Raw genomic sequence first — 288,358 nt, 5'->3', positions numbered from 1 at the left:
TGAAATATGAGTGGAATTGATGTATGCTCTGTCTGAACAGAAGCTATGAGCCACACATAGCTCTACCATGGTCTCTTTCCCTCTGCCACAAGATCTGTGGCATTCCAGATTAGATAACATGACCGTATAATTTATTGTCCAACCTGGGACACACATTCATTACACTTTTTTGACAAATCCACAATTGAGCCCATTGTTTTAAATATAGAAGTGCTTCCTCTGAATAGATGTCTGGAGTTTGAAGGAAAAGATTGTGCATATTATTTGAAAATATAGCTAACATACTGTTTAAAAATAAATTCATCTTCTGTTTCCCAGCTTTTCAGATGCCTGATAGTCATAGGTAAATAGAAGAAGAACACTCAACCATGTATTGAATGAAAATGGTTAAGGCCTCAAAACAGAGCCCCCAAGTTCGCACAATTAATCCCAGCTTTGAGATGGCACTTGTGGATTTCCAGAAGAGATCTTTAAAAAAAAAAAAAAAAAAAAACTGGCCATATTGCTCCTTTGCTTAGAAATCTCCCCTGGCTTCCGGCTATATCCAAGCATTCAAGCTTCCCAGAAAGTAAAAAACAGACTCCTTTGCTTGGCATAAAATCTAACCCCCATTTACTGTCCAGCCCTATTTCTGCACAATGCACCATATACCCCAGAAAACTAACTTCTCACTATATTAGTAAGTTGTTTTGCATAGATTCATGCCTTTCACATGCCCTTCCCTGCAGACCAAGACTTTCCTCTCTACCTCTACTCACTCCTCTAGCCTCCTCTTCGCAAAATCTTACTCATTTTTCAAGTCCTGGCTCAAAGCCCCCTTTTCTGTGAAGCCCTCTTAAGCGGCTGCTCCCCGTGCTGCTGACTGTAGCCCCTACCACACTTCCTTGTAATTCTCCTGTCCATCCATCTCTTGCATTTGACCAAAGCTCCCCTACAACTATATCTGCTTTATCTTTGCATGCCAAGCATCTGTTAGGGAGTCCAGTACGTTATAGGTGCTCTCTAAATACCTGTTGAATAAATGAATTAAGAGTTTCTCTATTAACCTTCACATACTTCTCAGAAATCATAAGATTCCCTGAAATCTATTAAGAATTCCACCTGCCCAAGTGTTAAACTCTAGATATTTACCTATGCCAATTACAGATATGATACTTTGTAATACTGTATATGGTTAAGTTTGGCCTGTTTCATGTAGGGTATTTAGAATAATTTAAGTTTAGAGCTAGAAAGAATCAGTGATCAGCCACCTTCCTTCAGATAGAGATGAGGTGTGTTGGGCAAAAAGAGATTAAGTTAGAAGGCCATGCTGCTAGAAGCCCCAAAACTAACCCAGTATTCTTTTTCTTCTACTATATTCGATTCTGGTTAGGGAGAAGTTGGATTATGTAAACATTCACAAGAGGAAATATGAAGAGAAAATAAAGCATATGGAAAATAATTATGCTTGATAATAATCAAATAAATATAAAGTAAGGTTCACTGGTATTATTTTAAACCTGCTAATTTTTAAAAAATAATTATATGGTTCAAGGCTGCAGTGAAATTGGATTCTTATATACTTCTAATGGCATTGGAAATTGGTATCACCTTTTTGGAAATGTGTAAGAAAATACAGAACAAGAGTCATAATATTCATTCTGCTTTGACTCTGTATTTAAAGTACTAGAGATTTATTCTATGAAATATTGAAGCAGTGCTAAAAATTGTTTGTAAAAAAATATTTATTGCTGCCCTACCTAGTAAGAACAATCTCAATATCCAACAAGATGGGATGGCATATTAAAGCAATGGAATATTTTGCAGTCATTAAACATTATAATTATGCAGGAAATGTGGAAAATATATAATACAAATTGGATATAGTAGAAATCAAAATAGTATGTGCATTATGATAGCTACTCTATAAATAGACCTTTTTTTTTTTTTTTGAGACAGAGTCTCGCTCTGTCGCTGAGGCTGGAGTACAATGGCATGATCTTGGCTCACTGCAACCTCTGTCTCCCGGGTTCAAGCAATTCTTCTGCCTCAGCCTCCCGAGTAGCTGAGATTACAGGCACCCACCACCATGCCTGGCTAATTTTTGTATTTTTAGTAGAGACGGGGTTTCACCATCTTGGCCAGGCTGGTCTTGAACTCCTGACCTCGTGATCCACCCGTCTCGGCCTCCCAAAGTGCTGGGATTACAGGCGTGAGCCACCGCGCCTAGCAAAAAGACATTCTTATAGAAAAGCATTGGAAGGCAATTTTTTCAACAGTTGCAATAGGGTTAGGATTATGGTTTTCTATTCTTACCAACATTTTTTAATGTTTCTATGACATATTTTCTCTAATAAGAAGCAGGTAGAAAGTAAATTCATTCACCAGTGGGAATTGAAAGGGTACGAAGAGACACTATAAAACAGGTGAGTCATATGTGTTTTTGCCCCAAGCATGCATTACTCTGCAATGGTGGGAACAGAGTGAAGTCAAGAATTGTTATCTTCTGTGGGAAGTCTGTTTAATTTGCAGGAAATAGTGGATAAGCAGAACTTACTAAAGAAATCTCACTCAATTTTGCTAAAGAGGGAGAATATGATTTTATTTTATGCTACCTTAATATTTAAGCAAGAGCACTGCTTTTCTTAGATTTCTGCCACCTATCATCAAGTCAACTATTTATTAAGAGACTACTAAGTGCCAGGCACTGATCTTTAGAAACTTGAATCTTCATAACAATTGGGCAATATACTACCATACTACTTTTTATATTTCCAAGGGCAGATCCTAGAACACTAGGCCTGCTTTCAAAATATCTTTCAGTTGAGTTAAACCATAGGCCAAACTGATACATTGACAAATGATTGTTCCTATTACCTGAAGTAAGGGGAAGAGGAGCTCAAATCACTTGTCTGCCTGCCACATGCAACCACTCTATTAGGCCTCTTACATATGTTCTCATTAAACCATAGCATGAGGCGGGTATATAGCATAACCCCTATTTTGTCTCAAAACTCAAATAGCAAGGTCACAGATAGCTAAGTTATTCCTAGGCTAGACTCGAAGGCTTAGGAGTGCTTGGGACTTTCCTAACATTTGGACTTCCTTGTAGTTATTCTCAAAGGAGGAGCGATTGGCATTTTGGACAGAGCACTTCTTTGTGCAGGACTGTCTGACAGATTGCAAGATGTCCCGTATCCCTGGCCCCGGTTATAAAAGGCTTGGAGCATCACTCCTCGGTATTATGACAACCAGAAATGCTCCTCTACTTCCAAATGTTCTCTGGGGTGGGAGGATTCCACCTTCATTAGAGAAACATTAAGAGATTTTTTTTTAAAAAAATTCATATTCATTCCACCGATAAATGTTTATCAAGTCCCTTCTCCACGCCAGGCACTTTGCTGGCATGAGAGATGTTTAGTGGAGAAGACTGACATTTAAAGTGGTGTCATAAAATACGGCAAACTCTACAACAAACCAACATGCTGTGAGCACAGAGAGGAAAATGCCTCTGTCTAGAGCATCCAGGCCAAGCTTGGTGACCTGTCACCGTGAAGTACCCCCGGAGAGTGCCAGATTTGCTGTTCAAAGACCTCCATTCATGTGATCAATCAGAATCTTAATTATTATCTCACTTCGGGCTTCTAGCTTTTTCTCACTAAGAATTAATTTCTTTGTATGAAAGATGGAAACTGTAATACTATCATCTGTCCTACCTACCGAACAGAGTTGATTCAGGGGAAAGCATTAGGGCGTGCTATGCACGTTTAGTAGTGTAGCAGGGATTCAAGAGCCTAATTTGTGTTCTCTGCTGGGAATCAGGCATGTCTGGAAATGTCCAATGACTTGGCAGGGTAGGCAGCCTACTGGTGTCTATTTTTAAGAAGTTGGTTTCCCTGGATTCTCATCTGAGCCCTGTGGAGAGAGAGGTTGTTTGCAGAGGCTGAGGAGGCTGTTGTCATAAGGGACTCTGTAAGACGCAGGGGCTCAAGCTATGCTCTCTGGTACACAGATAACAAACTAAAGCCCAGAGCTGGGGGCTGGGCAGGATGGGGATAAGGCAGAAAACCTCTCCATCTCTGCTGTAAACACAGCATGCCTGTAGTGCCAGAAGGACTGCTGAGGACTGCAGAGGCCACAGCACCGCTTTAGCCCCCAGGGCTGATACTAGGTCCCTCACTAGCAGCAGCCACGTGAGGAGATGCCCACCTTTCGATGGCCTTATGGGCAGGAAACATCAACCAGGACAGCCTGGAGCGAAAAATAAAAAGGCAACTGATTGTTAAACATAGGTGAGATAACATTCGTGTTATCTGTGTTATCTGTATGCTGGGTGAAGGTATTAACAATTGAAATGTGATTTATTACTGTTAATGTGACCTCATTTATTCTCACAGGCTAGGAAAACTTAGGTTACTGTTATTTACTACAGTAAGAATGTATGTCACTGTGGCAGGAGGAGAGACAATGGCTGTCCAGAGGCCTGATCCTAGCACGCTTCGCCTACTCCCCACCAGGCCGGGATTAGCCCTGACAGGGAGGCACTGACGTGGAAGCCCACTGCCATGGAAACCTGAATTTGGGATGCCTGCCTCTCAGTGGACAGGGTATAGGAGACAGCAGTCTCCCCCAAACAACCTAATTCTTCGTAAATGCAAAATGAACTATGGAGTGTTTATTGAAAGGAGTGGTGCCTGAAAATTAGTGCTTGACTCTTAATTTCTGAAACTTTCATGAACGCAGTGACTTCTGGACAGCCCAGGATGCTCATATGTGGTGGGGGTGAAAACTCACCCTCTGGGGCCTCCACAGGTGTTATAAGAGCTAATACGTGGTCAATAAGCTTCCAGGCTAAGTAGGTGACTGAAAAAATGCTTCTCCCTCATAGAAATTTGTTTTTCCCACTGGAGCAGTCTGTATTTTCCCCAGATAGCAACATCAGCATGTCCCATACCACATACCCTTCTTACAGCGTGACCTCAGCATTATTTCCATGGAAGGATGGGACCAGTACTCTCTCCTGTTGAGTCAGGGAAAACCTTCAGGACTGCTTTAAATATTAATATAAAGTGCAGTAGAAATGGCCTCATCTCTTGGGTCTCTAGAAGTCTCCCTCTCTCCATCCCTTCCAGCTCCCTACCCCTCGTCCCAGAGACATCTCTGAAAATGCTGTCACTGCTGCCTCTCACCCTAGACCTCTAGGGGACCTGTACAGCTGGGTACCATGGGCCATGTGACTTCTCAGGCTAGAGCATTAGAATGCCATGCACTTCTGCAAGCTCTCTCGAGACACTGACCCTTAGACCTAATCTGGGTGCTCAGAGGAAGTCCAAGCAGCCTGTGATGAGGCCCCCATGGAGAGAAACCAAGACTCCTAGCCCCCTGCCCAGAGAAGCTTCCAGACAATGGCCAGAACCTCCTTGCCAGCCTCCTAAGGAATCCTGAAATGCACCTCCCAGGTTTTGCTGTCATCATTTCTTCCTCCTGCTAACACACTACTGCCCTCTCCATTGTTGCTGTTCATGATACAGTCCACCTGTGGTCTGTATCATGTTGGTTTATTATAAAATGGAATTATTTGCTTTCCAAATTCTACCGGTGTGCACTTTGGAATTTGTGTTATCACAAAAACATGGATTTGGTTCATTAATTCTGGCCCTTCTTGAGGGAAAAATGCAGAACTTGAGAAACACAAGACATTACTTTGATGTCCATATTCTGAACGTCTTTCTAAAATTATCAAAGCCCTAAAGGGGGGCTTTTCTCTAAATGTTCCACACCCTAGGAATGGAAAATAATCCCTCATGTTGGCTTGATGTGTTGTAATGGAGGGCGGTGGGAGAGGTAGACAGAAGGGGTGGGATTTTTGATTTATCATCCGAGGCTCCTCTTTCCACTTCATTTAATGTGATCCTTAGAAAGATATGTCCTTGTCTTGCACTCATTTAAAACAAAGACTCTCTCAACAATTTCCCCAATTTTAAGTTTGTGAAGTAGAAAAAAAAAAAAAGCCAGTAAGATCTGCTGTTACACTAATTTCACTGATTTTTACCTCATTTCAGAACCATGTTATTCTTCCTGCTGCATTTCCACCAGCCATTTTCTTCTGCAACCTGTAGGTTTCCTGCAGAGGAGGACAATGGGCAAGTTAAGCGAGAGAGATGATTTACAAGGCTTTTTTCTTTTTGCTCTAATTTACAGGAAAATCGTCCTTGTATGGGAAGACAAGCTAAAGCCCACATCACTGAAGGATTTGTCATGATGAAAAAGAAAATGAATAAAAACAGAATATATTTTATTTTAGTAATACCACATACATCTGATGATAGTAATACACACATGCCTTGCATATCAGTAAAGATGCCTTTAAAAAAAAAAAAACCTGAAAGAATATTTGCCTTTATTTTAGATGGTACTTTTCTTCTGTTCTTTTGCAAGTGTTAATTTGTATGTTTCAGCTAGGATTACATAAAATTTTTTTAAAACCTGAAAGAAAACACACAAAGTTATTTTATTTTATTTTAAGTTCTGGGGTACATGTGCAGGATGTGCTAGTTTGTGACATTGGTAAACGTGTGCTACTGTGTTTTGCTGCACTTATCAACCCATCACCTAGGTATTAAGCCCAGAATGCTTTAGCTATTTGTCCTGATGCTCTCCCCCACACCGACCCTCCCCCAACAGGCCCCAGTCAAAGTTCTATTTTCTCGTGTAGAAATCCAGAAATGAGCAGTCCAGGGCTGGTAGGGCAGCACTACAAAGAGATGCAGAATCAAGACATCTTCCGTCTCCCTGATTTACCATTCTTAGCACACAGCCTCCATCCTCAAGCTGGCTGCTGCTGCTCCGGCATCTTGTCTGGGATCCTGGAAACCACAAAAAGGAAAACGGAAAGGAAAACTCACACAGTTTTCAGCTGAGTCAGCTCCATTTAGAAGGCTTCCCTGGAAATTTCATACAACGGTTCTGCTTATCTCCCAATGGCCAGAATCTAGCTATGTGATATATTAGTTTGTTCTCATGGTGCTATAAAGACATATCTGGGTATTTTATAAAGAAAAAGAGGCTTAATGGACTCACAGTTCCACATGGCTGGGAAGGCCACACAATCATGGCAGAAGGTGCAAGAGAAACAAAGCCACAGCGGCAGGCAAGAGAGCGTGTGCAGAGGAACTGCCCTTTATAAACTGCCCTTTATAAAACCATCAGATCTCCTGAGACTTATTCACTATCATGAGAACAGCACGGGAAAACCCACCGCCATGATTCAATTACCTTCCACTGGGTGCCTCCAATTGCATGTGGGGATTATGGGAGCTACAATTCAAGATGAGATCTGGGTGGGGACACAGCCAAACCATATCACGTGATCACCGCTAGCTGCAAGAAATACATTGACATCACTGTCACAGAAGTTCATCCCTTCTCCAACTTCCTTCACTGCTTATTGTCTGCATGACGTGACCTAGGACCACTCTCTTCTATTATTCTGTGCTCTATGAACAAGAAGAATCCTTTGCTAGAAATGTAGTCTTATTGGGTAATTAATTACCATATCCCTTTTACAGCATCTTTCATAGTTCTTGATATGGGGTTAGAACACATTGTCATACCCACAAATTATGGAGGTTCTATCTCTCATGAAAAGGAGAATGGATATGGATAGATAATTAGCAATCTGACAAAATATCATTAATGCTTGATGACTAATTCATCATATATATTATATTTCAATTTAATACAATTGAATATGTGTTTTTGGAGTGCCTCCTATGTTCCAGATCCAAAACAAGAACTATAAAGGGTATGGTAACAGCATGACATACGGTAATTAATTACCCGCAGTGAACTTACAATTTTTATTTTTATTTATTTATATACATATATATTTTATTATACTTTAAGTTCTACGGTACATGTGTACAACGTGCAGGTTTGTTACATATGTGTACATGTGCCATGTTGGTGTGCTGCACCCATTAACTCGTCATTTACATTAGGTGTATCTCCTAATGCTATCCCTCCCCCCTCCCCCCACCCCACAACAGTCCCCAGAGTGTGATGTTCCCCTTCCTGTGTCCAAGTGTTCTCATTGTTCAATTCCCACCTATGAGTGAGAACATGTGGTGTTTGGTTTTTTTGTCCTTGTGATAGTTTGCTGAGAAGGATGGTTTCCAGCTTCATCCATGTCCCTGCAAAGGACTTGAACTCATCATTTTTTATGGTTACATCATAGTATTTCATGGTGTATATGTGCCACATTTGCTTAATCCAGTCTATCATTGTTGGACATTTGGGTTGGTTCCAAGTCTTTGCTATTGTGAATAGTGCCGCAATAAACATACGTGTGCATGTGTCTTTGTAGCAGCATGATTTATAGTCCTTTGGGTATATACCCAGTAATGGGATGGCTGGGTCAAATGGTATTTCTACTTCTAGATCCCTGAGGAATTGCCACACTGACTTCCACAGTGGTTGAACTAGTTTACAGTCCCACCAACAGTGTAAAAGTGTTCCTATTTCTCCACATTCTCTCCAGCACCTGTTGTTTCCTGACTTTTTAATGATTGCCATTCTAACTGGTGTGAGATGGTATCTCATTGTGGTTTTGATTTGCATTTCTCTGATGGCCAGTGATGGTGAGCATTTTTTCATGTGTCTTTTTGCTGCATAAATGTCTTCTTTTGAGAACTGTCTGTTCATATCCTTCGCCCACTTGTTGATAGGGTTGTTTGTTTTTTTCTTGTAAATTTGTTTGAGTTCATTGTAGATTCTGGATATTAGCCCTTTGTCAGATGAGTAGATTGCAAAAGTTTTCTCCCATTCTGTAGGTTGCCTGTTCACTCTGATGGTAGTTTCTTTTGCTGTGCAGAAGCTCTTTAGTTTAATGAGATCCCATTTGTCAATTTTGGCTTTTGTTGCCATTGCTTTTGGTGTTTTAGACATGAAGCCCTTGCCCATGCCTATATCCTGAATGGTTTTGCCTAGGTTTTCTTCTAGGGTTTCTATGGTTTTAGGTCTAACATTTAAGTCTTTAATCCATCTCAAATTAATTTTTGTATAAGGTGTAAGGAAGGGATCCAGTTTCAGCTTTCTACATATGGCTAGCCAGTTTTCCCAGCACCATTAATTAAAGAGGGAATCCTTTCCCCATTTCTTGTTTTTGTCAGGTTTGCCAAAGATCAGATGGTTGTAGATGTGTGGTATTATTTCTGAGGGTTCTGTTCTATATCTCTGTTTTGGTACCAGTAGCATGCTGTTTTGGTTACTGTAGCCTTGTAGTATAGTTTGAAGTCAGGTAGCGTGATGCCTCCAGCTTTGTTCTTTTGGCTTAGGATTGACTTGGCAATGTGGGCTCTTTTTTGGTTCCATATGAACTTTAAAGTTTTTTCCAATTCTGTGAAGGAAGTCATTGGTAGCTTGATGGGGATGGCATTGAATCTATAAATTACCTTGGGCAGTATGGCCATTTTCACGATATTGATTCTTCCTATCCATGAACATGGAATGTTCTTCCATTTGTTTGTATCCTCTTTTATTTCGTTGAGCAGTGGTTTGTAGTTCTCCTTGAAGAGAGTACTCTTTCACATCCCTTGTAAGTTGGATTCCTAGGTATTTTATTCTCTTTGAAGTAATTGTGAATGGGAGTTCACTCATGATTTGGGTATCTGTCTGTTATTGGTGTATAAGCGTGATTTTTGCACATTGATTTTTGTATCCTGAGACTTTGCTGAAGTTGCCTATCAGCTCAAGGAGATTTTGGGCTGAGATGAAGGGGTTTTCTAGATATACAATCATGTCACCTGCAAACGGACAATTTGACTTCCTCTTTTCCTAATTGAATACCCTTTATTTCCTTCTCCTGCCTGACTGCCCTGGCCAGAACTTCCAACACTATGTTGAATACGAGTGGTGAGAGAGGGCATCCCTGTCTTGTACCAGTTTTCAAAGGGAATGCTTCCAGTTTTTGCCCATTCAGTATGATACTGGTTGTGGGTTTGTCATAAATAGCTCTTATTATTTTGAGATACATCCCATCAATACCTAATTTATTGAGAGTTTTTAGCATGAAGGGTTGTTGAATTTTGTCAAAGGCTTTTCTGCATCTATTGAGATAATCATGTGGTTTTCGTCTTTGATTCTGTTTATATGCTGGATTATGTTTATTGATTTGTGTATGTTGAAGCAGCCTTGCATCCCAGGGATGAAGCCCACTTGATCATGGTGGATAAGCTTTTTGATGTGCTGCTGGATTCGGTTTGCCAGTATTTTACTGGGGATTTTTACATCTATGTTCATCTGGGATATTGCTCTAAAATTCTCTTTTTTTGTTGTGTCTCTGCCAGGCTTTGGTATCAGGATGATGCTGCCCTCATAAAATGAGTTAGCGAGGATTCCCTCTTTTTCTATTGATTGTAATAGTTTCAGAAGGAATGGTACGAGCTCCTCCTTGTACCTCTGGTAGAATTCGGCTGTGAATCCATCTGGTCCTGGACTTTTTTTGGTTGGTAAGCTATTAATTATTGCCTCAATTTCAGAGCCTGTTATTGATCTATTCAGAGATTCAAGTTCTTCCTGGTTTAGTCTTGGGAGGGTGTATGTGCCGAGGAATCTATCCATTTCTTCTAGATTTCCCAGTTTATTTGCGTAGAGGTGTTTATGGTATTCTCTAATGGTAGTTTGTATTTCTGTGGGATCGGTGGTGATATCCCCTTTGTCATTTTTTATTGTGTCTATTTGATTATTATCTCTTTTCTTATTAGTCTTGCTAGCGGTGTATCAATTTTGTTGATCTTGTCAAAAAACCAGCTCCTGGATTCATTGATTTTTTGAAGGGTCTTATGTGCCTCTATTTCCTTCAGTTCTGCTCTGATCATAGTTATTTCTTGCCTTCTGCTAGCTTTTGAATGTGCTTGCTCTTGCTTCTCTAGTTCTTTTAATTGTGATGTTAGGGTGTCAATTTTAGATCTTTCCTGCTTTCTCTTGTGGGCATTTAGTGCTATAAATTTCCCTCCACACACTGCTTTAAATGTGTCCCAGAGATTCTGGTATGTGGTGTCTTTGTTCTCATTGGTTTCAAAGAACATCTTTATTTCTGCCTTCATTTCGTTATGTACCCAGTAGTCACTCAGGAGCAGGTTGTTCAGTTTCCATGTAGTTGAGTGGTTTTGAGTGAGTTTCTTAATCTTGAGTTCTAGTTTGATTGCACTGTGGTCTGAGAGACAGTTTGTTATAATTTCTTTTCTTTTATATTTGCTGAGGAGTGCTTTACTTCCAACAATTTTGGAATAAGTGCAGTGTGGTGCTGAGAAGAATGTATATTCTGTTGATTTGTGGTGGAGAGTTCTGTGGATGTCTATTAGGTCCGCTTGGTGCAGAGCTGAGTTCAATTCCTGGATATCCTTGTAACTTTCTGTCTCATAGATCTGTCTCATGTTGACAGTGGGGTATTAAAATCTCCCATTATTAGTCTTGGAGTCTAAGTCTCTTTGTAGGTCTCTAAGGGCTTGCTTTATGAATCTGGGTGCTCCTGTATTGGGTGCATATATATTTAGGATAGTTAGCTTTTCTTGTTAAATTGATCCCTTTACCATTATGTAGTGGCCTTCTTTATCTCTTTTGATCTTTGTTGGTTTAAAGTCTGTTTTATCCGAGACTAGGATTGCAACCTCTGCCTTTTTTTGTTTTCCATTTGCTTGGTAGATCTTCCTCCATCCCTTTATTTTGAGCCTTTGTGTGTCTCTGCACGTGAGATGGGTTTCCTGAATACAGCACACTGATGGGTCTTGACTCTATCCAATTTGCCAGTCTGTGTCTTTTAATTGGAGCATTTAGCCCATTTACATTTAAGGTTAATATTGTTATGTGTGAATTTGATCCTGTCATTATGATGTTAGCTGGTTATTTTGCTCGTTAGTTGATGCAGTTTCTTCCTAGCATCGATGGTCTTTACAATTTGGCATGTTTTTGCAGTGGCTGGTACTGGTTGTTCCTTTCCATGTTTAGTGCTTCCTTCAGGAGGCCTTGTAGGGCAGGTCTGGTGGTGACAAAATCTCTCAGCATTTGCTTGTCTGAAAAGGATTTTATTTCTCCTTCACTTATGAAGCTTAGTTTGGCTGGATATGAAATTCTCGGTTGAAAATTCTTTTCTTTAAAAATGTTGAATATTGGCCCCCACTCTCTTCTGGCTTGTAGAGTTTCTGCCAAGAGATCAGCTGTTAGTCTGATGGGCTTCCCTTTATGGGTAACCCGACCTTTCTCTCTGGCTTCCCTTAACATTTTTTCCTTCATTTCAACTTTGGTGAATCTGACAATTATGTGTCTTGGAGTTGCTCTTCTCGAGGAGTATCTTTGTGGCATTCTCTGTATTTCCTGAATTTAAATGTTGGCCTACCTTGCTAGATTGGGTAAGTTCTCCTGGATAATATCCTGCAGAGTGTTTTCCAACTTGGTTCCACTCTCCCCCTCACTTTCAGGTACACCAGTCAGACGTAGATTTGGTCTTTTCACATAGTCCCATATTTCTTGGAGGCTTTGTTCATTTTTTTTTTATTCTTTTTTCTCTAAACTACTCTTCTCACTTCATTTCATTTGTTTGATCTTCCATCACTGATACCCTTTCTTCCAGTTGATCAAATTGGCTACTGAAGTTTGTGCATTTGTCACATAGTTCTCGTCCTACGGTTTTCAGCTCCATCAAGTCATTTAAGGACTTCTCTACATTGGTTATTCTAGTTAGCCATTCATCTAACCTTTTTTCAAGGTTTTTAACTTCTTTGCGATGGGTTCAAACTTCCTCCTTTAGCTCGGAGAAGTTTGATTGTCTGAAGCCTTCTTCTCTCAGCTCGTCAAAGTCATTCTCCATCCAGCTTTGTTCCGTTGCCGGAGAGGAGCTGCGTTCTTTTGGAGGAGGAGAGGCGCTCTGATTTTTAGAATTTTCAGCTTTTCTGCTCTGCTTTTCCCCCATGTTTGGGGTTTTATCTACCTTTGGTCTTTGATGATGGTGACGTACAGATAGGGTTTTGGTATGGATGTCCTTTCTGTTTGTTAGTTTTCCTTCTAACAGTCAGGACCCTCACCTGCAGGTCTGTTGGAGTTTGCTGGAGGTCCATTCCAGACCCTGTTTGCCTGGGTATCAGCAGCGGAGGCTGCAGAACAGCGAATATTGCTGAACAGCAAATGCTGCTGCCTGATCGTTCCTCTGGAAGTTTCGTCTCAGAGGGGTATCCGGCCGTGTGAGGTGTCAGTCTGCCCCTACTGGGGGTTGCCTCCCAGTTAGGCTACTCGGGGGTCAGGGACCCACTTGACAAGGCAGTCTGTCCGTTCTCAGATCTCAAACTCCATGCTGGGAGAACCACTATGCTCTTCAAAGCTGTCAGACAGGGACAGTTAAGTCTGCAGAGGTTTCTGCTGCCTTTTGTTTGGCTATGCCCTGCCCCCAGAAGTGGAGTCTACAGAGGCAGGCAGGCCTCCTTGAGCTGCGGTGGGCTCCACCCAGTTCGAGCTTTCCGGACGCTTTGTTTACCTACTCAAGCCTCAGCAATGGCAGGCGCCCCTCCCCCAGACTTGCTGCTGCCTTGCATGAACTTACAATTTTTGAAAAGTATTATGCTTGGTCATGGAACACAGAACAATAGAAGAGAGCTGTAATTGGTTCATATATTATATAGTGTAGGCATTAAGGATTGAAGGAAACTGGAAAAGCGAGGGACCTCTGAAGTCTGTGGCACTAACATGTTGCAGAAAGAGATAGAAACTGCAGTGAAAATCAAAAAATATGATGTACAAGTATGATGGTTAACCTTATGTATCCACTTGACTGGGCCATGTGGTGCCCAGTTATTTGGCTAAACTTTACTGTGAGTGTGTCCATGATGCCGTTTCTGCATGAGATTAACATTTGAATCAATAGGCTGAAAATACAGATTGCCCTCCCCAATTTGGATGGATCTCATCCCATCCATTGAAGGCCTGAATGGAGCAAAAGCTGAGTAGAAAAGACTTCTGTCTCTACCTGACTGTCTTTGGGCTGAGGACATTGGTCTTCTTCCACCTTTGAAACTGGACTTGGACTGGAACCATATATCATTTCTCCTGGATCTCCAGCTTGCCAGCTGCAGATCTTGGGACTGCTAAGCTTCCATAATGATGTGATCCATTTTCTCATACTAAATCTCTTTCCCCCACCCCGTGTCAGTCATCATGTATCTTCCTTTGGTTCCGTTTCTCTTGAAAATCTGACTAATACAACAGGGTGCAACAAAACTTTTAGCACATTAAGCTTATTCCTAGCTCCACTGAGCTAGGAACAGGAATCGAGATGAAAGAGAGATCCCCATTCCTGAAGTCACACATGGGCCACTGAGGGAGAGGGAAGAAGACAACCCATGATGATGGCATGTGAAAGTGCTGTGGTAGAAGAACACATGCACAGAGTGCTGAGGGACACAGGGAGAGGCCATTAACTCCACTGGAGGCAAGGGAGGTCTCCAGGGGACAGGGAAGTGTGTGTCTCAGAAGACTTCTCAGAAAGGGAGTGTGTAGGAGTGTGTAGGGTAGACTTCAAGGAAGGTGTTTTGGTTTTGTTTGTCTTGTTTTTGTTGGAGATACTTGCTTGTGTTTAAAGGCTAAGGAGAAAATACCAGTAGAGTAGCAGATATTGAATGTAACACAGGAAGGAAAGATAATGGGTGAAAAGAGAAGACGGGAGGAAAAGAAACTCAGAGCCCATGGGAAGCCCATGGGAAGAGCTTAGCCTTCATTCAGAATGAGAAGTGGTGACAAGCCACTTGGACACAGACTTCAGAGATAAAGGGGCCCTCCAAGTTCCCTAGATTATCAATCTTAGAGCCATCATGTGGAAAAACAGAGGCATATAATATGATAACGTGTCCAGGGAGTATAAAGACTGTGAATGTGTCATCAGAGTTCCCTATGCTACATTTCACAGGAATCTGATCATGACCTACAGAAACTCTCCAAACAGCAGGACCCAAGTGAGGCCCCTCCCCAAACCCACCCTGGGGATCCACCTTGCCTCCTTTCCTCTCTGCTCATTCCTGTAATGTATTTCTGTCCACTATCTGCTTGGTGTCTGACTGTCTCTGTTCCCCTTTCTCACATACAGTTCACTCACTTTGAAGTCTCACAAACCCAGTGGGCTTCCTTTTATCATCACTTTATGTGGATCTGTTTGTCAAGCATTTGTTGTCACTATTCTGAGTAGTACCATCCATTCTGGCCCCTGAATGCTGAGCTCAGCCTCCTGAGATCTCCAGCTCCCTAAATGCAAGTCCACGGATGCCTGGGGCCTGGTGTCTTTGGAAGTCACAAGGCAGACATAGGGGTTCCTGCTGGCCCTTGAATGGTTCCATGCAGTTTCTCTGCATCAGGTACAGCCTGAGGATCCAGAGGCAACTGGGAAGGTAAGGAGGGTCACAAAGGGATTCAACATGTTCAAGCAATACACAGTTTCAGGTTGGGGTGATTTGCTTTGTGTGATTTGTAATAAATGCAGTAAGAGCACCATTTATTTCCAGCTCTCCAGTAGGATTATTAACTTTTTCTTCCAAAGATAAACTTGATTACATTACTTATTTATACTATGTACATTGCATTAGAAGTAAAAAATGCATCAAGGAAAAAAATCATATACAGATTTTTTAAATTAATGTTTTCTCATCCACTGCTAATAACAGCTTAGATTATTAAAAAGAAAGAATCTTAAATATGCACCTCACCTTCAGGTCTTGATACTGCTTGTTTTCTTTTACACATTTTGCAAAACTTGACAGACAATCTAGAAATATCATCTGTACTCACTTTCAATTCCTCATTTTTATACCAGAGCTGAGCTTTTGTGTTGGGATCTATGACATATCAGGACCGGCAGCATGATATAGGGGAAAAAATGGAAGCTTTGAAGCTGCATATATTTTAGTTTAAAATCCACATAAGCCTTTTACTAGCTGAGGATGGTAGTACCTAATTAGAAAGCAATTTTAATCATGGTTTTTAAATTTTCTACATAGGGATGGCAAATAAATGTAGTGGATAGTTATTGTGAACTAGGCACTACACTAAACACTTCATTTTGTTATCACATTTGATCTTGACAACAGTTCTATAAAATAGGCCTTATTATTTTCTCTATTTTACAGATAAGCAAATTGAGACTTAAATGAGCTAACCTGCTCAAGGATATTCGATGAATAAGTTAGGGGTCAAACTTATGTGTTTGACTCTAAAGACTCCCTTCACCATTGTCGTATACTGCCTCCCATATAGATCACCTCCAATCCCAGTAGCAGCATCTACAAGGTAGGTGTCATCTCCAACTTAAGATGAAGAATTCATGTGAGAAAAAATCTTGCCTCCCCAGCTGCCCTCATTTTGTCTTCTGCTGGCGGGTATACAGCCCTGGCCCCATCAGTCCTTTGAAGGATGCTGCCCTCTATCGGTAGACCAGCAGGAGTGGCCATGCCATTCAATTTAATTTATGCCTTCTTTGTTTCTCCAGTCTTTAAAGCGGACTTACCAATAACTACAGCATGTTTCCATGTTCTTTCACCTTTCTCAAAAGGCTATATACATATATTATCTCATTCAAACCTCCTAACAACCTTGATGAAAATGAAATTCAGGGAGTTAAAGAGACAGGCATAAGGCAACAGAGTAGTTCTCATTAGTGCAAAGGGAATTTGATTGCAAACTCACCATGTTTGTGTTAGTTATAACATTTAGTTATGATTTCTCCCTGAGTGCTTAAATGCAACATGAATGCAATAAGCACTGAGTGCTCAATTATATGATCATAACACCCCCCAGCTTTGAAGCCTCTTGGGGAAGTCCATCACTTTTGGAATAAAGAATAAACTCTCGGCCGGGCGCAGTGGCTCACGCCGGTAATCCCAGCACTTTGGGAGGCCGAGGTGGGCGGATCACGAGGTCAGGAGATCGAGACCATCCTGGCTAACACGGTGAAACCCCATCTCTACTAAAAATACAAAAAATTAGCCGGGCGTGGTGGCGGGTGCCTGTAGTCCCAGCTACTCGGGAGGCTGAGGCAGGAGAATGGCGTGAGCCCAGGAGGCGGAGCTTGCAGTGAGCCGAGATCGCGCCACTGCACTCCAGCCTGGGCGACAGAACGAGACCCTGTCTCAAAAAAAAAAAGAATAAACTCTCGCCTGACATACGTGGGCTTCACTGTCTATCCCACTCCCAACCTTTCAAGCCTCATCCTTCACTGCCGCCCTAGCCATACCTTCTCCACTCAAGCCATGTTAGAGCAGCTGCTCTGACGGAATTACAGAATATGCTTCATCCCTTCATCCATCCAGGCTTGTCCTCTGCCCCATTCAGTGCGTGGAAAACACTGACCACTCTTTAGACACCCATCACATTTATCACCCTCGCTGCCCCAAACTTTTATCCCCCCAGAAATGATTGTTCAACACTCTGTAAATACACGCCATACTACATCATAATTGTTTGCTACATATTGTTCTTCCTGCTAGAATACATCTTCTTCAAGAGCAGCAACCATCCCATTCATGTAATGCCCATCGCATAGCTATATTTATCTAGTACATAGGAGGTACCTGCAAATGAGTTTTTTGTATTGCTTTTTAGCTAAATGTGTTGTGTTTACTATGTGCCAGGACATTTATCAATATCCTTTGCCTCTCATAACACACTCAATCCTCACAACAACCCTGTGAAGTGTGTTCTGTCAACTTTCTGACTCATTCTACAAATGAGAAAACTGGGCACAGATGAGACAATTTTCCCCCAGGTAATCCAGCTAGTAAGTGGCAGAGGCAAAACTTAGACCAGAGGCCAGGGCTCCAGAGCTGGTGCTCTTAGGAACTCTGCTACGAGGATCCTATTTGTTGGTTAAAGGTGTGTTAAATGAATGAACAAGTTGCCCAAAGCTCTCACAATGTTAGAAGCTTGCTATACCTATAAGTTTGATCCTATACCTATAAGGAGGGAGATAAGGAAAATTAATTGTAAGAGAGCCGTGATTCTCAGTTCCACCAGAAGCAAAAACTGCAATCATTTTCTTCCCCTACAAAGTGTATTGCTACAATGTCACATTGTCTCTTAAAAAGGTCTCAGGAATAATAAATTCTGACCATATCATATCTTCATCATAGTTTGTGACATCCATTGCTTTTCTTTGCCATCCCTTCAAAGACCGTGTATGAATCTAGTAAAAAGTATAATTAGATGTAGAACCCCTGGTTCTTGGTGACACTGAAGGTGGCATTTAGGGTGGAAAAGGAGGAATTGGAAAGCGCATTCCCTCTGGCATCCTTAGGGAGGTGGGCAAGTACCATAATTCAGATAATTTCTTTTAAGTGCCTCCTGATGTAAAAAGAAGGATAGGAATTATTTTCTCTTTCTTGAATGCACAACGAACAATATATCTTTGGGTCAATTCTCCAAATGAACTACGTGCCATCACAGAGCAAAACTGGAGAGTGAATTACGATGAATTTTCTTTCCTCTTCCAAGTCCATGGGAGTACCTTATTGCATTCTTTATCCAAGTCAATAAATATTTTGGGGACCCCAAACATGGTGTTATTGTCTATGGCAAAAATAAATTTGGCCCTTCAAGGAACTTCTAATATATCAGAGAGAGTCATGTAATCCACAGACTTTAACACAATATATACTTAAATTATTAATAAAATAGATATGAAAGCGAAGTGCTAGAATAGTTCATGGGGAGAATTTCCCATAGAAAAATAGGAAATACTTCATGGAGGGGGAATCCTTTCAGCATTCCATGATTGAAAGAAAAATGAGGCTGGATGCGGTGGCTCACGCCTGTAATCCCAACACTTTGGGAGGCCAAGGTGGGTGGATCACCTGAGGTCAGAAGTTCGAGACCAGCCTGACCAATATGGTGAAACCTCATCTCTATTAAAAATACAAAAATTAGCCGGCCGTGGTCATGGGCGCCTGTAATCCCAGCTACTTGGAAGGCTGAGGCAGGAGGATAGCTTGAACCCAGGAGATGGAAGTTGCAGTGAGCAGAGATAACGCCACTGCACTCCAGCCTAGGTGATGGAGCAAGACTCTGTCTCAGAAAAAAAAAAAGAAAAGAAAAATGAGCTCACTGATCTCATTAACTCTTATAAGCTTTTATCAAATAGTTTAGAACCTGACATAATCACACAATTTCACAGAGGAGCATACTATTGGAGGAAATAGAAATTTAGAAAGGGATAATAGAAGGTATAACGATGATAAACAACATTTAATAAATGCCTACAAAATACCAAATGCTTTACATATTTAATTTAATTTAATCCATATAAGAATCTTGCAAGGCTGGTGTTATTGGCCCATTGTACACTTGAAGAAACCAGAGCTCAACGATGTTAAGTAATTTGCCCAGTTCACAAAGTTCCTAATTGCCAACGCCAGGATTTGGAGCTAGGTCTATTTTTTACAACCTTAGCTTTTCCTATTTCACTAACCTTAGCTTTTCCTATTTCACTATGCTACCTTAAAAAAAGTATATAAAAGACAAGTAAGTGCTTGATGTCATTCTTCCTGAAGGACATGAAAGGAATGTGCAAACAGCACGGTCATTTTCTATAGTAAAATCTTTTAATTATGACCCAAATCACAGCACTGCAGTGCTAAGCTGATTGTGAGCTCACCTGAAGTCAAAGCACTTCCCAGCAAGTTCAGTGGCAACACTCGGCTCCTTTTCTATTAGCAAATAGAGAACCCTAGGAAGGTATGTTTTATCCAACTTAGACCAAAATGTTATGGAGTGAAACATTTATAAGGTTGCCAGTGGGAGGTGAAAGAAAAGAAAACGGTAGAGTTTGCAACTTAGTATCTCTAAAACTTCATTTAGGGACCTACTATTATTACCTTTCTGGAAATAAAGTACCTGTACGGCCCTTTTAAGGACTGTTTAAAGGCCCTTTTAAGGACTTTATGCTCACAGGGAGCATAAAGGCCCTGAATGAACAAGTTGACAGAATTGTGTGGCTGGGAGCATCCATCTAATTTGATGAGTTTAGAACCAATTCTGCAGCCCAAATGAATTTTCTGTTTCTCAGATGATACTCATGATTCACTAATGGGTTGCTTTTCATAAGTAACGAGATGACTCATATCATTTGTTTCCCAAGGTAGGCGATGTTTTCTGTCATTACTTTTAATGATTTATTTACCCTTCACCATTTTTAATCATTGAACACTGTCAATTCATTGGAATCCTCTGGACCAAAATATTCTAAGCTTATCTTCTTTTAAAGCTTAGAATAAAATCAGGCAATTGCTTCACAGAACTTCAGTTTATTGCCTTGCTTATTCTTTTGTATCATATCAGATATACATGTATATATAAAATATATGTAATATATATGTGTGTATATATATATACACACACACATATGATATAGGAAAATTCAGAAATTAGAATTGAGCAAAGGCTGCCCCGGTTCTGCCTGCAACCCTATTTTCCATGATAGATGGTAGAGAAGAGTATACTTGAAGATTCCAAGTAAAAATATCTACCAGAACTTTGAAGAGGAAGACACAAGAATGGAAAAAGGAAATATATCCTGGGAAAAGGTATGCATACTGAAGAGCCAATTAAATACTTTGTTTTAATTAATTTAAGTATCCTTTAACTCACTCTTGATAATATATCCCATCTCGGATTAATTTCTCTGTAAGAACACGACATCCAACCTCATCATGTCTTGGGATACAAAAAAATTCACCAAGACCATGGAATTCATTCATCCACTTCAACATTTACTGAGAACCTATTATTGCTACTCTGTGCTCATCACTATACATTCCAGTTTTGAGTGATGAAAATAGAGAATTAGCAAGGGTCATAAAACAACTTATTCCCCAAGACTTACCGTTAATCTATTGATTATGCATATTTGTCACCCATATGGGTATAATTTCTGGTTCTCTCTGGAATAGATAATTTGCACATTTGAAAAGTTTTTAAGTGTACTTTCAGTCCTGAAGCAGTAAGTATATCTCATAAGTCTAGTTAAGAAATAAAGGCATGCTAAGTCATAGTCCTCAAAATATTAATACATAACTGAAGAATATTTGGCTTACTGTGTTGTCTTGTTAAGGAAAATGGAAGAGATGGTGACATACCATGGCAAGGTAAATATCAAAAGATAAATGCTAGAATTTTAATGAAAATCATTTAAGCTTGCCCCATGGGAAGTTTAGCTGATCAATTCTGAGTACTAGGCTTATACTTCAGAGGCATATTAATGGTTAAGCAATTTTGTTCATTTATAAAAGGAGTGGGGGTGTGGAGAATAGGAACCCAGTGATTGGCAGAGTACTTACAAGTCTGCAAGACACAGGAAAATTGCAAAGATAATGTAGTAGTTTTCATGGAGCATTGCCCTGTTACTATAGTTTCATCTCAGCAAAGGGCACTATCAGCACCAAACAAGTGTGTTATACAGCTCCTCAGTCAAAATAGGAGCAAAACCGGACCTGCTAAGGAGGAAGACACCATGGCAGAAGCGCTGGTCAGGCTAAAGGCCAACTATGCCTATGAAATCTGGGACAAATAGTAAATACCAGCAATTTGAGGTTGGCTCAAAAATGAAGGGACAGGTATGAAGCAGGAATGAATGAGATATTCTTTGAAGCAAGATGGTATGACTGTCTTTTCCTCCCAGGTTTTAATCAGCATCTCCAAGTCCCTTCTGACCAGACCTCTATGACAGTGGGTGAGGCCAAAAGCCAGACAGACACTGGGCCGCTGTTTCCTATGTAAGGAGACTACTAGGTACAGAGTACAGTATTTTGAATTTAGGGGTAAAGTGGGCCAAGAGCTCTGCAAAGATGACTCTTGATGTGAAATAGTAACCACTACATTCTCTTGGGAGCAGCTGGTGTGAACCAGCACCCCTGAGCGACCAGGACCTGAGAGAATGATGTGTTTATTTATGTGAAGCTGGGTGCTGATGCTCATCATTTTCATAATTACTGTATTTCTCATCTCCCCCATTTCCATGGGCCAAACATAAAGTGCGCAGGAAAGCAACTACCTATATGTGCTTCTATTTACTCAAGTTTACAGCTATCGTACGGTACTGATTAATCCTCCCTTCTCCATGACACTGAGGCAGTAGCATTCTAATGCCATCTTTATTATTGTTCGGCAGATCCCATACTACTGCATACAGAAATAGTGTAAATCACGGAACTAGTGTTTGAGGTCCATAAAATGCAAGGTTATTAATATTTCATTACTATACATTTTATTTCCCTGTCTATTCTGCATCTCCCAAAATGTTGTTTGTTTACTTATTGGCTCACTGTTCACCAGAAATACTTAATTCTTAATATAAAGTGTGGACTGGATCACCAACCCCTGCCTTGTGGCCTGAGCTACATTTGAAAGTAATGATGGATTTTTTTCTGTCTCTTTTTAATCATCCCTCAACCCACAAATACTTGACTGCCAGGTTACTTCACTAACAGGAGTTTCAGCTTCTTCGTCATAATTGCATTGATTTGCAAGCCCCGCAAATCAATTCCCAAACATTTCTCCTGTGAACTATGGCTACGTATTTAAATTTTTCTCAACGCCCCATTGTATCCGTCTTTGGCTGAAGTAAGCAGTTAGACTTTCGCTGCAGATCTTGGCAATGAAAGACACATTGTGCAAGTGCAATTAGCTTCACTCCCTGCACTGGTACAAATGATTTGTATGAATCAGCTGGTCCCGCGAAAGATGCAGCCATTATCACCTGCTTCTGAGTTTTCCTTTAACCACAAAATTTATATTAGTAAATAGCCAGGGGGATTCAATCTCAGCAAAATCAGAGTCTGAATCCCCAGCATTAAGGTGCTAACTTCTCTCCTGCTATAGGGCATAGTAGATATTAATACAACTCTTTGGTACAGACTGCAAAATATATAAAATGTCATAATTATATCTGCAATTCAGCAATGAAACAATTTTCCTCCTTTCTTCACTGTCATCAGCATAACAGCAGCCTATGGGATTTGTATTTTCTGGCTGTGAGCCCTTTTATGGGCTGTAGAAAAAAATACAAGCAGGTTAGTTTCACAGCTCTGAGAAGGCCTCATGACAGAAATATTGCTTTTAATGTTATTGTCTCTTTCTAGCTTGTAACCCACTCTCTTTAGGTAGAGAGGCTTCTGTGCTGATGCAGCACCACTTATGTTTTTCTGATAAACCTCTATGTTCCCTTCCTGGCTTCCCCCACCCATCTGGACAGAGAAATAATTAACCAGCTTTCAGGATCATGCTATGTTATCTATAGATAAAGGGGAAACGTGAAATGGGAGGGGGTTAGTCAGAGGGGAATGAAGTCGGGAGGAAGCATGTCTCCAAGGTTTCTCTTGGAGACATAAAAGAACATAAGAAAGATGCATTCTGAGTGAATCTTCACATCCCGTTTATTTTGCTAGCCAAGACAAATATCACAGCTCATATCTAACATTTGAAAAGCAGGGCCAAAGAAAATGATGGATTAATAAGTCCAAGGAGAGAATAATAGAAGGAAAATATATTATAGAGAATGATGCCCCTGTCAATCTGAAAGGGGTGGGGAAAAAGCTGAAATGGAAGTGGAAAAAAAATGTACCATAGCAACCTTAAATAGAAACACCCTCCTGTAGTTATGCTAAACATTAATTAACATTACTCAAGACCCCTATGGTACTATTACTTCAGAAACAGGTATCTTCAGACCGTTTGTGATTCTTTTTGTTATAACCTACACTATGGGCATTGTGAGTTGAACAACAGGCTAAATGTTCCCTCCATAATTATTGGTAATAATATTCCATGCACATTTCTATCCCCCATCATCATCTGTGATGAGGCTAATCCAGTACTTTCTGCATGAACTGTTATAATACCCAAAGCAGCAGGACGGAGTATTATCAAGCATGGATTTACCGAAGGAAACCTAATGTAACAGAGTTCGTTTCCAGAAAATAGGCTAGGGATGAAATTTGTCAGCATCAGCCATAGAGACAGACACCTGTAACATGCTCCCAGGCGACTCACTCAAGTGACCATTTCTCATAATGGTTTCATGTCAGTCACAGGAAGCATTCTAAATACATTTCTATAAAATGAAGAAAATACTCTTTAGTCAAGAGGCAGGTCTTTAATGAGAGGTGAGGTGATCAGAATTCTGCTGTCATCTCAGCCACAGACACTTGGCAATGTTCCACTGACTACTCTGTGGCTCAGTTTCATAAATGCTAAAAGGTAGACTACAGAAAGAAAACTCTTCAGGAGTGCATATAATTTTAAAATCTGTTAGTGGCCCAGAGATCCCCAGAGACAAATAGTTCCTCTATTGTGATTTAAAACTAAGTGATGAGACCAATAGTTTTGCAAGCAATAAATCCTTATTTGAATAGAATTGTTCAAAATGTCCTATAAAAGGAAGTAATAGAAGGGAAAGCCTAGAAGTTACTAAAAAGGACTCAATTGTAAAATAGCAAAACTGTCATATATGTTAGACCCTTCTTGAACTATAAGATTATAATGAGACCATGGCTGTGCCCACATTTAAGAAAAAAAAATTGCAGCATACGAAAATTCAAATTTACAAACCAGATCAATTAATGGGTGATTATTCACACTATAAAAGGATTTATCGCTCTACAAATGGATTCCCTGCAGGGTTCCATTTTAATAACTGAGCTCTCTCAGTGTTAGGAGTCACTGCCAATTAAAAGTCAATCAGAAGTGAAGATAAAGCGCCTCTGAAATTAAAATGTATGTCGATGGAAAATCATCATAGAGTTACAAAAATTCACATTACATACAGCTTTGTGGGGACACAGAATTTATTTCACAAGTATATTGAGCACCTACTATAAACTTAGCTGGTCCTGGGAGTCACTGCCTTGGGATTTAAAGAGTGAAATAAATGGTTCCTGGTTGTCAGAACTTCTACAGTGTGGTTGCAGCAGTGTGGTATGGAGGGAGTACCATCAGCATTCTGGATGGGACCGTGCTTTACTGTGGAATTTGATTCTGCACAATGTCAGTTGATATAGTTTAGAGATCTGTTCCCACCCAAATCTCATGTTGAATTGTAATCCCCAATGCTGGACCTGGGAGGAGGTGTTTGGATCACAAGGACAGATTCGTGACGGCTTGGTGCTGTCTTCATGAAAGTGAGTTCTTCTGAGATCTGGTCATTTACTCTCTCCCTTTCTCTTACTCTTGCTTTCACCATGTGACAGGCTGCTCCCCCTTCACCTTTCACAATGATTGCAAGCTTCCTAAGGTCCTCACCAGAAGCCAAGCAGATGGTGGTGCCATGCTTGTGCAGACTGCAGAACCATGAGCCAATTAAATCTCTTTTCTTTATAAATTACTGAGTCTCCAGTATTTCTTTATAGCAATGCAAGAATGGCTTAATACATCAGTTCTCATTCGCTAAATGCCAAGGGAGCTCGCTGTCATTGTATCAACACAAATTCCCCTGTACATTTCCCAACATTTTTGTGTCACTACCCGTACAGCATGGTTGAGGGCCTTTGTGGTGCTCAGAAAGGCTCGTTGAATCTTCGGACATCAGTGCTGGAGGACATATTACATTCAACTCTTTCATTTGGATGAGAGGAAATGGAGGCCAAAAGAAATGAAATGGCCCACTCCATGGATCTTTCTAGTAAACAAACTGCTTTGGAGAAAGTGAGCGCATTTGGTGGCCACTCTCTGAATTCAACATTTTTCCACTTTGAATTCTCTCCCTATTTTCCTTGTTCTCACTCTCCATCTCTGCCCTTTTTTCTCATTTCCAGGAAAGCAGTGCTCTTTCTGTTTGTTGGCTTCAGCAAACAAAGCAGGTGGAAACCTGCCGCCTGGAACCTCCCTTCCCAGGGCATTGCTTCTTCTAATAGCAGGATTTTAGAATAGAAGGTGAATAGGTGAAAATCTAGCCCAATGACTCCAATGGTACTGTGAGAAAGATTTTCTAATGAAGTAAGGAAAGTCCTCTGCCAGGGACTTAAGGAGGGGAGAAGGTTTGAAACAGCTGCAGAGGGTTGTAGGGTGTAAACAACAGGATGAATAAAAGAAAGTCTTTTTTTATTGTATTCGGTTCTGCTAAGGTTCAGCTGATGAGCTTGCACAAAACCTTAACTGACCTAATCAGCGCATTTTTATTATTTCCTTCAGCAGCTTTCAGCAGTGAAAGAATGTGAGAAGAGAAAGCCCTCTCGGAAGTCGTTCATAACTGATGAATGGTTAAATGCAAAGAGAATGAGGGATTTAGATACGAGAGCAAACACATCATTGAAACGGCTGGCCATAAGGTTTATGCTAGAGGGGCTAAAAGGACACAACAGGTGATCTGGATCCCCCAAATCTACACCTTCAAGGAGCCAGAGGTACTTGACATGTGAACTCTGGTGATGAGACAATGGAAGAAAGGGATGTGGAGTTTCCAAGGGGGAAGGTCAGAGTTTCAGATCTCAAACAGGCAAAGGTTTGTGTAACTGTGTTGTCTCTGATATGGCCAGCTGGTGTGGTTGAGGCTGAGTGAAAATGAAGTTATTAAGATAAATGTGAAATCTCCTAAAAACGGTAGGGAAAGAGAGAATGAGACAGGTGTTGAAGTCATTTTTAAAGTAAATGGAAGTGAATTTGAAAAGAATGACTCAAATTTCCATTAAAATGCCTCTGGGACAAAAGATTACAAGAAGATATGCAACAATTCTCAACTGCCGTCATACTAGTAGAATGCATTTGGGAAACCTAAAATAAGTCTTCGTTTACTCATTGAATTTATATGGATGTCATTATTATTCAACCGATTGGTCGATATTTTGGATACATACTGTGCCTAGTGTAAACAGTACGAATATCAACCCTGTGTCAGATACTGTAGTAAGCACTATGATACAATTGGGAATAAACGGGTACCTGCCCTTAAGAAGTTTACAGCCTAGTGTAGGAGGAGAAAAAAGACTCTGTCTTCACGGGGATGTCATCATAGGAGGAATGTCTAACCCAGACTCTACAGTCAAGGAAGGCTTCAGGAGGAGGCAACATCTAGGCTGGGACTAGAAAGATAAAAGAATTAAAGAAGTCAAAGGTGATACATGACAGGAACAGTAGGAGCAGAAAACAGCAACACACACAGAAGAAACTGAGGGTATGGCACTGTGAATGGAAGTTAAACTGTGAGAGGGAGTGGTAGGAGCGGAATGGGCAAAGACCTCTAGTATCACTTGAAGGAGTTATTTTATCCTGAAAGCGTAGGAAGCCATTAAGAGATGTTTACACTGGAGGAATGGCGTGATCAGATCTGCATTTTAGAGAGCTCATTCTCATTGCCATTAGAGTGCATTAGTGTGAACAGGACCCGCCTGGAGATATAAAGTCCAGTTATACCAGGTGGTTGTACCAGTAAGGGAGAGGAAAGACTGGAAGCAGACACTCAAGATTTCTGGCTTATGCTAATGAAAAGGCAGTGGCACAGATCTCAGACATTTGAGTACCTGTTTGGTGAGGGGAATAGGAAGATGATAGTCCTCTTTTAGGCGTATTGATTCTGTTTCAGGTGCCAATGGGTTATGCAAGCAAATGTGGTCAGTGGACAGATGTGAAGTGCACGTGGAGGTCAGGCAGGAGATCTGGGCTGGGAATATGATTGTAGGAATCCTTCCATGTGACTGAGGCCCTGAGGAAGAAGGAGACACATCAGAGCCAACAAGCAGAGGGAGGAGGCAGGAATCCTGCAGAACTCTGTGTATAATGATCATCGCAGTAACTCAGACCAAAGAATGTGTGGGTCTACCGGGCTTAAAGATCATAGCAGTGGGGGGTGAAAGGATATGGGTGGGTTTCAGAGACATTACAAAGTGACTCCAAACTCTCCATTTGTGAAGCCCCAGGATGTCTTCAATTACAATAAATGCTTGGTTGACCCAAGTGCTTTAGAAAGCAATGTTATCATTGTGTTTTTGATTTAGAGGAGGATGAAAACAGTTCAGGTATCCCAAAAGAGAAGGCACTGCAACTACCGCTATACAAGGGAATTTTCCACAATTACAATTATTTAGGGCCTGAGGCTAAAATCCTGTAGTGTAAGGAAGTCTTGAGGGTGTAAGCTGTAAACAAATGGAAAATTTGATAGCCAAGGTGAATATTCATTGTTCCTCAATATATCTGTCAGATTCCATAATGAATTCTTCCTCCTTATCCTCTACTTGGCCTGGAATCTGGTTCATTTCTTGACAGCCCTAGGGGAAAGCCTGTCCTTTCTGGAAAATCAGGATTACTTCTCCATTTTTTAACAAAGGTGTCATCCATGTATTAGCCTCATCATAGCCGATTTGCTGAATTTTTCCTCCCTGTCTTTTATCCAGTACCATTTTAGCAATTCTCCTTTTTCTGAATTAGTTTTTCAGTCCAGAGAAATTCCCTCTTACAGCAGTTTCCCATTCTCAAGTTTTTCCTAATTGCCCTGCCTCTGGTTAATGTATTCCTATGACTTCCCGTCCTTACCTGAACTGACTTCTCTTGATCTTCTACCCATGGGCACTGTACAGATAGCTTCCCTTACTCTTCAACCTTGCCCACACTGTCAGCTACCAACTCGCTCAAAGCTCCCCAAAACACCTATACATTTCAAATTCAGCATTTTTCACTTTACCTCATTATTGATAGCAACTTGGGTTAGGAGTGTTCTCAGTTTTCTCATGTATAAAATGGGGATAATACATGTTTATTTCAGTATCTGGCAGATGGTTAGAGCTCAGTAAATCTTAACCAACATTTTTATTATTTCTGTTTAAGTCCCAGCTTCCATATTCTCTGGTTGTGTAATAAAATTTTGGACACTTACTCTTGACGACCCTGTTTTCTCATTTGAAAAATGGGGATTTAACACCTGTCTAGCTCTGAGTTAAGAGGTTCTATATGAGACAGTAAACAAAGTCCCTTGCATATTACAGAAATGTATGAGAATGTTACTATTTTGCAGTTTTCTTTGAAGGTAGTACTTTGCCTGGGTTATCACTAGGAAAATCAACAGTAACTGCACAGAATGCTAGCTGGAGCTGTAGAAGATGTAGAAAATCAGAAATCTGACTTATTAGAATTTTGTCACACATCTGCCCTTGATTACTAATGTTTGAAGGATACTCAAAGATTCTCTAACTTTTATTTTAGGTCAAATTTTTTCAAAACTACATAACTGAGCCATGAATTCTTAAATCCTAATAAAATGTCTTCTCTGAATTATCTAACAATATGAAACTATTACAATTAAGGCTTAATCCAAAAATGGCTATGGAAAGCATTGTTCTGTGTCATTTATAAAGTTCTCATTGAAAACATTTGTCCATTCTTCTGTTCAGTGTTTATAAGGATCTACATAATAAACCCCACCAAAAACTTAATGTTAGAACTAAATTCAGTACTTCTTCATAAACAATTATTATTCTACTCATAATGCAATGCACACTATGTAACATATTCTTTCATTTGTTCTTAATTTTTACCTTAGTTTATTAAAAGGATTATGTGGGTTCTGGACCTGGCCAGCCGACAAGGATTTAGGCTGGCTAGGGAGCAGCTGCTCATTTTCCCCTCTTATGATGCACCTGCATATTCCTCTTGTTCTCTTCTTGTTCCTGCTTTCTACTTATAACTTTCATGGCCCAGCTGCCTCGTGACCTTGTTTCAATTTCAACTCCCATCACTAACCGGACAGATTCTTTCTTTCCTATACTTCAAATTCCTGAGGGAAGAGATGTGATGCCAAGGCTGAGCACTTGCACATCAGTTTGTGTAGAGCCCCTTGTGCCAGCCCCATCACGTGTGCAGGCAAACTCAAGAAAGGCCACTGAAGAACAGGACCTTTCCCAGCCTAGCCAGGACAGGGCAGGGTTGCTGCTGTAGAACATGAGATCCAGGCATTTTCCTTTAATGAGGCTTGCTCTTTTACCTTCATTTGTATTTTTGTTTGTTTGTCTTTTTATGGTATGTAAAAGATGGATAATGTTTACCTCCAAGGCTTTTTTACAATACAGATTTTTTTTTAATGAAGGAGCATATTGACTTAGAAATCTTTTTGGGTAAACACTAAATCAACACTAAATCAAGCCAAGTTATTCTTTCTAAAAAATAAAGCCTAGTTAACTGTGAGGTTGTTTTTAAGGATCCTAATTAATGAAGATTCTACTATACCAACAGGTCCCTCCAACACAATCCTTAAATTATGGAGTACCTGTGTTTGCCAGTGTTAATAGTGGAAAGACATAGAAGACGTTCTCTGTTGTCCTCTAGGATCTGATGTCTAACTCAGTTTCCAAAGTGGTATCTTACCTGTCCTGAGATTGGGCATGAGCAGTGGTGTCCTGGAGCTGGCTTACACAAGCTCATGAGAGTTGATTATTAAACTTCAGGAACTTTGTGAACTGCTTGATAACACCACCATCATTAAAACTAAATAGAAGGAACTTACCTCAACATAATAAAGGCCATATATGACAAACCCACAACTAACATTATATTGAATGGGGAAAAATTGAAAGCTTTTCTTCTAAGATCTGAAACAAGAAAAAAGATGCCCACTTTGACCACTTCTATTCAACATAGTACTAGAAGTCCTAGCCAGAGCAATTGAGCAAAAGATAGCAATAAATGGTGTTTAAATTGGAAAGAAGGAAGTCAAACAGTCCCTCTTTGTAGATGACATAATCTTTTACATGAAAAACCCTAAAGACTCCACCAAAAAACTATTACAACTAATAAATGAATTTAGTAAAGTTCTAGGATACAAAATCAACCTACAGAAAACCAATGGTGTTTCTATATACTAACAGTGAACTATCTGAAAAAAATAAATCAAGAATACTATCCCATTTACAATAGCTACAAAAAATTAAATACCTAGGAATAAATTTGACAAAGGCGGTGAGAGATTTCTACAATGAAAATTATAAAACATCGATAAATTGAAGAAAATACAAACAGATGGAAAGATGTAAATTTCATGGATTTGAATAATTAATATTGTTAAAGTGTTTATGCTACCCAAGGCAATCTATAGATCAATGCAATACCTATCCAAATACCAATGGCATTCTTCACAGAAATAGAAAAATTTCTCAAATTTGTATGGAACCACAAAAAGACCCCAAAGAGCCAAAGCAAGCAATCTTTAGCAAAAAGAACAAAGCTGGAAGCATCCCACTACCTGACTTCAAAATATGTCACAAAGCTATGGTAACTAAAGCACATGATTCTGCAATAAAAACAGACAAACAGACCAATGGAACAGAAAAGAGAAGCCAGAAATAAATCCACACGTTTATAGCCAACTGATTTTTGACAAAGGCAACAAGAACAAACATTGAGGAAAGGACACTGTCTTCAATAAATGGTGTTGGGAAAACAGGATATCCACATGCAGAAGAATGAAACTAGACCCTTATCTCTCAACATATAAAAAAATCAACTCAAAATGAATTAAAGAACTTAAATGTAAGACCCAAAACTATGAAACTGTTAGACGAAAACATAGGGAAAATGCTGCATGGCACTGGTATAGGCAAGGATTTTTTTGGATAGAACCTCAAAATTTTGCTTTTGTTTTTGCAAAAAAAGCAAAATTACACAAATGAGACTATATCAAATTTAAAAGCTTCTGCACAGCAAAGGAAACAATCAACACAGCAAAGAAGCAACCTATAGAATGGGAGATATTTACAAACTACAGATCTGACAAAGGGTTAATTTCCAGAATATATATGGAACTCAAACAACTCAATAGCAAAAACTAAAAAATAAATTTAAAAAAATTTGATTGAAAAATGAGCAAAAGACCTGAATAGACACTTCTACAAAGAAGACATACAAATGCTGACAGGTTTATGAAAAAATGTACAGTATCACTAACCATCAGGGAATACAAATCAAAACCACAATGAGATACCAACCCACCCCAGTTAGAATGGCTATTATCAAAAAGACAAAATATAACAAATGCTGGCAAGGATGTGGAGGAGGGGGAATTCTTATTCACTACTGGTGGGAAGGTAAATTAGTACAGCCACTATGATCAACAGTTTGGAGGTTCTTCAAAAAATTAAAAATAGAACTACCATATGATCCAGCAATCTCACTACTGGGTATATATCTAAAGAAAATGAAATCAGTATGTCAAAGAGATATCTGCACTTCCATATTTATTGCAGCACTATTCACAATAGCCAATATATGGAACCAAACTAAGTGTCCATCAATGGATGAATGGATTTTAAAATGTGGTATATGTATATATAATGCAATACTATTCAGCAATGATAAATCAATAAAATCCTATCATTTGTGACAACATGGATGAACCTGGAGGAGATTACATTAAGTGAAATAAGCCAGATGCAGAAGGACAGATACTGCGAGATCTCACTCATGTGGAATATTTAAAAAGTTGAACTCGTAGAAGTAGAGAGTAGAATAGTGGTTAGCAGAGGCTGGGGAAGGTAGCGGCAAGAGGAGATGGAGAGAGGTTGGTCAATGGCTACTATTTTATGGTTAGACAGGGAAGATAAGTTTTGGTGTTCTATTGCATTGTAGTGTGAATATAGTTAACAATAATTTATTATATATTTTCAAATAACGGGAAGAGAGGATTTTGAATGTTCTTTCTGCAACGAAATGATCAGTGTTTGAGAATGGATATGCTAATTACCCTGATTTGGTTATTACACATTGTATACATGTATGAAAATATTACACTGTATCCCACAAATATTGACCATTATTGTGTCAATTAAAAATCAAAAAAATTAATCACATCAGCTCACAACTTATACTAGCAATAAAAGTAACAAATACTCAAAACTCATCACTTCCTTGTAGTGTACCACACTTTACTTTTATCTCTTCTTCTGAGGTTACTTTATCTACTATATTAAATACTATATAATAATGTGCTACTGTATGTTTCTTTCCAACACCCTGCACAGTGGCATCACATTGGCAGCTTGAAATCACAGATGATAGGTGTATTTACACCAATGAAATAGGCAAATACTACAAATCAAGGTGTTTCCCCCTTCCGCTTCCTGCCTTCCCAGAGAGCCAGTTGTTAAATATTTACCAACATGCCACTTGGGCAAATGCTATGCAAATTGAAAGTAAAACTTTAAAATTTGCTCAAATTTCCAACAATGTTAGGTTTGGATAAAAGATACTTTAAAAAATTGGGAACCATTGCACTAATATTGAGTTACCTACTTATCAATTCATTCAATTTGCTCATCAGTAGCATAAGCATTGAAACCTTTACGTATCACCTCCTCTATTTAAGAGTCTTACTGCTAACCTTCTGAGAAAATCTCACATTGCATTTCTCAGGATGGGGAGAGGAGGCCTCTGAAGCTTGTACATGTAAACCCACATGTACACACCTGTACAAAATACCCAACCAAGAATAGCAGTACATTCATCTAATGATGGAGGTTGAGCTTTTTTGAAACAATTTCGACTTCTATTTAAATTCAGATGTTTTACTGTCTCAACCACTACATATATTCTTGAATACAAATGAAGAAGTATGCTTTTACTCCACATATTTGATTCATGATGACCTCAGGAACTGCCAAACAAATTAATCCTAATTACAACCTTTTGAAACATTGCTACATTAATAGGGTGTGGAAAAGAATTACTGATTGAATCTCTCCTTAGTGTATTTTGTCACAAGACATTACCAAAGTGGTTGAATGTTTCAAATTATCTCATAAAACAACTGAACAGAGTGACAGCAAATAGAAATAAGGTATGACCTAATCACCCTTGGAAAGTCTATGTACAGGGTGGGAAAGGAGGGAGTTTTGTGAATCTGGTAACCTGGCAAGATAGGCCTGCCATAGGTGAATTTGTATGATGAGCTAAGGAGTTTCCCAAGCAGATATCATCCTAATGGAAAAGAGAACCAAGCGCAAGCTCGGTCAGGAACAGAGCCAGGGAGGGGTGATTATTAATACATCAGAGCATCTGTCACTTGGATTAGCTCCTAGCCTAGTCCCCCACCCTATGTCTGAGTCCTGAGTAGATTTGAGGTGCTGTAAGTAAAAATAGATATAGCTACTCAGGAGATGCATTCTATGATTTTAAAGCACATGCAGTATTGCTTTGAGAACCCTCTGCAGTAAAAGAAGGCTAAGGAGAAGATAAGCATGGCCCCTGTTTCACAATGGGATTCTGAACAGCTGTGGCATCTCATGGGTGCCTGGGCATTGGTGGCATGGGAGCTGGGGGGACAGGAGCCCGCCAAAGCAGCAGCTGGGCCCATCAGACACTGCAGTCTTCTTGGAAAGGTGGCTGGGCAGATGCATCCATATCTAGTGGGAGTTAGAAATAGACATCAGCTGTGGTTCCACACACCAAGCACAGGGCAGAGGGAGCTGAATCCGAAGAACAAAAACAAAAATGATGTATAGTAACTAACCTGACTTGTTTCTGTATTCATTGAATGTACTAAAGGATTCTGAGAAACTTCAGGGAAGGGGGAGAATTTGCAGAGGCCTAGAATTTTGCATTAGTAGGTAGTGACAAGAGCTTACAAAAAAAAGGGTTGCATTATTTTCCTCTCATGTTGGAAAATTCCTGATGCAGATACTTAAAGCAAAGCCAAGAGCACATTTGCACCCTAATTGCCAAACTGCTAGTCAGTTGATGCCATAGAAGCACTGACTGATGTTCAAGAGTTGTGCTGGTCATTGGGTTACTTCTCCAAAGAAGAGGAAAGCCATTGTGCAACATCAGTGGAGTCCCTGGAGACATGTGAAAATGCTCACCATGCTAGTTATCATGACCTGAGAATGCCCACTTTCTAGTGAGTTGAGGTGCCAATGTGAAGATCTCTTTCATTGGAGAATTTGGGTAACACATAGGGTACTAGAAGAATGAGGCACACTGGGAGTTTGAATGATAAGCTCTATTAGGAGATATGAGTGGGAAAAAATAGAGGGATGGTCTGTCTTCACCCTGTGAATTAATGAGGTTTTTGGGAGGACAGAGACAATGGAAATCCTAGGCTGGCTCTCAGAGGATAAGTAGGATGGAGAAATAAACCACTCCTCCAACACCTGTGGAGACAAACTGTCATTGTGAAAATGACAAAAAAGACACTCCCTCTGCATGGCCAAATTGCAGGGAAACACACCTTTCTCAGGCTGACAGCCCCTTACTCTGGGTACAGATTGGCAAGCAGGGAACATCTGATCTTCAATTCCTCAGTGCATTTGTGCATTGCACAAAATACACAACTTCATGGGGGTAGTCCAGCCCAATGTAACGCGTTATAAAGGTGGGAGTTCATTGAATGACTCTAATGTTAAGAAATAGGGGTAAACAAGGAAGAATGTGTTCTTGGAGGTATGAGCCAGAGGCTTAGCTTGAGCTGCAACATAAAGAATGTGGGGCTGGAGCAGTAGCCTGGGGAATTAGCCCTTCCATCTGGCCTGGGCAGTATATGCATAGCATTGTTTTGCAGCCCCAAACAGCTGCTGCTGTAAAGGACACAAAAGGCCTGGAAAAGAACTTGTTAGAACCAGGAAGTGTCATATCCATGCCTGGAAAAAAAAATCATTGCAGGACTGAAAAAGATCCTGGAATTAATGGAGGTCATCCCATCATGGCTAGGAAACCCACTGGTGTCTTGGCTGCCATAAGCTGCTCCAAGGACATAAGCAAGGGGCAGCCTCACACATTGCTGGGCTCCACATATCTACAACAATGATCCTGGTAGGTGAACCCAGAAGGAAATGGAGACTTTGAGAGAGCTGACATGGATACATGGGGTAGCACACTGAGAGAAAACCATGTCCACTACCGAAAATCAGCCACGGCTGAACATATGAAAAAAATGGAAACAACGGGCTTGTCAAATTTATATTTGCATGACTTCAAAGACAGAGATCTATTTAGGAGAGCAGAGTCTTAAACACCAAGCACCCTACTTGTTAAAGGAGAAGAATGAGTCTGAAAGCAGGATGGTGAACCCCATCACATTTTGTTTTCTGGCTAGAGCACCACACACTGATGTGTGCACCCTAAGGGCTGGATAGAGGGGCTCAGGGTGGCATTGTCAATAAGACCCACAAGGACTGTCACTAAACTGTGAAATAGTGGTCACGAGCAGCCATGCTTTTGAGCCCATCTACAGAACACTGTCACAAAAGGGGGCACTCTCTCCCACTGTTCAGAAACCCTTTACAATTTGGACACTTCAAGGGCTTGTGGAGATGCAGGTCTTTGGTGCCCTTTGAAGGTGCTAGTGCTTTTCCAAGACAATGAAATGAGTCACACCCTCAGCAGAGGCGACCCCAGGCCTGCAGACTTGGTGGAATCAGCACATGGGGCAGTACATGTAGAAACAGCCTGGCCTGAATGAGAAGGGAAATCATAAAGCCACATGGCAAGAGATGGATTTATTTGTGAGCATATGTGAGCTACCCCTGGGACCTCCAGAGATGTCTGGGGTGGAGAGGTGGTGATTTTGTACAGGACTGGGATCCAGCATTTGCACTCCATGACAACAACCAGCAAAACATGAATGATTATATAGTCTTACTTCTGAATAAAACGATGTTTTCTCTGACAATTGGAACAATAGGTAAAAACTAAAACTTATAATCAGGTATGGTTTGCAATATCCTAAAAGTGCTCAAATTTTTTAGCTCAAACTGTAAAATCTAAAAATATACAGACTGCTTAAATAAAAGTACATGATTCCTTGCCCATCTGCTCAGGCTGGCCTTATTTGTCCCCTGCACATGCCAAGCTTGCTCTTACTTAGAGGTCTTTGCACTTATGGTTCTGTCTCTGGAATCATGTTCCTCAAAGCTTTATAAGGTTGGCTCCTTCTTACCATTCAGATCTCAGCTTTAATGCCTCTTTTTCAGAGAGGCTTTCTCTCACTGCAGTCACTCTCTCACATTATATAGTTTTATGTTTTTAATGACGCTTATCATTAGCTCAAATAACTTAGGTTTTTTTAGTTACTCGTCTATTGCCTATCTATGTCTGACAAAATGTAAGTACCAAAATACCCAGGACATTTGTTTATCTTGTTCTCAGTTGTATTCCCTAGCATATTAACTCCTGGCACATAATAAGTACTCCTTAAGAATTTAGTGAATTGATTAATTTCAAACATTCATTGTCAATTTCTCTGCAATTGGGAGAATTATTCATTATAGGTCAACATAAAAAATGGTATCTCGGCACTTTTTATCTTATTCATTTCCCAGGTAAATGAGAAGCAGGAGAACTTCTGCCTCACATTTAATATGTAATCTTGATTTGTTTACAGTGTTGACAGATCGTTTTCAAATGCAAGTCTCTAACATCTCTGTACACTATCACTTTTCACATATCAATACCTTAACATTCATTTTGCTAGAACATCATATGTCTCTATCATTCTGAATTTGCCTTTTCTAACTTGGTGCTGTTAAAACAACCAAAACAGCATGGTACTGGTACCAAAACAGAGACATAAATCAATGGAACAGAACAGAGCCCTCAGAAATAATGCCGCATATCTACAACTATCTGATCTTTGACAAACCTGAGAAAAACAAGCAATGGGGAAAGGATTCCCTCTTTAATAAATGGTGCTGGGAAAACTGGCTAGCCATATGTAGAAAGCTGAAACTGAATCCCTTCCTTACACCTTATACAAAAATTAATTCAAGATGGATTAAAGACTTAAATGTTAGACCTAAAACCATAGAAACCCTAGAAGAAAACCTAGGCATTACCATTCAGGATATAGGCATGGGCAAGGACTTCATGTCTAAAACACCAAAAGCAATGGCAACAAAAGCCAAAATTGACAAATGGGATCTAATTAAACTAAAGAGCTTCTGCACAGCAAAAGAAACTACCATCAGAGTGAACAGGCAACCTACAAAATGGGAGAAAATTTTCACAACCTACTCATCTGACAAAGGGCTAATATCCAGAATCTACAATGAACTCAAACAAATTTACAAGAAAAAAACAAACAACCCCATCAAAAAGTGGGCAAAGGACATGAACAGACACTTCTCAAAAGAAGACATTTATGCAGCCAAAAGACACATGAAAAAATGCTCATCATCACTGGCCATCAGAGAAATGCAAATCAAAACCACAATGAGATACCATCTCACACCAGTTAGAATGGCAATCATTAAAAAGTCAGCAAACAACAGGTGCTGGAGAGGATGTGGAGAAATAGGAACACTTTTACACTGTTGGTGGGACTGTAAACTAGTTCAACCCTTGTGGAAGTCAGTGTGGCAATTCCTCAGGGATCTAGAACTAGAAATTCCATTTGACCCAGCCATCCCATTACTGGGTATATACCCAAAGGACTATAAATCATGCTGCTATAAAGACACATGCACACGCATGTTTATTGCGGCACTATTCACAATAGCAAAGACTTGGAACCAACCCAAATGTCCAACAATGGATTAAGAAAATGTGGCACATATACAGCATGGAATACTATGCAGCCATAAAAAATGATGAGTTCATGTCCTTTGTAGGGACATGGATGAAATTGGAAATCATCATTCTCAGTAAACTATCGCAAGGACAAAAAACCAAACGCCGCATATTCTCACTCATAGATGAGAATTGAACAATGAGAACACATGGACACAGGAAGGGGAACATCACACTCTGGGGACTGTTGTGGGGTGGGGGGAGTGGGGAGGGATAGCATTAGGAGATATACCTAATGCTAAATGACGAGTTAATGGGTGCAGCACACCAGCATGGCACATGTATACATATGTAACTAACCTGCACATTGTGCACATGTACCCTAAAACTTAAAGTATAATAATAAAAAAAATATATACTATTGATGAGAACCTGTGACCTATCAGCAATATAGATGGTAACTTTATTACTACTTTAGCAACACTAAAATACTTTGTATATTTTATGGAAACTCTGATCCTCAAAGTTGTGCCTGCTAAAAAATGTTTGTAACAAGAGACTGTTTCAAGTTAGAATTCACGTCCCTCTTGAGTATTTTAGAAACTATGCATACCCACTGGTATTATGGCTAATGTTTTCCAAATCCTTTTAGGTGGCTAGTTTGACACCGAATGTGCTTCTAAGACACACTGTTGAATCATCTTCATTGAAAAGCTTTACGAATAGCATAGGCACTGCCTGTGCTAGATGAGGTGTCACTGTACTTAAAAGCTGGGACATAAACCAACTCATCCCTTGAGATTTGCTCTAGCTAGGTGATATTTTTTCTGTCTTTATATAATAATTAATCTTCCAAACTGTCAAATTTTGCTCTTAACAAACAAAACTATCTCAAGGGAGGGAACAAAATTATATTAATCAATAATAGGAGGTTTTTTGTTTTTTTTTTCCATTAGGAATACAGCAGAGTGACTATTCCAATTCGAAAGGACATTCAAGAGCACAAAAGACCAGTGACTTCTGGGGATATTTCCTGATGTTCTTGGCACTTTTAGAATTTCTGCTGTTTTTCCTTTTTTACGTAAATCCTCCCCTAGTAACCAGCATGGGGTATTTCTGAAGTTCATTTACTGCCATTTTTCTGTATTGTCCAACAGATTGTTTCTAGTACCTTCTGATGTGTGGCAGCTGTGTTTTAACAATTCCAAGTATACCATATGAAAGTAATCAAAGACATTAACACGCTAGTGTCCGCAGCTCTAGAGGTATTTCCTGCATGTGGTACTGGTAGGCCATGTGAAGTTGTACATAAATTACTTTGTTTTTTTGGTTTGGGTTTTTTTTTGTTTGTTTTGTTTTGTTCTTAGCATGCTGAAGTGTTCTTTAAATATATGTGAACTCATCACGTGCTTGTGTTTGTGGATCCATGATTCTGTGGACATAGCTAGCCACAAAGAGCATCATACAAAAATCAGCATTCAAGTATAATTTTTACAGAGCATAGAATATTTCACATATTAATCTGTGCAAAGTGATCTCAGATTCCCAAAGGAGGAAATAGTTAAAGTTTAGTGTTTTCTCTGATATAGTGTACCCTGGGTAGGGTAGTAATGGCTAACTACATAACATCCTAATGTAAGCAGTTATTGGGAAATGTTTCACATACAGTATTTTATTATAGTAAGATTGCACTGTACTTAAAGTAAATATCCCTGGATCCCCTCCAAAGCTGAAAGAATGTAGTTAGGTTACAGAATCTGCTCACTCAGCAATCTGTCTTATAATAAATTAGGGTTTTGAAAAAAGGGCTGTTTTGTTTATCACAAAAGGTAGGGAGAAGTAAAGAGTAACCTGAATAAAGTATACTTTCAAAGTTTGTCAATAAAGCAGTAGGTTATACAATCTTGAAAGAATGGATAATCATATGTACATTGTATTACCTCACTGATTGCAATATTGATTATATCATATAAGCAAAGTAGCCAAGGACGAAGCTTAGAAATTAAATGTCCAGATGTGACAGGTGCCATCATAAGTCGTATTTTAAGATTTAAGTCTAGCTTATCGTATATACAATTTCACCACCATGTTTATCAAAAAATATACACTTTAATTGTTTTATGTATCCTAGAATTTCAATGAACATATATAGATATATAGATATAGATTATATAGCTGTAGATAGAACACGATTTTACTGTGCCAACTTTCTTGCTAGAGAAGGTATTCTTTCAAAACATGCTTTAAACAAGGGGTTCTAGGACCCCGTGATAAGTAGCTAAAAGCCCACATTTATTTGAAATTCCATTTCTCCCCAGTGACCACTACTGACAGAGCCTCAGCATGTCTGGCCCATGTAGAACTTTCACTCTTAATTAAAACAGTGACACCAAAAGCTTTTAATGATTCCCCAAATGCTATTATAAGGTACAGGGTAAATGTTAGAGCTGGGGCCCCTCTTTGGGGAATAACTATAAAATTTGGAAGTAACATTTTCCACGCTGCTTATCCATTGCCTTCCTGTGGACTCCCATGGGACTTCACTAGCCACTGGGCCACATCTAACCTTAACTGCTTGCTGAAGGAATCTCTCTGGAATATCTAACCCCAGAATAGTAGATTTTTCTAATCCAAAAAAAAGCTGTTTAATCTTCAACTCTACCTCTTCAATTCCTGGCTTTCTTCTGGACACATTTGTCCTACTTCTTTGCCCAGATAAGTACAGAGAAATCATGAAAAGTACCTGTCTGCTTTCCTACAGTGCCCTAAAAAGCTTATGCATTAACCATCCTCAACAGGGTCTGCATTTATTGAGCACTTACCACCAGCAAATGGCAATACCAAAGATTGCTTTTTAATCTAGAATGAATCCCTGCTCTTATATCATGCATAAATGTGATCTCATAGAGAGATGGAGATGAATAGATTGGTAGATAAGGTGTTGCTTTGAAAGGAAGAGGTGAAGATTAGGATAATATGGAATCCTTACAGTCTATCTCCCTTATTTCTGAGCCTTAACTTAGCCTGTTTTTCTCAAGCAAAGAAAATTAGAAACAGTTCCTGAAAAGTTGCCATTTGGATCAGCTACTTTAATTTACTTCACAAATTCTTTTGGGGATACTTAGAATGTGCAAGGTACTGTGCTATGCTGGAGAGGTACACAAAATGGGGAAGGCAAATGCCTTTTCCTCTAGGAGCTCGTCATCCAGTGGGAGGGTCTTTGCATGTAAAGGAGAGGACTTTCAACTAGCAGAACAGCTGAGCAAAGGCCCCCGGGTGGGACCTCCTACAGAATGCTTGGAAATCAAGAAGTTGATTGATTCAGCCAAAGACTAAGCTGTATAGAGAAATAATGAGAGCGGAGAGGAGAGAGGCACTAGCTATCAAAGTGAGACTGAAAAGGAAACCTTAATCCAGGCCGTGCGCCGTTGAATGCCAGGCTAAGCTCTGGACATTGCTTCCTAAGCAATAGATGGGCACTCAAAGATTTGGAGGGACAATGAGTAACACAAAGTCATCCAACTTATCTTTTTCCTATTTATGGCCAAAGTCTTCCATTAAAAACTCAGTCATTATTCAGAAGATCTTTAAGAGCATCGCCAACATTATCCAAATTTTGTTAGAACCCAGTAGTTCCAAAGCTAGCAAATTCACTATAGAGAAGGCAGAAATAATGTTGAAAATATGTATTTTCCACTTCAAGAAGCTGTGTATATAGTCATGATTATTCTTAACACAATGATGGAGTAGGAAAGGCTTGTCGCTGGTGTGTCTCCTCCACCACCCCTAGCCGCCTCCTGTCATAATGTCTCCATGTATTCATCTTGTGTCCTAATCTCATCAGGAGATGACCATCACCTAGACATTAATTGGCTTAACTCATGCCTTAATGAAAGTAAGGTGCAGGGTATTATATGAAATTAATGTCAGAAGTGGTCCGCTCTCTTCGGATGTGATTGATGAGGAGCATTTCTAATTTCCTTGCCTTTTCCTCCCCCACCAACAAAAACTCCATCTGATTGTTTATCCATAAAGTTCCTGGGGACAAAATTCTTTTAATGCCATCGTTGGAGTTAAAATCACAAATTGTCCAGGTAGAGAAAAATGTGGAACTAAATTTTTTTTAATAAGATGTAAAAGACCAATTCTACACCCTAGTGTAGAATAGTGTATCAGTCAGGTTCCCAGCAGGAAATAGATGGCATGCTCCAATTAGGATCATTCCAGGGGAATTTAATAAAGGGACAATTTACAGCGGTGTGGGGAAGCCATAGGGTTAGTGCAGTACCCTGAGCTAATAAAAGCACAGCTGTTACCAATCTTAGGCCCAACAGGGAAAGGGAAGAAGCCATTACTGGAATATAAAATGATAGCGTCACTCAGAGACATTTGCGATAAGAGGAGCTAAGACTTTTAGAAAAGGGACACAACTGGCCCAAGGTTATCACCTAGGTAGAGAGCCAAGGGAATGAATACCTTGATCTGCCTGTTATCCACCCCGCTTTAGTCTATCTCCAGGGCTCCCCACTGGCTGAACGCAACCAAAGACGTGGAGCAAAGGAACTCATTGATGAAGTTCTTGTAAGTCAGCTTCCCCTGTGCAGAGCCAGGTAGAAATGAGTACAGGGTAAATCTAGATGGGTCAATGGCATACCCAGCACCAAGACAGAGGGAGAAAAAAAGCAAAAGCAGCAAGCTTGGGGTGGGCATGGGAAATGCTGAAGAAGAGGAGACTGAAACTGACTATTCTACCTGTGTTCCAGAGAACTGACCTTGTTCTTGAACACACACACATGCATATGCAAACAAACACACCCTTTCAAAACTCAAGCAACATAATGATGGGACATCTCTGTTCCTTCTAAAGTTGAAGGGAGATGTATTCAGGCACCCCTCATTCTATAAGATGGTCTCCTCCTTCTTCCTGTGAATAACACTAGCTCATTGAAATCCAGACATTAACAAGGCCTTGAAGTGTGGACATAGCTCACTGTGAGATACTAGACAGTCTTGTTTTATTTTCGTCTTGGAAGTACACCTGAATAACAGCAGGTGGAGCAAAACATTTTTTCCCCCTTCTCATAGGACTGCCTTTCAGGCCATGTAAAGTTTTAGGTGGAAATCCGTGAGTTCCTAGAGTCTTCTCAACACTCTTTCCCTCTTTTCTATCCCTTTTCCCTTCCCCTAACCAGGGACATAGTTCGATCAAAGCTTTGGAGCTCTCCTCATTCCTGGTTCTATCCCGGAAATGTATTTTGAAATTTTCATTCTGTTCATCTTCAGTTTTTCCCAGGAGCAAAATAAGATTCTTATGCCTGAAGCATCTACATGAGGAAACTCTCTTGCTAACAATGTGTATAACTTTGAGGCATTATTATGCTAAAAGAACCTCTTCCACTTGCCCACATCTCACCTCCACCCCTACTCCAACTGTTAGCCCTTCCCCAAAAAAAGTAAAGAAGACAAAAGGAAGCTTGTTATGTCACATTAACTTTGAGGAGTTCTCTTTTCTGTATGTAATTAGACAGCGAGTTCCTTGGTGGGTTGGACTAACTTCATAATATATTTTCATGTTGCTTGTATATAACAAAATTATCTTTTTATCTCTAAACTTTTATTTGGTTATTTATAGATGCATAAAACTCTATGCCAATATGTGGTGACTTGGAACAACAATGTATTAACTTTCAAAGTTTTATGGGCTGCCTGGATGCTTCTTGCTTGCATTTTCTCATGCAGTCATTGGAGGCTCTGTTGGACTGGTCATCCAATATGGCCCTTTCACATGGCTGGATATTGATGCTGGCTGTTGGCTGGGAGATGAGCCCCTGCGTGTGTCCTCTCTCTGCAGCTTTATTTTCTCACAGCATGGCAGGTAGGTTCTGAGAGGAAGTGTCTCAGGGTGAGCCTTCAAAAATACCCAAATGGGAGCTGCCAGTATCTTATAACCTAGTCTCAAAAATGTTGACATAGCACTTTCATCTCAAACCTGTCCCTACATCCACCAGATTCGAGGAATTACACTCTCCCACCTACTGATGGGAGGAGCAGCAGGCACTTACAACGAGGGAAAGAATTGATGATTTGGAAACCAACACTAATTTCCCACTCGCCTTTTGTCTTTTCCTACCTTTGTGTTTTCCTCCTGGAATCATAATCATTCATTTGTGCTATCATTATTCAACAGTCTGCTTAATATAGTGGAAAGAGCACTGAATTCTGAATGAGAACGCCAAGCTGAAGATCTCAACCAGACACAAAACCAAGCCAGAGCCCCAGCTGGGCTCTGAGGTGCCTATGCATCTGTGCCTAGCTTTTGACTCTGGGACAGTTCCGTGCCTTCTAATTCAACTCCAGATGAGTGGAAAAATAAGAAGAATGAATCAACAGTTATTTCATTTCCATTTTCGCATCTCCTACCGCCTGCCAGATTAGTGGAAGGGAACTGAGCTGGCAAATTTATCTGAAGAATTCAGGAGTAAATGAAATAGGACCAGACAAAAATGACCCTCCTCAACTAAATGAGCTAAAAGATAAATAGGTCTCTCCTCCGTCAACTGAAGATCAGTTCCCATCTCCTCTCCAAAGGGCACCATTGGGGGTGTACATACAGATCATTTTACTAATCCCAACTCTGTCATTCACGACCCCTGTGATCTTGGGCTAGTCAACTTTCAATGTTCACACCTGTGAAATGAGGCGAATAGGTATTTTAGAGGTGTTAGGTGATTAAGATAAATAAGGTGTGCAAAAATGTTGTGATCAATAAAGCCTTAGGTACAGGTAAAGTATTTTCGAGACAGTTGCCAAAATTAGGGGTCAGCAAACTTTTTCTGTAAAGAGCCAAACAGTAAATATTTATAGTGTTGTTGGCCATGTGGTCTCTGCTGCAGCTACTCAACACCACGATTGTGGTGAGGGCAAAAGCAGTCCTTAAAACGGTGACCATTTGGGCATGGTCAGATTTGGCCCATAGGCTGTTTGCCAACCCTTGGTCTAAGTTATGATTTCATCTGGGAAAAGAATGGAAGAAAAGCCAGGACAAGTAAACTCTTCATAATATCTTTTATTTATACTTAATAATGGCTCAGACATGGACAAGTTAAGTTACAAATGTAAAGAAATGGGAAAATGATGTTTGATGCTAACAGTTGACACCAGACTTCCTTCTAGGAAGAGAATATTGTTAAGAGAAAATACCCCGACAAGCACTCAGGTAGAGAAAGTGAGAATGTGGGAACTGGAGCTTAGGAGATCTGTTGTATTTGAGAAAGAAGGAGTAATATTCCATTTATTCCAGATAGGAATTGAAAAGACAGTGGGAGTCTATATGAGTCTCAATGAGACTCTACACTGTGAACCTCTGAATCCTCCACAGGGTTATTTAACTCATAAAATGTTTAAAGTGAGTGTATTTTTTGTTTTTTAAGAAACCAGCAAAGAGACTGGGGCCTAATACCTGACTCATTTGGAACAGACCTTAAGTATTTTGCCAAGATCTTGGAGTATAGAGACAAAGAGAATCATAAACGCGTAAGCCCTAGAAACACCTCAAAATTATAGGAAGGGCCTCTGGCTGTCACAGGCCATGGAAATGGAGTGCAGAAGCATTTAACCAGATGTCCAGAGGGCAGGGGCCCCAGCTGGAACCTCTGGCAAAAACACAGAGCATATCGTGATGTAAATAACAATGATTGTAACCGTCTTATAAAGCACACCAAATACTATCTATCACAATGTTAATTAAAGTTTTTAAAGGGTCACTTACTGCCCTATTCCATTGATTATGAAGGTTTTCCTAAAATAAGAAATATAAGTTTCTGGCAATTTTACATAGTTTTCATAGAAATTTATCCAACAATTTTTTACCTTTCTAAGATGAAACTGTTTTCGTAAGTGCTCAGTTCTTTTTGTGAAAAGGTTTCCCATACATCATATTCTGTGTCATCACGTTTCCCAAAAGTCCATTGCCAATTTTGGTTAAAAAAAAAAAATAGGAATTAGCAATTAACACCGGGCACTTGAGGAAAGAATGTTCATAATAATGAAAGCCACCAGATAACCCTTCCACAGAATATTGACACATAAATGCATGTGTTCACTTCTCTGAGAATGAATGCTGCTGAGAGTGCTATGGTCAGCTGTGTGCTCACGTATACTGGCATATACTTGGCACATCATATTCTTGGCTGCGGGATTGGAGTGAGCCACTGCTAATGATGGCTGAAGAAAACATTTCAGAATGTCTTTATTTTATAGGAATGGCACTGTGATAGAGAAAAAAGACTTCTTACTAGGAAATGGGTAGCCTGAATTTGAGCTTGAACTCTGCTGCTTTTTACTCTATACTCAAGCTTCTAACTAGATTTTTAAGGGTCTCAATTTCATCATCTGCAACATGGCGATAATGCCTATTCTTTATATGTCACCTGGTTGTTAATCAGAAGTAAGTGAGAAAGGTAGGCAGAAAAATCTTTGCAAATTGATGAAGATATGGAAGTTCTTTTAAACTGGTATTTTAGATGATACTGTAATTCATTGTTAGGTATTTTAAATATGTTTTCAGATTTCACTTAATAGAATTCAAGCATGAATCGACTATGTGTGTTATCAATATATCAATAATATATGTTAAACATAATCTTTGCCTCAAGTTTCTTCTCCTGACATTACTTACTCTCTGCAAACTGACAATGAACCAAATGAAAGCAAATGGCAAGTTGTGCATTGTGTGTTGGACATTGTTGCTCACCTCCCCAAGGGCCATCCACCCCCTTCCGCCTCCCTTGTTAACAGCACCCAGATTTTATTAATATATCTGTATCTAGACTCACATCTTTATTCTGCATTTCAAGGATAACTATTGATTCATCAAAGCCAATCATTAACCTCATTCTCTTTGCCAGTGACCAACTAAGAGGTGGACATGTAACTCAGAACTATTGAATGCATAATGATAACAAACACTTACTGAGCACTTACTATAGGACAGGCACTTTTCTAAGTGCTTTGCATGTATTAATGCTAATCTTAACAACAACCCTTTCAGGTAGGTTCTATGACTATCTTAGTTATACAGCTGAGGAAATTAAGAGCTGGAGAGACAAAAATACTTACCCAAGGAAGGAAATTGAGCCAGGATACAAACCTAGGCAGCATAGTTTCAGAGCCCATGTTCATTGCCAGTATTCCATACTGATGGGGAAATCTCCTGAGGGTTTCTGGGAAAGGTCTCTTCACTGATAAAATAGAGTTATACGGAGATGGCCTGTTTCCTTCTGCTGGATGTCCAAAGATTGCATGTGATGCCTGGAATAATGGCAGCCATCTTGTGACAAGGGGAGCTTAGCTCATACACTGAGGATAACTGAGTAGAAAGATAAAAAACATTGTGTTGAAAGACTGAACTTGCAAGCTCTGTAGCTTGCCTACTTCAGTACTTCTTCTTAGATGAAATAATACATTTTTATCTGTGTTTAAACAATTTTGATTTGGAGGTTTCTATTACTTGCAGTGAATCCCATCTCAGCTGACCTAATACAGGCATGCAAATAGGTATGGCTATGCTGTAGTCCACAGAATGATTGCCTTCCTTCTGAAGTAGCAATGTAGCATCACTAGAAATATGTCAGAGATGCTGAAAAGGAATTTTAACTTTCAGAGACTAGATTAGACAAAATGATGCAAAATGGTTTCCAATTCTAAGTTGTCTACTTCAGTGAAACTCTGGTTTTCCCTATGGAGTAGGATAATTAAGATGGAAAGTGTTAAAATACAATTGAACAACTTTTTGGAGGGAAATGTAAATATTTAGAAGATAAATTCACAGAACTTTAGGCAAATCCTATGGTTCAATCAAGGAACAGAGACTAAAAGTAAATTGGAGATTAAGAATAAGTCAACTTACTTTGGGAATTTGCTTCCTCAGTTCCATCCACAAAAATCAAGCAAACAAAATTCCTAGCCTCTATATCAAATATCTACATAGTTATTTTTTCCATTTACCTCCTTAGAAGAAAAGCTTTTAACTTTTTCCTGGGAAACATGCCTTTGCTTCTTCTTTGCCTTCCACCACAATCGTGAGGCCTCCCCAGCCATGTGGAACTGTGAGTCCATTAAACCTCTTTCCATTATAAATTACAAAGTCTTGGGTAGTTCTTTATAGCAGCATGAGAATGGACTAATCCAGTAAATTGGTACCACAGAGAGTGAGGCACTGCTGTAAAGATACCGGAAAAGGTGGAAGTGACTTTGGAACTGGGTAACTTGCAGAGGTTGGAACCATTTGGAGGGCTCAGAAGAAGACAGGAAAATGTGGGAAAGTTTGGAACTTCCTAGAGACTTGGAGCACTCAGAAGACAAGAAGATGTGGGAAAGTTTAGAACTTCCTAGAGACTTATTGAATGGCTTTGACCAAAATGCTGATAGTGATATGGACAATAAGGTTCAGGCTGAGGTGGTCTCAGATGGAGATGAGGGACTTGTTGGGAACTAGAATAAAGGTCACTCTTGCTATACAAAGAGACTGGCAGCATTTTGCCCCTGCCGTAGAGATCTGTGAAACTTTGAACTTGAGAGAGATGATTTAGGCTATTTGGTGGAGGAAACTTCTAAGCAGCAAAGCATTCAGGAGGAAGCAGAGAATAAAAGTTTGGAAAATATGCAGCCTGACAATGCAATAGAAAAGAAAAAACCATTTTTTGGGGAGAAATTCAAGCCTGCTGCAGAAATTTGCATAGGTAACAAGGACCCCAATGTTAATCACTAAGACAATGGGGAAAATGTCTCCATGCCAGAGACCTTGTAGGCAGTCCCTCCCATCACAGGCCCAGAGGCCTAGGAGAAAAAATGTTTCATGGGCTGAGCATAGGGAAGGGCCCCCCTGCAGTGTGCAGTCTAGGGGCTTGGTGCTCTGCTCCCAGCTGCACCAGCCATGGCTAAAAGGGGCCAAGGTACAGCTCAGGCCATGGCTTCAGAGCACGCAAGCCCCAAGCCTTGGCAGCTTCCACATGGTCTTGAGTCTGCGTGTGCACAGAAGTCAAGAATTGAGGTTTGGGAACCTCCACCTAGATTTCAGAGGATGCATGGAAACGCCTGGATGTCCAGGCAGAAGTTTGCTACAGAAGTGGGGCCTTCATGGAGAACCTCTGTTAGGGCAGTGCAGAAGGGAAATGTGGAGTCAGAGTCCCCACACAGAGTTCCCACTGAGGCACTGCCTAATGGAGCTGTGAGAGGAGGGCCACTGACCTCCAGACCCTAGAATGATAGGTCCACTGACAGCTTGCACCATGTGCCTGGAAAAGCCACAGACAACACCAGCCCATGAAAGCAGCCAGGAGGGGGGCTGTAACCTGCAAAGCTATAGGGAAAGAGCTACCCAAGGCTGTGGAACCTACCTCTCGCATCAGCGTGACCTGAATGTGAGACATAGAGTCAAAGGAGATTATTTCAGAACTTTAAGGTTTAGTTACTGCCTTGTTGGATTTTGGACTTGCATGGGGCCTGCATCTCCTTCATTTTGGCCAATTTCTCTCATTTGGAATGAGTATATTTGCCCCATGCCTATACTCCCATTGTATCTAGTAAGTAACTAACTTGCTTTTGATTTTATAGGCTCATAGGTGGAAGTGGTTTGCCTTGTCTCAGATGAGACTTTGGACTGTGGACTTTTAAGTTAATGCTGAAATGAGTTAAGATTTTGGGGAACTATTGGGAAGGCATGATTGGTTTTGAAATGTGAGGACATGAGATTTGGGAGGGGCCAGGGCCAGAATGATATGGTTTGGCTGTGTTCCCACCCAAAACTTATCTTGAACTGTAGCTCCCATAATTCCCACATGATGTGAAAGGGACCTAGTGGGAGGTAATTAAATCATGGGGGCAGGTCTTTACTATGCTGTTCTCATGATATTGAACAAGTCTCATGAGATCTGATGGTTTTACAAAGGGGAGTTCTCCTGCACATGCTCTCTTGCCTGCTGCCATGTAAGACATGCCTTTGCTTCTTCTTTGCCTTCCATCATGATTTTGAGGCCTCCCCAGCCATGTAGAACTGTAAGTCCATTAAACTTCTTTCCTTTATAAATTACCCAGTCTTGATTAAATCTTTATTAGCAGTGTGAGAACAGACTAATACACATAACAATAGGAAGATGTAATATTAGAGAAATATCAAAGCTTCTTCAAATAGTCCCTAAACTTAATTAAATCCAACCAATCTCAATATTTTTTTTGAAACTTGTTGATGACTTAGGATTTGCATGAAATCAAAACAAAATGACAAAGAGAAAAGCAGAAAAGTTTGAGAGATCAGAGTAATGAGAGGGCCTTTTCATTAAGATGCTAAAGTGTGCTACAAATCTATAGTTATCAGAATAATATGGCACTGATGCCATCTTCTAAATGTGAATTATTTTTCTCTCCTTCTTTGCCTACCATAATCCCAACCTACTGAAAAGTATCCTTTTCCATGAGACTTCTTCACAGCCCCCAGTCTGGAAGTCACTCCCCATAATACGTTTCCTCTTCTTTTTGGCCATTAATTTCATACTCTTGGCTATATAAAAAAAAAAAAATCGGCTGGGCGCGGTGGCTCACGCCTGTAATCCCAGCACTTTCAGAGGCCGAGGCAGGCGGATCACAAGGTCAGGAGTTCGAGACCATCCTGGCTAACACAGTGAAACCCCATCTCTACTAAAAATACAAAAAAATTAGCCAGGTGTCGTGGTGGACGCCTGTAGTCCCAGCTACTTGGGAGGCTGAGGCAGGAGAATGGTGTGAACCCCGGAGGCAGAGCTTGCAGTGAGCTGAGATGGCGCCACTGCACTCCAGCCTGGGCGACTAAGCGAGACTCCATCTCAAAAAAAAAAAAAAAACTACATGCCTTTTCTTCCACAGAGTTTAAATTCATTTGGTTTCATCATCTTTACTTGAATATGTTTATACCTACAAGATAACAACAGTTGTTTTCAATATCATCTGTGGCAGAGGACAGTATGAGATTATGAGATTTAATAACATAATGATGCCAAAGTATCAAAGTTAGGTCTGAGGACCATGAGCAGCAGCAGCACCTGGAAGCTTAGGCATGCAGAATTGAGGGCCCCATCCCAGACATACTGAATCGGTAGGTGCATTTTAACATGATCTTCAGATCATTTGTATGCACGTTAAATTTTGAGAAGCACTGCCCTAAAGAATTACATGTAATGAAAATATTTTGTAAGTCTCCTAAAGCAATCAGACATAGTTGAATATCTTCCTGTGTTATAAGCAAATAGAATTATTCACATTTTATGTTTCCTTGACAGGCAAAAATTTAGTGACATTAAAAAAAGTGCACTAAAGAAATCTGGGTTCAGGCAATGGGATAAGTCTAATGAGAAAGGCAGATGGAGAGGGCATGTACAGGGGATTGTGAAGGCAGCAGTTTATAACTTGGGAATGATTTCATACTTGGTTTACTCCCTCTACAGGGCTTTCTAATTTATTTTCCCAACCCTGTCTTTCTACTAAGATATTTTTCTTTTCCATCACCCGCCTAATCTACATTTTAACCTGAGCTGCTCTGATCTCACCTCCAACTCGTTATCTTCTTGACAAAACCAGTCATTCCTCATGAGGTCCCCATTTCTGTCATCCTAAGCCTCAGTCCCCAGATCATCCACTAGGATGTAAGGTCTCTAATAGCACAGAGTGGCTGTCTGGTTCACTTGCTCTATCTCTGGAGAACACAATAGCACCGCGTATATAGTAGGTGTTAAACGATAGAATGTTCAACACATGAATCCAAGCATAACAATTTGGAAAACTTTTATTATCCCAGATCCTTCCATTAATTTACAATCAATTCCCGCATCTCCTGGGAACAGTGCTTATTTTGCCCTGAAAGTTCCTTTAAGTTTATTTTTATTGTATTACCACCATCACTATGACCACTTCATGCCTGGACTATCATAGTAAAATCTGAGACACTCTCTCTGTCTCCTTTCTCTGATTCTCTTCTAATTTATATCCAAGTAACATGTCTACTATTGCCAAACTCTTTACTCTGGCATTCAATTCTTCAGAGTCCAAATCCAAGCTTCCTTCCTGGTCTTGTTTTATGACTTCCCAAAGGGAACCTTTGTTTTTAACTAAGATGATGTACTCATGCTTCTTTACTTTACACTCCCTGATAGAATCTATTTCCTCAAAGTAAAATATTCCTCCCTATTATATTTTCCTATCAAATCCTACCCATTCCTCAAGACTTGGCTCTTCACACATTTTCAGCGAAACATAATACTTGACCACTCTAATCTGGCATGAGTTACCATTGACTCATTCTCAGGGATATCAAGTGATAGCTCCTTGGAGCTCTCATGACAGGCATTATCTATAATGCCCAACACTTACTATGTATATTTCTTTGAACATATATCCTTCTGCATATGTATTGCACATATGGGTAAGTGAAGAGGTCGAGTTAGGCAAATCTGGGATTAAAGTTTCTCTCTACCATGTAGTAATAATGTAATGTTAGGCAGTGTACTACCCCTCTCTGGGTCACAGTTTCTTTATATGTAAAAAAGTACCTACCTTATAGGATTTAGATAATTAAAATCAACTGCATTTTTTTTTTTAGATGGAGTCTCACTCTGTTGCCCAGGCTGGAGTGCAGTGGCACGATCTCGGCTTACTGCAACTTCCGCCTCCCAGGTTCAAGAGATTCTCCTGCCTCAGCCTCCCAAGTAGCTGGGATTACAGGTGCCGCCACCGTGCCTGGCTAATTTTCATATTTTTTGTTTTTTTTTTTTTTTTTTTTTTTGAGACGGAGTCTCGCTCTGTCACCCAGGTTGGAGTGCAGTGGCGTGATCTCGACTCACTGCAAGCTCCGCCTCCCGGGTGCACGCCATTCTCCTGCCTCAGCCTCCCGAGTAGCTGGGACTACAGGAGTCCGCCACCACACCCGGCTAATTTTTTGTATTTTTAGTACAGACGGGGTTTCACCATGTTAGCCAGGATGGTCTCGATCTCCTGACTTCGTGATCCGCCCGCCTCGGCCTCCCAAAGTGCTCGGATTACAGGCGTGAGCCACCGCGCCCGGCCAATTTTCATATTTTTAATAGAGACGGAGTTTCACCATGTTGGCCAGGCTGGTCTTGAACTCCTGACCTCAGGCGATCAGCACCCCCCATGGCCTCCCAAAGTGCTGGAATTACAGGTGTAATCCACGTCTGGCCTCAACTGCATATTTTAAAAAGCTCTTAGCAAAGTGTCTGGAATACTCAACAATATTGGTATCTTTTCCCCAGAGCCCCTTCCTATGGTTGAAACTCCTGTTTATCCTTGTATATTTCAGAAGACCAAAATATTTACTTATTCATTGGTGAATTGATAAAGATTAACATTGGATATCAATATAGACAACTTTGAGAGCAAAATTTTCTACTCTTTTTGGACAGCAGTAGACACTCTTCTCTTTGCTAAAGGTACTGGCAGGGGGAGTATGTAAAAGAGAGACAAAAGGTAGACACTGCCTTAGAGTCCTATCTTAATTACTTACTATATCTTTGATAACATGTCTTATAAGAGAGTGTAGTTTTGTCATTAAAACTATACTGAGAAATAGAATATGTTGCAGAACAATTTCACTGTGTAATCTTAGACAAGTGGCTTAGCCTCTCTAAGACTATCTTCCCTATTTAACAATGAGATTACAGCAGGTGACCCCTAAAGTCCCCCTGGAATGCTACAAGGATATCGTTTCTTTGCTGTGCAATACCAAGATTGCATTATCTCCTTTATCTTTCATCTGTGTAGCAGCCCTAAGAAATATTCTTTCTCTAAGTAATGAATTATTATGAGACTCATTTCAGATTATAAAGTAATAATTCTAACGATTATAAGATATTAGGTAGTAATTCAATTATTGTCAAACCCCAGCACTTTCACATTAACTCTGAAAAAAGTATGATGTCTTATAACAGTAAGTGATAACAATACTGAGTTTTACTTTACTTTGGAAAAAGGCAGATTATTACACAGAGGTTGAGCAACTCACTCAAAATTAACTACTAGCCTCTTGGCTGAAATAAAGATAGCCCACAGGTTTCCTAATTTCTACTTCTTAATTTTACTAAACACAGGACATGTCTTTGAAGCATTAGAATTAGAATTATATTTTAATATGGTAATTGTCAAATATGGCAAAGTTCAAATAAGATACTATTACTTTTTATTCAGCAATACAAAAAAAAAAAAGATTTGCTGTTGGGTCTCATGCATGCCCTGACTTGACAGGTGATATTTGTGTTTAAAATGCATGTATTTCTAGAAAATCAACATCCGTGCTCTAGGTGACACAGATGAAGGGGCATGTCTACACTTGCCTTTTGACACAGATCTGTTGGAGTGAGTGTGTGTGTGTGTGTGTGTAAAACACTAAATTGATATTTTTTCCCGTCAACCTATTTCAGTATTCTCTTTAAGGACTGATAAGGCCAGATGTGGTGGCTCATGCCCGTAATCCCAGCACTTTGGGAGGCTGAGGCGGGCGGATCACCTGAGGTCAGCAGTTCGAGACCAGCCTGACCAACATGGAGAAACCCCATCTCTACTAAAAATACAAAATTAGCTGGGTGTGGTGGTGTATACCTGCGTAATCCCTGCTACTCAGGAGGCTGAGGCAGGAGAATAGCTTGAACCCCGGAGGCAGAGGTTGCGGTAAGCCGAGATCACACCATTGCACTCCAGCCTGGGCAACAATAGTGAAACTCCGTCTCAAAAAAAAAAAAAAAAAAAAAAAAGAAACTGATAGAAGGCCAGTTTAAGGTCATTGTGTGGTTGTGGCTGTGGCTGTGACTATTCACTCTGTGTCCCATGGTGTGGGAGCTGCAGACAATCTTCAGCAGCAGCCTGAGCCCTCAGGCTTCAATAAGAGACTGCTAAAGAGGTTGCATGAGATATGTGGGCCTTTAGACCAATCTGCAATCCCAAGTTCAGCAGCAATGGATTTGGGAGCTGGGCAGTTCATTTCCTCTGAAACCCAGGTCACTATCTTTTCAGCAGAAGTTGGGCCTTTCCCATCTCATCTGTATCTGTGCTGAAGGAAAGTCTGGGTACGGCTTCCCCTGGGAGTTTGTGGAAGATATACTCTGCACATGCAGAACTTCCTGGGTCAGTATTCCTCCCATTACAGACACACTGGGAGCTCCCTTACTTTACACAAGATTTCAGTGTCCATATAACACAGGCACATAGACGACCACCTGTGCCACAGAACCACAGGTCCACAGACGATGCCCCTGTGAGAGGCCAGTGATCAGCCCTGGGATTGATAGCCACCAAAACTGAGGCTTCTTGAAAGCTATTTGGATCTGGTTAAACAGGGTTCAGGATTTAATTGCTCAGCAATGGATGAGTCTCTGCTGGCAACAGCAACCTCAGAAGAGCACCTTGGCTGGCATTCATGGAGGACAAGTCATGACATCGATTCTGTTTTCAATGACAACAAAGGCCCAAGCTGCCATCAGAAGCATCTCCCAGCTGAGTGGTCTGAGGCTTTCTTCTATAGATACAGGGTTTCATCTAAAAGTCAAACCAGGTACCAACCAAGCGGCTTCTGCAGCAAGGAAGTGGAGGACAATCTCCTTCTTCATCTGCAGGACAAGGGCTCTTGATATTGTGATGATTTCCCTTTAAGTTTATTCAGGAATCAAGGACCACACCATATGAGCCCTTCAGGCAGTGTGGAAAGGCTTTGATTTGTTTTTATTCATTTAACTTGTACAATGCTCCCAGCAGGTTTCAGCGAAACCTGAGATTCTTACTGAGGAAGAGGAGCAGACAAATCAATTTGACCTTGGACAATGCACCCTTAGCTTTAATGGTAGAAACTGGTGATAGAGACTAGAAACACCATCACATTCATAAGACCCTATGAGGATTTAACTGTATCTTAGAACTAACCAGAAAAAAATGTTTAATAGAGAAGAATTCTTGCTCTGTCCTTAGAGATCCTTGGACCAGAATGCAGAAAGGAGGGCACCATTCTGTGATCTTCCTCTGCAACTGGGGATCAGATCATTTATTTGCCTGAGGAAACAATAACTTGGCAAACTCTCTCTCCTCTCTTTCCATGTGCTAGGCAAGTGATGAAAGAGGAGTGAGGCTCACTTCAGCTCTGTCACAGATGTTGACTCACCACTGGTCTGCCTTCTCTCTCCCTTGCCACCCCCTTCCTTCTGCCAAAGTTAGCATGTTGGATCAGTAGGATGCAAAGCTGCGCATGACCCTTTTTGGGGCTGGACACTGTCATCTGGCCAGATAAACTAACAGGCTAGCAAATCCAGCTGGGGCTGGTTGTACTTTGCCCACGTCTGTTGCAGCATATGGTGTGTTCACCTGAAGTGACTGACAGAGCTATTTAACTTTGCAGTTTGTTTGTGATGCCCCTACCCAAATACCACACATACTGTCACATATTGGTGAACAGTCTTCAATGTGGTTACAATTCATGGCTATCATAAGGAGAATACTTTAAAATTGGATTTGAACTCCATAGTTCCCAAGATGGCAGAGCTGGATGGAAACATTTGGAGACATTCCCTTTAATTGGCCCCATAATTTTATACAGAAAGAAACTGAAGCAGAAAGATTGAGTGACTCCCGCAAGGACTCATACAGCCAGTTAGTATTAGGACTAGAGCTAGAACCTTCGACCCTGACTTCCAACTCAGTGCTTTTTCCAGCTCATGCTGTTCACATGTTTCCTTTCATTTTGTCTTCAAAATTTGGCCCCTTGGAACCTTTCCTGGAATTGGACTTCTGAGCCTACAGCGGCTTAATGCACACTTTTGGGAAAGGATAGCCATGAGGCCTCTAAGTGGTTTTGATCAAGTTTGCCAATATTTACACCCTAGGATGATCTGCATAAACTTCATAAATAATGTAAATTCCTACAAAGTGAGTTAACAGTGAGCTACATGGTCTTTTGAAAAATCCGTGTTATGCAATCACCCTGGCAAAGTTAACAACGCAATAGAGTATTGAAGGTAACCACTGATTGCAGTCACTGCTATTGACCATTTTAAGTGTGACTATTTTTAAAATACTGTATGCCTCATTAAGCTGGGCTCTGAAAATGAGGAATTTGCTTTAACTGCATTGTTTTGAATTGCTGAGAGAAGAATCTATCAACCACAAGGTGCCCTGCTGCTGAACTCAGCCAAAAAGCTGTTAATAACTCCAGCAGATGTTTCAGCTTTTTAGGCCAATAGACTCCCTCTCTCCCTGCCCTCCCCTTTCCAGAATCTGATGCCAATATGACTGAACTCCAGTTTTTGTGGTTGTTGTCGCCACCACCGCCGCTGCTAGGGCTGGTGATACAATGCCGCTGAGGAATGATCCTTTAAACAACCACTGGCCACAGAACCTCAGCCCTTTCAGGTCAGAATATTATTGCTTTTACCATCAGAAGTTTAAATCTTCAGGGGGGAAATGAAGGTAAGGGCACAAATTCAGTATCTTTGTTTTGTTGTCTGCCTTCATTGCTAGTCATTTTGTTTAGCTTTTTGTGGCTTCTCCCAATGCTAAAAGTCCATTTCTCAGACTCATCAGAGAGCTGGGCTTGCTAAGATTAAGGGTCATTAATACACTGGAGGCCTTACTGATCGGGGAGAGAGGTTCTTGGGTTAGCAGCTTTACAAAGGGGGCCTCTGTGTGATGCAAAGTTTTGTGTGGTTGTATGCCTGATACTGTGTGGTTCAGATGCCCTGACCTTAGCAGTTCTGCAATATTAGATGTGTGTTTTATAAATATAGCTACATCCCTGTGAGATAGGTAGAGTATGAGGGCACACAGGGTCACCGCAGTCCCATACCAGGATTTATCAACATCTCTGAACTGGGATGAACCTGACATTGTCACATGAAATTAAATCTACTTTCCAAGGCTTTCCAAATGAGAAGACATTAGAAATAAAGGGAGAGGAGAGATCCTGCCCCCTTCCCCGACACTCCCTGCCCTGCCTCCTCAATTATTTTGGAGAGAGTGCTTTAACACACCCTGGTGACAACAGGGTGACCAAGAAAACACAGGTGCACCGCATTATGAAATGCTGTGTTGGCTAGGAACACATCTGAACTGCACATCTATACATATCATCATGCAGAGAATTGCCATTTCAAGGGGGGGAAATATGAGAGGCAGAATTAAGTTCATAAATATTTTGTTTCCTTATTTTGATGCAACAAAAGCCAGAATATCCAGGACTCTGTGGACCTCTATTGTCAGCTTCAACATTTGCCAACCGTAGTAATTCCACCCCCAAATCTCTGCTGTATGCCATACTGGCTGTAAAAAGTAAGTGCCTTTTCCCTGGTGTCACTGCCACCATACTGTTTGCATGCTCTCAGCCCTGTATAATTCTAATTCTCAGGAAAAGCTCAGGAGTACAATGCAAGCCCTGCTGCCCTGCCACTTTTTTTAACCTGGATAAAGAAATAGATTACATTGTGACTTGGTCCACATTCTCTTAAGTACATGTGCAGAGAACTCATTAATGCTAATGGAATTCGCACATATGCATTGAAGGGAAAATATAGTTGCCCATGCCTGTGTATTCTTATTTTCTTACTGTACACTTGAGGGTTCTGTGGCATCTATAGCTTCTAATTCTGAAACATGAGTAACTCAGATTAAAAAGTATACCATTCATTTTAAAATATAGTGTTCCCACTAGCAAATGGGATGGGCATTTCTGCTTAGATTACTATGATTCCAAGAAGCCAATACCAGATGATGGCTCTTTAGTAAAATAAACAACCAATGTTGTAGTAATAAAATAGGGTTAAAAATAAAAACAGCAAAAACTCCCTACTGAATCAGTAGAAAATATATTCTCATTATTTAAAAAATACCTACTAAATAACACATATGCATGTCCAGAGGAGTAAAAACACAAGATGAAGGGGAAAAAAAGAACTGAAAATACTCATGGGTAATCTGAGACTCCAGGCCTGCCAGCAGTGAATATTGGTGATAGGCATTAACAAACTATGTGGGGATGTCTGAGGCCCAACTAAACCCAGACCATGTACTTCATTAGGTCTTGAACTTTACCTGGAATCTTGTACTGCAAATGATGATTTCCAAACTGTTTTGTTCTTGATTATTTCCAGTCCAAGTAAAATGGACAATAAAGAAAAGATGCTTCCATAATGTTTCCATGATGGATGTTCACAACCAAAATAACTTCACCATCTGATGTATTTCACAGTTTTAAGTTAAAACAGACATACTATAATATGCTTGTACATCTGGCTCAGGTGCTTCATTTGCCATATGTTTGTGAAACAATCCAAGGAGATGTTACAATTGTACGTTCCCCTTGGGACTTGAAGAAAATGTGCCCACAAAGAGTTACCTAATTATTCATTCCTGCCAACAACATCCTCTCCTAATAAGGTGGTTCTTAAAATGAGACAATAGTGCTTTCAGTCTTGAGAGATGTCAGTGCCACTTATCGTTTCATAAACAGAAAGTCTTACGCATTTTTTAAAATAAGAAAAAGATCTTTGGCCTTAAAGCAAATAAAATACTCTGCAGGCGGTATATTTGGTATTCTTATGGGGGCACATTCTGCAGCACTGATCAAGGCCTATTGTTTCCTGAAACTCATTGAATTAAAGCCCATGAAGCCACATAGAAATTAGTGACCCAAAAGTTGATAGTCTCTAAGAAATGGCTGCTGTGGCAATACTACACATTTATGGAGAATTTTGTAATCGGCAAATTGCTTTCATATATGTTACCACATTTAATTCTTACAACAATTTTGTGAAGCAGGTAAAAAAAAGGCATCCCTTGTTTAATCGTGCCAGTTGTAGTACTGATTCTTCACAGCACTAATAAGCAAAAATATGAACACCTTTTTTAAAAAAATTGTAAATTACTTTGGTCTTGACCAATAAATACCAGTTGCTATAGCACACATTTCTCTCTTTAAGAGTCATTGACAATCTGCTTTTTTCCCTCTTTTCCTGTTATTTGCATCCTTCTAAACTATGACTTCTTCTGATTCTGTTTTAATTAAAAATTTGATTTTCTTTTAAGGATTAAAAAGTAGAGGGATAATTAGTTTATTGGTTAAAATACAAGCTAACCATCAAAATTCAAATTTTAATGAGGCCCTAAGCCAGGATAGAAGTCAAATGCATAAAGCATCTTCTAGGCCTAGCTTCATCCATTATTAAATCAATTTGAAAAAATGTGGCAATGATGAAGTTATCAGCTAATAAACCTCCAATAGTGTGTTAATTGTATATTGACTGAAGTAACAAATTACTTGGGTTTGAATTTTCACGGGGACTGGAACAAAAGACCCTAAATAGGCAGATTAAGTTAGAGGTTCTTTTCCCCCTGAAACACAAACCTCAGTGTCAAACAGGAAACAAAGGATGAGAGACAGAGGCTAAGAGATTTGCCTCAGGTTACCCGGCTTGCAAATGGAAGTCCATGCCAAATCATCTCCCTCCACAGCGCTGGGTAACAACAGCAACTATTAAATACAAATGATCTCTTAGCTTTTCTAATAAACCCTAACATTTTCTCATTACTCAATGTATAATACTTCCAATTTGTATTTAGTATTTCCATTGAGAGGGAGAAAGACTTACTATGAGAAAATAATTAATTTTGGTCTCTTGTTGGGGTGAGAGAAATTAAAGAGCAAGTTCAGAGAACAAGTGTAAAAAACATCTCTCTAAAAAAGAAAATGCCACCGGTCTTCCCTGACCCTACACACAGGCCATTGGTGACAGCTATAATCGTGGAAAGGGGCTTGTGTCTCTTCAGCCTCAGCATTTGATGGACTCAGATGAACGTCTGAAAAATCTGTGGGAGCTGAGGGGTCTATTGTTAGAAATACTGAAACTGGTCTCCCTTAAAGAAGAGCACCTCAGCAGAGTATTACACGGACCTCACCTAATCTCTTTTCCAACGTATACTGCAGCTAATTCATGGGGATTGTTGCAGTCTCTTGGTCAAAAACATTAAGCAGAATCACCACCATAATACAGAGCTCTTAAAAGTGTGTGCATGTCTCAGTGGTGGAACACATTCTTACTGTGGCATAAATTGTAGTCAGGTTACATCCCTAAGGGCATCTCAAAAGTTATATATGTAATCAAGTAGGCATTCTGATTTTAATTTTGGCAGGGCATGCTTTGAGATTCCCCAGGCAATTTTTTTTTGCCAGTCATTGCATTGCAATTATGTACATAAAAATACACACGCACATACACACACACACACACACACACATACATTTTCTTCATTCACTAAAACTATACTATATGCCATGGATACAAAGTTAAGAAGGCAAGGACTTGCTCTCAAGTCATTTAAACAACCGGAGAATCAGACTTGCAAACATGAAAATACGAGAATTGGATGATCCACAAAGTCGAGTGGCAGATTAGGATAACATGTCTAAATCCATCCTGGAAATCTCCCCAGAGGAAGAAGAAACATGAATAGGTGTTTTCCAGGTAGACAAAAAGTTTTAAATTGTGTGCTGAGTTACAAGATGCTAAAGATCAGTTGTAAGCAAGGGAGTAACATCAAATTTTTCTTTGAGTTCCAGGGCCACAGTGAAAGGAGAATTGGAGAAGAAAATTCTTGGAGGCCAGGCAAATGTCACGCATTGTATTGCAGTAGTTAAGGAAGTTCACGGACTTCATCAAGTGATCTCATAGCCCATAAAATATGGGAGAGATGCAAGAAGAATAAATAGGATATATTGTTTAGAAGGTGACAAAGGAATCAAAGGCTCCCAAATGTTTGGCTTGGGAAACTGGGTAGAGAGTCGAAACCTTCACTAATATAAAGAGTATAAATATAATGTAAAGAGGTGGCACATACCTGTAGTCCTAGCTACTCAGGAGGCTGAGGCAGGAGAATCTCTTGAACCTGAGAGGCAGAGGTTACAGTGAGCTGAGATCATGCCACTGTACTCCAATCTGGGCAACAGAGCGAGACTCTGTCTCAAAAAAATGAATAATAAATAAATAAATATAATGTAAAGAACACAGAAAGAAGAATAGATTTTGTAGAGTAACTGGGAATAGACAACTAAGCAGAGATTAACGTGTTCAATTCTGGACATACTGAGTTTGCAAAGCCTGTAGGATATCGAAATGGAACTATTCAGAAAACAGTTGGTATGGAAGGGACTAGAGCTTAGGAAAGAGGTTTATTTATTTATTTTACTACACTCTGTTTTTTCTTCCTATTTTTTTCTTTTTAATTTTAATTTTTGTGGGTATACAGTGGGTATGTATATTTCCGGGGTACATAAAATAAAATATTTTTATATAGGCATATAATGCATAATAATCACATCATGGTAAATGGAGTATCCATCACCTCAAGCGTTTATCCTTTGTGTTACAAACAATCCAATTATACTCTTTTAGTTTTTTTTTTTTTTTTTTTTTTTTTGAGACGGAGTCTCGCTCTGTCGCCCAGGCTGGAGTGCAGTGGCACGATCTCGGCTCACTGCAAGCTCCGCCTCCCGGGTTCACGCCATTCTCCTACCTCAGCCTCCCGAGTAGCTGGGACTACAGGCGCCCACCACCACGCCCGGCTAATATTTTTTTGTATTTTTATTAGAGACGGGGTTTCACCGTGTTAGCCAGGATGGTCTCGATCTCCTGACCTCATGATCCGCCCACCTCGGCCTCCCAAAGTGCTGGGAGTGCAGGCGTGAGCCACCGCGCCTGGCCACTCTTTTAGTTATTTTTAAATGTACAATTAAATTGGTATTGACTGTGATCACCCTACTGTGCTATCAAGTACTAGATCTTACTCATTCTTCTATTTTTTTGGTACCCATTAACCAACCCACTCCCCAACCCCAAGTCCACCACTACCCTTCCCAGCCTCTAGTAAACCATCATTCTGCTCTCTATCTCTATGAGTTCAATTATTTTAATTTTTAACTCCCACAAATAAGTGAGAACGTGTGATGTTTGTCTTTCTGTGCCTGGTTTATTTCACTTAACATAATGATCTCTGGTTCCATCCGTGCTGTTGCAAATGACAAGATTTCATTCTTTTTTATGGCGTAATAGTGCTCTATTGTGTATATGTACCACATTTTCTTTATCCATGTGCCTGTTGATGGACACTTAGGTTGCTTCTGAATTTTGGTTATTGTGAATAGTGCTGCTATAAATGTGGGAATGCAGATATCCCTCCAATATACTGATTTATTTCCTTTTGGGGTATATACCTAGCAATGGGATTGCTGGATCATATGGTAGCTCTATTTTTAGTTTTTTGAAGAACCTCCAAACCATTCTCCATAATGGTTGTACTAATTTACATTCTCATCAACAGTATACAAGGATTTGCCTTTCTCCACATCATCACTAGCATTTGTTATTATCTGACTTTTGGATAAAAACCATTTTAACTGGAATGAGATGATGGCTCATTGTAGTTTTGATTTGTTGTGGGCTGTCTCTTCACTTTGTTGATTGTATCCTTTGCTGTGCAGAAGGTTTTTAACTTGATTTGTCCATTTTTGCTTTGGTTGCCTATGCCCATGAGGTATTACTCAATAAATCTTTGCCTAGACCAATGTCCGGGAGAGTTTCCCCAATGTTTTCTTTCATTAGATTCATAGTTTGAGGTCTTAGATTTAAATCTTTAATGGATTTTGATTTGATTTTTTTCATATGGTAAGACATAGGGGTCTAGTTTTATTCTTCTGAATATGGATGTCCAGTTTTCCCAGCATCATTTATTGAAGAGACTGTCCTTTCCCCATGTGTGTTCTTGCCGCCTTTGTCAAAAAGAAGTTCACTGTAGATGTACGAATTTGTTTCTGAGTTCTCTAGTCTGTTCCACTGAGCTAGGTGACTGTTTTTATGCCAGTACCATGCTGTTTTGGTTACTATAGCTCTGTAGTGTAATTTGAAGACAGGTAATGTTATTCCTCCAATCTTGCTCCTTTTGCTGAAGATAGCTTTGGCTATTCTGGGTCTTTTGTGGTTCCATATAAATTTTAAGATTGTTTTTTCTATTTCTGTGAAGAATGTCATGAGTATTTTGACAGGAATTGCATTGAATCTGTAGATTCTTTGAACAGTATGGACATTTTGACAATATTGATTCTTCCAGTTCATGAATATGAAGCATCTTTCCATTTTTTGTGTGTCCTCTTTAATTTCTTTCATTGGTGTTTTATAGTTTTCATTGTAGAGATCTTTCACTTCTTTGGTTAATTCCTAGGAATTTAATTTTATTTGTAGCTATTGTAAATGCTACAAATACTTTCTTGATTTACTTTTTCTTTCTTGATTTTTTTTTCAGATTGTTTGCTGTTGGCGTATAGAAACGTTACTGATTTTTGTCTGCTGATTTTGTATACTGCAACTTTACTGAATTTATCAGCTCTAATATTTCTTTAATGGAATGTTTAGGTTTTTCCAAATATAACATCACATTATCTGCAAACAAAGATAATTTGACTTCTCTTTAGGGTAGAGTTTTAGATGTTAAACTGTGGTAGGGACAAGATCCCCCCAAAAGTGAATAAAGACGGACAGTAAGACACTGACATTTAAAAGGAGGGCAAAGAAACCAACCAAGGCACTGGATAAGGAGCAGCCAGTGAGGAAGGAGGTAAGCCAGGTGAGAGAGAAAATAGACAAAGCCAGAGCTCCAAGAATGGAAGAAGAGTCAGAATAATAACAACACTTATTCCATTGGGTTAGAGGGTGAAGCAAGACTGTCTCTGCAGTGATATGGGTAGAGCCAGGTTAGAATGGATCAGAGTGAGTGGATGATGTGGAATCATAGATAGCAAATTTAGGTTGCACTTTCTAAAAAAATTAGTTATCAAAGGAAGAGGCATGAGGGTGCTAAATAAGTGGGTTACCAAAGGGGTTTTTTCTTTAATGAAAAGGATGAACATATTCTTAGCTAATGGAGAATAACCAATGGGACACAGAAGCTAAGAAAAGAACACTGATAATGCAAATTTCCTAAGAAGACAAGGTAGAATAATTTCCATAGCACCATTGGATGGGCTGGTCTTTGATAGGAAAATTGTGTTTTGCTAGAAATGAGGACAAAGAAAAATTGGATGCAGACACAGGTGGGCTTATGGGTGAATGGACAGGGAAATGAAAGAAGCTGCTCCTGATAGCTAAGAGTCCCTAAATTAGAAGGAAGCTCATCCCAAAAAAGAGAAGATTGAGAGTTTTGAAGAGTGGAGAAAGTTTAGAACAGCAGCTGAGGGAAATGGGAGAAGCACATGTAATAGGACTGCTGAGTAACATTGAAGGCACAACTGAGATTAGTTTCACTCCAGATTTATGATCTCCTTTCTATATGGTTATGATTTTTCTTTTTCCTTCAGCACAGCAGTGCTCAAGGAATGTTTACAGCTAAGGAGGCTCCATGGAGGATTGCCTGAAGGACATGAAGTCCATCCATCTCTCCAGATAGTTTAGATTATATCTCAAGATCAAGGTAAAACATCAAACTAAATACTTGAGCCATATTGTTTTGGCCCCTTTTACTATTACTCACTTTTACTGAATTGCATTTTGGCATGGGGCCTTGGCTCGCATTGAGGGGCCCAACGAGAAACAGCCATAGCCCTCTCAGCCTTGTTAGCATCATGGAGGCTGTTCAAAAGGACAGGCATTGGCCTTGGTACCATTTATGTTCCATTCATGAGGGCACAAAAAGCCATTTCTTTTTTTTTTTCTTTTTTTTTTTTTTTGAGACAGAGTCTTGCTCTGTCTTCCAGGCTGGAGTGCAGTGGTGTGATCTCAGCTCACTGCAACCTCTGCCTCCCGGGTTCAAGTGATTCTTCTGCCTCAGCCTCCTGAGTAGCTGGGACTACAGGTGCATGCCACCACGCCTGGCTAATTTTTTGTATTTTTAGTAGAGACGGGGTTTCACCATGTTAGCCAGGATGGTCTCGATCTCTGACCTCATGATCCACCCACCTCGGCCTCCCAAAGTGCTGGGATTACAGGCGTGAGCCATCGTGCCTGGCCCAGAGCCATTTCTTTTAGACCCAAATGCCAGGAAACAATTGGTTTTGCATGAGTAATGGCAATGTGTTTGCTTGTTTATATGGTCTTGAAGCCAGAATGCATGGTTTCAAATTCAGCATCCATCATCTATTAGTTGGTTGATCTTGAGCCTATTAACTTCTCTATGCTTCAGTTTCTTCACCTATAAATTAGCAAAAATAACAGTACCTGCTCCATATGTATGCAGTGAGAATTAAATGAGACAATCAATGTAAAACTGTTTAGCATTATGTCTGGCAAATCATAAGTCCTTAATACATATTAGTTATTATTATTATCTTACAACTGATATTTTTTGTTTTATTTTTGTGTTTTGCCTTCATCTTCAGTGTGGTGTGCCTTTGCATGTATTAGTTTCCCTCTGGTTTCCACTTAATATTATTTTCCATTTGTTCTTTAACTACACTTCACTTATTTTTCATCTGATATTCACCTGGCATGGTTTGGGAATGAGGCTGAATATAACAAAGTAAACAAAAGATCTTAAACCAGTCAATAACTATAAAGATTATTCTTTCTTTTTGTCCTAGAAATAGTTTCAAAGATAGTAAAATGAACTTTCTTATACCACATTTGTATATGGAAATGAAAGTTTCCTTGAAGTCCATTTCACTTGATATTGACATTTCTTACAATCACTCTTGATCAGGCCCCTACAGGGACTCGGCCCTGACTCAGTATTTGCTCAAATACTTCTCACTGTGAATAAATAACATGTTACTTTAATTGGAGAGAGGGACAGATTATTGTAGCTTGAGAAGTAGCCAAATTTTGCAGGGGAATGAGGGCTGGATTTGAGGGTCAAAGAACCTAGGTGTAGACACCAACTCTGCCACCAGCTCTTTGCCATTGGAACTCTCTGGCCTCAGTTCTTTTATCTGCTAAGTAGTGTTAACAATATTGATCTCACAGTGTGATTGTGAGAAATAAAGAAGAGGTTCTGCAAAAATAGTTGAATCTGCATCCAGTGCAGGCAGTAGCATTCAAGCAATCATTCACATTTGTACTTTAAAAATAAGGCCAAATGGCCAGGCGCAGTGGCTCACACCTGACACCTGCAATCCCAGCACTTTGGGAGGCCAAGGCGGGTGGGTCACGAGGTCAAAAGATCAAGACCATCCTGGCCAACATGGTAAAAACCCATCTGTACTAAAAATACAAAGATTAGCTGGGCATGGTGGTGCATGTCTATAGTCCCAGCTACTTGGGAGGCTGAGGCAGGAGAATCACTTGAACCCGGGAGGGGGAGGCTGCATTGAGCTGAGATCGCGCCACTGCACTCCAGCCTGGGCAACAGAGAGAGATTCCGTCTTAAAAAAAAAAAAAAAAAGAAAGAAAGAAAAATAGGGCCAAATGATTCAATCTTCTTAATTATGTTCAAAGGCAACTTGAACATACTTAACTTATCGAGCTATTTGAAATATGGATAGCAGCCATTTAGGAATATTTACTCAAAAGTCAATTTTTAAAAAAGCTTTAATTCTCTTTTAAGAATATTCAGGAAATTTCATCTTGGTATCAGATTATCAACTTGGCCTGCTATGTCACAGGAGAAACATGAAAAATATCCCAGATTGTATTCTCTGCTTTTAACTAAATAAATAATTGGAAAAACCCCTGATATACAAATAAGTCTGCTTTATTTCCTGGCAGACTTGTTTTGTTTTTCTTATTGTTACTGTTGCTGGTTTTGTTGCTGCATAAACCAGTAAGCATACGCAGATGAAAGGAAGCCTTTGTTTTGTTTTAACTGAAGGTACGTGGGCATGGGATGGCTTATCCCAGGTGTTAATAGCGAAAGAGTTTAGGCCAATTCTTTAAGGAAATAGAAGCACTTACTTTCCTAAACCCCTCCCACCTTTCAGGACCGAAGTTGAAAACCAGAGAATGTTGTGTTGGTGGGCCACTCCCTGCCGCCCCACAGAACACCCAGAGAAATCAGTGCTGGATAGCACAAAAAGAGCCCAGCTACAATGGTTGGTCTTCAAAGGGGTTCATTTATTATATTGCTCAGTGCCCCACAGAGTTGCTCCAAGCTCATAACTGCCACTGATTTCAAAGAGAGCTCTGAACTTGCATACGCTCCACAAGGCACGGCGCAGGATGAGAAATAGGCTGAGTGGCTTTAAGCCATGTTCAGACATTTTTTAATGTTCATAAATGTCTTTGGCACCATCGCTTTCACATAGAAACCCACTTACCTCCTACTGCAAAGTGTGAAATAAAGCCATTTTCAAGCCTGGGTAGGGGATGGTCTGGAAATTGGGCTAATTCTTAAAACTGCATGAAGACTGAAAATAGGATTCACAAACTGGAGCTCAGCTCTCACCAAACCGTTTCCAAGGTCAGGGCACTGTGACACTCTGCACTGTTAGATACCATCAGTGCTATCCTTGAAGGGTTAACACAGGGAACCGTGGTCATCTCTGTAGCTTCCAAATGACCCTGGGGTGAAACTGAAGGCCCATAGCTCTAACACATCAAAAAATAGGTGGTCTACTGAAGGAGGGAAGCACTGTCTCAATTGAGGCTTGATTGGGAGTCACCTGACACAGCCCTGGGATATCTCGAGTTAGGGATTGGCATTTCTTACCACACTTCTCTGCCTTTGGAGATGCTGAAGATTACCCAGGGTGTTCGTGGGAGATGAGGACCATCGGAGGTGCTCTCTCTCTCTGAATGCCTGCAGAAAGATTAGCCATCTTCCCCAATTTTATTCCTGTGGTTGCCTGGTCACCAAGATAGGAGAAAAAGAGATCCCTTAGATACTCAGCAGTCGCTTTGTGTACTCCAGGAAGCTCTCTGGTAAGTAAGTCTCCAGGGAGCCCCTTGCATGGCTCCATGAGCACCTTGCCTTTGGAAGAGGCACAGAAAAAAAAATGTGTCCTATTCATGTTCACTGCTAAATAAACATTAATTAAGTCTTGGACCATATGTTATATTCGTTCCCATCTTTATTGAAAACAGAAAGTTACTTATTGGAGAGAAAAGGAGTTAAATAAGGATTTCCAGAATTCCAGGGATGCGCTCTGGAAAAACGAAACCACACAGTCCCTTCTCTAAAGGTCTTTAATATAATGTTGCTAAAGCATTTATCTACTATAAATCCTATTTATTTATTCCTTTAACAAATATTTACTAAGCACCTGCTATGTGCAGATGCAATTCCAATTGCTGGGATACAGTGGTGAACAGGGCAAAAAAAAATCCCTGCTCTCTGAGTTTGTGTCTGACTGGGGAAGACAGATGATAACAAAATAAGTAAGAAAACTTCAGAGTTTTTGACAAGTGCTAGGGAGAACATGAGCAGGAGTGAGGGCTCATGTCAGGACAGGGTGAAAGAGGGTGCAATTTGAGATTGGGTGATATGGTGAGGTATCATTTGAACAGAGGATCCTCAGGGGAATTTACCTTTAAATGCTTGTCTTTTTTCGGTTAGTGCAAATATTAGTAGAAAGCGACTGAGGACTACCTCTGAAGTCTTTTTGAAACTTAGAAGGTAAAGCCAGCTTGCCAAAAATGATGAGAAGACAATGTAGCCCTGCTCTTGGATCCTGGTACCACTTGGCTGTGCAGTGGCACAATCATGAAGTTGAGTTCCGTGGAAAAAGGAAGGGTACTTGGTATCATGTTGTGCACACAGGGAGTGCTCAATAAATGCTGTTCACTCATAGATAAGGTCCGTGGTCTTGGATTCAGATCTAAAAGTAATGTTTTTAACAAAAATATTTTCTCCATGTTTTTGTATGTCTTCCAGGGGTCTTTGAGTAGATACAGCATACCAGCAGTCCCCAACCCGTTTGGCATCAGGGACCAACCAGTTTTATGGAAGACAGTTTTTCCATGGACCAGGATGGCAGGGTGGGGATGGTTTCGGGATGAAACTGTTCCACCTCAGATCATCCAGCATTGGTTAGATTCTCATAAGGAGTGAACAACTAGATCCCTCACATGTGCAGTTCACAATAGGGTTTGCACTCCTATGGGAATCTAATGCTGCTGCTGATCCTACAGGAGGTGGTGCTCAGGTGGTAATGCTCACTCACCTGCAGCTCCCCTCCTGATGTGTGGCCTGGTTCCTAACAGGCCACCGACCAGTACTGGTTCGTGACCTGGGGACTGGGGACCCCTGATATAGACAGATGCGACATCACGGGTAGTTTCTGGAATTTATCAAGCCATATCTATTCACAATACCATCCCTAAGTTCCCCCATCATCAATGTAAATATCTTTAATCTGTCTTTACTTACGACTGTCCTCAAATATTCAATGTAATATGTTAATGGGCTGTCTTCATTTCTTCTATCACATTCCCTTTTCTCTAAAAGGAGAGATCCATCTATACCATTAAACACTATGTATTTTTATCCTTTCACCCTTCCTTCCTCCTTCCCTTTATCCCTCCTTTTCTTCTTTCCAATATCTATGTTGTGCAAAGCATGGTATATTCCATAGGTCCCATCTTAACTACACGAAAAAATTAATTATTGAACAGGTACTGCTAGAAGCACTGAAAAGAAGAGCATGGAAAGTGACTCAAGGTGAAGGGAGGATATATCATTTCCTTCTGTCTTTTGTCACCATTGTTGAGATGGCAGCTATTACCCATCATATTTGCTAAAGGGGAATAGTGATTACCAAACTCCTCCTGGTTTTAAGGGTGAAGTTAAAGTAAATGGGATAAAATAAAATAAATTAATTATTGAACAGGTACTGCTAGAAGCACTGAAAAGAAGAATGAAAGGATGTGAAAGTCAGTAGTGTTACATATTAGAGAAAATAGATATTAGAGAAAATATGTAACTCTACTGACTTTCACATCCTTTCATTCTAAGTTGAATACTGTGTGTGAATACTGCTATTAATGACATTCCCTTCTATCTGTTGTACCCAAGAGTCTACAAGTCCTTTTTACATATATAATATCTCATATAATCCTCTAAACCTTTGCTTCTCAAATGTGGTCCTCAAACCAGCAGCACTAGCATTTCCTGGGAGTTATTGGAAATGCAGAATCTCAGGCTCCGCTGCAAGCCTCCTGAACCGGATTGCATTACAACAAGGTCTTCAGGTGCTTTGTGCACACATAGAAGTTTGATAATCTCCACTTCAAATCATCCTGAAAAGCAATTAAAAATTCCCTTTCACATTTTACAGATTAAACACACACACAAAAAAAACTCAGTTTCAGAGATGTTTAATTAGCAAGTAGGTAACAGGACGTGGAGTCAAAGGCCAATATTCTTTCCACCACACTATGCCCCCTCTTTGGATGCTACTGGAAAAAAAACTACCGCATACCTCTTTTGGGGTCTGACGTCACCGAGGCCAGTATTTCGTAAGTAGCATTTACACCATAATTATAGCCTGATATTGTCCCCTGGTGGTAAGTAGGCCGATGCTAATCTCTTGCTGGATCATACATTCCTTATATAGGCTATTTTTGCCACCTGTTGCCTAAAAGGCCTCAGGTTAATTACATGAAACAAGTTTCATATTTAGAATATTATCCAATTTTCTGTAATTACTTACCAAAGAACATTTCACTGGTTAACAATTTTTGAGGTTTCCACTGCAAATTTTCTTTCCTAAGCAGACTTTTAAGTGATCTATCTGACCACCTTAAAATGAAAGGGAAAGGCAACTAACGTGTCGCAAGCATTTCTCTGTGTACCAAGCTTGGTGCTTTGTATGTGTTATCTCTTGATCTTTACAGAGACTTATCCATTTTACAGATGTGGAAGTCGAGATTCAAAGATGACAGAGGTAGCAATGCTGGGCATGAAGCTAAAGTGTCATACCATGCTGGCCTCTTCCTAAAAGTAAGTCTTGCCTGAATTAGCACGGAAAGTGACTCAAGGTGAAGGGAGGATATATCGTTTCCTTCTGTCTTTTGTCACTATTGTTGAGATGGCAGCTACTACCCATCATATTTGCTAAAGGGGAAAAGTGACTACCAAACTCCTCCTGGTTTTAAAGGTGAAGTTAAGTAACTGGAATAAAGTAAAAACAGAGAAGAACCAACTAGAAGGATACAAACTGAGTATGCAGAATCACCCAAAAAGGATTAATCAGCAGAGGAATGTTGCTGGCTAATATACTTTGAAAGTTCCATATCAACACCATATACATTGGCTAAAATCCAGACATATAATCTAAGCAAGGCCCTCTAAACTGGTGAGTTTTAAATTCCTTATGTTTAACAGAGAAGCAGCAGGAGGCCGCCTTATTCTTTAAGAAAGAGGAGGAATGAATAGATTCCTCAAGCTGATAGGGCTGAGAAAGGCATCTCCTAGGCTCTTGCATCACTTGTGTTAATATGCAGATCCTCAGAACTGCAGCTTTCTCATGAACATTGTACTGGAAAGTTCTCCTCTGTTACTCTCTGGGAATCTGCAGACAGTTCATGTGGAAGTCTCTCTCCCAGTCTGAAAGAATTAAATAGAATATTATAATTACTCAGAGTTTAATATATGCTACAACTGTTTTTGCTGGCTTGGCGTTTAAAGATGCAAATGTTCCAATCGCTTCTAGAAACATGACATTATAAAAGGGACTACCGTAATTAGGAATAAAAACTGTTCAGTCCTCATTAACCAGAAAAGCAGTTTCTAAACCCAGGGAGGCTGTACTTTTATTCCAAGAAAAATCAGGAAGATGGCGCTGCAAGAGCCTAATAAAGACTTTGGGTCAACTTGTGCTCACTGCAATTGACTAGGATCCATGTGAAATGATTTTTAAAAAGCAATGAACAACAAATACTTCTAACAGAAGAAAACTAATCAGAGAAAAGTGTGAAGAATCATCTTAAGCACACTCTTCTTTAAAGTTTCACTATTATTTTATTCTCGATTGCCCAAATTCATTCAGCCTTAATGCATTGTTAAAGAGCCTGTCCTATTAGCCAAGGATGTTATGGTAACTGGTTGTAAGGCTACTGTTCTCCTGGTTACAACATGTGACTAGAAAAATGCTTTCTTAATTGAGGCTGAGAGTGATAAGTCCCTGATGACTCAAAATAGTTAAGGAGTGTGTATAAAACTGAGCACAGGCTAGTCTTGAAGATGATGGCAGCCTTTACTTTGGTTCTTTAATCTCCGCATCCATTTCTGTCCCGCCAGAACTGTCTACACTGAGGCCTCACTGTGGCATTAGTCACAGTAAGAGCCAAATGTGTTCTAAGCCTGTGCCTTTTTATACCTGTCGAAGGGAATTTGGTCACTGAAATCACAAGTGAGCCATGTTATAAGGTGTTTAACTGTGAGGCAGTCTCCCACAGAGGAGGAAGGCAAGAACATTTGGAAGGAATGTGATTTATTTATGTTTTCTGCATAGGTACTTGTGACGTGTCTGCTTCTGAGAAAAGCAACGTCCGTAGATTGCAGATAGATAGATAGCACATTATCTAGCCCTCATTCTTTCTTTTAGCTGAAGTTCTTATCACCTATGTTTCAAAACCTAATTAAGCGATGGTTCATTCATAGCTAAAGGACACTGGACAGGAACTAGGCTCCAGTCTCTTCTTTGTCAATAACCAGCTCTGTGGCTCTCAGCAAATTAGCTCTCCAGTGGGACTCTGTTGCTTTGTCTTGTAATAATAACAGTTCTATTTATTAAACTTTTTCTCTGCAGGAGGGGCTTTAATAAGCACTTTAACTAGATTATTTCATTTAAACCTCATAATAACCCAATGGGTAGGTTCTATTTTAACCTCCGTTTGGCAGATGAGGGAGTTGAGGCATAGAAAGCTGAAGAGTTTGTCCAAAGTGACACAACTTGGATATGAAACAGCCAGGATTTGGTTACGTTTCTGCCGAACCTACAGACTACATGTTTATCTTATTGCCAGAATACTCCACCCAAGAATTTGTGGGGCAGGGAGATTTTCCTGCCCCACAAATTCTTAATTGTACTTAGAAATGAGTTGGCTTAACTCATGTAGCATGTCTATGCTGCCATATGTAATTTGATTTTTTTAATTTTTTAAACTTTTTCATCTTGTTTTCTCAACCAGAGTAAAATGTCCAGATGAGTTACTGGAAAGACTACTTCCTATAGGATAATGAGTGAGGTTATCTGCCCTTATAAATTCCTTCCTTTATAAATAGAGATAATAGTGCCTGACTTACAGTGTTTTGATGCTTTAAGTACAAAATGGCTATAAGGTGGATAGCAGCACTATGTAAAGAGAATTTGTTTCTAGTATTTTAAAATATCAGCTCTCTCGAGAAAGACTCCTTCTTAAACAATGTATTTGCCAGGTCATGTCGTGTTGTGAGATGCTAAAGTAGACGCGTTGATCATTACTTTGTGGTTTTTTCAATTTAAAAAAGAATTCTTAAACACACTCTTATTTATCTTTGCACTATTAATTAACATAACAGGAAGAACAGTTTAATGGTGAATGTGAAACCTTTATTGAGTACCTAAATTTGTCCTAGATGTTAGCTCATTGAATTTTCACCATTGCTTTATGAGAAAAATGTGAGAAAACCGAGACTCAGAGATGTTAGGTAACTTCCACAGGACATACAGCTTTTTGTTGAGAACTGGCACTGAGTCAGAGCTTTAGCTCTCTCCAGAGACCAGAGTTTCCACCATGTCATACTGAAGATAGGAATATTCTTTAAGATTTTTGTGCTTAAATATCTGTGTGTGTATTGTTCATGTACCATTTTATTAAAATATCCAACTGAATAGCCAACATTTTCATAATAAATATTATGGTGATAAAATATTATAACTTAAAATCATAAAAGTACATATTAGAAAAGACCTTAAAATCAGCAAGCTCAACAAGTGATTCATTGCTTTTCCAGCTGGTGCTTGGACATTGCCTGCAATGTGGAACTCACTGCCTCCGGGACAAACAATTTCATCTTTAACACTTAGAAAGTATTACCACTAGACTGTCCATCAGGGATCTCAAATGTAACACGTTCAATACTTAATTCATAAAGTTGTTTCATAATTTTGTTTATAGTTAATTGAGGAGCTGGGCTTACCAGAAAAGAGCAGGCAGTAATTAGGATAACATTATTCCATCAATAATTAACCACAGATTATATTTTAAACATTCATTTTTATTTTATTACTAAGGCCAAAGGAAGAGGTCAGTAAAAATTGTTACCTTATCTCCTTGGGATTTTCCAAGATCACCTTGTTAGAGCTTAATGCTCCATTTATGTTAGAAGACAATTGCGTCAGTCAGAATTCCAAGCAAAAAGCAGCCGGTACATTCAAAAGGGTTTGAGGCATGCTAATGAAAGGACATTTGCAAAGGTATGGGCAGAGTTCAGGGAAATCAACAGAGTAGTTGTTCACCACTGCAAGCATTTCAAGGATAGCAATGGTGGAGAACCATTAGCAGCTGTAGGCGTGAGAGAGTGAGAAAGGAGCAGGTATCAGAACCCAGGGCAAGTGATGATACAAGATGACACCCCCTCGCCTGCCTCCAGAAAAACTGTGGCCTCGGGAGGAGGCATGCTGCCTGGAAGCTCAACCAGGAGAACAGATACCCTGACCCCACTGTCTCCACCACCCGCAGAGTTCCTGTTGGTGGCTGAGTTCTCACTCCTACTAATTGGAAGACAGAAGACAAGATTCCTTACTAACACAGCCCAGGACACAATACTACATGTCGTCCAATACATTACCTGAGTCTTTTCTCTGCCTACTCCTCTCTGGACAGTTATCCCTACCATACTCTCCCATTTCTATCTCCTAAATCAACAACAGGAAGGCCAACTAATTTGAAAGTAGCCTTAGATCATGAAGGGAAATAATAATCCTACAGCTCTAGGAGGTTTTGCCATGTGACAATGTTAGCATGTATCTCTTGGATTGTACAAATTAGTTCTAAAAGAAATTTTACGACCTTTCTTCCATATTTTTGTATCATAATTAGCAGACCAAACTGGCTGATATGCATGTATAAATTTTATACGCATACCAATGTGTATTAGAGACTATTTAGTGTTCACACATCAAATAAACTTTTTTCTTTTGCTCTGATTCCTTTCTGAGACTTATCTAACTATTCTTTGTTAAAGCCTTTATTAAGCTTTAAACACTGGTAATGTAAGTTCTAATCTCTGAATTACTAGCCTAATTGCTTTATCCCTATCCCCAATATCTTCAAAGCCTTGCCTTTTGGGAATTATGTCTTGACTAAAAGTTCTCTGAGACTAAAATTTTCTGAGCAAGCAGTCTCAGAACCAGATTTTCCAATGGGATCTGTTTACATCATTGAAGATAGGAGGTCTAATAAATAGAATTTATATCAGATAAGCCAGGTACATTGTGAGAAAAAAGGACATCCTTTATTTTATTGTAGAACCCTTGAGATGGAGTTGACACAACTTGAAAGACAAGTTCAAATAAACTTTTGGGCCCATTTTTCTCGAAGGTTGATGTGACAGTCTCTTCATAGGTGTTTTGAGCTTGAGATAGCTTTTTAAATTCATTTAAAACACATATTGGTTTACCCCACTGTGCACATTACAACAGATCTGACAGTGGAACATCAGTCAAAACCGACACACCTTGGTGATAAGAATGACAGATTTTTATGCGCATGAGCAGAATGAGGGCAATGTTTTGTCTTAAAAAACAGCTAAGACATCAGCAAGTTAGGCAGGGAGGTCTTCAGAGTTTCATAATTCTCTAACATGTGTTTATTTTTACCCCTTGATGTTAGCAGTGTGGCAGGTACACTGAGAAATAAGCCTTTTAAAGTCATATACTTTATTCAAGTATTTATTGAACCTCTTCTTTGAGGCAAACATGGCAACAGAGGTGGGACATGAAATTGGAAATAAAACATCATCCCTCTCCTTAAAGAACTGGTGGTTCTTTAAGGAGAACCACCTTTTTGTTGTGGTTCTCCTTAAACTAAGGTTCTCCTTAAACTAAACAAAGTGACACTGTCACTTTGTTGTGACAGTGTCACAACAAAATGAGGGGAACTTCTGGAAGCAGAATGTTGTCAGAGACTCTGTTCCAATGGCGTCTTTTTATTTGTTTAGTGCCATAGCCACTAAGCAGGCAAGGACCCATGAGACAGTAGGTGAGAAGATACTGGGGTTATACATGTGCCATGGGCTTAACAAATCACAACTATTGTGATTACCAATTGGTCCTGTCTCAGAAGTAGTATTACATGCATCTTATTCTCCCATCCTCATGATACTGTGTGGTCCAGATCCTCACTAGTTCTCAGGTTGAGCAGTTGCAACCGACCCCTATCCAGCTTCCTGGTTTAATACTCAAGATTACCTTCTATTTACTCTTCTTAAATCTGTTCTCTGCCAACCCTGGAATAATCTTTGTAAAATGTGAATCTGGTAGTCACATTTCCCTTTTTAAATGGCTTTACAATTTCCCATGTCCACCAAGATAAGGTCCAAACTTGCCAATGAGCTCCACGGTGATCTGATTCCTGTAGACTGCTCCAACACCTTCCCATGGCCTTTCCATGGATCCTGCCATAGTGACCTAAGGATTCACCAAACTCAACTTCTGCTTCATGCTTTAATGCCTCCATGTCTCTGTGCATGGTGTTGGTCTGCCTGGGCCAGACTTTCCCTTTCCTTTTTCAACTCTACTCCTGTTCTAGAGGTCTACTGAAGTTCTCCCCATCTCTATCACCACCTCTCAAAAACACCATTATCTGTTACTGCAAACGCTTCCTAACTTCTACTTCACTCCATATCCACTCTTGCCCCTTCCAGTCCATTCTTGACTACTAGGATAAAGATAACCATTATCCATCCCTACTCCTATCACCCATAGGATAAAGAGCAATATCCTTATCAGGGCCTATGTAGGGGGCCCTACCAGGCCCTGGCTGTCTCTCCAGCCTCATCTCCTCTTTATGCAGCTTGCTCCAACCACAACTACCTTATATTGCATGTCCTTGAATGCCCTTGAATGTCATGTTTCCTCTGCCATAGGTTTTGCACATGCTGATCTGTCTTCTTAGATTGCTTGCCCAGCTCTCCTACCCGTTCCACAGATCTCAGCTCAAAAATTGCTTCGAGATGCAAGCCTTCCCTGAACCTTAGTCTAGACTAAGTTTCTTTACTTTGCATTTTCATAGAAAGTATTTCTTTACTTCATAGAATTCACCTCAGTCTGCAGTTGGTTGATGACTTGGTTAGTGTCTATCTCCATCCCAAAATCAAGTTTCATGAAAGATGAACAGCATCTGTTTTTGTCTATCATTGAATTCCTAGTGTAGCACAGTGCCAGTCACAAAAGGGGCACTCAAAAAAATTTTTAAACAATGGATCAATCAATCCACTAAGGCTCTTGCTCAGTTGCTTCTTTTGAAAAGCCTTGATACCATCATCACCACTATCATCTTATATACCTTCTTTGGAAAAATGTCTATTCAATTTCTTTGCCTATTTTTTAAGTGGGTTGTTTTTGTCTTTTTGTTATTGAGTAGTAAGAGTTCTTTTATATTCTGGATACTAGGCTCTTATCAGATATATGATTTGCAAATATTGTCTCCTATTCTGTGCACTCTCTTTTCACTTTCTTGATAGTGTCCTTTGAAGCATAAATACATTTAATTTTGATGAAGTCCCATTTATTCCTTTTTTCTTTCGTTGCTTGTGCTTTTTGTGTCATACATAAGAAACCATTGCCAAATTCAAGATCATGAAAATTTACCCCTATGTTTTTGATCCATAAAGTTCTTTTGACTTTTAAAATTCTGTAAGATAAGTCAATACTGGTCACCTATTACACACAAAGAACTATTGGGATTTCAGGGGAAACTGGATATTGGAGACTCAAGCATCAGAATGGACAAGGCATCATTTTAGTATTAGAATCAGGTCCCAAGATGGAAACTTCAGAAGTGCCAGGATATGGAGGATGTGATTGAGTTATATGTAGACAAAGAGATTTGGGATAGAAGTCTTTAAATATAGAGTCCAAGGTAGCTTAACAGACCTCTAATTAAAACAATTAAAGCAAAATTCCAAAACACATAAAGGCAAATAATAAGCTCCGAAGAAAACTGGAAAAAGTCTGACAAATTCCAAGCCTTGCTTGAACTAAAGAACACAATGCTATTTGTGTAGAGGGAAAATGTTAACAAATGCTACATAAAGTTGTGGCCTAAATATAGAAAAAGCCATCCTAGATAGTGCAGGAAAAGGAAAAAACTTAGTTTCTAATTTAGCTCTAAGCAAGATAAGAGAAAGACTTGCCTGATACATAGTAAATGCTAAGTGAAGAGTTTGTTGGATGTAAAATAAAATTCCTGAAAGAATAATGGAATATCCTGTGCAGAGTAAATGCTCAGTCATGTATTTGTTGAATAAAAAATAAAACTCATAGAAAATAAGTGAATTTGATGTGATCAGTGTAAACGCTCCTCCATTGAGAAATGACATTTCAAAGTAAATTGTTAATCAAGAATAAGTAAATAACCACATTTCAGAGAGTAGCATCTCTGAAAAGAAACAAAAAGAAAAGAAGGAAGCAAGCAAGCAAGTAACTAACCTACTTACGAGTCTATAGGCACAATGTTAGGCAAAAAAAAAAAAACTGTCTTGTGAAAGATAAATTATTCAGACCACACAGATATAGCCATTTACTACAGGAGGAGGAAAAAACAAAATCATAATAATAGTCTAGTGTTATTCTTATTTAATTATGTTAACTTAGAATAAACATACTATTTCCTTCTCTCTTCCCTTCTCTCCTGTACTCTCCTACTGGCTCCTTTCCACACCTTTTCTATCTTCCTTTTGTGTTCTAAAGAATCTTTTAGCAATAACAGGACAAGGATAAAGATATGGGAGTGATATTGTTTATTACCTGTGAAGAGTAGTTTATACTACTGTTAATAATAGTGTATATATACCAGGTTTCTGTTTTGTTGAATTAATTAAGGCCGAGAAGTCAAATAATAACCCCTTAAAACATTCTGTATCATGACCTTGGTGGTGGTTTCAATACTCCATAGATTTGTCAGAACTCATCACATTTTACACTTAAGTATATATTATACCTCAATAAAGCTGACAGAAAGGAAATAGAAAGGTCAACCATAAGCAGTTGAATTGTGCAGGGAGAAGTGGCCTACTGCCCTCCAGCTGGAGAAGTGTTACCAAGCCTAGACGGTCCTGCAGGATGGCATTTACCATGGAAAAAGTGGAGAGATGTTATTAACAAGCACATCACAGAATTCAAGTAGATTTTACAGTCTCTGATTTGGTCTTGGAAACCAAGTCATGTGCCTTAGCACAAAAATGAAAACGGCAGTTACAACCAAAATTCAAGGGATTTTGAAAATTATGAGCATAGGATCAACATGGTGAATGACAGAAATTTGACATTTAGCTGTCTGCTTAAAAACATTCCAGTTTTTAACAAAGATCAGTAATATAAAAATGGTAGATGATACCATCTCATACCCATTAGAATGGCTACTATCAATTAAAAAAATAAAAACCAGAAACCAGAAAATAACAAGTGCTGAAAGGATGTGGTGAAATTGGGAACCCTTGTGTGCTGGAGGTAGGAATATATAGTGGTATGATCATTATGAAAAACAGTATGGCAGTTCCTCAAAACATTGAAAATAGAATTATGATATGATCCAGAGATTTCACTTCCAGGTTTATACCCAAAAGAATTGATAGCAGGAACCAGAACAGATATCTGTAAACCTGTGTTCACAGCAGCAGCATTATGTGCAATTGCCAAAAAATGAAAGCAACCCAAGTATTTATTAACAGATGAAGAGGAAAGCACAAGGTTGTATATACATAAAATGGAATGTTATTCAGCCTTAAAAAGGAAGAAAATCCTGTCATATGCTACAATATGCAAGAAACTTGAGGGGATAATGCTCAGTGAAATAATCCACTCACAGAAAGACAAATACTCTATGATTCCACTTATGTGACATACCTAGAGCAGTCAAAATCACTGAGACAGAAAATGGAAAGGTGATTGCCAGGGTTGTTGTAGGGGAGGGGGAGACATGGGAGGGAGAAGATTGGAAGAGACTTCTGTTTTCTCTAGAGAGGGAGGATTCAAGCAGGTGGCTTGCATGGGATTGTAGACTCAACTTTTCAATGTCTCTTCCATTCTTCCAATGATAAAAGGAGGCACTTGGTAATTAAAAGACTCCCTAGCTGTTGAACGGAAGTAACAAATAGCAACATGAGGAAAGGAACAACAAAGAAAGTGGCTTAGAACGGCAGGAAGTTCACAAAAGCAAAGTTACAAACCATTTTATAAGTGGGAGAAGGAAATGGTGAATTCAAAAGTTGTAAAACAAAGGAGTGACAAAACATCTGAGCAAGGAGCAAGATATTCTACAGAAACGTGCTGGGGTCTGGGGTTTTTAGCTGGTGAACAGAGCTATTGACTGGCCAACATTTTATTGAAAAACACCATGTTTTCCATAGGTATCCAATGTTTATTGCCTAAGTGTTAGTTCTGAGGATACACCCAGCAAATTATAATATTCATAAGCAGATATTTTGTAAGTGGAAGTCATGGATATGCCCACAGAAACCAAAAAGCAGAAAGTCACATTGTCCAGATTAATATATTTTGAGATTCTTTTTAATGAAAATTCTTACTTATTTTGTGTCAGAAGAACACCAGAGAATACAATTATTTTGAAAAGAGGCTAGGTGGAGTACAATTCATAGTCTTCCTCAAAATGGGGAAAAAAGTAATTGTATCCAAACAAATTTTTATATCTAGTTATTTGAGGTAGTACTTAAGTCTTTCCTAAAATGATTATTCAGGGAAAATTATTCAGTTGGGATTATTCTTACTTTCTATAACTCCTTTTTTTTTTTTCCTGGTATGTGGCTTTAAGCCAGTCCTCTGATTCTTAGAATGCTCCAAAAAAAAAAAAAAAATGAATTAAGGAAAAGGAAAGAAAATTCAAATAAGTCAATGGGGCTGCTTGGCAGTAGTGAACACAAAGCATGTGATTAGGAAGGGGCTGAAATGAACTAAAAGCAAGGCAACTGCTTTTTTCAATAATACTATTTCTATCCTCCATTTCCATACAAGAAAGCAAGCTAAAATGGTATAACGAAAATAGTGAATATTTATCAGACTAAGTGTATCATGTGCCAAGGCCAGTCCTAAGTGCTTTGTATGTACAAACTCATGTAATATTCACAGCAACCCTGTAAGGAAGATATCCGTAAGACCAATTGTTACACTTTCAGAAATTTTGTGAGCCTGTTGGTAGCTTGAAATCAGCCATTGTGGCAGTACTTACATCATGGAAATTAAAATATGCTACAAATCAGAGACTTTAGGGTGAGAGCCGTTTGTTAAACATCTTCCAGAACAAAACTGCTATTGCCTTCGTTCACAGATGGGTAAACTGGGGCACAGAAAAATTGAGTGATTTGCCCATAATCATGCAACTAGTAGTTGGTGGAGTTGAAATTTTATCCTAGGCAACACCACCTGGGAGCCCAAGCTTTCAGTCATCATGTTACACTGCTTATGATATGACTAAAATGCATTGGCTAGATTTACAAAGCCTGGGTCCCAATTTGGACTTGTCTGCTACTCACTGTTAAAGCTGTCTGAGTCTCAAGACATTTCATAATAGAATGCTTCACATTTATCTCTGCTATATCATAAATAAAATATATTATGTGAAAATGCAAAATAAGCCTTGATTCTTTTCATTCCTTTCTTTCTTTCCTTTTCCTTTCTTCTTCTTTCTCCTTCCCTTCCCTTCTCTTTTCCTTCCCTCCCTCCCTCTCTCCTACCCTCCCTCTTTTCTTTCCCTCTTTTCTTTCCTTTTTTCTCCTTCCTTCCTTCCTTCCTCCCTTCCTCCCTCCCTCGTTTCCTCCCTCCCTTCCTCCCTCCCTCCCTTCCTCCCTCCCTTCCTCCCTCCCTTCCTCCCTCCCTTCCTCCTTTCCTCCCTTCCTCTTTTCCTTCCTTCCAACACTGATGATGTCTATGATATTGAGTAGGATGTATGTGAATCTTGCGGGACTTTTGGCAGCATTTAAGGAGGACTGGAGTGAATTTTCTCCTTAATGCTTTCTCATTATCATAGAAAGCAGAACAGCTGTGCTGACAATGGGCACCATCATCATCATTAATAAATATTCATTGAGTGCGCCCTTTGTCCTGAACTCTGAGGACATATTAAGTTAGAAGATAACCGTCTTGGAGCTTTTCAAGCGGAGTGTTCTCTTCTCTTTCTGCCTCTAGCTGCATCTCTACCAACAGTTGGATCTCCATCGCTCTGAGAATCATTATGGTTTCAGGTTTCACCAGGAGACTCTGGTCTCTGGGCTTCATTAATTACCTCTTGGTTTCTCAAAGCCTAGAGGGGATAACTGACATCTTACTGTGGCTACTCAATTCTTTATTTAAGTTCTCAGCTCTTTATCATCTATGTAACCAATTCCCTGAATTAAATTCCTTCTGTTTTCCTGGTTGGACCCTGACTGATACAATTCACTGTATAAGTATGTGTATAACAGGTCATGATACATAATACATTTCTAACTTTGAGCAGTTAATAAAAGTTTGCACATTAGCATGCAATGGATGGTGCTGAGCCCATTTCTTTAGTTGATCACTGATGGCTATCACTGAGTTGCAGAACATGATCTTGGAGACATTTTTCTTCTTTTAAGGGAAACTGTTATATAGTAAGTGGTTTACTGACTGGGAATGTGGACGCCACCATTCTAATCTCAGTGGGTGATCTTGGGTAATCCATTCAAACATGTGTTCCAGTGTATTATGTTTACTTTATGCATGGAACCAGAGGTTCTGAGATTGATATGCATTTTTTAAACCAGTGGTTATTATAAGAACTTTCAATGGTACCGTTTTAAGTAAGACTGATATATAGTCTGTAATAGCTTAAAGACCAGTGATGATAGCATTTGAAGGCTGTTTAAAAGAATAGTCATTTATTTAGAACATTAAATTATGCTTTCACTATTATTTTCCTCAATTAGTAAGTAGTTATTTATTATGTTAGCATTAGAAATAATAGCTCAACATTCTGGTCTTAAGTTCTTGGGAACATAATTGACATTGATATGGGCCAAGAGAACTGCAGAATATTAGGTAACTGTGGCTACAGGTAATGTCAGTTGATAAATGTTATCATAAAATCCACCCCTGATAAGTGGATATATTTTTAAAGTATTTTAATAAAATATAGGTAAAGGGTGAGGTCAACCTCTTTAAGATTCAAATATACCCTCAAACCCTAAGTCCTAAGTATTAAACAACCACCAAAAGGTTGTATATTGTGATGTTTTTAATCTGGTCAGAGAATTCCTTGTTTTCCCCCATATTTAAGGAAAGTCTACTATTGAAAGGTACCAAATAGTCTTCTTAATAATAAAATTTCAACAGGTATCACAATGTCTCTGGTAAGATAAGCAATTGAATATGCACAGTTCCAGATCCAGTGTGAGCTTTTCCTTTATGCCCAACACTCACTGAAGTCAGTGACTGTTCAGTTGAGTTTATCTGGAGAGGAGATAAAAGTTTCCTGCCCAGCATTAAACCTTGCCCCATGCAGAATCCAGATGTTTGCAACCCTTTCCTGAAACTTCTTATATTTGTTTTATATATTCATCACTTTCTGGCTGGTAACACCATTGAAAACTAAAATGAAGTCATACCATTGTGGAATGTATTTTGTCCCTACCTGTAGAGAAACTAACTTTATTTTTCTCCAAAGCAGAATATTTATTTTGGGTTTTTAAAGAGTCATCTAATGTAATTTCAATAGTTGTATCTGCTTTGATATATTCCTGGCTTATTTTCTACTCATCTCTTGAATTTACATAGAACTTCAAGTGTAGAAAACAGGATTGAAAAAAGACAATAGTGAATTGTGCTTTTGTGTACTGAACTTGAAGTAAGAATCTGGTGGGTGACATAACATAAGCCAAGCTGGAAAAGGGTCACACACCAACAAAAAGCAATGAATAGTAACTGAAAAGATAAGCCCAATAACAGCTGAAGGTGGTCAAAAAGTAAAATACTGTAATAAAATATCATATAACAGCATGGGAGATGAATACATGGATTTAGCTGAGGGGCTTAGAGGTAAGCTACAGTGTTACATTGGTACCAAAGCACATTATCCATCAGGGAAGCACAGCACAGAACAAAGGGCAGCAGGTACAATGGCCAAACAAAAGTGAAAATATCTGAACAATTTACGACAGAAAATTTGAGAACCTGAATTCATCTTCTGATTCCTCATGTATAACTGCCCAAAAATGTGTCAAAACCTCAAAGACATATTGATGACAACACAAAAAATTCTTTCTAGTCTAGTCAACAATATATAATGCAGTATTGTTGAGGAAATGCTTTAGAATAAACTTATCCTCAGAAAGCCCGTCTCTGGAGACAAATGTAGTCCTTCTTTGGGCAGTTAGAATGCATTTGGTTTACCTAAAGAAACACTGAATTAGGATTTTAAAGGGTAGATATGTTTGGATATATAAAATGTGCACACATAGTTTTATAAAAGTTATGGAGAGGATTAATTTCTTATCAGAAAATTATCCTAGGTTATTGAGGCTGCTGATACCTCTGGGTCAATGATTCTTACCCCTTTCCGGGAAGATCCCCTTGAGAATCTGATGAAATGTACAGACTCTGTCTGCAGAAAGCATACATTAACATGATCCTAGAATTTTGAACACAGTTGCAGGGGATTCTTAGATGTTCCAAAGATCATTTGTATTCCACCCCCATCAACCCTCCATCATGGATTAAGAACCCTGTACTGATGACAAATTTTGGGGTAGTTTTTACATGAGCAACACAGATTACTCTGAGTCTGGAGTTCTACCAAGCTCAGTTAAGAATTCTGACTTCATCATTTAGTCATCTCCAAGTTGTTTAATCACATCCTCCTTACAGTTAAAAAGCAAAAAAAAAAAAAAGAGCATGATTTATGTATATTTATTCATAACACATGTATTCATTAGTAATATATTATGTGCATTATAAAACATACACAGAATAAAAATTGTAAAAGAATAAGATGAATAGAAAATTTCCAATTATCTTGCTAATCATGCTATCATACCATCAATAGTATCTCAAGGAAAAATACATGCTTAGATCAGAATTAATCATTCATGAAAGTTAATATAAATCCAAATCCTGGAAAACTGTGAATGTTTTTGACCTATTTCTTTTTTTATTTTTATTTTTTATTTTTTATTTTTTTTTTATTTTATTACTATTATACTTTCAGTTTTAGGGTACATGTGCGCAATGTGCAGGTTAGTTACGTATGTATACATGTGCCATGCTGGTGTGCTGCACCCATTAACTCGTCATTTAGCATTAGGTGTATCTCCTAATGCTATCCCTCCCTCCTCCCCCCACCCCACAACTGTCCCCAGAGTGTGATGTTCCCCTTCCTGTGTCCATGTGTTCTCATTGTTCAATCCCACCTATGAGTGAGAATATGCGGTGTTTGGTTTTTTGTCCTTGCGATAGTTTACTGAGAATGATGATTTCCAATTTCATCCATGTCCCTACAAAGGACATGAACTCATCATTTTTTATGGCTGCATAGTATTCCATGGTGTATATGTGCCACATTTGCTTAATCCAGTCTATCGTTGTTGGACATTTGGGTTGGTTCCAAGTCTTTGCTATTGTGAATAGTGCCGCAATAAACATGCGTGTGCATGTGTCTTTGTAGCAGCATGATTTATAGTCCTTTGGGTATATACCCAGTAATGGGATGGCTGGGTCAAATGGTATTCCTACTTCTAGATCCCTGAGGAATCGCCACACTGACTTCCACAGTGGTTGAACTAGTTTACAGTCCCACCAACAGTGTAAAAGTGTTCCTATTTCTCCACATCCTCTCCAGCACCTGTTGTTTCCTGACTTTTTAATGATTGCCATTCTAACTGGTGTGAGATGGTATCTCATTGTGGTTTTGATTTGCATTTCTCTGATGGCCAGTGATGGTGAGCATTTTTTCACGTGTTTTTTGGCTGCATAAATGTCTTCTTTTGAGAAGTGTCTGTTCATGTCCTTTGCCCACTTTTTGATGGGGTTGTTTGTTTTTTTCTTGTAAATTTGTTTGAGTTCATTGTAGATTCTGGATATTAGCCCTTTGTCAGATGAGTAGGTTGTGAAAATTTTCTCCCATTTTGTAGGTTGCCTGTTCACTCTGATGGTAGTTTCTTTTGCTGTGCAGAAGCTCTTTAGTTTAATTAGATCCCATTTGTCAATTTTGGCTTTTGTTGCCATTGCTTTTGGTGTTTTAGACATGAAATCCTTGCCCATGCCTATATCCTGAATGGTAATGCCTAGGTTTTCTTCTAGGGTTTTTATGGTTTTAGGTCTAACATTTAAGTCTTTAATCCATCTTGAATTAATTTTTGTATAAGGTGTAAGGAAGGGATCCACTTTCAGCTTTCTCCATATGGCTAGCCAGTTTTCCCAGCACCATTTATTAAATAGGGAATCCTTTCCCCATTTCTTGTTTTTCTCAGGTTTGTCAAAGATCAGATAGTTGTAGATATGCGGCGTTATTTCTGAGGGCTCTGTTCTGTTCCATTGATCTATATCTCTGTTTTGGTACCAGTACCATGCTGTTTTGGTTACTGTAGCCTTGTAGTATAGTTTGAAGTCAGGTAGTGTGATGCCTGCAGCTTTGTTCTTTTGGCTTAGGATTGACTTGGTGATGCAGGCTCTTTTTTGGTTCCATATGAACTTTAAAGTAGTTTTTTCCAATTCTGTGAAGAAAGTCATTGATAGCTTGATGAGGATGGCATTGAATCTATAAATTACCTTGGGCAGTATGGCCATTTTCATGTTATTGATTCTTCCTACCCATGAGCATGGAATGTTCTTCCATTTGTTTGCATCCTCTTTTCTTTCATTGAGCAGTCGTTTGTAGTTCTCCTTGAAGAGGTCCTTCACGTCCCTTGTAAGTTGGATTCCTAGGTATTTTATTCTCTTTGAAGCAATTGTGAATGGGAGTTCACTCATGATTTGGCTCTCTGTTTGTCTCTTATTGGTGATAAGAATGCTTGTGATTTTTGTACATTGATTTTGTATCCTGAGACTTTGCTGAATTTGCTTATCAGCTTAAGGAGATTTGGGGCTGAGACAATGGGGTTTTCTAGATATACAATCATGTCATCTGCAAACAGGGACAATTTGACTTCCTCTTTTCCTAATTGAATACTCTTTATTTCTTTCTCCTGCCTGATTGCCCTGGCCAGAACTTCCAACACTGTGTTGAATAGGAGTGGTGAGAGAGGGCATCCCTGTCTTGTGCCCGTTTTCAAAGGGAATGCTTCCAGTTTTTGCCCATTCAGTATGATATTGGCTGTGGGTTTGTCATAGATAGCTCTTATTATTTTGAGATACTTCCCGTCAATACCTAATTTATTGAGAGTTTTTAGCATGAAGGGTTGTTGAATTTTGTCAAAGGCCTTTTCTGCGTCTATTGAGGTAACCATGTGGTTTTTGTCTTTGGTTCTGTTTATATGCTGGATTACATTTATTGATTTGCGTATATTGAACCAGCCTTGCATCCCAGGGATGAAGCCCACTTGATCAGGGTGGATAAGCTTTTTGATGTGCTGCTGGATTCGGTTTGCCAGTATTTTATTGAGGATTTTTGCATCAAGTTCATGAAGGATATTGGTCTAAAATTCTTTTTTTTGGTTGTGTCTCTGCCCGGCGTTGGTATCAGGATGATACTGGCCTCATAAAATTAGTTAGGGAGGATTTCCTCTTTTTCTATTGATTGATAGTTTCAGAAGGAATGGTACCAGTTCCTCCTTGTACCTCTGGTAGAATTCGGCTGTGAATCCATCTGGTCCTGGACTCTTTTTGGTTGGTAAGCTATTGATTATTGCCACAATTTCAGAGCCTGTTATTGGTCTATTCAGAGATTCAACTTCTTCCTGGTTTAGTCTTGGGAGAGTGTATGTGTCGAGGAATTTATCCATTTCTTCTAGATTTTTTAGTTTATTTGCGTAGAGGTGTTTGTAGTATTCTCTGATGGTAGTTTGTGTTTCTGTGGGATCGGTGATATCCCCTTTATCATTTTTTATTGCGTCTATTTGATTCTTCTCTCTTTTCTTCTTTATTAGTGTTGCTAGCGGTCTATCAATTTTGTTGATCCTTTGAAAAAACCAGCTCCTGGATTCATTAATTTTTTGAAGGGTTTTTTGTGTCTCTATTTCCTTCAGTTCTGCTCTGATTTTAGTTATTTCTTGCCTTCTGCTAGCTTTTGAATGTGTTTGCTCTTGCTTTTCTAGTTCTTTTAATTGTGATGTTAGGGTGTCAATTTTGGATCTTTCCTGCTTTCTCTTGTGGGCATTTAGTGCTATAAATTTCCCTCTACACACTGCTTTAACTGTGTCCCAGAGATTCTGGTATGTTGTGTCTTTGTTCTCGTCGGTTTCAAAGAACATCTTTATTTCTGCCTCCATTTCGTTATGTACCCAGTAGTCATTCAGGAGCAGGTTGTTCAGTTTCCATGTAGTTGAGTGGTTTTGAGTGAGTCTTTTTTTTCTTTTCTTTTTTTTGGTGAGATGGAGATTTACTCTTGTTGCCCAGGCTGGAGTGCAATGGCGTGAGCTTGGCTCACTGCATCCTCTGCCTCCCAGGTTCAAGCGATTCTCCTGCCTCAGCCTCCTGAGTAGCTGGGATTACAGACATGTGTCACCATGCCCGGCTAATTTTGTATTTTTAGTAGAGACGGGGTTTCACCGTGTTGCCCAGGCTGATCTCAAACTCCTGACCTCAGGTAATCCGCCGGCCTCGGCCTCCCAAAGTGCTGGGATTATAGGCGTGAGCCACAGCACCCGGCCTGACCTATTTCTTGTTAGATCTAATTAGGCTGTCATTGTTTTACTCCTCGATTTGGCTGGAAAAGAGTTCTTAGAGGTTAAACTGGCAAATTTGACCCTGATTTGCACCTGTGCTTATATTATTGATATTATCTCAATCTTCTGTTTCTTCACAGAAATTGTTTTTTAAGCCACGTGCTCCCCAAATAAGAGAGTTGATTTGTTAAAACTAGATGATATAGGCGGGGCGCGGTGGCTCACGCCTGTAATTCCAGCACTTTGGGAGGCTGAGGTGGGCGGATCACGAGGTCAGGAGATCGAGACCATCCTGGCTAACACGGTGAAACCCCGTCTCTACTAAAAAATACAAAAAATTAGCCAGGCGTGGTGGCGGGCGCCTGTAGTCCCAGGTCCTTGGGAGGCTGAGGCAGGAGAATGGCATGAACCCAGGAGGCGGAGCTTGCAGTGAGCCGAGATCATGCCACTGCACTCCAGCCTAGGCAACAGAGATCTGTCTCAAAAAACAAAAACAAAAACAAAGACAAACAAACAAACAAAAACTAGATGATATAATCTTATGAATTTATTTAACGTGGAACCTGCAAACTTAAGGCAATATCAATGCTTAAAGAGATGTCAATGACAATGAAAGAACCAGAAGGTGCCAGTATCACCCCTCTGCCTGTGGCGCTTTTTGTTTTTCAGTACTCTTCAGCTACACTACATGACACGTGACCAGTTTACTTAGGGACCATGTAAAACACTCTAGGGTCAAGGGTCAATGAGTATAATAAATATACATAAAGCTCTTTTTTGTCCTTGCATCATTACTTTTTTCAATTATTAAAGAAAAAAGAAACAATTTCTTCTGTTCTTCCTATATCACAATAAATTGTCTTGGTCACTCCACTTTGGAGATCCCTGCCTTAGGCAAATTATTTCCTGATTCTCAGTTTCCTCACCTGTAAAATGGAGATGAAGTCATAGATCTCATAGGGTTAAATGGATTATACAACGTAAGTACAATTCTCTGTACAACTTCAGGAACGTAATTTAAAAGAGAAATAAAAAGGAGCTGCAATTATAATTATTACTACTGTATTAAACAATTGCCATGTATGCATTCATGTTACTCCTAGCCTAATTTAAAAATAAACAAAACCTCTTGTCAGTGCTCTTTCTATGACTACAAGAGCTGTAGCTTCTCCTCATCTTCCCACATCCCCCCTTCCCAAAACAAAACAAAACAAAACCCAAAAACTTTTCCAAGCCTTTTCAAGCCTTGGCAGATAATGTAAAGATTCGCAACACTTATTGATGTTGTTCATTAACATGATAATTACTAATAGTGAAGACCTGCTAAATTTTCTAAGTCAGGTAATTTTATTATCTATCTCTCATCCTTTCCTTCAACAAAGTTTGTTTTTCTGTCTTTTTTTTTTTTTTAATACAATGTGCTAGGTATGAGGCTAATTGCTGAGGTTTCAAAGATGAATTGAAACACCCTCCAGGCACTAACCATCTAGAGGACAACACCAAACAAATAATTGCATCAAAGTGATAAGTGCTATAATGGAGGCGCACACTGGTTGCTATGGGAGCAGAGTAGGACAAGCAGCTTCCTCTGCCAGGGGAGAACAGGGAAGCCCACTAGAAGGATTCTGGGTCATAGTTGAGTCTTGAGGATGTGGGTTGAGGACCTGCACTTCAGTCAGAGGGGAGAATGTCCAATGTGGTCACTTAGGAACCAAACGGTAGACAGGTTTTCCCGGAGCCCAGGCATTTTTGGTGGCAGGGTCAACAACGCTGGTAGAGACCTGTCTATGCACAGCCTAGGATAACATGCCAAGAAGTTTGAAACTTATCGTAAAATGGATTGGGAATAGACAAAGGATTTTAAGCTAAAGAACGATATAATCATAAAGAGAACTGGGGGTGGTATTTTGGGGGAATGATTGTGAAAAACATAATTTATTGAACATGCCCATTAGAAAAAAAGAGAGCGGGGTGTAGTGACTCACGCCTGTAATCCTAGCACTTTGGGAGGCAGAGGCTGGTGGATCACTTGAGTTCAGGAGTTCCAGATCAGCCTGGCCAACATGGTGAAACCCTGTCTCTACAAAAAATACAAAAATTAGCTGGATATGGTGGTGGGCACCTGTAATCCCAGCTAATCGGGAAGCTGAGGTTCGAGAATCCCTTGAACCTGGGAGGCGGAGGTTGCAGTGAGCCAAGATCCCGCCACAGCACTCCAGCCTGGGCAATAGAGCGAGACTCTGACTGAAAAAGAAAAAAAAGAAAAAAGGAGAGAGAGGAGTGTTTATTTCTGTAATAAATTTACTTGCTAATTCTAAACTATTCTTTAAATTAAATGTCAGCTGATTCAATTTGTCAAATCTTGGTTTCCATTACTGAAGATGAAATACTCACTGCCTAAATGGTCTCACCTGCTCGTTTTTGAAGCTAGGCAACATTTCAGGCAGCATTAACAGTTTGTCTGTTGGGACTAGAAGCTTCCTAATGTTGTGCATGGAATTTTTCTTTACGAGGGTGTTCTATCCAGATACCAAGTTTTAAACCCAGTATCTACTCTATACAGAATGTAACCAAAGCAGACTTACATAACAAGTGAATGTGGCCATACAGACATGAAAAAGTGACTTCTATCTTTTGATACCAAACTAGAAAGAGAAAAGCAAGTTCAGAGAACACATTATGACTCATCAAAGTCCAAAAAGAAAAGGTTTGTGTGAATGTAGCACCCTGTGCAGCCTCCTGGAGTCCTTCTACCCTCCAACCACATTTGCTTTTGTATGATTTTCTGCAAAACAAAACAAAAAAACCCATCATTTTCCTCCTTAACTTCAATTGTTAAATTTCGTTTTACCTCAGAGGTGAAACTCATGCTATATGTTCTACAATCGTCTTTTTGTACCAAGTGAATGACGCTGCCTTTTCATTTCTCCTGAGTTTAGGCCTTATTTTATAAAATTCGTAACTGCTAGGGTACAAACTACAAACAAGACGAATTTTTAGAGGAACGACTTGAAGGGTGATGGGGGAAGGTGGTGCTTTCTTAGACCAATGCGAAGGGAGATGGAGATGCAATATCTATATTTAATCTCTGTTCCCAATGATATATTTTATTTTCAATTCCCATAGCTGTGTGTATACAATGCGTGGATACCAACGCCTCCAAGGATGACATCAAAATTTTATATGAGCTGAAGAATATACACATATAACAAAGGGAATGTTTTCTTCTTTACTTTCCCTGTGACAAAATGCCAGAAGGAATGGACAGTTTCTTTCTCCAGGAACTTACTAATTGATTTGTTTTTGTTTTTGTTTTTTTGAGGATTTGCATGGCAAGTGGAAGTAGACTCTTAAGGGGATAAAGGGCATTTATTCACAAGGGAATAAAAGTGAAGTTATCAATTTCTGAAAATTGGCATGTGAGGTCGGCATGCCAGAGAAACAAATTAGACCCTAAAAAATTAAAACCTAATACTCTCAGTGTAATAAGCATTGCTATTAGGTTAAATCTCTTTATTAGAGACAGCTAGGTTATCTGGCTATGTTATTAGTTGCGACTTATTAGGCAGTTAGAAGTTAGTATTAATGTTACACTTTTACTACACTACTAATCTTGTTTAAAATTTCTCACTATATATTTCTCAGTTAATAGTTATACCGGCATATCCTCAGGCAGAAAAACAAGTTCTTACAATGGATCCTTCAGGGCACACTATATTCTATTTCTCTTAGCTGTGTTATCTTTTGTTGTCTTGAGGTTCACTTCAAGATAGACAGAAAATGATGAAGCTAAAGTTAACAAGCAAGTAACAAGACCTTAGAAAGCTATAGGGTGGGTGATCACCAACACTCCTAGCCATCATGAAAATGGTGCCCTAGTGGGCTCTGCTTCAGCCAGCAGTGGACCAGTGGTATAAAGAATTCTTGCTTCTTAATGACTACATGGCAGTATTTGGCGTTCTTTCCATTACTTCTTGTCTTCAACTTCTGCAGCCTGAAGTTTTAAGCATCCTAGAACTGCATTTCAGACCCAGTTGCTCAAATGGAGTCAATTTTGCAACAGTAAAATGGTCTTAAAATAGGATTTTACTCTAGGGGGAAAAATCCTCAACCAGATAGTCACAGTGCACTTTGAATGACTAATTTAAGCCATTACATTACGAAATAAGGGATAAATCATACTTTTCATAACACTACTGCATAGGAACAGTTTTAATTTTAAGAGTCAAGCATCTACATTAATCTGAGTCTAAAATAATAGGCCCCTGATTTAAAATCTCCTAACATTCTTTCACACTTCATAAAACTAAAAATAAAATTGTCTCACCAAACACTGACCTATTGGTCCGGCCAAAGTACTGTATTTCAAGGAAAATTGGAGCAAAGAGGTCTCAAAACTGCGACTTGCCAGCAAATTACAATTTGTAGCCTTAATTGGTCTTAAATGCGGGGTGAGAGGGAAGAGACTACGGTCTGTAGAAAATAAGAGATTTATTTCCCTTTTTAAATCAAAACCAGATTCCATGCTTCAGCCATCCCCTAACCCGCCAGCCCCGCCCCCAGGGTTTGTTTTTCCATATTTTTGTATATATTTAAGCGAAGATGGCAGGTGAGGGAAGGTTATAGTGCTGTATCTAGTCCACGAAGTAAACAGAGAGGTTAGGGTGGGTTTACTTATTTATAAGGCGTTCAGCCTCTCAGCTGTTTCTCCCTCGTTGGCATTTGGAAGCTTGCAGTCCTTCAGGGAAGAGACAGATTTGGCAGGAATGTTCTTTGTGCCCGCCTCCCTTTTTTTTTTTTTTTTTTTTTTTTACGGGGAATAGGGGGCAGATTTATAATGACAGCCTTGGGGAAGGGGGAGAAAAAGTTTCAGCCGGCACGACAATGCCCGTTTTTTCCACAGTCAACACTGTGCCACAAACAGCTTTGGTGCCACTCGGAGCCCTTCCCCCGTCCCCTCCCTTTCTCTCCGCAGGCTCGCACTGGCAGGCGGAGGCACAGTTAAATTCCAGCACCTTCTCCACATACCCCCAAACTACTACGCGCTATTACTACGGTTGCCCTCCCTTTTTGCTTCGCCTCCTCCCCTTCCCCAGTCTCCCTGGAGGGGCCCCGCTGCGCCCGAGGAAGAGGACTGCCAGGGAAGGGATAGCGGGCGCCCAACTCCAGCAGGGCTTGGGGCTTTCTGCATCGTGCGCAGTTTCTCTGCTCCAGGCACAAACACGGCCCGAGAGCCGGCGCCTTGCAGTCACACACGGATCCACGCATACAGTAGAGCTGTCTAGATCCACATTCTTGCACACCGCCCCCTCCTCCCCCCGCGCTCCCGGAGTCGCTGAGCTGAGCGAGTGACAGGCGCGTCCCGCCAACCCGCGCCCGGGCGGGCAGGGAGGAGCGGCGCGCGGGGCCAACTGCGGCGCGTCTTCCGGCGCCCGCGGAGGAGGCGAGGGTGGGACGCTGGGCGGAGCCCGAGTTTAGGAAGAGGAGGGGACGGCTGTCATCAATGAAGTCATATTCATAATCTAGTCCTCTCTCCCTCTGTTTCTGTACTCTGGGTGACTCAGAGAGGGAAGAGATTCAGCCAGCACACTCCTCGCGAGCAAGGTAAATATAACTTACAACTCTTTTCTCTTCTTTCCCCTCCCTTCGGCCGCCCCGCTGCAGCCGCCGCTCAAAACCCTCCGGCACCGCGCCGCCTTCGCCCGGGATTATTCATTATTATCCTAATTATTATTTATTGTGCATGCAAGGAGACCAAAACAAACAGGCGGGCCAACCGCCACAACAAAAAAAGCCCGCCTCCTCCCCGCGGGCCTCAGGTGGAATGCTCTAACGACAGCTCCCAGGCGGCGGTGGAAGAAACGAGAAAGTTTCAACCGAACCTTGCTGTTCTAATAATAACAGTAATAATTACTACTTCAAGGGGGCAAAGGAGGAAAAAAATCCCAACAAACCACAGCCTTGATCCTGAGTAGGCAGTCAGAGGCGCTGCCAACTCAAGGTTGCAACACACACATTCGGCCAGGTTGCAATCCCCCCATCCCCTTAAAAGCGAGGCGGGGGGGAGGGGGGTGGCAGCAGGAGGGGGAAGGCCTGGGGGACAGGGGAGGAGGATGGAAACGCTACTGTTCATCCCGAGCAACCCTCCCCGGAAGAGTTGGAAGGGGAACGGGAAAGGAGGGCGAGGAGCCCAGGCTGGCGGCGGGGCGCCAACGAACGCTGCTGCCACCCGCTTCCCAGGGACTTGTTTAAAGGGCTCCGGCTGCGGAGACGTGAGCGGATCGCAGCGGGAGAAGCCTGAGCTGACGCGCGAAGGAGGTAGCGGCCACTGCCGCGGGGCCGGTGCGTGCCTGATCGGAGGTGTCACCTCCACTTTCCGCGTTTCCTCCGGCGTGGATGGGGACGCTGATTGGTAGGCAGGCCTTTAGGCAAAGGGGCTGCCAGGGGGCTGCGCCCCGGGCGCTGCGGACGTCCCTGCCTCTGGTACCTGGCGGCAGCGCAGGCTCGGGTGTTAAAGTTCGGGATGTCCGGCCCGGGCCGCACTGCTAGAGGGAAGGGAGGAGGCCCCCAAGGAGGTCGGAGGTGCCCGCCAGCCTCCGTTACCCTGCCCTCCCTCTCCCCGGGTCTGTGTTCTTTTGCTTCGCGTCTTCCCCTTGCTTGCGCCGCGGGAGCTGCGGGCGTGGGGCGCCTGCGATCGTCCGGGTGCTAGGGGCGCGCCGGGACCCAGGAGAGCCACGGCGGCGGCTGCGGGCCGGGGAGGCCATGATCCGGATAATCCTGTCTGCCTGACTGTCACAAACAGGACCCGCGCACCACCGGGCAGCGGCGGTGTCGTTCGCCCGGGAAGGGGAAGGGCTGCGGTGGGGAGGGAATAGGGGGGTGGCGAGGGCGGGAGGCGGGGAGACCGAGTAGGAGCCTCCTCCCAACGATGACACGAACTCCTTCCTTCTCGCTCCCTGCTCAGGAGTTTGCTTTATTCCCATCCCAACCTGGTTTACCCCTTCCTTTGCTCTCTCCCTCCACCCGGCCGTCTTCCCTTCCTCTCGTTTGCGTTGCAAAACACGGCCATGCCATCTGCAAAGGTGTCGCGATGCACTTCCCTAAATAACCGGTCCGGCGCACCAGCCCCTCGGCGCCCTCCGGCCGCAGGGCGCACACGGAGCACAGTGCTCCCGGTGCCCCGCACCAGGCCTCGCAGCCTGGGTGCAGTTACACCGCGGAGGGCGGGGCGCGGCAGTGCGGGCTCCAGCTGACACCCGCGCCTTGGCCGGGGCACTTGGGCCGGTTTCCGGTACACGCGGGGAAATCGCCGCCTGCTAGTGTCTGATCGCTCGCCTCCGCCTCCGCCTCTGCCGCCTGGATTGCATTATTATTTTTATCCGGGTTGCCGTTTGCTGCGGATGGTGGTGAGCGCGGGGCTGGCTGGGCTGCTTGGGGGGTGGGGTGGAGGGAAGTTGGACGTGGATCAGGCAGGAAAAAAAAAGTTTGGCAGGGCGGCTAAGTAGGGTGGAGGGGTGGGAGGGGGCGGCGAGCTCCCGCGGCTCCAGCCTTCGCGCCCTCCCGGCCGGCGCGAGTGTGTCTGCGCGTGAGTGTAAGTGTGAGTGTGTGTTGTGCGCGCAGGAGCCAGTGCGTCGGGAGCAGCGGCTCGGGCAGCTGCTCCTGCCCGCACCCTCCCCTGGAGCCCGGGGAGGACAAGGCGAGGTTTGGTGGCGAGGGCTGGTGGGGGTGGCGTGTGCGTGTGGTTGTGAGTGTGTGTGTGTGCGCGCGCGAGCGGCGGAGAATCAGGAAGTCACAGCAGCGAAGCGCACACAGCACACAGACATGTTTGATTGCCGTGACATGACGCGCGCGAGGGAGGAAGCGGCAGCGGCGGGGGCCGGGCCGCGGGCTGTGGCGCGGGCCTAGAGCTGCGGCTCGGAGACCGGTTCCCGTCCGCCGGCCGCGCCGCCACCCCAAGCTCCGCGAACCCCGCGCCCCTTTTTGTTCCAAGTCCTCCAGGTAAGGAGCCTGCGCAGCCCTGCCGCCGGCTGTGTGCGGAGCTTTCCAGTTCTTTCCCTGCCAGCCCCCTCCGGTCTCCGGGCTCGCCTTTCCTGCAAAGTCAGGCAGGCGGGGGAAATGGGCTCCTTGTCCTCCGATCGATTGCGTGGAAAACTTTCCGGCGGGAGGCACCATGAGGGGGAAGAAGGCCTTGCTGGCCGCTGTTGCTTGTCAGTTCTTTATCCTCTGGGTCCGGAGACTGTGAGTCGCTGCGCCCGGGGCTGTTGCACATTCAAACTTCGGGCCTAAACGTACCTCCAACTCTCGCAGGTTTTACTCCCGCAATAAAATAAATATTCAAAGTCGTCCACTAGCTCTTGCTAGGTGTTTGGATTTTTTAAGGGAATGAGGAAGGCTTGGGAATCGAGGGAGTGGGGGTGTTGTGCAGAATCCATTCCTTATTCAATGTCTGCACCGGTTGTTATGTAATTTTAGTAGCACATGGGTGCAAAGCCTAGACTGGGCTTCTCCCCTCCTTTGTTTATATAACTTTTGGGTGAGTTTTGCAAGGTTGTCTCTTTTTTTTTTTCCTCCTCCCTGACCTGATGGAGGTTGGTGCTTTGGAAAAAGCAAAGCGACCTGGGCTAGTAATTTTATGGAGAGGTGTCATCATTGTCTCCTTTCTGGTCATTATGTAGGCATGTATGACTTTGTATGTGTACTGTTAGAGCTCAAGGAAGACATTAAGCATACACAGTTTGTTTACTGCATTGAGTGGTTATTTTTAACATTTCTGCGTTACCAATATCGAATTTCAAACTTCCATTTCAAAGGACTTAAAATTTACATCTGGTTGTGTGCCATGCTTGTCTGAACAGAATGCTTGCATAAATAATGAGATTGTTGCTTGGGTGTTGAGTAGCAGAAAATTTCTATCCAACCACCAAAGACTCAGAAGCCATTGAGAACCCTAATAATAATTTTAAAAGCCATACCCAATGTTATGTATGTGTATACTTACATATTCACATTCAAATATTTTCAGTAGTATTTTCCATCTGTTATCAGGGGGGCCACTACCAGAAGCTTGTTGGCCAGCATTGGAGTTTTAGGCTTCCAGGCTACCTCTAGCACCCTGGTGAAGTGTTAAGAGGTGTGGCAGATTTGAATCCTAGTTGCTGCATTGTTATGCAAAATGAGACACACTTTTTCTTTGAGGAATCTAATTGCTCTTTTATTCTCCTGGACTTTCCTTCTTTTTTTCCTCAAATTCTTCTTTACAATGCAAATGTTTGCTATTGTAAAGAGGGGATTTAGAGACACCTGTTAGGTCCAAAAGATACTTACTGCGGTAGACTGAGGGGAAAAATAAAAAAACAACCCAGTAGATCAGAGGTCCATCTACCTTGGGGGCATCAGAGAGATGCCATTTTTGTAAAGAACATTTAAAATGAATGAGGAATGTGGGGTATCAGAACCCTTGAAGAGGGTGAGGGGAGGGAGGGCTTCCTTCAATGTAGCCTTTCTCTTATGACTTATATCAGTAACAGCCCAGCATCAGGACTAGGTGCACTGTGGTGTTTCACAGAAAATATTCACCACAAGAGCATGTTCAAAGCAGCCTTAGATCTTTTCTTTTGTTCGTTTGTAAAGTGGTTTTTGAGCATTTCTCGTCAAGTTTCTTGAAAAGTGCTTTGACCAACACCTGAGGCTTAGAATTGACAAAAAAAAAAAAAAAAAGTGCCTGGGCTTGTATTATATTGTTAATGCTTGAATTCTATTTAAAGTATTCCTGACATGGTATAACTAGAAAGTAACACTTTTGCAGATAAGTATTTAAAATTTTTTTCTTTGATTAAGTTTAAGATAAATCGTTCTACAGACCGGTATAAAAGCATATCACATCCTTTTCTAAAAGGTAATTGTGATGCTCCTTATATCACTGTAATATTTTGACATTTATTATTATGTATTACAGCAAGAGCATAAAAATAAGACTTTTATAAATTATAAAAGTGGTGCTGTCCTCCAGTGTTTTCTTGTTTTTTTTTCTCCTTTAGAAGTCTTCTTTGTAAACAAGGGCTTTGTCAAACTCTCCTGGGTCAGCAGCTTTTTGATACCCCAGAGAAATAATAAATCACTATTTATGACATCTTGACATGCTGCCATGAGGACAACTGAATTATCACATATGTAATATTAAGGACTGTTTCCCAGCATTTGCAAGTGGAAGGCATGTTGGTAGGACCTAATTTAACCACTTTAAGATTTGGTTCTGTTTCTGGTCAACATGATTTTAAGGGACGATAGGGGCAAATTCTTTGGTTAACTTGAGTTACCTTAGAAAACTATATGAGTTACATTTCTTTTCTGCTGTATTTCTTGTGAACAGATAAGAAAATTTCCCTAGTATGAAAGCCACATTTGGGGTCTATTTCTGATTTCTCCTTTTTAATGTAAAAGAATTATCTTCTAAATTGTTTTTTTTTCCCCTTAAATATTGTGTTTTGGAGATGTTTTTGGCCAATAGAGGATGTGAATTTTCTGTCATTTTTGGAAGTGTTCTTATTAGGGGACTCTAACCTTTAGCTGGTTAATAAAGTCATGGGTCATTCCCTAAGTAGTTGTGAATAGAAAATACACATGGTGGTAATTTATTTGATAGCATATTTAGGAAGGCTTGGAGTGATTATTTTTTCTGTATAGAAACTTATGACTTTATACTTACTAGGGACTATAGGAGTCTAAAACTATGTTCTGCCAGAGTCATTATGAAAGAGAGCATATTTATTTACGTAAGATATTTATCATTAAGTTAAATGGGATCTTGCAACCTGGGTTGGCAAAACTGCAGCTTTCTTACTGTTTATTATGACTTTATTATTACCCATGTTAATATAGCACTTTTCCTTGAAAGTGTAGGATATGTTAAAGAGAGCTTTTAAGTAGTAAAAGTTATAAATATATCGTCAAAGATGCTTGAATAATTATACCTCAGAAAAACATACAATAGAGCCAATGAAATTCAGGAACAAAATAGCTGGTCTTTTGAATGTTTGATATAAACACCTCATTAATTTACACATTTGGAGTGACGGTTTAGATATGGAATACAAGATTTTGGCCTGAAACTCTGACATAATGTCCTTCTGGACTTCTGGGTTTGTAATACATCATTATATAATTGAAGCCTAGTATGAATTAGGATATTTTATTAGATAGCTGCGACTTCCAGAATATTTGAACAATTGTAATCTGGCTATATACCTGTAAGGTTTACAACATTTTTAAAAACCACAATATTCTATAGTATTTTTAGGTGGATTAGTATCAATTTAAGCATCAGTCTTATGCCAGTATGTCATCTACATCTATGCAAGCACTAATATTTTAGAAACTTTTTAGAAACTGGCCTAATTTAAATATGGGCTGGCCCTTTTGTAAGTTGATGAATGGGACCCACAGAAGTTGAAATAATATTTAAAGTTTGAAAACCATTAGATATAATTGAAACTCCCTCCTTTAAATAAAACAAAAACAACTGAATTCAGAATTTGGGATTCAAAATTACTTGAAAATGATAAAAATTTCTAACCAAAAAGGAACGTCATATGTTGGCTTACAGGTTATCCCAGGGAAATTCCATATCAGTTTGCACTTAAAATGTATTTTTCTGGTTCAGGATGATTATATATTTCTTTACCTACTTGGTGTGGTATATTTCAGTTTTTACCATCCCACTGGGAGATGCGTTATCACACCTGGATATTGGATGTCCAGAAGGAAAGCCCTCTCCCGTCTTCCCCCTGTGCTTTGTTGAACTGGATATGTAATAAATGGCTTTGCAAATAGTCACAATTATTTTGTGGCATGCTGTTGTGCTATACTAAAAGACCATTAAGCAAAGTCCAAAATTCTGTAAAAAATAGATGATCTGTAATTGATAATTTGTGTGTTTTAAAGAATGTGCCTGAACATTTAATATTGTATTTATAATAGCATATTGAATACAAGTAACAAATGGTAAACTGCATGGGCCATGTGATACACAGAGAGAGATCAGGGTGAGCTTTCTTGAGTTGATGGGGTAGATAAGGTCTTTGAGATGGGATAAGGTTGCTGTAGGGGGAGGGCAGAGGTGGGGGTGGTGGCATCTGAGCATCCCAGATCAGAAGAAAGCCCCGAATCACAGAGACCTGGCGAGATCACAGAGACCCGGCCTGAAGGAACGTGGAAAGACCAATGTACCTGTTTTGACCGGTTGCCTGGAGCAAGAAGTTCCAGTTGGGGAGAATTTTCAGAAGATAAAGTTGGAGATTGTGGAAAGACTTGACTTGCAGGCTAAAGCATGAATATTTTATCCAATCTGTATTGGAGGCTTGTCTCAGAAGTTTTGAGCAAGGGAATACATGAACAAAGCAATATTTTAGATTAATCTGGCAAATTGTGGATTCAAGTCCAGAGTGGGAATTGAAGCCGTTAGAAGGATCCTGGCAATAATGCGAGCATATAGTAGCTCACAAGGTGTCTTCATATCTCATATTTTATTTGATTCATATCAAAATTGAAGTTGTAGTCAGCTCCTATTATACCTATTTTGTAGGTAAGGAGCTTGAAACTCAGAGAGGTTAAATGAACTCATTTGTTGATTTTTTAAAAGGCATAGTAACATCATTAATGGCTATTATCCATTTTAACTGCAATCAACTTGGAGTTCATTGTTGAACTGTTGTTGCAACTGTGAAAGGCAGGGCCAGTTGACTGCATTTCTGAGTGCCTATGATACAACTTTAGTTCATTCGGCATATGATGGTTGAGTTTTACCCTTCAGTAAAAATGTGCCATTTCAACCACAGGTTTTTAAAGTATGTATTTCAGACTCTTCTTTTTATATGTTTAAAGTATAAATAAACTTATCTTGGCAGTCAGAAAAGGAAGTGGCTATTGTTGATTCTTATCAACATCCAGAATGAGGTTGCTTTGCAAAAGGGCCTAACGTAGGAGAGACAGGCATATGTGTAAATATACGTGACATATTACCTTTCAGGGTGTCATGATTTGAAACTAACTTTTTTTTGTTTAGTTTGTTAGCTTTTGTTTTGACCAGTTTGCCCAGCCCTTTGGGTTCCACTGAATTTTAAAAGTGATGGTCATCTGTGATTATCTTTATAACTACTAATGGACATGAGTCTTAGAGTAGAGGATGCTTTGCTCTAAAGGGTTTCTAACACTTAGGTTTTCTTATAAATTCCCTTTTTAAAACGATTTTTCCTTTGTGGGATCATTGTCAGTCCTCATGGAAGAGGCCATGAAATTGCATCTCAGGTAGACTCTTTTGAGATGGCAACTCATGGTATCTATAAAGGTGGTAATGTTAAGAGCTAGGATCCTATTAAGGCAGTGTCTGAGGTTCATGGGGGACTAATTAGCTGCTGCCGAGTTTGTTGTTATCTTCTGTTGTGCACAGAACTGCCTCACAGCCTTTGCCAAGTCTGACTCTGGGCAAGGACCATTCCCAAGGCAGTTTATTTAAAGTGAGGGCAGCAGCTCACCCACATCCTAATTTGTTTCCCTGATTGAAAGATGAAGGAGAGTTCACAGAAGCCCAAGGAACAGAGCAAAGTTTTAATCCAACAACTTTTAAAAAACATATTTGACTTTGAAACGAATGGGAAAGTGTCGTGAATAACCCCAAGAATGCTAAAGAAATGTTCTCAATGATTTTCTAGGGTCTTGATGGAGCAACTTATAAGGTTAACTTTAGAACCCAGTGCGATTTGTGTCTGTGGTACAAATCACATTATGCATTGTTTAAAGTTGCACAGCTCAGACCAAGAAGCAGCGTGGGCCTTGGTAATGTTTCACCGCTTATCCAGACAACCTTGGCCTCTAAAAAAGAAACTTCGGGTAGATTTATTTCCTTTATCTGCATTGCTGTTCTCCTTACCCCCACACTGCTTCCCCATTAAGAATAACAGTGCTTGAGGCCCAGTTCTGAAGATGTTGCTACTTCTTGTGGGTGAATTATCAATTCATTTACAGAGAAAGCCACATAGAAAACAAGAGGCAGCCCTTCAGGTCAGGGGAGATGTTCTGAATCAGCAAACAGACATAAAAAGAACTCTTATCTTAACTATCTCCTGAACCTTGCAGTTCTCCTGTAACAGCCAGAACACTTTAATAAGACTGGGATATTCTTAGAGATGTGGACTGGGCCTAACTTTTATTTCTGATATTCTACCTTTAACCTGGACCTCTAAGTTTTTCTGTAAAGTGAGCTGTGAAAAAAGACAGACTGGAGATCCAAGATTTCCTTGTGCTTTCTTATGAAGTTTGGTGAAGAGCAATTTAAGAGATATTGTCAAGGTTGGTGTGCTGCCCCAAACTCTGCGACTAGAAACCAAAAGTTTCTAGGGAACTTTTTTTCTTTTTTTTAAACTTAAAGGCCTTGCTGAAATGCTACCTTCTCTATTACACTTTACCTAATTCCTTTCTCTCCTCTACCCTCTGAGCTAAAAGTAATGTCTCCCATTCAATGACTGTGTTGGATAGTTTGGCTGTACCCCTCCGTGTCCTGCAGGATCTTTCAATATTTTTCTCTTGTTGCTGCTTACACACAAGTCTGATTTCCCTATCAGACTTCCAGAGTTGTGGGGTAAGCCTTCTATTCCTTTTTGTACCCCCTGCATGCCTTGTACCTAGTAGATACTCGGTATAGTAACTAAAACATCATCGACCTTTTCAGTTTATGACATTGTCTTCTTTTCATATTCCAGGGCTTCTCTTTACTTCTCTGGCCTGTGATAAGTTAATGTATTATCACAACCAAAGCCTAGTCCTTGCAAGATATCCCTTCCACTGTTTCTGACTTTTTTTTCTTTGGCTTCTACTTTCTACCCCCGCACGTTGCTCTGGCCTGGTGAAAACTCTGGTGGAAACATGGCTTGCTTGATCCGTGTAATAGCTCAGTGTTGGGCTGGGAGTCAAGGGATAAAAGGTTCTGCCTGCGGTTTCTCTCCTGTTGCAGATGTGACTTTGGGCAAGCCATGTTTTCCCTTTCTGCCTTATTGCCCTCATCTTTTCAATGGGATTGTGGCAAAATGTCTCTTCAAGTCACCATTAGGAAACACATGCAGGTGTGTTCAAATATTACTCCACATGTGGGGGTCTTTGGTGTTTCTGTTGATTACAATTAGACTGTAAGACACAAGTTTTGTCATGGTTGGAGTGGTGACCCTTAAAATTCCATGAAGTTGAACTCCTTTTAATATGCAGATGGCTGTGCTGAGCCTTTCAGCTAAGGGCAGAGGATGGAGATTTGGGCTGAGGGAGGATAACTGTGGTGTTTGGAGCTCTGGCAAGCTCCTCTGGGGCCTCTTCTTTTTAAAAACACACTCTCTAGTTGTGAATGTAGGAAAGTGGGAAGTAAGGACGAAATCAAGACAGTATACTGCTGAGAAATTCTTGCCTAAGAACGTAGTGGTTTGGCCCTCAGGGAGTCCTGGTCTCGGGGAGGGTGGGGACCAGCAATGCATGTGTATGGGGAGGTTGCTGTGCCCCCCTCTCCCCAGATACATTTTTGTCATTATGTTGTTAGCCACAGACACATAATTGTGGAACAGGTCGTTCTTTTCTGTGACTACGTGAAACTCCCTCCTTCTCCCAACACAAAATAAAAATAGATTTTGTGTGTTATTATGTGAGCAGACCTACCGCTGCCCTGTGAAGTCCATCTGGGCCCTCTCCTCCAGCCCGCCCTACTATGCTTACTGCTCTCATCATCACCCTATCTCTATTGTCTCATTAGTGCTTTGGAGAAGAAAGGGGCAGAGAGTCCAGGGGATACCGGCAGGGCTGGTGAGGGAGAAGCGGAGTTGGCCAATACTGGACTTTAAACCTTAATCATACTAACTTAGTAATGATGTGCTGCTTGAGACTAGCACCTCTTTCTAATTTATTTCCCCAGGTTTCTTCATACTGTGGGAAAGTTTAATTACATACTTGAACTGTAAAATAAAGTTGCCACCCGAAATGAAGAGGAAGAATAAGAGGCCAGGATTATAGGCCTCATCTTAGAGAGTCCTCCCCTTGGGTATACTTGGGTGATGGTAGCCACAGCAGATCCTAGGGCAGCCCTGATTTTGCCTTGGAAGTCCATTAATGGACTTTCCAACACACAGGTTTGGATGAAGTCTTCAAGATGCTCTGGAGGCAGCAGGCATCAAGTCATGGATGGACAGCTGGAAGGGACCTTTGAGATACTCCTATCCTGACCCTAGAGGAAGTCAAGTCACGAGACGAAAGGCACTTTTCCCAGGGCCCCAGAGTTGGTGGTGACCCTGAGACCAGAACCCAGGTCTCTCAGCTCCCAGTGGGACATCCATGAATATCACATCATGTTCTATGAGAGTCCGGATCTCTGCCATTCATTAGTTATATGGTACAGGGTACATTTCTTAGTTTGTTAAACTGTACTGTTAGTCTGAGCCACACACATTCATTGAAGTCCAGGCATCTGAGGTTCTCTTCTTATTAAATAGTTTCCTATATAACATGTTCCTATATTAACATTCCAATTATATGCCCGTAATTTTCCACTTCCCTTCTAACATGTTTTCCCTCTAAGACGTTTTTAATAGTTTCCTTTAACAAAAAAAATGAGGAGCATTTTTATGGGACTATATATGAGTAATTACAACATTCTCTGAGATTCCCAGGTGGAAATGATAATGCATGAGGAAAGTAGCGTTATGGGCTAATATATATTAGAATTTCATATTTAATACACATCAATTATATTAAATGTAGGAATATCAGCCTACCTAACTTCAGTATTTGTATCTTCATTGTTCAAACTCGTGGTATATTACTTTAATACCTATTGAAGCTGATTTCAGTGTAAACCATAACAGGAAGTAAGCAATTTCCTTTTATTCACTAAAAAATAAAAGGGTGTATTAGTGTGCTGATATACATGAAAGAGCATTATATCTTGTAGTAGCCCTGAATTGACGTCAGCTTCCTAAATTTAAAATGCTGACTGAACCTGTGTGAGGTGGTGGAAAGCAAAAAAAAAAAAAAAAAAAAAAGTCCCGTCTGCTTTGTTCATCACAAGGAATAAATAATAACATTGCGCTCTCTAGTGAATTCAAGGCAGTAATTCACTGTTGAGGCTCCCCTGTTGTTTAGAAGCCACTTGTACTGGGTTCCCTTAGTCCTCTTTTGATCCCCTGCTTATGATCACTCTGAAGTAGCCTTTGACTGCTTCCTGTTTTAGCTCTAATTTACTTGTCAAAATGGCCTAAATTCTTGCCTACATTTTAAGGATTTCTTTATGGGAACCCAACTCAAACACTGATGACTCTGTGGTTTTTATTTATAAAATTAACTGAAGCTGGCTACAGTGGCTCACGCCTGTAATCCCAGCGGTTTGGGAGGCTGAGGTGGGAGGATCACTTGAGGCCAGGAGTTCAAGACCAGCCAGGGCAATATAGTGAGACTCTGTCTTTACCAAAGATAAGAAAAAATTAGCTTGGCATGGTGGCGCCACCTGTAGTCCTAGCTACTTGGGAGGCTGGTCGGGGAGGATCACTTGAGCCTAGGAGTTTGAGGCTTCAGTGAGCCATGATCTCTACTGTCCTCCAGCCTGGGCAATAGAGAGAGGCCCTGTCTCTAAAAATATGAAAAATTAAAATAAAGTTAAAATTAAAAAGTCGATTTTATTAATAGTTGGCCCTTGAAATTTACTCTGCAGTTGATTCATCAGATAATTTTTGAGCTATGACTATATGCTGGTTGAGGTGCTGGGAACGTGGAAGGGAAACTGAGCATGGCCTGCCTTCATGGCCCTCATACTCTAGAGATTCAGTGCAAGTGACGGGTCGCTAGGAGTGGAAAGAATGTGTTTTGTGTACTGCCCCTCCAGCCCGTCATTCCACTGTAGGTAAAGAGCCCTGCTATGGTGACCAAGCCACCACGGTCTCATTCCATCTCTGCCACTAAACAATGGGTAAGCAAATCACTTAGGGTATGTCATTCTGTATTTTGTGAGGCTGACAGCAAAAAGTTTCTCCATGTACAGGTGTGTGCCTCCAAGGTAACATCATAATATAGAACAATTACTGTTGCTAGTGGAATTCAGCTATCTTGCTGGCATCATTGATCTCTATCAGAATGTGGAAAACAGCTTATTTACTCATTCTGGCTCATATCCAAGATGCAGTTGTACCCACTCTATGAGGCATTTCCAATGGGGATGCCAAGAAGCCTTAAAGTGTGGGTGGTGGAATATAGTTCTGCTGAAATTGTAGAACCAGAATTTCCACACCTCATCTGTGGTGAGCTCTGATCCAGTAGTCATGGATGACTTCTCTCAAGGATTCTTGACCAGAGCCAGGTCTGGCTCAGACCTGAGGATCTGGTCCAGACCAGAGGATCACATCTTAAACTGTCGCTCCTGATCACTTCTGGTAGAGTGGAGTTGGTGGGGAAAGTAATGCTGAATAAGGGTGGCCGTTTGTTGTGCTGAGACTACAGCTGTGTTTTTCACACGTGTCATTGCATTGAAATCTGAAAAGAAGAAACATTAAATGACGTAGCTAGTAATTACATATATGAGTATTTGAACCCATATTTGTCTGATTCCTATAGCCTTTGCTTTTTTCATGATTGGGACTTCTCTTTCATTCTCAAATTAGAAGACTGTATTTTTCCCTGTTTAACTATCTTGAAGTTTTGAATGCCCACTCACTTATGAAAATGAGTCTTGGTTGGATACTTTTTAAAGGGTTCTGTATTTTAATGGCTTTGTGGGGGTTAATGACTTGTAAGGTGTCCAAGGCAGTAAGTAATGGAGAGCATCTGTTGACTTCAGTAATAAATTTCAAACTTGTTTAGAATTCTGCTTATGTGTTAAATTTGAGTTTCTCCAGTGAGCCTTTTTGTATCTTAGATGATTTATTTTTTTCTGGGGAATCATTTAGTGTGTGTGTTTTTTTTAAACAAGTGGTCTTCACAAAGACTAGGGCAGATGGATGTATATCACACTCACTCAAACATCTGGACTAGACAGGGCAGCTCTGATGTTTGTTACAGAAATGGCACCATCAAATGCTAACAACTGTTTTATTCTGATCTTAACATCATGTTTAAAACATGCCTTCCTTTTTTCTGCTTTTCAACTTAGCATTACTCTACTGACTGGCAGAGACAGGAGAAGTAGATGTCCACGCCCACAGACCCTGGTGCGATGCCCCACCCAGGTCCTTCGCCGGGGCCTGGGCCTTCCCCTGGGCCAATTCTCGGGCCTAGTCCAGGACCAGGACCATCCCCAGGTTCCGTCCACAGCATGATGGGGCCAAGTCCTGGACCTCCGAGTGTCTCCCATCCTATGCCAACGATGGGGTCCACAGACTTCCCACAGGAAGGCATGCATCAAATGCATAAGGTAAGAGTTTGTTCTCCCATTCAAACTCAACTTCTGATAAGTGGATGGCTAATATTTCTGATAACCCCATCCCCCTTTCTACTGTTGTTAACAAGAAAATCATGCAAGATCTTTGTCTTGTATATCTTATATATTATTAAAAACGCATATTGTGAGGTACTTTTATTGCTACAGATGTTGCACCAGTTGTGAAGATCAGATGTGGGCTTTTTAAAATACTGACATAGACTATGCAGTTCTGATAAGTAGATCCTGTGATTTGTGGGTTGAAGGTATTTTTATCTTGGTGAATTAGTGTATTAGTCTATAAGTCTTATTTTTTCCTATCTGTGTTAAGTAACTTATCCACTAATGAACATACTGAAAATTATTCTTTCCTAAAAAGGTTGACATTTATTAACAAAAATTAGATCCCAAAGAGTAAAAGGAAAAAGTCCTTATCTAAAGGATTTTTTGAAGAGAGCTTTATTGAAATTAAATAGTTTCTAGGGAATCCTTAAAATGCACATTGCTGTCTCTCTGTGAAGCACTTTTATTCTGGTTTTGGAAGAAGGTTCTGATTTTTGCAGAGCTCACGTCCAGCTGTTTATTTCTGGACTAAGGTTATAATTATCCTTTATTTATGAGGCTTGGATTGTTGCTGTGCGGATGATCATATCTGTACAACTTGGCATTATGCCTTCACAGGAGATGCAAAGAAGAGAGAACAGCCTTTTGAGAAAGTAAACAAGATCCTCTGTGACAGTTTGCTTTGAAAGTAAGCAATAGCCAAGAAAAATCTGAGGACATTACATACTACCTGAAGGTTTTGCCTAATGAGACACGTAGAGGTTTTACACTCCTTGGGATGATATCACAGGTGGATAGGGTGGCAGGGCTGCTTCTTGACATTAAGTAGTTGTATTCATTAGGATTCTCCAGAGAAACGGAACCAATGGGAGATAGAGATATATGTAAAAAGAGACTTATTATGAGGAATTGGCTCACACAATTATGGAAGCTGAGAGTTCTATTATCTGCAGTCACCAATCTGGAGAGCCAGCAGAACCGCGGTATAGTTCCAGGCTGAGTCTACAGGCCTGAGAACCAGGAGAACTGATGATGTGAGTTCCAGTCTGAGTCCAAAGAGCCAGAAGAGTCAATGGAGTAAGTTCAAGTCTGAGGGCAGGAGAAGACCCAACTTAAGCAGTCAGGCAGAGAGAAAGCTTCTCCTTTCCTCTAGCTTTTTTTTTTTTTTTTTTCTATCAGGCCCTCCATGGATTTTGGGTGAGGCCCACCGACATTGCTGGAGGCAATCTGATTTATTCAGTCTAACAATTCAAATGATCTCATCCAGGAGTACCCTGACAGACATACCCAGAAATAATGTTTAATCAAATATCTAGGCACCTGAGGCCCAGTCAAGTTGACACATAAAATGAACCATTACAGTAGACAAGCCGTGGAAGATCCTGGCTTAAAACAAAAAGATTACCACAGAAAAGAGCAAGTCTTTCCTCCAGTTACATAGGACGTTAGGTCAGTTTTAGGGTAGGGCATCAGAGCCCAAAAAGGAAGATCCTTTTGTTAAAAGTGTTGTAATTTGATGATTTTTCAAATCAGGAAAGTAATATATGGTTATTTTGAAAAGGAAAACAATACTGAGATAAACAGATAATCCTACCTTCACCCCAAGTAACAGCTTGTTGTACATGCTTTTTCTATCTTACTTTTCTGTATATTCATTAAAAATACTGTGTAAGCACAGATATGTATATATTGGTGTTTTTTTGTTTACTTTTCTTTTACTATTATAGAATCATATTGTCTCTGTTAATTACTCTGTAACTTTCTTTTTTCATTTAAAAATGTATTATGGATATCCCTATAACATTCCCTAGTTTTCTGTCTCCTTTTTTAGCAGATAAATTTGTTAGCTTGTCAGAGATCTAGAGAAATAAAGCTGCCCGTTTTCCATGTCATATTTTTCAGAGGACCTATTGAACATATTGACATCCAAGTCCTGAAATTGTTTTGTGTTTAGGTTAAATTAATTTGGGAGCTATATTCTGGATCTGATCAATGACTTGTAAACCTTCCTCTAAGTGGCTTACATAATTTCAGAATAATTTGAAGATGGCTCACCTTCAAAATGAAAGATAAAATGTGACGGAAATACTTAGCTAAACTTTATTGTTCTTTAGCAGTTAAAAATTCAATGTGTGAGTGTTGGGTCAGTGTTATGTTTTTCTCCTGGATTGTTTTTATTAATTGTTATCTCTTCTGATCCCTTCATTTTATGTCCTAGCATTTTTATTACACTTTCTCATATTCTCTCTACCCTCTTAAATACTCCCTTTTTTTGTTTTGCTTTGCTCACATTCTGTGAGTTTTGCATTTTTTGCCATCCTGCTTCTCCTTAGCCCCAGCCCCTCAGATAGTTCCCTGCGTGAGGACATGGGTGAGGGTTTAGAGCTCACACCTGCTGACCAGATGCCTTCACTTTTTTCCATTCTTTTTATAGGCAGTTTTATTTCTTCTCTTATTCTTCCTTCTTCCTCTGAGGCTTCAGCTTTTTGCTTTTCAACATTACTGGAAATAAATAAACAAGTGGCCTAAATACATCTGCTGTGTTGCTTTGATTTCCTCTCTATTATTACTATTTAACAGACTCAGTGACACTCTTTATACCAGATTCTTCCCATTTTTCTTCCAAACATCCTCTTTATGATACATTTTTCCTCTTTTCAAGTGCGTACTTTTGACTCTGCAGAAATTAACTTTCTTTTCTCCAAAACTGCAAACACTCATACTTTCTTGCTTGAAGTCATTTGGTTTCTATAAACTCCTGGAAATATTTCTTTCAGGCTGTTTTGAAAATTGCTATTACAGTCTGGGGAGGAATAGACTTTTCCTTTTTCAAACACATGCTTCATTGCCCAATTCTGGATTGGATTAATGTCGATTCAATAGCTGTTTATTGCATGTCTGTCACGTATTATGCCTCAAGTTTTGGGTCCAGCCCCTGTGTTCATTATTTATTTCCAAACTGTGCCTTTAACCTTTTCCATTCCTCCTCCCTCTGTAGTACAGCTTTATCTATTGCACACACTTTCCCTTTCAGTATTCAATCCCCGTTCACGGCTCTGTCCTGTCTGTTCCTCTCTTTCCAACTGCCATGGAACCCTGTGGTTTCAACTTTTAAACTTTCCATCGTTCCTTCCCTTCCAATGAAGAAAAATTACCAAAAACTGGATCATCACAGCTGTGCCAAACAGCCTTCCTTCAGACTTCAGACTAACTTCAACATATAACAGGTTTCAAGATTACTTACCGGGGTATGGAAAAATAGCCTATATTTGTCTACCTTGTGACCAGGACTTCATTTTCATTGCCTGTTTTGATATTACAAAACAACAAAAAAAACCAACCCTCCGTTGTTTAAAGACTTAACATTTGACTTACAGATAGTTTGCTGATCCTTTTGGTCTAGTCTCTTTTTTTTAACTCTAGAATGGGTAGTAAATGATAGTGCCACACTTTTGAAGAACTTAGGAAGGGGTCTGAAAACTCCAAATAGAAATATTTTACCTTATAGAGGTGTCTAACTAATGTCCTTTAAATGTTTCAGCCCATCGATGGTATACATGACAAGGGGATTGTAGAAGACATCCATTGTGGATCCATGAAGGGCACTGGTATGCGACCACCTCACCCAGGCATGGGCCCTCCCCAGAGTCCAATGGATCAACACAGCCAAGGTTTGTGTCCGCTGCACGCCTGATACTGGTTCCCCAGCATAGTCTTTCAGTCTTTCCTGTTGGATATTTTAATTATGACTTCCAAAGAATGTGTCTAAGGAATATTGAACCTAGCAGGTTTCTTTTCCTTATGGAACTCTACCTCCATCCTCACCAGTACAACCTGATGATTTATATGGGAAATTTTATTTCCGAAGTCCTAGTGATTTTACTAGCCACCATGTGTTCAAGCAGTCTGCAAAGAGCTCTATGTACTTTATCCAGAATCTTTATCGTGATCTTTTAAGGTAAATTATGTTATCCCAGTTTTATAGATAGAGAAGATAAAGCTGGACAATTTTGCTAAGTTTTGTTTTGCTAAGTTTTGTTTTGCTAAGTTTACATGTCCAGTTGGTGACAGGGCCAGAAAGAGAGTCTAGGCCTGCTTCCCAGCAACAGTGTAGATGTGAAGGTAAGGTGAACCACCTGTGTCCCTTGAATTGCATGCTTATCCATTGTCTATAAGGCAGCTTTATCTGGCAGTGAAATTACATGTCATTTCTGGTGGGTGGCTGGGCCTGCCATAGCAAATTACCATAGCAAAGAGAAATGTATTCTCTTATATAATTCTGGAGGCAAAGTCTGAAATCAAAGCATCAGCAGGCCATGCTCTCTCTGAAGGCTTCAGAGAAGACTCCTTCCTTGCTTCTTCCTAGTTTCTGGTGGTTGCCAACAATCCTTGGCATTCCTGGACTTGCAGATGCATCACTGCAATCTCTGCCTTAGTATCCACATGATATTTTTCCTGTGTGTCTGTCTGTGTCCAGATTTTCTTCTTTTTATGGGGACCATTCATTGGATTAGGGCCTTCCCTAATGCAGTATGGCCTCATCTTAACGTGATTACATCTACAAAAATACTGTTTCAGGCCGGGCCTGGTGGCTGAAGCCTGTAATCCCAGCGCTTTGGGAGGCTGAGGCGGGCAGATCACAAGATCAAGAGATCGAGACCATCCTGGTCAACATGGTGAAACCCCGTCTCTAGTAAACATACAAAAATCAGCTGGACGTGGTGGCGCAAGTCGGCAGTCTCAGCTACTCGGGAGGCTGAGGCACGAGAATCGCTTGAACCTGGGGGCAGAGGTTGCAGTGAGCTGAGATCGCACCATTGCTCTCTAGCCTGGCGACAGAGCAAGACTGCGTCTCAAAAAAAAAAAAAAAACTATTTCAAAGTAAGGCACATTCCCAGGTACTAGGAGTTAGGACTTCAACATATTTGGAGGAGGGGGGGACACAATTCAACTCACAACAATGGCTAAATCAGTATATGGCATATTTCTTTTCTTCTTCATACGTAACAAGTCCTCTTTCTTTTCTTCACTGTTGAAAACTATTCAGGTACCTCAAAGCCTTTTAATACAGTGTAGCCTGATTTCAGAGTCATTATGTGCTCATTTCAACATGTGACGGACATGAGTTAATCTAGCACTAATTAACATTAATATGTAGATATTCCAATTCAAGGTTTATGGTTTATGTGTTGCTATATATAATCCTGTGTAATTAACGTGTGTGTCCTCTATCCATGATCAGATATCCATCCACTCGAGGGAAGACTTTTGGCTGTGAGGATTTAGAGAAGTCTATGCATAGTTATTTTCTTTTTGAAATATAAATAGGCAAGTCATGGAGGCATAGGAGTGCCTCCCCACTAGTATTTGAACAGGCTTTTGAACATCCCAGACTCTTATCTGAATTTTGGTGGCAGGCAGTCATAATTGTTGCAGATAACTCATAGAATCTTGACCATGTCAGAAGAGCAGCCTAAAGCACTGGGACTTTTTGCAGTACAAGAACAAATTTGACTCATTCACTGTTATGAATGAAGTAAGACAATATTTCCAGGCTTATCATTTAAATTTGAAGGGGCCAAGTATGTTCATGGAGCTAATATAAGCCTTTATTTATTTATTTATTTATTTATTTATTTATTTATTTATATTTTTGAAGCACAGTCTCCCTCAGTTGCCCAGGCTGGAGTGCAGTGGCATGATCTCAGCTCACTGCAACCTCTGCCTCCTGGGTTCCAGCGATTCTCCTGCCTCAGCTTCCTGAGTAGCTGGGACTACAGGCGTGTGCCACCACACCCAGCTAATTTTTGTATTTTTAATAGAGACAGGGTTTCACCATGTTGCCCAGGCTGGTCTTTGAACTCCTGACCTCAGGTGATCCACCCTCCTCAGCCTCCCAAAGTGCTGGGATTGCAGGCATGAGCCACCATGCCTGGCTTTAAACCTTTATTTTTAATACCTGGGAGGTATAGATGAGTAATGTTTAGTGATTCTTGAAGCCAGGTGCTTACTTTTTCTGCTCCTGTTGTTGCAGTAGCTCTAATAGTGGAGTCCTAGGAAAACCTGAAAACTAAAACCTCTTTAAATGCACAAATCATAATTGAGAGCATTTTTACTTTTATTTCTGTGATCACTTGGCTCCCCTCTTCAACTTGAGAATGATGTCTTATTTATCTTGGAATCCACAACACTTGGCATGATATCTAGCACATGGCTAGATATTAGTAAATTTTGTTCAGTTAGGTGTGGAAGTTTGTGTTAAAGAGTCAACAGTTTAAAATGATCTCAACTTTTATATAATTTCAATGAAGTATAATAACTTTAAATGCAAAGGTCTGCATTAAAGGGAATCAGAATTAACATGTAATATTCTCTAAAATAGTAAAGTGCATTGCAGGCTAAGGAATGAGTTATTTAAGGGTATATTTTTGAATAAAGCAGTATTAGTATAATGCAGTCCTATTTTATATAATGATCTAAAAAGAATTTAGACTTGGTAATAGCGTGTATCTTTAAAAAACTCATTGTGAAAAGTCATTTATTAATATAAAAACACAGGAACAGAGAGATGTGGTATTGATTGGAAGGCTGCGAGCTTTAACTACCTAGCAACCTATTAGGTTATTTTAGGGTATTGGTCAAGAAGCAAAGCCATTTCCTTCAATAAATACTGAATTGTGTACCTTATGGTCCCAATGATAACATTGTTTATTTTTAGTCCATTGGATAGAAACCCTTCAAAGGCAGGTATATATTTAAGTAGTGTGTGTGTGTGTGTGTTTGTGTGTGTGTGTGTGTAGAGAAAATTCATATAAAATTGGCACTTAGAAGTTCAAGATTATTAATAGGAGAGAGGTTATTGTATCTCTCTGAGGCAAGGTGAAACTGGGGAGATAATAGCCCTTGAAGACTAGGGAAAGAAAACTGCCACTTTTTGACTGCTTTCGAACGAGCAAATCAAACAAGATTCCGAAAAGAGCAGAATCTGCATCAACACTGTCATCCTACAGACAAATGTATATTCACTCTCAGGCAATTTCTTCACTCTGTTTTCTCAACTAAAGATAATTACCAAAATATGTGATGTTGTTGTATCACTTAGATTCTGTTTTTCCTCAAGTTTTATGGGATGCTATGCATGTAGAAATAAAAATCTCTATTTTTAATACCATACTGTGACAGAATGATTCTATTCACATCCCCTACAAATTCTGGGAAATAATTCTTCTCACTTCCATTTTCTTCTGATCAAATTTGAGGTAAAATTTTGTTGTATTGACTAACTCAAAAATGATTTTTATTTCACTCTCAATTTTTTGATCAAATTTGAAGTAAGAATTTTTTGAATTCGTACACTTAATGTAACTGCCTCACCTTCATGTTGCCTTGTTCATAGTTTAAAAGAGTGATTTAAGAAATAGTGTTACACAGTTGAATTTAGACTAGATTGCCTAATATTTTGGTTCATTGTATTAGGCATCTTATGATTTGCCATGAGTGAGATTGTAATTGATGACCCTAGGAAATAGGAAAGACCAGAAATCAGGAAACATATGACTAATTTTAAGCCCTGGTCATATCTCTTCTACTGTGAAAATGTTAGTAGCTTTGGTGGAAAGATTTTTCCTCTTACGGTAGACTCAGTGCTGGCCAGAAAGACGTCATAATGAACAGACTACCATTTTGTACTAGCGTTACAACTAATGGGTTAATGTAAGCCTTCTTAAAGAAGAATGTATGCTGAAGTTAAGTGTCTGTTGTTGATATTCTCTAAGTGTTTATTGTTATAATAACAACATATCGGGATTTAAATTTCTGCTAGTCTTGCAAGCTTTCAAGGGAATTTTCTTGGCTAATTTATATAACCAACTCAAACCCTAATCACTGCATGGTGTTTGTGCTTCCTCACGGAGTAGGGATTTGTGGAATGAAATTTAGCAATTCTTCTATTTACCTTTACGGCAGGATTTTCCTGAATAGAGTTCTACTTCTCATCAGTTGGTGGAGCAAAACCCATTCTTGGTTGAGGGGATCACGCTAAATTTGCCTCCCTCTCCAAATGACTATTGGAGATAAAAGTAACTGAATCTTTTATTTTCTGTGGTCCTGTGAATTATGATGGTGAATCCCCAGTTGGTGGTGGTCATATATTCTCCGGCGTCTGTGATTCTGCAGATGCACAGAGCTCTTTCAGTTCAAATTTTTCTTAGGTTCGAGTATGCAGCAGGAATTTAATAAACACTTATGTGATGACCTTTGTGAGAACTGTGACACGATTACATTTATTAAAGGGCAGAGACTTTTCATCTATGTATGTAATGCCATATTCTGGGACACCTTGGACTTGATTAATTGGCACTTTGTTTCAGCTCAAGGACACCTTTTGGATTGCTTTAGGCCACTTTGTTCTTTCCTTCATATTGGATCTCCCTCCAACAATGTTCAGTCATATGTTTTTCTAGGAATTCTGTGGCCAAGCTATGCAGGTCATCTCCTGAAATAAGTCCCTTGAGGTTTTTTGTGCATTTTGATTTTTCTTCCCCAGAAAAGTGTTCTTAAATTTCCCATTTAGATCTCTTATAAACCAAACAGTTTACTCTCATTTTTATGTTATATCACAAGTGGTTCTAGAAGGTTTTTGAAACTTTCAAGTCCCTAACTTATTTTCATATAACCAAATTTATATTAGATCATGGAAAGAGCATATGCATTAGAATCAGACAGACCTTTGTTTAAATCTTAAAGCTCCCAAGAGTTAATTGTGTGACTTTCGGTAACTGGTTTACTCTCTGAGCCTCATTTTCCTCATTTTAAAAAATGTGGTAACAGTATATATCTTTTAGGGTTGTTGTAAGGATTGAAGAAATAATGTATGTTCTACCCATATCTTCTTGATTCCCCTTACCATTTCTATACCCCCCCACCAGCCTGATTTCCTGTGCCCAGAACCACTGTCTTGGTGTACTTCCATCTACTGACACCTACCTTTTCCACATATGGCAAAGTTCCTGGAGAATAATAATCTTTAGGGCATTAGTCATAACCAGTGACTTAACCAGTAACTGCTGATTGCAGGAGTATAAATACCCCAGCTTCTTTACCCCTTTCCTGAAATAATTTGGAGGCAAGTTATTTACTATATATTCTGGAGTTTCTGCACTGAATTAATCTTCAGGTACCCACTGCAGTAGCTGGCTTGAAAATACCCCCCTTTATTGGCTACCTTCCCTTCCTTATATTACCTTTTCATACCCCTATTAGTGTCCCCTCACCTTCCCAGTAAATTACCAGTACTCAATCCTTAAATAAGACTCTGCTACTAGGGAGAACCCAACTGTGACAGCTGAGTGCAAGTCAACTCCTTGCATAGTACCTACAACATGTAGGCACTGAATAATTGCAAGTTATTCATAACATGCATAATAATAAACCAAGTGCTAGCTCTTCACCTAAGAAATTCTTTATTCCCCATTGAGATATATCAGGTTTTGTTCTCGCAGTTGGAGCTACTTTTACCATTCAGTACTATCCCTTGGTTAGTGGTGAACAACAACCACTAACAGTTTACCTTCTAGGACACATGTGGCTGTTGATCACTTGAAGTGTGGTTAGTTCAAATTGAGATGTGCTTTAAGTGTAAAATATTTAGTGGATTTCAAAGACTTAGTATGAAAAAAAGAATGTAGAATATCTCATCAACGATTTTTACATTTTAAAATGATGTTTTGGATATGTTGGTTTAAGTAAAATACATTTAAATTAACTTTACCTGCTTTTTTTTAAACATTTTAAAGTGGCTACCAGAAAATTTTAAATTTTACATATATATAAAGCACATATTAGTATGTGAAGATCTTAAACTCCATATAATTAATAAATGATATGTCATTTAAATTTCTGTCCGACAGTGTTGCTGTAGACAATTATTAGAGTATTCAGGGATATCTCTCTTTCAGGGTTGTCAGGGGCAGCCTGTGATTTCCTTTTGTGTTTTATTTTAGGTTATATGTCACCACACCCATCTCCATTAGGAGCCCCAGAGCACGTCTCCAGCCCTATGTCTGGAGGAGGCCCAACTCCACCTCAGATGCCACCAAGCCAGCCAGGGACCCTCATCCCAGGTGATCCGCAGGCCATGAGCCAGCCCAACAGAGGTCCCTCACCTTTCAGTCCTGTCCAGCTGCATCAGCTTCGAGCTCAGATTTTAGCTTATAAAATGCTGGCCCGGGGCCAGCCCCTCCCCGAAACGCTGCAGCTTGCAGTCCAGGGGAAAAGGACGTTGCCTGGCATGCAGCAACAACAGCAGCAGCAACAGCAGCAGCAGCAGCAGCAGCAGCAACAGCAGCCGCAGCAGCAGCCACCACAACCACAGACGCAGCAACAACAGCAGCCGGCCCTTGTTAACTACAACAGACCATCTGGTAGGTTAATACGCAACCAAATGAATAATGCCATGGTCCAACTCGGATAAGAAAGACTGCTCACCAAAACACTGGGTTGTTACAAGCCTGGGGCTGACGTAGCCTTTTGTTATACCTCACTGGCTCTCTATCCTTTCTCCACTTAGATGGCCAAGATTCTTGGTCTTTCCCTGCTGTTGAGACCTAGGGCAGTGTTTCTTAACCTTAAAAGGTGCTTGTGCAAGCTGGCGACCCAGGGAAAAAGCACCTGTGATTTTGCATTCTCTTTCAAGAGGTTCGAGGTTTTTTGGAAGCCCATCCACACACACAAGGTTAAGAACCTCTGGACTTAGTGCATTTCATCCCCAAAACTCACTGCTCAAATCATCCTCACTAGAGCCATTTTATAATTTGTTGATTTGTTTATTTCTATCCCTTTTTGTTATGAAGAACATCTGGAGAGGCTTACAAGAAGCATGCCTGTTGTAAAATAATTATGAGTAGCAAAATCAGAAAGAAGGGAAAATAGAAAAAAAAGTAAGAAATTGAGGCAAGAAAGTAGGGCTGCAAAAGTTCTCATAGTTGCTGTATTTGCTTCAAAGATGACTTGAGTTTCTTGACAATCAGAGCCAAAAGGAGACAAAGTCCTATATCTAAGTCTTGCCATTTGGAAGGAAGTTCCTTACCAGTTTCTCAGAAAAAGCCATTTCTAGCATGAGAGTATAGAGTTGATTTCCCAGGTGAGATTATTTTTTAAATTATTATTATCATCATCATTAGTGTAAGAGGCACTGCATGACAGAAACGTCAATAGCATTTGTTCATAATAGACTAACAGATTCAACATGGCCTATTTCTTATACACCTTGGGATGAAATCTGAAGCTATGACATTATACAATGGGTAGAAATGATATAATCCTTTGCATGGCCTCCTGGTCTTCTGTCTTGATCCCATTGATAGACTTCAGAGGTGCAGGGATTGTGGAGTGATCTTCCATGAAGGCTGTTTTCTCTAGGAAGCGTTTTGTTAAAGAACTGGAAAAGCAGAGAATTTATAGGTCTATTCTAATGAAAGCTTTGGATTCTAGGGAATGAGTTACTTCCTTGACGTTGATACCATTTCCTCTGAGTGGTTTCCATTCATTTAGGCAAGTTCTGACATGCAGATTGTTGCAAACAATTAGTTTGGGATATTGGTACTCTTCCTGGGTTTTGGGCCTTATACCATGGGAGAGAGTTCAGATTAGTATTTTTTTATTAATATTCTGCCTACTGAGTTTGTATATGTTTATTTTCTGGTAGAGGCAGCTCCAAGAGTAGGCCTACCTAAGAGATATACTCATCTTATTAATTGTTATAGCCTTAAGAATGGATGTCTTCGTAAGTCTGAGCTGCTGTAATGAAAGGTCATCGACTGGGTGGCTTATAAACAGCAAATTTATTTCTTACAGTTCTGAATGCTGGGAATTCCAACTTCAAAACACCAGCAGATTCAGTGTCTGGTGAGGGCCTGCTTCCTGATTCATAGATGGCTTCCTTCTCACTGTGTCCTCACATGGCAGAAGAGACAAGGCAGCTCTCTGGAGCCTCTTTTATAAGGGCATGAATCCCAATTATGAGGACTCTACCCTCATGAAGTAGTCACCTCCCAAAGACCTCACCTTCTAATACCATCTCCCTGGGAATTAGGATTTTAACATATGAATTTGGAGGGGACCATAAACTTTCAGACCATGGCAATGGGTTTTAAAAGGGCAAGAAAGTATCATTTCATCTCCAGAATTTCTGTGTGGCTACCGTGGAGGCATTTGGTAAGTGGAGGATCATAGAGAACTGAGCTTTGGGAACAGGAAAGGTTATACATGAAACTATGCAGAAAATGGCAGTTTGAATCCTAAAAGTATTTAGAGGTTTTAAAACTGCAAAACTCCAGCTCTTGAGAATGCAGCCAGATAGAAGAAAAAAGCACGTATGTATATGTGTGTGTGTGGCTTATCCTCACTGAGTGCCTGCTGGCCTACTCATGTGCCATTCTCAGTGATAAGTCCTTTGCATATGTCACACAACTAATGATGGAGAGTCGAGATTCAGACCCCAGCAATTTGACTTGAGAACTCCTGTTCTTAATCACTTTCCCACACTGGCTCCTTCATGGCAAAAAGGCTCATGACAAGGAAAAAAACCTATCACAAAGTCTGTGTACCAAGATGCAAGCATTGTACTTCTGTGTGTAAAGAGACAGTATCTGCACACCTTACTTAGAGCCTTTTCCCTCTTACTCTGGGACACAATGTCAACAAAATTGGTAATCTTTATGTCCCATGTCTCAGTATGTGAAGAGTATTAACTAGGAGAATTTCAAGTAGAGGCCGGCTGGTAACTACCAAGCTACATGAAAGGTTGATGGAGAGGAGGGATCAGAACTTGAACTCCCAAAAGGTAGTAGTCTGGGATGATGTCTTCTGGGTATGATCTGCTATACCTCACAGTTGGTCCTGGGATATCATCTTGTCACAGACATCACCAAGCATTGGTATTTTTAAGAATGAGCTAGACTCAGTAATAAAAGATTCCAAGATACCAGTTAAGAATGTAGGAAGCAGAATGATTTGTTTGAGAAACCTTTTTAATCCAAGGTTAAAATAATGTGACTGAACAAAGTAGTAAAATTTAAAGGATGAAGTTCCATTTATCTGGATACTTGTACACAATAAATGCTTCATGTCCTAATAAACCCAATCCTGAGTGCCTTTTCTGGATCATTTTCAGGAGAGGGCTCTATTTTTTTTTTTTTTTAACCTGACTCCAGTACCTACATCTTCCGTCATCAGGTGCCTGTCATTAAAGGGAATTCACTTTATTACTCACTGCTCATGTCTTTTTAAATTTTCAACAGTCGGGGCTTCATTAGAAATGACAATATTTGGGCAGGTAGGGTTTTATGGAAGAGTGGAAAGGAGACATGAATGAAGGAGGAAAGAAGATATCTCCTTCAGATAGAATGAGCCCATTTCTGTCACTGAGAGGGCACTGCCATTTGACAGCATTGCTGAACTTGTCCCCACATCTCAGGTTTCATTAGAGAAACAGATAACCTTACTTGCCAAAAATAATTTTTTTTTAGATTGGCTTTTAGAAAAGTAAAAATAAGGCATGATTTTCTTTTTAAAGTTCATATTAGTCTATTTATTGTTTATCTCCTTTTTATAAAATAAAGTATAATTACTTTTAAACACCCCTGCTAATATTTCAGGATATTATTCACTTATGTAGAGGTAGTTGTGTTCCCATTTTGCTTCTGTTCCATTTCCTAGTGTTATTCATGTGTGAAGAGAATCTTTTTGGCTGGGGTGGTCTGCCTCAAATCTACTCCAAAGTTATAATTCACCAAAAGTGACATCATCCTAGCCACCACCAAAGAATTATGATTGGAGTCGAGGCATTGCACATGGAACACATAACTCTGCAGTGGTTTCTCCTACAAAATGTCAGCCACTCTTATGATGGAATGTGCCCTTGCCTGCTGTGGGCACCGCTCAAATCTAACCCATCATTTTTCTTTTCATTTTGATTCACTTTTCCTTTCAGAGATTCAAACAAAAAGAAAAACGGGAACTGAAAAAATTTGGGGTTTTTGAGGGGTGAGGGAGAGACCTTATGGTAGAAAATAAAGTGTTTTTTTTGATATCTGAAATTTTATATGCTCAATTTAAATATGTTTTATTGCATCTGTTTTTTCCAACCTGTGGAAACCCCTTAAATTCTTATTGAATGCATAGATCTTTTATTTGCATGAATGTCCTGTATGCCGGAAGACTAAGTGGGAGCTCTGAATGCTTAGAAGTTCTATGCCTGTGAGACTTGGGTATTTTAATACATTCGTTACCCTATTGCATCAAATCAGGCATAGAGATGCATTCAATAAAGACTGTCCCCCTCCCCCCTTAGCTGCACTGGGACTCCCTTCTGGAGGCCCAGAGTTTCTACTTTGTTTCTACTTTGACTCCTAAAGTGAGGACTGAAGGGAAAGCAGATGGCATTTTGTACCTCTGACAATGAAGCCTAAATTGTTTACGTTGGAGAGGGAGTAGGAGATAAACTAAAGAATGTGATTTGTCTTCCATTTGAAGATACCAGGGAAAAGTCTTGTCAAGTAGCAGACCACCAGTGTCTAGTGTAGAGGAGATGATTTCTGTCGATAGAGAGCAAAACCAGCCAGGCGAACGAACCCGTAAGCCACCTGAGGGACAGACAGGCAGAAAACCTAATGAATAGGTAGTTAGAGTTTGGGCAAGGCTAATTGCAGCAAGCTGTGTTCAGTTTCCCAGCCGCTGTTAAGTAGTCATTTTTATACAGTCTGTCAGAGGGAGGAGAAAATAGACCCACACAGTAAATGAACTTGTGGTGTTTAGCTAGGAAGTGGAGTTTGCTCTAGGTAGCTCTGGTAGCAGACTCCAGGGAGCACATGGCAGGTGGACTCATCTGAGTATCTGTGCTGAGGAGTTGTATTAAACTGTTGAAACACTTTGAAATTGCTATAGAAAAAGAGTACTCCCAAAGTTGCCAGCTAATATGGTACCGAATTTCCTGAAAGACCTTTCTTTTGCCATGTGGTTTTTCTATAAAGCTGAGTCAATTAGGCTTCTTTATCTCCCTGTCCTTGGTGGCAATAAAACGACAAAAGCCGAGCGTTGAACATGTAGACACTGTTATCTCATTGAATCTTCACCACTGCCCTATGAGGTGGCTATTATTACTATCCCCATTCTATAGATGAGGACACTGAGCCACAGATTGGTTGTGTAACTTGCTCAGGCTCACACAACCAGCAGGTGATAACAGCTGAGGTGAAAGAGCATTTTTTCTGGAAAGATACAGGGTGTTTAAATGTACCTGTTTAGTGCACAGCAAGTTGCAGTACTTTTAAATTGGAGACTGGAATATATAAGTAGATGTTTGAATCTCTCTCTGTCTTTCAATGTTACAGGTGAATCAACAAAATTAGAATATCTTTCTATTTAGTGACTGAAGAAGGCTGTCCATGCATATATCAGATCTAGTTTGGAGTCATAGACTAGATTCTGTACCAGAGATGACAGATATGCTTTGGGTACCTTTCTTTGATTAAATGTAGTTTTTAAAATAGTGACTTGACTATACCTCAAGGAGTCTTCATAATCTTCTGCATGGGTATTTATAGGCAATAACGCTAAAGAAGAGAGTGCCAGTACAAGTGAAATTATAACGTGATTGCGGTGTTATGGCTTTTGTTGATGAATTATTTGAACTGGGAGGAAAAACACTTTGAGAACTAAATTTAAAGTAATTCTTCCGATATTATCAGTAAGACCTAAAGGTGGTTGCTTTTAGAGGACCTAAATGTATTAAATTCCTGATTTAGCATGCTTATACCAAGTCTTCAAATATGTTTAATTCTACCAGCTTCTTGAGCTTCTTAAGGAGAGTCATAGAATCATAGGGAATTAAAATAAATGTTAGAAATCTGTATCTCCTCTTACTTGACTGGATCACACCTAGAGCAACCCAAATGAAAAATGTACCCTGTTTTAAAGATCTCCAGGGAAAAATATTCTAAAACTTCCCCTGATAACTTATTCCAATGCATAGTAACCCTGAGACTTAATATTTAGAAATTGGTTTCTTATATATGGATGAAAGGAACTCTAAATGTATAATATTATAAAAGGTATGCATTACATAAAGGACCTTTTATACAGAAAAAAAGTACTTCGATGAAAAAACTTCTTAATTATAGAGGTACATCTACAATACCTAAAATTAAAAATAAAATGAAGTGCATTTTCCTCCTAAGATTTTTTCATCAACCCCTAGAACCACTGCTGGAAATTACCTAAAAAAGAAATCTTACCTTGCTCTGTATCTTTAGGAAATGTTTTACCTAATTTTAGAAGGAGGGGAAAAGAACAATAACATCACAGACACACACACACGACACAAACACAGACACACTGTAGTTTCCTAAGCAGTTTGTTCTAATTCTTCACATTCCCCCTGTCAAAATGTTTGCTTATAGCTTTCTTTGTATTGTCATTTAAGCCCATTTCGAATTGGTGATTGTTGGAAATTGAATAAATGTGTTCAGTTTTTCATAATGTATGTCGTTGTATGGTTAATTATTAAATCGCTCTGAAGTATGTAGACTATTATTTTTGTTACCATTTAATAGCTGTTTTTTCTTAGAAAGGATTTAGAAAAAATTGGAAGAATGCTCTGGACTTTAACATCTGCTTACTGAGATTCTTTTAACAAAAATTTAATTCATCTGGTAGCATCACTAAAATTATAATTTTAAGGCAACTAAAAATTCATCTAGGAGAAGAAATGGAACACTTAAAAATTTAAGTCTGTACCTAGTAATTAACTTAAACTTATGAAGTTCAATGTGGAAAATTATTTTAAATTCACTTATTCAATGCACTTTGACAAGCTTGCAGATTACATATTGTTTTATTCTGATAACATGGGATAATGTTCCCTTGAATCCTAATATTTGCTAACTTTTATTAGGTGGAACGAGCAGATTTTTTTTGGCTAACAATGAATGTTTTAAGAAATGTTTTCTAATACGTAGTAAGAAAAAATTTAAGTTCCCAAAATTCACTGATTAAACCTGAAATATGCTTTATAGGCCTTAAAAGAAAAAGCGTGTGCTCCTTGTAGTTCACATCAGAAGACTGATAAACTCGTTGCTCTGTTTGTAAAGCATGGGTTCTAACAGCAGGGCTATTTTAGATTGGGATAGAGGTCTGTCCTAAAAGGGCTTGAGGTGCACTTTGCAAGATGTGATTTTAGGACCATACCCAAATTGCATCTGACTGTTGGGTGACTCCCTTTCTTTTTTGAACTCTCAATGCATCTGTAATTAAAAAAAGAAAGAAAGAAACCCATTGTAGAGCTACATTAAAAGCTGGCAGTAGTTTCCTTAATTAGTTGTATTAAGTCACAGTCATTTTGGGATCATTTGCACCCATGTTCGTTAGTGAATGCCATTTCCCTATGGGGATAGATGCCAGATTCTTTTTTCTTTCTGTGTCTTTTTCCTTCTCCGTTTTCTTTTTCCTTTTACCCCGTTCCCTGTCTTGCCCTCCTCTCCCTCCCTCCTCTTCCTTCTTGCCCTCCTTTTTTTTTTCTTCTCTTCCCTTAGGTGTTTAAGACACTTAATGGTCCCCAGCACTGGGCCCCGGGGGGCGGCGGGCAGGCCGGGTGTGGCCCGCGGGGCGCCGTCCCGCCCGAGCTGCCCATGTCGCTCTTGTCCCGCAGGCCCGGGGCCGGAGCTGAGCGGCCCGAGCACCCCGCAGAAGCTGCCGGTGCCCGCGCCCAGCGGCCGGCCCTCGCCCGCGCCCCCCGCAGCCGCGCAGCCGCCCGCGGCCGCAGTGCCCGGGCCCTCAGTGCCGCAGCCGGCCCCGGGGCAGCCCTCGCCCATCCTTCAGCTGCAGCAGAAGCAGAGCCGCATCAGCCCCATCCAGAAACCGCAAGGCCTGGACCCCGTGGAAATTCTGCAAGAGCGGGAATACAGGTAATGCACCCCACCAGAAAGGGGCTCACCTGCTGTGTTCTAGCACGTGCCACCAAGCCTAGGGGGGTGAGGTGCCTGCCCCCTTGGTTGGCCAAACTGTGATTTTCACCCATTCAGTCAGAAGACTTTTATCCACCCTTGTGGCCTTCCTGGTGCTGAGGTAGGCACTGGGGTTTTGAAGATCAAAAGCCGACGGGGACTTCCTGTGGACCCAAGAAAGTGATCATCTCACACTTCGATTATGGAATACATTGTCATTGTTTGTGCTTGTGCCGTTCAATAATGACTGAGGTGGTGGGATGTTGAGTGTGTTGTGCTGGCCTGATTTTCATGTTAATTGTACATTTCTACTAAAGCATACTTTGGTAGCTTGGTATAATCTTTGTTTTAATTCACATGTGTCTATGGTGTGATCCGGCCTTATGGGTATACCCTGTGCAAGTGTCTTTATACAAGGTCTATATTTAAATTATTAGTCCAGAAACTTAATTTTTACCTGATTCAGCCCATTTATCAGAATCAGAGGTTGGTAAACTCTTTCTGTAAAGAGCCAGATAGTCAATATTTTATGCATTGTGGGGCCATACCGTCTCTGTCACAACTCACCTCTACCCTTGTAGTGTGAAGACAGCCGTAGACAATAATGGGCTGGCTGCCTTTCAGTAAACTTTACAGAAACAGGCTGGAGGCAGAATTTGGCCTGCAGGGTGTATTTAGAAGACCCCTGATGTAAATGGTTAAAGTCAACCCAAAAGGGAGTCCAGCAAGTATTAAGTCAAGATAAAATAAAGCTAAGATTGTGGATTCTGGAGTCTGCCAGAAAGCATACTGTGTCATTAGTAACTTCTTACCATGGTGAAGTTATGTCTCTTTTCTGTGACTCGGTTTCCTCCTAGGCTAAAAGAAGTTACCTCTCATAGTGTTGGGAAGATAAAATGATACTGAAACATTCAATAAATAATACCTATTATTATTTCCCAAATACTTCTTAATTTTAAGGAAAATTAGAGCTTAAAAATTATAGAGAATGTTGGTAAACAGTGTCTGGGCTCCCTTTTAAAATATTACCTTAATCTTTATTGAAAAGCACATCACTCATTTATTATTAGACTAAAATACTAAGTTACCAGCCTTGAGAGGTAATCTGAAAGAAATCAGAATAACTTGCCATTAGATGTGTTTATTTTTTTGGATGAAGAGTGTAACTTTGTTCTCATCACTATTAATAATCATCTGTTAAGAGGTTTTATATTGCTATTTCCACCATTTCATGTATTCCCAGAGAGCTAGCTACTCATTGTCAATTGATATTTCAGTGCTGATAGGCAGATTCTGCTGGGTGAATAATTGCTGTGTGTTATAAAGTCAAATACTAGCATATTCCTCTATTCATGTGCAGTAGACTAATGTGCAGTACATTCTGTATGTTACTGTTGAATTTTTAAAAAGCTAAAAGTATTGGAAAAAGTCAGTAATAGAATAGAGAAATACAATGTGGATGCTCTAAAATTCTGACTTCCTAAGAGCTAATATTTTTTTTCCTACCCTAGGAAAGGAAAAAGCTCTGTACAAGCTCCCTAGTTAAAACATTTTTTTCCCATTTGAATTACCAGTACCTTTGTTAAACTATGTGAACTACCCTTAGAAAAGAGATGCTTTCTATAGCTAGACATTTTTATATATGTCTAGACTTTTTTCCCTTTTTCAGCCTGGTATGTGTGTGTGCACAAGTGTGTTTTAACTTTTTATTTTGCTAACTCCTAAATGTTCTTAATCATTTTTTCTGGAATTTTCATTGCAGGACTTTCTTGTAATAAGTTTATTTTAGGAACTTTTTTGGAGATGACCTTAGTGGATGGTCTTCCAAAGTGCACAGTATTAAGTAGTACTATTTGGCCTATTCCAATGTGTAAAAAGCTTTTGTTCTGCACTCCTATGTCAATAAAAAATGCTGTCAGTATCTTTTAAATTACATGCATTACAAAATGTGGAGAATGGCTATTTTTCATAGTATTATCATTGCTTTATAAATGCCTACTCTTTTGTAAAGCCATGTGGCTTTTGAAATGATTGATCTGGACAACCCTGAATCCAGAAAGGTCGTGGGTCCTTTGGTCTGAATTTTCCCATGGCCACCTGGAGAAGAAGCACAGTTTGGTAGTGACAGCATTATGGGGCATGTTTTGTATTCTTTGGTTACAGAGCAATGGCTGTCTTCTGCCTATTTGAAGATAAGTTGTTCAACTGCAGAGATTAAATTTATCCCTTAAAATGGTTAAATTAAGTCCCTTAGGCCCTTGCAAAAGACAACAAATGAACTATTTGTTTTCTTCTTTTGACCCTTTGTGATAGAATGGCTTACCAGCCTTTAGCATTGATAACTGTTAGGATCCAGTGCATCTTTATCATCTGATCAAAGATTAGAGAAGGGTCTAAAGAACTTCTTTTACAATTTGATAAACTTAGTTTGAGCAAAAATCATCTGTCAGAAATTCTTGAACAGATGTTAATTTCTTTGGGTCTTGTAATATCATTTGCCTTGTCTATGAAATTTGACAGGAAATTTTCAGAATCTTAAATTTTTTTAACATTTAAGTCGGTTGGCTGCTTTTCCTTGTTCATCATAAAATCAGAACGTTGACAAATTGACCTTCTTTTTCATTCATAGCATAAATAAATGTCTGCCTATGAGCACTTTGCTGCAGCTCTGACAAGCTCTCTAGTTCAAACATTTTTCCCACTTAAATTGGATCCTTTCTTTTTGACCATCTTTCTCTTATAATGGAACTTTATTACTTCCATAGTAAGTGTCAGAGAGATGCTTCCCTGTACTGCTTTTTTTTTCTTTTTTTTCTTTTTGGCACACTTTTGTTGCCTTCTCATTGTGCCTAACTTCGCTTTCTTCTATTTAGAGTTAGATGTCTGATCAAAAGTACCTCTGGAATCATCACATTGGCATGTAAACTAATTCCACAAATGTTTGCCTGGAAGATGTATTTCACACTTGAAGGGGTTTATTTGGGAAGAACATCTCTGAATTATATCAGCCCTCTTCGGAATAAAGTCAGAATTTAGTATGAAAAGAGCGGTATATCCTCTTTGTGTTAGGAAGCAGACATAGGCTGCTTACCTGTGATTTTTTTTTTTTGACCTGCCCTTGTCGCCATTGCAATCCTGAAAATTCCTCCTCAAAAATTACCAATAGCTGCTTTACCAGCAGAGTTACAAAAAGTCACACACACTCTCTTTTTAAAGTGTCACTCGGCTCCTTGAAGGAACAAAATGTACCAGTGTCATTTTCTGTTCAAATAACTCTCCTACAGGAATCATAAACTTCTCCTCTGGACCTGAACAAATATCTGTTACCTTTAATGGAACTCTTTTTCTTGCCAGAACAGTAACCCCTCTTGATTTACTGTTCAATCTGTATGGAAAACCTGTGTGACCTAATTCTGCATCAATTTTCTGTACTCGTGAGGACACTAAATGAGTCCCCTGCAGTTATGCAGTATTACATCTTGTTGTTGTTTGGGGAAGTTTAGAATCCTGAATCTCTTTATCGGACTACCTGCTGAATCTCATTGATGGGGAGATGAAATTGTCTGGAGAGGAGCATTATTTAAAATGAAGATTTCTATTAACAACAACAACAACAAAGATATAATCTTCTGTGTTAAAGAAGCCCCTCCTGTACCTTTGCTTCTTCCCCACCATGTGCTGAATCAAATGCATATAATTTTACTATGGAGTCTACCTTTCCTCTTCTCCTAGAGTTTGTACTTTGTACTTCTTGCCTCCCCTCCATAAAAGGGATTCTTTTGTGCCAAGGAATCAGATTCACTGACAAATAACTGGGCTCCTTGGAGAAGTAGTCATTTCAGGGAGAAGTGCATCCCCCTCGCTCCCACCCTCTCTCTCCAGTGCCTTAGTCACACAGTGCCCCATCTACCCCGGGTTCCCACTCCCCATCTCCTCATTTTCCCTCCACTTCCCTACTTCCCACCTCCCAGTTCAGTGTAATGTAATCTCTACCCTATCAACCCAGTTATCCTACGATTATTTATTTAGTCCTAGTTCCATGGTTGTTTGGAAGATTAAGTAGGAATTTCTCTAATTTAGCATCAGACCCACTTTGGTAAAGAGAGTAAATCAGAATACCAAGGGATAGTTTGAGTTCTAGAATATTCAAATAAGAAAGATCTGCAAGGAATCTAGAACCAAGGATGTGGAATAACCAAATCATTGGCCATGATCTCATGCCACTGTAATATTTAATTTTCCTTTGGTATGGCCTTAACCTGTAAAAGTAAAGTTGTCTCAGTTTTATTTTTTCCCTTTAAATTATATATTTCAAAAAAAATCAATAGTGGATTTTTTTCTTTACATCTTAATTGTTAAGATGCATTATCTGTTGCTGTATCCAGAGATTTGGGGCTACATAGATGTTGTAGAAAATGAGTAAATGAAGTAGATGTCTGTTTCATATAGTGAAAATTAAAAACCACAGTAATAATCTCATGAGTATCACTAGTACAAGGAATGTGGAAGAAAGTTGGGAGAATTTGAACAATTTTGCCAAAAGAGTAAAATGATGAGTTTATTATTGTTGCATGAAATACAAAACTTTCAGTCTTTTGAATAGCACTTAAAAATGCTATTGCTTGTGTTGGTATGCATAGTTAAAACAACAGCACGGGCCAGGCATGGTGGCTCATGCCTGTAATCCCAGCACTTTGGGAGGCCAATGCCTGTGGATCACCTGAGGTCAGGAGTTTGAGACCAGCCTGGCCAACATGGCAAAACCCCGTCTCTACTAAAAATACAAAAATTAGCCGGGCGTGGTGGCATATGCCTATAGCCCCAGCTACATGGGAGGCTGAGGCAGGAGAATTGATTGAACCTAGGAGGCGGAGGTTGCAGTGAGCCGAGATAGTGCCACCGCACTCCAGCCTGGCGGACAGAGAGAGACTCCATCTCAAACAAACAAACAAACAAAAAACAACAACAGCATGGTAGCAGTGATAATATTAACACATTATGACAAATCATTTAATAAATTAGAACGAATAACATGTGTATAGCAAATAAAACAAGAATCAGTCTTAGATATTATTTTTAGTGAAGTCCCTGAAAAATAGTTTTCCTTACCACCATTTTTAAATTTTTAAAAATGATGACATTTTATTTCCCTTCCAAACTAAGCAACTGTAGGTTTTTAAAAAAATCACTCATTTTGATATTTGGGCTATATGAAGTATTAGATCTTCTACAGCATTTAGGTCCAGGAGGTTTCACTTTTTCATGTTAATGAAAATGATGGCTGTCGTCATCAGCATCTTGGCAAGGAAGACAAATGGCCTGGTTGCCTTAGGACAGAACTAGAAGTTAGAAAGAAAAAAATCTGTCCTCTCACCTCTGTACTCTGGCAACATCATCATGTTTGAAAAAAACTGTAATATTCATTTTTTAAGACAGTTTCAACTTTTATTTTAGATTCAGGGGATTCATGAATAGGTTTCTTAACATGGGTATATTGCATGATGCTGAGGTTTGGGGTGCAGTTGATCCCATCATTCAGCTAATGAGCATAGTACCTAAAAGTTTTTCAACCCTTGCTGCCCTCCCTCCCTCCCTCCCCCGTTTAGTAGTCTCCAGTGTGTATTGTTGCCATCTTTATGTCCATGAATACCCAATGTTTAGCTGCCACTTAAAAGTGAGAACATGCGGTATTTGGTTTTCTGTTCCTGCATTAATTTGCTTAGGATAATGGCCTCCAGCTGCATCCATGTTGCTGCAAAGGACATGATTTGGTTGTTTTTTACGGCTGTGCATAATTTTTAACAGAATTCTTAATTTTCAGCTTTTATAGTTGAGGTCCAGGAAAGTTCTCAGAAAGTATATTTTAATTATCTATCATTTTATTGCAGTGGTTTTGGTATCAGGCAAATTGAGGTTCCAATCTTGGCCCCCTTCTTTTCTAGCTCAGTGGTATCTCCAGGTGTCTTCAGTTTTCGTCATCAGTAAAATGGGACCATTATAACATTTACCTTATAGAGGTGTGTCTGTGTGTGTAAGAGAGAGATAATTAAATAAAATTGTACATTAAAGGCATTTAGTGCTGTTAATATTAGCCTCCTTTAACTTATTACTTATTATTATTCTTTCTTTGTTGAAATCTAGTTCGGTACAGTTTGCCTCAAATTTAGGGGCTGTAGTTCTAAAAATAGTGTTAAATAGCGCATAATTATTTGTCAGAATAGGATTCAGGTGAACTCTAAAACCAGCAGTTTATATATCTAACAGTAATAGTATCCCAAGTGAATGGCTAAAGTCAGAGGTCTTTTATTTTCTACTCTGCCTTTATTATGAAGAAGTACATGCAGTTATATTTTTGATGGTGTGTAAAATGAGAATCCTCAACATCCTTTTCTAGAAACTCTTAGTTTTTGAGTACTATTTACTGCTGGCCCTGATTTTTTTTAAAACAGCCTCATTTGTATTTTCTTTTCTCAAGCAAGTTCTGCTCACAGAGGAAGTGGTTGTGGCTGGCAGAGTGCTTTCTGAATGTTTAGGGTTGGCTGATTTCTGTGGCATCAGCACCTAAAACTGTTCTTGCTCACTCCACTTTAATGGCTGTCGTCATCAGCATCTTGGCAAAGAAGACAAATGGTCTGGTTGCCTTAGGACAGAACTAGAAGTTAGGAAGAAAAAAGTCTGTCCTCTCAGCTCTGCATTCTGTCTGGCTGGGAGTTAGAAGGCGAGTCAATTGTTTCTGTCTCTCATTTTCTCTCTGCTAAGAGCGAGCAAGGACATTTGACTTCCCCACTAGATGCAGGGTGAACCTTCTTTCCCTAGTGTTAGATAGAGGTTATGGAGGAAGCCACATTGTTAAGTAATATATACCTGTCTGCATTAATGCAAAGGTAGCTTTTCTCTGCTTAACATCAAAAATTCTAGTTGGGTGTCAGAAATCAACTATCAGTATCTGGAATATGTTTTGCCCTGAACTTAAACCTAATGTCATTGTTTATCATTTAAGATTAAATTGTAATGTGTTTTTCCCCTGCCCCTTCTTCCCCATTTTATTGTTTCCTTTAGACTTCAGGCCCGCATAGCTCATAGGATACAAGAACTGGAAAATCTGCCTGGCTCTTTGCCACCAGATTTAAGAACCAAAGCAACCGTGGAACTAAAAGCACTTCGGTTACTCAATTTCCAGCGTCAGGTAATATGTTTTCCCCAATGAATCTGAGATGTAGGAAATAAATGTAATTGTTCCTGAAGTGTTGTCTGTGTTGCCTTTAGTCTATTCGATATTGTTATAAAGATATAAAGATATAAACATAGTAAAATAGTGAATCTTTTAGACCAACAGCTTACAACTAAAAATAATGAAGATGAACTGCTTATTATTCTGGTTTTCTCTTCTGTATATGGGAAAGAGTTTTTCCTCCTGTACTATGGTTTACAAAGTCAGAGTTATGGCATTTTGTTACCGTGGATGAAAAACCTTAGGAACAAGTGGGGTAGCTCGTGTTTGCTTTTGTGGCTCCAAGGAAAAACCAGAAGGTAGTAGATTGGAGCTTCTTTGTAAGCACAGATGTAAAGTGCTAGCCATGACTATGAAAATAATTTTAACAAATATGATAGCCACTCTACTGAATTAGTAGTTCATCATTTATAGAAATACATAAAGCAATGTCTTATAGCTGATTTATTCACCAATATCTAAGTTTGGAGTGTTTGATCACATCAGGCTCATATATTGACTAATCAGTAAATTATCTGTTCTTGTAGTTTACAGTAGTTATTAAAAGCCAGTATAATGACCTATTTTCTGATTTCTAAATTAGTAACAAACTAGTGGAATGAGTTAGAGCTAATTTTCACTTTGGTGAGTTTTGCCTTGTGGACTGAAAAGGTTCAAGTTTGCTAATCCACAGATTGCCTCACTAACCCAAAGGGGATAAGGAACGTTTCATTGTTAGTCAGATGGGTTTGTTTTGTTAAAGTCTGGAACATGCAAAATGAATGATTAATGAGTAAAAGTAGTTTGGAAGTGTTGACTTGGTTTGTTGGAGGATGTGACTGAAATCACAGGCCACTCCACTTGCTATTGTGGTAGGAATTTGGGTGTATATTTGCCTTACTGGCTATAATATCACAGATGGACATTAGTGGTGGGTAGGTGTTACTTGGCTCTTGGTTTGTAAGAGTAGATTTCAGCTTAAATTTTAAAAAGAAAAGGGAAAATTCTCTGAGTTCTGTTTACTTCTTTCTTGTTGGTGACCTCATAAGATGAATTAATAAAGTGCTGGATAAAATCTTACTAAATGAATATTAACCAAGTATATTTTTCAGAATATGTTTATGTTCAAATTAGCATTGCCATGCTGGACTCTTATTGATTTCTGATTTTTGTTTGATATTATTTAAAAAATCTGTTATTTATGAAGCTTCCCAATTAAATTAACTGTAACTAATGATATTTCAGATTCAGTGGAATGATTATTTAATGTGTATTCTCCAGTCCCTACTCCCTACCACCACATAACATGCAGTACAGATAAAAGTATTACATTTATGATCTAAAATAAGTTCATGATATAATATAAAATGTAGATCTCTTGGAAAGAATATCATTATTGGAGTAGGAGGAAGCCAAAACTCATATTTCCCATCCTTTGTATGAGACTATGAATTAACGTTGTTTGAGTACCTGCTGCTACCATACGTGCAAGTAGTTCTTTTATTCTTTTTTTGGAGCATCATTAAAATTAATCTTTAAACACAAAGAGAATGTTAACATGACATTTAAAACAAAGCGAAAAATTTACAAAGCTTATTTAGCTAATTGGTATCATTAGAATAATTAGATAAAATGAAGTTATTTAAAAGGCAAGACAACATCTTTTCTTTCTTTTACTGTTACAGTACTATAATTGCTTTTGATTTGAATTATTTGGGGAAAAAAATCTTGTACCATTCTTGAAAATATTGCATACATTTGGTATGATTTTAGTTCCTTCATTTAATACAAACCAAAGGTGATTGAGAAGCTTGTAGAGATTCCCCGCCCCACTCTATTCCATTAAATGCAACCACGAGCAGGCCAGAGTTCAGGAACCTAGCTTCTGTTTCGGAAGGCTCTCTAACTGCTCTCTTCTTGACAGCTGAGACAGGAGGTGGTGGCCTGCATGCGCAGGGACACGACCCTGGAGACGGCTCTCAACTCCAAAGCATACAAACGGAGCAAGCGCCAGACTCTGAGAGAAGCTCGCATGACCGAGAAGCTGGAGAAGCAGCAGAAGATTGAGCAGGAGAGGAAACGCCGTCAGAAACACCAGGTTCTTAGACCCTGGGCTTTGCTCACCCTCACTTTGACAGAGCTGTCCAATGAAGTCATCGAATGGGGTCAGAATGACTGAAAAATGGACCCTTGTGGGTGGTGGGGACATCACAGAACAGAACGGTTCCTTGACATTTACATAATCCAACCACATCATTTTATAGACAAGGACGCTTAGGCCAGGACATATAAATGACTGCCCAAGGTCATATAGTTGCTTAGCAGCAGAATGAGGTTTAGTACTGTCTTAGTCTGTTTGGGCTGCTATAAAAAAAAGCATAAACTGCGTGGTTGATGAGCAACAGAAATTTATTTTTCACCGTTCTGGAGGCTGGAAGCCTGAGATCAGGGTACTAGCATGGCTGGGCTCTGGTGAGGGTCTTCTTCTGGATTGCAAACTGTTAACTTCTTGTTTTCTTATGTGGTGGAAGCAGACCAAGAAAGCTCTCTGGGCTTCCTTTATAAGGGCACTAATCCCATTCATAAGGGCTCTGCCCTCATGACCTTATCACCTCCCAAAGACCCCACCTCCTAATACCATTATATTGGGAGTTAGCATTTCAATATATACATTTTGGGAGGACACAAACATTCAGTCCATAACAGGTGTCATGTTCATAATCCCATGGGAAGTTTTTGAATGGGTGGGCATAGGTGGATTTCCTACAGCAAAATTCTGGGAGCAGGAACTTGGAAAAGGAAAGTAGAGAGCAAAAAGTTATTTTCATAACAAATATAATAGTGTCCTGGCCTCTTTGAAGGGCCTAGTTGAATGTTTCACAGAGGCAAATATTAAAAACATTCCTTTCTGGGGGTTTGGAAATATTTTGATGTAGGATTTGATTTCCTGTCATAGTCCTGTAAATTATATTTGTTTTCCTGTGCTTAATTTAGTGCTTAGCTTAGTTTCCTTTTGAAAAAATGTTGGATTTTAGTGTAAATAGAGTATATATTTAAAAAAAGTGGATACAAATTCTGCATGGCAATTTTAACTTTGTATAAACTTATTTTGTGTCATACTCTAGGGTAGTTAGAGCAGAAAAACATTACTTTTATGACATACTTTTTGCTGGAAATACCCATGTTCCTCAGGTTTATTTTGCAGTGAATGAGTGGTTTGCTTTACATTTTATCATTGCCATTTTGTAGGTCTCTTTCAGTCTTCGATCTTTCCATTCTCATGTGGCCACACCCTCAAGGCTGAGGAGGCTTCTCTTGCAAAAGCTTGCAACAAAAGGAACCCGAAGAGGCTATCTTTCCCACCAGCCCCATGGCCCACACCTCAACTGCAGAGACACCAGAGCACCTATTCCCAAACAGATTCTAGTCTTCCTATGCTGTTAAACACACACTGAGAGTTTTCTTGGACAACATTGATAGCTCAGAGGACACTGGGCAATGGATTTTAAGTATCCTTTTCTTCCCTTTTTGGATCTTCTAGGAATACCTGAACAGTATTTTGCAACATGCAAAAGATTTTAAGGAATATCATCGGTCTGTGGCCGGAAAGATCCAGAAGCTCTCCAAAGCAGTGGCAACTTGGCATGCCAACACTGAAAGAGAGCAGAAGAAGGAGACAGAGCGGATTGAAAAGGAGAGAATGCGGCGACTGATGGTAAGGAACTCCCTGCAGGAGCCCAGGAAACTACTCAACCCACATTTGTCTGCAGTGAGACCATTAAATATGGTGGTAGAAGAAAAAAATGAAAACTGCTTATCAAAAATTTTAATAAATTTCTTTGAACCTTAGGGAGATGAAGTAAAAACTTTTTCTCTTTCCTGGACAATGCATGCCAAAAATCTAGGGGGATGACTGATGAGTATAGTATTTCTGTGTCCTGGGGTGGCATTGCGGTACACATTATAGCTTCTCTCATAAAAGCAGGTACTATATTTTGCATGAGTTTGATAACCAGATCTGGAAGGATGGCAAATGCAGTTCTTCTAAAAATATGGCCTCTTTGAGATGAATTACCACGTTTTTTGGAATGAATAGCACATTAAGTCGTGTCTTCAAATCTAAGAAGGTCTGTATTTTGAAGCCTCTGGTGCTTATCTTTCTTTTTTAATGGCAGAAATTATTCTCTAACAGTGTAATAAGCGATTTTTAAGTTGATTTTGAAATGTTGCCTTTTTTGTGATAGCCTTGTTATGGTCAAAGGCTATTCGTGGATCATTACATTTGCACTGTTATTTTTTAATGGGCATATAAGCACAGAAGAGATAGGTTTATATCATTGGCCTGAGTAGTTGTTTTTATTGACCATTTATTTTTGGAATTGGACCTCTGAGCACAATGTGGATTTTAGAAAAGCGTGTGTGTGTGTGATGTTATAATTATAGGAGACCTGCAGATTCTATCTAGGACATAATGCCTGCATAGATGAAGATAAGGTCATTAGTCTCAGCCCATAATTATGTTCCTGAAAAGTTCTAAGTGACACTGTCTTCCTTGCTGGTATTACAGTTTACATTTTTTTTTCATTTTTTGGATTCCAGAGAGTAAACACTATGTTTTAAAAGCCTCTCTGTCCAGGTACTACCACATCTTACTACCCTATCTTGCCTCCCTCTTCATACCAGGGAGAGAGGGGACTGTCCAAGAGGTTTCTGAGTAGACCATTTTTATAGTAATCTGATCACTAAGCAGTCAAATTTGTCTGACTCAACTGAAGTGAAACTATATTAGAACTTCAGTAGCAGATTGGTTTGACACTAATGATTAGGCATTTGCAAATCATTAATTTTTGCAATTAAATGATGGAATATACAGATAATAGAGAAACTGAAGTTTTTTATCACTCTTTCTTCAAGTGAGTTCAACCATAACCAAAAGCAATTAGAGTTATAATAGCGTTTGAGGCTCTTGCTTATCCACAGGGCAGACGGCAGCTAGACTGAGTGATGAAGCTGCCGTCACTCAGGCAAATGCTAGAGTGACACCCCTGGACAGAAGATCCCAAGTTTTTGTTTTTGTTTTTGCAATGGAGTTGCCTCTTAAAGATTTTGCAGCTTGTTCCTTTTATCGTGGCATTACATGATAAAAATAATTTGGAGTGTCCTTTTATTGGGATACACAAAGAGATTTCTCTCAAAATGGCTTAGAGTACATCAGAGTTTTATTCTGTTTAACCTCATCATGTTGCTTAATGGGAGGTGGAGGTGGGAATTAACTGTATCTGTTTTATTGCTCAGCAGTACCAGACTTCAGGTGCTAAGTGACTTGTCTTCAGTCACCTGGGCCCATTACTCAGTGCAGATCTGTGGCCAAAAGAAAAAAAAAAACAACAAAACCCCAAATTTGATCTTCCCTGTCAACCACAAAGTTTGTAATGCCAAAAAGAAAGACTTTTTAGAATATAAGACATTATTTGTTAAAAGCCCATTTGATTCCTTGCCTTTAGTAGTATTTTTTGAAATATTTATGAATGAAAGAATATTATGTCTGGAATTTGCTTCAAGACAATTCAGTTTGGGTTTAGGGGAAGAATAGCAATGAAACAGGAGTCATCACAAGTTGGTTTTTGTTGTTTGGGGTTGGTTATAGGAGAAATTAAACTATTCTCTCTGCTTTTGATTATATTTGAAAATGTCTAAAATATAGAGTTAAAGATAAAGTTTAGATCATGAATTGTCAAATTCTAAAATCTTTTTGTACAGTTAAAGCAACACAGAAAACAAAGAGCTGGCTCAGAGTGCTTAATCACACCACACGTACAGTATGGCTTTGTGCCTGGACTTTGCTGTAAACTCCAGTGTCCTGGGATGTAGGCGTCACACTTCTGTGTGTTTGTCCCACTTCAGACTCTGTGCAATGGCTTGAACAGCCCAACTCATCCAGTTTGCTACACTCCTACCAGTCAAAGTGCAGACTGTCAAGGGGAGGACAGAGTGGAGAGTGGAGTTGTCTGCATGCTTATATTATGCTCTCATTGTGCTTTTCTTTCCTTAATAGGCTGAAGATGAGGAGGGTTATAGAAAACTGATCGATCAAAAGAAAGACAGGCGTTTAGCTTACCTTTTGCAGCAGACCGATGAGTATGTAGCCAATCTGACCAATCTGGTTTGGGAGCACAAGCAAGCCCAAGCAGCCAAAGAGAAGAAGAAGAGAAGGAGGAGGAAGAAGGTGTGTATCCTAGTGGTGGTGGCTGAGTCCAGGGTGTATGGGCAGGGATAAGTTTAAGGCGAGTATTGTTCTTTAAGTACTACTTCTTAGACTGGTGGAAGGTTTAGATGATTGAATTGTGAAAATTGCATAAACGGGTATGGCATGGAAGTGTTGCTTAGGTATACTAGACAACTATTGGAGGTAAGGGCATAATAATAGGATGTACTAAACTAAAACAATGTTGTTCATAAATCATTGTTTAATAGAAGATTTTAAATTAAGTACATACAGTCAATTGGGAAAGGAAAAACAGACATAAATAAGTGTTCGCTTAAGTTTATTGCTAGTATGGCAGGGGATTACTCAATTAAGAATGAAATTTAAGAAGAAAATGCAGTGTACAGGTTGGAACAAGCCAGAAGAAGATATAAGCGATAGTTACTTGGACAGATGGCGGTGCCAAAGTTGTTCATTCAGTTCTGCTGTCCCTGTGTCGCAGTGAGGGTTTTAGGTGCGACATTTAGTGCACATTGGGGTTTTAGGTGATTATATAAAAAAAGAGTCCTATGTGAAATATCTCCTAATTATCATGAGAAATGAAGGGTAAGATTTAGAATCTCTGCAGATATTATATCTCAATTCAAGAGTAACCTGCTGAGGATAGGCCTGTGAATATGATCCTCTTCGAAGGATCTAGTTAGTGGTTGATACTGTGTTTTCGTGATAAATTCTGTTTAGGTGAGGTACAAACATCAACAGGAAGTCAGAATTGTAAAGGTTGAGGATTGGTAGCATTTAATCACTCATTCTGTACACTGAATAACTGAACAAAATGCTTTTCAAAAAATAATTAATTTCATGGCTCCTGAATCCTCATACCTATTTCATAATTAAGGAGGAGGAATAAATGATTAAGAAGGCACCTTCTTGCACTGATTTCTTTAGTATAAGATAGCTTACCTCATTGTGAAGATGAACGAGAGATGACTCAGGGCTTGTGTTTAGACATTTTGTTGGTGAGGAATACCTCATTTTCTTGTCAATGTAGCATTATAGACTGTGCAAAACTCCAGCTCCAATTCCTACCTTAAAAAGATGTTTTCAGAGTTAGTGAGGAACATATAGGTAAGGGGGAGGGAAGAATGATGGGGAAATAAATCATATAAATGTAGTTATTACCACTGAACTGTAGACTTAAGAATGGTAAAGACGGTAAATTTTATATGTCTAATGACTTCCATAAAAAAATTTTAAAAATTAAAAAGAAATTACTGACATGTTGATAGCAGACAGAGAGATGGAATTCTGGAATATTCTATAAGTGGACCCCATTAAATGGCAGTTTTAGTTTTTCGTAATTCAGCCATGTGTTCTGCAGAGGTTGTCACTGTTAGTGTTTTTAGTATTAAAATTTGTATTTTACATTTCTTTGTGATTAAAAGCTAATGACCCAGATTTGAGATTATGGCTTAAAATTAATAGATTTCTGCCGTGGTGTTAGATAGTTGCATTATCATAGGCAAAGAAAGATACACAATTGAGTGTTGATGATTATGCCTATATTTTTGTGTTCATCTGTACAGAACAGGGACTTGTCACAATTGTTTTTCATGGTGTTACTCTGCATGATCTGTAAGTTGGCACGCCCCTTTGAAACCCTTGCCTTCAATTTGGTAATAGCACTTATTCTTTGTGTCTTACGCTTTCACTCAACATATGTTAACTGAGCACTTACTATGAGCTAGGTCGTGTGCTAGAATGCTGGGAGAAGGAGGGTACAATGGTGAGGAAAAGCATCCTGCCTTCTCTCACAGTTTAATCAGAGAGAGAAAAAGAGAGGCTAGACAGATATTAATCAGAGAGAGAAAAAGAGGCTAGACAGATATTAATCCAACATGCACCCAAATATATAATGACAAGCTGGGATGAATGTTGTGGAGGGAAACTGTTTCCAGTTGGAGGTGGGGCCTGATTTCTTGGCAAACGAGTAATAGTTGTCAAAGCAGCTATTGTCTACCTTACAGATATCTTTGAGTATCTCCCATTGGTTATCTCACATGATCAATGTGCAGAATTTTTACTTTATGGTCAGCCATCTACCCTTCCTTGCATGCTCTTGGGTGCCTAGCATTTGTGCCCGCAGCAGGACTAAGTCGGAGGGGCTCTGTTTCCTTCCAGGGTATCTTACTGGGAGAAGTGGGACAAAGAAGGGGGGAAAAAAAGGAAAAGAAACTGAGGCCCTTAGCCCTTCCTGGTACCTGTCTCTTTTGCGGGGCTTTAAGACTTAGTTCAGAGTGAATTACCCAGTTCCAGATGCACTTTTATTCAAGTGCAAAGGAAGGGGATGCTTTAAAAAGCTGATTTGACACTTTGGATTATCTGTAGTTCTTCTTCCCTCCATTACAGTGAATGATTGGGAGTTGCTTGTTCTAGCTTCTCTGTAGTGGAGGAAAACTTCTGTGTCTATGAGCATAAAAATCTCTGCTACCCTTTTTAGCACTTTTCCACAGTATTAAGTATTATGATGTACCTATCAATATTTTTTAAATTAACAAATACTTCAATAAACCTTTGTTTTGAGAAAACCTACTTTACTCAGTGAGTTAATAGTTAATAGCACTGAGCTGGTAGCAACACTTGAAGGACAACTAAGCTACCGATTAAGAAATGTGCTATTAAAGATGAATATGGTTGACTTTTTCACTTAATTTAATCTGAAAAAGATTACCTTTTATTTTCAGCATTAAACTAGTGTACAATTTTTTTTTTTTTAAATTCCCTAGAAGGACAGAGGCCTCTGTCTTTCTTTGGGAGTTTATTGTGTTGACTTGTTGCTCATGAATAACAGGGTAGGTTTCCTTTAACATGTTATGACCTTGTTTAATTTTCTCATCATTACAGACATTTTTAGGAAGTACACATTTATAAATCATTTTGAAACTTCTCATTCTCAGCCTGGTCTTCCATTAAAGCCCTTGAAATGGAAAAAAAAGAAGTGAACTACATGTATCTCCTTAAGTGTCAGAGGAGGAATAATTTTTAAAGTATTGAAAACCTAGTTATATGAAACTAATTTCTTTGATGTTGCAAGATGCATGTGCTATTATGTGCGTTTAGCATGACCTTGAGGTTTCCTACAGGATACAAAAGAGAATGGGGCTAGATAAAGCCACTAGGGCCTGTAAAACTAGGAGTGAACATGGCTGAATTAGTAAATTCGACCACTGTCTGAGTCGTGTTAGCAGGTAATCTTTTAAAATCAAAACTACATAAGAAAATATATATACTAATTTGCTATTATTCTCTTGTAGGCTATTTCATTAAAAGATCTATTACCATAGTGCTTCAGTCTCATGATCTGTAAGAAGGCAATAGGAATGTTATCTACCCCATAGATTTGTAGTGAGGATTACATGGGAAAGTTTATCTAAAGCATGTAGAATACACCCTAACGTATAGTAAGTGCTCAGTAAACATTATTTCATCAAGCAATTCTATGATACGAAAGTGGAATCATGATTATAATACAGTTATGTTTTTCTGAAAACAAAATCTTTTTTTAAACCTTTACTGCATATTTTTGTGATGTTGAATCAATAATAATTGGTCACCACTTTTTTTCTAGTTGGAAATCAGTTGAATACTAGTGTATAGGATATCTTTGAGGACAATGACAGATTCTTTAAATATTGAGGCATGCAGAAGAAAAATGAGGCTTTATCACAGGTGATAAACTCTGCCTACCACCCTGTTCCCCCAACTCCTACAAAGAGAGTTTTCTAATTACATGGCCTCTACTTTACTAGGGTTCCTGGCGATTATGAGGCATCTCTCACAGTACTTTAGGGTACATTTTTCCTTAAGCTGCGGTTAGGAGCCCATACCAGGAGCACCCCTGCCTATTGCTTAAAAGTTTAGCCATCAGCCGGGTGCGGTGGCTCCCGCCTGTAATCCCAGCACTTTGGGAGGCCGAGGCGGGCGGATCACGACGTCAGGAGATCGAGACCATCCTGGCTAACATGTTGAAACCCCGTCTCTACTAAAAAATACAAAAAATTAGCCGGGCATGTTGGCAGGCACCTGTAGTCCCAGCGACTCAGGAGGCTGAGGTAAGAGAATGGTGTGAACCCGGGAGGCAGAGGTTGCAGTGAGCCGAGATGGCGCCACTGCACTCCAGCCTGGGTGACAGAGCGAGACTCTTGTCTCAAAAAAAAAAGTCTAGCCATTTCAGAGGTTCAGTTTCCAGAGCCGTTGACATCAGCCAAAACTAAATATTTAATTCTCCCTTCCACATCTTTCAGTGGGATGTATACCAGCAGAACTATTCTTGTGTTATTTATTTGTGACATTTTTTGGAAACATATGATACTAATGGGCACATACTCAGAATCTCTGAGGCAACACTAGACCAGATATAGTCTTCATTGGAGTGTTTGATTTTCTTTCTAAAAGTTCTTTTATCGGGTCTCTCTCTCTTTCTCCTTACCAACCACTATTATAAGTAAATCTCAGGACTGTGATATTTTGCAGGTTGAACCTTCCTGGCATAATGTATTGGCCAACATAGTGGTAGGAAATGTGTTTTTATCCTCTTTAGATACCAGAATGTCAGAATAGCCGGCCGTTGGCACAATTTTCAGTAAAAAGAGCTTGAAAAGCAAAGCAGTCATATTGAGACATTTATTTTAAATACAAGCTACTCCCTGATTCTTCTCAGTTTTTTTAAATCTCTTACAGTTTCCCCAAAGATTATATACTTTATTACAGCTTTCCTCTATAAGATTTTCATAGATGAAAGAAAGGTTCTAATGTAATTCTGGACATTTGAGTGTAGGAACTATTGTAAGAATAGGTGAACACAATGCTACAGTGATTAGATTTATTTGATTAGTTCAGTGTCAAAATGGGTGAGACCAGAAGTTTGGAGAAAAGTCCTATTTAACTGGATTGACCAGTTACTTGAGTAAAAATGTTTGCATTGATTTTCTCTATAAGAAACAACCCAAGTAATTTGCAAATGCCTGTTAATTTCATATCCCTGGGCATTTTTAAAAATGACAAAGGTCCCCTTAAATGACAGTAAAAATAACTCAAGTGGTTTTTGAAAGCTTAGGTTTCCAGCGAAACAGAATGGATCCTTCAGATACCAGCACATTTGAATGTTGTTTCAGTATATTATAATAACACCCACTGGGGGATAAAGTACATTCATTTTATAATATAGGTTGTAAAATATTTGATTTAAAACTGTTTCTTTATGTAATGAGGCTGTTTATAGCCTATGTTAAAGTAGTCTAAATAAAATGGCCTACTGAAGTCTTCTTTTGAGTTCAGCTTACACGGGATTTTCATATTTAGAGATTTCTTTCCCTCCTCAGCCCTGTTGTTGATTACTTTTTATACCTTCTGCAAGGAAGATGGGTAGCTATGCACATACCTTTGTTTGTGAACATTGCTAAATGGAAGATATGAATTGACGTTGGCCTTGGAATTGGGAACACAACTGTCTTTAGTTTGAGTAATTTTTAGTTATGAGTAATCTTCAGTTATGAATAATTCCTATCATGTCCCCTTACATGATTAGGTTAATTATACTCCTCCCTTCCTACATAAGCATAATTAGTTCTAAACTCTTTTGCATGTAGGAAGAAGCCAGTACAAAGTTTCTTGTTCAGTGTTTTGTTTTGTTTTCAATCAATGGAAATAAGTGCAGGCATCAGCCATTAATATTGATAGCATGTGTTTGCAATTACGCGATGCAGATAACTACATATGAAAATTTCTCAGGTGGCAGGAGACACTGTAGCAGCTGCTGCATTCACACCAGGACATTTCATTAGGTGCTTAGAGACTGTCCGAAGTCAGCTCAAACAGTAGACCAATCACAAACTCTTGGGTGTTAATTTTGAACCAAAAAAAGGGACAATTGTGTTTGTTTTGCTTTGTTTTTTTAAGTTTTGAGACACAGCATGAGGTTGATGTGAGTACATGTGCGCACCAACCAGCAATGTCATCAAACTGAAGGAATCCAAAGAATGATGGGAGAAGTTGACATCTCTTGTCATAGAGTAGACTGCCACCTGGCCTCTATCTCTTAGAATAACATAGCAGAATTAGGTCCAAGGACAGGGCATGCTTGCAAGGAAAGTCACACAGAGCACCAATTCAATGGCTAATTGTGTGCGTGCTCTTAACTATTTTATGACTTGCAAATGTATTGGCATCTATTTATGATAATAATAATTTAATGAGCATATGCTAAGTGGAAAGCATTGTTCTTTGTGCTTTCATTCATTCCTTCAATCACCAAATATTTATTTAGTGCCTTTTAAGTGCCTGATGCCCTTGTAGGTGTGGGAATGCGTCAGTGAACAAAACAGACAGAAATCCCTGACCTCATAGCCTTATGAAGCAGTTTTCAGGAAACGCTACAGCCAGTCTTAATTATAGACATAAAAGAATAGTCCTCGGACTATCATTGACCCTTGTACAATGTGGAGATTGAGGCTGGCAGCATATATATTACTTGTGACACCGGATTGTACATGTTGAAATCGTGACCCAGTCCTGCAGAAGCCCTAGGAAGTAGGCACTGTTTGTTACCATTCCTATTTTATGCAAGAGGGAACTAAGACAGAAAGAGAAAATGATTTGCTCAAGATCATACAGCTAAGATCTCTTGCACTTAATTACAGAGAGCTAAGATTGAAACACAGTTTGTCTAATTCCAGAACCAACTGTCTTAAATCTAATATTACTGTGTCTCTCAGATTTGATAGCTAATAGAATTTTAAAAAATAGTCTTGGGGATTTTAAGTAATGGAAGGGCCTGACTGTGAGGCAGTTTTTAGATAACAATCTAGCTAGTCTATAGTATATTCATAGGAAAGTATCCTTCAGAATAATTTTGATTATATTAATATATGATGCTTCAAGCTTTTTAATGTACTATTCATTGAAATGGTGATCCAATTCCACTTGCTAGATATTTGAAATTGGCTTATTCATTGTCTCATTTGATTTTCTTTGTTGGCCAAATTTGTAGCTTATTTCTGATTTGTGTGGAAAGAATGGTGGGATTAATTGACTTTCCCCCGTTAATTAAAACAGTCCCCTGAGTATAGATTCTGAGAATTCCAAAAATGGAACCTTCAGTGACTGGTAGCAGGGATGGTTTCTTTTTTGAATTCAAGGGTTCTGTTATTGTTCTCTGTGTCACTAGCTTAGATGTAGAGCCTGATGCTCTTTGAAGCTGATCATTTCTTTTGAGCTTATAAATGTTTTTGCTCTGGGGTGACATAAATAGAAATTTAATTTCTTGGAAAATCATAACCAAAGGGAGCATTTTATTTCCTACTGTTTGGTGGAAGCTGCATTTTTTTTATGCCTTGTGCTTTGGCATACATACATACATGTATTTTTGGTAAAAATTGCATTGTAAAGGAACTTCAGAAATTTCAAATGTTGATGGAACTGCCTTTCTTCACTATGAATAAAAGGTTGATTTTAAACTTTAAGTGTTTTCATAAAAGCTATTTTGTCAGAAGACAGTTGAGTTATTTTCATAGAAGGCAAAACATATTATATAATCGATATCTTAAGTAAACAAAGTTGAGTTCATATTGATTCTGTATCATCATTTTTTATTTTTAATTAACTAAAGAGCCCAAGGGAGGAAAGCTCATTTTCTCAAGCATCCTGGCAAAGGAAATGACTAAATTTTTTTTTTTTTCTCTCATTATACTATGCAGAAATAGTATAGCTTTCCAGAAGTAACTTTAAAATAGTGATTCTATATAGGTGATTTTAAAGATTTCACTTGTCAGAGAGGTTATCGTAAGTGGAAGAAATTTTAGATTATTTTGCGTATATTACAGATGAGACTTTCTTGGATATGTACAAGATATGACATAATCTTTTTTTTTTTTTTTTTTTTTTTTTGAGACACAGTCTCTCTCTGTCACCCAGGCTGGAGTGCACTAGCACCATCTCGGCTCACTGCAAGCTCCGCCTCCTGGGTTCATGCCATTCTCCCGCCTCAGCCTCCTGAGTAGCTGGGACTACAGGTGCCCACCACCACACCCGGCTAATTTTTTGTGTTTTTAGTAGAGACAGGGTTTCACCATGTTAGCCAGGATGGTCTTGATCTCCTGACCTTGTGATCTGCCTGCCTCGGCCTCTCAAAGTGCTGGGATTACAGGCCTGAGCCACCGCACCTGGCCGATATGACATAATCTTAACTTTTCATTTAGGTTGTTTTTGAGGCACATAGAAGTTAATGGACTAAGATATTGGGATATGTAAGAAATGGTAGATAGGCTGGGAGGCCGAGGCAGGCAGATCACGAGGTCAGGAGATTGAGACCATCCTGGCTAACACGCTGAAACCCCGTCTCCACTAAAAAATACAAAAAAATTAACCGGGTGTGGTGGTGGTCGCCTGTAGTCCCAGCTACTTGGGAGGCTGAGGCAGGAGGATGGTGTGAACCCGGGAGGTGGAGCTTGCAGTGAGCCGAGATCGGGCCACTGCACTCCAGCCTGGGTGACAGAACAAGACTCTGTCTGAAAAAAAAAAAAAAAGAAATGGTAGATAACAGAATTCTTCATCAGACAACAATATCTGCATAAAATTTTCCTATTTACACATGGTAGAAATACTATATATTATGAAAGAAATTTAGGTGGAATTAAAAACATCCAGGGAACTCATAAAGTTTTATATTATGTTTTTATGCCCATGGAGTGGTTCATAGCTTCTTCTTTTTTTTGAGGATACAATTTTATTTTTATTATTTCAATTTTTGTTTTAGATTCAGGGGATACATGTGCAAGTTTATTACCTGGGTATATTGCATGATGCTGAGGTTTGTGTTACAATTGATCCTGTCACCCAGGTGGAGATCATCATACCCAATAATGAGTTTTTCAACTCTTGCCCCACTCCCTCCTTCCCTCCTCTAGTAGTCCCCATTGTCTATTGTTGCCATCAGAGCTTATTCTTGATGGACAGTTTTAGAATGTTGTTCTTTATTGCTGAAGAAAACTTGCTTAGGGGATAGGAAAGTTGAGCTAATTATGTCAGGATATATCTTCCCACTCCCAAACACGAGAAGAACATTTCAGATTCTGACCACCGTCTTGATACTGCCCTGTCTTAAGCTCTTTGGGTCTCTGAAATACAATCTACAAATCTCTAGTGTGCTGGCCTCAGATCACATCTGGCTTTAAGTGACTCTCTACAAGTTGCTAATAAAATACATGTTTTGTCTCAGCAAAGACAAATGAACATAAAAGGCATTAACACTTAAGCTGTGTTAGATAATAATGGGGTAACAATGAAATTCTATTACATACCGGAGAGTTACCAGGAAGTCCCGTACCCCATCGTCTTGGTTACATATAACATTCGACATTGTTGTTTTGCAGAAGGCTGAAGAGAATGCAGAGGGTGGGGAGTCTGCCCTGGGACCGGATGGAGAGGTAAGGGATTGTCATCCTTTCCGCTGTGTTCTGCTGAACAGAGTCCGTGCCATACCTGGCAGCACCATTCTTCATGCATACTATTTTATTCTTACTGTGCTGTTTATTCTAAGTAAAAATAGTAATACGTTAGCATAGTAGAAAATTAGAATGATACAAAAGGGATACAGTGAAAAATAATCTACTTACATGTCAGACTATCAATCAACTGATATTAAATGTCTTGCATACTATTTCAGAATTTTCTGTGCACATATAATCATATATTTACAAATATATAGGATGTGTAAGAATCTTAAATGATTCTATAATTATATTGCCCAGTAAATGATACAGAAACATAAAATATGACCCAGTTTCTCTAGTTTATTATTAATTTGAAATTATAAAAATACATAAACTAAATAAGTCACATATTTGGTTAACTTATTTTTGACATTTTTTAATAGGCTTGCCATATAGCTTCTATGTGTATGTTCATCAGCCTAGTCCTAAAATTCATTTCCTAGTAGTTCCAGTATTCTCCTGAATTATGAGGATACAATTTATTTATTGGATTTTTTTCTGAAGGATTTAAGGTTCCCTGCCAGCGATTCACAGTGAGGAGGCACACTCCCAGAGCAGGATGGGAAGGGAGTTTGTTTCAAATTATCTTCATTTTGTCTCATAAATTCTGATAAACCTACTTGGAGGATCGGAGTGGGTGGGAGGTTGCCACTTCCCATTCTGGTATCACTCTGCACACAGTTGTATTGTGAACTCAAACAGTGGAGATGCAGAAAAAAAAGATTGAACCACTATTCTATGCAGAAACCTCTTGAACAATAAATGTTACTTAACCACTATAATCTATCACAAGGAAAGAAAGGATCAGGATAAATGTCTGATGTGTAAGAAACTCCTTGGGCTGTTACGGGATAAGAATACTATATATTAGAGCACTTAGAAACAACTCTAATTTGCAAAAGCCCAGCCTTACCTAAGTATGCCTCCCATTGGTCTATAATTAACAAGCACACAGGGAGAGATTTAACATGTTAGCGTAATAGTGTTCTTATATCTTATTATCTGTTGGGAAAATTAGCTACTGATCTTGGGCTTGTGACATACATCTTTTTTTTCCTTTTAATCTTAACACATGTGTCCTGTTTGCTAAGGCTTGCAACGTGGACATCTTGCTCTGTTTTGAAATAATGTTCTTATTATGTTCTTCTGTTCTCATTCAGTGCTTTTGCCAAGGTTCTAATTCCATCTATAGTGATTTCCAATTTTCTTAGAGGCATGACATTAGCACGAAAAGAAGCTATATTATAATGGTTCATGATAACAGAACATGATTTTTCCAAGGGAAATGATAGCAAATTGTAGATTTCCTTCTTTATCTCTTGAGTATATAGATGACCTTTTACTTTAATGAGGAAGAAGTGTCATGTTGGCGTGCAAAGTAATGATGTTCAAAACCATTGCTTTAGCACACACAAAAGAAAAAAACGACAATCTGGAGTAAGCCTTTTCTCTTTTTAAGGATATTTTTGTGGATAATTGCTAATATATTGTTTCTTATGCTGACAGTGCTTTGTTGAGGGTGTAAGGGGAAAGAACCATTGGGTATGTGTGTTTCATTTTGTTTTGTTTTTTGGTCATTTCCTATAAGATATAGAAGATAAACTATAGCATACTGTAGGTTATCCTATCATTTCTGCTTAATTCCAATTGAAAGGAATCTAGGAAAAATTTTGGAATTCATGAATTGTCTAAAAATTCAATTTTATTACTTTTCAGGAGATAGATAACTTGAACCACTCACAAATCAAGCATTTCCAAACAAACATTTTACTTACGGATCTGCTCCTAGAAGTACAGGTCACCCTGTAATCAGGAGCAGTCATTTGTTACTGATTATATTCAAGTGTGATTCTTGTGTTCCTTGGATATACTAGTCTAGTAATGAACTTTAGCTTAATCTTGGTCAATTTGCCAGATTTCAGAGGAGCAGAGCTTTTTTCTTTATCACACTCAAAGATACCAATAGTTGGGTTAGACACCTGGGGGGTTAGTTTTGGAAAAAGGACACTGGTTCTGCAGAGACCAAACCAGCCACTCATGAGATGACATAGGTTATAATACCTTTTCTGTTTTTCATTCTCTCTGAAACCATGACTTTGCAATAGTTGTTATCTGGGAAGTATTAGTTGAGGAATCGGGGGTTGTTAGTTACAAATGACCAAAATCAACTCTGCCTGATTTAAATAAAAAGGGAATATATTGATAGGATACTGGGCAACTCATCAGATCTCCAGGGTTTCTGAAGAACCTGACTCAGGGCTATCCCCAGTATTATGCTCTACAACTGGTCCAGTGAGGACAGGCTGTGGTTGGGAGCAGGCAGAAGCTTGACAGAGCCATTACCGCTTTCCTGGCATTGTTGCCACTGTGGTCTGCCCTGCACCAGTGCACCTGTTGGTTTCCACACCCTTGCACTTCTAGCTCTTAACTCACAACCTTGGTGATGTATCTGGTTGCTGGAGCTGAGGTTTGTGCCTGTGTCTTAGCTACCAGGGAGGCAGCATTTTCAGTTTCTTTGGTGGGAGGTAGCCTCTCACCTCCCATCAAAACTCATTAGGTAGTGAAATTTCCAAACACAGAATAAGGTTTCAGATGCTGGGCAGCAAAAAATGCTGAGAAACGTCCAGTACAGAACTGGGAGAAGGTCTTAACATCAAGCCGTGACATGATTTTCCCTCCTTTGTAGCCCATAGATGAGAGCAGCCAGATGAGTGACCTCCCTGTCAAAGTGACTCACACAGAAACCGGCAAGGTTCTGTTCGGACCAGAAGCACCCAAAGCAAGTCAGCTGGACGCCTGGCTGGAAATGAATCCTGGGTAAGGCATGAAAGCAGCGTTCATGGTGCTCTTTTAGCTTTTTAGATTTTGGTAATCTTGTACAATCTCGAAACTAAAACTACACAGCCTTTGCTGAGATGGTTGAAGTTGTTACTTGGATTCGTCTTTTACACATAGAATGTGCTATTAAGTCATGTGTGTCTTTATTGTTTTATAATTTAAAAAACTAAGCCCCCTCCTCTTCCTCACTCTTTTTCCTTAGTTATGAAGTTGCCCCTAGATCTGACAGTGAAGAGAGTGATTCTGATTATGAGGAAGAGGTATGTATGTATCTCTGTTTGGGGTTTATTGGTTTGAAAGTTATCAGAGGAAGAAACTTCTTCCTGAATGTAAGCCCGGGCCTTGTGTCTTTCTGTCATTTCTTCCTCCAGGATTGGCCTTTGGGTGACAGCTGGGGCTAAGGATTTACAAATGCTTTGATGGTGTATGCCTAGTGGTATAGTGATCTCTTGGGAGGCCCTGGCTAATGGGGAAACTTGGCACATTCTAAATTCACTTGAAACCAAGAAAAGAGAAGCTGGCATTAACTTGGAGATGGTGAAGTGGTCTTTTGGGGGAGAATTGGAGATGGATTACCTTGGGAAAGGCCATACCATACCTCTAAGTGGTTCACATTGAGAATTAACTGCCAAAAAGTTCTGAAGTCCTTCAGACCTTAGAATCTATTTGCAATTCTGAGTCTGGAAACTTCGACAAAAAGGGCAACATGGGCTTGGTTTAATGAGTTTATTGATCCTCTTGATTTCTCTCCAGGTATGATTCTTGTTTGAATTCCTTAGATATACTTGTTACCCAAAGAGAAGCGCTCAGTCTCTTGGAGGGAATACTTAGTATAACTAGAACCTAAAATGGGAATCTTGGGTATTTTTAATAGAAATTGAGAAATAATAAAATATTTGTTAAATCAACTACAAAATGTTTAATAATTACAAATAGGATTAAAAGAAGATTTGCTCTCCTTTATTAGAGCATTGTTAATATATAGTCATTAGATCTGATATTCTTGAGAGTGCCGTAGTATAGGTGCCGAGGACAAGGTAAAGCATCCTTACCCATAGTAGCTTACCAGGGTCTCAAGACTGTGGCTATTTTCCTTCTATTTGTGGACTTGTGTTTTCCAAATTAGTCTTCCATGAGCACTTAATGCTTTTGTAAAGAGGAAGAATAATAAAAGCTACATTACAAAAAAGCATGATCATTGAAAAGCAAACATGGTTGGGCATGGTGACTCATGCCTATAATCCCAGCATTTTGGGAAGCTGACGCAGGAGAATTGCTTGAGTCCAGGAGTTCGAGACCAGCCTGGGCAACATGGTGAAACCCCATTTCTACAAAAAATACAAAAACCAGCGGGGCGTGGTGACGCATTCCCGCAGTTCCAGCTACTCGGGAGGCTGAGGTAGGAGGATGGCTTGAGCCCTGGGCAGAGGCTGCAGTGAGCTGAGGTCGTGCCACTGCACTCCAGCCTGGGTGACAGAGCAAGATCCTGTTTTTTTTTTTTTTTTTTTTTTTTAAAAAAAGCAAATACTTTTTGGGGGATGTTATTTTTTTCCGCCAGCTACTCTATCTCTAAGATATTTAAAGGTGTCTTGTTTACTTGGATGAATGGGCTTATAAGTGACCTACTGGAAGAACCTTCTCTTTGAGTAAGAGAGCCGGAGAGGGCAGAGATAAGATAAAGTAGGCCACCTAGCCAGCAGGTGCCAACCTGAGAATGACAAGCACAGACAGCCCTTGTCCCTGGGCCCATCGCATGAGTCTGCTGCAGGTGAGCCTGAGTGACATGTGGAGAGTCATGTCCCCTCTCAGCGTTTTATTTCCTGGCCTGGAAAATGAAGGAGTTGGGCCAAGGCCTTAGCTGACTCCCTGCTTCTAAATGATCTGCTATCATAAGGTTTGATTTTTCTCCTTGATAGTTTGTCAATTCATACTTTGTCATTTAAGAGTTATGGAAAAGCATGGTTCTCTTTAAACCTGCTTTTCAAGGAAATTCTACTGGATTGTCTGGAAAGATTTAGCCTTCTACACCAGGTTAGTAGTGGACAGAATGGACGCTTACTTAGTAATGCTTTCAAATGGGTCAGCTGGATGTAGTACTCACTTGAGAAGGGAGAGGTATTGAATCCTTTGCCAAGTTATTGAGAGTTTTTAATCTCAGTACTCTGCAATGTGTGATGTGAATCAGCCACAGAAAGCAGTGTGCTTACAAGATCCAGGTCCTCTACAGTGGACACATATGGGGCCATCCAAGTCCCATGGGCATTATCAGAGAGAGTGGATTTTTTTTGTTTTGTTTTGTGTTTTGTTTTGAGACAGAGTTTCGCTCTTGTTGCCCAGGCTGGAGTGCAGTGGTGTGATCTTGGCTCACTGCAATGTCTGCCTCCTGGGTTCAAGCGATTCTCCTGCCTCAGCCCCCTGAATAGCTGGGATTACAGGCATGAGGCACTGCACCCAGCCATCAGAGAGAGTGTTTTTATGAGAAGGAGGATCCTAAGATCTCTACAATCTGGCTTTGGAGAGAGTGCTACTGAGTGAGAGCAGATATGCCCTACAGGACTCTGATAACCAAATGATGATAAATATTTATGTTTCTGGCATGATGTTTACATACTCATTCTTGGGAGCAAGGGTTCTAGGGGATCCTCAGAGAGTTCCCTTCATTATCTCATTCATGATTTCAACAGCAGTGGAATGGGGGTATTGCTTTACTTAAGTAGATGTTACATTTACTTCCTCCCTGAATTTTATGATCTTACTTCATTTGTGAAGTTGAATACTAGTTCATGTCTTTTCAGAAAATGTCAATCATAGATATTTACTTGTTAAAATATAATTTCCTCCCTATCTTTTTTCCTTCTCCAGGATGAGGAAGAAGAGTCCAGTAGGCAGGAAACCGAAGAGAAAATACTCCTGGATCCAAATAGTGAAGAAGTTTCTGAGAAGGATGCTAAGCAGATCATTGAGTATGTATTGAGTTTTTCCCTTGGAAATGCATTGCATGAGAATGATGCTTAATGAATTTTCTTTTAGGAAATTTTGTTTAAAGAAGGCAACTGACTTCATGCCTACACTCTGCTTGAAACTGTGCTCTTATAGGTCACCACTGAGTTCTGGGTTCCCAGGTCTCGGGGTTTCATGTTGATTCTCCGTCCCTCCCTCCCTTCCTCCCTTCCTTCCTTCCTTCCCTTTCTTCCCTTTCTTCCTCACTTCCTTACTCTTCTCTCTCCTTAATCCCCACCTCCAGCTCAGGCTCACTCCTGAGCCTCACACCTGTTGTCTGCACTTCAATCCCAGATTGAACTAATGAAACTTATCTCCCTAACTGGCTGCTTTGCTGCCTTTCCTGCCTCCCTTAATGACATCAGCAGTCTCCCTGAAACCCAAGTGAGAGACATCATTCCTGTCTTACTCCTGCTGCCATAGCCAAGTTGACCACCAACTCTCTCCCAGTCCCTGAACCCTCTCCAACCCTCCGAGTGCCCTGGCTCTGTGTCTCATCCATTCCTGTGGGCCCTCTACTTCAAGGGTTTGCACATTTCTTTGCTTGTATAGCTCTACTATTAAAAGAAAACTGTTGTGAAACAATGAAAAAGATGAGGTACTTTAAAAACCAGAAATAGACATCCTCATATTTCTCCCTTTTATTCCACGGCTGTGTGCCCCACTTTAGGGACCCTTCCTCTTACCAGTCTGCCCTGATCCTTCACTGAAGGTGTTAAGAATCCCTGTCAGTGGTTCCTTATTGCCCATAGAATAACAGACTAGCTCATGAACAAGGCACAGAAGATAGAAGCCTACCTTTCCTCCTTCCTACCCCTTTAATGTTGGGTTGCTCTCTCCCCCTGACCTCCCAGCTTTAGCCACTGTTCTGTGAATAGGATTTATCTTTGTATTTAACAGTCTATGACAGCTTCATTGGCAAAGTATTCATCTGCAGGTGTAGGGTTCAGGTTCCTATCTGTCTTTTGGATCAAGGGGACCTGCGTTTGAATCCTGGTTTCACTACCTTTTATGTGATCCAAACAAATGAAGTAAACTCTCTAAGCCTCAGGTTCTCCACCTGCATAAAATGGGGATGATCATCATAATGCTTTTTGTGCTTGCTTTTTGTGAGGATTACAGATAGTGTATATTAACTGCATGGCAAGTAGTGGTTGATAAATAAAACACACTTATTGCAGCTATTTTAGGTTCTCAAATCATTTTTTGAGTGAAGTAAAACAACACATGCACACACATGTCTGTGTGTGATTCTCCACTTTTTCCTTTCCCAGGACAGCTAAGCAAGACGTGGATGATGAATACAGCATGCAGTACAGTGCCAGGGGCTCCCAGTCCTACTACACCGTGGCTCATGCCATCTCGGAGAGGGTGGAGAAACAGTCTGCCCTCCTCATTAACGGGACCCTAAAGCATTACCAGGTAATTGGCGTGGTTTGAGTTTCCTTGGCAAGTCGTAACCATTTACCTAATTTTGATTGAAGTATGTCATGCACATGTTGACAAGGGCTTTTGATGACGAGACATTTTAGGCCACATCACTTATAATACTGAGATTCCTTTCATTGTGCCTATAATTCTTCTTTCAGAGTACTCCATGTTACTATCTTTACCAGGGCATGCCATACCCATTTTCTTTTTTATGCTTTTGGGATGTATTTTAAGTGATCTCTACAGAATGGAAAACCCAGCCATATTCTATTAAACTGGAGAACATCCACGCCTCATCTTGAAGTATTTCTTTAAAATTTTTAGGTGTGGCCGTGGTTTTATGCCATGGATTCAACCCACCTAGGAATAGCTGTCTACTACATTTATGCTTTTTCTTAAGACACAATAGGTCAGACATGGTGGCTCACTCCTGTAATCCCATCACTTTGGGAGGCTGAGGTGGGTGGATCACTTGAGGTCGGGAGTTCGAGACCAGCCTAGCCAACATGGTGAAACCCTGCCTCTACTAAAAATACAAAAATTAGCTGGGTGTGGTGGTGCATGCCTGTAATGCCAGCTACTCCGGAGGCTGAGGCAGGAGAATCGCTTGAGCTTGGGAGGTAGAGGTTGCAGTGAGCCAAGATCGTAGCACCACACTCCAGCCTGGGTGACAAAGTGAAACTCCATCTATTAAAAAAAAAAAAAAAAAACAATAAAATTGTGAGCATCTGTGCTTTGATTAAAAATTGGGCCAATGTTTTATTTGACCTGTCTGGATTGAGGCTGATTCCTGTGTTCTACCTTCTACCGCTTAGTGATGTTTTCCAACTTGTGTTCCATGAGGCATTTGTTCTATGAATTGTTCCTTAAAAATTAAAAAAGGAGGCCAGGTGCAGCAGCTCACACCTGTAATCCCAGCACTTTGGGAGGCTGATGCGGGCAGATCACAAGGTCAGGAGATCGAGACCATCCTTGCTAACACAGTGAAACCCTGTCTCTATTAAAAACACAAAAAAATTAACTGGGTGTGGTGGCGGGCACCTGTAGTCCCAGCTACTCGGGAAGCTGAGATGGGAGAATGGCGTGAACCCAGGAGGCGGAGCTTGCAGTGAGCTGAGATAGCGCCACTGCACTCCAGCCTGGGCAACAGAGTGAGACTCTGTATCAAAAAATAAATAAATAAATAAATAAAATAAAGAGGTTTGTGGCCAAGTACTGTAACTAAGATTACCATAGAAATTACTATTTCTAACTTGAATACTTGTGAACGTGAGTTGAGGGCCTTATTATTGATAATAGGCATAACCCTGGCCTGTCCCTCGACAACAACCAGATATGGTCACTCTGGCAGTGACCCCTCTTGTTCATTCACATGCCCGTCAGCACACTTAGGACTCTGTGGAAATCAACATGTAACCATAATACACATCAGCATCCTGCAGTAAAATCACTTCTTTAACATTGTTTAACTTCATATTTCCCAAACTTCTTTGACTATCAAGCCCTATTTTTATATCACCAATTAACATCCTGTAAGACTAGCCTCTTCTAGAATACACTTTAGGAAGTGTACTTGTTGGCGTCGGATCCTCTCCACTCTTAACACTTGGCACTGTGTCTGCTGCCCTTGCATAGGAGTGCAGAATACAATGACTGCCAGTACAGTACTGCCTTGACTTGTGTTAAAGCACTAGCAGTTTTTACCTACCATTGCTTTTGCATCATCAGTGCAGATGTCAACACAGTAAAAATGACAAGAATGCTTTAGTATTGTCATGCAAATCATTTTGACCTTGTGGATCTCCTTCCAAGGTCTTGGGGGCCCCCTGAGAACCCTGGAGCACATTCTGAGGACGACTGTTCTGGCCTTAGTAACGTCATGTTTTCTCCAAAGACCATGTCATAGTCATGAGATCCAAAGCAGGTTTCATCTTGTTTGACCTACCTGACATAGATGTTAACTCATAGCGTGCTCTAATAAACTTTTGTATATCTGTATATGGGAGATCCATCTTTTGAATTATTTGTAAATAGCTTTTAATGCCACATGGGTTTTCTTCTGTCATCCATCACCCTTCTAAGCACTCTTCATCACTCTCTTTTCAAACCTAGCTCCTTCTACTTCCATATGTGAGTTTTATGCCTCTGTGTTGCTGAGCTGCTGTAGATTCCCTGAATATGCCTTGCAGTGTCTCTCTGGGTTTATACCTCATGAAGTGCCTTCTTCCTGGAATCTTGACTAGCCATATCTGCCTGATGAGATCTCACAAACCAGTTCAAGTTGTGGCTCAAAGCCTTCCCTGATCATTTCTCATAAACCAGTTCAAGTTGTGGCTCAAAGCCTTCCTTGATCATTCTCTCCATGAGTAAGCTTTCTGTCTTCTTGCTTCTTGACAGGTTTTTGTGTCATTAATACTTACTTAACCTTGACATGGCTGAGGTCTTTCTGCTACTCCTAGAGAGCCACATAAGCTTGGTTCAGTATCTAATCCTACCCCTGGCCAATTCTGCCAGTTTCTAGCCTGAGAAAATCCAAATTACTTCCCACAATTTTTGTGAATTTCTAGTCTCCTCTGCTGCTAGTTTCTGCTTCTGTTTTGTATTGAATTAGCACAAATGCAAAATTCAGCCCCTTTACCAATTTTCACTAAAAAAAAAAAAGAAAAAAAAATTCATCCTACAGAGTATCCAAAATGTTTCTTGTATTTAGTTGACTTTTCTAAAGCTCTAGTGGTTTCAGGGTCACATTGCAGGCTGACAGCTTCTCCTGTCTACCACTGTTTGTTTTATAATAATTTCCCCTCTTTCCCTCTATCTTTTGCCCATTCTCTTGGAGGTTCTTTCTGTTTCTCTACTTATCTCTTGTTGTTGCTGTAGTTCTGCAGAAACCTTTAGGATGACTTTGGAATCTTGCATGGTACAAAGTATCTCAAGTGGCTTATGGAAGTATTGCTTCAAACCAATGTAGTGTCTCCCTAAGAAAAATTCTTGTCAATACAGTTTTATATGTATACATATACATTGGCACTGTCAACCACTTCTTGGTATATGTGTATACGTGCCTCATTCATTGTTTTCTCTTTTATTTGAGCTTCTGAAGGGAGGCATACATCTTACAGACCTTGGTATCTATCTGCTACAGCTCCTTGCGTGGCCCCTTGCACAGAATAGCCATTTAATAAATATTTTAAATAAACTAATTTCTTGCTTTGTTCTTACATAAAAAATGAACATTTCCCTAAGCATAACATCATTATCAAGCTAAATTGACTTTAGCAAATATATATATAATTGATCCTATCATTTAAATCCGGCATCTGTGGTATGATGGTGGAAGGGAATTGTTGGTTGGGGGATGGAGGTTTAACAATTTTGTATTTTCACCCAACCTTACTTTTGTACTTAACGTGGGGAATCTCTGGTACAGTGTTTTTGTACTTCAGAAATATGTTGAGCATGTTTCTAGTCGTCAGCTTCCAGTGTGCAGCCTTTGGGGAGTACCCACATTATAAAGTTTCCATGTGCTGCCTGGGAACTTTCTCTCTGCCAGGAAGAGAAATGTCCTCCTGTGGTCCCAGCAGAGTGTCCCTGGCTCCCTGGTCACTCCGCCTTCTCACTGAGGGGACCTCACCCGGGGGGTAGCCTTTTTATTACCAAAAAGGCTGTTTTTAATAATCTGTGATCTGTGTGCCAAATCTGCCTTCACATTGGCTTTTTATTCTTGGAGTGGTTGGATTAGATTTTGGTTTGGGCTTTTTTCATTTATAATAATTCTAGAATGTCATATACTGTGAAATACTAAGTGTGGATGAGCGACAAAGCTGCTTTAAAACTCACCTGTCAAGAAGCAAGAAGATAGAAAGCTTACTCATGGAGAGAATGATCAGGCTCATATTTTACATTCTTTTTGCATTGGTGCTTCCCCCATTTTTCCTACTGTGGGAAACCCAACATATAGCACTGAGGAGTTAAGAAGTCACAGCCTCACTTGAGTTGTATTAGTATTAATTACCTGTGCAGATCTTGGATAATTGAAGCAATTACTCTTCATTTCAGCTCCAGGGCCTGGAATGGATGGTTTCCCTGTATAATAACAATTTGAATGGAATCTTAGCCGATGAAATGGGGCTAGGAAAGACCATACAGACCATTGCACTCATCACTTATCTGATGGAGCACAAAAGACTCAATGGTCCCTATCTCATCATTGTTCCCCTTTCGTAAGTAAAGTCATTTATTCCACAGTCATCGTTCTGTATGTTGTAGAGTGCCCAATTAGTAGCTTGTCCTTGTTTTTTACTTAAGACAGAATTGTAGCATGTAGTAACCTAAATCCAGATTACCAAGAGCATGTAATCTGGATTTAGATTTTAATTTCCCACCCCTCCCCATCCTAGCCTGTTTGATTGGCTATTTAAGCATGGGACCGAGTGATTTTATCAGCCATTAGCATTACAAGTCTGCACAGCCTGAACACTGCACAGTGAGTCTTGCTCATCATTATTTCTTAAGTAGCTCACAAAGGGGAAAGTTGTGTGTGTGTGAGATTTCTTTGATTTTTTTCCTTATTCCATTTCCAAAAGATTATATATTCTTAAATCTTCCTTTTAAAAGCAGAATATAAATCAAAATCATAACTAGGAATTTTGCATTAAAATAACCTTAGTATGTGCACTGAGGTTATGTTTCAATGAGTTTGCTGCTTAGTAAGGACAGGCCTTTGCTGTTCGCCATTACGTTCCCAGTGCCTCACCTGCTAGGTGGTTCTTAGAAGGTCCTAAGTGGGCACTACTGAGTGAGGGCACAGTGATTCACAAGCACCCTCCCTGGGAGTTCAGTGTGTCTGCCTGTGGGTGTTAGGTTGTAGCTTTGTTCACCGAGGTCTTGTTATAGATCTCAATGCTGATATGAACTTGGACCTTCAGTAAGAAGAAGGATTCTATTAATATTATTGTGTTTTCTTTGAATTTTTTCTAATGAAGACTATTTGCAGCCCTTTTTGTATGAATTATCTGTATCTATAATATTTATGCATCTTTTGCATTTAATCTATATTTTGCATGTTCTGAATCATATATACAGTGACACTTTCAGGGCTTTAAAAAAAGTCATTCAATATTTCTTCCCCTGTTCCCTCTTGACAGATTTATTTTATGTTTTCATGTGGTTTTGGAATTTCTTTTTCCTGACTCAACTTTTTTCTGAACTTATATGGCTGTTTATGAAGATTCCTAAAATCATTCTGGCAATTGCTCTTTTTTAATATCATATTACAGTTTAGTTTTTTGCTCTCTAAATTTATGTATTCTTCAGTTTTTTTCTTACAAGGTTTTTTTATGAACCACAAACTTGTCATGTTTTGTGACAGTTTATTTTGAACTTATCTCTTATTTCCATACCTTTAAAATAAATATCTTGTTGAGATATGTTATATTCTGAAGCCCCTTTCAAGGTGAGGCCTGAAAATGAATAAGAACATCTTTTTAACCATTGATTTTTATACAAATGTCTTTTTTGTGTGTGTGTTTTTTTTTTGTTCCATAGGACTCTATCTAACTGGACATATGAATTTGACAAATGGGCTCCTTCTGTGGTGAAAATTTCTTACAAGGTTTGGAATGCTGTATTTATATATAAATGTGGAAAAGCAAAAAATAGACCCTATTTTCTTCATTCCATATGCACATCTGTGAACGGTATTTGGTTGTAAAGTTTTGTCATGTACATCATGTACTAAACCGTGAGAGTTAATCATCCCAAGAAGATTACTGTAATAAACCATAATTACTTTCAGATAGTGAAATCCAGAAGAAAATTGTTAATTATCATATTGCAAGGTTTCTGATGAGAGTAATACAAATGACAAATATCACACATTCTGCGTGCTGCTGACTGGCTCGCTGTGGGCTGCTACTGTGTGGACTGTTCCTGCAAAGTCAGGCAATTACCCGGATGCCCGGACTGCCTGCTGTACTTTCTCAACAGAACTGGAGCCTTTCAGCAGAGCGGTGGGTTCTCTACTACCACAAAGTCACTGTCATTTCCATTTCCCTTTGCCTTCCCACTGTCTTTGGTGGGAAAACCTTTCTGAAAAAAAGATCTGAAAAGGGTCAAGATGTGTAATTTAGCCAAAACTTCCTCGTGTATAATAGATCAGTCTATGAGAATGTGTGTCTGTGCATTCTTCAGTCGCATGTCTGGGCATCATTAAGCTATGAATAGTGAGAAATAATGCACATATATGTCCATAGGATCATGCATATATTTTTTTCTTTTCATTCAGGGTACTCCTGCCATGCGTCGCTCCCTTGTCCCCCAGCTACGGAGTGGCAAATTCAATGTCCTCTTGACTACTTATGAGTATATTATAAAAGACAAGCACATTCTTGCAAAGGTATGTTTTTGAAAATTATTTTCTCTCTAATTAGGACCATCGCACTGGAATGTGAAGTATTGCCCAAGTCAGTAGTGTAATTGGATCCTTAGATGGCATATCCTTTTCTTTATTTTTTTAAAATTTTTTCAGAGTTTGATATATTTTGGTCATGGATTTGATTTCATGCATGCTGTGTGTGTGTGTGTGTGTGTGTGTGTGTGTGTGTGTATGTGTGTGTGTTTATGATTGATCCTGGGGCAGCTCTTGTCTATCCCCTCAGAGTTGATGAGTTTACATCTCTTTAAAAATTCGCCTGGTTGCTTCTGCAACTCTTTTCTCTCTAACAGCTTTGAACATTCTTGGGAAAGAAATAATTGTTTTTGCTGCCCTGAGATCCTGTCAGTGTAACTTCATTCTTCTTGTGCCTTTGTTTCTCCAAAGATGAGCCAGACACCTCTCCATATGGTCTCCACCATATGAACATTTATCTAAGCAGTGGCTTTTGTGGTCTTGTTTCAGGTTTTTCCTGGTGAAATAATAGACTATCATTGTTGGAATTACTCAAGGTTGTTTCTGTGACTATTTATTTGAAACTGAGAAAGAGGTGTTTCTGTGACTTACATGTCTCCTAATTTTTATGTCCTAAGTTTTTCCTTAGCCACAAAGTAGAAATTTTTACTCCCATTTATATCATCTTGTCTTCTAATATGTTCATGTAGAAAGATGGAAGTATTCTCTTTCATGGAACAAATAATGAAAACTCTTTTTTTTTCTCTTTAGTAATTTTTTTTACCCCGTGATGTTTTGAAAGCACTATAATCTGAAACTAAGTTATGTCCAAAATTGAATAGAATCTCTATTTCTGGGGTCTATTCTATCTCTGCATTAAACTCTTGCTCTGGGAACTGAGAGTTCCCTTCATGGCATCATAGGAAATAACAAAAAGGAAATGTGTTCCCAGGGGAGGTTTAATAATTGAGATGGCACTGGCAACAATGCTGTGTTCCACCTCCTCACACTCAGAGATGAATTTGGCAGTGTCAAAAATGATGTGTTTTCAATATTGCTATGGGAATGTGTTTGTACATTTGAGATCTTTTTAAAAAAATTCATATTGTGTCTTCTGCATATGTATTTCAAGATTCATTGGAGACGCCTGGTAATGAGATGCATTGCTTTTATTTGTTACTGGAGAAATGGAGCTATAGAAAGGGGTAGTAATTTTGTCCAAATGGAAGACCTAATTAGTAGTAGACCCAATAGCAAAATCAAAGGCTTCTGATTCTTTATTATTTCATAAGCTAAATTAGGCAGGAAAGTAGATTTAGGATATTTATTTAAATATATTTTTTGTCTGCTTGCCTCTTTTCATGCCATTGGTAAGTTTGAGGCAGTTGATTGTACAGCTTTAATTGTCCTTAAACACTTTTCTTAGAGGTGGTGGAGGAAGGAAAAAAAATCGAGGTAGTTTTTTTTTTTTTTTTTCTTACCTGTACATCCCAGCCTGACTGATGATTTTATTCCTTTTCCCCTGGCATGTCTGATGCTTCTAATGAGGAAGGCAAGGACTGTATAGAATACTTTCCTCATCTCCCTTCTCTCTCTAGGAGCTTTGCAGTGGGATCTGGGGACATCTGAGCACCAGATGTTTTTCTTGGCCATTGCTACTGTTTTGTAGAGAATGGATAGGCTTAGTGGAACATTCCTCATTGTTCTCACTTTAAGAAACTGAACAGTGCTCTTAAGAGGACTGAAGGGTAAGGTATGAGAGAGGAAACGTACTGTGTAGACAGGAAGGAGGACTGGGCCATATAAGCATTCTGGACGTTTTACGCAATAGTCATGTTGGGGAAGTATGCTGTATTTAATTCTGCAGTTTTGGCATAAATAGAGGAATGATATTTTTGCACTGCGCTTTCTGCCAGTGAGTATATCCTTTTATTTTAGATAAAACAGGCGTTCTAGATCTGGCAGGTAAGGAATGTGCATGTATTGAGGGAGCTTCATTGTCAGACCTAATTTTTGAAAAGCTGTATGTACAAATTTAATGTGAAATAGTCCAACTTTTAAATGTTAGCAACCAGTCCAAACAAAACAAAACACACTTCCGAGCCATGCCCTAAAGGTAGTAACCAGCCGGGCTAATAGAAAAGAAGGCATGGAGCCAAGCATATCTCAGCTGTAGAAGCTGCTAGGGCCATCTTGGAAAAATCAGTCCTTAACCTCTGCTTCAGGTGGGTACCTAAATTCTGTGCCCATCATGAGCTGAAATAGCATGACCATGAAATCTGGGATAGCTGTCATGATACGTATTAATAGAAGGGGCATTGGATGGGGAGAGGCAGGATCCACACGTAGAAACAACCATGTCATTCTGGACCCAAATTTCCTTCTTTGTAAAAAGTTGATTTGGAATTACGTGGTCTGTAAGGAACATTGTTGCTTTAACATTCTATTATTATAGGATGTCTTGGGCGGCCTATCAGGCATGAGACATTGTTGAAATTCCCTTGTCTCAAAGGTAATCACAACATATCATATACCAAGGATGGGTTCTTTGGTTTTCCACAGCACCACTTGCTTGTTGGAAATAGTTGTATTTTCCCTTGCTTACCACACGTCCTTCCTTCCTCTTGTGTTATAGATTCGGTGGAAATACATGATAGTGGACGAAGGCCACCGAATGAAGAATCACCACTGCAAGCTGACTCAGGTCTTGAACACTCACTATGTGGCCCCCAGAAGGATCCTCTTGACTGGGACCCCACTGCAGAATAAGCTCCCTGAACTCTGGGCCCTCCTCAACTTCCTCCTTCCAACAATTTTTAAGAGCTGCAGCACATTTGAACAATGGTTCAATGCTCCATTTGCCATGACTGGTGAAAGGGTACTGGTCTGACTTTTGTTTTTTCCACTGCATGACAATGACATGAAATGAAAGGCCCTAAAGCTGAGAACATTAGAGCCACAGAACACCCGCAGGGTGGTTTCCACTGTTGTTTATTTTATGAAACCCATCGGTGGGTGGACATGGTCTCGTGGTGGGGTTATTTTCCCCTCCTAGGAAAATGGATCTAGTGGTACATGGGGCATCTAACCCCTTTGTCTTCTGCCAGCATGTTTACCAGGCTACCAGAAAAGGGTCCCAACCGGTGGAATGCTTAACTGCAGTGGGCCACAGGGAGGATGAACATGGAGATACTTTGCTGAAGTAATTTAACCAGACCAAATTAACCAACTAAATACAAGCTTTAAACAAATCTTCCCTTGTTATAAACTTGGAGTTCCCTTTAAAATATTTCCACATAAAGAGTTTGTGTGTAAAACAGAACTAGTTTTCACTAATTTTCTGCAGACCTTTTTTTTTTTCTTTTTAGGTTTTAATGTGAGTTTCAGTTTTGTGTGTACATGGATAGTCTCTCCTGGAGTAGCCATTTATTTTCTAATTTCTTGTTCCTTCCACTGTCTTCTCTTAAGAGCTCATTTATGAAAGGTAGACAACGGGCCATTGCAAGAAAAGAAATGGGCACATGTCATTTTCATAGTGGTTCCTCATTCATAGGAATGAAAAGCCACTAAAAATGCTTTAGTAAAATTTCGGTTTGAATTATTTGGCCCTTTAATTTCGAGGCACATAGGCCCATCCTCAGTAGTTAACTCACTGGCTTGAGTTTCTACAAACTCACCCATTTGTAGAAAGTAGTGTCAATCAACTCTGCCCCCTAGAGGTTAATAGGAGAAGGTGAAAGAGAAAGCCGGGAAATTTATAAGATGGACTAAACGAACTAGATAGGGCTGAGAAAAGGAAAGGAGTGAAGTTAGAGGGACTTAGAGGTCCACCATCATAAACTGGATCAACTCTTGTTCCTCTTCTTTATATGTTCAAGCCCTTGTTCCTTTAGTATGTTTCTGTGTCTGAGACAACCAAGACGAAGGGCCTAACTTAAGGCTGCCACTTTAAATAGGGAACATATTAACTATTGCCCCCTTTCTCCCATTCTATCTCAATCTTCAGTCTGTCTTCATTGACAGTCATATCCCATACAATTTGGGGCTGTTGACACTACTGATAAAAAACTGGTGGCTTCCGGGCTCTTTTCCATAGAACTCAGCGTTAAGACAAAGACACCTATTTAGAAGTCATTTTGTTACCACTTGGTAGGCAGGTGGGAAGATAATTCAGAGGTAGATATGACAGGCTTAAACCTGGCCTTAATGCATGTAAAATGTCAATCATGTATTGAACCACATATATGTAACATAAAGTTTTATTGTATGAAACATCCTTTTCTTTAAAAAATCAAATTCATATAAGCCTCTCTTACAGGTGGACTTAAATGAAGAAGAAACTATATTGATCATCAGGCGTCTACATAAGGTGTTAAGACCATTTTTACTAAGGAGACTGAAGAAAGAAGTTGAATCCCAGCTTCCAGAAAAAGTATGTCGCACAACCAAAAGTTGTGGGGTTTTTTTTTTCCTCCAGCAAATATATTTGAAATACCTGCCTCTGAAATTGTGTTTCTGAAACAGCAGACTCATATTGTAGTTATAAGTATCTTGAAAATATCTTAAATTGCTTTTTTGTTTGATAGGGCTAGAGAGAGCAGGGAAATTACAGCATTTGCAGCCTGTTTTCCAAAAGCGTTTGAGCAGATTTTATAAAATTATCAAATTCATTGAGTCTCATTTACATTTTAATTTTAGATTTTTGTTTTTTTTTTTGAGTTACGGACTTCATTGAGTTCACTGTTGCAGGCACTGTAGAATTGTTCTGCTTATAAGTGAATGGAAGATTTGGCATTGGGGACTTGTATCATCATTGAAGGAGATGGTAAACATTTGCAGGTTTTCTAGAAATTTATTTAACATTTGATGTTTGTGATGTCACCATTCTGACAGTAAGTGAAAAAACAGAGTTCCTGCAAATTACAGACACATCATCTAATTATTCGGGGACATTATTTTTGTTCTGTGCCATAAAAATTAAGTTCCTGTGAACATTTTAAGCCAGTATTTTTCAGACTAACTTTTGGAAACTTAGTCTCCAGTACTTTAGAACACCTTTTGAGCCCTTAGCTCCATGTTTTGGGGTTGGATTTGAGTATTAGTTTAATATGTTTCTGATCATATTTTGGAACCATGCATATTTGAATTCTAAGTTTCATTCTCTTAAAGATAGTTTAGCATTGTATACTATTTGTTGCATGAGGTATTTTGATTTTTTTCTTTAGAAGAGCCAATTCTGAAATGTCTTATTTTTGCATGATTGTGGTTTTTCTGGGTAACGACTCTATTTTTGGAAAGATTGGTTCATCCTGTTCATTTTTAAGTGGGAGTTTTCAAGTTGGTGTACAAAGTTGATCACTTTGTTAAGAGAGAATTTTATTCCCTAATCCTTTATGCATTGACAGTCAGAAAAAAAAATTAAAAATGACTTTTATACCATGCATATCTCAGTGAAAGTCTAAGTATTTAAGTATTTTATTCTGCTGGTGAATGCGTCTTGGATGTAGAATGCTGTTGATATTCCCTTGGACTTCCTGTGGTCTTGGCCTCTGGGTAGCACCCTTTCTGTTCAAGATGGAGTTTAGTTACTGAGTAGATAAATTGGTAAATGGGTATAGTGGCCATGTGGGTGCCTTGAATTACTTCCTAGCATATAGTTACAGTGATTCTGCAAGTGATAGAGATGGAATGTTAAACATTTTAATTTATCCCATAATTTCTTTTTTTTTCTTTAGAAGAGGTATAAAATAAAAGGCAATTAACTGAAGCCCTTCATTTATTCATTCCATAAGACTTCTTAATCTTGTTCATTCACTTCTAAGACTGGCTAATACAGATAGATTTTTAAAAATATATTGCAAGTTGAAAGTATGTTATGTTGTAAGAAAATCCACTAGAGAAAAATTGAAATTTTTGCAGCTTAAGAATTATGAGGTGATTAATTATATCACAAAGGAATTCTTTGCTTTACAAAAATATTTATTTTATGGTTCTTTCTACAAGAGAAGTTCCTGAGTATACTTGAAGGATGATAAAATTTTTAAAAAATGTATTTACCCTCAAATTATCAGCAGTATGTCTCTTGCATAAAGTATACATGTACTTATTAACACCCAGAGTATTATATTTGAGGTACGTAAAATACTCAGTGTGTGGTATTATCTACCTTTAGAGGTATCTGTACCTTTAAAGGCAGCCATGTTATCTTTTCCTTTGGTGGAGTGGAAATCATGGGCTCTGCCTGTCAGAGTAGGCATGGGTTTCACTACATTCTCCATCTCTTACTATGTGAACTTGGGCAAGTCATCTAACCTAAATGGGTCTTAGTGTTCTCATCAGTGAACTGGAAGATAAATGACTCTGCCTTATGGAGTTGTGAGGATTAAACGGATGTAGGGCTCCTAATACCATGCCAGGCACATGGTAGGCACCCAACCAGTGACAGCTGCTTCTACCATATTCCTTATTTTCTACTCATGTTGCTGTCTCTGTTATTAATGGGAGTTCCATTTTCCTATTCTTGAAGCTCTTTCTCTCTGTTCTCTTGTCTTTGCTATCCTTCTGGTAGCCCCCCGACATCTCTCTCCATAAACTTTTCAAGCGCTTTGTGTGTGTATGTGGTTGTTGTTGATATGGCTGGGCTGATGTTCATTTTCTACTTTTTCAGCCTTGTTAGGATTTTTTTTTTTTTTTTTAACCTGGGGAAAGTTGGAAATTTCATTGCCATCTTAGGGGGTAAAGAAGTTTCTACTACCACCACTGCTTACAGCCACAAACAATGTGTATGTCTTACTTAGCCTGAATAGAGAATCCAGAAAGGAACTATGGCAGATGGAGGAAAAGGCTAAATACTTTCACAGCAGTAATTCTCAAATGTTTTTATGAAAAAAGAGCCATATAGGAAAGAGGCTTTTACTTTTATTTTTTAATTTATGTGTAGTAAAATTTGCTTCTTTTGGTGTATAGTTTTATGAGTTTTGACAAAAGAAGAGTTGTGTTAACCATGCCCATAACAAAAATTCAAAACAATGTAATCATCCACCGCTCCAAAAAAAATTCCCTGGTATTCCCTGGTACTACTTCTTTTCAGTCAAACCCTCCCTTGGCTCTTAGCCTCATGCAGCCACTAATCTGTTCTCCATCCCTGTCTATAGCTTTGTCTTTTCCAAAATGTCGTATGATTAGAATAAGACAATATATAACCTTTTGCATCTGTTTTTTTTTCAATTTGTCAAAATGTGTTTCAGATTCATCCATGTTGTTGCATGTATCAATAGTTGGTTCATTTTTATTGTTGAATAATATTCCATTATATGGATGCAGCGCAGTTTGTTTGACATTTGGGTTATTTCTAGTTTTTGACAATTATGAATAGAGCTGCTATAAACTTTCATGTACAGGTTTTTGTGTGAACGCAGGTTTTCATTTCACTTGAGTAAACGCCTTAGGTATATGATTGGTTGATCGAATGGTCAGTGTATACATAGATTTATAAGAAACTTCTGCATTGTTTCTTAGACTGTCTGAAGCACTGGGTAGTCCCACCAGAAATATATGACCATTCCACTTCCTCCACATTCTCATTAGTGCTTGCCATTGTCAGTTTTTCGAGATTTTTAGCCATTCAGTAAGTGCATAGTGGCGTCTTGTAACTTTAATTTGCATTCTCTAATGTCTAATATCGTTGAGCATCTTTTCATGTGCTTTCTCAGGTGAAACTAAAGCAGGTATATAAAGGCCACAGTTTTGTAAATGCAGGTCAACCACATAGGAAAATTAGCTTTAATATTAGTCTAATGAAACACTTAATGAGCAAGGGAATATACCCACCCCCCAACCACCAACACCGCCAAGCTGTTGGCATAAAATCCATTTCTTATGCACGGGAAAGAATGCCAAATAGAAAAGGGATTATATAAGAACAACTTAAGCTAAATAAAAATTGATTTTTCTATTTAGCTCACATTTAAGGTTGTCTGTGCTAACTCTTTTGTTAATTCATATCATCAAGAACCAACTATACTTGCAATTGGCTGGGTATTTCTTTATGTCTAAATATGCTAAAATATGTATATAATATCTGAGGTTAACTAGAGGTTGACCTACCTAAAGTCAATCCTGATTCTGATATAATTTGTGAAAAACACCAACAAAGCTTTGCTTACATTGGCAATTTGGGTATTCATTATATCAAATTTTGGAATGCTTAGCATAATTAATCATTACTTTATTCCTCTCTCATGCCATAGAGTTTAGAACCTGAGACTTTCATAAATTGAATCATATTGTTTAAAAATCTCAGTTCACAAAGCGGTGATATATCGCATGTAGTTTAGGTTTATTATTTCAATAAAACATCCTTTAGGAAGGGGAATTATAAATGAAGAATAGTATTCAGGCAGAAGCTATGAACAAAGTTCAAATACTTCTACAGGGGTATGTAAGAAGAAATGCTGAGCCAGTATAGTGACCTGATTTGCCTACTTTTAGGGACCAGTTAGGCCATTTACTAATATAAGAATGCTTAGGAGATAATTACCAGATACATGAGGTCAGCACCTCAGTTTTACATATGATTTAAACAAAAATAGCTCCAGTGGCTCTCACAAACCTAACTTACTGGGAGAATCACCCCCGTGAAGAAGTCACAAGTTTCATTTGCTATAGCACCAGTATATTTTGAGGAGCTTTCACAGGCATGCTCTAAACAGATGCCATCACATTTTTTGGGGGATGAACTCAGACTCAACCGAGTTGGAGTTGGCACGATTATTATAAAAACTTCTCTCATCACTGTGATTCAGTGTGGTGGCTTTATAATTGTTCAGTCCATCCCTTTTCTTGATACAAACCTGTTGATGGCCTGCTCTGTACATTATACTGCACTCAGGCCAGGTGGGAGGTACAATATACCAGAAATGGGAGGCATGATGTGAGAAGTCAACAGACTTGGTGGTGGAGATGAGGGCTACTCACACTGAATAATAGTGTGGCAATGTAAGGCAGCATCATCCCACCAATCAGAATGAATGATCCAGGCATTCAGGTGGTTTAGGACGGGGTACCCAGTATGTACACATGGGTGTGTGTGTTGGGGAATGCTTATTAGTAATCCATTGGGTGGAGAAAGATGTTAGAACAATCATATATATTGATCTTTCTCTTAAAAAATCTTTACTGATATTTAACATGCAGATTGACACTGGTACCTATGTGGTAGGTACGTATGTGTGTCTGAAAGCCAGTCATGTGTTGGGAGTACACTGTGTAGGTTATCCCAGGGGAAGCGTGAAAGTGGGTTTCCACCACTGGGAGCATCTGATAGTCCATTCATCCTTGCTGCCTGGTTCATTTACTTTCTGCCAATGGTGAGGCATTATGGGTTTCCCTGTGCCCAGATAAGGAGATTTAGTATGATCTGATTTTAACTAAACTAACACCCCTGGTCCCCAGAAGGGCTTAAAAGGATTCTGCAAAGGAGTGCAGGTTGAAATCACATAAGCATAGATGAACAACGGGAAAAGGGCCATCCTGTCTCTTTTCCCATTCCTAGTGTTGGTTTTCAACAGCCACATCATGGTACATGGGCTGGAGTTGACCAAAAATATTAGATACCATCAAATTGGCAGCTTTAAATAGGGATATAAATCAACTTCCTTTAACATTGACCCATGCCCTGAAAGTAACTCATATCTTGAGACATTAATATTAGTGCATGCATATAGTAATTCATAAATAAATATGTAGATATATATTGGGAAAATGGGCTTTAGCATGTCTTCTTGTTTTTCTTCTCCATTATCAAAAAAGCTTACTGACAAACTTCTTTGAGAGAAATGAAAGGGAAATTGGCTTTGGCTGATAGTGTGATTGGGAAAGATCTTAAAAAGGGCCCTCAAGGTAGAGTAGAGTTAGAAAGGAGCCTTAAGACTAAGTAAGGACATCCCAGGCCTGGAGAAAAGTACAAAAGCAAACCAAGTGGCATGGAGTTGTTTGAGAAGGCTCTGGGAGCAAACATAAAATATAGTTGTGAAGCTTATGTGATTTTTGATCATGTGTATTAAATCCCCTAATTGTGTCAGGAAAGAGACTCTGCCTTCCAAGAGCCAGCCATCAGGTCCTCGAGAGCTGCTTGCCTCTCTGCTGACTTGACCTCTTTGAGGATGCTTGGCATCCCTGTCTCCATGGTATCACCATGCATGCCTCCTGCTTTCCAAACTCCTTCACCTCCAGCTCTTAGCAGTGGCTGACTGATAGGAAGGTGCTTGAGTGTTCTTTCCTGAATTCTGGATCTGCCTTCCCCAAATGCACAAGCATCAGCCATGCCTTCCACATTCAGGAAGGTTTGATCAAGCCAGCAGGGAGGTGCAGGTGAAGGTGAACCTCAGGCAGAGCTAGGAAGCCTGAAAATCTCCTTAGTCATCCTAACATGGAGCTTAAAAGAGTGGATTCTGTTTCAAATCCTAACTGTGCCATTCAGTAGCTATATTTTTGGGCCTGTAGCTAAACCTCTGTGGTGCTCAGATTCCTAATCTATAAAATGAGAAGGCTAAATGTGGCTATCCCAGTAGAGCTCTTTTGTGTGTTAAATGAGAGAAGGCACAGAAAGCACTTTGCACAGGGCCTTTTCTATGGAAACAGCCCAGTAATATTAGTCCTTGATGTCATTTTACCATTATACTTGTTAAAGTCTAAAGTTGTTCAGCGTTTTTCTTTACCATTATCAAATGTCACTGTGAGTTAACAGCTCTTGAAAAAGTAGAAGCCTGGGGTAATCATTTCACAATGTTTGTGTATATCAAAATATCACAGACATACCTTAAATATATACAATTTGTATTTGTATATATTATACCTTTATAAAATATTATACCTTGATACAATTATACCTCAATACAGCTGAAAAAATTAGAATTTTTTTTTTTTTTTTTTTTTGAGACAGAGTCTCGCTCCGTCACCCAGGCTGGAGTGCAGTGGCGTGATCTCGGCTCACTGCAACCTCCGCCTCCCGGGTTCCAGCGATTCTCCTGCCTCAGCCTCCTGAGTAGCTGGGATTACAGGCGCACACCACCATGCTCGGCTAATTTTTGTATTTTTAGTAGAGATGGGGTTTCATTATGTTGGTCAGGCTGGTCTGGAACTGCTGACCTTGTGATTCGCCCGCCTCGGTCTCCCAAAGTGCTGGGACTGCAGGCATGAGCCACCACACCCGGCCAAATTATAGAAATTTTTTATTAAAAAAAAAAAAAAAGGAGAAGTACTTTAAACATATAACATGATCAGTTATCTAAAACACAAAGCCTGTATTAAATGCATACTTGTTTATTAATCTTGGAGATTTTTCTTTCACCTGTCCAAGAAGGTCATTAAAAACTAAAGCATGTTTTTGGAGGGTTACTTACACTTAACAACTTTTCTGTAAAAGAGCGGGCTTTTCTATAATCTCATCTGATGCATCAAAATGTGTGGCCAAAAACTATTAATTGTGGTTCCATTTGGTCTGACAGATTCCTTCTAAAGTAGCAATTGAATGAATATTCAAGTTCTCTGTGACCTCTTCTCCCTGGCCCTCAGAGCTGCAAATAATGTGATCATTTTACATCAGTTTATTAAACATTAGTCAGCTTGCTGATTTACTTTTAATCACATTCTGCATATTTCTAGGCATTAATCTGATGTTTATTATGAGAATTGCACATTTGTATTATTGGGATTCTTTTTTAAATAAAGAAAAACAATGGTAGGAAATGAGGCAGATTTTATGTATTAGGAGTATGATAAAGTATGCAGGTGTGTGATAAACCATGAGCATGTGAATTCCCCTTAACTTTTTAAAATTGGATTTTGATGGTATTTCAACTGGAAGCACAGGAGGCCTTGTCCTCCTTTAGATGACCATAAAGTAGTGTCCAATTGTGGATTAATTTCTCTCTTCTACATGTTCTCACTGTGTTGTATCCTGCCATTTCTCAAGAGTAGAAGTTAATGGTAGTCACCCTAGGGATGTTATAAATCTCACTTTAAGACTAGTATTAGAGATACCACATGTGACCATTTAAAAATATTTCACAAAGAAAATCACAGGATATTTGCCACTCACTGCTTTTCCTAAAACTGTTCTGTTCATAGGAAAGGAAATATAATTGGGAAGTGAAGGAAATGCTAAAAATATCCCATATTGAACATTTTTGAATTTGAACAGTTTGTAAGCCATTCTGTCTCTCAAATTTGGAACCAAGTCAAGAAATTTCAGAAAACATGACCCTAGCATCAATTACATATAACCTTTAGAAGGCCCCACCATCATAATGGTACCTTTAACAATGATGACTCTGGTCTCTTCTAACACCCCCATCTCACCCCGCACTCCATGAATCCAAGAAAGAGAAAGAGAGACACCTTTGTGCTTCCAGGAGTGACACTGACTCAGCAGTCTTCTTAGAAGAGGCGCCTTCTCCTTCCTGCTCTTGCCTACTTACTGTTCTCTTTTCTGCAGGTGGAATATGTGATCAAGTGTGACATGTCAGCTCTGCAGAAGATTCTGTATCGCCATATGCAAGCCAAGGGGATCCTTCTCACAGATGGTTCTGAGAAAGATAAGAAGGTATGTTGTGAAAGATGATGCAACTCAAGGTGCTGTGGTATATCTTCTCATGGCTGTGACATTGAATATTCAGAGGAAGCATCCCTGCTAATGCTGATTTGTTAAAGTAAATCACTGGACTTCCTTTGAGCTATTATAGCTGCCAAAGATAATCTCTTCACCTCTTAGCTGCATTGGGGCAGGAAGAAAGAAGGAATATGTTCATATTACCAAAATAGTTAGCTCTGCTTATGTCAATTTTGCAGCAAATATATTCTGCCTAAGTGTGGGGTGGCATTTTAGAAGGTTTTAAAATCCAGTTTCACTCCCTGGGCATCTGTTCTGTGCTTCTGTGTTCCGGAGTCCTACGGAATTGACAGTCATGTCGCAAAGCCATCGACTGGACGTGATTCTTCAAGGTTCACTTTTTTTGTAGGATAAGTTAATCACAAGAAAGACGTTATATCTAACTCAGGAACTGCTATATAATTAAAGAAGCTTTGAACCACAAGGTGTGTAGGTGACTGAAAAAACCTATGGTCCTTTGTCCTTTGTATAAGAAGCCCAGTGTGAAAGATCTGAGATGGCTGACCAGTTGATAATTAGTTCTATTTTTCCACTGATTCTTAGGGGAAAGGAGGCGCTAAGACTCTTATGAACACTATTATGCAGTTGAGAAAAATCTGCAACCACCCATATATGTTTCAGCACATTGAGGTAAGTCTGTATTGTGTGTTTTGAGCCTGATTGTGCTAATCATACTAATGCTAGTTAAAAAAAACAAACAAACAAAACAAAAACCAAAATAGATTTAAAACATGTTGGTAGAAGTTGAGATGACATGATCTGATAGCTTGACAAGCAGAATTAACAAACATGAGTATTCTGGTTACGGGTTCTCATTGGCAGCAAGCATTTGAGCATCTGGAATTTTATAACCAAGAGTTTAAAGTGGAGAGAAAATGTTATAAGCAGTGGCTCACTTGTGTGGGTTTGGGTAAGTACTGTGAATTACCTTGTTATAGTAGGAGCTCTGAAATTGAAGATAATGATAAATACATTCAGCGTCCTCAAAAGAATGCTGTGAAAAATATTAAAATAATGTATTTATGACTTCTAAAGAGAAATATTTTCTTTGTAAAAGACACTGGCTTTAGTCTGTTACTTTGATTTATATTTTTCCTTTCTTGTTTCTGTCATGATGATGTAAATCCATGCTTTCATCCTGATGTTCAGGTCTCTAGAAAGCTATTTTGCAGGGAGAGGACATTTTCTGCCATGTTCACTCCATGTGAATAAGTTTCCTAAATTGACAGTGTTTCACCCCAGTCGGCGCAATTGACTGGAGCAGGAATGAAAAGGAGCCACAATTGTGTTCCCCATTTGTCATTGCTGTTGCTGAGGCAAATGGTCCTGGTGGCAATTATTTGCCAGGGTAGTGCCTACTTTCTACTGCAAAATGGGCAGGAGACATAGAGAACGTCACTGCAGGGCTCCAGTGTCTGCACCAATTTATTTTAAAAAATACATAGAAACTTCTGGAAAGTTAAAACTTAATCACAGTATAAAAATTGAGTTGGAGCACTCTTCTTTTCGAATATTCTTTTTTCTCCCTTATTTTTGGCAGTTGTACATGTAAGGTCAGAGTATTCGTTGCACACCATATCCACATGCCAGAGTTCTTTCCTAGCTGTGCTGGATTTGGAAAGATTTCTGACACTGCTATTCAAGAAGTCCATAGGAGAAAGTATCCATAGACACTGGGGAGTGTACCCATAGGCATAGGAGAGAGTGTGTGGGCATAGAGGAGAATATCCATAGACACAGGGGAAAGTACCTACATATCAAAGTAAAATGACAACAGCAACAACACTTTAAAAATCTCATGGCTGGGCGCGGTGGCTCACCCCTGTAATTTGGGAGGCCGAGGCAGGAAGATCACCTGAGGTCAGGAGTTCGAGACCAGCCTGGCGAACATGGTGAAACCCCATTTAAAACTACAAAATTACAAAACTACAAAATTACAATACTACAAAAATTAGCTGGGTGTCGTGGCAGGCACCTGTAATCCTAGCTATTCAGGAGGCTTAGGAAAGAGAATTGCTTGAACTCGGGAGGTGGAGGTTGCAGTGAGCCGAGATCGCGCCATTGTACTCCAGCCTGAGTGACAACAGCGAAACTCGGTCTCAAAAAAAAAAAAAAAAAAAAGTCACAGTTATTTACATGTATTGTTGAAGGGGAATGCAATGACCAATAATGAGTTCATATCCACCAGGTCACTTTGTAACTGTGAACTGGGGTAAGTCACTCAGATTCTTCATGTTGTAATGTGCTTGATTTGTAAACAGGGGTAATAATAGATTATAATACTGGCAGGAGGACCAGCTTTTAAACAACAACATGTGAAGCATCTTGTAAACTGATGACGTGTTATATCAGATTTAAGTTACCAATGAATTGGTGGTGGGTGTATGTTGGGTTGAGAGGAGCTGGAAAAAAAGTCTAATGATGAAACTGTCTGGGATTTTGTTAGTCTAACCTGTTACCCACTGTCCCATTTTTTCTGAAATCAATTTTAAGACATGTATGGTAATCTATGGGAGCCTTTGGGGACTTAGGAATTTTGAAGATTAAGCATCAATCTTACTTCGTTTTGGTTATCATAAAAGAAATGACCCCTTGAGCCATGCTGGGCTAAGTAGGGAAGGAAGGGAGATGATGCCTTCTGTCCTCCAGCTTCAGTTTGGAGGGTGGGAAAGGATAGAGGAGGAGGGGGAATCATGAAGGAAGTGAAGTTTAAGGTGCATGCCCTTCAGTACCTACATATTGACATTTTAAGTAGCAGTTGGTAGAAAGGCAGACTTTGATTTGCAATTTTTTTTTCCTAGAAACAAGAGATCCACAGTTATTGGCAAATCTATTGACAACTATGGAACAGAGATGGTGTGTGAATTTGCCTTTGTTGTGTTTCGTTTGCCACACACCCTTTGTTTATACTAAATCCTGACAGATGCTGAGCCTCAAAATGGGTCTCACTGCCTCCCTGGGGACCTTAAACTCAAGAAATGGAAACAGTATTTTTAACATGATGCTGTTACCTAATCTCCAACAGCATCCATTGACCCCTCTCTTTGGTTTTCACAATCCTGCTTGGAAACAGGGATGGAGCCTAATGGAGACCATGGGCTTGGTTCTAGGGGATGGAGTTGAGGTATTGGCCACAGTCCATCCTGTTAATTTTGCCACAGGGCTGGAGCCTACCATAGATCATGAGCATATTTGAGAGTACTGTTGAGCCCAGAGGGAAAGAGCTGGTCCCCTTGGAGGAAAAGCTGTAGGGATCCAGGGAGGAGGGAAAGCAGAAAAGGGAGACAGCCGGTGGCTGATGTGAAGGTGTAACCTGCTCTCCATTCCCACAGATGGTTGCCATTCCCATAAAGTCAGAATGGAGAAATGCATGGAAAACAGTATTTCTTTCTGTGAATCAGAAAGGACGGAGTTATGTGATTACGTTCTGTATTCTGAAAACAGAAGCTGGACACTTGAGGGGTGCTGTACATCTAGGACCTTATTTGTAATAGAGGAAAGCACAGTATAGAAGAGACGTTAGGATTTCACCAAACTGGCCAGGTGTGGTGGCTCATCCAGTAAGCCTAGCACTTTGGGAGGAAAAGGCGGGCAGGTCACTTGAGGTAAAGAGTTCAAGACCAGCCTGGCCAATGTGGCGAAACCCTGTCTCTACTAAAAATACAGAAAATTAGCCAGGCATAGTGGCACATGCTGTAGTCCCAGCTATTCAGGAGTCTGAGGCAGGAGAATCGCTTGAACCTGGGAGGCAGAGGTTTGTAATGAGCTGAGACTGCGCCACTGCACTCCAGCCTGGGCAACAGAGTGAGACTCTGTCTCAAAAAAAAAAAAAGAAAAAAAAGAAAAGATTTCACCAAACTAAGAATTATCATATATTATATAATCACAATTATTTTTATTGCTAAATTTTTCCACAATACATATTGTATTAGTCCATTTTCATGCTGCTGATAAAGACATACCTGAGACTGGGTAATTTGTAAAGGAAAAGAAGTTTAATGGACTCACAGTTCCACATGGTTGGGGAGGCCTCACAATCATGGCAGAAGGTGAAAGGAACGTCTTCCATGGTGGCAGACGAGAGAATGTGAGCCAAGTGAAAAGGGAAACCCCTTACAAAGCCACCAGATCTCGTGAGACTTATTCACAACCATGAGAACAGCATGAGGGAAACCTTCCTCATGATTCAGTTGTCTCCCCCAGGGTCCCACCCACAACACATGGGAATTATAGGAGCTACAATTCAAGATGAGATTTGAGTGGGGACACAGCCAAACCCTATCACATATATTTATATATACATTCTGATTTGCTTCTTTTTGTGCTCTTCTAGTCTAGACTCTGTATTCCTTGAGTTCAGATCCACCGTAGAGGGTGGATCTCCAGAAATAACTATTGGCTCCGCTATGGGCCAGTGGGTGCTCAGTGACTGTGTGATGGGTAAACTAACCCTGTTATCTGAGAGTCTAGAGACTAGAAGAAACTCACAGGATACTTTTCTGGTGGAACGAAAGTCTGCATGCAATGTACTGAATTTCTGGTTCATTATGTATGTAAGTTTTTTGCTTATTCATTAATTATTTTAACTATAGAAATAGGTAGGATAACCTCACTAAAAAAGTAATCATTAAGTTAATAATTACATTTTTAAAAATCATTCTTTCTATCTCTTTCTTTTAAAGGAATCCTTTGCTGAACACCTAGGCTATTCAAATGGGGTCATCAATGGGTAAATCTCAAATTTTTTTTTTCTTTTAAAAATAATGTTGTTGGCCTTACATAAACTCCTCCTCTCTACAGTGTTTCCTCTTGTGCAAATACTTACTTCCAGCCCTCTAAGTGCTCTTCACTGGAGAAGTTAACCAAAATGGTATCAGCATTCTCTTTTACTTTACTGGCATAAATTATTACTTGCCTTAAGCAAGTGGCTATTCAAAGGACATAGATCTTATTTAATAGACTTAATAGTATCCTAGTGTTCTAAAAATGTTGTTGAAGCTTCAAAGGTTTGTTATTTATAACCAAAAGTATAGCTTGGGCTTGAAGAGAATTTATCTTATTAAATTTCACATTGACATTTGACATTAATGTATATGAGAAGAAATCTCTCATCTGCTGTAAATGTTTACAGTTTTATAGTCATTTGTTAGAGTATGGTCTGTGTAAGAAATGTTTTCATTAGCAATGGATGTTAAAGAGAATCTTGACTTGCAACAACAAAAATGAACACTGCATTAACAGAAAGTCTGTGTGTGTGTGTGTGTGTGTGTGTGTGTGTGTGTGTGTGTTGCAAATTTGAAAAATTTATTATTAGGATGTAGTCATCATTCTTGGATCCCAAGGGCAGACAATTTCACTGGGCTAAGAATCCAGGAACTATAACCTATCCTGAAGCAGTGCTGCTAAGCTTTCCCTACCTCTCCTTGCCTCTGTCTTCTCTGGGTTCTGTGGTTACTCCTGCTCCCATCAGCTTGGCCAGGGTTGCTTGGTGAAAACACGGCTATAGGGTATTTGGAGAACAGTTCTCAGAGTGGAGGATGGATGTCGGGAAGACATACGTTTGAAAATGTGTCTGTTAGAAATAACATATCCTGTGTCATAAAATCAACTACCAGATGATACATTTCAGTACTATAGATTACATGTGCACTGGCAAGTTTTCCAAACAGTATCACCTAAAATTCAGTTTTAATTGTATAACACAGCCCTGTTAAAAGAAAAAAATGGGTGAACTGTAGAGGGAAAAGGCCCTGCTTTAGCCTTTCTCCATATCACAGCGTCTTCTGCATCTCATACTCCCAACGTGTTTTTGGCTTGTACTTCTATAGTAATCCAAGACTCTTGTCCTCCCCAGTCCATTCTTACATGACGTCCATAGTGATCTTATAAAAAGGTACGCCAGACGTCATCACTCCCCTGCCTAAAACCCATTGATGGCTTTTCATTGCATTGAAAATGAAAACGTTCAATGTAGCTCATAGAGCCCTACAGAGTCTGTTCCTAGTCCCATCCTCCACCTCTCTGTCTTCATCTCCCAGTATTCTCTCCTCACTTCTGTTTAAGCCATGCTCACTGTTTTATTTTTTTTTTAATTTCTCAAATACTTCTGTCTCCTTTACCCCTCAGTACCTTTATGCATGCTCTTTCCTCTCTCTGGAATCTCCTCCTCTCCACCCCAGTGCCCCCATTCTTTACCTGGATGCCTTTTTACTCATTATTTCAGGTTTTAGCTAAGATGTTATCTCTTCAGGGAGGTCACCTCTGACACTCTAAACCAGTGGTGGCAAACTTTTTCTGTAAAGATCCAGATTGTAAATATTTTCAGCTTTGTGGGCCATAAAGTGTCTGCCACACCTGCTCAGTGCAGCCTCTGTAGCATGAAAGCAGCCAGACGATAGAGATGAGTGAGTGTGGCTGTGTTCCGATAAAACCTTATTTGTAAAAACAGACAGCAGACTGGGCCAAAGGTTGCCAAACTCTGCTGCAATCTAAAGAAGGCATCACATGTTGCTGTGAGGTTTCTCATTGGAACTTGTTATTTTTATAATATTTATTACAATTTGTAATTATCCATTTAGTAAAATGAGACTCTTTTGCTTATTATTATATACATGGCTAGCACTGTGCTTGGTACATAGTAGGTGATCAGTAAGTATTTAGATGAATCTTAAGTGCCCTGAATTAAAAATTTAAAAAGTTATATACTTAATAAGGAAGAATTTACAGAAACATGGCATATACGTGTGTGTGTACGTGTGTGTGTGTGTGTGTGAGAGAGACAGAGAGAAAGAGAGGGCGAGGAGAAAGAATAAGTTGAGAGAAAGATTGAAAGCATTAAGAACATGAAAGTGGTTCCTTTTCTTTCTAGAACCTGTCATCATACCTAGTATATGCAATGCACTCTTCATGGGTTTTATATGAATATATTTTCTTTTTCTGCTAAATATTGTCATTGCTTTGGAGTTCATATTCATTCATTCATTCATTTCACAGTTACTTATTGAATGTTTACAGTGTACAAAGGACTATATGAAAAGCAAAGCAATGCTGGATTTTTCAAGAAGACAGAAGTAATACTGTCTTCTTGTTTTGCATTTTTTTGGGTTCAGGGCTGAACTGTATCGGGCCTCAGGAAAGTTTGAGCTACTTGATCGTATTCTGCCAAAATTGAGAGCGACTAATCACCGAGTGCTGCTTTTCTGCCAGATGACATCTCTCATGACCATCATGGAGGATTATTTTGCTTTTCGGAACTTCCTTTACCTACGCCTTGATGGTAAGTGCATAAGGCATTAGGCTCAGAAGCCATACTACTGGAAATGAAGGGATAATGGGCACTTAGCTCCAATCTCAGCCAAAAAGAAGGGGTAAAATTGGAGAATTGACTAGAAGCATCGGGAGCAGTTTTTCTAGATAGCAATTTGTTGCATCCTTAAGCTTTAAATAAGCTGACCTCATTTGTGCAGCTGCATAGCCCACAAATAAACCAACACAAATGAGTTTAGAGTCACTTATGAGTACCTAAATAAAATAAAATTAAACTAAATTAAAATTTTAAAATCTTCCTTGCTCTTAAAATTGATTGTTACCTATGTGCCCAACACATAGAATACATTGACACACCTTTAACTTTTTCAGTTAAGGCATATTTTAAGGGGATAAAGGCTGTGTCACTTTTCTTTGTAACAATACAATCATTCATTTAAGATTATATTTATCATTAAAGCCCCTCTCTTCCTAAATAAGACGTATCCACATGTTATATTGTTAAGAGACATGACTTCATTGTTTCCTGGATTTTGCAAGCTATGTAAAATATCTGCCTGGTTTTAAGAGTGAAATTTAAATACCATGTCCTAAAAATTAGTAAGAAAAAATACTAATGGAAGAAAATATGATTTTAGGGATAATCCCTAAATTATTTTATGATTTTGATATCAGCCATAATATATTAGAGGTTGAAAGTATCAGCATTTATACACAATGGCAGGGCATAAATATGGCATTCAAAGAGTGGTAAGTAGGAATAGAAGTTAATTTACAGTCAGGATGCTATTTAATCCCTGGGTAGAAAAGAGGATACTACTAATACCAGTATTTATCTAATGCAGTATTACTATTGTTAAATGGGAAACTTAAGGTTTATGTTTCATTAAAAGACTTTATTTTCAATCCAACATTTTGTTTCCCTTTTGCCCTTAATTGAACGTAATTGGATATATACCAAACTCAGACTTGCCGTATGTTCTCTGACTTAAGGTTTTAGGTGAATTCTCTTTATGGTCTGCCTCTTAGGGTATTATTAATTAATTTTCAAATTAATTATACCATTTGACAAACTTGATTATTTTTATTTTATTTTATTTTGTTTTTATTGAGACAGAGTCTCGCTCTGTCACCCAGGCTGGAATGCAGTGGCGCAATCTCAGCTTACTGCAACTTCTGCCACCCGGTTTCAGGTGATTCTCCTGCCTAAGCCTCCTGAGTAGCTGGGATTACAGGCATGTGCCACCATGCCCGGCTAATTTTTTTTTTTTTTTTTTGTATTTTTTAGTAAAGATGGGGTTTCACCATGTTGCCCAGGCTGGTCTCGAACTCCTGACCTCAAGTGATCCACCTGCCTCGGACTCCCAAAGTGCTGAGATTACAGGCGTGAAACTTGATTATTTAAACCCCTTTACCTCTCCCCTCCAAATTACTTAACGAATGAATGGTTAAGTAAATGTGAATTTTTAGTTCACAAATACAGTCCTATTAGGCACAGTTTTTCTCTGTTGGCAAATTTCCTTTATTGTCTCTTCTCCTTTGACTGGATCCCTGCCTCCGGAAAGAGGGGAAAATTCAGCACTCTTCCTTCAAAAGATAAACTGTCGTTTACCTGCTGCTCAAGTGAGGGGCTGTGGGGTTGTGGGGCTGTATTTTCCCCTGAACTGACAGCCCCACACAGGTGTCTTGCGTAACTATCACTTGCTACTTTGTGGCGTTTCATTTCCAATCTCAGGTCTCTGAGGACTGCTTCTTTGGAATATTTGCATCTATCAAACTGGTAAGAAGTGACTTCCTGGAAACACATTGCTTTCATGTTTTCTTGTCAGCCTGAGAGGTTCTCTTTAATAGTTTATTGGCTGCTGTCCTTTTGTTACTAATAATAATAGTCACAACAGCTAACATGTATGGAACACCTACTCTGTGGGACTCTGGGCCAAGCATTTCATGTGCATTATTAATTTGATTTTCTCAATAAATAAGCTACTGTTATCCCTGTCAACCAGTGTGCCATTATGATGCCCATTTAAGAGATGAGAAAACAAAGGCATATGGTGAAACCAGGTTCTAACTTGGATCTCTTTGATTCCAAATTAGCTCAGTTTTAGCAGATCGAGAGAGGTATACCCCATCTCTGAAAATACAGGCTTCTTCTCTAGCTACAACATTTTAAGAATGATTTTGAACTTATTTAAAATTTTCGATTGACTAATTGCAAACCACCATGCACTAGAGATACAGGATGGATGAACTATTCACTGTTCCTGCTCTCAGAGTCCTTACCATTAGGTGGAAGGAGACAGACAAGCAAATTGCCTAACATGTTACAGATGGAATTGAAAAGGCATCTTTCCGTAAGAAACAGCAGCCATTCCTTTTAAGGGTGGACAGAACTAATGGACAAACAATCAATATACACACAGATAAGTTAGTACACACACTTCCAGCTGAACCCCTTCTGTCCCCCATCCCACCACCCAATTATTAAAATGACTTCAGATTTTTCATTGCTGAATTTGATGTCTCAGATTTTGACTTTAGGGGAAAAAAATCACTTGATGAGAGCTAAGCAGAAATTTTCTGCAAAGATTATGGTTGCATGAATAGATTTAGCTAATACTCCATATAGTTTTTGTTTTTACTGGAAATGATTTTTGAGTGAGAGCAAGTGGTGAGGTTTTATCCCAGAAGACAACACTTTCTAAAAGCGGGTGAAACTAAGTTAAAATTAGTCATCATGAAAGTCTGACAGTGTGTTCCTTCTGGTAAATTCTGTAATTTTCAACACAGTTGCCCTATTAATTGTATGCTTATAATTGGTTATGTATCAAAGTCTGAAAGACCATGAAACTGATGTTAGTATTGAGCATGTTAAATCTTGTGCCACTTGCAAGGAGTGTCTGCCTTTGGATAGACTCTTACATGGTAGTTTGAATCTCCCTGAACAATATTAAAAATTTTGTTAATTTAAATTTAACAAAAAAAATTTGTTAAATTAAAAAAAAAATTTGGTAAAAAGATTGCTCATGATCAGCAAAGATCTTGACTTGGAAATCTTTGACGGAAATGGTTTTCTAGCAAATTCCAAACCTTGTGATAAGAAATGCTATAGCTTTGTATGAAAAATGACTTAATCTTTTTTATTTGTGTTTTATAATTTGTCAAGTTCCCAGCTATTTATACAGTTTATTGTATTGTATTGTATTGTATTGTATTGTATTGTATTGTATTGTATTGTATTGAGACGGAGTCTCTCTCTGTCACCCAGGCTGGAGTGCATCTCAGCTCACTGCAACCTCCGCGTCCTGGGTTCAAGCAATTCTTGTGCCCCACCCTCCCGAGTAGCTGGAATTACAGATGTGTGCCACCATGCCCAGCTAACTTTTGTATTTTTAGTAGAGATGGGTTTTACCATGTTGGCCAGGCTGGTCCCGAACCCCTGACCTCAGGTGATCCACCCACCTTGGCCTCCCAAAGTGCTGGGATTACAGGCGTGAGCCACCATGCCTGGCCTATACAGTTTAAATACACACCAGATATATGCTTGGCCTGTTTGCTTGAGGTATCTGGTATAGGGTCTGAAAACTCCTTTGGCCAAATAATTTTATTTGGATATTGCTTTTGTTTTTCAGTGCTTTATTTTGCATGTAAGGTTATTTCATCCCAGTAGGCATTGGTTGTATTTATATCTTATGTTACTGGCCAGATCCATGTCTGTTCAGCCCACGTGCAGTAAATCAATCACTGTGACACAGGTTTTGCAAAAGAGAAAAGATTTATTCACAAGGGCACCAAGCATAAAGATGGAAGAACAGCCCTCAACTCTACCTCCCTGAAGATAAGGTTTAGGGATATTTATGGGGTAAGGAAGTGGGGTGGTGTAAGGCACAGGGAAATGTGATTGGCAGTGGGGAAAAATGAAGTCACAGGTTCATTCTACACAAGCATAGCCAGGGTTCGTGGCATTTCCTAGGACATACTTGCAGAAAATAGCAGCGTCAGCATGATCTGATGGTGGAGTTTTTGGCTCACCAACATCAAAAGGCCATCTCTTGGGCACTTGCGCTCAGGCCCAGTTTAAGGGTCAGTGGTGTCAACTGGTTTGAACTGGACAGAGCTGGCCAAAGTTCCTGAAAAACAACTGAAGTAACCATTACCATGGTGACATATGCATGTTATCTGTAAAGTAGCCAGTGAAGGTCAAGTTTGAGCATTCAGCAGCAAGACCTTCAGCTACTGCAGCCTTCAGCTTCATGGAAAAAGAGAAAACAAAAATAACAAAAAGCAAGAAACCAGAAGCATGCAGGGCAGGCAGACCTGATGAGATTAACTGTTTGGTTTCATTAATCTGTGTGATTATCAGCTGGTTCATTTTCAGTTAATCAAAACTGTTGAACTTCTATCCTGAGAGTATAGATGTATAGTTTTTGTACCCAGTTTTCAGAAACACAGATGCCATGATCTCTTCTTTCCCCATTTTAGAAGAAATTTTTGGTTTCTGTGGCTTTTCATTCAGTTTAAGGTAGAGGAGAAATATGTGAACCATTAATCCATGTGAGTAATTTTTTAAAAAATTCTTGCAGCTGGAAAGATGATAGAGAAGTTTTCACAGCAGAAATATCTTCCATTAGCGTCGTGAACAGGTAGTTCACCATGATCTCAGAAAGCCAATTCTGAAAATAAAAGAAAAAAGAGCCCCACATTTGAAAGCTCACTCATCAAAGCATGTTTAGTGCTCCTCCTCCAAAATCTAAACTTGGACGGTTGATTGTGTTGGATCTCACCAGTTCACTAAACTGGAAACCTAACGTAGAAAGTAAATTGGGTCTAAAGAATGTGACTCCATTAAATGAGGAGAGCCCCCAGACCCCTCATTCCTAATCCCTGTTTGCTGTATGCAGGGAAGTGATTTGTTTTCTCCCTCTTCAGGAGGGCATTTGTTATTTTTATTAAATGTGTAAAAAGATTGTCCCCATGTTTGAGAACTTGGCCCTCATAGTAACTTGATTCATTAGCTATAGTCACTTCAATGTTTTAATCCTCTGAAATAAATTGCTGGTATGTTTTCATCCTTAAAAAACGAACAGCATGTAGGAATAATATTTGAATAGCAGCCGGTCAGAGACTATCACGTAACATGCATACATATTTCCCAACAGCCTAAAGCCTTTTTTCAAAATTCAGCATCTAAGCTTTTCTGGTGAAATATGTTCAGATGGAATACTGGTGTTTTTTTTTTTTCTTTCTCCCCTTCCACAATGCATTTCTCATGAAATGGCTGGGTAAATACATTACACATACATAATATGTGATTGAGTGGCTCATCTGAAATGTAAGAATGCCCCAAAAGTGAGCACCAGACTCTGAGGTTTGGTACTCTCTGCTTATTCACTATTTCGGAGCCTCTTCAGACCCCATGGGGCAAACTACCCCCAAGTATTTAACATGCTGCTCTGTTTAGTTGGTTTTGATTTAGCATGCTTTGAACTCAACAGAGCAGGATGATAATGTGAGAAACAGACTAAGAGATTTCTTGTAGTGGGGTGGGGATTATTGTGCCTTTAAGTCTTGCTAACAAGGATAAAATTATTCCATTTGCAAAAAAAAATTACATTCATAATATATGTTTTTACCAACCAGACCATACTTGGTAGTAATCCAAATGGTAAAGTAGTAGAAAAGAACTTTCATTTTTTTTCTATTTTCTTGGCATAAAAAAAGTCCTTGCTTTAATGCCTGTTGGCAAAGTTTCTTTAAGCCATTATTACAGTTTTAAGTGCACGTGTGTGTGTGTGTGTTTCTGTGTGTGTGTGAGAGAAAGAGACAGGGAGAGAGAGGAAGTGTGTGTGTTCTTAAAATTATTTGTTGTTATAAATCACAGAAATAAATCCAAAAAATGTTTTCATTGTTTTAGGTGAGAGTAAAGATTTTGTAAAATTTGTGAAGTTGCAAAGATGCCTCATCAGAAATGTTTAAGCTGTTTCTTTCTTTTTTTTTGTAATTGCAAAATGTTCAAAGTTTTTTATCCAGAAGTACAAAGCCCTGGAAATTACCTCACCAGTGTTAGGAGGAGTCTGGGTATATTTCTCGAAGGAAGCAAGCCTTTTTGTCTCGTTCTGTGCCATTTTCAGACAAGAGTTAATTGGCAAATTAATTTTTCTGATCCCCTCAGGCACCACCAAGTCTGAAGATCGTGCTGCTTTGCTGAAGAAATTCAATGAACCTGGATCCCAGTATTTCATTTTCTTACTGAGCACAAGAGCTGGTGGCCTGGGCTTAAATCTTCAGGCAGCTGATACAGTGGTCATCTTTGACAGCGACTGGAATCCTCATCAGGTCTGCATGTCCCACTCAGGTGCCCAGGCCTCCCTCTGGAGAGCAACTAAAAGATGATCAGTTTCATTATTCACATTTATGGGACAGAGCAAATATCTAAACGAGTGGGCTGTTGCTTTCTTGGAGCCAATTCTTCTGGCTATTTTCTTGTCTCCCTTAGAGCACAGATACGAGGTCCCACATATGCCTTTGAAGAGCTGAAGTTTGAGGTAGAAAAACTTAGTTTCTGCTTAGTTTTAATCCCATCTCTTGGGATTGCCATTGAACAAAGTATATTTAATGAGGGATAAATAAAAAATGTTGTAAAGTCATAGCAGTAAGAATAATAGCAACCATCATTTATGGGACCCTTAATCTGTGTCAGCCTCTTGGGCATTTTTTCATTCACTTTTACAACAACCCTGTCAGACGGTTAATATGATTTGAATCTTTGCAGTCAAGGAAACTGAATCCTAGGCAGGGTAAGTAACTTCCCCAAGGCCAAACAGTATTACAGTAGTTAACCTTTTATTTTGTGTTTTGTTTAAAGTGATCATCAAAACATATTCTAATGAGCATTTATTGTTGTAAAGCTCTTTTAGCCAGGTAAGTTCAGGGCTATCCTTTTAAAGCAGTACTTTGATGGTTTTTTTTTTTTTTTTTTTTTTTTTTAATTGAGTAGGTCTCTTATGGCACTGGTTTTCTAAATTACTCTGGGAGGTGAGGCATCTGCCTGTAGGATATTGGGTAGGGTGATATTGGTCAAGATTTGATTCATACTGGAGCAAATGTTGAATTCAAAACAGTAAAAATGAAGACCAGGTGTGGTGGCTCATGCCTGTAATCCCAGGACTTTGGGAGGTCGAAGCAGGAGGATTGCTTTGAGCCCAGGAATTTGAGACCAGCCTGGGCAACATGGTGAAACCCTGTCTCTACAAAAAAATACAAAAATTGGCTGGGCACAGTGGCACTTATACCTGTAGTCCCAAGTTCCTCAGGAGGCTGAGGTGGGAGAATTGCTTGAGTCTGGGAGGCAGAGGCTGTAGTGAGCCATGATCGTACCACTGCTCTCCAGCCTGGGCGACAAAGCAAGACCGTGTCTCAAAAAAAAAAAAAAAAAAAAAATGCAAAAAGAAAATGGCAACTCTCACGTAGGAGTAGGAATTCTACATCAGCTTTTCCTAGGCTCCTCATTGAGCTCTGGTTTTCTCAAAAGTAACACTATCTCACTGGGTTGCGAAGATTGAGTGGCAGTGCCATATAGCGTCACTTTTGGCAGGAAATCGCATTCAGGGGTACATTAGAATTCTAAGGGAGCTTTTAAAAAATATGCATGCCTGCTTTCTGTTCCCTACCACCCCACCCCAGTTTTCTTATTCAGTGGAGCTAGGTGCTTCCTTTGAGCGCTCCCAGGAGATTCTGAAATAGATTCTCATACAGATGAGGAGCACTGATTTAAAGACTCAACTGTGGGCCCAAACCACCAACACTGGGCCACTGCATGTACTTACCATTCTCTGTAGGTGAATAAATTAAAGCGACTATTAAAATTTTCTGATCTTGAAAAGGATTGGGAGCCACCAGCACAGAATATATTAGGTTCTAAGTCTTCAGGAAATATGGTTATGTATTTTTATAAATATATAAAAGTGTTTCATTCCAAGGCTCAGGTAGAATTCATATTGATGTGAGAGATCTGCAGTTTTCCTTTTTAGCATTATGGATTCAGTATTTGTTCCACAAACATTTATTGAGTGTCTGTTATGCAGCAGGCACTGAGCTAGGCTGGGTATCTAAGGGGGAGGAAGGAAGACGTGATGTGACTCCTCTCCTCCTGGTGTGCTCAATGTGATTGGATGTTTAGATTATCCTTGCTGGTACCTAAGTATTGAAGACTATCTATAGGTGAATGGAGAGTTTGCTTGTATTCTGTCTCCGGAGGTAAGCATTTCCACTGACTCTTAGATGTTTACCTTCACTGGCACAGTATAAATTCTAAAAGCCACTGTTCCAGGAAATGCTAATTTAACATGGAAAATAACTCTGGGACATCTGTATGATGTTCCACCCCAACCCGCCTCTCAGTTTTTTTTCGTTCTTTCTCTCTAGCTCTGTTAAAAACTTTGAACTCTAGAATCAAAGTAAATTGCAGTAACATGAAATAGTTCCCTCTTAACTACGTGTGAACTAAAGCTTCGGCAGCAAAACACAGGATCCCAGATTTTCTCTGGTGGAACTTACAACAGGTTCCTCACACTGAGCCTCTGCAAGTATTTCTAGCTGCCATAGGTAGATTCGCTTCCACCTGATTGAATAAACTGAGCTGACCAGATTTTTCATCTGTCACTGAACATGACCATTAGTTTGGTCAAATTTTTCTTTTTCAGGAATCAGTGATTTTATAGTGATAAAGATCCATCTGAGTTTTCATTTAAAAGGTACAGAACTCTACTAAATATTGTTAGGCACTTTGCATACCTCACCTCAAGTAATCCTCAAAATATCTTCTACATAAGGAAACCAGTCAATGTTAGCTTGCTCATGAGCACCCCACCAGGATCATTCACACCCATGTCTGTTTAGGTTTCAGTATGAATACTGGGTTTGAGCTCTTTCTACCTTGCACCCTTGCATATAGATTGCATAGCCCCCAAAATGAAAATTGTGAAGGTCTTTTTATCAGGTTAATTTCAGCATGCACTGAAGAAAAATTTCTATAAGTACGCATTATCATGTTGAATCAAAATTAAGGCACATTGGTGAAAATAGGGGATTTGACATAGGTTGACAGATAGAGGCCTTAATGTTGCTAATTAAGGACCCTACCTAGAAGCAAAGATAGAACTCATGATTGTGGAATTAACAAAAAAATCCCACCAGGTTGCCAAGACTCTCATTTCCAAACTGTTGATTAGAAACATGGGTTGGTACTTGTGTTTTTTACCCACGGAGCTGCAGCTGTGTTGCTATTACGGAATGGTCAACCACATTTAGCTTGCAGACCCTCTTCTCAGACCAGGCTCTTAGCTTCAAGTATTATCAGACCTAAGTCAGTGTGATGAAGTTTCAGACCACCTAATTGAGACTTCAGAAATATCAAGTAATCCATCCAATAATTACAGCACTTCTTTGTCACAATATTTCCCCCCACATTTTGGCTTAGAGACTCAAGCTTACATTTCATTAAACTTCTCCAGCCTAGAAATATTAGCTTTTGTGACCTTCCAATTAGATGGGTGATCTGAAACACACAAACACACATCACTGCTACCACCACCAAACAAAACTTATTGCAGCAAATTCCCGAGGATACAAAACTTATTGCAGCAAATTCCCAAGGATTCTGTAATGTCTGACCTTGTTCCTATGTTGTCCATGTGCCCTGCTTCCTCACTTGTTCTATTCATACTCTGCTGCCCCCTGCAATTAGTATTTTTGTGGTTTTGTCAGCATCTTCTTGGACAAGGGTCAGCAATCTACTACTCACGGGCTCGGTCTGACCTGCCACTTGTTTTTGCACCCCCACAGGTGAAGAATGGTTTTCACTTTTTAAAGTATAAATTAGAAAATGGTGGGGAAAAAGAGTATCAGCTTTCTGGTGAGAACAGTTGTTCAATTTTTGCTTCTGGGCCAGACAGCATAGAATGTTTACTATTGCGCCCATTTTAGAGACTGTTGGCCTCTGTTCCAGGAGATAGTGAAAAGCCTGATGACACAGACCTTGTCATCTTGACTGCTGTTAGCAGGTCTGGTGAAGATATGTTGAGAGGGACAGTTGAACTAAAAGCTTAAAAAGGAACTTTAGGGTGTTTTAGAGTTTTTTGTCCCCTTTGGATTTGAATGATCCACCTTACATTACATTCTCTTTAGAAAATAATCTAATATAGATGGGTCCCAGCTGTTTTCATGGCTTAGCACTATGATATTTATATTAACTTATTCAAATATCTGCTGAGGAAAAAGTTTTGCCTAATTGGCTACTTAATTTTAAAAGTCCCTGCAGCAAAAACAAATCTCCAGGGCAGCCTTTTGTCTGCTGCCTTCTTGTGCTACAACAGGTGACCAGGAGACTTGTCTGGTCAAGAAGACGGGTTTACAGCTGTTGAGCATCAGCTCTCTGCAAACTATGGTGCCAGGGATGTGGGATACAGAAAACAGACCTTTGCCTTAAAAATCTATACAGTCTAATGGGAGACATGTGTAAACAACTAATTAGCATCGGCCCAGATAACATCACCTGGACCACAATGAATAAAAGCCACATGCCAAGAAGTTTTTATTATGTAGCTGTAAAATTAGGTAATTCTGTTTCATGGGCTCATGAAGGTTTTTATTTAAAGATTTCATTAAAGCTTTTTTCTTATTATTAATATATGAGTAACATTTAAAGCAGAAAAAAAGCAAAATGTAAGCAAAGTGAAGAAAATGAAATAACACCTATAATCTTATCACCTGGAGATTTATGTTGTTGGTATGTTGGTGTTTGTCCTCCTACCTTTTTCTTTATATAGATAAATTTGCACATGTAAGATCAGAATGCATACAGTTCTTTTTAACTTGTTTTCACTTACGTCATTAAATCTCCTACAATATAATTTTTATGATACTTTGTTGATACATACATATAGTAGGATACTATAATTTATTTAACTAATTCATTATTGTTGAATGTTTCTTTTTTTTTAAAAAAGGCCATTAGAGATAGTAAATTATTCTGAGAAGGTACATCCTTATTTCTAAATCTTTGTGCATATCTATGATTATTTGTTTAGGATACATTTCCAGAAGTGATATTTCTGAGTCAGAGACATAGACAGTTTTAACACTTCTAATAGGTAGTGACAAATTTCTGTCCCCAAAAGTTCACTAGTTGACTACCCAACTAGCAATCCTTTTGATTTCCCAAATTGAAGACCGAGTCTTTGGTAAGGTTAGGTTCTAGGAAATTGACTACCTGAGCAATCACTGTGTGTGTACGTGTGTGTGTGTGGTAAGATGTATGTATGTATAATACCTGAATGTACAACTCAGTGATATTTTTAAAATAATCTTCAACACATCACACCAAAGAAAAGGCGTTTCTTGCAACTTCAGGTTAATTGTAGGTGTTATGTAAGTCATAATTCTGACATTGGACATTGGTGTCTTGTTTAATGTTTTAGATATGGACTAAATCTGATGGGGAACCTAGAGACAGATAAAAACAATATGATACCTGGATTTCAAAACCTGAGATGTATTTCAGTTGGCTTGGTTAATTTAAACCCAGGTTTCTTCAACTAGGAATGACATTGAATTTTTCCAAACGTAGCTTGTGTATTTTTAAAATGTAAGCAAAATCTTACCTTAGTGAAGGTAAAATACAGAAGCCTTACATATTTCCCTCTGGGGTGGGGTCTGGTTTTGGATGCCTATGCCAGGCATCTCAGTCCTCATAGCATATTGACTCCCCAAACAGGATCTGCAGGCCCAAGACCGAGCTCACCGCATCGGGCAGCAGAACGAGGTCCGGGTGCTGAGGCTCTGTACCGTGAACAGCGTGGAGGAGAAGATCCTCGCGGCCGCAAAATACAAGCTGAACGTGGATCAGAAAGTGATCCAGGCAGGCATGTTTGACCAAAAGTCTTCAAGCCACGAGCGGAGGGCATTCCTGCAGGCCATCTTGGAGCATGAAGAGGAAAATGAGGTATTAGAGAAAACTCCAAGTTTATGAAATCAAACAGTGGCCTTTTGTCTCTGAAGGACTAAGAATAATCCCTTTGTTTAAAAAACTTCCTGGGCTGGCGTTAATGAAAATGAAGAAATAAACTGCTGTTTTAGATCCCAACCACAGAAAGCCTCTGAAAGTTATCCAAAATGAGTGTCTTAAGAGCTATTGCTGGAGGAACCTCAAGGCTTGGCCTGTGGGTGCTCCCTCCTTTTTCCCAGGGTGGTAAAACCAGCTGCTTTATTGTACCATCAGTGTTGCCTTCTGTAGGGCAGATGCAGAACTGCAGAGAGGATACTTTAGGGACAGAATCAGCCGGACGAGACAAGACATAAATGGAAGGGGGCCCCTTTCTCTCATCCTCCAGAGCCCTCTGTCTCTTTTGCCTTTTGATCAGGGATCACAGAGCTTCAACATGTTTGTAGGACAAACCTTCACAGCCATCTTCCGCACATTTAGCTATACTTGCTCTTGGAAAGCATGACCTTAACCTCTACTTTAAATTTTTCTTTAAGAGCTGTCTGAAGGTTGGGAAAAATAACTGGTTAAACAGCCTTTATTTTTCAGGGTTGTATGAAGAATGCATTGATTAGGTTTTTATTAGGGGAATGTTGAGTTGTCATTTGTATTATTTTTAGATTGCCAATGTTAGTAATTTTATAAATATTCATTCCAAAATGGATTTGAAATAGATTTTTAAACATATGTATATAGTGTTGCAAACTACAGAATATCAGCAGAAGTCCTTCTCATAAAACTGGCTGAACATATTTTTTGTGTGTGCCCATACTTACAAATTGAAGAGTAAGTCTACCTTACATATTCATGTGGAATACTGTTTTCATTGCATATATTAAATGTAATTTGATTTTTGCCTTAAATAGGATATGTGTTTTTGCATATTCTATAAATTATGAACCTGAGTCTTTTAAAAGTCTTATAAACAAGTACTCCTCAACTTACAATGGTGTTACATCTCGACAAACCCATCATAAGTTGAAAATATCAGGACATGGCCCCATCTTAAGTCTAGTGGAGTACTGAATGTGCATCCCTTCTGCACCATTATAAAGTCAAAAAATCCTAAGTCCAGCCGTTGTTAAGCCAGAGACTGTCTGTATATTTTTTTTTCTAAAATGAATCTAAATGTGAAGTAAAGCTTGATATTTAAAGGTATCCTGAAATGAACCCATTTGCAAATTGAAGAGCACTTTTGTATTGTGCCTCCTAATTTGTTGGTCTTATATTTTTGATTAGTTTCACTGAGTTTCATGAAAATGATAAAAAATACATATGCACATGCACTCACTATCCACACACATTTGAAAAATTTTTATCTCAAATAATTTATAATTTCTGATTCTAGAAATTGAATATTTGATACAGATATGGAGTCAAATTGTCAGGTGATTTTTTTTGTTGTTTATACACTTGGACATTTCCAAAAAAACAATATGGCGAATGATCTATACTGTGACAAAGCAGATATGAGCAGAGCTGACACTTAGCCAGTCATCTCCACTACATTTTTGCTTATTTGTTTTGTGTAGGCCTTGTGAAAATAGTACCTGGTCTGGTTGAGAATCAAGGAAGCCTGGAGTTTTCCAGCCTTCCTAAGCCGCAGGGAGATGCTGATCTCTCCTGGGCCCGAGGGCTGCCAGGTGGGGCCTGAAGTGCACTCGCCTCCCAGTTGTCCTGCCAGCAAGGCTAGCTGTGAGCAGCCTTGCTGAGGCTTCTATCCCTTGTTGGTTGCCAGTGTGTGAGAAAAATGTTACCATTTTCAGGGGGGCCTGTGTCCTGATGTAAAGATGTCTGAAAACACTGAGAGACTGCAGTCAAAGACTCTGGTTCTGAAAGATCAGGACAACATAGGCTGGCATCACCATGGTTGATGTGACCATGAAGTGCTGGGGCGCAGTGAACCCAGGAAGATGCATTGTGCACTTCCAGCTTTTTGGTGTTCCATGAAGGTCATAAACAGGCACTTTACAAGAGAATCTTTTCATCTTGGGCATGCGATTGTCTGAGCCCCTCATTGTACAGGTGATGAGAGGGTAATGTGTGGTTCTAGGAAGAAAGTAGGCAAAGCGGGACATCTGTTCACCAGAGGAGACATTACCAGATATTTTGTACTGTGAAGTCTGAACCCACTCCCAGTTAGTCTGTGTCCTTGTCAGATGAAATGTAATATTTAGACAAATTGACTTTAATCAATCTGGAGGCAAACTAGAAAAGAAGGTTTTTCAGAAATAATTAGTATCTTGAATTGTAGTTTTTTTACTTTATTGGATTGCATTCAGTTCTAACACTTATTAAGTTCCTGCAGTGCGAAAGACGTTATCTTGGGAGCCGACACAGTCATCTCATTTGAGCCGCTAGTACACTCATACTCTTTCTCTAAAACAAGTTGCTTCTTTTTGAACATACAGTTTGTGAAATTGGATGTTTGAAGTTCTGTGTTTTCCCCTTTCTTCCCTCGACTGATACACTGAAATTCCCCATTTGATTTTTAACAAGCCCACTCAGCATATGATAAAAATAATTTGGGAAGATAAGGCCTGTAGCATATGCCGAACTTTTAGAATCATTTTTTAAAAGTGTGGAAGTCATCCTATAACATTGCTAAAAATCCTGAGAACCGTTGGTTTCTGAGGAATTAGCAGAGAGATAATGTACCTTTGTTTGACATAATATAAAATGAAAATTTTAGCCCATATGTAATTGCTTTCTCTGCTTCATTTAAATTATTTTAATTAAGTATAATTTTGAGAGTTTTTTTTGCTACTGATACCTTTTTAGTTATCCCATCCATAGCTCCAATCATTAACAATAATACCCATAGAAATATAGTAAGCACACTTCAAAGGCTATATATTTGGCACATATATGTGATTTTTATTGCCTTAGTGCCTAGTAACAAGGTTTCACATACTTATGTTTTTTGAAAGGATTTGAAAATAAGCATTTATATTTGGCATAAGGTAAATGGAATTAAAAGAATTAATGTTAGGTACTTTTTCCTATGGATTTCCTTATTAAAATCTTACATCCCCATGTGAAGTAGATGTCATACCCATGTGACCAGTGAGGTCACTGAAGCGGGGAGACATTAAGTAACTTGTTTTAAAAGTAACAGAATCAAGATACACACCCAGGAGAACTCATATTTCTTATAGTGCACCACAGTTTCCTCCCTGAACAGATTTTGCTCTGGAAAGATGGTTTTAATAGCTTGTAAAGTAATAATGGCAAGTACTAAATCCAGCAACCCCTTCCCTTTTCTTTCTGGCTTGAGAAATGGGACCCCTCTGGTCTGGAGGACAGATCACTTACTTGTTTGTACCCTGCCCCAGCTGTCCACTGGGGCAAGGTTAAAATCACTTGCCCCAGCTGTCCACTGGTTGAAATCACTCTGTTTTTAACCCTAGGAAGAAGATGAAGTACCGGACGATGAGACTCTGAACCAAATGATTGCTCGACGAGAAGAAGAATTTGACCTTTTTATGGTAATGTTACAGAAAATCATGAAAACAAATGCTTTATTCCTCTGCCCCTTTTTCTGTTAAGCAGAATGTCTGGAGCCTGCGTGCCTGGCAGAACTTCATTCGTAAAGCCTATGCCTTTCCTTCAGTTCAGAGGCTGCAAACTGGCTGGAGTTAGCCTGCAGACATATTTTGTTTGGCCCACGCAGCGTTTTTTAAAATTTCCCATTCATTGCCAACATAAAAAAGAATCCTGATTTCTGGCTTCTCTTGAAAGATGAGATCGGGCAGTACCAGGACCACATCTTTGTGTGGAAAGAGTTGGCCAGGGCTGAGTAGCAGCTGCACTCTCTGGACAGGCCTCGCGGTCTACAGCTTACCACAGACCCCCTCCTGCTCCCAGCTCATTTCTAATCCCAGGCCAATTTCATTCAGGAAGCCTACCTGGCTCCTATAGGCATTGGAACTTACAACAGTGCCCTTACAGGATCAAAGCAACATGCTCCTTAGGGAGATAGGTGGACAACAGCTAAAACAACACAGATGTGCCTCTTCAAATTGTTGACGAGAGCCTGCTTAAATGAATGGGAACCTTCAAGGTGTGCATAAACGTGTAGACTTCATTTAAGGATCAAAATCAGTTGGATTTCCCTCCAGTATCTTCAGTCATTTTCATCTTCATCAAAGACTGATTACAGAGGGAGTAAATATAAACCACAACTTTGGTGGTTGAATGCTGCAGAACCCTAAAGTTAGAGGTCCCAAATTTGAGTGCCATCAGATCTTACATGAGTAATTTGCATGTGTGAAGCAAGTGGGCAGAGGTAGGTGTACTGGAGATACTTTGTCTATGGGGGGACAGAGCTGCAAGGTAGAAATGTGAGACCTATGTCGCCAGAAATGACAAATTTTCAAGGGGAGCTGGAAGTCTAGGTTTTTATATGTGATCTCTAGATTTTAAAACGCTGCAACTAAATTCAACTTTTTAAGTTATTATATAACACTGCATGCCAAACAAAACACAACTGTGGGCCAAATATGATCCACAGGGTTTGCAATCTCCACCCTTTTAGCCTAGACAGAATGGAACTCTAGCTGTTTAGAGAGGCTTATGTTATTTTGGGGTTTTGTGTGTGTGGCTTTTTTTCTGAGAACATTGATTGTATATAATGATCCACAATAAAATTTTCTTTCTCAGGAAAATTCAGGTAGCTATGGGAATAACTACTAAACTGGAATATGCACTTCCCTTTCTCCCTCCGTCCCCGAAATGAACCACCCTTCCCAAGTAAAGCTATTTCAGAGAGGAATGATAGTAAGAAAGACTTAACAGCATGGTCAATGTAGGGCATTCATAAAGTCTAGATTTCTTAACTCACACTGGTCAACATAATCAAAGATTACAATATTCTCTATTTAGGGAGGTTAAAAATACACATCAGAAATAGACATCCTCTCTCTCCTTTAAGAACTAATTAAAAGGCAGATTACTGGGGAACACTCAAGCAAGAGACCCTCAGCTGATCACTGTTAGGCAATAATTCAGCACTGCCAAAGCCTCAGATACTCTCAAGACACTGGAGAGGACAAGCTGCTTGCCATTATACAAATTAGATTAGGCCCAGAAATGGAGAATTCTATCAGCAGCCCTGAAGTAAGGGGGTAAGTGTACTTTCCTGCCTTACTTTTGGGCTATTTGTAGAAATTGAAAACCTCAGAAACAATCTGAATGTCTTGGAAGGCACAGCCTTCTTTTAACTTGGGACGTTTTTACCACTCAAAGAACAGGCTTGTAACACAGGTGAGGCTGGCTAGGGAACACTTTTTGTAGGCCCTTTGATTTTGTGAATTTTCTGCTTGTTTCTTAAAGGCTGGCTTCTATTTTGAGGATTAGACAGATTTTAGGTTTGGTTTAGTTTCTTCTAATCCACCGGCCGCCTTTGGCCAATTCACTATTCCTTAGCACCTCCACTTGGGGGCAGGAAATAAAATTTGAATCTCTGCCAGCTACAGATTAAAAAGTTTGGTGAGAAACAAGAATGGAATGTGAGCTAGAATAAATCTTTGGATTTTAAATATTTAAACTCTTTATCCATTATTAGAAAAGAATGAGTTCTCTATAAAATTAATGCAGACTTATTATTTGATTTTATATCATAGACACTGGTTTACACATGATAAGCAGATAGTTTATTTAAAATAAAGCCTTTTAAAAAAAGCATGTCTTGCTTTCTCCTTCTAAAAATGTAACTTCAGAAAAAGTATCTTTTATACCAATTACTTAGGAATTTTACCAAAAAGATCTTTGGCAGCTCATGATATGTATCTGAGACATTTTGCTAACATACAAACATTAAGCTTTTAGATGCTATGTTCTCTACAAAGGGAAAAAGCACTTTTAAAACTAATTGTACTTGTAAGCATAAGGTTTATAATCAGATCTCAAGACCAATTATTCACAAGGTAACTAAATAGTAAGTTTGACTTTTGCCTTAATGTTGAATTAATTATATTGGTATTCTGTGGGTGGAAATCTCTAGGGAGAGATGCAGTTATTAAGACTTTAAGCTTATCTTATGTAATCAAATCTACCTTTCCTAAAATAAAAAAGAAACAAGTGCATAATTTACTTTTTTATCAGAAAAGATTTATTTTCTCAATTGTGGACAAATATATTAGCAATAATAATGTCCATAGAAATATACTGATTAAACATACCTCAAAGGCTATTTTTTTGCTATAGATAATAGTAGCAGTAAAACCAAAGACTGAAATGGCAATGTTTTGTCATCTCAGTATAGGACATTAACAAAATTTTTTTTTTCTTATTAGCTATCTAATAACTATTAGGAGGTTGCCTCATGAAGCCCCTCTTTAGATACTGCTATAAACAAGGCAACCTCTGTGTGCCAATTATGAAGGTTTGGTGGATCCATTTCTGATACCAAAGCATTAGAAGATAGGATTAAGCATCGTGAGCTGATTATAGCACATGACAGAGGAGGGTGCCCACATTTATCAATCAATGGGACTTCACCCGTCTCCCAAGCCTACCAGATTCTGGAAATGTAATGACTTCCAAAAATGTGGAAGACATATAGTTTAAAGAGCTTTGACCACTAATTTTAAAATAGGTTCTAGAGGTCATATTTGAGTTTGCGTAGATATTTCATTTACATTTTATCAGTTTTAACTTTTAAGAAAACATTATATTGAATCCCAATTTCAGTATGGTAGAACCAAAGGGAGAAGGAAAAGGTGAATAACAATGATTGATGGTCCATTTCACTGTGGAAATGACACATCTAGCTAGTGTTTATATTTATACATAACTAACGTCTGTGGATATGTAGTGGCAGTTTATTTTTTAAAAATCCATCGTATTGTTATTTATAGATTAAAGCCAAGTGTGTGGCCCTTAGTTTATTTACAAGTGAACTGGATTATTAAAAAGAGAGAAGGTGGGGAAGTAGGCATTTTGAAGGCTCTGAAAGGAATCCATTTCACTTACAACTAGATCAGTTGGGATGCGATTACCTCTGAGCTCTGTCTGTCTGTGGTATAATATTTTCATAAGAGCACAAAGTTTAAAATGTCAAGAATTCAAGAGCATTCCTCCCACAGTGCCCATGAGGTATTGAAAATTTAGTATATTCATGGCCAATGGACTAGTGAAACCATTTATGTCTCTTCCACATGTTCAACTGTGGGTAGCTATTCTGTACTGATACCTTGGGTCCCCGTTTGTTTTTACTGCTGATTGTTCAATTCAAAGCACAAGCCCTATTGAATAAAAGGAAACTTACTTAAAGATCTTTCTTTTCTTTACTCAAAGAATAAGTTTCTTCCAGGGAAGCAATGAGTTGTATAGCCAAGAGGTCATATTTTTAAAATGCATTCCCAATTTGAATTTTTTCACTATTACTTTAAAGAGGAAGTTTTGTACACACACAGACTAAGAAAAGGAAATTCTTTAAGAGTACTTTTTAAATGTATGAATAAGTTTCAAAAGATGGGTACAGAGAAAGGGAAGGGATTTTACTTAATGGAATCTCTCCCTAGATATTTAGGGATGAGCTAGAACAAGTCAACCAGGATGAGAGAGGTTGAAAGGGACCCTGCAGCCATAGGAAATGACTTGGGGAAGTTGTGTAGTACTGTAAAGTCTGTACCATACAGAAGCCCTGACTTTCAGTGACCCTCTTATTAATGTCTCCAGCGGATGGACATGGACCGGCGGAGGGAAGATGCCCGGAACCCGAAACGCAAGCCCCGCTTAATGGAGGAAGATGAGCTGCCCTCCTGGATCATTAAGGATGACGCTGAAGTAGAAAGGCTCACCTGTGAAGAAGAGGAGGAGAAAATATTTGGGAGGGGGTCTCGCCAGCGCCGTGACGTGGACTACAGTGACGCCCTCACGGAGAAGCAGTGGCTAAGGGTAAGCGTAGCTTTTCTAACCTGTTCTCACTAGGTGGAGTGTTTTTGGTGGCTTGGAGAAACTAGGGGCCTAGAGCTGGAATTTTCTGAGGAGGTTGAGTTCGCAATCAAAGGGAAGGGGCTCTTGAACACAGAAGATAAAGTCATTCTGCTGTTGCATAAAGTCATTCTGCTGTTGCATGAAAAGATAAAGTCGTTCTGCATTTCAAGGCAGTGCTTGGAAAAAAATATGCAGAATTTTTTGCTAGAGCAGAATTGGCCATTGGAAGCACAGGATTATGAGACCTATGAGACCCACTAATGTTTTATGACCAATTGCCTGGTCATGCCTCACTCTCTCCAACTGAGAATCAAAATGTGGAAGGGCACCTTAGAGATCTTTTTAATAGTTCCCCCTCATTTCATGGTCTTTAATAGAGGTTTTACTTCTGCAAGGTCTGCACAGATCTTTCAGGGATAGCAGAGTTTTCTAACTGTGTTGTTATTTTGTAGACCCATAGTACTTTTAGAGCTGGAAGGTATCTTTGTACTTGCTTGGTTTGATGAAGAAACTGAGGCCCAGAGAAGTGAGGTGGCGTGGCTATGCAGGACACACAGCTGGTTAGAAAGCACAGAATCGGTGGGTGCTTATGTGTCTGCATGCTCGATTTCGGCTTGATCTGATCTGTCCATCACAAACACAGATTAGAGCGTGGGACTCGGGTCACCGATGCTTGGAAATGTTATTCGGGAGTTTGTTTATGTTGTTTTCCCTTTGGAAAATGGTGATTTCTCATTTTGACTGAGGACTGAAATCTCAGAATGTTCCTTGGGCAGCACAGAAATATCAAAATGCTCTTAGGAGTCGCGTGTGTGAACACTGAGGCCCGAGTGACTGTTCCATTCGAAGGGTTAGCTCTACTTCCCATTTTTGGGAGTAGACTTAGTACCTAGAAAGGCACAGCAACCTGGGATGTGCATTCCAGACACAGCCAGTAAATGCATGCTGGAAATAGTAAGTGTAGTTGGGTAAAAACCAAGCAAAACAAAAGTTTTGAGGAGTTGTTCGTTTTATCCAAAGGGAATACGGTTCCCAAGCTTTGTGAAACATGGATTTTAGGACCCAGGTTTTAAGTGGGTAGGTGGGTAGAAAGGCAGTGGGCAAAAGTTTGAGATTAAATATCAAAGGCGAACAGGTCTTGTCACCACTTGAGATGTGATTTACTCAGGATGTTGTATGATGAGAGGGATGTGACCTGAATTTCGAAAAGATGGGAGCCTGTGATTCTGAAAAGCACTGCTCATTATTTGTGGTTGAAGAGTTGTGTATAAAATAGAACATTTGTGTGATTAGTTTGTTGTATCTAGTCAAATATTCCAGTGACCTCAGAATATGATTCTATGAATTTTCTTTGTTTCACTATTGAGATTATAGTTATGTAATTAGGATTCATTCTATAATATGAAGAGTTTTTTGGTTAATATATATTTCTGAGCTTGGGAAAATTTTATTTAAGCAATAAATTGAGTACCTGGAGTATTATTACAGCAGATGGGACAATAATAATCCGGGCCAACCTTTTTTTTTTTTTTGAGACAGAGTCTCTCTCTGTCACCGAGGCTATAGTGCAGTGGTGTGGTCTCAGCTCAGTGCAACCTCTGCCTCCCGGGTTCAAGTGATTCTCCTGCTTCAGCCTCCCCAGTAGCTGGGATTACAGGAGCATGCCACCACGCCCGGCTAATTTTTATATTTTTAGTAGAGACGGGGTTTCACCATGTTGTTCAGGCTGGTCTCAAACTCCTGAGCTCAGGTGATCCAACTGCCTTGGCCGCCCAAAGTGCTGGGATTACAGGTGTGAGCCACCATGCCTGGCTGGGCGAAATTTTTAAAGCTAAGCTTTGATATGTTTACTTTCCAGACATTAAAAGCAAAATAACCTTGTTTATTGGGCAAGAATGTAGCTGAACTTAACTTTTTAAAAATAATCATTGGGAATTGCCCTTAAGAAAAACAACATTACGAATCTCAGGAAGTTTTCCAGTTTAAGATATCTGTTTTGTTTTCTCTTTTTCATTCAGTTTCTATCCCTGATGATTAGCACAGTGCCTAGCATAGAGACTCAGTGAATGTTTGTGAAAATGAAAGTACAACCATAAGAGGAAAGGGAAAGTGACTAACTTATCAGCAGTGTTAGGAGAGCATTTCTCTTTTTAGTGCATCTAGTAGACTTCCTTTTATCTACAACATGCACATTTAAAAATGGAAAATTAGTTTGTTTTACAAAACTGCACTGTGAAAATTGGTTTTTATAATTGTAATTCTAAAATGCCGTGCAACATACTAAGTCATCCAAGAAGGACGAAACTGTTCTCAAAACAGCTTTATTGTAACATATCTTTATGTAATCTAATCTTTTGAAAACTGCATGCCCGTATTTGGTATGAAACTGGCAACTTGCTGTTAACCAGGACATGCAATGGATGCAACATGCCCCATGGCCTAAACATTCAAAGTAGATGCTTCCTGTCTTTGGTGTTCACCAGCAGCAATCCTATTTAATATCAGCCTGTTAAGCTTTTTTGATGATAAAATGATATTGAAGGGGTTCTCATGGGCCTGGATGTGAAGAGATGTTCTCTACTGGCTTATGATTTAACACATTGCATGAACCCAGCCAACATGGCCTTGAAAGGGAGTTTGGCAAGGACCGTTGTGTAAGAAATGCTGTAACAGGGCTAAAATAATTCTTCTTTTTCCTGGCAATGTTGTACAAAGCCTGCTTGGCAGAGACATCCAAGATACATAGCATTGCAGAGCTGCAAGGCAGTTGAATGGAACAGCTTCCCATCCCTTGCTTAAATCACATTCTCTGCAATCTCTGTGCCAGGAGGCTGGCCATCCCTAAAAGGAAAACCTACCTTTTTGTCTGTGTAGCCCCTCCAGTTCGTGGTCAGCTCTGATTAATAGTTCTTCCTCCCTTTGAATAGAAACTTCTTTCCTTGTAGCTTCTCCTCACAGGCCTTGATTCTTTTCCCTGGGGTGAACAGAACAATATTTTTTTCTGTCTTTAGTATCACAGCCCCATGAATAAAATGTTTGCAAACTCATGTTCAGTCTGGATTGAACTTTTCTACCTTCCTCTTTCTCTTGAACTTTCCTCCTCCTTCAAGGCCCAATTCAATTGCTGCCCACCCTGTGGCACCTTCACAGAGAAATATTATTGCACTTTTAATTGTCCTCTTAACATTTCTTTGCTTGTCCTTCAGTCACAGTTTCCTAGTATTCTCGGTAGTTGCCAACCTGCCTGCTTTCCTGACTAGTTGATAAGCTGGCTCTGTGTCTTGTTAGAATTTAGGACTTCTGTGTACAAATACTAAGTGCCCATCGGTTGCCAAATTGAAGTAGCACTGGATTGACAGATAAGGGTATAGATAGATGTGGGTAATGTTCACTGCTGCAACAGATGGACCTCAACATACCCTGTCCATGGACCTATCCAGAAAAATAAATAGAAGTTGATTTCTCCCTTCCATGAAAGTCCATGGTAGGTGTTCCTGATTGGTGAGGACAGCTGTTCTCCATAGGGTCATTCAGGGCTCCAGGCTGACAGAGCCTCTGCCAGCTTGGTCATCTCCATCCACTTGAGCTGGAAGTGGGGAAAACAGCATGGAGTAGTGGGTATGGAAGTCTAATGGGCCCTGCCTAAATGGTTATAGTTCCATTGGCTAGAACTTGGTTATGTGGCCACTTCAGCTGCAAAAGAGACGGAAATGTGGTCTGGCTGTGAGCCCAGGAAAACAAAATTTTGGTGAATATTTAGCCATCCCTGCCTTAGCACACTTAGGTTAAATTTAAGTGTTATGATCACTTTCTTTGCAAATGGTGTTTTGGTTTCATTGAAAACAGGTTTTATTTTGTAATCATGGCATGCTAAAAATTCCTACAGTGTCCTTTAGATAATCTGTTTAGTTGGTGGAATTTAGAATTTTTTTCTGCATTCATAATGTTGTTTTTAATCAGGAGGATCACAATTTCAAACACAGTTCAGTTTTTTTTTTAAAGGTATTTTACATTGTTTTGAAATTGCTATTTCCACTGAGGAAACTCAAATGTCCTTAGTGTTAGCTGGTCTCAAGTTAACATCATCTTTTTGTGGTAGTCAGTTCAACATTCACATTCTGGGCTGTTTCTCTCTTCCCCGGGGGCTCCCATCCCATCTTCCTCTCCAAGATGGCATCTGGATAAAGATGTGGTGTTTAAGCATGGCATTGGGGGCAAGCATCCTGGTTCTCTTGCTCCCCATGGGTCTCCACTGAACTCAGCATATAGCTGCTGGTCTGCTCCTGTCCTGGGAGGTCTTTACATGCAGCTGGTTTCATCTCATTCTTTTAGAGACCTTGATGACATGTGCTGTTGAAATCTGGAGCCTGGCCACAGGCACTAGTTAGAAGCTGTCCTGCATTCTCCCATCTCATAAGACCCCTGGCCTCTTTGGCCTTATGGTGCTCTTAGCTCTTTTGTGTTCTGTTTGGAAGTCTGCAAACTCTCCTTGACTGATTTCTCCACACTGTGCTAGAACATGCAGGGTGCAGTGAAACTGGCCCCTTCCTCAACAGTTGCTAAGTCACCACCAGGGGTTGTCAAACCTGAAGCTTCTAGAATCTGGTGGTTGGGTGGGTCCTGGAGCTTTTTAAAGAAAGCAATTCAAAAATGTCTTAAGTTTGCAAATTGTGTAAAAGTGTGTAACTGTATTGGGGATCACATAGTGAGGGATCCTCCCAGAGCTTTGGAAGGAGCTTGTGAGTGAGAGGCCTAAAGCCTAAGCTTCATTAGCTTTCCAATAAATCCACCTTTAGCAGTTTTAGTGCCTCATTATCTTCCCTTCCACTCAATCTCTGCCTCCAAACACCCCAGGCTTGGATTCTGAAGGGGGAGTATTACATTTCAACCCAGCTACAATTCAGTGCTGGCACAAACTAGCCAGACTTAGCACAGACTCCGTAAGTTAAAGGGCATAGTCCCCAACAAGACTGCCCTGACTTCAGACACCAGCCACACTGTGGGGGTCCCGAGGCCCCCCACACTTTTGACCGACTATAAATTCAGGGGCTTATGAACCCTTTAGGCTTGATAATTTGCTAGAACAACTCATAGAACTCAGGAAAGTGCCATTAGCAACCGATTCAGATTCATTATGAAGTATACAAATCAAGAGAACTAGGCCAGGCACTGTGGCTCATGCCTGTAATCCCAGCAATTTGGGAGGGCGAGGTGGGTGGAACATGAGGTCAGGAGATCGAGACCATCCTGGCTAACATGGTGAAACCCCATCTCTACTAAAAATACAAAAAATTAGCCGGGCGTGGTGCCACGTGCCTGTAGTCCCAGCTACTCTGGAGGCTGAGGCAGGGGAATCGCTTGAACCCAGGAGGCAGAGGTTACAGTGAGCCGAGATCGTGCCATTGCACTCCTACCTGGGCGACACAGCAAGACTCCATCTCGAAAAATAGGACTAGCCAAATGAATGGAAGCACAGCATGCAGTCTGGGAGGAAACCTGGGCTCCCCTGCATGCTCCTCGTGGAGTCAGCGTCCATCAGTCCTCCAGCTCATCAGTGTGTTCACTAACCAGGGAGTGCTACTGGGCCTTGATGTCCAGAGTTTTCAATGGGGTTTCACAATGTATAGGCATGATTGATTAGATTGTCGGCCACATGCTTGAACTCATTCCCCAGCCTCTCTGCCCTACCTGGAGGTCAGACTGGCTCAAATACCCAACCTTGTAGTCATGTCGTTGGTCTTTCTGGTGACCAGTGCCCACCGGAGCCATTTAGGGGCCTATCACACATGACACTTCATTATCAGAACAAAGTTATTCCTGTCACTACGGAGACGTCAAACATAGAAACTCCATGCCAGGAACCCAGGACAAAGACCAGACAAGTTCTTTTTTTTGAGGCAGGATCTCACTCTGTTATCTAGGCTGGAGTATAGTGGTGTAATCTTGGCTCACAGCAGCCTTGACCTCCCAGACTCAAGCAATCCTCCTACCTCAGCCTCCTGAGTACCTAGGACTACAGGTGCATGCCACCGTGCCCGGCTAATTTTTGTATGTTTTGTAGAGTCGGGGTTTTGCCCCATTTGCCAGGCTGGTCTTGAACTCCTGAGCTCAAGTGATCCGCCTGCTTCCATCTCCCAAAGTGTTGAGATTACAGGCATGAGCCACCATGCCCAGCCTGACAGATTGTTTATTATATAATAGGTAGTAATATCTTCAGTCCTGACCTTACTTCTCTTCCTCTTGACTCCTGTTTCCTCCATGGAAGAAGGCTCTCCTCCTTGCCTTCCTGTCATGTGGCAACTTCCTGTTCCCGAGCGACAGCACCATGTGCTGTGGCTTCTGGTGCCATTCTGAGAATCCTGGTCCTCGGCCTTGTAGTCGTGGCCGAGTGGTTAAGGCGATAGATGAGAATCCCAGTCCACTAGGTTTGGCTCTTGATTGTAAAGGTGGTGAAGGGAATTCACTACCCTATTTTGGAAGTCAAAGATGTTGTCATTTTTGTCTTTGCATACCAACTTTATCCTAATTCTGCTCAAGGCAATGAGTAACTCTCCCGAACAGGGGATGGTTCTTTTAGAAAGCGTGAAAGAGAATATTAACATGGTTAACAAATATTCCATCCATTACAATTTTGTAACTTTCCTATGGTGTGCCTAAGGTGATAACAGTGCTATATTACAGATTACATATATATATATTTGCATGCGCAATTATATATACATACATATATATACGCATATATATGTATAATTGCGCATGCACAAGAAATGGCCCATCTTGATAATTTCTTGGAAACATATATTTGCTTCTTTATGTGTGAGAGCAGGCATTCCATCTACCTAAATTTTGACAAGCCCAGTGGGCCAGGGTTTTCTGGTTTAATGTCAGCCCTGTGTACACTGGCTGTGCTGTTTCTAGCACCATAAGGCAGTCATCATTATTGAGCCAGGGGCTCTGCAAAATTGGGGTGATTGCAGAGCCAAAAAGTGGGCTGGAGGGTGGTTTCTGGAATGCCTGTTTTACTATTCTTCCTGTTCCTTTGCTCTTTCTGCCAACTTCAGAATCCTTCCTTTCCTTAAAACATTTAGTGATATCCCTGAATTTATTTAATTGCTGCGTGAGTGATTTTTGCCCCACAGCACTTGAAGATAATTGGAATGCATTCTAGCTTATGTGCTCTGGATAATATGCAATTGCCAGCCAGCTGGAGAGTAGTATGCCTTTGTATCACAATGTCTTGTAATTTTAAAAAGTTTATCCTATTTACTGTTGTCTCTTGTTACCTTTCTTACAGCATCATATACCTACTATGGGGTCCTTATGTCTGAATGTGTAGACACTTCTTTTGGTATACTGAATAAGCTCCTGGCGATGAGGGAAGACACTGCTTTGTTTTGTGATGTCCTGTGCAGTTGGGCCCCAATAAATGCTACATAAATGATGGTGATGAGACTAATTTCTTTAGATCTTTAAATTGGGTGATAGAAAACAGCAAGTTTTAGAAGCCATAGAATTTCAAGAGGAACTTTGCAGAAAGACAGAACACCCTCCTTTTCCTTGACCAGTCTGTCACCAGGTGACAGCCTGAGCTTCCCATGGCGAACGTGCCTAAATGGGGTTCTCATCATCATGTCTGCTGACTACTAAAATGATTTTGGGATTTTCTTCTTCCCAAAGTTTAACAAAGTAGAAAAAACAAAATGAGGCCGGGTGCGCTGGCTCATGCCTGTAATCCCAGCACTTTGGGAAGTCGAGGCCAACATGGCGAAACCCCGTCTCTACTAAAAATGCAAAAATTAGCTGGGCGTGGTGGCGGGTGCCTGTAATCCCAGCTACTCAGGAGGCTGAGGTGGGAGAATCACTTGAACCTGGAGGTGGAGCCTGCAGTGAGCCAAGATCACACCACTGCACTGCAGCCTGGCGACAGAGCAAAACTCCATCTCAAGAAAAAAAAAAAAAGGAAAAAAAAATGAGAGATTCTTAACATTTATAATATTAGGTGCTAATCAGTAAGGTAAAATGTGATACATCTCAAGAGAATTCAGTGTCTTTAAAAAGCTATGTAATACCAAGCTGCAAATATAGGATAAGCTCTCTGAGTTGGCCTCTCATCACAGGAAGCCAAACTGCTAAACTCTGCACAGGAAACAGCAGACAAATCCATGGTGAATTAGTCACAAAGAACTGGGGAAAATACGAAGAAAGGTTAAAGAACAAGATATTTGAAATTCTGTGGAAATACAGAATGATAAATACAATATTTCCTCACAGGTATGAAGAGGTGGGCTGTGGATTTTTCTCTCCCTAGAAATCTTTTAAACAAGCTAATGCCTCCTCTGGGCTAGATTAAGTATGATCCAGCCTGAAATCACAGACAGGGGCTGGAATCACTCGGCTCTATTTCAGCTGACAGCATTAGTGATTCTCGTAGATATACTTTTCCCCTAAAATATTTTATTTTATACTGGCAAGACTTTTTTGTGGGGGGATCCTTTTTCTAAAGCATAATGTGCATCATGTTTGTAATATTTGGCTGCTTTTGTTTTGTCATTTAAAATCTTTTCTTGCGTTTTCTGTAAGATGTGAGAAGCTTTGTAAACATGGACCTTTTTTCTTCTATCAAATGGCATTTTAAAAACTTTTAAAATTGGGTCATCAGATTTACTGGGGCAAAATTTTTAGCAAGCTGCATTTCCGTTTTTATACACAAGGGAGAGCTAAGGCCCTGGAAAATAGATTTGGGTTTTGCCAAATTCCAAGTTCTTCAATACTTTAGGGTGGAAGTACTGAACTAATTAAGAGCGGTAACAGTTGTGAATTGTTTGGAAAAATACTTGATAGTAATAAAATAATTTTAAGAACTTTGTATAATTTTTATTTTTTTCTGAAATCCAGTGACTAGATTGCTTTAACAGCCCATTGGACTTAATATTTCCTATTTTATATAATTCGGGAGAATAAATTTAATAGAATAGCCCTCAGAGGTCCGACGGAAATATACTAAAATAAATAATAAAGGTTGAGGAGTGAGTGGGAATTGTTTTGATTTTTAAAACTTTGATGCTTGGAATTTCTGGTCTCGAGTTTTGTCCTTTGAAATCGAGATTCAGCTCTGAAATCAAACTCAGTCATCGAAAGTAACCATGGGAAACTGAATTTGGCCTACAGATACTAAGGAGCCGCAATAATTTCACATTATCTTTGAATGGAGCAAACTATTACAGAGAAATCAGAGAAATAATATTTTAGGAATATGTCTCTCTGAATCAAGATTTGGTTTTTGATGTTTTTTGCTTTTTTACTTTATTTTTTTAAGAGACAGGGTCTCACTCTGTCACTCAGGCTTACTGCAGCCTCAAACTCCTCAGCTCAAGCAATCTTCCTGCCTCAGCCTTTTGAGTAGCTGAGACTACGGGCACACACCGCCACACCCAGCTAATTTTTGTATTTTTTTGTACAGATAGGATGTCACTCAATTGCCTAGGCTGGTCTTGAACTCCTGCCCCTAAGTGATCCTCCTGCCTCAGCCCTGCAAAGTGTTGGGATTACAGGAATGAGCCACCACGCCTGGCCAGTTTTTGTTTTGTTTTGTTTTTTTAATCAATAAGGCTACATGTTTCAGTCAGTGTCAGGATTTAAAAAAAAAAAAAAAAAAAGGCTACATGAAGAAAATCTTCATTAATTTTCTTAATAAAGAAATGTAATTCTTCATTAAGGGGTGGAGGTGGGGAAGAGTACAGTTTAGGAAGCAGAGACAGGGCAGGGTGGCTTCATCACCATTATGCCTCAGGGTTCAGATAAGCATCAGAAAAATAACTGTGACTTTTGATGGCTCTCTATATGGAGAATTTAGGATAGTGATTAAGAGTACATGCCTTGAAATCTGATGAACCAAGAGATTCAGATTCCAGTTCCACCTAATTAGCTCTGTGACCTTGGGGACCTTGTGTCACCTCTCATAGCTTTGCTTTCCTCTTAGGGAAAATCATAGAACCTACTTGATAGGGTATTCTGAGGATTAAATGTGTGTAACATAGAATCTGGCATAGAAGAAGGATTCAAAAATACATATTAGCTATTAAGAAAAAGTTTCCAATTATTTCAAAGAAGACCTAATGGATAATAGAAAAAGAAGAAAATAAGTTCTCTTTTGTGTCTTGATGACAAGACTCGGGGTGACAAGAGAAAGGTAAAATTGGGACTCAAGAAGCTCCTTTCGCTTACTCACTAATGGAATTAAAAGAGAACGATATGTTTACTTGCTGAATATGTTACAGGACCACAGGTTTATTCATCTCAAGCACTCCAGCTTATATTCATTCAGCCATTAACTCTCTTTACCCTGGTTTTTACCTAGGTGCACACCAACTCGCTCAGCCATTAACTCTCTTTACCCTGGTTTTTACCTAGGTGCACGCCAACCCAAACTCGCTCAGCCATTAGCTCTCTTTACCCTGGTTTTCTCCCTAGCTGTACACCAACCTGTACTCACTTGGTTGTTAACTCTCTTTCCCCTGACTTTCTACCTAGCCACCTGCCAACCTGTACTCACATGGCTATTAACTGTCTTTACTCTGGTTTTCTCTGTAACCCTGCATGCGTGCAGGAAGAACACTGGGGCTAGCAGTCAGGAGCCTGGAATGTGAGTTCTGACACTGCTACCAGATAAATATGTGATCTTGGACAGGTCTCCTGACCTTCCTGGGTTGTTATGGACTGATGTTTATGTCCCTGCAAAATGCATATGTTGAAATCCTAACCCCCAATGTGATATTAGGAGGTGGGCCCTTTGGAAGGTTATTATATCATGAGAGCCCTCATGAATGGAATTAGTACTCTTATAAAGGGTACCCTAGAGAGCCCCCTAGCTCTTTCTACAACAGGAGGTCAGCAATCTGCAAGCTGTAAGAGGGCTTTCACAGAATCCAACCATGCTATACCCTATCCTCAGACTTCCAGCCTCCAAAACTGAGAAATAAGTGTATGTTATTTATAAGCTATATTAGGGTTATCCACAGAAACAGAACCAATGGGATGTGTGGAGACATGTATAAGAGGAGATATATTATGGGCCTTGACTCATGCAAGAAATCCCATGAGATGCCACCTGCAAGTTGGAGACCCAGGAAAGCCAATGGTATAATTGAGTCCAAGTCTGAAGTCCTGAAAACCAGAGCAGGGACCACCGCTGGTATAAATCCTGGATTACGAAGACCTGAGAACTAGGAGCTCCAGTGTCTGAAGGCAGGAGAAGATGGATGTCACAGCTCAAGAAAAGAAGGAATTCCCCTTTCCTTTGCCTTTTTGTTTAAGTCCAGCCCTCAATGGATTGGATGATTCCTACCTACGTGGATGAGGGTGAATCTTCTTTACTCAGTATGTAGATTAAAATGCTAATCTCTTCCAGAAACAACCTTACAGACACATCCCAAAATAATATTTTACCAACTATCTGGGCATCCTTTAGCCCAGTCAAGTTGACACCCAAAATTAACCATCACATCAGTCACCCAGTTAATGGTATTTTGTTATGGCAGCCTGAACTAAGACATGCGTTGAGTTATATTATCTTTAATTTGCAGGATCCCTTCCACCTATCTAACAATAACCTCTAAAGTCACCTGAAGCAGCTATTATGGAGTACAGTGGTGCAATCTTGGCTCACTGCAACCTCTGCCTCTTGGGTTCAAGCAATTATCCTACTTCAGCCTCCCAAGTAGCTGAGATTAAAGGTGCGTGCCACAATGCCTGGCTACTTTTTTGTATTTTTAGTAGAGATGGGGTTTTGCCATGTTGGTCAGCCTGGTCTTGAACTCCTGACCTCAGGTGATCTGCCTATCTTGGCCTCCCAAAGTGCTGGGATTACAGGTGTGAGCCACAGCACCCAGCAACTTTTACTTTTTTTTTGAGACAGAGTTTTGCTCTGTCGCCCAGGTTGGAGTGCAATGGCGCAATCTCGGCTCATTGCTACCTCCACCTCCCAGGTTCAAGCAATTCTTCTGCCTCAGTCTCCCGAGTAGCTGGGACTACAGGTGAGTGCTACCACGCCCGGCTAATTTTTGTGTTTTTAGTAGACACGGGGTTTCACCATATTGACCAGGCTGGTCTCGAACTCCTGATCTCGTGATCTGCCTGCCTCAGCCTCCCAAAGTGCTGAGATTATAGGCATGAGCCATCACGCCTGGCAACTTTTACTTTTTATTGTGGTTTTTAATAATAATTATCCCCTGCTTCTTTTTTTTTTTTTTTTTTTTTTAAAGATACAGTTTCAATCTGTTGCCCCAGCTGGAGTGCGGTGGCATGATCTTGGCTCACTGCAACCTGTGCTTCTTGGGTTCAAGCAGTTCTTGTGCCTTAGCCTCCTGAGTAGCTGGGATTACAGGCTCGTGCCGCCACCCCTGGCTAATTTTTTTATTAGTAGAGACGGAGTTTTGCCTTGTTGGCCAATCTGGTCTCGAACTCCTGACCTCAAGTGATCTGCCCACCTCAGCCTCCCGAAATGCTGGGATTACAGGCGTGAACACTGTGCCTGGCCTATTCCCTGCTTTCTTATCTTACATAAATGTACAGTGAGTACATTTATGGAGACTGTTTAAAAGCAAATTCAATTCAACATCCATTTGTCAAACATTGATTAGGTTGAGCAACACACTGTGATTGGCCTGGGGAAAGCAGTATTGTTTGGATTCCTTACAGTCATGGCAGGCCCACCTTATTAGTGCAATTAGGAGCCAGGTTTGAGAGAGACTATTAATAGAGGTAATATTGCACAGTTAGCCACCTTGAAGAGCTTGTCAAGAGCAGGTCTCCAAGTAGACACAGATGGAAATTAATAGAGATTAAAATAAACCATGAGATGCCCTGACTTGGAGAGTTTTAAACTGTTCAGGAAATCAGAGTTTAAACAACACATATTTTACTTAATGCTAGAGTTTTAGTGTCATCCCTCTGGATGTTGTTTGCAATTTTCCCTTCCACCATCCTCAAACTCCCAGAGGAGGAAAGGGCCACTGCTTCTTTGGCCAAGCAGTCTGGCCTCCAGACACAGCAGGCAACTGGGTTTATCTTCCTGGCTACCGCTAGGAGACTCAAGCCTTCTTAACACCGCCAGTGCTCGTGTGGTTTCTACCAACCCTACTTAGCCCAAAAGGAAAAAAATATACGGCACAGCCCATTCATTCACCTTTGAGAAAAGAAAGATTCAGGGCTTTAGGTGCCAAAGTAATAAGGATCTGGAGTGTGTAACATTTGCAGATTTTTGGCATTTTGGAGGATACCTTTCCTCTTTGTTCACAACAGTTCAGGTGGCTACCCAGAGAGGTCAGTGGGAACTTACCAAAAATCAGCCCTGATGACCACTCCTGCATCAGGTTCTCCAGTGGCCTTCCATTGTAAGTGTAATTAAATCCAAACACTTGAACAAGGTCTATAAGGCCATGATCACCAGGCCTTTGCCTGGTGCTGGATTCCCACCTCCTTGCCTTCATCTCTGAGTGGCTGCTCCACTGAACTCTCCTTCTAGTCCTTGGCACTTCTAGAAGTCTGCCTCCCAGATCTTCTTGTGGCTGTCTCCTCCTTGTCCCAATGATCTCCTTCCAGAGAGACCCTTCCTGGCCAACCTAGCTGAAATAGATAGCCCCTGGCAACAAGTCACATAACCTGTGTTAACTTTCTTCATGGCATTTGCTGCTATCTAAAAGTTATCTTACTGTTCCTCTCCACTGGTATTAAGCTCCGAGAAAGCCAGGGCCTTTGCCTGTCTTCTTCACTGCTATGTCCTGGTACGTACAGCAGGACTTTACTCATGGTAAACACTCTTTAAATAGGTGTGGATAAGTGAATATACTAGGCAGAAATGAGGGCTAGGAGAGATTTGGTTGCAGCCCCATATCCTTTTGGCAAAGTCAGTAGAATCATGTTTTTGTAACTAAGATGAGTCAAGGTAGAAATTGTCATTCTCTCCTGTTAGATTCCAGTGATCTGCATGTTCATGTAAAGATTTCTTAAAATAATTCTAAAGGCACACATTTTTGATACAACAGTGCTTTTGACCTTTAAGAATTTGAGGCCTCCATTCTAATTTTAGAACATATTAATGAAGATTTAAATATGCATTAAAAATACAAGCATTGCTTCAACCCAGCTATTTCTCAGAAATTCTCATTGATTTTATAACAGCTGTCTTCTAGCTTGAGCCTTCTAATTTTTTCAGCAAAAAAAAAAAAAAAAAAAAAAACAGATAAATACATCTAACTTAAAATTAAGACAAAAAGAAAGTATTAATTGGATTTTTAGTTTTGTGTGTTTTCCGTATTTAAAATGTGATGCTATATGCCTTTTAGATGGCTTCTCTTCTTTTCTGTTAAACAATGAATTGTCAGAATCATGGAAAATTGTGGATGACACCATGACCCTTTCCTTGAGGCAAAACTTGATTCTTGTTCTGCCACTCCTATTGAAATAAGTATTTAAGGTCACTATGCTCTTAGGAAAGATATTCCTAACATATTATGCTGTTTTGGAGAATATCTTTCCCTTGGACCTTTGTAGAACCTTTTTCCAAAGATTATTTTAAATATCATCCTCAAAAGTTGAGCTTTACCAAGGCTTCCCGTAGTCTGTTCTCTTCCACAGCTGCCTCTCATAACTTATGAAAGATGGGCTCAGGTGTCAGATGATCAGGGTTCTGCTTGCAGATTTGTCACTGATTTGCTCTGCAACATCTTGGATAAATCACTTTACGTCTCAGAGCTTCAGTTTCCCTGTCTCTACGTTGGAGTCATGAAATGGGGAAAGGGGTGGTGAAGAGAGCACCGTCTCTCCTGCCCTGTCATTCTCCAGCTTTGCCTTTGGCGGCCCTAGAAAGAACAATGTGGGTTTGCTCTGGCCTGGCTCCATCTCCGAGAACTCAGCTCTTAGGAACTGAAACTCAGAGGGGTGTGGGTGAGAGATTTTTCTCCCTGTTCTTAGCTGGAATTTCTTTCAAAAATGCAGGCTTGACAACTAAGTGTTCCCTAGCATATCTGTAGCTTAGTAACTGGTCAAATGTGTAGAGCTTTTGGGGACTCACCTGTAGCATCTGAAGAGTTGAGTCTTGTGTGCTGACAGGATGTGATGGACAGGACACCAACGTGGTGGAGTCAGTAAAGGGAGCACCTGCCTGCCACAGGGGTTACTGTGATCACCCGACAGGTCTTCCTTCTGGCTGCACATAAGCCAGGCCACTGAGACCGTGGCGTTGCGGTAAAGAAAGAATTTAATTGATGTGAGGCCAGCTACACCATGTGGGAGATGGAGTTAGTACTCAAATCAGTCTCCCCTAAGACTTGTAGGTTTGGGTTTTTCAAGGATTGTTTGGTGGGTGGGGGGTAGAGAACGGGGAATGCTGATTGGTTGGGGATGCAGTTATAGAAGTGTGGAAAATGGTCCTCATGTGCTAAGTTAGCCTCTGGGTTGGGGAGCCACAAGACTGGTTGAGTCACCAACACTGGTGTGATATTATGAAGTCCAGCACACTAGAGTGTCAACATTGCAGGAAGATCACTAAAATGAGCATTTGTTCTGCAAGAGAATTAATAAGTCCAGCATAGGGGTTACTGGCATATATTTTTATTTGCTGCCATTTTATGTGATGATTGACTGTTTTGTTCTATTTTTCTCCATTTATATAATCACTACCCCCAATATAATCGCTACTCCAGGTGGAGTCAGCTAGTCGTCAGAAATGCAGAAGTCTGAGAAGACATCTCAAGACACCAATCTTAGGTTCTACGATAGTAATATTGTCTACAGGAGTAACTGGGGAAGTCACAAGTCTTGTGACATCAGGGAAAAATACCTGGTTATTGTTTCATTTACATACATCTTAGCAGAATTCAGGCCCCTCTCATAATCCTAACCTGTGGGCTTTCATTAGTTTTACAAAGGTGGTTTAGTTTTGGGAAAGGCTATTATCATCCTTGCATGAAGGTTAAAGTACAAACTAAATTTCTCCCAAAGTTAGCTTGACCTATACCCAGGAATGACTGAGGACAGCTTGGCAGTCAGAAGCAAGATGGAGTCAACTATGTCAGATTTCTCTTACTGTCGTAATTTGCAAAGGCGGTTTTGCTACTTTCCTTGGCAATTAGTTGGGGACTTCAGCAATTCTGCATAGACCAAGACCAAGAGTTTTCTAGTACTCTCATCAAGAAGTCATCTACTCTGGTCCCATTTTAAATCCCCTGCATACTATCTAGAAGAATATATAACAGATGCTAACAGGATCCAATTTGTTCATTGAAATATATCAAGTTTTCTCCAAATTTTCAAGACCATATTCATTTGCATTTAATTTTAAAATATCAATACACTGATGTCATGGTATATCATTTGAAGGATATTGTGAAGTCCAGCAGACTACCGTGTCAACATTCCAGGGAGATCACCAAAATGAACATTTGTTCTCAAAGAGAATTAATAAGCCCAGCATAGGGGTTCACTGGTATATATTTTTATTTGCCACCATTTTATCTGATGATTGACTGTTCTGTTCTATCTTTCTGCATTTTTGTAATCACAACCCCCAAACACCTGAAGCTTTGGGTTTTTATGTAAAGTGTAAAGTAGAATTTATTTGGAACCAGTTCCCTGTCATAAAAGCTAATGAAAAATACAGAAGAGTGAAGAAAGAAACTGGAATCACCTATAATCTCATTGACCTTCATGTATCCAAGGTTGGAGAAGGAGCCAAGAAAAATCATGGACAGAGTTATTTTGGTGCCATTACATTCAGAATTATTTTTAACCTGTTGTGAGGCTCAGCTCTTTTGTAGTAGCTTCAGTAAATCCTAACGCATGATACACACCGAGCCCCTGCCTGTTAGTGGTAATGTGCATGTCTTTCCATTTGGTTGAGGACACCTTGCTGTACTGGGCACTTGGTGCCAGAGGACTTTTTTTTTTAAGGACCATTAAGGGTTACATGGAGACCTGCATTCTCACACTGGCGCAGTGATTTTTGCTTCCTCTCTGAACAGGCCTTTGGTATTTCACAGGCTGAACCCTTCTCTTTTTAAGTGACCTGTCACCTCTCATGTAGTCAGTGCTTTCTTACTGCCACCAAGTTGGCAAGTGTCATGCCATTCCTCTCCCCAGGGGAGAGAATTCTTAATCCAAATTTATTCCCATAGGATTTTCAGGACTTTTCCTGAGCCAAATTAGACCCTTTCTCTCAGTATATCTACTATCTCCTCCTTTCCCTGTATTGGCCAGTGCTAGACTGGAAGCTATAAATAGACAGCACCTTTTAATTCCTTTAAAGATTTGGAGTAGGTATTATTTCTCCCATTCTACAGGTGAAGAACTAAGCCTCACAGGTAGAGAGTGTGGCTTTTGGATTTAGCATTTAGTTAATGACAGGTGTATTTGTTTAGTGAATGTTGAATGTAGAGTTTTACCTTCTTTCATACACTGAAGATGCACATCTATGCAAGTCTGTGCATAATGTAATGGCACAATGTAATGGCACCAATGACATCCTATAAATTTTATTTAATAGCCTGTAGAATTGAACATCTTCAAGCCTTTTAACTCTCAAAGCTAAAATAAGAAGATTGTATAGTTACTAGTTAAAATAAAGGCAGTTTAAAGAGGTGGGGCTGCAGTAGGGCAAACTGAGAACAAAGATCTTCATTTTGCCCCATTTCTCTGGCCTATTTTTATTCACTGTGTAGTTGTGTGGCCCTCCCTTGAGCAGTAATCATCCAAGCCACCTATGCAAGTCTGTGCATAGATGTGCCTCTTCAATATGTTAAAAAACTGTGAGACTATGGGAGTTTAGTGAAAGTCAATCACATTTTGGTTTACAGCCCCTTTGCCCACTGAGCTGATCTCCTGGCTTGTGAATTCTGGCCTCTTCTTAAAAAGGTGCAGGAACTCGTCAGATCAGCAACAGGTGGTCTAGCTGGCCTGGGGAAGACTTACGCAGAATTGAAGACAGCTTCCTGGGGGGAGGTGATGAGACCTGCCCGTGAAGGCTGTTAACCTGGCTGCTTCTACAGTAGGGGCCCCTTAGTGGACTTCCTTCTGCCAAGCAGTTAGGACCTACAGGTTAGTTTCCCTTCCCTTGGTTGTCTCTGTTTCTCGAGAAGGTAGGGCCCTTACCTCCATCAGTCAAGTTGCAGATGCTGCTCTACCTTTGGGCTAATGGGTGTTGGTCTTCATTGCTCCTCATCTCGGGTGACAGTGGACAATCTTTTTTACTTTGTCAAAAGACAAAATGACATCAAATTTAAAGTTTTTAATTGGCTTTTGCTGTTCTAGAATCAGACAACCTCAAGCAAAGGAAGTTGGCTTAATAGAAAGGGTAGAGGAAAGCAGAAATAGAACAAAAAGCATATTGGTTGTTTCAAAGTTAATTTTCCTTTTAAAGGTTAAAGCAGAGGGAACTTCCTTATGCTTGCTTAAACTGGCCTGTTTGGGGATTTGGTATTCTCTCTCTCTCCTGATTTCTCAGAAGCGCAGATAAACAGCTTGGTTTCAGTGGTGTGTAACTTCAGCAAGGGTGATTCCATTTTGGTTTGGCCTGTTGAGTCTAGTGCAGGAGCTCAGTCCAAACCAATGGCCTCCTATAAATGTTATTTAATAGCCTGTAGAGTTGAACGTCTTCAAGCCGTTTAACTCTCAAAGCTAAAATAAGAAGATTGTGTAGTTACTAGTTAAAATAAAGGCAGTTTAAAGAGGTGAGGCTGGAGTAGGGCAAGCGGAGAACAAAGATCTTCATTTTGCCCCATTTCTCTGGCTTATTTTTATTCACTGTGTAGTTGTGTGGTCCTCCCTTGAGCAGTAATCATCCAAGCCAGTTGTTAGAACGCGCTTCCCTAGCAAGCCCTGTCATCCTGAGAAAGCAGAGGGGTAAACAATAAAGACTTAATTGTATCTCACCAACATTTTTGGGTCCCATTGGTGAGTAAGGCATCAATTTAAGTGCCTTTGGAAGCAATTTTGATTAAAATGATTTTTTTTAAGTTCCTAAACAGATTTCGGGATGATAGGAGATTCAGACATATTTTAAAACAAAACAAACTTATACAAGCAGAATTAAACAACCTGGATAAAAGTACCTGTAATGTATTGTGGTAGTACAGGGGAAGGAGGGAACTGCGTAGGATGTTATAAAAGAAATGGTATTTTAGCCTTTTCTTAAAAGATGAGGATGCTTTGGGTAGGAAAGAGGGATCAGGAGAGTTCCAGGCCAAGGGAAGCATATGAAGGCTTGGAAATACGTGACCCCTGCTTACTGTGACTGTGTGTGTGGAGCAGAGTTTTTAACAGCAGTAGAAGTGGGGAGGAAAAATGAGGCTAGGGCCAGACCCTGGAGGCTATGCATGACCAAAGAATCTGGGCTTTATTCTATTTCATAGAAAGAGTTCAAAGCCTGAGCATATTTGAAATGAGAGAATGAATGATGTGTCCCTCTGTTTAAGCAGAGAGAAGACACCATTTGCATTGAAAAAGATTAATTGAAAAGGCCAAAGAAAGGGCAGGGAAAACCCATAAGGGAGGCCATTTAAATGTGACCCTGTGAGAGAGGAGACCCGTCTGACAGCAGGGGGACCAGGGGGAAAAGATTGTTCGTGAACTATTTCAGAGGTAAACTATATGATGACAAATAGGACTGCAGGGATGTGATAAGGGAAACTGATCATTTTAAAGATTGCCAGGAGAGATAATTGGGAAATGATGTTACCTTTAGATGAGACGGACAGGATCCACAAAGAGAAATATTTGCTTGGTTGAAGGAAAAGTGATAAACTTGATTTGTGATGTTTGGTAGGACGGTGGAATTCCCAACTGGTGACTCCAAAAAGAAGCGCAGGCTAGAGAGATAATTTTTGAAGCCATATGCATTGAGGTTGTAGGGGCCAAGGGAGAACTTCCCCCTTTTCCCTCTGAAGGTTCGTTGAGAATCAACTGACAAAGGCAGATTAATAGGAGAAAAGACATACAAAATGTTAACAGGCATAGCACGGGGAGCTCACAAGAGGATGATTTCCGAATAACCTAGTGCAATACGGAATCGTACATACCCTTTTCATAGGGGAGGGGGGGAGATGGGGGCGGATGTAGGCAATTGTTCTGAGGGGGCAGTCAATCATTAGAGGAAATGAATGGACAGAAGTCAACTCGGAAATGATTTTTTTCTTGAAATTTGAATGAGCCCAACAGGCAGGTATTATCTTGTGAAGGAGTCTTCTCAGATGTGGTTGCGTTTCTCAGTCTTCTTTTCTGAGATAATGAAATTTCACGGAGGAGAGGGAGACAGTTGTGTTTCTGTTGGTGACCCCTGTGTACTGTGACTTAAACTTTTTTGGCCAGATGAGGAAATTCCAGAGCAAGTCCGTCTTTGTGTCTTGCGCTGGGTGGGGGTGGGACAAGACCAGGTTAGAAGGACCTTGATTCTGAGGCAGCTTCTAAGGCCTCTAAGCATGTCAAGGCACCAGTCTTTGGGGTATCACTTTCTGAGTCCCAACAAGGTCATATTTGAAGCCATGGAGGCAAGTAGGATCCCCATGGCAGATTTTACACCCAGAAAGAGGGCTTAGATTCCTCTCAGGTTCATCATCAGTAGTTAGGGGCTGCTCAGAAAGCACTCACCATATTGAGAATTGGAGTCTATGATCCAGGCTGCTCAGCAGGAGTCCACAAAAGAGCTCTGTCTCTAGGAACAGTAAAATTAACAGCCTTCCTGAATTATGCCTTGTGTCCCCTCCAGGGGGGCAGTAGTGAAGTTCTCTAGCAGCGAGGCCTCCAGGGGTCATTAAGAGACTCACCTGTTGCTGATCACAACTCATCTCACCTGTTGCTGCTGAGGACCCCCAGACTTAGTGGTGCCTGGTGTGTACTCAGAAAGGATAATTGCCCACATTTGACTGCATATTCACAGTCTGTGAATGAAAAAAAAAAGCCAAAAGAAAAGTTGGGGAATCTGCATTTAAGGAGAGAAAAATGTGGCTAGTAAACGTAGAGAAACCCGCTGGGCATGGTGGCTCATGCCTGTAATCCCAGCATTTTGGGAGGCCTAGGTGGATGGATCACTTGAGGTCAGGAGTTCGAAACCAGCCTGGTCAACATGGTGAAACCCATCTCTACTAATAATACAAAAATTAGCCGGGCACGGTGGTGCATGTCTGTAGTCCCTCTCAGCTACTTGGGAGACCGAGGCAAGAGAATCATCCAAACTCGGGAGGCGGAGGTTGCAGTGAGCTGAGACTGCGACACTGCACTCCAGCCTGGGTGACAGAGTGAAGACTCTGTGTCAAAAAAAAAAAGAGAAACTCAAACACTATAGGAAGGAGAGCTATTTTAAGTAAGGAGCAATGGAGGAGAAAGTAAATAAAATAGAGTTTAGACAAGACTAAGATGTGGGAATTAGAAAGCTTTTGGCAACTTTTTAAAAATTACTAATGTCCTTCTGGGTGCCAAGGAATTTTATTGTGTGGTCAGGCGGTAGAATCATCTGTAAAGGTGACCCTAGAAGCTTGACAGTAAAGGGGAGGTGAGGAATTGGGTGACGTAGGGAAGATGCAGAGAGTTCGATGCTAGAGTTTATCCTTTAGTACTTGAAGATTGACCTTAAAATAATCTAGAACAAATACATTTGGACTTAGTGTTCCATAAATGGATATATATCTAAGAGCAGTTTTCCCAGGGAGCCCTATCTAATAGTTGAATTTGTACTCAACTGTTTTTACAGTATCTAGTTTCCCTCCCTCATTACTGTACTATGTACTCTAGGGGAATTGAGAAAAATGAAGGCATTGTCTTTGTAAGAAGAAGAAATCAAAATGATCTGGCACACCTGGAAGGGTGGTGGAATGGGAGTTGATCACTGAACATGTATACAATATGCATAGGTACAGGGGATTGGGAAAGACATCCCAGGTGAGAAGTAAGAGTAATCACAAAGGTGGGAATAAATATGGCATGCTACGGTGTGGCATGGGGTTGGTGTTCCTATTATTTGCAGAATGTTTGCATAGCTGGGTGTCTTAGTCTGGGATGCTATACCAAAATACCATGGACTGGTTTATAAGCAGAAATTTATTTCTCGCAGTTCTAGAGGCTGGGAAGTCCAAGATCAAGGCACCAGCAGATTCCATGTCTGGTGATTCTGTTTCCTGGTTCATAGACAGTGCCTTTTTGCTGTGTCCTCACATGGTAGAAGGGACATGGGAGCTCTCTGGGGTCTTTTTTAATAAGGGCACTAATCCCAATCATGACCTAATCACCTCCCAAAGGCCCCACCTCCTAATACCGTCACCTTGTGGGCTAGGATTTCAACACAGGAATTCTGGAAGGACACAATCATTTAGTTCATAGCAATAAGAAATATGGGAAATCAGGATGGGTAGGATCAGATCATAGAAATCTCTAGATTCTGTTACCGGATCCCACCACTTACTCAAAAAAGTTAGCCTTTGGATCGGGGGTTTCCTCGGTATTGTGGCTTTGTGGTCACCAGAAAGATATTACTGAAAAGGGGTCCGGATCCAGATCCCAAGAGAGGGTTCTTGGATCTCGCACAAGAAAGAATTTGAGGAAAATCCATACAGTAAAGTGAAAGCAAGTTTATTAGGAAAGTAAAGGGATAAAGAATGGCTACTCCATAGGCAGAGCAGCTTCGAGGGCTGCTGCTTGCCCATTTTTGTGGTTGTTTTTTGATGATGTGCTAAATAAAGGGTGGATTTTTCATGCCTCCCATTTTTAGACCACATAGGGTAACTTCCTGATGTTGCCATGGCATTTGTAAACTCTCATGGCACTGGTGGGAGTGTAGCAGTGAGGGCCACCAGAGGTCACTCTCATCACCATCTTGGTTTTGGTGGGTTTTGGCCGGCTTCTTTACTGCATGCAAGCTGTTTTATCAGCAAGGTCTTTATGACCTGTATCTTGTGCTGACCTCCCATCTCATCTGTGACTGAGAATGCCTTAATTGTCTGAGAATGCAGCCCAGTAGGTTTCAGCTTTATTTTACCTAGTCCCTATTCAAGATGGAGTTGCTCTGTTTCAAACACCTCTGACAGTTCCATACAGGCAGGCTTGGAATTGATAGACTGAGGATAATATAGGAAACTGAGTAGTGCAGTAGCCTCATGACAGACGTGTTTAAGATCTGAGCAGTAGGATACAGCTCATAACTATTTAGAAAAAGTACAGAATCGAGCTATTAAGTATTATTACAGGGAAAAAATGTACTGAGTGACCAAAAAAAAAAAAAAAAGCAAGGTACTATGACCTTCTTTATGACCCTCATTCCAAAAAGATGGAAGAACAGATGCCTTCTTAAATAATCAGAACCAGTAGTGCATTGGTCAATGAAAACATTCATTAAGGTGAGAAAATAATATGTCACTTATATGTACATGTAATTTTTAATTAAAAGCATATATCTGTTTGCCACATCTTTCATTGTAAGGCTGAGGTTGCCTCTTTGAGTAAACTGGCTAGAACACATAAATCACACATAATCTTTCTCATAGAAATAACACCTGTAATGTTTCACTTAGGATTTCCAGTTTTGGTGTTCTGGGCGCGGTGGCTCACGCCTGTAATGCTAGCACTTTGGGAGGCCAAGGCGGGAGTATCAGCTGAGGTCAGGAGTTCAAGACCAGCCTGGCCAACATGGCAAAACCCCGTCTCTACTAAAAATATGAAAATTAGCAGGGCGTGGTGGCGGGCACTTGTAATCCCAGCTACTTGGGAGGCTGAGGCAGGGAAAATTGCTTGAACCCGGCAGGCAGAGGTTGCAGTGAGCCGAGTTCGCACCATTGTACTCCAGCCTGGGCGACAGAGCCAGACTCCGTCTCAAAAAAAAAAGTACCGCCTCACCCAGGCTGTAGTGCAGTGGCATGATCACAGCTCATTGCAGCCTCCCTCAAACTCCTGGTCTCAAGTGATTCTTGCACCTCAGCCTCCCAAAGTGCTGGGATTACAGGTGTGAGCCACTATACCCAGCCATGAGTGAGAATCCTAATATTAACAAAGCATGCTGAGTGTACACTTGCCTCCAAGTTATAACAGTCTAGCCCTCACCAAATTTAACAGCATTTTTGTTGCTGCCGCTGTTTTTAAAGAAACTCACCTTTTTGGAGTCTTCTATTGTTCATTCTCTTTATAGAACTAAAAACCCAATTTCTTCTCACAGTTACATTATATTCATTTATGTAAGTAATATCTAATTGAATTAATGTAGCTCCAGTAATAAGTATAACTAACATCAACATGTTTGGGAACACAACTGGTCATTGGTATTTGAGCCAAAAGGCAAGAGCAGAGTGGCCCAGACAAGGAGGGTCTATGCAGTAGGCATAGTCATAAGTAGAGGTCAGTTGAGTGAGCCTCTTAATTTCCTTCAGATTTATTGACTATCAGTTATATACCCTCTAAAATTTTCTCTAGATACTCCATTTCTGGAACACATTTTAGGAGATGTTTTCTTTCTTTTTCTTTTTTCTGAGACACAAGCACATGCCACCACACCCAACTAATTTTTTTTATTTTTCGTAAAGACAGAGTTTTGCCATGTTGCCCAGGCTGGTCTCTAACTCATGGCCTCTAGTAATCCTCCTGCCTCAGCCTCCCAAAGCACTGAGATTACAAGCGTGAGCCACTGTGTCCAGCTTCTTTTCTATAGATCTTGCCATTGCCCATTAGAGCACTTTGTGTTTGTCTCTCCTGCGCAAATCCTTGGCTGTGCTTCAGTTGACCTGGTCTCCTGGTGTCTCGTTCTCTGCCACCAACTCTGTTCATGTTGATTTCAGCCATGTATTACCAGCAAAACAGCTAGTCCTGGCTTGGAATACCAAAAAGCTATGGAAGCCATGCAAGGCCAGAATACAGCTAAGTGTGTTTATTAATAAAACCTGCCTATATTAGTCTGTTTTCCTGCTGCTGATAAAGACATACCTGAGACTGGGAAGAAAAGGAGGTTTAATTGGACTTACAGTTCCACGTGGCTGGGGAGGCCTCAGAATCATGGCAGGAGGCAAAAGGCACTTCTTACATGGTGTCGGCAAGAAAAAATGAGAGAGATGCAAAAGTGGAAATCTCTGGCCGGGTGTGGTGGCTCACACCTGTAATCCCAGCACTTTGGGAGGCTGAGACGGGTGGATCACCTGAGGTCAGGAGTTCAAGACCAGCCTGGCCAGCATGGTGAAACCCTGTCTCTACAAAAATACAAAAAAAATTAGCCAGGCATGATGGTGGGTGCCTGTAATCCAAGCTACTCGGGAGTCTGAGGCAGGAGAATTGCTTGAACCCAGGAAGCAGAGGTTGCAGTGAGCCGCGAACATGCCATTGCACTCCAGCCTGGGCGATAGAGTGAGACTCCTTCTCAAAAAAAAAAAAAACAAAAAAAAAAAAGGAAACATTCTTATAAAACTATCAGATCTCATAAGACTTATTCACTACCATGAGAACAGTGTGAGGGAAACCACTCCTATGATTCAAATTATCTCCCACCGGGTCCTTCCCACAACATGTGGGAATTATGGGAGTACAATTCAGGATGAGATTTGGGTGGGGACACAGAGCCAAACCGTATCACTGGCCATGTTCACCTTTGTTCTTATTTTTTTGTGCTTTAAAGTTAGAGATTCATTTTAAAGTTTATTGCATAGCAAATTGTGTTTGCCACGTATATGTAGCTCTTAGCTAACCACAACTCAAAATTGTGTTTTGCATTTTAGCTTTATTAAATAAAGTGGGATAGACATACTTGACAAATAACCTTTTATATACTTAGCAACAGCATACAGACTAGATCTGAAATGATTGTACATTTCAAGTTGACTTCTCAAATTTATCTAGAACCAGAAACTCCTCTACTGACACTCTAATAATATGTGTATGTGCATCTGTGTGTATTTATGTATGTGTACATACATGTATGTGAGTACATGCTTATGTATCTATTGCTAACCAAATACTTGTGTGTGAGTGCAAGGAATTAGAACCTCCCTGGGACGAGCTAGTCATCTCCTTCACACAGTATACTTTTTGCATATCTCCTGTTGGCCTCTGCTTATTCATGGCTTCTACTCATAACATCCCTGGCATAATGCTACCTTATAACCTTTATTCAACTTCTACTGTCATACCAACTGGGCATGCTCTTTCACACCTGCAGCTCAAATTCTTAATAGAAGTGAACTGACTGGCTCAGCCAATCACTCTGGCTGTGCTTGTGCAGAGACCCTCATGCCAGGCCCCACCCAAGCTTAGAGACAGGGTACTCTGAGAACAGGGGACCATTCCCATCTCCATCAGGTGAGACTAGTACAGGTAGCAGCTGCCTGATACAGAAGATGGCAGCGCAGGCAGCAGATGCTGTGGGTGGGGCAGTTTCCCTTAGATTATAGGATGGCAGGAAAGAGAAAGGCTGCCATTGTTTACTCCAAGAGGTGTGTTATATGTGCCTACAAGCAGCCTTGCTTTGCACCATTCCATATGTACACATTCCCATCACTGGATATAGTTAAACACCAATCCCTCAATGACAAATTTTAGTTACCCTGTGTATTAGTTTGCTAGGACTGCCATTACAAAATACCACAGATTGGTGGCTTAAACAATGGAGATTTATTATCTCACTGTGTGGAGGCTGGAAGTCTGAGATCAAGGTGTCAGCAGGTTTGGTTTCTTCTGAGACTTCTCCCCTTGGCTTGTAAATGGCTACCTCCTTGGTGTGTGTATACGGGGTTGTTGCTGTAGGTGCATCTGTGTCTTAACTGCCTTTTCTTAGAAAGACAGCAGTCATATAGGCCTAGGGCCATTTTAACTCTTTAAAAGCCCTATCGCAAAATACAGTCACAATCTAAAGTCTTGGGGATTAGGACCTCAACGTATGAATTTTAGAGGGATGCAGTTCAGCCCATAACACTACAGTATAGCAATTGTGAGTCACTGCACATAAAACACAGACTTCAGGGCTAACTCTTCACAAATCACTGTGTACATAACACATGTACATTTTGATCAGTAACTAATCATATCACTTCTGTCAGACTCAGGTGGTGATTTGTCAGTATCTGTTGTTCAGTTCATGCACGGACAGCAAAGCATGTAGCTGTGTTGCTGCTTGCTTTCTCAGTGAAAACATGACATTTAAAAAAAAAGTAGTTCATCAGGAGAGGGAATTGGCCACCAAAGATGAAAGTGCTGCAAAGAAATAAGTAGTAGTAATGAAGGAAGTGAAATTTGTTGTGATGTGATGTGAAAATGGCAACAAGATAATGAACACAGCACAAGACCCAGGCCTGCATGAAGCTATAGTGTGAACCAGATTGAGGCTGGGCACAGTGGCTCATGCCTGCAATCCCAACACTTTGGGAGGATGAGGTGGGTGGATCAGTTGAGGCCACAAATTTGAGACCAGCCTAGTCAACACAGTGAAACCCCGTCTTTACTAAAAATACAAAAAAATTGGCTGGGCACAGTGGTGCATGCCTGTAATCCCAGCTACTGGGAGGCTGAGACATGAGAATCTCTTGAACCCAGGAGGTGGAGGTTGCAGTGAGCCAAGATTGTACCATTGCATTCCAGCCTGGGTGACAGAGCAAGACTTTGTATCAAAGATAAAACATAAATGAATTAAAAAATATATAAACCACACTGAAAATATCCAATGAATATAAAAAAAACACGGTAAAGTCACCTCAATATATTTTAATTTAAATTGCACTAGGAACAGAAAACCACTTATGATTGAAATTGAGTATTTTACTTTAGATGGAAGACCATAATAATTTTTAAACTCCTGCTTAGTTTGACTAGTATTCAGGCCAAAGTGTTGAAGTTAGTTTCTGCATGGAGACTATAGGAGGACTTTTGACTGCCAGTAAAGGCTGGTTTCATTGTCTCAGAAGTCAGCATGAACTGATGAATGTTAAATGGTCTGATGACACCACTAGTGTAAATAAGGATGCTTCGGTGAAATTTCACCCCGAATCCCAAGATGGAAGCAGGTTTATGATGATCCTGGAATATTTCATGCTGATAAGATAGATCTTTTGGAAGACAACCCTATCAAGAACTTAAGTGAAGAAAGGCTAGGTGCCATGGCTCATGCCTGTAATCCCAGCACTTTGGGAGGCCGGGGCAGGTGGATCACCTGAGGTCAAGAGAGTTCGAGACCAGCCTGGCCAACATGGTGAAACCCCATCTTTTCTGAAAATACAAGATTAGCCAGGTGTGGTGGCTTGTGGCCTGTGCCTGTAATCCCAGCTACTTGGGAGGCTGAAGCAGGAGAATTGAACCTGGGAGGCAGAGGCTGCAGTGAGCTGAGATTGTACCACTGCACTCCAGCCTGGGCAACAGAGCGAGACTCCATCTTAAAAATTTAAAAAATAAGGTCGGGTGCATTGGCTCACACCTGTAATCCCAGCATTTTTGGAGGCTGAGGTGGGCGGATCACCTGAGGTCAGGAGTTCGGGACCAGCCTGGCCAACATGGCAAAACTCCATCTCTACTAAAAATATAAAAATTAGCCAGGTGTGGTGGTGCACACCTGTAGTCCCAGCTGCTTGAGAGTCTGAGGCAGGAGAATCGCTTGAACCTGGGAGGCGGAGGTTGCAGTGAGCCAAGATCACGCCATTGCACTCCAGCCTGGGCAACAGAGCGAGCAAGACTCTGTCTCAAAAAATAAAAACAAATAAAAGAATGTATAAAAAATAAAAAGAATTTATGTGAAGAAAGATGTAGGATCACAAAGTGGCCATACGGGAGAGATTCTAGATATTCAGCCAGGGAACATGGTGAAGGTGAACTTACCCACATAAATAAGGGATGTGGCTATCAAGAAAAGGATGAAGATGACCCAGAGGAAGTGATAATGGCAAAAACAAACAAACAAAAAAACAAAGTCACAGTAAAGGAACTCAGCTATTTCACGACATTGAAATGGCAAAGGATAAAATGTTGGAAGCCAACCCAAATTTAGGAGTATGGCAGTTTTCCAAGGCATAGAAAAGATGTGTATTCTATATCGTAAGTTATTTGACAAGGAGAAGACAAACACTGTTCAAAATGCCCTCGATAGGCCAGATGTGATTGCTCGCTTCTGTAATCCCAACACTTAGGGAGGCCAAAGCAGGAAGATCGCTTGCACACAGGAGTTCAAGACAAGTGTAAGCAATATAGCCTGACCCTGTCTCTACAAAAAAGAAAATAGCCAGGGGTGGTGCTGTGTGCCTGTAGTCTCAGCTCTCAGGAGGGTGAGGTGGGAGGATTGCTTGAGCCCACGAGGTTGAGGCTGTAGTAAGCTATGATTGATTACACCACTGCACTCCAGCCTGGGTAACAGAATGAGGCCCTGTCTCAAACAAAGCAAAGCAAAATACTCTGGATAGAGTTTTTTTAACAGAGAAATGAAACATTTTAATGCTCAATGTTTCTAATATTTTAAATTAGTGTGCTAAGCAAATGCTTATTTTACTAGTTTTTTCCTTCCCCTCTACATGTATGAGTTTTTAATGTTTTGACATAAATTTTTTAAAGTTGTGGAACAATAATTTCCCATTGACTATTAAAATGACTGTGCACTTTGAACTTGCATGGTTACTTTTATGGTTCCACACGTCTGTGCAAAGCAGTTTGTGTGTTTGTGTGTGTGTGAGACAGAGAGAGAGAGAGAGAGAGATCTTTGCTGAAGTGTGTGTATCTGTGTGTGATCTTTGCTGAAAGTCCTCCTAAGATGTATCATGTTATGTTTTTACTTGAATTATTCACCTAAGCCTGGCAAGTATAACTTAGCCTTTTCCTGATGGTGCAGTCATCATTAATAATAAGTTATTGTTTTCTGCTATAATGTAGAATAGTCTGGTAGTTAAGGGTGTGGTTTATATAGCCAGACTTCCAGTTCAAATACTGAGTCATCTTCTTACTATTATATGATCTGGAACAAGATGCTATATGTCTCTGTGCCTCAATTTCCTCATCTGCAAAATGCAGAGAGTAAGAGTGGCTGCCTTTTTAGGGTTATTGTGAGGTTTAAATGACTAAATGTACCCAAAGCACTGAGTGGCTGTCAACCCAGCAAACGTGTCAGCCAATGTTGCTGCTGCTGCTGGCAGGGACAATGGTGGTAGTAGTAGCTGCATCAGTAGTAGTAGAAGTATTAATGATGCTGTGTATCTGAAGATTTATTAAAAGTTGAGGCTATTTTTTTCTATATTAGAGAGCCTCAAACTACTATGCTTTTGATTTCTTCTGTTGCTTTATTTACGTGTTTTCCTCTCTCATTATTGGGCTATTAATGGACATTGTTTGCATTGGACTCAAGCAGAAAAACTACCTCATTCTCATCAGTATCTTATTAATTTGATGTTCTTAACCACTATGGGTGTAATGACCTTCTGAAAGTCTGACTTGTTGCAGTAGCATGGAACCCTGGATTGTGGCTCAGTTCCTCATGGACAGCCTATCACAGGGAAGCCCAGAAAAGAACCATTTATTTTGCTCAGGCCTAACATTCATAAAGGTGCCTCCAAGTTGCCATTTGACATTATCTCCAAATGAGGTTATGCTCTTAATAGTTGTATTTTATCTGCCTTAAAAGCATTAAGTTATTCTTTGTGAGCATTAAAACTATATTAGTTACCCTCTTTTGGCATTTCATTTTTAATATACTGAGAACCTTGAAGTACAGAAGTGGCCCAGGCCCTTCTGAGGAGCCCTGCTCAACAGACAAGTGGATGGAGTTCCTGACTGTGTTAAGAGTAGATAGTAACTTGATTGATGATCTCGGAATAGGAAAGCAGAACTGTATTTCTTGCAGCTCTCCATTGTTTCTCTAAGTCTCTTTCAGGCTCTCAAATTCTCTCAGGTTTTTTGATTCTACCCAAGGGAGCTGAGCATAGCATGTGCCTAACTTGTAAGGACAAAGGTGTCAATACTTCACATTTATAATTTGGTAGGGTCTTCAGGGCCAGATGTTTTGTGGGCCAACCTCTACTAAATCTAAAAGTCATTCTCCACATAGAGTATATTGTGTTTAATACTGCTTAAAAGGTATCAGTCACATGTGTTCTTAGTTGAACTTATGGCTAAAATAATTTTTTTATTTTTTTGAGACTGAGTCTTGCTCTGTTGCCCAGGCTGGAGTGCAGTGGGGAGATCTCGGCTCACTGCAGCCTCCGCCTCCCGGGTTCAAGCGATTCTCCTGCCTCAGCCTCCCTAGTAGCTGGGACTATAGGCACATGCCACCACACCTGGCTAATGTTTGTATTTTTAGTAGAGATGGAGTTTCACCATATTGGCCAGGCTGGTCTTGAACTCCTGACCTTGTGATCCACCTGCCTTGGCCTCCCAAAGTGCTGGGATTACAGGCGTAAGCCACTGCGCCTGGGCATTTTCCTTTTTCCAACCAAATTGCTTTTAACTAAAATAGTGTATTAATTGACCTTGTCTCAGATGTGTAAGCTGTAGCTCCCCTTTTCCCTTCCTTACCCACCTCTGTGTGCTTATGGCATATGGGGAAAGAGAAAACCTTTTTTTTTTTTTTTTTTTTTTTTTTTTTTTTTTTTTGCAAAAGTGATCTGAAGTTATTGATCAGTAAACTGGAAAACCCACTGTACCAGAAATTCAGTTAAACTGAGGCTCAATTTTCTTCCCCTTTATGGTCAGCTTTGTACATTTCAGTCCCAACTCAGGGAGAACTGGGAGTGCAGTTGGCATCCCAGTTGCCTGACGAATGAAATAAGAAACAGAGTCTGTTGAGTTAATGTCATCAGTTTATTGAACCACAGTGGGAGGAAAAAAAACTATATCCAAAAAAGCCCTTACCCTTCAGACCAACTCATCTCTTGAATATGGGAAGCATTTGTTAACAAAAGTATAAGGTTTGTGAATAGTTATGTCCTATACACAGTTATTTTCTTACATCATGGATATTCCCTTAATAACCTTTGAAAGAAGAAGTGGGGATTTTTGAAAAGTTCTAGCCATTGGCCAGGGCAAGACTGAACGTGCTATCTGTTGAAATGTTAAAAGGGTTGAATTCTGAAGGAAAGCTAGCAAGATTTCGCTAGTATTATGTGCTGTGTGTTGAGGTGGTAAAAACATGTATGAACCTGCAGTTGTTGGGGTTTAATTGGGGTTAAGTTGTTCCTTAATTTAGAGAATTTGATTTCTTTTCAGGGACTTTTTTTTCTTATGGGAAAATACCATAAAATTTACCATTTTAGCCTTTTTTTTTTTTTTTTTTTTTTTTTAAGACAGAGTTTTGCTCTTCTTACCCAGGCTGGAGTGCAATGGCACAATCTTGGCTAATTGCAACCTCAGCTTCCCGGGGTTCAAGCAATTCTCCTGCCTCAGCCTCCTGAGTAGGTGGGATTACAGGGCCTGTGCCACCATGCCTGGCTAATTTTGTATTTTTGGTAGAGATGGGGCTTCTCCATGTTGGTTAGGCTGGTCTCAAACTCCCTACCTCAGGTGATCGACCTGCCTTGGCCTCCCAAAGTGCCGGGATTACAGGCATGAGCCACCGTACCTGGCCCATTGTAGCCATTTTAAGTGTACATTTCAGTAACATTAAGTACATTTACATTGTTGTGCAACCATCACCAACATCCCATCTTCAGAACTTTTCCATTATCTCAAACTGAAATTCTGACCTCATTAAGCACTAACTCCCCAGCCCTCTTCCTTCAGCCCCTGGTAACCACTGTTCTCTTTTCTCATCTCTGAAATCATACAGTATTTGCCCTTTTGCGTCTAGATTATTTCACTTTAGGGAATTTGATTTTATGTCAGTTTTTCTAACAGGTTGCTTTTGGAGACAGTAATATCAAAAACTTACTGTCCAAAGCCCTGAGTCTGAAATTCTGCATCCAAAAGTGCTACAGTATGCATTAAACTGATTAAAATAATGTAGCATCTTTGAGGACGAGCTCTATGTTCAACTTTGTTGTTGTTTAATATTTATATTGTAAGAAAATCTCTCATACATGAAAATGTAAATGTAAAATTCTACTATTTTGTTGCCATTGCTTTTCTTGTTTGGGGGATCATTACTGTATTATTGGCTTCCAGGATCTCAGCAGGGCACGAGGGAGGTTTGGCCTGTCTGAATTTTGGAATCAAGTTTGGTGATGTGTGAGCTGTCCCCAGAAAGCACTAGTATAATGTAATGGTCTTAACCTGCATTCTTTAATGCTTAGCCCTGGGCTCTATAACCCCACCCCCATGCCCAGCAGCATCCCAGGGTCCTCTTCTGGAATCCAACTAGAGTTCCTAAGGGAGGAGGATCCCCAGAGGGAGAAAGAGAAAGTGTCAGTGGACAGAAATATGATACTGAAATAGCAGAGTTAGTGTTTGAGTACTGACTTTCCCGTTTCACATGAAAGAAATTTCCATGCCTTGTCTGGATATCTTTAGAATTGCTCCTTTCAGTGTTAAGATGGTTTGTTCCACTGTAAGGACTGTGCCACATGGCTTGGTGGACTTGGAGAGGCGGAGGTGGAAACAATGCGCAGGAGTTGGCTTGGGCTTTTTGTTTGCGTGTGCCTGTTTACCTATTCATAATCATGGATCCCCTCTGCTTTGTGATATTGTGAACCACGCATAACAGCACTTCTTTACACCACCGGCTTGAGAAGAAGGCGCCTGAGGCTGACTTTCTGGACCTTCCGTCACGCAGTAAAAGATGTGGTTGGTGTGTGTCAGGATGAGAGGGCCACGACTGGACCCACGTGTGGCCGCTTCCCGGGTCTGCCATGTGCTTTGCTAGCTGCAAAGTGTTTACTCTAAAACAGCTAATCCTGCATGACTGTCTCCTGCATTTTGCTGTCAGAACGTGCACGCTGCTTTCATAAGAACTAATTGAAGAGGGAGCTAGTTTGCATCTTGTTCTTGCACACCCTGAGTCATGAAAAACATTTTCTTTTAAGCAAAATTGAAAGAAAAGAGAGAAAGACAGAAAGAGGGCCAAAAAAAAAAAAAAAAAAAAAAAAGGTTGCCATCCAGTGGAGGAAGGAGTAATTCCCTGCTTCATTCAGGAAAAACGCAGGCTGAAATATGCTTAACTGTTTTAACTTGACTGGGGATTTTTACCACCATATGGGTTTTTTTTCGTGACATCCGGAGCCAAACGGGTGCAGTGTGCCTTTAAGAAAAGAGGTGCCTCACTAAACTTCGCTGTAGTTGTGTTTCACCGTTTCGGTAGGGAAGGAAAGTGTTAATTTCTTATTTGTACACTTTTTTTCCCCGACTTCCTTCCTATTCACTTCATTAAATCTAGAGGCAGTTCAGCATGGGAGCCGTCTGTATGTTGAATTAGGGCTCGCACTCTTGCGCAACACGTCACCAGTCGGAAACTGGGGGTTTGCTTCTGTGATTTATTTCATTATTGTGCTGGTAAAAGGTTTGGAAGGGAATTCTTTTTGGGGGTAGTACTTTAGCATTGTATAGCAAGTTTTAGGGTTTTTTTTGTGTGCCCCCCCCAACCCCCAGCGCTGAGTTTGAGTCAGTTGAGCCAGTTTAATAAATAATTTTTTAAAATAAAAGAACAGTTTAAAATCTCCATGAATAATTTTACTTACATGCAGGAGTAATCTTACTCTACTCTTTATGTGCGAAAAGCATTGGGAAGTGTTTAGTGAATTGATTTCCATTAGAAAAAGACCCTTAGAAATCACAGAACATAAAGCACTGCATATGGATGTGTTTGGGGTCTTTGGGGAGGAGGGAAGATGTTTTGTAGCTCTCTGCATTCCTGCATAAAACCTTTAGTTTAAGGGGAATAATGGTCAGTACTTTGTGTGTGTTTCCTTGTAATTCCAGAACCTAAATTTAATAAGAATCTGCACGTATTAGCAATTGTAATAAAAATTGTTTCATTTGTTCTGTTTGCAATTTAGTTTGTTTTCGCTTCTTAGCTACTCACAGATTTAGAGATTTAAAAGTGCAAATATCACAAGCTTATGCTTTTTCCCTCTTTTCAAAATTAAGGGGGGTGAGAGTAGAAATATCCTTTTTTACAACTCCCCCCAACTTCATTTATCCCACTGAGAAGAAAAACAATGAAAAATTTTACAGCATGAAACTGAAAGTGAAGTGTTACAGTTGTTCTGGATTTTCTTTAAAGAGCAGAATAACATATTATATTAAAATATTTGAATCTTAGAACATGTACATTGCTTTTATTTACATGCATTGAATTTTTTTAAAAAATTGTCTTCTATTTTAAAAATCATTTAGACTGCTCCAAACCATGCTGCTATTTTTTAAAAAATAAGGTATAAAATACCAAAAAAGAATACCTTGTTTTAATTTTTTAAAATAAATTTGAATATTAATTTGTTTTCTTACTGGCTTAATTGTTAAAATGCGAGCAAGAATCAGAAACCACCTGAGCTAAAATCTCTAATTCTGCTGCCTGGAATAATAAGGGGAAAAAATATGATAAGTAGTTGTCAATATTAAAACAGGCTGAAGGAGGAAGCCTTCGGGCCTTGTAGTAGGTAGAATGAAACAGCAGATTTGAGTATCCACAATCCTTTCAGTATTAAATTTTCAGTAAAATAAAATTACTTGTATATGAAAACATAGCCTTTCCCCAGCTCTCTTTTTTTTCCTGATCAGCTGATGAAGAGACTAGCAGCTCGCTGCTTTGCTGGCTTGTTAATTTTATCCCCACTAACTGTGATTTCCGATAGCCGGCCTGCTGATAGTGGTAAGGTAAATATCCTTTTTCGTTGCCGTCTTGAAGATTCAGTAGAACTACATCCCAGGCATGTGTAGGTGTGTAACACATCAAAAGCCGGTGTTCTCCGTATTTCTGTGTGCAACTGGGTGCTTGAGGAGAGCAATACCATTAACTGTTGACAGCCTTGCATGCTGTATTTATTATTAGCATGTTCAGCCTCCAAGATATGCGGGACAATTTCCTTTTCTTAATCTTTGCTTAGCTGCAGTGTGTTTAGCTGTATAGTGGGTGTCCTGCTTTTAGGCAAATGAATATTAATGCAATAATGTGAAGCTTTTTTTTTTTTTTTTCCTTTTCCTTTTTCCTCATAACTCATCAGATCTCGCCTCCTTCATAGTGGTTATCTGAACACTGTAGGATCGTGATGGAAATTGTCTTTTGATTATTAAGGCCTAGGCTCAGACTGTCCCTTAGGAATCTGTCTGTGTGCATGTTGCTTCTATGGATCTGCACATTGGAGGATGCATAGAAAACATATTTTTTTTTAAAAATCCCACTGGCATTTTTAACATGCCAGGTTGTTTTGTGTTCTGCACCAGGTTTTCTTCACAAAACCTTTCTTTTTCAGAAAGCATTGTACATAAGTGAAAGAAATTATGTCTGAGCTGTAATCACTCTTTATATTGATTGTTATACTCACATGATCATAAATATTAGCCATGTTTGGTGCTGTGGAGAAATGAAGGTAATTGCCTTATGATTAGAGCTCTTTCAGCTACGAGAAAGGATTGATTATCATTTGCATACTGGAGGCAATATTGAGAGGCAGGAGGAACAAATAACAACATTAGTTATTTTGTGTGAGAGAGCAATCTCAAAATGTAATTTAAAGATTTTTTTTTAGAAAATTTCTTTTCTATGTTCAAATTTTATGTTCTTTTTTTTTTCTTCCTTTGCAGTATTTTTCCCCTTTATTTTTCTTCTTTTGAGTTTTGAGATTTACCAGGAAAAAAAAAAAGTTTAAACTTCTGGGTCTGTCACATGGATCTTTTAGCCCTTTATGAACAGGTTTCTTTTATACCTGGTTGTTTTTATAGCTATTTTATTATCTCTCTGCATTAGTGCTGCTGGCTCTGGTTTAAAGCAAGCGTTTGCAGGTAATTGGAAAAAAGTGTTTATTGTTTGTGAGTGTGTGTGTTCTTTATCGAATGATTTAAGTGCGTTTACCAAGGAATGTGGCTTTGTACTTTCCCGTTTCCTTGTTTACTAATTGCCACGTTAGAACAAAAATCTAGATGGAATTTTGATTTATATTGTTAATCATGAATAAATTGATGCAAAACCTGAAGAAAAGGTCAAAGCTTATATGATCGTGTGGATGTATTCTTAGGGATTTTTTTTTCATAACCCACCCCTCGTTTTGTTTACCTTTTCCTTCCTTTACAGTAATGAGAAAATTAGGGTCTTGTTCTTAAACTGAGCTAAAATTTCATCTGGATTCAGTTATCATCAAACTCTTGAATTTATAGATCTTTTAATATTTGTCATATTCTTCTTTACTGTGATTGTTTTGGGCCTTGAATGTGTTTTGCTCATGAAACAGACTTGAGTTAAAGATGCATTTATCCAATATGGTAGCATTCCTTTTTTCTTCTTCCTCCACTGATTACTGTTAACTTTTACTTTTTTTTTGGTTAATTTCTTTCATTTTATTCTAATTGTTGGAGCTATATATAAATGTACACATACTTTTTTGTCTTGGTTATTTTCTTGTCTTGAATTTTTCTCCTTTGTTTCCAATGAACAGGCGATTGAAGACGGCAATTTGGAGGAAATGGAAGAGGAAGTACGGCTTAAGAAGCGAAAAAGACGAAGAAATGTGGATAAAGATCCTGCGAAAGAAGATGTGGAAAAAGCTAAGAAGAGAAGAGGTCGCCCTCCCGCTGAGAAACTGTCACCAAATCCCCCCAAACTGACAAAGCAGATGAATGCTATCATCGATACTGTGATAAACTACAAAGATAGGTGAGTGTTTGGTTCCTTCACCTTGATCATCTCTCACCAAGACGCTGAGTGGTGCTCCCTGAGGAGCAGGAGTTGTTAAGTTATGCACTTAGGTTTTATTAAGGTTCTTTCTAGTTTGTGTTTTATGGCTTTCTCTCTTTGTACCTGTTTAAAATGGCCACTATTGCTATTTTGTATGATGTTTCATCAGGTATTATTTAAGATAGTTGAAAATTTAGTTTAGATTACAAAATTTTTAAAATATCTAAATTAGAAAAGGATTCTTAAGGACCTCTGAAATACCATCTGAAAATGAAGATATTTCAGATGAAAGGGATTGGAATGATGGAGTAATATTTTTTTTTAATTGAATTGTTAGAGAAATAAGAATCCTAATATATTTAAGGTAAATATTTCATGTTAAAACTGTTTAAAGCAAAATAGATGCTTCATAGTAAATACAGTTTCTTCTTTCCTTCCAACACTTGAATTTCTGAGCACTTGAGTTATCTCTTTCTTCCTAATACCACATAGTCAGCATGGTCTTTCAGCAAATTTACCTTTTTCATGGGATTTCTGGATACGGACTTTGAGAAAGCTGTGTGGAACACTCCTCCCAGGCCATTTTAAACAATGAATAATTATTTGAAAACCAAAGACACTGTAGGGTGTCAGTCAGATCCATACAGTAGGTGAACTAGTTAGGCTACATTTTGGTTAGTTGACTTGGTTTCCACTTTGTTATCACGTGGTAATGTTTTTATTTGAAGATGGCTTCTCGTTTCAGTTGAAAAATTGACAGGAAACAGACATTTTCACTCTCTCAGTTGCATAGTGGTATTAATCAGTTTTAAATTACCAATTGAAAAAGGGGGTGCATCATTTCTGGAGATACTGCAGTACCAGGTCGATGTGTGGAGTGGATGGAGCAAGCTCCTGTTCTAGCTCCCTGCTTCCAAAATCCACTTAACATATTGTCCTCGGATAGAGGAGGAATCAGATATTAAGCATGTAACAACAGATACTACACTTGGTCTTAGCCAAAAGGCTGAGAAGCAGTTAGTTACCAGAAATGTTTGACATTAACTAGTGTTGCTCTGTGCACCTGTAAGTGTTTAACATGAATAACTACGTTGTGTTTTTAGTTTTTCATTATGGCTTTGCTGAATACATCATAGTGGGAAGGAAAAATTATTATAAAAATTAAGTGGTATAAAAAGCAAGAAACTTTCCACCATGGGGTTTTGCTGTTAAGCCTTTCTTATCTGCAAGGAGTTTTCAGAAATGGGGAAAGAGGAGTAGGTGGAGATGTTTGTGAAAAGGCCGGAATTTCTTGCTCCGTTTTGCCCACCAGGTCTCTCAGATTTTGTGCAGTTGTCCTTTTTTCAAAAAATAAATAAGTGCATCCCCTTTAAGGCTTCTGAAGTGGCCAGAAGGGCAACCCCATTCTCTTGGGTTTGGACCAACTGTTCATTAATGAGGGGGAATGACAGCAATCCAGGAAGGAAATTTTGACCACAAGTCCATGCTTTGTCCAGAGTGAACATGAAAACTTCCTTGTAAACCATGAATCAGTAACTCTTACGTTTCTATTCACCCCCCAGCTCCCCTTGTATATTTGCCATAGAAAGGGACAGTATTCTAGAAGCCAGCTTGGATTATTATGCCTTATTTTCTCAGTCCCTGGTTTAAAGCAAAGCATTACTAAGTAGAGAGCATCACTCTGTATATACATCAAATTTTTTTGCCTTTGTCTCAGGAGAGTGTAACATCTGTTTCTCTGACCAGATGTGCTGTGATGTGTGATAGGCATTTTGTTCATTACTTGCTGAGTGAGTCAAGGGCTGTTGTAACACTGAGAAGGGCCAGGAAAGTCCTTGGAGGTTGAGAAGCTAGGCCTTTCATTCTAAGGTGATGGCTGTGTCTTTCTCTAGTGACATAAAAGAAGTCACCAACAGGTGGATGACATACTGCCAACAGATTCATTTGGTTTTATGTTTTTTTTGAGGGGTGGGGGTCAGCAAATACATAAACCTGGAGAGATTTCTTGCAAAAATTTCCCTCCCATCCCCCACCCTTTTGAAAAACCAGAAACTCTGGCAGCACTTTGCCTAGCTCTCCCTAAGGTAGCAATCAGTAGGCATGAAGAAGTGGCCATCCTTTCATAGGCAGCATCGCGCTGTAGGTTGCCACAATCCCCATCACTCTCTATCATCTCTTCAGTATGGAGTGGGTCACCATTTACTGCCATGCTTTTTATGCCTGACTCACTTCATTCATTTGTATTACCTGCTGGCTCCATAGCCTTTGAGTTTATGACTTCCTGGTATACATGGCTATGGGCTGACCACTTTCCTAGAAACCATCCAAAAATATGGAGTGGTAGGAGATTATATGCCTTAAACCTCAGCTAAGCATTGCACAGTGGTTTAGAGTACAGACTCTTGTCTTGATTTAACCACCTGCATTTGAATCCTGACTCTGACATTCACTAGCTATGGGACAGTTGAGTAATTTACTTAATCTCCCTGAGCCTCAGTTTCCCCATCCCAGAATCCCAGAAATGGGATTCATTACTGTGCCTGCCTCTAGAGTCCTTGTGTGTCATCAAGGATTTAATGTAACTCAGGTTCTTTGAACAGTTTCATTATTAATAATCAGCCTTTCAGACTTTGAGGCTAATCAGGTAGGTGAATGGACCTCTGAGCACCAGAAAGAAAGTGTCCTTGCTGATGCTGATTTCCATGGTTTTATTTCTAGAAACAGAAAATGCAGTTTCAGTGGTACTGTTTATTGACTATGTCTTTAGTTCTACTGTAGGTAAAGGGTATTTAAATATTTCAGCATGCAGATATTGAGTAGCTTTTTCTTTTTAACTTTTCCTTGTTTTATTTGCTTACTTACTTTTCCTTAAAAAGTGTCCTGGTAAGACACATTCTATTAGCTCCCACATTTAGATGTTTTCTGGGGAGTATGTACTAAATTTCCCACCACTGAATGTTTCATATACATTTCATGTTGGTAATCCTCTAGAAAAAGCACTAACTATTTATATTTTGTATTTCTCTTTAACTTGGTACTCAAGTAGGAGGCACTCAAATTAGGAGAGCCTTAATTAGATACAGTATCATATTTTCGGTTGGTTTTAGAAAATGCTGCTGGGAGATGTACATTTCACTGTGTTGAGATTTTTGCACCATTAAAGTCAGTTATTTAAATAGTAACTCAACCCACCTGTGAAAGAAATACCACCTGTGCCAACCTCCTTCCCATCACTTTGGTCAAATGTTAGGGCTCTGACAGTCATGTAGATTAACAGTGTATTAAATAAGAACAGCCATTTATATTTAACTGATATATAAGAAGAATTAATTAGCTCTCATGAGACAGTTGTTTAAAAGTTCATGCATGATTCTGGGGCAGATGTATCTTGATATTTTCATAAAGAACTAAGATCATTTATGTGTGTGTTTATTGCTTTTTAGTCAGTGATAGGACTTGTTTTTTAAAAGGAGGGCGCTTCTAAAAATCTAACCCTTAAGAGCCAGATATTGTGTGATTCATAAATGTAAAATCCCTCTGCAGTAACTGCCATCTATTCAGAGGTAGTACTGGTCTGCTGCTACTGGCCCCCATCATTTTATTTGCACAAATAGAAAACTTTATATCAAGTAGTACTAGAAGGCTTTGTTTTGACTTGTTAAGCGTGCTTTGTTTTCTGCTTATTTAGAAGCTTTTAAAAACTCATATTCTCAATTTATGTAATATTTAACCTAAGACTGTTCTTTGAGAAGGGATTCATCCTGTTTGCATTTGTACCCTTGAAAATTGCCCCTGGGATGAGATGTAGAATTAGTTGGTAAAGAGTAGAGTCTGTGGAGCTATTCCAACTCTAGAGACATGGCTTTCAGTTACTTGGATAAAGAAGAGAGAGAGATTCCTAGAGACATTATTAAAGTTGGAAGGGACGTTTAGCTCTGCCTGACCCAACTTCCCACAACACAAATAAGTCCCCCTGTACCACCTCTGGCATGTGGTCATCCACCTCCATGTGGACACTCCAGTGTGAGCTCCCTGCTTCAGAGCAGTTCTAGACACCAAAGGACAGTTCTAAACACATCACCATTTCCTACATTAAAAGGGATGCAGCCATCTGACCCCTAGCTATTTGTTCTACTTGGAACCTCGGAGAATAAATCTGCTCTCATTCTGAGAAATATCCTTTAAAATGTATCAACAAGCATATCTACCTCAGGACATTCTTCTTCAGGTTGGAACACTTCACTTTGCTCTCTGAGTGATGCCTAGACATTGGCCACATTCCAGTCTCCTAGTGTCCCATTTCAAACATGGCGCCCAGAACTCCAATGGGGTATTCTGATCATTAATTGCAGGGTGGTTAGCTTCCTTATTCTGGACACCAGAATTCTGTTAGCATAACTCAAGGGTGTGTTTACTTTTTCCAGCAACCTTGACACAGTTAACTCATTGAATATGTGACTTGTTGAAATCACCCCCACTCCCCACCCCAAAACACACATACACAGCTCTGATTTCATATGAATACTGCCAAGGTTGGCTTTCAACTAAGCATAATTTTTTTGAACCTATACCTACTGATTGTATTCTTATCCCTGTGTAGTTCCAGCCTTACTACTTTTCATCCCATCATCCTTGCATGATACTGTACCTCTAAATTTTTATCTATGTAAAAATTATGTTTACTATGTTTACGTATCTAAGTTTTTGTCATCCAAAGATTTGATATAAGCTATTGCTTAGAAACTTAGACAAAGGACAGGTCTCTGTGACATACCCCTGAAAATCACTTCAGGTTGACATGAATGTATTAATCAGTAATCCTTTAGGTTGGCTACCCATCAGTGAACTCATATAGCCATGCTCTCATGTCACCCACATTTATCCTTTCTCAGCATTATCAAGAAAGGCTAAAACCATGATACACCATGGCTAGGCTTTCCAATCTATCAACCTAGAAACCCTGCCGAAAAAGTGAAATGAGGTTAGCTTGCCATGGCTTTTTCTAAGAGACCTCCTGCTGGCACTTAATGATGTTATTTATCTTTTCCAAATAGCCCTGTGGCATCTGAATAATTTCTTCTAAATTTTTACCAAGGGTCAACATCAAGTGTAACAGTCTCAAATTTTCTTTCTCATATTGAAATTGGGACATTTGCTTATCTCTAGTTTTCTAATTCCATTTTTATGCTCTGTGATTTCCTAAATGTTATTAGCAGAAGCAATCTACATGCTTTTCCAGGATTTAATTAGTTTGCAACTGGACACTTGAACTTACTTGAAGTGGCTTGATATGCTCTTTCTATCAACTCTCCTATCAGGAGCTTTTGTTCACCATTTATTATGCCTTGCTTTTCAAATCTGAGCATTGTTCTCATTCCTGAAGAATCTGGAAACAGAAAGTGAGTAGGGTGTCATCACCTCCTCCCTCTCTATCAATTGTTCGAAGACAATTCTTTCAGAAGCAGTCCACAGGAAGACCAGCCCTGCTGTCTGTAAAAGGGTTTGGACATCAGGTCTAGCCTTGAAGATGGTTGCAGCAAAGTGATGGAGGAGGCAGGAGATACCGGCTTGGTCAGTGCCTGGTCAGTCCAATTGGTGAACACAGCTCCGGTGCACAGAGGGGTGGCAGCCACGTGGCTCCTGCCTCCCTGACACTCTTCAGTCTCTGCTGTCTTCCTCTAGCTGGGAATGTGTTCTTCTTGCCCCTAAATTTAATAAGCCTTTGTGGTATCTCTGGGAATTGTGGTAAGACTCAGCTTGTCCTAAATTTTTAGTTCTCACATTGGAGAAAATCATTCATTCTTTTTAGAAATATTTCCTTCATTGTTTTCTTATTTCCAGGACTGTACTCTTGAATATAATTATAGGGTAAAAAATTCCAGGTACTTACCCCACTAGCTCATCATGCAGTGGAAGAGATAGCTTTCCTATGGGATATTACTGAAGAGGTAGCTGGCCTGGGGAATTCAGGGAAGTAGGGGTCATATGAACCCCATTATCTGAGGATACAATGACATTACCTGGTACTTATAATCAATTTAGGACATTATAATAACATTTACCTGGGAAAATGAGCTTTTTTCTTTTTTTTTTTTTTTTTTGAGAGAGTTTTGCTCTTGTTGCCCAGCTGGAGTGCAATGGCAACCTCTGCCTCCCAGGTTCAAGCAATTCTCCTGCCTCAGCCTCCAGAGTTGCTGGGATTATGGGCGTGCACCAACACACCTGGCTAATTTTGTATTTTTAGTAGAGACAGGGTTTTGCCATGTTGGTCAGGCTGGTCTCGAACTCCTGACCTCAGGTGATCTGCCTTTCTCAGCCTCCCAAAGTGCTGGGATTACAGGCGTGAGCCACCATGGCCGGCAAATGATCTGATATTTTATTACATTATAGCACCTTTCCAAGAATTTGGTAAACTACAAACCTGTGGACTAATTGTACTTAATTCCTATACACACTGAAAAGTAATTTGCAGCATTTTTCTCATTTTGAGTAGGGCTGAAACTCTGTTGAAGGCCCACATATAATCAGCCCATTCTCCAGAAGGGCAGGGCTCTTATTTAAAAATATTGCCTTGTTCCAAGGCTTTCTCTGTCTCGGAAGTTCTTTATTTGAAGTGCGTTAGGTATTTACTGTGTCGAAGGCTTTCCCACACTGATTATCATCTCAAGGCTTCATCAAACCAATGGATCTTTACACTGGCATTCATACTGTCTTTCTATAATAAGTTTTAGTAACAAACATTTTAAACCAAATCCATGTCATTATGTAGTTATTATTTTTTGTTACTTTGTTTTAGGGTTTTAAAAATTTGTATTTTTTTTTTCCCCAAGCCAATCAGATGGCTGACCTGCATGGACTCCTTATCAGAATGATTTGAAATTATTCTGCTGGGATCTTTGGTTGTTCAGAACCCATTGAGTTGTAATCTGTGTCAGTCTTAGATGACAGAGCCATACCTAGCTTCTCTCAGTTATTTACAATCTACTCTGTAAAGTGTCTAAGGTAGTACTTGTTTTCAGGTTTTCCTCCCGTCACTCGTGCACATTCGGAGATGACATGGTCTACTTAAGCTTCTGTGTCTCCTTGGTCAGCATCATCATTAGCCCAAGGTCCTAAAAGTGAAATAATAAACACTTTCCCAATTCTGTGCCTTATTGCTGACACTCAGAGTCCCCTCAACCTGCTCTTAATTGTCCCTACAAGACACCCGTTCATCTGCCTCCTCACACCCTGTCTTCCTGAGGCCCTTGCACTGCTGGCCTGGCCTGGCAAGCTGCAGGGTGGACTGCATGCCCTGCCTCCAGTCTCTTCCTGTCCTGGCTTCTTTCTGAGGCACCTAACTGGTCATTTCATGTTGTAACTTTAGAACTCCTCACAGCGGCCCATTGCCTACCTGATGATGACCAGACTTCTTAGCATAGGAGAATTGTTATCTTCCACAATCTGAACCTTCGGATCTTCCCAACTTTTTTTTTCCAGTGCACCCCTCCCAGCTCTCCTTATATTTCAGACATTCCAAAGAATTCTGTATATTTTGAAGAGAGCACATGCGCTTCCACCCCTCTGTTGATTTGTTTATGGGTTTATGCTTTTCCCTCTCTGCAACACCCCGACCCCCCGCTGACTCTAAAGCAGAATGGGGCAGTGACTCGGAGAAGGGATATATACGTGGACAGGCATAGGCTGTGAATGCCAAAGGGTGCTGTCTACACCTGGAGGGAGATCTAGAGGGTATGGAGGGTCTTCCCAGGATCTGTGAAACCTGGCAGCTGCTTCCCTGCCACCACACAAAGGGACACCAATACAGCAATTTCAAAAATCCTCAACTGAAAAGGCTTTTCTAGAGGCCTGTAGACGTGCCCAAGACCCCAGGTGGTGGTTTATTTTCATTTCCCACTGAAGATCATGAATTCAGTGATCTATTGAAAAGGAATAGAGCTCTTGGAAGCAGAGCTGACTAGTTAGATGGTGTTCAGACCCAAATTGGCTGATGCTTGGAATACCTTCTATGTGCAGGCTACTGTAACAAAACACTTTATCCTATTTAATTTTTATAAACTTTCTGAGGTAAGTATTTTCCCCATTTTACAAATGAGGGGCTAAACTCAGATAGACTAGCACTACCTTTCCAAGATCACACGCACCTCTAGCCAGTGGCTGCCTGTCTTCCACCTTCTGGAACAGTGAATGGAACATGTATAGAGGGAACAGGGTAACAGGAATTTCTGTGTGTGACGGAAGTAGGAAAATCCCAGAAAGGTTAGGAAATCCACTTTCCCCCGCCATTTTTAGAGAACTATGTTATTTTTCCGAATGAGGTTCCAAACATAACCCCGTGTAATCTTCCTAACAAGGCAGGTTGGTGAGGAGACTGAGGCTTGGAGAGTAAAATGACTTAGGCCAGGTCACCCAGCCTAGGAAGAAGGAGCCGGGCGGGGACGAGAACCCAGGTCTTCTGACTCTAGTGTTCTTTCTACTCTACCGCAGGTGTAACGTGGAGAAGGTGCCCAGTAATTCTCAGTTGGAAATAGAAGGAAACAGGTCAGGATCTGTCTTGTATTCCCCTATCTCTAAATACAGGTATCCCTCGTTACATGAAACAGATTGAATCATAGAATCGGCCTTTGGAAGCAAATTTCTTCGGTCACCTCCTCATCACCCCTACTTGAAGTGCGGGATAGAGGCACAGATACTCTTAAACACCTGTCATGGCTTCTGAAGTTGTTTGTGCTGTATTTTAATCTGGCTGTGTCAATTCTATACATGCACTCCTTACAAGGGTATTGGGAGCTCCTGGAAAGCCCGCCCTAACTGCAGCATCTTGGAGATGGGTTTCTGTTGCTTCCCCCTCCCTTCCAGCGCAGCTTCTGTTGTGTGTTCCTTGGGCCTCTTTAACTCTGTGCTGTCTTGGTTTAGAAGCTTAATGCCAAGCACCTGTAGTGACTTGATCTCCTGCGAGACATGAAGAAGCGTGCATGTTCACGCTGTGTCTGCATTCTGGAGTTGATCATGGCATGCAGAGGGCAATTGCTGAGTTGTCTCTTGTTTGTGTGATGGGTTGGGTTTCAGGGTGTGACTCCTGGGCCTACCTGTTGTGTGTAGTCCCAAGCATCTAAAGCCAGTCTCTTTCAACCTCTGTGTGCCTTTGCTTCTGTTGGGTAGAAAGCAGAAATGCTTTTCTCCTAGATATAGGGTGAATGTTAGATGACATTGGTTGAGCTGGAGAGATGGATTTGCATGATACGCCAAGGCTAGGAGCTCTTATTAATATAAGAGAGATAACATTTCTTTCTCCATTTCAGTCAAGCTGTACTTAAAAAAAAAAAGTTGATACAGTGCTTTACTATCCATATTGCAGTTTTTTCAGCTGACCCAATAACATCCTTTCCAACATTTTTTCCCCCAGCATAGGATCCAACCTAGGACTGGAGAGAGAGAATTGAGGATGTATCCTGTATTTCAGAATGAACACAGATCACTGGTTGTGGTATTCTTCTTTATATAAGGAGATTAAAAAGTAGGGGTGATTTATACTTATACTTATCCATTTTTGTGTGGAGATGAAACTGTCGGGCAAGATTGTCAATTTTTGATATTTCTTATTGCAGTTCAGTAAACAATGACTAATCCTGGAAACCAGGTACATAAACTATAATGTCCATTGAGAAACATCAGGAATTTTATTCTGTATTTGCCATTATGAGAAAGAACTCAGTCTGGATTCTGACTTGGAGATTGAAACAACAAATAATTGACTTTATAAGTTTGGGCAGTATAAATAATCAACCAACTTGGGTAAACATTTCCACCCCTAATACCTAGAAAGGAGGCCTTATGGCTAAATGGCATGATGTAAGCTAAATGCCCCACCCAGGAAGCAGGGACAGGCAGGAACTCCTTTCCCTCTTTCCCCTCGTCTGTCAAGATGGTCACGTGACCATGAAAAGTAGATCAATAACTTTAAAGGCTATTTATGGCAAGTCCCCAGTGCCATGCGAAGGCTTTTTGAGGGGAGATGACATGGCGGTATATGGTTAGGAACTAGATAAATTCGTTTTCACTAAAGACACATTTAAACTAATTTCCAGAGACATAGCAGTGAGCTTGGTGTTTGCTTCCTCAGGGCTCTCTGGAGTCTGTCTTGTCCCTTGCTGTCTGTCACACACACTTCCTTTTCCCATAAGCCTGAGCTGACAACATGGTGTTTGGAGATTGTATTATGATGAATTAACCCTTTCTTCAGAAGAGTTTTTAAAAAATCCTTGCTTCAGTGGTCAAAAGAGGCTCTTTGTAAGTATTGAAAATGGAAAAAAAAGAATTAAATGGAGTTATTTAAAGCACAATTGGAAAGAGCTATGTCAACAAATAATGCAAGTACCTGGTATGAATGACACATATACACAGGGTGGGATGGGAAGGGATGGGGCAGGAGTGGAGAGCACTTCTAACTGGCTGTGAGCAGAGTGGGAGTTTCTCAAACAGATGGGTGAAGGGAGGATGGGTGGGGGGACAGAGCTTGTGGTGGTATGTGCGGGAATGGGGGATGTAGCCATGGAGGCATGGAAAGCAGTCCCCCTCTAGAGACTACACCATCTCAGTGTGACCAGCTCATTGGAGACAAGGGAAGACTGGGACAGCCCGGGTGAGGCTGGAGAAGCCTGAGAACAGATCCCGGAGGGCCTTGAACACCAAGCTGAGGAGGAATTTTGATGTACTCTTCTAGGAGTGGGGTCTTGAGGGCAATCTGTAGTCATCGCAGTGACTGTTAGGAGCACTGTTTCAAGGAGACCAATGGAGAGCACACCTGAGTTCTGGGCGTGAGCGTGCAGGGACCAGTGTGTGATGTCTGTCTTGTGGGAGAGGGGAGGCGACACCCAGGGAGCTGAGATCAGCCCTGCAGTGGAAAGTAGATAGCCAAGAGAGGATCATGGGGATACAGTGAGATTTGTGTTGGGAAATGTCACTGATAGTCTGTGAAGGATGGATCGAAGGAGGCATACATTAGGAGAATGTTGTCCGGTAGTGGAGGAAGATAGTCCTTAAAATAAGGAAGTGGCAGTAGGTAGGAATACAAGGGAATAAATACTCAGAGGCAGGATTGACAAGACTTAGGGGCAGTCTGGATGTGTAAGGAGGAGAGGAGGAAGAGGAGGAGGAGGAAGAGAACTCACATAGCTCTTGGATCTCTGCCCTGAGTGATCAGTGAACAGTGGTGCCATTTACAGAAATGCAGGTGGCAGGAAAATTGGTGTGTGTGAAGGCACTTGTATGTATGTGTGTGTGCACATGTGCATGTATGTAGTTACCTGGCCCTGCATACACCATCACAGGACAGCTGAACTCTCTACTTGGCCGTTAGCAGCCCTTGATGTTGTGATTATGTTGTTAGTATTGACCGCTCTTTCAGGACCAGCCAACACGCTCTTTTAGGCAAAATTTATTTTTAGTACCAGACATCTTGTATTACTTTAAACGAGAGTGAGAGTCTGTAATGATAGCTCTCAAGCCCAAGCACCTCTGCATTTAGTGGCTCTAATTTCATTATAGAGAAATTACCATGAAATAGCACTGTGACCAATTAGATACACTTTTAGGAAATTTTAGGTGTAGGTGAAGCACCTTTTTTCATTCATTCTCTGTTTCTGATAGTTTGGACCCAGAATCAAGCTTGACAGTTTATCGTGTAGAGTAGCAGCCTCCTGAGGTCAGAGCCTCATGCATTGTCTGGTGCATGAGCATTTCATGATGCTTCCCAGAGTGAGTTCTTCCAACTCTAGCCTTCCTACTCCTTCTTGGAGATTCCCAGTACAGCCAGAGGCCCTGGGAAGTCTTGCTATAAAGTCAGCTGTTTAACTGCTTAACCCAGCATCTCCCAAACTTATTTGACCAAAGAACCCCCTTTTCACGGGACACTGTTAGTAATCCATTAAGCTAGTGTTCTGTGGAGGACACTTTGGGAAATGCTGAATTAGAGCCCAAATATTACATTTAGTGCAGAGAGAATCTGCTCAGGGAGATGTGGACTCCAGTGCTTTATTTTGCCCTCATTACAAATATTGATACTTTAAATGTTTACTGAAACAGGCTGCTTTGACTCTTGGTGACTCGATACTTATTTATGGTGCTTAGCCAGTTATGCCCACGTACAGCAGGTGGGCAGCCCACAAATAAACTTAGTCCGTCTGTTTTCCGAGACACAGAATGCTTCCCCTTATCTTCCAGCATTAGCGTGGCCCTGAAGCCCCTCTTTCCAGGGTCTCTGCCTCTCAAGCTCCAGGCCAACACCAGCATAAAGGACCCCTCTCTGAAGGAAGGGAAGGAGGCTCAGCTGGAAATAAAATGGATTTTCTTACAGGGCTGACTGACACACTGTTTTCCAAACCACTCTATAAACGTTTTGATTAAAAATGGATTGCCCTGAGAGATCGCAGTTATTTGGATATATATATGTCCTTGTATATTCATGGGGGAAAAAATCTGTCTCATTCCTTTAGAATCACACCTAATATGTCTTCCTTGAGAATTTATTAAAACAGCCATTGTAGGAAAAAGCAGCACTCCAGTGCCTGCCACGACCCACCCATTTAACAAAGCAACGTGTGGGACTTGGGCACAGATGGAGAGGCATTTGATTTTGTCTGCAGAAGCTTTGTGCTTTTTAATTTGGTCGCAATTCAGCCAAAAGCTTTGAAGCATTTTACCGTTAAGAAATGGGGAAGCAAAGGCCAGGCACAGTGGCTCACACCTGTAATTCCCAGCGCTTTGGGAGGCCGAGGCAAGCGGATTGCTTCAGCTCAGGAGTCCGAGACCACCCTAGGCAAGATGGCGGAACCCTGTCTCTACAAAAATGCAAAAATTAGCTGGGTGTGGTGGCATACTCCAGTAGTCCTGGCTACTTAGGGAGCTGAGATGGGAGGATCGCTTGAGCCTGGGAGGTCGAGGCTACAGTGAGCCCTGATCGTGCTACTGCAGTCCAGCCTGGGGGACAGAGTGGAGTGAGACCCTCTCTCAAAAAAAAAAAAAAAAAAAAAAAAAAAGGAAATGGAGGGGCAGGAAAGGATCAAAGGACAGAATATGCAGTGAAAGGGAATGTGGGTTCTTACATTTTGAAAGACAGGCACGCTTTGAGTCATGAGCAGGTGTAACGTCTACAAGGTGGGGTGGGAAAAACTGTAGAAATGGCTGGCTAAGGAAGCTGCAGGTCATCCAGTGTCCGTCTATCATCACATTTAGTCAGATGGGCAGTGGAGTTCTGTACCTGCACCCACTATTATGAAATGTCAAGTGAGAAAGAGGGTAGAAAAGTAGCCATCCTAAGACAGTATTTCCAAAAGCTGAGTGATAGCTGACAAATCTACTCAAAAACATTTTTTCAAAATGCTTGTCCCCCCTTCAATACACACACAAAAACACTCCCTGGATCTTATGTCCTGTTTGAAGCACCTTTGCTTTGTAGTAATAAATGCAATGGGAGAATCCTGAAGAAATGCATAGAAACTGAACAGAAGATTCTGATGGTTACAACATATAACATATTAAAACTTCTGTGTAATAATTGTATTCTTTTATTTGTTTGGCTTTATGTGATAGTTAAAAAGTGCCAGTTGGTAAGACGTGCTGTTTATGGTGATAAAAATAAAGGTTGGTCCTATGATCCTTAAACATCATTTCTTTGGAAAAATAAAATTAGATATTTGACTTACGGCATGTTTTCAATGAAGGTAACCCAATTAAAGTGTTTGTTGGGACCTATTTTATTTATGGATAAAATGGTTCTAAATTACATTCAATCATAAATCTTCATTTTGGTGAATAAGAGTACATTATTATTTTTCATTATGCTTTGGTGTATCTCCTTCTGGTCGTTGTTCAATGCCTTTTTTAAATCATTGTTGAAGTTGAAGTTGTACTTCACTACGTTTTTTTTTGAGATGAAGTTTCGCTCTTGTTGCCCAAGCTGGAGTGCAAATGGCACGATCTCGGCTCTCTGCAACCTCATCTCCTGGGGTCAAGCGATTCTCCTGCCTCAGCCTCCCGAGTGGCTGGGATTATAGGCACGCGCCACCATGCCCCGGCTAATTTTATTATTTTTGGTAAAGATGAGGTTTCTGCATGTTGGTCAGGCTGGTCTTGAACTCCTGACCTCAGGTGATCCACCTGCCTCGGCCTCCCAAAGTGCTGGGATTACAGGCATAAGCCACCGCGCCCGGCCTGTTTTGTTTTTTTTTTTATAATGGCGTAACAAGCATTTTTTTCTTTAAAATACATAATTTTAGACTCTTGCATTCTATTACTTGTTCTTTCCACAACTGTTAAAACGTTTTGGCGCTTTGAATTATTTTAAGTAATCCTGTCACGAATATCTTAATGATTATCTGTTTCAGCCCAGAGTAGATTACCAAAAGTAAAATCATGTATCAGAGTGTGATTGTTTTTAAGACTCTAGACAAAGTCTTGGTGCCTTTCTTATTGAGCTGAGTGAACCCTTTTCAGTCTCCTAACAGGGAACTTTGTTGGTCTTGGTAACTCAGGGACATTATTTATCCATAGTCCTTTATGACTGTTAGGGTGATTTTTTTGGTGGTGTTGAGACAAAGCTCTGTTGACCAGGCTGGACTGCAGGGGCATGATCTCAGCTTGCTGCAACCTCTGCCTCCTAGGCTCAAGCGATCCTCCCACCTCAGCCTCCCAAGTAGCTTGGGACCACAGGCACATGCCACCACGCCTGGCTAAGTTTTGTATTTTTTTGTAGAGATGAGGTTTCTCCATGTTGTCCATGCTGGTCTTGAATTCCTGAGCTCAAGTGATCAGCCCGCCTCAGCCTCCCATAGTGGGGGGATTGCAGGTGTGAGCCACTGTGCCCCAACATTGGGGTGATTTTAACAGCTACTAATTCCATGACCAAAACAAGTCTGCTCCCATCCCACCCTGTTTTGCTCTTGCTTCAAGGGTCTAGGTGATTATATTTCCAAACTTGTTAGGAATTATCACCAATCAATACTCAATAAGGCTGAGATGAGAGATCTCAGTAGCAAATATGGAGTGCAGATGCTTGTAACACCTGCTTCATGACTGGCTCAGGTTTCTGCAGGCTCTCTTGATAAGTAGGGGCACTAATGTGGTCTAGTAAATTCTTCAATGATATATATTAAACTTCATAGGAACCTGAACCTGAAAAGAAGCAGCACACTTCACCTACTGCCCTGCAATGTTGACCCAATTTTTAAAGTTTTCTTCCCAAATGATTTTGCTATGTTTGATTCCTTTAGGATTGTGATAGCTTTTCTGTAAAATCCTTCCAACCTCAAGTGAGTATTCTAAATCATGACATCATTTTCTAATTGAGGTAAGATAGTCACATTTTTACCCTTATTAATATAAACAATGTCAGCTATGGTTAAGAGTTCTTTCTCAGCAGTATCTATTAGGTATTCTGGTCAACAAATCAGCTTGAGCAGGTAAAAAAGAAAAACCATAAAACAAAAGACCCTCACTAATTATCAATTTTAGCCTGGTCCTGGAAAAAAAAAATCATTAAAAGACATAACCAGTATTCTAGAAGTAGATTTCTTTTTGTTTTGGAAACTGAGTTTCGCTCTTGTTGCCCAGGCTGGAGTGCAGTGGCACGATCTCAGCTCACCACAACCTCTGCCTCCTGGGTTCAAGCAATTCTCCTGCCTCAGCCTCCCTAGTAGCTGGGATTACAGGCATGCGCCACCACACCCAGCTAATTTTGTATTTTTAGTAGAGAGGGGGTTTCTCCATGTTGGTCAGGCTGGTCTCAAACTCCTGACCTCAGGTGATCCACCCGCCTCTGCCTCCCAAAGTGCTGGGATTACAGGCATGAGCCACCGTGCCCGGCCAGAAGTACATTTCTTAACTAGCATATCAGCCTTCAGCATGTCTCTAAGCTTAAAATATAATCAAAGCTAAAGCTGACATTTATGTAAAGTTTATAATGTATGCAGTCACCAGTTTAGAGTCATAGTATAGATGTGGAATTATACTTTTGGTTTGTGGAGGTAATGAGAAAAATGCCCTTTGGTTTGTGGAGGTAATAAGAAAAAAAAAAAAAAAAAAAAAAAAAAAACGGTTCCCAGATGAAGCATAACAAATTAAATCTCAGTAGTGTGTGTATATAAGCCATGCATACAGGAGTTGAAACTACCACTTGCACAGTGGTATGTGGCTCTTTTCCATCTCGTACTCCATGGTCTCATGGCCACGTCGCCATGTCTGTTAACTTTCATGGAGAGGAGAGGTTCTTGTCCACCAGCACCTGTGAACTGTAAGACCAGTGAGTGCCTTTAAACTTGTATTTCAAGTTGTACCCCTCCCCCATTTACCCCATGTCTTATCAGAGCTATACTTTCTAGCCTGAGGTAGATCATTATGTAAAATCCATCCGATGTCACAGGCCATCAGTGGTCTTGGGGAGGGGGTCTCATTTTTGTCTGGGAAGTAGTGCACTTTCCAAGTAGCAATTTATATTTAGGCCTTAAATTGTGTAAAATGACATAATGGAAAACACCTTGGGATAGGATAAGCATTTCAACAGAAACAGAACACCTTCTGTAAACAACATGGTACAATTAGACTATTGTTCTGTACTTAAAAAGGAAAAAAGCAACTTTCTGGCCGGGGGCAGGGTGATGCATACAAAACCACCACATTTGAAAAGGTGTATTTAAAAGCCCTCGTTCAGCTCAAATTAGAGAAAGAAATGACAAGGATTCAAAACTATCAGGCTGCTTCACTTCCTTTTTTGTTTGTTTACTTTTTTTTTAACCTGTAATTTAGGAAAAAAATAAATTACTCTAGCAAGTGTTCGTGCTACCCCAATGCATTCTATAGGTGATGTGGAAGCTAGGTACTGCCCAGGACCTCCTGGCTTTGTCTGCTGAAGCTGGCCATCCAATCCCTTGCTCTGGGAGGGAGGGGGATGAGTTTGATGTCTGTAGGAGAACCCAACCCTGTGGGGAGGAGAGAAACAGTAACACACATGGAAGAATTAGGTTCTGAGCAATGAGGGGACTGAGAGTAAGTGTAGTTGATATTTAGGAGAATTTCCTCCATTTTTATGGACAATGGGTTCTTGGTCCTGGATGGATAAGGAAATACTTGGAGAGGAGAAAAAACCACAGAGAACCTTCCAGCTATGGAGTGAGAGGTCAGGCCTAGAGACCTGGAATGGGTCATAAAGAGGGGATTGCCCATGAAAGTTGGGGGTACACAGTAGAGACTCTCCTGACTAGAAGAGAAGTGTGTTGGTGGTACCAGTTGGGATTTTAGAGAATGAGGACATATCCTGGAGAGCTTTGGAAGCCAGACTCTGAGATATTTCAATGATGATGGAAACAACATATCCCAAGAAGTCTTCCATAGATAACTTCCGGGTCCTCCTTTTGCCTTTGTCCTTTATTCTTAGGAGAGGAAAAAAGAAAGTGGGATAGGTATATTAAGTCCGGTGAGCCTTTATTTTTTAAACAGAATAAATGTGTTTATTTCTCATTTTACAGTATTGGCCCCAAGTCTCAGAGCATTCAGCTGTCTTCTTTATGAGCATAGAGAACTCTGGACTTGTCTCCTTATGGGGTTTAGAATTTTTAGGGTCTTACTGAAGACAGAGATGTCATACCTAGATGGTTTTAGCCTTATGCCTTGGAGCTTTGTTGCACTATTGGTCACAAACTGCTTATTTCTTATTTTACCAGTAGCACAGTTGGAATTAAGAGTATGTCCATCACAGGTGTACAGAGATGTGCCTGTAATCCATCAACAGAAAAATGACACCATCTGTTGGCAATGTAGAAGATGACACCATGAAGATGTGTCATTGAGGGAGGGTCAGGTGTTAAATCCACGATTACAAAGAGGTCTGACTTTTGGGTTGCTGCTAGGTTATAAAGAATGCTAATTTTAAACAAGTTGCTCTCTACAAATTACTCTCATTGCATTTCATAGGCACCTTTTCAAACAGATAAAATGTTTGGGTGTATAAATCTCAGAATGGTAGAAAAACAACAGACCAGAAATTGTGGCCCTGTGTTGAAGGTGATGGTAAATAAAATAGTTCTTATCATATACTATGTGGCATAAGTTAGAGAAGTACGAACGCATTTCTCGAAGAGATGTGAGGGGTAGGGGTGGTTGAGAGGGTGAGAGAACACCTAGGTTCTTGCTACAGTGATCCAAAAATCCAATTCCTGACTAAAATGCAGTCTCTTAAACCTCTTGTGTTCACCCCTGATTTTCGTATTTATGAGGCCCATATGTGCATTAAAAAAATAAAAACGGTGACCTAGTGTAGCAGAAAAACTAGCCCATCTCTTTGACAGAGGATTTTTGGTTAATTTATGCAGGCCCCTTTGCACTTCAGCATTTTTTCCACTGGTTGCTAAGCAACTGTTTGAGTTACTGCGCATGCCTTTTTTATGATAACTGTCATTATGATTACTTTTTAATTATACAACTGGGACTGTGGATTAAAACAGCATATTGTCACTCATGCTTTGCCACTGCCTTCTAGTATTCTCACAAGCTCCTAGAATCACCTTCTGAAATTTGTATGGCAGCGATTTATGATTTTTTTTAATATTTCTGGCTTCACAAAGGAAGTAGAGATGGCATCATAAGGGGAGTGAGATTTTTGTGAAAAATGACTATCACATACCACAAGCTGTTATTGATCTGAGTAGACCAAATCAGATATTAGGATCTTGAACCTAAATTGTGAATTTCTTTGTGCCTTTAACCACGTCTGCTTCCAACAGTAAGTGATGTTAAAAGCTCATATTGCTTTGTAGCCTGTGTTTGAAAATTACAAAAATGCTAAGCATTTGCTGCTATTAAACCTGCTTTCAAATAAACCTACCATGAATTTGGGGGAGGGTACAGCACTAATCCCAGAAATGTGAAGCATCCACACTTACACTTGTGAAACATGTTCTTCTTTCACCCAAATTGCTCTACACACACAGAAGGGCAGTTAGGCAAGATGAAGGGGTTCCTCTGGCAAGTAATAATAAAGGTATGTGTGGTTTACAGTATGTAAAATACCCTAAAAGGAATAAGACCAAGAAGATGGTCAGCCAGTAGGTACGTATGAAGGCTTTTCACTTGAGTTTCCAGAGTATATTCTAACATATTATTTTGAGTTACTTTCTAAATACAATGTGAATTTGAAAACAAAGGAGTATGGAAATAAAATGTTTAAATATATATATATTTTTTATATATGTATGTATATACATATATGCGTATGTATATATGTGTATATATACATATATATTTACCAATTCATTCAAAAATGAAATTTTTAGCTAACAAAGATATTTTGAATATTTCTATCAAAATAAAGAGATATATTTGCTCTGAAAGGGAAATCCACAGTGTATTTCCCATATCGTATGTGTGATAGAAGTGGGGACCACATTGTATTTTACTGTGATTTTGAAATTAGCACAAGGGACATTAATCTCCAGTAGAGTTGTGGGATTTTTCCTGACTTAAAAAGCTCCATATCTCTATGCATGGAATATAATTTACTTTGTTGACATTTTCTGAAATAAAAATAAAACCTTTCCTTAGTAGTGTTTGATGTGGCTTGTTTTTGTTTGTTTCACCCATCCTACAGTTCAGGGCGACAGCTCAGTGAAGTCTTCATTCAGTTACCTTCAAGGAAAGAATTACCAGAATACTATGAATTAATTAGGAAGCCAGTGGATTTCAAAAAAATAAAGGTAGATATTTTGTTTACCAACTTTATTCTTCAAGTAAATAAAGGAGCAGTGTAAAGTCATTGAAATGGTTGTAGTTGGAGCTGACTGCCACTGATGCCCACCCAGGGCTCCCCACAGGAAAGGTTGGTATGTCCTGGATGTCCTTGTGCTTTTCCGTGAGTGTTACTTAATCACATTGAGAGCTCATGTTATATTGCATTTTATTGAAGAGCTTTCAGGCTCCCTGCTCCCACTGCCCACATTATTGCTCTTCTCATTTCCCATCATGTGCTCCTCCTTGGCAAAAGGAATGACACTGGGAGTGGGAGGGTGGACTTGGTGAATGGCGCCCCCTGGGGTTGTGCAGTCCCACATCCCTGGCAGGGCTTTATGCTGTGAAGACAAAGGGAAAATCAGGCTTTGTTAACTAAGTAATGATCGCTGAATTTTCCTCTCCCTCTTTTTTTCTCAATTTTCTCCAAAATTTCCATTAGGAAAGGATTCGTAATCATAAGTATCGGAGCCTGGGCGACCTGGAGAAGGATGTCATGCTTCTCTGTCACAACGCTCAGACGTTCAACCTGGAGGGATCCCAGGTCTGTCTTAAGTTGTCTAAAAGTTCTTAACTGTAAATGTGCCCATTGTTCTTTTTAAGTAAAATATTTCATTTTCTTACCTTTTGAATCATTGCTACTGGCAGAAGAAAAATAACTAAAAACCTATGTTCCTTGCTACCTGTGTAAGAAAATAGAGGCTTTGGCATCTTCAAATTACCTTTGTATCACAGCTGTGCTAGCACCTACTCACACTTCTTTTCAAAGCCTATATTGCTTTTTTTTGTTGTTTTTGTTGTTGTTGTTTCTTTCATTTTTTGAGGCAGAATTTCACTCTGTCTCCCAGGCTGCAGTGCATTGGTGCCTTCTCGGCTCATGGCAACCTCCGCCTCCCAAGTACCTGGGATTACAGGCACCCACCACCATGCCTGGCTGATTTTTGTATTTTTAGTACAGATGGAGTTTCACCATGTTGGCCAGGCTGGTCTTGAACTCCTGACCTCAGGTGATCTGCCTGCCTCGGCCTCCCAAAGTGTTGGGATTACGGACGTGAGCCACTGCACCCAGCCTCAAAGCATATATTCTTTTTTTCGAGATGGAGTCTCGCCCAGGCTGGAGTGCAGTGGCATGATCTCGGCTCACGGCAACTTCCACCTCTCCAGTTCAAGGGATTCTCCTGTCTTAGCCTGCTGAGTAGCTGGGATTACAGGCATGTGCCACCATGCCAGGCAAATTTTTGCATATTTAGTAGAGACGGGGTTTCACCATGTTGGCCGGGCTGGTCTTGAACTCCTGACCTCAGGTGATCTGCCCACCTCGGCCTCCCAAAGTGCTGGGATTACAGGTGTGCACCACTGTGCCAGGCCTCAAAGCTTATATTCTAATTAGAGGAGGGATTCAAGTAAATCATTGAAGGTAATGCTGAAAGGCTGGCAGTACCATTTTTGCTTTTTTGGAGATTGTATATTTGATTATATTTACCTTTATTTTTCTGATTGTACTCTTGCATCAGGAGCTGAAACTACTAGAATTTAAGACAAAACAAACTCTAGGAAAAAAATAAACACTGCCTCTAATTGCTTTTTAATCCTTTTTATCAGCCCAATTGCAATTCTCTTTACTCCCCTTCTCCACAGTCAACAAGTCTAAGAGTATATAAATGAACTGAATTTATTAAAATAACCAAGGGGAGGGCACTTTTATTTTAATTACACCTCAATTACTGTCACCTTATGTAGGATTTTTTTTCTGTCTGTATTTCTGGCCTGATGCCTTCAGACCCATGAAGAAGAAAAAGACAAAGATGTACCCCTCAACCAATGCAGTGTCAAACCACCTTTAAATTCCTTAAGCCTGTTTCCTGATCATACCCTTGTGCCTGCACATCAATTTCAGTCATCAAACAGGAGAATATAGAAATCTTCAGAATGTGCCTTGAACAGACTTAAACATTTCCAAGTTAATAGTAGTAGTATCTTGGCCAAAACAGGAGGTCTTGAAAGCAAGCCTTCTGTTACTCAAGACACTCTAAAAGGAAAAAGTTAAGCTCGAAGCCAGGACATAGAAAGTAGACGAATCAACAAAGAAGGTTTTGTGAATGACAGTTTGTTTTAGTCTCTGGATAGATATTTGGATTCTTTATGTCAATATGGCATTATCATGATATACATCCAGTCCTTTTTTCTACAACCTTCCTATCTGTTTTCACTCTCACTGTCTCACAACTGAAATGAGGTGTTAAGTGGCCTCTTGACTGGTTTCTCCCCCGGGCCATCTGGACCCTAGTTTGTCTTTCTCTAGCCACCTTCCTATCCTGTTCATTTACTGCCTCTCTTCCCAAGCTTTGAGGTTCCCCTGTACTGTCTAGAATGAATTTCATCTCTGTAGACTGCTTGCTGAAGTCTAACGTAAGTCTTTAGCTTCATCTGCTACCCCTCAACCTAAATAGCCTATAGTCCATTCAGATTGATACCATGATCACCTGCTTCCCCAGTTACATTTCTTTTCCTCTTTAAGATCATTCTAGACTCACATGCAGTTGTAAGATATAATATAGAGAGATTCTGTATACCTTTTACTTCTCAAGATGCAAAGATCTTGCAAAACATAGGATAATATCTTTTTTTTTTTTTTTTTTTTTTTGGAGATGGAGTCTCACTCTGTTGCCCAGGCTGGAATGCAATGGTGCCATCTCTGCTCGCTGCAACCTCTGCCTCCTTCTGCCTCAGCCTCCCAAGTAGCTGGGATTAAGGCATGCACCACCATGCCCGGCTAATTTTTATATATTTTTTTAGTAGAGACAGGGTTTCACCATGTTGGCCAGGCTGGTCTCGAACTCCTGACCTCGTGACCTACCCACCTCAGCCTCCTTAAGTGCTAGGATTACAGGCGTGAGTACCACACCTGGCTCAGGACAATATCTTAAGCAGAAAATTGACATTAATACAATCCCAGATGCATCTCTTTTATTCTTGCCTCCTCATTTGTTTTCCTTTTCTAAAAAGCCCCTCATTTCTCACTGCTGAAGGAATTCTTCTCACCTTTAAGATCCAGCTCAACTCTGATGTCTCTGGCAAATTCTGCCCTGATGGTCCTATCCTCTCTCTCTCTCTCACGGGTCCTTTGTTCTGTCATACTCATACTCACTGCCTATATTGTTCATTTGATGCATACCACAATTTGCCCAGTCACTTTTTTGAACAAGTAGGTCTTCTTTACAATAAAAGGAATATGTTCCTAAAGAGCAGGGGTTGTTTTGTTTTCCTTTAAGTTTTTAAAACATTTTGATAAAGAGACATAACAAAATTTATCATAATTTTTCAGTATACAGTTCAGTAGTGTTAAGTATATTCTCATTGATGAGCAACAGATCTTTAGAACTTTTTTATCTTGCAACTCTGAAACTGTGTGCCTATTAATAACTCTCATCTCCTCCTTCCCCCAGCCCCTGGCAACCACCATGGCACTTTCTGTTTCTATGAATTTGTCTATTTTACATACTTCATATAAGTAGAATCAGAGTACTTGTCTTTTTGTGACTGGCTTATGCACTTATGGACTTAGCATAATATCCTCCAGTTTAATCCATGTTACAGGATTTCCTTCCTTTTTAAGACTGAATAATATTCCATTAAATGTATAGACCACACTTGCTTATCCACTCATTCGTCGATGGACCCTTGGGTTGCTTCCACCTCTTGGCTATTGTGAATAATGCTGCTAGGAACATGGGTGTGCCAATGTCTTTTCAAGATGCCTCTTGTGATTCTTTATATACCCAGAAGTGGGGCTGCTGGATCATATAGTAGTTCTATTTTCAATTTTTTGAGGAAAAGGACCATTTTTGAACTTATATCTTTCAGCACCTACCCAGGGCCATGCTCAGACATGTGTATCCATTAAAAATAAAGTGTTGATTGGATAAGTATTGGCTGCTACTGATAAACTCAGTAATAAGGAATAGCCCCCACTTGCTAGGGGCACTGCATTTTAAAGAAGATTGTTTTACCCCACAGTCTTACTACAGCATTTGGTAGAACAATTCAAGTAAGAAATGTGGTTGTTAAAAATACCATTTTTGTTGTCCATAAAAATACCATTTTTGTTGTCCAATATGAGGATATTTTATCTACTATTCTCCTCCAAGCATCCATGTACTTTGAAATAATTTCAGCTGCATTTGGACTTTCTGTATGAATGTGTATGTCTGTATTTGGGCTTGGCGTTTTGCTATTGGGTTTTCATGTGGGCATAAAAGCTAACGGTGACATTTCTACTAAAATTCATGTAAATTAAGCTGGTGTGTTGCATAAGGAAGAGTTCACTGCCATGGTAAATCTTAGGCCCTCAGCTTGCAGTTTTAACAGATGCCCCTTTGACCATTTAGATCTATGAAGACTCCATCGTCTTACAGTCAGTGTTTAAGAGTGCCCGGCAGAAAATTGCCAAAGAGGAAGAGAGTGAGGATGAAAGCAATGAAGAGGAGGAAGAGGAAGATGAAGAAGAGTCAGAGTCCGAGGGTAAGCCCAGACATTTGGGTCCTCTACATCTTTGCCGCTCCTCACCTGCATAGCTGTCTCCACAGATGTTCACAGAAGAGACTTTAGAGTGGGGCAAATATGGATTGGAGCCCTTAGTCCACTTTGTCCTTGCTGGGCAACTGGTGGCCATGTACTTATCCCTGCTCATGCTCAGTTTTCTCATCTATAAAACTGAGGTCATAAAAATGACCTCCAAGCATGTAAAATGTTTAGCATAGGCCGGGCTCATAGCAAACACTGTTTTATTTCTTTTATTTATTTATTTTTGAGACAGGGTCTCACTCTGTCACCCAGGCTGGAATGCAGTGGCATGATCTTAGCTCACTGCAACCTCCGCCTCCCAGGTTCAAGTGATTCACCTGCCTCAGCCTCCCGAGTAGCTGGAATTACAGGCATGTGCCACCATGCCCGGCTAATTTTTATATTTTTAGTAGAGATGGGGTGTCACCATGTTGTCAAGGCCGGTCTCAAACTCCTGGCCTCACGTGATCCACCCACCTCGGCCTCCCAAAGTGCTGGGATTACAGGCACAAGCTGCCACACCTGACCTGCAAACACTTTCTGAATGTTGCCTTTGAATATTAGCCTACTACACATTTTCTACAACACTACTGTTAATGCCACCTATCTTCTATTCTTTACCACAGTGGTTCTCAAACCTGGAGGGCTTGAAGAATATGCCAGTGTTTGATCCAGTAGCCTGTTGTGGGGCCTGAGAATCCATATTTCTGGCAAATTCCCAGGGGGAACTGATGATGTTGGGCCAAGGACTACACTTTGAGAATCACAGCTTTAGAAAATAATTGTCAAACTGAGTTGGAACTGTGAATTTTGCATAGATTTTTTTTTTTTTTTTTGTCAGGGGAAGAGGGGTGATGACAGGGTACTGTCTTTATTTAAAATGTTGATATTTTGTTTATCATGGATTTGGGGGGCATTAATTTGGGTTTTTAAAATATTACCTTTTAGGATATTAGTTGATGACTGGGTTTTGGTGCCCCCTTAAATTTTACACCCAAGGTGAGTGCCTCCATTGTTTTACCCTAGTTCCAGCCCTGACTGATAACCCAAATATTCCAAAGGTTAAGGGTGCTGTCAGAAGTTGAAAATTTCTTCTTAGTGGGGCATGTTGGCTCACAACTATAATCCGAACACTCTGGGAGGCTGAGGCAGAAGGATAGCTTGAGGCTAGGAGTTCAAGACCAGCCTGGATAACATAGCAAGACCCTATCTCTACAAAAATTTTTGTAAAAAGAAATAGCCAAGTGTGGTGGCATGTGTCTATAGTCCCAGCTACTCAGGAAGCTGAGGCAGGAGGATTGCTTAGTCTAGGTGTTTAAGGCTGCAGTGAGCTATGATCACACCGCTGCCCTCCAGCCTGGGCAACAGAACAAAACCCTGTCTAAAAAAAAAATTAAAATAAATATTTTAAAACATAAAATTTCTTCTTTCCTATGTGTGTCTTCACCCTATACCTCTCAAAGTAATAAAACCTAGTAGTTATGGTCTGCTGTGTTTTACAGTATAAGCCGAGCCCGGTGGCTCACGCCTGTAATCCTAGCACTGGCTGGATCACTTGAAGTCACCAGTTTGAGACCAGCCTGATCAATATATTCATAAGTACAAAAATCGTGCCACAAAACAGTGTGCTATGTTTTCATAAACAAATTTATGTATAGAAAAAAAGAAGGTAACGTCTCAAAATATTATATGTATGTAGAGACATAGAATTACACGTTTTTTTACCTTTTAAAATATATTAAAAGTATAGACATGCTTTTAAAAAATTATTAGGTTTCTAATTACATATTAATACAGATGACTTGGAAAATATAATGATTTTTGTACTTACTATGAACACTTTCCATGGCAATGAGGGTTTTTCTACAGCAACATATATTAATATGTATAATATATATTAACATTCATTAATGAATGTGAATGTACTAAAACATGTTAATTATACTCTGTTAATCAGGCTGTTTCCCAATAATGCTGTCCTGAGCATTTTACCCATAGATTATTGAAAAGATGTAAAATATATGTGATGCATACACATTGCCACAGAGAATGGAGTTTCCATTCTTGCCCTCAACATACATAAGTGACTCTTTCCCAGCATCATTTTCTATTATCTATATTCTAGTTAGTGATTCTGCCTTTTATTTGTTATGAATTTAAACTTTCCCAAATTCATGTAGTTATTCCTTTGTTGTAGCATTTGAATACATCTGCATCATCTATTTTAGCTATATATTTCATTATTTTAGAGCCAGATTTCTAATCTATTTTCCAAGAGCTGCCCTCTTAACCCCATCTATCAATTTAGTTTAATTTCTCAAGCCTTGGTATATTAATTTTCTATTGCTGCTATAACAAATTACCACAAACTTAGTGACTTTAATACAACACAAACTTATTACCTCTTGTGGGTCACAGATTCATCATGAGTCCCCCTGGACTAAGATCAATGTGTCAGCAGCCTGCGTTCCTTTCTATCCCATTTCCTTGTTCATCCTGGTTCTTAGCAGAGTTCAATTTCTTGTGTTTGTAGAAACAAAGTTCCCACTTTCTTGCTGGCTGCCAGTGGAAGGCTGTTCCCAACAGTATTCTTTGGCTCATTGCCTCCCCACCCCTACCCCTTGCTGCAACTTTAAAGCCAGCAGTGACAGGTACAGTCCTTCTCATGTTGTGTCTCCATGAATCTCTCTTTTGCCTCTTCCTCTTCCACTTTTAAGGATGCAGATGATTAGATCGGGCCCACCTGGATAATCCACTATAATTTCCCCATCTCAAGGTCAGGCAGTTAACAATCTATAATCCCTTTTGCCACGTAATATAACATATTCAGAGGTTCTGGGATTAGGATATGGACATCTTGTGAGGAGATGATATTCTGCCCACCACACTTGGTAGCTAGAACTTTTCATAGGTGCATATGGTTGTATCATAAAACCTTAGGAAGCTGTTTATAGGGCTCACCTAATGGTCCAGTTTATTAGCCTGCTTGTCCATAGTCTGTCAGGTGGGTTTTTTGGAGAGACATATCATATCCACTGACGCATGCCTGACAGCATTAGAGTGCGCCCCACTCGAAGGCACATTTAGATTATGCTCTCAAGGATACATTTTCTTAACCCTATTGCCTGTCTTCTGCCCATTCATTTCCCATACTCCTGTGTCAGGGAGAGCCCACACCTGTATAAATGGACATATTTCACTTTGTCTTTCCACACTGTTTAGAAATGTCCATTATGACTGGCTTCTGGCATCTATTTCTTTAGACGTCCTACATCTTTCCGTTTTCATTAGTAGGTAAGCCTTTTCATCTCCAGTCTCTTCTTCTTGCCCTAAGTTACTCTACCCAAAGCAAAGGGCCCCACCTCATAGCTTGTTAAGCAGCAGACAGTGGGTATAATAGATAGAAGCCTTGGCTAGGAGTACTATTTTGTGTACTAGGATTTGGGATGGAGGAAAGGCAAATGCTACCACCACACTTGAGTTCAAAACAGCACAGCTCTCATCTCTTCTGTTAGCTTATGTTTCTGTGGGAGATTTTAGTTTTGGAAATATTTTGTGGGTCCCTGTACTTCACAAAAGAAGTCTGAAACACCCTCGTCTCTAAGATTCCTTCTGGAGCTAGGATTCCCTGTATGACAACATCTATTTCTAGATGCCTTGAGACCCACCAAACATGGTAGTCTAGCAAAGCTGGCTTGAATGAGAGACCCACATTTTCAGTGCCTTCATCATCAAATACCAAAAATGGTATTCTATGGATACCTATCCCAAATAGCTACCATGGAGCAGATTGTCTTTGTTCCTTGGGATATGTACCTATATTTGTGATATTGTACCTTGAACTCTTCCAAGTGTTTCCATTGGTATCCCCAGAATAGTCCTGTGAAGGTGGAACTTTCTGAAGGCTAATCTGACAGAGCACTGTTAGAAATTTACCATATGGACATGTCCACCATACCTCCCTCAAATTCTGCCAAGATACATTGAAATAGGTTCACAGCAGCTTTGTTTATACTAGCAAAAAAAGCAGGAAACTTCAGCCCTCATCATATGAGACTGATTAAATAAATTATAGTATACCATACGATGGAAAATTTTCAGGTATTTAAAAGAATTAGGCAGGTATGTATGAGGCTTTACCTATAAATATCCCACATATGTGAGTAAACAGCCAAGTGTAGAATATGGACAGGTATAAAGATCCCTTTGGGATAACTATATAAAGAATTCAAGTATGTATGTGTGTATATATACTTACTTGAATCCTTTATATTCTATAGAGAGACTTTAATAGAATATGTAGAATTACACACACACATATACACACACACAGAGAAATGGATGTACTTGCAGGTATGGACATAAACATTTTTTTTCCTGGAAATAATTACCAGAAAGAGAATTATAGGGAGAGAGACTAGGAATGGGGGAAAGGAAGCATTCAAAAGTGTTTTCTTTTTACTTTCCGTTTTGTACCTTTATGTTAAAAATATTATTGAACTATTTGAATTTTCTTTTTAAGTCAATGAAGTTATCTACATAGTAAAATTATTGGCCTTTAAACTCTTTACATTTATTTATATTTTTAATGTAAAAGTTCATTAAATGATTGCCCAACACCTCCACAAGTAGGAAACACTTCCCCTCATTATCCTTGGTCAGCCATTGGGAGACAGGTAAAGGATTCAGCCCCGCTGTCCTCCTTGAGACCTTGGTCCCTCTTGTTGCCTGTTTAGCGTGACTATATCATTTATCTTCCAAATGGAGACAGGTTGGCAAGTGAAAGGGGTCGCTAACTAGACAGAACCACACAGAACAGGCATAAACCGGGAATGTTCTGGGCACTCTGGGATGTTTGTGTTGTCTGTAGGTTGGTGATAGTCTTATTCACCTATACAAAGATCTCCTTGTGATTACTCATTGGTGTCTATTTCATTTGCTTTGGTTTTAGCAAAATCAGTCAAGGTGAAAATTAAGCTCAATAAAAAAGATGAGAAAGGCCGGGACAAAGGAAAAGGCAAGAAAAGGCCAAATCGAGGAAAAGCCAAACCTGTAGTGAGCGATTTTGACAGCGATGAGGAGCAGGATGAACGTGTAAGTGTAGCAGACTGGGACTGAAGGCGGAGACGCCCTCTCCTCTGCTTGCTGGCCTCTTGCATTTCCATGCCCCTTCAGCCTTTTCACTTTATTACCCAGGAGTGGAAATGTCAGGATTTAGTGAGATTTCATTATTGAGGGACGTGAACGGAGCTGTATGATTTAGAACAAAGAATTGGGGGCTCTGTTTATTGCTTTTTTAATAGTCTTCAAAAATGAAAAACTACCAAATCAAGCTCCCCTTTCCCCCTTTTTAATCTTCCCACACGCTTTCTTATAAATATGGTTTTCCCCATAGCCAGTTAATATTTTATATGCATCACACCCAGCATGGTCCCTGGTACATAGCAGTAGATTAGATGGAAGAATGAGAAAAACTGTTATGACGTCAGAGTTATTGGCTCGAGTTGCTACTTAAGGGACCATGTAAAAACTCAAAAGACTTTTTAAGTTTTTTTTAAAAAACTCTAGGGGTGTTATTTTTAATATTTGAAAAATTCAATGAGCATCTATTGAGCCAGGCCTTGTAATAGGTACCTCCCTGTGTGGTAGCATATTAAATACTGATGTCGGCATCATGAGATAGATGTCACTCTCAAAAAACATGTTATGGAAATGGTTAGGTTATGTGTGTTTTGCTACAGATCACGTAGCAGAGGTGGAATTCGGACCCAAGTATCATAACTCAGTCTAGTGTGCTATGCCTGACTGGGCAGCAAGGCAGAAGAGTGGGCAGAAACTCCTAATACCTTGCCTTTTGAAATACCCTTCATTTCATCCATTCACTTTCCAGAGGATGGTTTCCTGGCACCCACATTATTTTCTTTCTGGAAAGATAAATTTCCCTTTTCCTAGTTTGATTTTCCTTCAACACATTATCATTTTGGTAAAATTTCAGAATTATGATCTCACCCCAGCCTTAACCCTTGATGCAAGCATTTTCAAATACATTTAAAATACTGTATTTTCTTTAGGAGATGTCAAATGCAGGGTATTTTTTTTTTTCTCCCATGAATTTTCTAAAACCTAGGGCTGAAAAAGAGAAAGTATTAGCCATAAACCTTTCAAGCCAAAGTGAAAGGGCACAAACACTAGCTTAGAGGGTGGGCTTTGCTTTGGGGTTTTCAGTAAGAAAAGCTTCTCAGCTTAGAGACTGTCGATGCCTCTTTAATGTGTTTCTGTCCTCCCACGGAAAGAGATTTGGCGGGTTGTTTCCAAAATGTCATTTTTTCTTACTGGCCTCTTGATGGTTTGTTGTTGTATCTTCTTTTTCTTGCATGTGATGTTACTTCATTTTATCTTATTATTTTTACTTTTAGGAACAGTCAGAAGGAAGTGGGACGGATGATGAGTGATCAATACGGACCTTTTTCCTTGGTAGACCTGAATTCCTTCCTTCCCTGTCTCATTTCTACCCAGTGAGTTCATTTGTCATATAGGCACTGGGTTGTTTCTATATCATCATCGTCTATAAACTAGGATAGTGCCAGACAAACATATGATATCATGGTGTAAAAAACACACACATACACAAATATTTGTAACATATTGTGACCAAATGGGCCTCAAAGATTCAGATTGAAACAAAAAGCTTTTGATGGAAAATATGTGGGTGGATAGTATATTTCTATGGGTGGGTCTAATTTGGTAACGGTTTGATTGTGCCTGGTTTTATCACCTGTTCAGATGAGAAGATTTTTGTCTTTTGTAGCACTGATAACCAGGAGAAGCCATTAAAAGCCACTGGTTATTTTATTTTTCATCAGGCAATTTTCGAGGTTTTTATTTGTTCGGTATTGTTTTTTTACACTGTGGTACATATAAGCAACTTTAATAGGTGATAAATGTACAGTAGTTAGATTTCACCTGCATATACATTTTTCCATTTTATGCTCTATGATCTGAACAAAAGCTTTTTGAATTGTATAAGATTTATGTCTACTGTAAACATTGCTTAATTTTTTTGCTCTTGATTTAAAAAAAAGTTTTGTTGAAAGCGCTATTGAATATTGCAATCTATATAGTGTATTGGATGGCTTCTTTTGTCACCCTGATCTCCTATGTTACCAATGTGTATCGTCTCCTTCTCCCTAAAGTGTACTTAATCTTTGCTTTCTTTGCACAATGTCTTTGGTTGCAAGTCATAAGCCTGAGGCAAATAAAATTCCAGTAATTTCGAAGAATGTGGTGTTGGTGCTTTCCTAATAAAGACATAATTTAGCTTGACAAATACAGCCTCTTTCTTTGAATTCTAGAGGATTGAAACCCTTGTGCCTGAAGTGGCAGTTTTCTGCAGAGGGCTGGGCAGGCTCTTGCTACCGAACACTTGATAGGGAAAAAAAGAGAGAGGTTGAGAGAGCCAGTCTCCTTAAAGTGGTCCAGCTATGTCACCAGGGAAGCCTGTTGCACCTATGACTATTAAACAGCAGAAGAGATGCTGCCATGGGCCAAGCCATATGAAGTCCCTGCTCAGCCTTAAATTCTGTTTCTTAGTTGGAAAATCTGTATTGCTGTTTATGTCTTTTGATTTTGAAAGATTTCAAAAATATTCCATCAAAAGACTGGTTCAGTGAACACCTATATACCCTTCACCTGAGATTCAACAATGATTAATATTTCATCCCTACCCTGTTTTATTTTACCAAACCATTGGAAAATAAGTTGCAGTCATTACAATACTTCGCACCTAGAATTTCAGCACAAACCTAAGAATAATGGTATCTCGTAGCCAACCACAGTCCTATATCATACCAAAAGGAATTAACAATAGTTCCCTGATATCTAAGAAACAAGCCATAGTCACATTTTCCCAATTGTCCTAACATTATCTTGTATTTGTTTGGTTTTAGCCAGGATCTTTTCAAGGCTCACACTTTGTGTTTGATTGTAACATTTGTCTCAATATCTTTTTTAAAGTTCTCAAAAAAATAGCACAAAGATGGGCACTTTTTTTTTTTTTTTTTTTTTGAGATGGAGTCTCACACTATTGCCCAGGCTGGAGTGCAGTGGCACGACCTCAACTCAATGCAAGCTCTGCCCGCCCCCCCACCCGTTTCACGCCACTCTCCTGCCTCAACCTCCCAAGTAGCTGGGACTACAGGTGCCCGCCACCATGCCCGGCTAATTTATTGTATTTTTAGTAGATACAAGGTTTCACTGCGTTAGCCAGGATGGTCTCGATCTCCTGACCTGGTGATCTGCCCATCTCCGCCTCCCAAAGTGCTGGGATTACAGGCGTAAGCCACCGTGCCCGGCCGATTCTTTCTTAAGAAACTGGTGATGTGATGATAGGATCAAAATGGGAGAGTTTTCCTTCAACACTGCTGGGTTGGTGAAAACTTCATTTTTTAGAATGATCTAAGGAGAACTCCAGGATCCTTGCTTTTACATATGAGGATTTGCCAATGCCGTATACTGCTGTGAATCTTGAAGGAAATTTGATCCACACAGAGTACAGTCCTTCTGAGAAACTTCTTTGTCTCTCTAAATGTCAACTTGTGTGTTAATTTCCAGTAGTCTGAGCGTTCAGGAGAAGTTTCCCTTCTCGGTTGGTTTCTCGGATTTGCTAACTGCAATAGGATTGGAGACCTCCATGAAACAGTATACCCATATTAGTTTCTCTTACTGAGATGATTTGGTATCAGTTCAAAGAAAACAATCATCTTTGCCTGCTTCTATTTCTATATTTTCTATATTTTTTGTGCTCTTTGCAATCTCTCCTTGGCTTCAGAAGCATTGCTATTTCTAACGCCCTCAAAACCACTGTCCTCATGGTTCAGGATTTCTACCGTGTGAAGAATGTTCTCTAATCCTTCAAGGAGAATGTGTTATTCTCTTTGGCTATAATGGAAATGAGAGTCAGGGATGATCATTGAGAACAGGAGTCTCTTCTCCTTCGGGTGGGACTGGTGGTAAACAGTCCAGGTGATGATTGAGGTGGCAGCAGAGTGAGCATGCACTAACAAGAAGGCAGGCCATCACAAGCTTCTGCTAAGGATGGGGTGGGCCATCCCGAGCATGTGCATATGCGGACCTGTTTACCACGTTGTGGCAGCCATCTTGTTCAGCTCTAGTTGCTGAGCCCATCAGCGTAGTTCTTTCCAAGGTCAAAGGTGTTTTAGGAACAGAGGAAGGAATCTAAGAGTATCAGGCTGTGTACTGATTGCTTTATTTTATTCAATTACAAGAACATGTGAGGAAGGCATAGTTCTTGTTCCCATTTTACAAATAAAGATAATGCAAAGAAGAGATTGAAGAGTAAAGGGCTGTGCACCAAAAGTTGGATTTGGAAGTTACATTTGTTTGATTCCAGACCCCATATTCCTTGGAGCTTCCCCACCTCCCCTCAGTGAGTGAGGCCTGGAACTGATCTTGTTGATGAGCTTCAGGCACCCATTTACCTGGCACTTGCTGACACAATTGGGCTTACAGAGAAGTCCTGGCTCAAGTTTCTAGTTCCCATGAGCCTTTCCACTGAGACCCAGTTTTCTTGGCTGGGCCCTGCTACTCTGGCTCTTCCTTCACAGTCTTCTGCAAGGGCCAGAATGGGGTCCTTAGGTCCCAGCTACTGATGGTTCCTAAAGGCTACTGACTTAGATATCACTACTGCCATCATCCACCCATCAGATATAATGCCATAGGTATACGTAGTGACCAAGTTCATGTTTGCCCCACACATTGATAAGACCAAGTGTTTTCTGAGAAAGAGGTTTTTACACCCCATCATCTCCATAGGGGCTGGACAGAGTATGCTTAGTGTGCAATTATATCTTCAAGTCCTCCAGTTCCATATCCAACCAGACTGGCATTCCTAAGCACTTCCCATGTGGAGAGTCTAGAGCCACCACCAGTGCCACCTGAAGGAACAGACGCCTGACTGCCCCCTATCCCAGCCTGGCCTCTTACTCTAGTGTCAGTCTGCTACATGGACCCGAGTTGGCACACATCACAGCTGGAGCTGCCTGAGTTATGCCACCAGAAACATGATTCTCAGACTATTTTCATAGGTCAGACCCTTAAAATGGGGTGTTTTAAATATGAACCTCTAAATTTCCTATTAGAGATATTATATAGCCAGAATATACTGGAACCAGATACACTGCAGTAGGAATATAAAGGTTTTAAAAGACCTTTTTCCCTCTAAGGCTGCTTATTTATCTTTAAGTATAATTATTCAGATGAGAAATTAGGATCATGGCCCTTAATTGGGAGTCAAATGTGTAGGTTATTCTGGATTTTCCCACAACCTTATTTGAGTTTTGATTTCCTCTATAAAGCGTGAAGAATAAGTGAGTCGTCCCGTAATTGCAAGCTATGTAGTTGAGACATACTGTTGTGTTGTCAAAGGTTTGCAGTGTGTTAGAAAAAATTGCTTGTAAATTAAATGTCATTAAAACATCCAGAAAGATTCTCAAAGTCAAGAAATAGACGAGATGGCTTTTAAGGGCCCTTCAATCATTGACAGTTTTGAAATCAGTGTTTCTCAAAGTGTGGTCCCCAAACTAGCAGCATCAGCATGACTTGGAAACACTGGAAATGCACATTCTCATGCCTCATCCCAGACCTACTGAATCAGAAACTCTGAGGGTGGGCCCCCCTAATAGAACATGCCCTCCAGATGATTCTGATATATACTCAAGTTTGAGAACCACTAGTCTATTAGGCTTTTAATAATCTCTATTATTTCATTCCTGAGGAAGAATATGAGGCCATACTGGTCTTGATTTTTAGATCACTGGTACAGGCATATACACCCAGCACGCAATTGTCATTCTTCTAAAAAGAAAGTCACCATCAATGGGAATAACAGGAAAGGCTGAGTATTTTTTTTTCTCTCTCTGAAACAGCTTTTCTGTCTCGTACATTACAAGGCAGCAATCTTCATTTGTGCTTGACTTAACCTTCATTGAGAGTGATGTGGTGTAATATTTGGAGGAAATATCTTTGGTTTACTTAGCAGAAAGGTAGAGACATACTCTCCCTTTATGAATAAATGTTTTTCCCACAAGAATTTTAGGAGTCAATCTTACTCTTGAAGAAATGGGCAAATCTAATCCTTTTCTTAAAATTTACTGAATAAAAGCCTACATCAAACTAGATAAAGTACAATTTCTGTTTTTATTTGTATATACTGTCATATAGTGTGGGAATCTGTTTTGCTTGGGGAGGAGTAATGAAAAATGATAGAGCATGGGGTGAGGAATAATGACTGACAGGGCTAGAATTGCTAAACCTTGGTCCAGGTGAACTGTATCCATCCCTGGTGTTGTTTAGGACATTGAGCTTCATAGAAGGACAGTGACGTGTTCCAAATGCCTGAGCTGCTTTGTGCAAGAAGGTGTTTGTGTTCTGCGTCACTTTCCGTAATGGCTAAGTTGAATAATACAAGGCAACTAAGTCTGGCAACTACGGGGAAGCAAGTTTTCTGTTTCTAAACGCTGATTTTGTTATACACAAGAACGAGGCCGCTTTGTCTGTGAACCCAAACGCAGTTATGAAGCAAGGCTCACTGTGGGATTATAAACCTCAAAGTGAACAGACTCATAGTCCCTCAAGCAAATACATGTATTTCTTAATTCTCCTGTAAAAATTTTAATTAAATTCCTCTTCTAGGATTATAAAATGGACATGTATCCACCACAACCAGTGAAATAATACAAAGAAAATTAATTTAGCATTCACCCCCCACCAGGCAATCAGCTTTAATAGTCTGATGTGGTTACTTCTGCACCTTTCTTCTTGCACACATTAACACATACAAGCATAGAGGCTATCAAATGCCACTTCCCCAATTATCTCAATACAACCTGAGACTGGTGCCGTGGCTCATGCCTGTAATCCCAGCATTTTGGGAGGCCAAGGCAGGCGGATCACTTGAGGTCAAGAGTTAAAGACCAGCCCGGCCAACATGGTGAAACCCCCATCTCTACTAAAAATACAAAAATTAGCCAGGCATGATGGTGCACGCCTGTAATCCGAGCTACTTGAGAGGCTGAGGCACAAGAATTGCTCGAACCCAGGATGCAGAGGTTGCAGTGAGCCAAGATCATACCACTGTACTCCATCCTTGGGGACACAGCGAGACTCCATCTCAACAAAAAAAAAACCAACAACATATAACCTGATGATAAGATTAAGTTGAATTTATTGTTTGCTGTGGTAAGGGAGGCCACCACCTTGATGGAGTTTGGTAGTTTCTTTGAAGGAGGTCAAGATCAGATTTTATTGAAATTTAAAGTGTGTCAATACAGGGATTTGGCTAGGGCAGGTCATGATACAGTTTAAAAATTGTGGACATAGCAAGGTGAGAATTTTGACAACAACTTGCCTGAGTAAGAGTCTCCTGGAATAGTAAAATGATAATAAAGACAATGGAATAGGAAAGCCATTTTAATGTAGCCAGTAAGCTTTATGAGGGTAGATGGCTTTAGCTCTCAGCTCTACTTTAAGGATGTTTCAAGGTTTTATTCTTTTTTTTTTTTAGCGCTATACTATTCTCTGCAACTTGCCTTTCTCGCTTAACAGTACATTGAGTATTTTCCTCCAAGTCAACAGAGATTGAACTCATTGTTTTTCTCTATTATAAAGAACATTTTAACTTTTTAATTATAAAATGGATTGTAGAAAAAATGGAAAGTAAGGAAAGTACACAGAAAAAAATTTACTCTTAATATTACCACTCAGAATCATTCATATTACCACTCAGAGAGGAAAGATTGAAAGTAAGAAAAGTACAAAGGAAAAAAATATTCATAATATTACCACTCAGAGAGAATCACCGGGGACTTCCAGTTTTTGGTACAGCTTGTATGGAACTTGGAAGTTATCTCTCACATACAACAAGTACAACCAGAAAAAAGCTGAACAAACTGAAAATTAACAGCTCTTGTGAGATTTATCAAAGAACTGAGTTCATAGGGCAAACCACTGCCCCCAAAGCAAAAGAGACAGCCAGGCAGTGTGTTAGTCCATTCCTGCAGTGCTATGAAGAACTACCTGGAACGGGGTAATTTATAAAGAAAAGGGGTTGAAATTGACTCACAGTTTCACAGGCTGTACAGGAAGCATGACTGAGGAGGCCTCAGGAAATGTATAATCATTGTGGACAGGGAAGGGGAAACAGGCACATCTTACACGGCAGAAACAGGAGGAAGAGAGCAAAGGGGAAGGTGCTACCTTCCCATACTCTTTTAAGCAACCAGATCTTGTGAGAACTCACTATCATGAGAATAGCAAGGGGGAAATCTGCCCCCATGATTCAATCACCCCCCACCAGGGTTCTCCTCGAAAACTGGGAATTAAAATTTGACATGAGATTTGGGCAGGGAAACAAATCCAAACCATATAATTCCACCCCCAAGCCCTCCCAAATCTCATGTCCTCCTCACATTGCAAAATATAATCGTCATTTCTCAACAGTCCCCCAAAGTCTTAACTCATTTCAGCATTAACTCAAAAGTCCACAGTCCAAAGTCTCTCTAAGACAAGCAAAATAAAAAACAAGTTACTTACTTAATACTCCCATTCCAAATAGGAGAAATTGGCCAAAACAAAGGGGTTACAGGACCCATGCAAGTCCAAAACCCAGCAGGATAGTCATTAAATCGTAAAGCTCCAAAATAATTTCCTTTGACTTCATGTCTTATATCCAGGCCACACCAATGCAAGGGATGGGCTCTTAAGGCCTTGGGCAGCCCCTCCCCTGTGGCTCTGCAGGGCTCAGCTCCCATGGCTGCTCTCAAGAGCTGCCATTGAGTACCTGTGGCTTTTCCAGATTCACGTTCAAGCTGTCAGTGGGTCTACCATTCTGGGGTCTGTAGAACAGTTGCCCTCTTCTCACAGCTCCACTAGGCAGTGCCCCAGTGGGGACTCTAAGTGGGGGTTCCAACCCCACATTTCCCCTCTGCCCTGCCCTAGTAGAGGTTGTCCATAAGGGCTCTGCTCCTGCAGCAAACTTCTGCCTGAACATCCAGACATTTTCATATATCCTCTGAAATCTAGGCAGAGGCTCCCAAGCCTCAACTCTTGCCCTCTGTGTACCTGCAGGCTTAATACCACGTGAAAGCCACCAAGGCTTATGGCTTGCACCCTTTGGAGCACCAGCCTGAGACATATCTGGTGCCCTTTTCGCCATGGCTGGAGCTGGAGCCCCTGGGATGTAGGCAGCAGTGTCCTGATGTGGGGCAGGGTATCATGGCCCTGGGCCTGGCCCGTGAAATTGTTCTTCCCTCCTAGGCCTCTTGGCTGCCACAAAGGTCTCTGAAATGCCTTCAAGACATTTTCTCCATTGTCTTGGCTATTAACATTCAGCTCCTGTTTACTTATGCAAATTTCTGCAGCTGGTTTGAATTCCTCCCCAGAAAATGGGTTTTTCTTTTCTACTACATGGTCCCACTGCAACTTTTCTAAACTTTTATGCTCTGCTTCCCTTTTAAATATAAGTTCCAGTTTCAGATCATCTCTTTGTACACACGTATGCACATATGCTGTCAGAAGCAGCCAAGGCACTTCTTGAATGCCTTGCTGCTTAGAAATGTCTTCTGCCAGATACCCTAAATCATCTCTCTCAAGTTCAAAGTTCCACAGATCCCCAGATCAGGGGCCCAAGCCACTAGTCTTTTTGCTATGGTGTAGCACGAGTGACCTTTACTTCAGTTCCCAATATGTTCCTCAGAGGCTTCATTTGAGACAACCTCAGCCTGGACTTTATTTTTTTTTTTTTATTTTTATTTTTTATTTTTGAGACCGAGTCATGCTCTGTCACCCAAGCTGGAGTGCAGTGGCACGATCTCGGCTCACTGCAACCTCCGCCTCCCGAGTTCAAGTGATTCTCCTGTCTCGCCCTCCTGAGTAGCTGGGACTACAGGTGCGTGCCACCACACCTGGCTGATTTTTTTTATTTTTAGTAGAGACGGGGTTTCACCATGTTAGCCAGGATGGTCTCAATCTCCTGACCTCGTGATCTGCCCTCCTTGGCCTCCCAAAGTGCTGGGATTACAGGCGTGAGCCGCCGCACCCGGCAGCCTGGACTTTGTTGTCCATATCACTATTAGCATTTTTGTTACAACAATTTAACAAGTCTCTAGGAAGTAGCATACTTTTTTTCATCTTTCTGTCTTCTGAGCCCTCCAAGCTGTTCCAACATCTGCCCATTACCCAGTTCCAAGGTCACTTCCACATTCATAATATTGCCACTCAGAGAGAATCACTGAGTATCTTTATAGCAATACCCCACTCTCTATACCAATTTTCTGTATTAGTTTGTTCTTACACTGCTATTGAGAACTATCTAAGACTGGGTTATTTATAAAGAAAAGGGGTTTAATTGACTCATGATTCCACAGGCTGTACAGGAAGCATGGCTGAGGAAGCCTCAGGAAACAATTACGGCAGATGGTGAAGGGGAAGCAGGCATGTCTCACATGGCAGAAGCAGGAGGAAGAGAGCCAGTGGGGTGGTGCTACACACTTTTAAACATCCAAATCTTGTGAGAACTCATTCACTATCATGAGAACTGCAAGGAGGAAATCCACCCCCAAGATCAAGCCACCTCCCACCAGGCCCCTCCTCCAACATTGGGGATTACAATTTGACATGAGATTTGGACACAAACCCAAACCATATCAGGTGGATACAGAGAATCATGACCTACAGGAGCAGAAGTCCAAGAGTAGCAAACTCACCAGTACCAGAGGAAGAAAACTTAATCTATAACTAATGAATTGCTGGAGGTTCAGTGTGGACAGTTTGAGGGTAAAAAACTCCAGGGGATCCAGTCTTAAGGGGCCCACCCTTTGTGAGTTTTACCCCCAGGAGCCTTATTAGATTCTCACAGAAGATTAGAACAGTATCACTTTGTATTTCCAGCAGTGGGAGGGGAAAAGCAAACATTTAAACATACACCAGAATATTCTGTTCTTCTTAATAGGCCTGCCTTCAAGAGAAACTGTTGTACCAGAGCCTAACCCATGTGGAAGAAGGGAAATCCCAACTAGAGTATTCTCTAGCCTTCCTGTGTCTTTTACGGGGGCAAAATGAAAAAACAAAACAGAAGCACTCATGAAGGTCACAAAACCCAGGTGCACAGGCTCACTAAGAGACTCAGACCTAATTATAAGACGATCAACTGCTTTTTCTCCTCCTAACACCTCATCACCACATCAATAGGGCTCCTGTATAATAACAGGGCAATACAATGGAAAGGACTGTACATAGCAGGTGATATTTTTAAAATCTCTAAGGAAACTCAAAAGCAACAAGAAAGACAAAAACAAGGACACCAGAGGAAAGTTTAGCTTCAGATACTTACAGCTACAGCAAACAGTAAAAACAGCCTAACCCCTAGCCAGATAAACATAAAACCTCACACTAAGGCCTATTTATCTCAGTTCTTTCTACCCTGTACATCCTGTGTGGCTTGAAACAAAAAATTACACTAAAATTTTTTTAAAAAAACATATTTTGAAGAGACAGAGCAAGCATCAGAACCAGACTCAGATATGGCAGAGATGTTAAATTATCGCCATAAATTTAAAACAACTATAATTAATATGCTAAGTGTTCTAATGAAAAGGTAGACAACATGAAAGAACAAATGGGTAATGTAAACAGGTAAATGAAGACTCTAAGAATCAAAAGGAAATGCTAGAAATCAAAATTACTGTAACAAAAATAAAGAATGTCTCTGCTGAGCTCATTAGTAGACTGGACACAGCCAAGGAAAGAATTAGTGAGCTTAAAAGAAATGTCCATAGGAACTCCCAAAACTGAAATCCAAAAAAAAAAAAAAAAACCCCAAAAAACCCCCAAAAACCAAAAAAACAGAACAGAACATCCAAGAACAGTAGCACAAGTATAAAAGGGACAACATATGCATAATGGAAATACCAGGAGAAAGAAAGAGAAAAAGGAACAGAATATGTGAAGCACTAGTGTCTGAGAGTTTCCCATACTAAAGATAAATACCAAACTACAGATCCACAAAGCTCAGAGAACACCAAGTAAGATAAATGCCAAAAAAAATCTACATCTAGGCATATCATAATCAAACTGCAGAAAATCAAAGAAATAGAAAAAATATTGAAAGAAGCCAAAGGGGGAAAAATGCCTTACCTATAGAGCAGCAAGTGTGAGAATTACATTAGACTTCTCTTCAGAAACCATGCAAGCAAGAAGAGAGTGGAATAAAACACTTAGTGCTGGAAGAATCACCAACCAAGAATTCTGTACCCAGAGAAGTTACCCTTCCAAAGTGAAGGAGAAATAAAAACTTTCCCAAACAAAAACTGAGGGAATTTATCACCAGTAAACCTGCCTTGCAAGAAATGTTAAAAGTTTCCTTTAGAAAGCAGGAAAATGCTATAGGTCGAAAACTTGGATCTAGGTAAAGAAAGGAAGTATTAGAGAAGAAATACTGTAAAATAAAACCGTTTATTTCTCTTATTCTTAAGAGACAGGCAACAGTTTGTTCAAAATAATAATAGCAATAATGTATTCCACAATTATAGCTTATGGATAAATGAAATGAATGACAACAGTATTATAAGGGATGGACAGTGGCAGATGGGAACACTTTATTATAAGGTACTTAAACTGCCCATGTAGTTGTCTAGTATTATTTGAAAGTGAAGTTGGAATAGTTGTAAATGTATATTGAAAAGTCTAGAGCAACCACTAAAAAAGTAATAATAAAAAATGTATAATTCACATGCTAAGAGAGGAGAAAAAATAGAATCATACAAAATACTCAAAACCAGAGGAGGCAGAAAAAGTGGAAGACAAAAAAAGAAAAAACAAGGGCAACAAGTGGAAAATAGTAACAAATATGGTAGGTATTAATCCAACTGTATCAATAATCACTGAAACATCATTTTTATTTATTTATTTAATTTTTTGAGACAGGGTCTCACTCTGTCACCCAGGTTGGGGTAAAGTGGTGCGATCATGGCTCACTGTAGCCTCGACCTCCCGGGCTCAAGTGATCCTCCCACCTCAGCCTCCTGAGTAGCTGGGACTACAGGCGTATGCCACCATACTGAGCTAATTTTTAAAACGTTTTGTGGAGACAAAATCTCATTTTGTTTCCCAGGCTGGTCTCAAATTCTTGGGCTCAAGCAATCCACCGGCCTCAGCCTCCCAAAATGCTAGGATTACAGGGATGAGCCACTGCACTGACCTAAAACATTACTTTAAATATACAAACTTAAAAGACACAAACCATCAAAGTATACCAAAAAACAGGACTCAGCTCTGTGTTGACTATAAGAAACTCACCTTAAATATAAAGACATATACAGATTAAAAGCAAAAGGATGGTGAATGATCTACCAGGCTAACATTAATCAAAAGAAAGCTGGAGTAGCTGTATTAATATCAGACAAACCAGACTTCAGAACAAAGAAAATTATCAGGGATAAAGAGGTGCGTTACATAATGCAAAAAGAATTAATTCTCCAGAAAGAATCACTCTTTAATATTTAATTTATTTCATTTCCATTTTCTCCTGGTTATGTACCTTTGCTCCAGGTTAAGATATAATTCCCAAACAATAAAATTTGTTTATTGTAAAAGTAGAGTTATGGTACTTGTGTACAGTAACATAAGATATAGAGCATTTCAATACCCTAAAAGGTATACTCATCCCCTTTGCAGTCAGTCTCTTCCCCTCACCCCCAACCTCAGGTAACTACTGATCTGCTTTCTGTCACTATACTATTGCTTTTTCTAGGATCTCATATAAATGGAATCACACATTATGTAGTCTTTTGTGTCTGATTTCTTTCAATTAACATAAAGTTTTTGAAATTCATTTATGTTACGGTATTTTTGTGCCTTTTCTAAATGTTGTTTCCAGCTCTTGGCTATTAAAAATAAGGCTGCTGTGAACATTGACACACAAATCTTTGTGTGAACATGCTTTCAATCCTCTTAGGCAAATACTGAGAAATGAAATTGCTATATATGGTAAGGATTTAGCTTTATACGATGATAGCAACTGAATATCTGTATGAGAATAAAAATGAACCTCAACCTTTACCTCATACCATGCACAAAAGCTAACTCAAAATGAATAAAAATGGATCATAAAATTAAGAGATAAAAGATTACATTTCCAGAAAAAAATAGAAAATTTTTGTGGTATTGAATTAGATAAAGATTTCTTAAACAGGACACAAAAACATGAACCATTAAAGAAAATGCTGATAAAATGTATTTCTTCAAAATTAAAAACCTTTGCTCTTTGAAGGAGATGGTTAAGAAAATGACAAGGCAAGCCACAGACTAGGAAAAAATATTCACAGCATATATCTGAAAAAGAGCTTGTCCCTTGAATTTTTATATGTAAAGATCTCTTACAATTCAACAAACAAACAAGCTACGCAATAAAACTATGGGCAAAAGATTTGAACAGATACTTCACAAAGGAAGATGTATGAATGCCCAATAAGCACATGTAAAGATGTTCAACATCTCTCATCAGAGAAAAGCAAAATAAAGCCACAATGAAATACCACTACATACCTACTAGAATGGCTACAGGTGACAGTAGGGAGCATTAACAAGAGTGGAGCAACTGGAGTTTATACATTGCTGGCGGGCATGCAAAAGGTATAATCACTTTGAAACTCATTCTTTTTAATAGCTGTATGATAGTCCAGTGTGTAAGTGTGTCATGATTTAGATAACCTTTGCTCTTCTAACAGAGATTTGGGGTGACACCAGTTGGGGTTCTTCTCCTCCATTATAAATAATTCTCACAAATAAGTGAAACCCATTCTTGCTACAATTTTTGTCTCTATTTTTTTAAACAATAAGCCAATTTTCTTTCTTTCTTTTTTTTTTTGAGGCAGAGTCTCACTGTGTTGCCCAGGCTGGAGTTCAGTGTCAGGATCTTGGTTCACTGCAACCTCCACCTCCTGGGTACAAGTGATTCTCATGCCACAGCCTCCCGAGTAGCTAGGTTTACAGGCACGTACCACCATGCCTGGCTAAATTTTGTATTTTTGGTAGAGTCGGGGTTTCACCATGTTGGCCAGGCTGGTCTCAAACTCCTGGCCTCAAGTGATCCGCCCGCCTCAGCCTCCCAAAGTGTTGGGATTACAGCCATAAGCCATCCCATCTGGCCCCGGTTTACCTTTATATCATTGCTGGAAACATTGTATTTCCAATTACAGTGGATTAAAATAAAAAAAAACCCCAACAATGACTGCTTTTTTTCCTCAATCATGTTTATGCTTAGTTAAAGCTTCCAGATACTTATTTTCTTAAAAAGTCCATCTTCCTCTTCTTTTAAAGAGGACCTGCAAAATTACGTTCCTTGTCTTCTTTTCCTTTAAGCCTCTTATTTGGTAAAGGAGATGCTGAGTTTTCTCTCAGCTGCTTCTGCTCCTTAATTTAGTTGCACATAGAAAGGGTTTCTTCAGAAAGCAAATAACCCAAATTTTCCCTACCATTCAACTTTGTAAAATGGTCAGTGTGTTTCTGGAAAGCAAAGTTTTCAAATAGTAGGGCCTTGAGCCTAGTTGTTTGCCAGCTCCCTAAGCTGACAGGAAGAATCTCAAGAAAAAGTACAAGCTTTTTCTTCACCCCTAGGCTTCTGGAGAAATTTCCTCAGGCTGGCAGCTCTTGGGAAAACTGGCCCATAAAGGTGATGCCAGTTTAAATTACCTCTCTGTGGTGAGGATACTAGTTTGCTGTTTGCTAAGGTTTAATAGAAATATCATTATTTCACTCACTTTGAGTAGGTTTGGCATGTGGAATATTTGGAATATGACTGCTAGTGAATGTGTCTCCGGAGAGGGACAGCCTGATAGTAATAATGTACATTTAAAAACTCCAGATAATTTATACTCATTATAACATTTTTAAGCTGGTTGATTTGGAGATGTAGGCTCTGTTTAAGAGCATTCAATATTACACAGATTCAAGCACGAGCCCCATATATTAATAACTACTACTTCCAGGAAAGGACCACACTAATGGACTGTCAGAAAACACAATGCAGTTTCTTTGTCCTATAAGAGCATTAGAAAGGGACTGCACAATATTTGCATGCCACAATGCATTCCGGGTGTGTAATTCTGAACACACTTTCATCAGTGGGCATTTGAATCAGCCAACCTAGCAGAATTTCTCTTTTTTTTTTGGAACAGAGTTTTGCTCTGTTGCCTAGGCTGGAGTGCAATGGCATGATCTCGGCTCAGTGCAAACTCCGCTTCCTGGGTTCAAGCGATTCTCGTGCCTCAGCCTCCAAGTAACGGGATTATAGGCATGCGCCACCATGTGGGCTAATTCTTATATTTTTAGTAGAGATGGGATTTCACCATGCTGCCCAGACTGGTCTTGAACTCCTGACCTCAGGTGATCCACCCACCTCAGCTTCTCAAAGTACTGGGATTACAGGCATGAGCCACTGCACCCGACCAACCTAGCAGAATTTCTACAGACTTACTGGAAACATCACTGGGAGTCCAAGTTTTTAATAAATACCAAAATAGGGACAGTTTCCCTAAGGTCGAATACCAGTTCCCACTACTTTCAAAGTCTATTCCCAACTTTCAGCCTGTTTCTCTCCTTTAATGATCTTCTTTTTAAAAACATATTGAGGGTACCCCGTGCCATGTCCTTTGCTCAAAACTGGGGAAACAACCAAGGCTAGTAAACTCAGTAGCTGCATCTCCTGTGTAGAATCACAAAAACCCCTCCCTGCCCATTCC

At 39.9% G+C, this 288,358-nt stretch overlaps 1 protein-coding gene and 1 non-coding gene across 13 annotated transcripts; one reads left to right on the top strand and one right to left on the bottom strand.

The window, feature by feature from the left end:
- Window positions 1-57,832: 57,832 nt before the first annotated feature.
- SMARCA2 (SWI/SNF related, matrix associated, actin dependent regulator of chromatin, subfamily a, member 2) lies at window positions 57,833-273,826 on the top strand. 12 transcript variants are annotated; one of them, XM_054502676.2, is made up of 35 exons: window positions 57,833-57,957; window positions 72,310-72,396; window positions 109,616-109,876; window positions 113,487-113,616; window positions 119,947-120,366; window positions 127,650-127,905; window positions 135,004-135,130; window positions 137,079-137,252; window positions 138,696-138,869; window positions 141,210-141,380; window positions 150,788-150,841; window positions 153,594-153,724; window positions 153,948-154,005; window positions 156,608-156,708; window positions 158,020-158,167; window positions 162,233-162,396; window positions 163,721-163,787; window positions 164,460-164,570; window positions 167,197-167,439; window positions 168,880-168,993; window positions 177,058-177,165; window positions 177,775-177,861; window positions 181,914-181,960; window positions 184,341-184,507; window positions 190,670-190,833; window positions 196,271-196,498; window positions 199,948-200,025; window positions 204,221-204,439; window positions 241,972-242,189; window positions 250,698-250,751; window positions 261,847-261,952; window positions 262,426-262,527; window positions 266,372-266,504; window positions 271,498-271,640; window positions 272,963-273,826. In XM_054502676.2, exons 3-35 carry the CDS (start codon window positions 109,652-109,654, stop codon window positions 272,996-272,998), a joined length of 4,758 nt encoding a protein of 1,585 aa, XP_054358651.1. In that variant the 5' UTR covers window positions 57,833-57,957; window positions 72,310-72,396; window positions 109,616-109,651; the 3' UTR covers window positions 272,999-273,826. The 12 variants fall into 12 exon arrangements, with proteins under 12 accessions (XP_054358651.1, XP_054358648.1, XP_054358655.1 ...); XM_054502673.2 differs by lacking the exons at window positions 57,833-57,957; window positions 72,310-72,396 and adding an exon at window positions 95,872-96,057; XM_054502677.2 differs by lacking the exons at window positions 57,833-57,957; window positions 72,310-72,396 and adding an exon at window positions 96,630-96,795.
- LOC129044824 (U2 spliceosomal RNA) lies at window positions 243,038-243,228 on the bottom strand. Its single transcript, XR_008504813.1, has one exon. It is a non-coding gene; the product is annotated as a U2 spliceosomal RNA (small nuclear RNA).
- Window positions 273,827-288,358: the final 14,532 nt, after the last annotated feature.

This window comes from Pongo pygmaeus, chromosome 13 (assembly GCF_028885625.2).
Source record: "Pongo pygmaeus isolate AG05252 chromosome 13, NHGRI_mPonPyg2-v2.0_pri, whole genome shotgun sequence".
Taxonomy (NCBI): Eukaryota; Metazoa; Chordata; class Mammalia; order Primates; family Hominidae; genus Pongo; species Pongo pygmaeus.
This window is presented reverse-complemented; position numbering and strand designations above follow the sequence as displayed.

Coding starts and splice junctions, on each gene's coding strand:
- SMARCA2 (XM_054502676.2), top strand. CDS start 109,652: ATGTCCACGCCCACAGACCCTGGTGCGATGCCCCACCCAGGTCCTTCG. Junction 163,788..164,459: donor TGGTGAAAATTTCTTACAAG/GTTTGGAATGCT, acceptor CTTTTCATTCAG/GGTACTCCTGCCATGCGTCG. Junction 200,026..204,220: donor AAGAATTTGACCTTTTTATG/GTAATGTTACAG, acceptor TAATGTCTCCAG/CGGATGGACATGGACCGGCG.